We start from the raw sequence: 272989 nt of genomic DNA on the forward strand, positions 1-272989 counted from the left end.
TGCAGACTAGTTAACAAATGGTTTTCAACTGGAAAGGAGCTGGCTGCAATCTGACAAACCTTTACTCGAAGTCCTGTTCAAAGTAAGTATTACTATTATTGTTCTTGGAGCTGCCGTGGGTTTCCTCCCAGCATAGGCACCTTAGTTAAACCTGCAGGAGGCATCTGTTATCTGAAGGTGAGACAGTTAATCACTTTAAGGAGTCCTGGATCTTAAGACAAAGGGCAAGACCAAGATGAGCTTCTGCTAGAGACCTCCTTCTCTCTCTCTCTCTGTCCCCAAGTAAATATTTCATGAATTTATAGGGATATATGGGAAGGAAATAAAGCCATTTATTTTGCAAATAGCAATGAGGCCTGACACTTAATCTGACAATGGCAAAATCTCTCCTTAAAGACAAAACAAGCAAGCTGTTGCCTTTTCCTCTACCTGCGGAGATCCAGATGCCTATGGGATCCCATCTGGTAGTGCCAGTGTTAAAGACTGCTGCCTTTTAAATATATTTTACTATAGTAGGAAACACTTAGGCTTTAGGCCTGATAATTTTGGGTGAAGCCCTTCATTTACTCTGGAAATCTAAGACATCTGAACAAAGCTGGTATTAGAATAAAGAACATTTCCCAGTGACTGGAATGCAAGAGGGCAATACCATATTAACAAACCTCTTGTTGTTTGTGAGGTGCTGAGGTCTGGTAAGGCAGAGCTGAACTCCCCTCTATTAGAGTAGTCATGCAAGCTGTTTAACCTTTCTGTACTTCAAGTGTCTTATCTTTGAAATGAGTATAATGCTACCGGGCACTTTAGCTTATTTCCAAAGATGTCCTGAGACAAAGCAAAGAATATCTGTAAAGCTCCCCAAGTTTGCATGTAGAAAAACCTCATGTGCTAATAAATTATAATATCTTGAGTTTACATACTGCCTTTACCCTAGAGTTCAAACCGAACTCTAAATCATTATTTCAATTATTGCCTTCCTCTAATGTTTTCCTAAAAGAGTTTGAGGTTGTTTATGGCAGTTGTATGATTCACTGCATGCCTTCCTCTCTCCATCCCCAGATTCCAGGAATCAAGAGTTTAAACGGTAGGAAACCAAGGCAGGGAGAAAAAAAGATTTGTGTGACACCTCTCAGCAAGAGTGTAGTGAAGCCAGTAGAGCTGACCCGGGTGCGTAACGCCCAAGCCACGGTCCTTTACGGGATTTATAATTTAAACGGGCCCCAAAGCACGAGATTGGCTGGGGAAATGCCCTGATCGCGGTTGGGCTGCTCGCATGGCGTTGCTCAGATACCTCCGGCCGGGCTCCGACGACGTCCCCAGCCTGCAAGCCCGTCGGGCAGCTGTCGAGCCGCGGGAGCCCGTTCGTGGGCAGGGCTGGCACGGCTCGGCGGCCGCTGCCCCGTCGCTGACCCTCGCGTGAAGCTGCGCGCACCGAGAGACGACATCTTCCCGGCCGGGCCTCCCGCGCCCGCCGCGGCCCGGGGCGGCGGGGTCGGCCCGGGGGCCGAGGACGGCTCGCGCACCCCTCCGTGGGGGGCGCCCCGACTCGCCGGGGGCGGGGTCACGTCCCACCCGGGCCGCCGGGGGCACGGGCGCTGCGGAAACCTGAGCGTGGCCGAGGAGCGGGGGCTTCCAGGGCCACCTCCCCGGGCGCCTCGGGCCCGCGGTGGGCGCGCCGGCCGCCAACGCCCCCGGGCCGTCGCGGCGACCACTCCCGAGCCTGGTACCTGTGGACGCCCTTGTCAAGCGCCCGGAGCTCCCCCCAGGGGAGCCGAGCCCAGGACAGACATGCTACTCCCGTTTCCTGCCCCTTTGGAGCGGCGAGGAGTGGGTGAGGCGGGGCCGGGCTGCTGCACCAAGCAGCCCCCCGAGCCGAGGGCGGACGGGCCCCGTGGCGGGGGCGCCAAGGGCCTGCCCGGGGATGGCGGGCAGGCCGGCCTCGGCCCAGCGGCGGGCGCGCGAGGGGAGGGCAGCCGGCGGGAAGGTGCCCCTTCCCTGCGCCCCCTCTCCCTGGGTAGTCTGGCCGACCCGGCCCAGAGGCCTGACCCCGGGAGACCCCCGCTTTGAGGCGGGCAACGGCTGCCCTCGCCCAGGCCGCCCGGCCCTCAGGTTGTGTGACTGTGACGGGCTGACTGGGGCAGAGGGCGGTTGAAGGGGACCGGGGCGCTTCTCCCCACTGTTTGGGGGGTGTTGTGCTTTGTGGGGGGTCGGGGGTCACCACCCTCCCAGGCGAGGTGGGGGAGGGCCCCCAGCGCAGCTGGCCGGTGAGGGGCGGGGTCACAGAGGCGAAGTGTGTGTTCGAGCGAGGGCGTGTGGGGGGCAGGGCGCGCGCGGAGGCGGATCCGTGGCCTGCGCGCAGGCGCGAGCAGCGGGCCGAGCCGGAGCCCTGGAAGAAGGCCGACGGGGAGCGGGGGCGGTGGGCCGGCGGGAGGGCGGGCAGGCTGACGCGAGGCGGGGCGGGGAGCCGCGTCGGCGTCTCGGGGCGCGGGCGATTCGAGGCCGACGCATCCGCGCGTGCGCGCGCCGGCAAAGTGTCCGCGTTAGAGGGGAGTGACGCGTGCGCGTTCACGTGCACCCCGGAGAGCGGTAAGGAGCCGAGAGAGGCTTGAAGGGGGGTGGGGGCTGAACAGGCGAGCTGAAGGAGGGGTGGGGAGGCGGCGCCTGCGCAGTGCGCCGCGGAGGAGCTGTGTGTATGTGAGAGTCTGACGGGTTCAAAATGGCGGCGGCTGCTCCAGCGGCTCCTCCTGTGTGAGGGAAACAACACCCCTCCCCGGCAGCGGCGGCGGCGGCGGCGGCTGCGGCTCGCAGAGCACCTTCTCAGCGGCTGGGCCTGTCGCCGCTCTGTCTATCCTGGGCAGGGGGCGCTCCGGGAGGAGGGGCAACGCCAAGGGGGCCCATCCCCCGGAATCCTTCCTCTGCGACTGGGGAGTAGCCGGGGGCTCGTCCCGCAGCGCGGAGCTCGGGCTGAGGGGGAGACGCGAGGGGACCCGGGGCCCCCAGCCCGGCGCGCCGCGCCGCTCCCGCCCTCTCCGCCCCCCGGGGCCGGGGCCCGTTCCGGGGGGCCGGGGCGGCGCGGGCAGCCTCGGGTCGGCCGGTCTCAGCTGATCGGCCGTCGCTCCCGGGCTCTGGAGGCGGCCGAGCAGCTGCTCGCCGAGGGCACTGCGAAGAGGGCGCTCCCCGCGGCCGGGGCTGGTCCGGGGCTTGCGCTCGGGCTGCTGACCGCTCGCTCGGGGGAGGCGGGGGCGCCCCGGGCTCGGCGCCGAGGGGTCGCGCTCCCCTCTCGTGACGCCTCCGACTCCCGGTTTCCAAAGCCAGAAGAGGAGGTTTGATTCAGCAACTGTTTCCTCTCTTTTCCGGGTCGCTCTGACCCTCTGGATACTGGATTGATCCACGGAAAAAAACCGAAGACGACGTTTGGGATTTAATTTTTCCTCTCAGTTTTTGGAATCTTTCACTTCTCACTTGGACAAGAACTCACGAGCAAAATCCCCGGTGAGATTTCCCCCTCCTATCGTTTACCCCCCCCCCTCCCCCTTTGGAAGTTTTGGTTCGTTGTGGTATCTAAAGACTTAATGTAAAGTTTCTATTTCTTTTTCTGATGGGTGAACGAACCATTGAAACGCCTTTCCCGGGGGGAACCCGGCGAGATTTGCCATTTTTTTCTTCTCTGGCCCTGACTGTTCCCAAGCCCGGGCTGTCCTCGTCCAGGGGGTGCAAACACGGTTTGACTCCCGACTTGGGGCGACGGCTTCCTCCAGGAGGGCTCTGCCACGAACTGCTATTGCAAACTGTGTCATCGGGTCCTCGGGTCTCGTAGCAGTTTTGAAAGGATGCTCTTAACGTGGCCATAATGTAGTTACAAAACGAAAAAAAATCTGCATTCTCTGTGGAAGCCATTATCCCTGAGAATTATTTAGAAACAAGAAAAACCTTGGTATTAGGAATCGACCGTCGCGCAAACCGGTCTTTAATATTTGGAAAAGGTGAATTTGACTTATATGTTTAAGTAAGATATCTTATTACTTTAAACAGAAAGATCTGATCAATTTTTGTTCCTGATTTGCAACTCTCTTGAATTTGTTTCAGAGTTGTACGCGTCTTGTGTTGGGGTGGAGGGTTGGTTTGGAAATGAAAAGATCCGGGGAGTTTAGGAAGGACGGCGACGATTGTATACGGATTTTACTAGAGGTGTATAGGAAATGGTTTTGGAGTCTTCATTTCTTGTTCTCTTTATGTATTAGTCTGTCCTTTTCTCTAGTTTCTAATTACGGCTGAAAGAACTATTTTGGTTAGGATCTGGATTCGTTCAGTGGCTGCTTTACCTGGTCGGCGCTAGGAGAGAAAAGTCCTACCCCCCCCCCCCCCCCCCGCCCCCGCTGCGGCTTTTTTTTTTTTTTTTTTTGCTAATGTTGCCGTGAAGGGGAGCCTTGCCTATGGTAATCCTGTGGGGAGAAACAAGTGGTGTAGCCCGACTGTAAGGAACTGAAACCATCTTTTGCCTATAGGCCTCAGACAGTTGTAATGTGATTGTTGATCTTGGTTTGGCACAACTTGCCCCAAAGCTGAGAGTTCCCAAACTGATGAAGAGGAACCCGGTTTCTTAGGAAAACTTTTAACTTACACATATCCTAAATACTTCATTCCAAGGGAAAAAAGCTTGAGTTCGAGGATGAGTTCTCATCTCTGCTCCTATCATTATTCTTTAGTGTTGCAATCTGGTTCCTAAGGAGGAAGAGGAAGGCAGCCCTGGAGTGGTTTCTTTCTGTAATTTCAACAGAAGAGTGAGAGATGGAACCCGAAGAAGAAAGGATTCGTTACAGCCAGAGATTGGTTAGTATTTACTTGCCTTTTTTTTTTTCTTCAGTTTTGAAGCAGAATAACTATTTTGTTTCCATTTGTGAACATACTGTGATTAAAACTTTTCAGGTGGCTTTTCTCTGCCCCAGAGGAGGAGGGAAGATAATATCTCATGTGGGTTTTAGGCCAAGTAGTTACAGCCATAATAGTCATCCTATTTGGAAATGAATGTATAGGTAGCCTTCTGCCAAAACGATTGTAAATCAGATGATTTTGTGAATTACAGCATGACAAGGATTCCTAATTTCAAAATACTGAAATTGTAATCTAATTGATTTAGATTAGAATGTAAATTTTAGGAGCAAAGCTATTTGAGGAAGAATAGTTCTGTATAATTTTCTTCTTAGATTATGGTGTACCAAGATCTGTGGCTTTGAGCTGGGGAGTAGAACTAAGGTTTTTTGTTTTTTTTTTTTTTAACACGAACATTGATAGTGTTGAAGGGTATTGATTGAGAGAAGGTAGAATACTGGATGCCGATAAAGTTCTGTATTTTGTATTTTGGGAGGGATGTATGTGATCTCTCTTACGGAAATAAATTTCTACTTAGTAATGATTTGGAGGGAATTGACTTGTGTCTGCATGTGGATACTTTGTCCTTTAGGCCCTGTTTTCCTCTCAGGGTTTCCCTGCTGGAGTTAAAAGAATTTGATTTTTGTTTTTCTTCATCAAAGAGAGTTTTATTAATACTCAGCATATATTCATTTCAGAATTGTGAATTTATGTTTGTAGAGTGGGGAATGAGGAAAGCCACAGAACTGTCTGTATTATGTAAATTTGGTGAACTGAAAGACTTAGAAGATTAACTGAAGGAATTTATGCTGGTTTTACTTGGCTCTGCATATTAGACTGAATTTGGAGGAAAAAAGAATGATTCTCTAAAGCTTTTTCTGTTGATCTCCAGACTCTGAGAATAGGCTGTTTTTCCCCCTGCCCCACACCCCCTTAATGTGACTGTTGAAAAGGTGTGGTGTATGTTGGCAAGTATTACTATGTCCAGTAGGCAATAATGTTCTGGTAAACCTTATTTCAGAGGTTTACTTCTTGTCTCCCAATCTGTGTTGAGATTATAATTCTTTATCTCCAACTTCTATAAATAAAGTATATCATTAGAGGAATTTTGTACATATAGGATTTATTTTTTGTTTTGACATTTCTTGAGTTCAATTTTTCTTTGGGAAAAGAAAGAAGATGCTGCAAAACTCTTTCCCAGTTAGTTAACTGCTATTTGAAATTAGTTTTTATCATGTCAGCTGGTAGGATTGCTGAGCTGTTTTGTAAATAAGAGATCTTGGGATTTAGTCTTTCAAAACAAGTTTTCACATTTTTTAACAAGGTAGAAAGGTAGTGGTAAGTGTGATTTTTGCCCTGGTAAGTTTTTTTTTTTTTAATTGTAAAATGATTGCTACCTGTTGCACACATTAACCTTTCTTTAGCATATTTTTCCTTCTGGTTTGTGATTTTGTAAAAGTGGTGTGTAAGAGGATAAAGCACAAATTTTGGGAGAATCTTAAATTTTGGGTAATAATCTTGGAGTTTAGAATTACTGTTTGTTTTCCTTTTTAAAATTACATGACAAAATTATATCTGAAGTGTAAATCCCTTCCATAACATAACTTTTGATATGATATTGGTGGCTTATTTGAATGGCAGTGTGCCTACCGAGCCCTTAATGGCTCTGTGTCAAACACTTACATTATAGCATTCTGTATTAAGTTAGTTATTTGAGGAATTTTAAGACTAACATGAAGACATAAAGGCTAAGTTTTACAGTAGTTATAACACTGTGTCTCTTTAAAGTAGGTCAGAGTATAGAATTTAGTTTTGCTTTGCAGTTACTGGCCATGGAACATAAAGTTTGAAAGAGAATAAATGACAGGTATACTAACTTGGCTTTGTGATTAAAGTTTGGTTTCATGCTATATGTTTGTCAAATTGAATTGAATCACCTAGTATATTGATTATAGTGTTAACCGGCTTTTACTTCCATATTGTTTTAGAGGACAGAATCTAAATGGTAGTCCCTCTGTGACATATCTTCAAAATAGCTTCTTGGGAAGAAAATGTTGTACCAGTATCAACAGTCTGAGTACAGACTCATGTTGGAACAAGACTTCTTTATATTGAGAACCTTTCTCGTATCTTAAAAAAAAAAGTTGTATCCTTACTAATAAGAATGTGTATTATTCATGATTGAATAGATCCTCTTTAATGCTTTTAACTGACTTGGATTTGGTGAGATAAATTATGTTTATATCATCTTTGTGACAAGTCATCTTTTAAAAAATCAGAAATGGTTTTTAAAAATGGGCTTTTCTTTTGTCAAACTAGTGTTTGTGGAGGAGAATTACACTTTTGAAGATGGTATGTATGTTTTTAATGAAAATATTTTGTTTTTAATGAAAATATTAGTAGTTTTGTGTATAGATTTCTAGAAGAAAGCCACATACTCTCCATGGCAAGTTGGCATCCCTAAGGAGGTATGACAGTGAGAGGAATAGAACTTTCAGTTTTGGTGATGGGTGGTTATTTGGTTGTCCTGAGGTAAAGATGATTTATTTCTGTGTTTCTAGTAATTTGGATGTAGGACCTTATTGAGAAACATTGTCAGGTACTAATTATGGAACTTTTCTTCCTTAATTTGGTTTCAGGAGCCAAAGTGTTGGAGCAGTTTTGAATGCTTGTCACAGCTATGTATATTTAAGTGTTCATTTACAGGGAATGTTCTACATAGTATTTTAGAGTTTCTTAGTCTAAAATATTAGTTAAATCCTTAGCAGTTGTAGTTGATGATCTTTTAGGTTTTTGAAGTCACACCAATTCTGAGTAGTTCTTGCTATTGCATAGAAAGTCAAGGGCAAAATAATGTGCCTTAAAATAAATGAGTAAAGTGTAGTTACATTTGGTATGGAAAAAATTCACTAGCCCCTGCCAAAGGCAATTGTAGAAACGAATGACTAAATTAGCATAAAAAGAAAGCGAAGACAGTATACTTCAGACAGTATGCTTCAGGGTAAAAGAAGTTATACTTTTTTCTCTTTCATGTTTCTGAATACTTTTTTCTCTTGACTTAAGTTAGTACTGTTATCTGAAGGGAGAGATGCTGATTTACTTGAGAGTTCAGCTTGCTTGTCAGTCTTGATGATGAAATTAAGAGATTTTCTAAAGGATGTTATTACACTATTGGATGCTCAATCCTGTTAATGTGCCTTATATATGATTCTCTCTAAAGTAGCTGAATCATTTATCTGTTGTAGGAAACTGAGGGCCCCAATTCCTTATGATGTTCTCACCTTTCTTTGGGTTATCCTTAAAATCGTATCCCCCGATTCAGGAGCAATGAATGAACAGATTCACCCTTTTACAAACAGTCCCACTTTGAATGTACCCTCTGTAAGGTTTTTCTGGCCAGGAATAGACCAGGCAACACAAAAACCTAATTTTAAGCCATTTTTTTCCATAGCTTAACAATTAAAAAAATTATAGCATGGTCTAAATTGATGACTTTGCTTATTTATAATTATTCCATTAGACTTAACTGTCAGCCTGTATTGGTGAAAGAGTACATTTTCGCAGTCTCTTTCCTAGTAATATAGGAAAATCTTGCCTATTTTTGGTATTCAACATGCAGATGATGAGGGAGCTAATTTTTTATACTTAAGCATCAGTCTTCCACAGTGACCTGTATTTTGGGGACCCAAATACAGAATGAGGGATGTATTTAAGCCGTTACTTGTCTTATTTTGCTGAGCACTCATCACTATCATACTTAAGTTTGTTTGTGCATATATCTCCATTAGAGTATAAGCTCCTTGAGATTTGGGACTTCGTTTTTGTTTGTGGTATCTACTAGATGCTTTGAATAGTGCCTGACACATAGAAAGTGGTTAATAAAGTAGCCTTAAAAAGAGAAAAGAAAGTACTCTCAATCTGCAATATATAGAAAATGCTCAATAAGTATTTGTTGATATTGTGGAAACCCCTTATAAATACTTTTCTTTTCTATGAGTTTTCTTGACTACTAGGAATAGATCAAGAATGGAGGAGAGTTTGGTGTACAGGGATGAACACACTGTTGGGGTTTGGGTTCTGTAGTGTATACATAAGAACCAGAATGCCTAAGCTCTAACAAATGAAAAACGTTCAGCACACATACCACATGAACACATTTATAGTATTTAGGCCACTAAAATAAGAAAATATTAGTTAACTGTAAAAGCTGTCTGAATTTTAAGTTCTTCCTCAAATCCTGTTAAACCTTCTGTGTTAAGGTTTTTGCTGACTTTTAAGACAGGCTTACGGTTGTGAAGTTGAAAGTGATGGTGGTTGTGTTAATCTCAAGTCTTGGTTTTGACTATTAAGTTGGGGAATGGGTACATTTGGTATATACCATGCAGAGGGACATAACACTCTTATTTTATGTCTCTCTTTATTTTTCCTCTTGGGGAATGGACGTCCTTAATCAAGTTTTATTAATTTGCTCCCTTGGTCTCACTTTTGGGATAATACTGTGTTTTTGCATTGTGCAGAGGTTAAAATTCAGTAAACATTTATCATGTGTTAGGTACTAGGCCAGGTTCTTTCAAACACATTACCCTGTTTAATCCTCAAAACAACCCTGTAAGGTAGATGGTATAATTTTTAAACCTTAATGTTTTTATTATGGAAATAGAGGCCTAGGGAGCTGCCTTGACTTGACCAGGATCACAAAGTTGATAAGGGGTGGAGCTTGACCTTGAACCCTGTTTCTCCTTTCATTCCTTATCATCTCATGCAGTGTATTTCATACAGAAAACAAATAGGTACTTCTGTGGTAGGAAGTTGTAAACTGAGTAGTTTATCTTTTTTTGAGGCTACTTTTGCAATTTCTTTTAAGTAGTTAATATAACTACTTAACATCCTAAATGAGATGGCTACAAATACTTGACAGCCAAAATATGATCATGTTTTTTAAAAGTTAGTGTGCTCTTTCATTTTTTGTCAATTCTGAACTTACTGCACTTGGTCTACTAAAATAGCAATATTTGTGTAGTTTGCATATATGTCAAGCCTTTTATTTATGCATGTCACTCATATCATTGTTTTCTGTTTTAAATTTTAGGTTCTTGGGGGTTTTCTCTATCTGTGAGTACTTGGTAAAAACTTAAAGCATAAAGATAAAAGGCAGCAGATAGTGACCAAACCAGTGGTTTTGACAGATACAGTGGTGAAGGCCTCCTTCAGGTAGGTAGAGAGGAGGAGGGAAGAGGGTGGCCTTGCAGAAGGTAAAGATAGCACAAGTCTTACTATGGAGTGGGGGGTCTGATAAGTTGTTAATAGGAAGTAGAAGATTTGTTTTGGGAGGTAGTGTTGATAATGTAGGGAACACATTTTAAACAATTATGAAAGCCAGGTATGAAAAGTAGAGAGCCACTAAAGTTATGGTTTGTTTTTAATTGTACACTAATTTGATCAGAGTGGTATTTTAGGAGTAATATTTTTGTAGTTTTATGTCAGGAAGTTGTCTGAAAGATTAAAATAGATTACCTCTTGAGAAGATCATGGCATCTGGTCCCATCACTTCATGGCAAATAGATGGGGAAACAGTGGAAACAGTGTCAAACTTTATTTTTTGGGGCTCCAAAATCACTGCAGATGGTGACTGCAGCCATGAAATTAAAAGACGCTTAGTCCTTGGAAGGAAAGTTATGGCCAACCTAGATAGCATATTGAAAAGCAGAGACATTACTTTGTCAACAAAGGTCCGTCTAGTCAAGGCTATGGTTTTTCCTGTGGTCATGTATGGGTGTGAGAGTTGGACTGTGAAGAAAGCTCAGTGCCAAAGAATTGATGCTTTTGAACTGTGGTGTTGGAGAAGACTCTTGAGAGACCCTTGGACTGCAAGGAGATCCAACCAGTCCATTCTGAAGGAGATCAGCCCTGGGTGTTCTTTGGAAGGAATGATGCTAAAGCTGAAACTCCAGTACTTTGGCCACCTCATGCGAAGAGTTGACTCATTGGAAAAGATTCTGATGCTGGGAGGGATTGGGGGCAGGGGGAGAAGGGGATGACAGAGGATGAGATGGCTGGATGGCATCACTGCCTCGATGGACATGAGTTTGAGTGAACTCCGGGAGTTGGTGATGGACAGGCAGGCCTGGTGTGCTGCGATTCATGGGGTCGCAAAGAGTCGGACATGACTGAGCGACTGAAGTGAACTGAACTGAGGTGATAGGTACCTGTACTCAAGTGCAGTGGTTCTCAAACTGTGGTTCCTTTACCAGCAAGGTAGACCTTATCTGCGAATCTGGGAGCTGCTTAGAAATGCTTATTTTTGGACCCTGCCTCATTCTTGCTGGATCAGAAACTCTGGGTTGGGGCCCAGCGACCTGGGTTTTTAACAAGCCAGGTGGTTTCGATGCGTGCAGAAGTTTCAGAACCACCACTCTCAGGTGTAGATAGTAGAAATGAAAAGGAAGGATAGAAGCAAGACACTTGGGCAATGAAGGACTGACAAAACGTGCTGTCTGATGGATGGCAGTGTATTTTGATGGAAAAGAATGCTTGACTGGGGATCATGAGCCCAGAGTCTTCATACAAACTGCATTACCAACTCTAGTTTTAAACAAGAGAACTGACCTGTTATTGAGGGAGTTGTACTGCTAAGTGAATTCTGAGGATTCTGGAGGCAAAAACGAATTAAGGTGGACTCTGGGATGATCTCGATTATCAGGAAGATCAGTGGGAGGGTTTTTAAAAGAGGGAGGTGAGAATATTGGTGGATATTTTAGACAGTTGGAACAGATTTATTTAAAGCAGAGATTCTCAGCTGGGGGTGGTTTTTGCCCTGTCAGGGGGGACATTTGGCAATATCTGGAGACATTTTTGATTGTCAGACTAGGGGTGTACTGCTGGTATTTTAGTGAGTAGAGACTACAGATGCTGTTAAAACATTCCATTAAACATTTCCTACAACAGAGAATTATCCAGTGTTAATAGTGGGAGTTTGAAAATTTAGATTTAAAGGGAGAGATTCAGTCAGTGGGTTCTGGGTCTCCATCCTGGTTATCTTCTGTTAATCTTAGAGGTTTAAGTCCAACGCAGAACATCTTGAAATCATCTCAGATTGCGTTTTTTAGGGCTTTGCCCAAATAAGCATGAAATGGTTTTTTTGTTGTTGAATTTTCACAGAAGTAGCTTCATGGTCATGACAAGTCCTCAACCTAGTTGCAGATTTCTTTATTACTCCTTTTAACTTCCCTGGTGGCTCAGATGGTAAAGAATCCACCTTGCAATGTGGGAGACCTGGGTTAGGAAGATTCCCCTGGAGAAGGGAATGGCTACCCACTCTAGTATTCTTACCTGGAGAATTCCATGGACAGAGGAGCCTGACAGGCTACAGCCCATGGGATCACAAAGAGTTGGACATGACTGATCGACTTTCACGTCACTTACTTATTCTAAGATCAACTAATGTGGGTAACCAAAGTAAATACTCAGTGTCTTGAGATCAATAATGAAGTTACAATAAATATTTTGATACTCTCTTTGAAGAATAGAAAAAAAAGATAAAAGGTGTGGTATTGACACGAGCAAATATTGAAATATTGTGTATTATCCGGTGGCTGAAAAACCCATGGCCCTTCCTGAGAAACAATCTGATGAACTGGTTGTGGCCCTCAGTGTGAATTTAAGGTAGCCCCAACCTTATTCATTTCCTTATATCCCTGGATCACAGAAGTTACAAATGCTTTTGTGTCAAAACTCTTTTGTATCATCTAGCCAGCCCTTCCTTTTTTTTGACAGTAACTTCGAGAGAATGTAGATTTGTAAATATAGTGCTTGTTTTATAGTATTTTAATCATTTCCAAAGTACGTTTCTATTTTTTGACTTTTGGTCATCTTACTTTTTTGAAACTCACAATTCTAGGAGTTGCTAGGAAATGGGGATGGTGCTACCATGTTACACAATTCCAGAGGGTATCATTCACATTTCTTAAATTTTGTGAAAGATGCCATTGGAGTTGCACAATGTGCAAAAGAAAAAAAAACCAAAAGGGGCGCTTTTTGGGTGGATGAGATAAAGGAAAAGTCACCTTGTATATTTGAAACAGAGGGAGAAAGTCCTATCTGAGAGATAGTTATCTAGTACACATTAATTGAGTGTATATTGTGTGCTTAGTACTGGCATTTTACATATATTAACTAATTTAATTTTCAGCAACCCCTTGAGGTAGGTTCTATGATTCCCATTTTCTGGTTTGGAAACTGAGGCATAGTGCAGTTAAGTAGCTTACCAGAGGTTATAAAGCTAAGTAAGCTGAGCCAATGGCTCAGACAGTAAAGAATCCGCCTGCAGTGCAGGAGACCCGGGTTCAATCCCTGGGTCAGGAAGATCCTGGAGAAGGGAATGGCAACCCACTCCAGTATTCTTGCCTAAAGAATCCTGTGGACAGAGGAACCTGGCAGGCCACAGCCCATGGGGTCGCAGAGAGTCGGAGACTACTGAGCAACTACGCATGCATACAGCTAAGTAGGGAAAAGAGCCAGGATTCATAGTAGGCAGTCTAAGATATACTGCCTCTTCTTCAACTTCGTTGGAGTAGAGCTTGTGAATGTTTTGGTATTTAGGATGTTCTCCAAGTCATCTTTTCTCATTCAGGAGATTCATTCACTTAAATGTTTGCTAAATGCTTAATCTGTATCAGGCACTTAACTTGGGCCTTGCTTTTTTAGAACTTCCAAATAACTATGGGTTCAGACAGTGCTGGATATTTTGAAGAAATTAAGAGGGGGGATGAAATACTTGTAGTATGGGGATCACTCCTTGAGCTTGGGTCATTGGAAAAGGCTCCCTGAGAAGATGGTGTTTTGTAACTGAGACCTGAGTGATGCAGAGCCAGTCTTGTGAAGTTCAAGGGCTTGAGTGACCAGATCTGGGTCAGCAGAGCTCTAGGCTGAGGGACCAGTTAATTCAAAGCCCTGAGGTAGGAATGAGAAAATGTTTGAAGCACTTAACCACATGTCACACACCAGGCAGAGCACTTGGGATACAGTGATGAGCCAGAGAGGCATGGCCCCTCTGTCACAAGATTACAGTGTTAGGGAAGTCAGATATTAAATACTTAATGCTAGTAATGTTAGTTACAGTTACACAGAGGACTATAAAGATAAATAGAGGATGCACTGAAGGTGTGTAATAGGGTGACGTAATCTAAGCTTCAGGAGTGCCAGCAGGCATTAGACAACACCTTGTCTTGAGAAAGCCTTTAAACCCGACACCTGAAGGGTGACCATGAGGTAACCAGGCAAAAGGGAGAAGTGATTATCATAAGCAAAGCCCCCCGCTCTGCCCCCCGCTAAAAGAAATCTGACATGTTTGAGGAACCTACCAACTGAATAAAACCAGAAAGAACAGTGTAACTGGAGAGAAGTGAGTGCTGGAGACAATTAAAATCTCAACAAGGTTATCGGGTCAAGTAGGGCTTTATTGTGAATGCAGTGGGAATACAGAAGTTCAGCAGAGGAGTGTAACATGCTAGTATCAGTAGACTAGTATCAGTAGCTGCTGTGTAGAAAAAGGATGGGGAGAGACAAGAATGGATTTGGTGAGACCGACGGAAGCTACTGTGGTTTGGTTCAGCCACTCAGACGTGTCCGACTCTTTGCGACCCCACGAACTGCAGCACACCAGGCTCCCTGTCCATCATCAACTCGTGGAGCTTACCCAAACTCATGTCCATCGAGTCGGTGATGCCATCCAACCATCCACTTTTTCACTCTCCTCTTTCACTTTCATCAAGAGGCTCTTTAGTTCTTCTTCACTTTCTGCCATAAGGGTAGTGTCATCTGCATATCTGAGGTTATTGATATGTTTCCGGGCCATCTTGACTCCAGCTTGTGCTTCAGCTAGCCCAGCATTTCTCATGATGTACTCTGCATATAAATTAAATAAGCAGAATGACAGTATACAGTCTTGACATACTCCTTTCCCAATTTGGAACCAGTCTGTTTTTCCATGTCCAGTTCTAATTGTTGCTTCTTGACCTGCATACACATTTCTCAGGAGGCAGGTCAGGTGGTCTGGTATTCCCCATCTCTTGAAGAATTTTCCACAGTTTGTTGTGATCCACACGGTCAAAGGCTTTGGCATAGTCAATAAAGCAAAAGTAGATGTTTTTCTGGAACTCTGTTGCTTTTTCGATGATCCAGCGGATATTGGCAATTTGATCTCTGGTTCCTCTGCCTTTTCTAAACCCAGCTTGAGCATCTGGAAGTTCACGGTTCACTTACTGTTGAAGCCTGACTTGGAGAATTTTGAGCATTACTTTGCTAATAAGTGAGATGAGTGCAATTGTGTGGTAGTTTGAACATTCTTTGGCATTGCCTTTCTTTGGGATTGGAATGAAAACAGTTCAAATAAGATAAAATGCTAGTATGCTTGAGAGGCTGACAGTGGAATTACAGAGGTCTTCACAAACATTTAGGAAATAGAGTCAAAGGACTTTGGTTCATTGGTTGTATGAAGGGCAAGGTTAATGGGTACATACAACCATATACTCCCCAAGTTTTTCTCGCGTGAATGGTTTGTGCTGGAGTCCTTTTACTGAGATAGATACAAGTCACTCTGAAAGAAGAGCAGGTTTGGAGATAGAAGGGAAGAGCTTACATTCAGTTTTGCGTAAGTTTGGATAGGTTAAGGGTGAAGTATCCGTGAGACATCATGGTAGAACCGTTGAGCAGGTAACTGACTGGTTCTAGGCTTTAGTTAGTGTCTGACTCTTTGCGACCCCATAGACTATATGTAGCCTGCCAAGCTCTCATTCCATGGGATTTTTCCAGGCAAGGATACTGGAATGGGTTGCCATTTCCTTCTTCAGGGGATCTTGCCGACCCAGGGATTGAACCCATGTTCCTGCATTGCAGACAGATTCTTCACCATCTGAGCCACAAAGGAAGGCCCATTCTGGGCTTTAGGAAGAGCTTATTAGCATATAGCAGGGTCTCATCGGCACATGTGTGGTAGTTCACACATGGACTTCCCTCCTGGCTCAGCTGGTAAAGAATCCGCCTGCAATGCGGGAGACCTGGGTTTGATCCCTGGGTTGGGAAGATCCTTTGAAGAAGGGAAAGGCTAACCACTCCAGTATTCTGGCCTGGAGAATTTCATGGACTGTATAGTCCATGGAGTCGCAAAATGTTGGACAAGACTAAGCAATTTTCACTTTCACTTCACTTCAGACTGGGACTGACTTGCAAAGAGGGAGAGAAAGAGGGACCAGAGCGATACGAAGAAAATCAAAAGTAGTGGTGCCCTGTGATTATCAGGCACTGTTCTAAGCATTAGTGTATTTTTACTCATTTAATGCTTGCAAATGTATGAAGTAGGTGCTTTTATTATCTCTATTTTATAGATCAGGGAAATGACCTAAGAAGGGACTATATAATTTGCTCAAGACCACTGAGTAGCCGCTGAAGAAGTTGGTTTTTGAATCCAGGTTTGTCTGACTCCAGTTTCTATTCTTCACACTGATAGTGTTTCAAAGAGGAGGGAATGGTAAGCTGAAGTGGTTGCTCCTTAGAGGCTGAGTATACTGAAGACTGAGATTTCTGTTGGAATTGGCAACATAGAGGTTCCTGGAAACTTTTAAACAGGAGTTTCACTGGCATTTGAGGGCAAAAGACATTCTTCAAAATAGATGTGAGATGAAACAGACAGTGAATGAATGAAGAGAAGTTTGGAGAAGTTTGGTTGTGAAGAGAGAAGGGGAGCAAGTCATTAGCTACACGTGTAGGGTCCAGAGGATGTTCTCTTGAATGTTTGTTATGTTTTAAGATTGAATAGACCACTGCATTTTTTGTTAATGGCATTATCAACCGTTACTCCTTTCTCTGTTACTCTCCATATTTAATCAGTTGCTAAAGACTGCCTGGATTTCTTCTTCATTTTATTGCGTTTTGCAAATACTACAGTTTTTACAGATTGAAGATTTATAACTCTCCATTGTCAAATGATGGTTAGCATTGTTTTTAGCAATATTTTGAAATTAAGGTATATTCATTTTTTTAGACAATACTTTTGCACACATAGGAGACATAACTTAATATAAACATAACTTATATACATGAATCTCCAAGATATGATTAGATGTCTATTGAAATGAGCAGAAATGTGTCGTGCATGTCCTTGAGAGTACATAAAGCTTATATAACATAGTAACTGAACCCTAACAATTAAAAAACCTTAGCTTGGTCATCAGGAAGTCTGTATCAGTTATCTCAGCTTTATTTTGTTCACCTGCAAGGTCTTTCTCATTTCAAATAGTTTAAAGCAGTTATTTTCAAAGTGTGACCCAGATGACCATTCTGAGAGATTATTAGAAATGCAGATTCCCAGGTCCTAAACCCAAACTTAACTGAATCAGAGACTGGAATGGATCCAGACTTGTTTCGACAAGTCTGCCAAGTGATTCTGATAGATGATAAAGAGAAGTGCAAGAGTTATTTTAGCAGTCTTTTTTTCTCTTCATTAAAAAAGAAATTAGAGTTAATTACCTTAATTTTGGAGAAGGAAATGGCAACCTACTCCAGTGTTCTTGCCTAGAGAATCCCAGGGATGGGGGAGCCTGGTGAACTTAAAGTTATTTTTAAAACTTTTCTTCATATGTGTTTCCTACCAGTTGACTTTAAGGACGTTTTTCTAAACTAGTAGTAGCTAGATAGTGAGGTTTTTGAATCAGAGGCAGTGGATTGAGAAGTATTTGAAGACTGGTGCTTGCCCAAAACAAAGAATGAGTATGTATATGTGCTTATATCTGTGTATATGCATCTAGCATACATACATGTTTTTCTATCAGTGGAAGATTCTCCTTAAAAGAGTGGTTAAAAGGAGGGAAAGATACAGTACTGGCATCTCTTAGGCGGACTCTAATGGGTGGTACGGCAGAGTAAGAAGTATCAGAAAGTGAAGGTGCTTTTTGTGCAGTAGTAGATACACATACAGTCAGCCCACTGTGTTCCCGCAGCCTGCATCCATGGATTCAACCAACCAATTGAAAATATCTAGGGGGGAAATTGAAAGTTTTAAAAAGCAAAACTTGAATTTGCTATGCTGGCACCTGCTTAATGTAGCATTTACATCACATTTATAATCATTTGTATAGTGTTGTAATAGGTAATCTAGAGGTGGTTCAAAGTACATGGGAGGATGTGCATAGATTATATGCAAATACTACACGATTTTGTAAGGAGCTTGAGTATGTGTGGGATTTGGTTTCCAGTGGCAGGGGTAGGGGGTAAGCGGAGTTCCTAAAACGAATCCCATGTGGATGCTGAGGGACTGTATCTACTTCCTGTAACAAGGAGCTCTCTTAGTAATAGATGTTTGCCTCTGTAATAGTAATAGATGGTTGTGTTACCTGCAATGAGTTGTTGCTGTGGACTGAAAGGTACTGATTATTGTTGATTCTCATTTGCTTCCTATAGAGGGAGTTGCACACTTTACTATTGGAAAGCATAATAATAGCACATGTCAGATGCATATTTTGTGCTTGGCACTATGCTAAGTGCTTTTCCATGTGGTCCACTTCCACCATTGTTGTTTGGCTTACTGCCTTGAGTTTAAATTTACTCACTGTTAAATTAAATAATAGAGTTCCTAAAAAGAACTCCTTTTAGTATGCCTGGTTGCACACTTCCAGGATTTAGTAAACAATATCATATTTGTTCCATTTATCTTTTGTGCTTTTTGTGTGTGTGAGTCAGTATTTTTATAGATTATACTCCATTTAAGTTTATTACAAAACAATGGCTGTATTTCCCTGTGCTGTACAATATATCTTTGTTGCTTACTTATTTTATACATAGTAACTTTACCTGTAGTTATTACCCATCTCATACTCTGTAAATTGAAGAAGCTTGTTTTCTTGCATCTTTCCTTACATGGAAGTTGCTTTTTTTTTTTCTCTTTCCTTTACTTTTTGTAATTGCCGTTCTCTAAATCTTTTCTACCTATTTAACTGCTTCTTAGTGTAAGAATTGTCATAGGTGCAGAAGTTTTGTTCTTTTTGGTCTTTTGCTCATTTATTTATTTAGCGAACACTGTTGGGTGTACTGCTGATGTTTAACGCATGTATTGGGGATACAGAAACGAGTATCTGTATCCTGTCCTCATAGTCAGGAGGACACAGAATTGTGCTCTGCTGTGATAAATGAAATTTAGGAGGTATAAAGTAAAGAGACGAGAAAGGAGGGTATGACTGAGGAAAGAAAGTCTTAAAAGTGGAGGTAAACTAACTGGATATTGGGACATTAAGGTTGTTCAAGAAGCCAGAGGATGAGGAAGGAAATTCCAAGCAGAGGAACCAGCATATTGACAGGCATAGAAATAGGAAACAGCACTACAGCATTGCTAGTACTTCAGTGTTAGCTAGTAGACGCAGACTGGAGAGGATCTGAGATCAGAAGAGTCTGAATCCCGTTAAGTTGTTTGTACTGCAATAGGCAGTGAGGAGACCTGACAGAAACTAGAAACATGGGAATACTTGATGGTATCTGCTTTAGAAAGACCGCCTGGGAGGGTGTCGTGGTGGATAGACTAGTGAGGGAGGAATTGCAGTGGAAAGTAAATCAGATAAGAATGTACTATAATAGCTTAGAAAGAAGTGATAACCAAGGCTTGGTACCAAGAATGGACATGGAGAAGTGACTGAGTCGAGATAGTTTAGGACAGAGTTGGTGGAACTTGATGAGCCTATTAGATGCCCTTGGAGAGGAAGATGACTCCTGAGTTCTTGGCTTGTTCTTATTCCCAGTTGTTGGGTGTGTCACTCATTGAAAGAGAATACCATGGTTTTTTGCAAAGGTAAGAATGTAATTTTGGTATGTTTGTATTAGTCCTTGGGCTTCTTCCCTGGTGGCTCAAGTGGTAAAGAATCTGCTGGCAGTGCAGGAGACCTGGGTTTGATCCCTGGGTTGGGAAGATCCCCTGGAGAAGGGAATGGCCACCCACTCCAATATTCTTGCCTGGAGTATTCCATGGACAGAGGAGCCTGATGGATTACAGCCCATGGGGTCGCAGAGTCAGATGTGCCTGAGTGACTAATCTGTTAGTCTTTATGTCTATAGTAGCATATTTAAATAATCAATTATTTATTGGGTCTCTTCTGTAAAGAACCGTATCAGAGATTCTGGGCTAGTGTCATGAGGTATCAACATGTATTGGGATGACTTTTTATTAGGTGAAACTAGTCTACAACCATTATATTTTAATTACTATGTGGATTGCTTAATTTTCCTGTAGGCTTTCTGCTTTTAACTTGCCTAAATCAAAGATTAATAGTATTATGCTCATTCACGTGGCTTAAGCCCTTTTCTCAGTTTATCCCACTCTGTTTGAAATATTATTCTGTATTCTGTGTCATTTATGAAAATATTAGGAACTGTCCCAAACATTTTATTGTGGAAAACATATGGAAACATGCAACTTATTGTTCTTACTTAATTTTTTAAACCAGTTCTCCATATATGATACAAAATTATTTCAAATTCTGTTTTTAAAATTCTATGAAGAGACTTTATTAAAAATTTTTGTAATTCTAACTAAATTAAATTTCTTGAGTTTCTCCCTTCATGGAATCCATGTGGCCATTCTAACAGCACATTTGGGAAAAGCTTTGTTGATACTTGGCCATCTTAAGTCAGGTTGGAGGTGTGAGGAACTCTCAGTTACCAGCCGTGAGCCAACAAGCTCTACTTTCACTGGGTAAAAGGAATTTATAGTGCTATGATCAGATGTCAAGTGGGTGGTGGTGGTAGTTTTAGATCTGGGAAGGCATCACATCTCTAGGCCTTTTGGTCTTTCCTGTGTAAGAACAACCTTCTCTCATTTTTTATAGACTGAGAGTTTTCTGATCACCTGGATGCATGCATGCTAAGTTACTCTCTGTGCAATCCCATGGACTGTAGCCTGCCAGGCTCCTCTGTCCATGGGATTCTCCAGGCGAGAATACTGGAGTGGGTTGCCATTGCCTCCTCCAGGGGATCTTCCCGACACAGGGATCAAACCCATGTCTCTTATGCCTCTTGCATTGGCCACCTGGGAAGCCCAGTCACCTGTACACAGCTCCTTAATTTGATGACTTAGTTCTAAGATCTATCTGAAAACTAAAAACTATTGGCTAAAATTTCTCAAATCTTGTTCTGTGATCATAACTATTGAAATGACTTACATATGCACACTCATATTAATCAAAGTAATTGACTTCTGTGAAAGCACTAATGGCAAAAGAATGGCAAGCTGACCATTTGAATCAAAACCTGTCTGTTCATTTCACAAGTGTCTGAAAGGTTCATTACCACAGGACTTGAAACTAGACACAGTGGCTTGCTTACCTGTGAAATAGGCTCTGTTCAATTTCTGAAAAGGGACAGTGCTTTTTTGCATACTTTTTTGTTCTTTTGGGACAGTGCTTTTTTGTATACTATTAAATCCTAAAAATAGTTTATTGATTAGTTGTACTGTGGGACTAATTTGATAATAAAAGATTCCTATTAACATTACAATTAAATACAGAAATAATACAAAAACTTGAGAAAAATTCAAATAAGATTTTCCCATGGGTAAAATTTTGTTTTACCTTTTCCCATATTGATCAGTCTTCTGGAATGTAATACTGATGACTCTTCCACAATTTATTAGTGTTTTTGCTTTCTTCCCTCAGCATTGATAGAATCCATATTTTGGGTGAGTGAATGAGGAACATGTTTAAAGGATTTTACCTTGATGACTGATAAAAGTTACACATGCTGGCTGTGAAAAATACAGGAAAATCATTCATAATCTTAAAAACTTGATCATCATTACCGTTTTAACATATCTCCTTCCAGTTTTTTTTCCCCATGCGTAAAAGTATTTCTGTGTAGCTGGGATTATGCTTGATACCATTTTATGTCTTGCTTTTTAACTTTATCATAATCATTTTCCAGTAACTAAAAATTCTTATTAAAGTTTTCATTGACTAAAGGTATACTGTGATTTCCTATGGTTTATTTGCCCATTTCTCTGTTATCGAACATTTGGGGAACATTGAAAATAAAAGTGCAGGGACTTCTCTGGCAGCCCAGTGGTTAAGAATCTGTGCTTCCACTTACTAGGGTTGCGGGTTCAATCCCTAGTCAGAGAACTAATCCTGCATGCTCTACAATGCGGCCAAAAAAAAAAAGTGGTGAACTTAATTTTTTTTTTAATGTTTCTGGGTATATCCTTATCATTTCTAGAAATACAATAGTTAAGGTTATGAATATTAAAAAAAAACTGTGAAAAAATTTAAACATACACAAAGTAAATAATAGTGGATATATTTCCCTATACCCATCCCCAGCTACAGCAATTATCAGCATATGGAACTCTCTCATCCGTATCCTCTGCTCCCTCACAATTATTTTAAATTAAATCCCAGATGTTTTATTTGAGTAATTTATTTCATCTGTAACGTGTGTATATTATGTATATCTGAATTTTTAGTAAAACTTACTATGTGGCGTATAAAGCACCTACAGAAAAGAACATAAAACATATTAACTACTAGTCCAGTGCGTGATCGCAGAATGAATCCTCTTGTAACTATCACTATCAAGATTTGGAGTTGCTGTCACCTCAGAAGTTTGCTCATGCCTCTCCCAAAAACTAACTCGCTTTTCTTTTCCAGTGGAGACTTCTAGGACTTTCATTTAGTTTTACTTGATTTTGAACTTTGGAATGTGTATTTTGTGTCTGGCTTGTTGGACCCAACATTTGGAGATTTATCTATGTTGCTCTGTAATATGGAGGCTTTAAAAGCATATTATTGATGTCTCAGTAAATGAACAGCTTCTCAATATCTTCATTGTTCAGATTTTCCTAATGACTGTCTCTCACTTTTTTTTTTAATGATTGGTTTGTTGGAATCAGGAGTCAGATAAGGTCCGTCCACATGTTGTGTATGGTTGATGTGTTTAAAGTCTCTCTTAACCTGTAAGTCACTGTTTCTCCCTTTTCTTGTAGAAAGATCTGGTTACTTGTCCTATAGAATTTCCTACTTTCTGGATTGTGCTGATTTCATACCCATGTTATTTTTTAAATTGAGATATATAAATATTTAAAATACAATAAAATATACAGGTCTTACGTTGGGTTTGGTGAGTGTAACATTTCTGTCTTCATGGAAAATTCCCTTGTGTCCCTTGGTCTTTAGTGTCCTCTTCCATCCCTGTATCTGACTTCTGTCACCATAGACTAAACTTGCCAGTCTTCATAAATATAGAATCATAGCATTTGCTCTTCTCTGAGGGGCTTTTTTCACTTAACATTATGTTTTTGAGATTTGTCCATGTGTTTTCATAGTTTTTTCATTTTTATTGCTGAATATATTCCATTGTCCTTACATACCATAATTTGTTTATTCTTCTATTGATTGGACATTTAGGTGGTTTTGTTTTTGGCTATTGCAAATAAGGCTGTGGTGAATATTCTTGTAAGTCTTGATATGGACATGTGTTCATTTTTTCTTGAGAAAATACAAAGGAGTAGTTGCTGGGTCATATGGTAAATGTATGTGTACCTTTAAAGTGCTGTTGCGTTTTATGCTTCTGCCAGCAGTGTATGAGATCTTCACTTTGGTCCATATCTTTGCCAACACTGTTGTTCATGCCTGCAGCTTTCGGAATCTTAGTTCCTCTACTAGGAATTGAACCTTTGCCCCCTGCGTTGAGAGCACAGCCTTAAACACTGGACCATCAGGAAAGTCCCCTAGCCAGCATTTTTGACATTCGCCATTCTAATGAGTGTGAAGGAGTATCTCATGATTACAATTTGTATTTTTCTGATAACTAATCTTGTTGAGCACCTTCTCATGTACTTATTAAGCATTTGTGTATTTTCTTTGAAAAAAGTGTTGAGTCTTTTACCCGGCCCTCCCCTTTTTTATTGGTTTGTTCATCTTTTAATTGTTGATTTGTAGTTCCTCTTGTATTTGGATGGGGCTTCCCTGGTGGCTGATTGGTAGAGAATCCACCTGCCCTGCCAGTTCAGGAGACCTGGGTTCGATCCCTGAGTTGGGAAGATCCCCTGGAGAAGGAAATGGCAACCCACTCAAGTATTCTCACCTGGGAAATCCCGTGGACAGAGGAGCCTGGCAGGCTGCAGTGCATTGAGTCGCAGAGAGTTGGACACAGTTACCTAAATGGCTAAACAACAACAAAACAACATATATTTGGATGCAAGTCCTTTGTTAGACTTAATGTGCTGCAAATATTTTTTCCAAAAGTTTGTGACTTAATCATTTAATTTTCTTAATGGTATATTTTGGTAAACAGAATTTTTTAAATCTTTTTTTTCTTTCTTTTTTTATTTGTAACATGCTTTGTAAAACTTGATTTTTGAGGTGACTCTTTGAAGGGGAATGTGGTAGTGTCCTCATTTTGCTTATTAGGAAGTAGAGGCCCAGAGAGGTAAAATGACTTGTCCTAAAGTTATACAACTAATGGAGCAAGCTTGGAAACCAGGTCTTTTTCTTTCAGGTTGAATTTCTTTCCGTCACACTGTATTCTCCGTTTCTCTTTCCCGTTACCTGAAAATGATACTGTACTCAGCTACTTTCTTTTTCTTAAAGCTCTGTGTCCTCTTTCACTTTGGGGCCTTTGCATATGTAATTCTGAGTTGAACACTTTTCTTCCTCTCTTGAATTTAATTTATCATTCAGATTTCAGCTTCTATGTTTCATCCTTTGGGAAAATTTTGACATCTCCTTTTCCTGCAGGTAAGGTACCTCTTCTCCCTATTTCTTTAACAGTAGATTTTTCTGCTGTCATAGCAAATAATACCCTGATTGTCTTTCCACTTACTCTAGATTCTGAGGGCAGGAACCATTACAGTTTTATTTATCAGAATATTAATGTTTGGCACATGGGAGATGATTAAAAATATAATGAATTTGATTATATATAATTCTCTCCTTATCTACTAGTGACTGGTTTTATTTTATTTTTTTTACTGTATACTTAACCCTATAGTGTATTTAATTTAGCATTTTTGTGTAGTGTTACGATGCTCCACTTGTGATTGCTGAGTACCTGAAGGATTGTAACCTGTTAAAGGGAAGATTATGAAAATATATTTTTATTTCCTACATACTAGGGAGTATTAAAACTTAATTGAATATTTGGCTAGCTTTAGGGAGTTTTCTTTATCCATTTACTTTATTCATTTACTTTTACTGTTGACAGTGTCTTAAACAGAAAGTTTAAATTATATAATTGCCTGAAAGATACTACATCTGAAAAACTAATTTATACATTTCACAGCTGCTATCTTTGACATTGAACAGCAGGCATTGATTCCATCTTTTATTCCTTAAGAGTAGATAGGTTCTTAAAAAGTAATCTCTAAAAAAAATAAAAATAAAAAAATAAAAAGTAATCTCTGACAGCTGTTCTGTGGTTTGGTAGAAAAAAATCCTTATTCTTAGGAAATTCTTAGGAAATACATGCTTAAGTATTTAGGAGTAAAGGGACATCATATATACAACTTATTCTAAGATGGTTTGCGAATAAGTGGGCAACAAAATACACACCTGCGGAGTGTAAATTGGTACAGCTACTTTGGAAAACAATATGGTGGTTCCTTAACAAACTAAAAATAGAGTTGCCATGTAATCCAGCAGCCTCACTCCTGGGAATATATCCAGAGAAAATTGTAATTCAAAAAGATAAATGTACCCCAGTGTTCACAGCAGCACTATCCATGGTAACCAAGACAGGGAAACAACCTAAACATCCCGCTGAATGCCTAAAGAAGATGTGGTGCGTGTATGCAATGGAGCACTACTCAGCCATAAAAAGACTGACATAATAGGGAGCTCTTGTGATGCTGCTACTGCTGCTAAGTTGCTTCAGTCGTGTCTGACTCTGTGCGACCCCATAGACGGCAGCCCACCAGCCTCCCCCGTCCCCGGGATTCTCCAGGCAAGAACACCGGAATGGGTTCCCATTTCCTTCTCCAATGCATGAAAGTGAAAAGTAATAGTGAAGTCGCTCAGTCGTGTCCGACTCTTGGCGACCCCATGGACTGCAGCCTACCAGGCTCCTCCATCCATGGGATTTTCCAGGCAAGAGTACTGGAGTGGGGTGCCATTGCCTTCTCTTGCTCCTGTGATCAGGATTCAGCATTTTCACTGTTGTATTGCAGGTTCAGTCCTTGGTTGGGGAACTGAGATCCCACAAGCTGCTTGGCCTGGCCAAAAAAAGAATGAAATAATGCTATTTACAGCAACATAGATGGACCTAGCGGAGAAGGCGATGGCACCCACTCCAGTACTTGTGCCTGGAGAATCCCATGGATGGAGGAGCCTGGTAGACTGCAGTCCATGGGGTCGCCAAGAGTCGGACACGACTGAACGACTTCACTGTTACTTTTCCCTTTCATGCATTGGAGAAGGAAATGGCAACCCACTCCAGTGTTCTTGTCTGGAGAATCCCGGGGACGGGGGAGGCTGGTGGGCTGCCGTCTATGGGGTCGCACAGAGTTGGACACGACTGAAGTGACTTAGGGGCAGCAGCAGATGGACCTAGAGATTATTAAACAAAGTGAAATAAGAGATACCATATGATACAACTTATAGTGAAAGTGAAAGTTGCTCAGTTGTGTCCAACTCTTTGCAACTGCATGGACTATACAGTCCATGGAATTCTCCAGGCCAGAATACTGGAGTGGATAGCCTTTCCCTTCTCCAGGGGATCTTCCCAACCCAGGGATTGAACCCAGGTCTCCCGCCTTGCAGGTGGATTCTTTACCAGCTGAGCCACAAGGGAAGCCCTGTCACTTATATATGGAATAAATGAACTTATCTATGAAATGGAAGCAGACTCACAGACACCGAAAACAGACATGGTTACCAAAAGTGAAAGGTGGTGGTGGTGGGGGATATATTAGGCAGATACAAGCTATTATATATAAAATATATAAACAACAAGGTCCTACTGTATAGCACCGGAAACTGTACTCAATATCCTATCAGATCAGATCAGATCAGTCGCTCAGTCATGTCTGACTCTTTGTGACCCCATGAATCGCAGGACGCTGGGCCTCCCTGTCTATCACCAACTCCCGGAGTTCACTGAGACTCACGTCCATCGAGTCAGTGATGCCGTCCATCCATCTCGTCCTCTGTCATCCCCTTCTCTTGCCCCCAATCCCTCCCAGCATCAGAGTCTTTTCCAATGAGTCAGCTCTTTGCATGAGGTGACCATACTTGGTAGTATGGGATTGTAAAAATGACCCTGCATACTTGTAAGATCCTTGTCAATGGGAAAAATGATGTGCCCTTTAAAATTTTTGTCAAAATTAAAAATGATTTCATCATTGGTTACAAATGTATGAAAAAGTGAAAACAATAGTAAACATATGTTTCTGGGGGCTTCCCTGGTGGCTCAGACAGTAAAGAATCTGCCTGCAATGCGGGAGACCTGGGTTTGATCCCTGGGTCTGGAAGGTGTTTATTTGATACACTATAATTTAAAGCATTAGATACATTGAATATTAAAGTGTTCTGTATCTTTGTTAAAAACTTACCGTAGCTTGAAAGGTGCTTACCTGCTTCTTGTTATGTAACTTTAGATATGGAAGTTAGATATGGAGCAAACATCTTCTGGATGCCTTGGCTTCCAGCATTTTATCCTTTGTACTTTCAATGTCATGAATATCACTGAGCGTTCCTTTTTTGCTGGTGTCGCTTTCTCTGGGACAGCCTCATCATCACCATCATCACTTAATGTCTGTGTTGAGAAGTTTGCCTGCACTAACTTCATCTGATGCGTGTAACTCTGTTTTCTACTCAGATTTCACTTCCAGCATTACTACTTTTTATCTGTTTCTTCATTTTTATCTCTGAAAGCCAGTTCCCTCTTTTGATTATCTATTTTTGTAAAATTTCATGTGGGTTTATTACTGGAGACTAGGCATCAACACAGTTACACACTGTGCTATTTGTATATGAACTGAATAACATGCCCAGTGACTCATCAACAGACTTTGAAAGGGGTGTGATTGGTCATTGGACACAATACACATCTGTCATTTTCATAGCCGCTTTTTTGACCAGTAAAATTTGTACTTAGGCAGCTACCCACGGTTCATATACTGTGGTACCTGAAATTGAACTATATTGTTGGGAGACTGTATTTAAGAATATCAGTATTCTTGATATTTGATATTCTGATATTCAAGAATATCTGATATTCAAGAATCAGAATTAAATAATAGCTTCTCTGGAAATGCTGGATCTTAAACTATTGAGGACAGAGAGCCAGAGAAATAATTTTAGAAAGTAAAGTGCAAAAGGCACGTTTTAGAACTTAGTTGTCTTGAGATTTGAGTGAAATTAACTGAGACCCAATGAGAGGGTGAGAAGTTACTTTGATAATTAGAGTAGGATAGAGAGCAAAGGGTTGGCCTGACATTGTGAGGGAGGCAAACTATAATTGCTAGCTTTTAAAGTTTCCTTTATTGAGTCTGGCAGATAAATAAGCAAATATTTTTATTTAGCAATGGCAAAATTTAAGGAGTGTTTTTTCTTTACTCCTACATTAACTGAATATTCCCTTAGCAAGGCTGGAACTAATCTGTCAATTTCTGTGTGGTTTGGCATCCCTTCCAGATGCTGACATGGTGCGACCTTAAATGGGGCACTTCTTAACCTCTCAGAGTCTTTGTTTCAGTTCAGTCGCTCAGTCATGTCCAACTCTTTGCGACCCCATGAATTGCAGCACGCCAGGCCTCCCTGTCTATCACCAACTCCCGGAGTTCACTCAAACTCACGTCCATCGAATTGGTGATGCCATCCAGCCATCTCATCCTCTGTCATCCCCTTCTCCTCCTGCCCCCAATCCCTCCCAGCATCAGAATCTTTTCCAATGAGTCAACTCTTCGCATGAGGTGGTCAAAGTACTGGAGTTTCAGCTTTAGCATCATTCCTTCCAAAGAACACCCAGGACTGATCTCCTTCAGATTGGACTGGTTGGATCTCCTTGCAGTCCAAGGGACTCTTCAAGAGTCTTCTCCAACACCATAGTTCAGAAGCATCAATTCTTCGGCGCTCAGCTTTCTTCATAGTCCAACTCTCACACCCATACATGACCACAGGAAAAACCATAATCTTGACTAGACGGACCTTTGTTGGCAAAGTAATGTCTCTGCTTTCAAATATGCTATCTAGGTTGGTCATAACTTTCCTTCCAAGGAGTAAGCGTCTTTTAATTTCATGGCTGCAGTCACCATCTGCAGTGATTTTGGAGCCCAAAAAAATAAAGTCTGACACTGTTTCCACTGTTTCCCCATCTATTTGCCATGAAGTGATGGGACCAGATGCCATGATCTTAGTTTTCTGAACGTTGAGCTTTAGGCCAGTTTAGTTATTTCTAAATTAGGGGTAATAATGATACTTGCCTTTTTAGAGTTGTTTGAGGATTTAATAGGATAATGAATATAGACTGCTTTGCAAACAGTGAAGTTTCAATAAATGGTATCTATTATAATTTTCAAAACTTAAGTTATATAACCAGCTAGTTCTATATATTTCAGATATGACTGCTTTTTAATTATACAAATAGAGTAGGAATGTTGTTATATAAAGTATTAGAGATAAATAATACATTATTATGTAAAGTTAAAGTATTATAGATAAAGCTAAAGAGCCCCTAATGGCTTTGGCCCTGATCCCTTCCCCCAAAGGAACTATTTTATCAGTACATGTATCCTACCGTGTTGTCTTCTTTGCCTTTATATATGCATACACGCCCGCATGTACACAGATAATACACAGGTAAATGTATTTTCTACTTCATAGACCCAGTATAAAAAGATAGTAATTAGTAATTTTGTAAATATTATGAGTACTAGTTATTAGAATTTATATTTTATAGTCTAAATAATGCAAGTGTATGAGCTTCCCGGGTGGCTCAGTGGTAAGGAAGCTGCCTGTTGTCGACCTTTGTGTTCAGCTTTCTCGAACTGAAGGCAGCTGTCTACCTTCACAAAATGCAGTCACCCCCAAACCTTTGTAGTTTGGAAAAACTCTTAACACAGAAAAGTTGAAAGAGTAGTATAACGATCATCTGTATATTCTTCACCTAGAGTCCCGAGTGTTTTCTAAAAATTGCCACATTATTTCTGTATATACTTTCTCAAGGCTGAATTATTTGAAAGTAATATGCACATCATGACATGTTTGTGTGTGTGTGCTCAGTCATGTCCGACTCTTTGCGACCCCACAGACTGTAGCCCACTTGGCTTCTCTGTGGAATTTTCCAGGCAAGAATACTGGAGTGGGTTGCCGTTTGGTCCTGCAAGGGATCTTCCCAACTCAGGGGTGGAACCTGTGTCTCTTGTATCTCCTGCATTGGCAGACAGGTTCTTTACCAGCTGAACCACCAGGGAAGCCCACTTGGAAGCCCCTAAATATTTCAGCATGTCTTTCCTAAATACGGGTATGAACCTGATCACAAATCTGTTGTCATAACCTAAGAAAATAACAGCAGTTTCCTGTTACCTAATATTCACATTTGCCTAAATGGCTCTTTTCTGGCTTTTTAAAACTCTGGATTCATTCCAAGTTTATGCATTCCGTTTAATTATAGCTCTTCAGTCTCTTTTAATCTAGGATAGAGATTGACATAATATAACTCATGTGTCAAGTCTGACTAGCCACCCGTTTCTATACAGCCCCCAAAGTAAGAATAGCTTTTACATTTTCCCCTGTATTTTTTTAATTGAGGTAAAATTCACATAAATAAATTAACCATTAACCACTTTAAAGTGTGCAGTGTATTGACATTTAATACATTCAGTGCATTCTATCTAGTTTCGAGACATTTTAAACACCCAAAAAGGAAACCCTCTACTGTTAAGCAATGTCCCCATCAGCCCCTCCCTTCAGCTCCTGGGAAGCACAAGTTGATTATCCATTCCTATAGATGAGCCTATTCTGGATGTTTCATATAGTTGGAATAATATATGACCTTTTGTGTCAGCCTTCTTCCACTCGGCATGTTTTTGAGGTTCATTCATGTGAATGAACTGTATCGATATTTCATTCTTTTTTATGACTGAATAATATTTCCTAGATATAGGTATACCACATTTTATCTGCCCAGTGATGGATATTTGGGTTGTTTCTACCTTTTGGCTGTTTTGAATAGTGCTGCTGTGAACATTTGTGTACAAGTATTTGTTTAAATACTTGTTTTCAGTTCTTTGGATTTTGGTTGAAAACAATCCAAAGAATGGCATTTTATGACATATAGAAACTATATGAAATTCGGATTTCAGTGTCTGTAGGTGAAGCCAAGTGTATGCATTTGTGTTGTCTCTGGCTGTTTTCGTGCTACTGTGGCAGAGTTGAAATAGTTGTGATAGAGACCTTATGTCCCACAAAACCTAAAATATTTACTCTTTGGCCCCTTACACTAAACGTTTGCTGATTCTGAACAGTCCTTCTATCTTCTTTGTTTTGTGACATAGATTTTTTTTTTTCCAACTACTGTTTTTATTTTTAAAGCAGTTTTAGATTTGCAGAAAAATTGAGCAGAAAGTACAGAGTTCCCACATACCCCCACCTTGCCTCCCAGTTTCCCCTATTATTAACGTCTTGCATTAGCGTGGTACATTTGTTGTAATTGATGAACGTACAGTGATAAAAGGACTTCCCTGGTGGCTCAGACGGTAAAGCGTCTGTCTACAATGCGGGAGATCCGGGTTTGATCCCTGGGTCGGGAAGATGCCCTGGAGAAGGAAATGGCAACCCACTCCAGTACTATTGCCTGGAAAATCCCATGGATGGAAGAACGTGGTAGGCTACAGTCCATGGGGTTGCAAAGAGTCGGATATGACTGAGCAACTTCATTTCACTTCAAAGTGATAAAACATTATCACCCAAAGTCTATAGTTTATATTAGGGTTCCCTCTTTGTATTTATAGTTATTTGGGTTATTATATCCATAGTTTTGCCTTTACTAGAATGTCAGATAGTTGGAATCCAAATACAGTATTATAGCCTTTTCAGACTAGTTTTTTTCACTTCGTAATATGCGTTTAAGTTTCCTGTATCTCTCTGTGTCTTGATAATTCTTTTCCTTGATGAATAATACTCCATTGTGGGGCTTCCCTGGTGGCTCAGTGGTAAAGAGTCTGCCTGCCAGTGCAGGAGATGTGGGTTCGATCTCTGGGTGAGGAAGAGCCTCTGGAGAAGGAAAAGGCGCCAGTATTCACTCCAGTATTCTTGCCTGGAAAATCCCATGGACACAGGAGCCTGCTGGACTATAGTCTGTGGAGTCACAAGAGAATCTGACACAACTTGACTAAACAGCAGCAACACTCCATTCTATGGCTGTACCATAGTTTGTTTATCCACTCACCTAGTGAAGGGCATATTGGTTGTTTCCAGGTTTTGACACTTCTGAGTAAAACTGCTGTAAGTGTTTGTATACCGATTTTGGTGTGTGGACATAAGTTTTCAGCTCCTTTTGTGAATATCATCTCCCAGTCTGTGATTTCTCTTTTTATTCTCTTAAAGAATGTCTTTCACAGAGCAGAGGTTTTTTTATTCTAATGAAGACTAATAGACCAAATTTTTCTTTTGTGGTTTGTGTTTTTGGTACTACTGTGTCTTAAAAACTCTAAACCTGGAGTCATTTCAGTTTTTTCCTGTTATCTTCTAGAAACTTTCTGTTGTCTATTTAGGTCTATGGTCCATTTTGAGTTAATTTGTGAAATATATAAAGTTTATTGCTTGGATTTTTTTATTCCATGATTGTCTAGTTGTTTCAGCACCAGTTGTTGAAAAGACTGTGCGTTCGTTCCACAGGAAGGTGTTGATTTGCCCTTGGTCCTCTGTCGGAAATCGGTTGACTATACTCATGTGAGTGACGTTTTTTAAAATGTCACACGTTCTGGATTTGTCTCTTCCCTCCTTGTGTGCTTTGTTTTTCTAAACTGTATTCCTTGTAAACTAGAACTTGAGTCTAGAGGATTAGATTCATGTTAAACATTTGGCAAGGATGCTTCCTGGGTGATTGAGAACTTCAAATTGGATCAAGTCAGAAGGGGCACAGTACTCAGTTGCCCCCCTGGTAGTGATGGTTAAGACTGGTTAAGGTGGTAAACAGCAGAACTCTTCATTGTAAAGGTATGTTTTCCCTTTGCAGTTAGTAAGTTCTCTTGGAATAGTACTTTGGCCATGTAACAAATGAATATTTGAATCTGTATATGTCAGACATGCACTAGATTCTTGGAAGGCAGTAGTAAAAAGATTTCTGCCCTCACGGAATTTGCCCTTTCCCCTCCAGATTTGAAGATAGTAGTGGGATTGGGTCTATCCTAGGAGAGGGGTGCGCTTGCAATTTAGGGTAGGCTCATACCAGAAAAATAAGATCATTGAAAAAGTATCAACCAGTAAGGACAGACTTTCAGTATGGGATGATGTAAAACTTCTGGAGAAGGGTAGTCCTGTTGGTTGTATAACAGTGTGAATGCTACTGAACTGTACATGTAAAAATGGTTAAAAATCTTACATTATGTGTAGGTTACTACAATTTTTAAAAAATATATGCCATTATGATGCATCATTGAACTTAGCCCTGCCTCCCTGCCTTTTTTCTGATAATTTTCCTCAGGCTTCTTATTGGTCTGTTTGGACTAATTGAGAAACACCTGAGATAAAAATTCTGTCGTTCAGTTCTGGTAGAGAGGAAGAGGCAGTGATGTCATGTTTCGTTCACTGCCTCCAGTAGAGTTTGTCTTTGTAGCCTCTCAGGGAGTCCACTGTTGAGATCTCTGGGTGTCCTGGATTGTGCCCAGGCTGTGGGTGGAGCTTCAGCTGTTGGTGCAGACAGGCTCTGCCTTTCACTCTCTGCTGTTTGCATTTGTTGCAGTTCGCCAGATGCAGGCCTGCCTTTGCCAGGATAAGGAGAGACATCTACAGCTTGAACCATTGTCTGAATGCTGCTCTTTTGACCCAGGAAATCCTATAGATTCAGGATGAGAGCAGTAACCATAATGCCAGCAGCAAAGTGATTGTTGACCAGTTTGCTGTGAAGGCAGGCCCTTCATTTAGGAAGTAAACCTGTTATTAAGAGCAGGAGCTCTGTTTAAAGGGAAGGAAAGAGCACCTTTGTTTGTGGCAGTGGAGCTTGGATAACCCCAATCTTGCCTTCCTATTTACCTGAACTGACTGTGGAAGAGGAGGTGGTAGAAAAGCATTAGAGACGGCTGTGGCAACAGCGTGAAACCATGGTAAGGTAAATTATAACTATTCTGTAGACATTTTGTCCATCTAAAACCTTCAGTTGCCTTCATGTTGGAGAATATCTAGATTCTCAGAATATATCAGAGAATATCACAGATTCTCAGAATGTATCAGACAATATCACAGATTCTCAGTTTTCAACATACAGATGATAGGTTATGTACATACAGCCTTTGGCTTGGCAGTAGTGTAGGGAAATTAAAGTGTGGGAGGGTGTTTTTCAGTTTTTGACTGCAGTAGGAAACACCTTTTTCAGTTAGGAGCCAGTACACTCATACACTTGGGTGTACATAATTGTAACAAATGTTTCAGGAAATGGTAACCCATACTGTGTTTTCTGATACTCTCCACTTCATTCTATTCATATTATTTCATTTAAAAAATGCAAAAATGACCTCAATTAATTTTTATGACCCAGGATTTAAACAGGATTGGTATGAAACAGTGGTTCCCACAGTATGGTACATACTCAGGATTCTTTTACGTATAGGAATCTGTGAAGTCAAAACTATCTTTGTAGTAATACTAAGATGTTATTTGCCTTTTTCTGTCTCATTCTCTAATTAAAGTGAAGATTTTCTAGAAATACAGTGGAGTTTTCCAGAACTATTTGATGTGTGATGATATCACTGAGGATTAATTGAATGTGTATTTGTATATTCCTGTGTTTTCTAAAATTTTGCAAAGTAGTAGGATTTATATGTGTTTTTTTCAGAGATTAACTCAGTTTGAGGTACTCATTGTGCTCTTAACTAGCTGCTTTTGATTCAGTTCAGTTCAGTGCAGTTCATTCTCTCAGTCGTGTCCAACTCTTTGCGACCCCATGAATCGCAGGACGCCAGGCTTCCCTGCCCATCACCAACTCCTGGAGTTTACCCAAACTCATGTGCATCGAATGATGCCATCCAGCCATCTCATCCTCTGTTGTCCCCTTCTCCTCCTGCCCCCAATCCCTCCCAGCATCACAGTCTTTTCCAGTGAGTCAACTCTTCACATGAGATGGCCAGAGTATTGGAGTTTCAGCTTCAGCATCAGTCCTTCAATGAACACCCAGGACTGATCTCCTTTAGGATGGACTGGTTGGATCTCCTTGCAGTCCAAGGGACTCTCAAGAGTCTTCTCCAACACCACAGTTCAAAAGCATCAATTCTTTGGCACTCAGCTTTCTTCATAGTCCAACTCTCACATCCATACATGACCACTGGAAAAACCATAGCCTTGACTAGACGGACCCTTGTTGGCAAAGTAATGTCTCTGCTTTTGAATATGCTAACTTGGTCATAACTTTCCTTCCAAGAAGTAAGCGTCTTTTAATTTCATGGCTGCAGTCACCATCTGCAGTGATTTTGGGGCCCCCAAAAATAAAGTCTAACACTGTTTCCACTGTTTCCCCATCTATTTGCCATGAAGTGATGGGACCAGATGCCATGATCTTCGTTTTCTGAATGTTGAGCTTTAAGCCAACTTTTTCACTCTCCTCTTTCACTTTCATCAAGAGGCTTTGTAGTTCCTCTTCACTTTTCTGCCATAAGGGTGGTGTCATTTGCATATCTGAAGTTACTGATATTTCTCCCGGCAGTCTTGATTCCAGCTTGTGCTTCCTCCAGCCCAGCGTTTCTCATGGTGTACTCTGCATATATGTTAAATAAGCAGGGTGACAATATACAGCCTTGACGTATTCCCTTTCCTATTTGGAACCAGTCTGTTGTTCCATGTCCAGGTCTAAATGTTGCTTCCTGACCTGCATATAGGTTTCTCAAGAGGCAGGTCAGGTGGTCTGGTCTTCCCATCTCTTTCAGAATTTTCCACAGTTTATTGTGAGCCACACAGTCAAAGGCTTTGGCATAGTCAATAAAGCAGAAATAGATGTTTTTCTGGGACTCTTGCTTTTTCAGTGATCAAGTGGATGTTGGCAATTTGATCTCTGGTTCCTCTGCCTTTTCTAAAACCAGCTTGAACATCTGGGGATTACACCTGCTCTAATGTTTGTAACTTCATCATGGTCCAGTGAAACATTACTTTGAAATCTTGAAGTTTTTCTTGAGCCTTTGTGGAAATACAAGACTTGTTTTGCAATTACATATTTAGAAATTCTTCCATTTTAATTTGTAATCACTAAATATTGACCTGTATAACCCATATATACAAAAGCTGTTTGGGGTCCTCAGTAATTTTTAAGAGTGTAAGGGATTGAGACCAAAAAATTCTAGAACTTCTGTTGTAGGGATTAAGAATAGCTACTTGTTAAGTAATTCTGGTTTGTTACCTAACCTTTTTGATTCTTTCTTCATAACTGAAATTGACATTTTACTGTCTTCATTGGATTATTGTAAGGATTATAAATAAGCTATAAAAATGGGTTTGAAAATGCTTAACACAAGGAGGCATTCATATGTTAACTATTATTATGATAGAAAATGTAGTAACATCTAGTCACATTGATATTTAGCTGTAGCATTTCATAGCAACACTCACCTGTGTGAAAGTGGATTGTCTAAACCTGTTCTAAGTTCTTGTTTGCATTCTGCTCTTGCCTATGCCTTTAGTCTTTTCGTGAGTTTTGTTTTCTAAACAAATTATGAGCTTCTGGAAAACAGCCACTCACTTCTATTTTTTCTTTCCTGTCTTGGACAGAACTCAGCCTACAGTAAGTACTCAGGACATGTAAATTCTGGTACAAAAGCCATGGGACTCACCAGCTTAGAATCTCTATGAGGATGATGGTGGGGAAAGAGCTTTTAGGTCTCTGTTCTAAGTCTTTACTCTGTCTCTCTTAGAAACTTTCTTTCAGTACTGAACAAGCTTTCTAACAAGTACAGTGAAGGATGAAGTATGGTTTATCAAATCCCTTCAATTTCTTTGTCTATTCCCCTTTCTCTTGGCAATATAAAATTTAACATAATTTACTTTTCACTAGAGTTTTCTCTCATTACATCCCAACAATACAAGAGAATCATAGCAGTACATGCCAAATAATTCAGATTGGCATGATTTAATTTTTATTTTCTTTAAATGTATATAATTATTACTCCTGTAACACCTTCTGAGATATTAGAGCAACACAGGCAGGCAGGTGTGAAATTTATTTTATGTCAACTGTGTTCTAAACCTTCTCCTTTTTGGTCACTTCTCTTTTTTCCTTTAGTCTTATCTTCAGTCTTCTGTTCTAGTCTGTCTTGATGTCCAAAAACAACTTCTTGTATAAACACGTAGCTCCTCTGTTCTGGCTCTGCACTTCTGTTCACATGTGACCATTCCTTTAATGGTCGTATTATTCCTGAAATGTTGATTTCTGGGTTCCTTCTACCCAGAAATCAACAACAGTAGAACCAACTCTACCACTTAGGCTTCTCCTAAATAACACCTTCCAGGAATGACCGCTTATATTAAATTAAAAGAGCTGGCAGTGTGGGGATGAACAGGGTACAGTTGTTGGAGTTTGTGAAATTTTATCCCTAGGATTAGGTATTTGGTATAAGAAGATTTAGAGATGGTGGAACCATGAAAGAGCTCCTGAGAGGGTTAGGCTTAGAAAACTTATTAGAAGTCTGCCACCTGGGATGATAAAGAAGGAGAAAACCTTATCCATTGTTTAATGCTATATGAGAAAAGGCATGTCAAGTAGGACTTGTCTCTAGCCACGTAAACCAAATCACTCTTTTTGGGAAAGATGGTTATTTCCCAATCCAGTGTTGATTCCTGTTGAAAACCAGAATTCTTAATACTTTTTGAGCTCATGCCAGCTATTTTATGTCTTTTATCTCTCTTAATCCTCATCCAGTCCTGTGCCATGGCTTCTATTTTAATTGTTAGTTAAGTGGCTCTTAAACAGTGAGAGGCAGAACTGTTATTTGAACCCTAGACTCTGCCAGTACTCCATTTAGCCTCTTTGTATAGGGCACTCATTGGAAAAGACCCTGATGCTGGGAAAGATTGAAGGCAGGAGGAGAGGGGGAAGACAGAGGATGAGATGGTTGGATGGCTTCACTGACTCAGTGGACATGAGTTTGAGCAAGCTTGGGGAGTTGGTGGTGGACAGGGAATCCTGGTGTGCTGCAGTCCATGGGGTCGCAAAGAGTTGTGCACATCTGAGGACTGAACTGAACTGATAGGGCACTTTACAGTTTGCAGAGTGCTTTTGCATATGTACATTTAAACCTCACCACAATCCTGTGGTGTCAAGAATTAAGTGAAATTATTGACATATTCACACAAGAAAATGAAAGCTTAGGGAATTCAAAGCTCAGAGTACCAGTATCTAGACCCAGGCCGACACCTACTCCAACTCCGGTTGCTTTGTTCTCCTTATGTAGTTTTGCTGAAGATAATAAGTAATAAATGGGGTCATACCTGCAGGTGAATTTTTCTCAGAATGTTCGCTTGGTTGGGAAGTGATTGGCAAGGTTTTAAATGTCTGGAGGAATTTAGCAAACCTCGTCATTACCTTGCATTATTGGTTTCTCTCTTAGCTCGGGTATAACCGCTTTATTGAGTTTTCCTTTTGCTGTTGGGCTTCTTAGTGCAGCGGGCTACTTTGCCACTCTTCTACTACATACCTAGGTCAGTTCAGAAGTGAAGACTCAATTTTCTGTGCCTTAACCTTAGTCGACACAAATGAATGACTGAAAGATGGGAAGTGGTCTTGCCAGGATTCTAATGCGGCCATGGCAGTGGGGAGAGGAAGAGTATATGTGTCTGTGAGGGATATTGTAAAATACCAGCTTTTGACTGTTTGCCAGTTCCTTTCAGAGCTCCTGCTCCTTAACATGGAATTTCATGACTCCTCTAAATCTCAGATTTGACAGTTTGAAAGAAGTCATGTGTTGGTTAAGAGATTGAGCTTTGTCTATGAATCAAAGCATTAGTCAGAGCTCCAGAGAGGAGGGCCATAGAGAAACACATGTTGATTAGAGGAATATAGCAAGACTGGAAATAGGTGCGTTTATGGACTGTCTTCTGGCTTTAAGTGACTGCTTGCTGTCTCCCCTAACTCACCTAAAATTTAGGAGAAGCAGTGTGTGTGACACCTTTAATGGTTCATATTATTTACTGAGTAAGTAGAGTTAATGTTTTCCAAAATCAACTGTCCTTTCAGGGTCACTGTACCTTTCTTAGTGACTGGCAGATTGTTCTTACTTCCCTTTTAAATTTGAGGTAAACTTTTAGGGGCTTTATCTTTTTCTATAAATTGTTTTGCCCAACAGACACACTAATCTTTACCTTCCAGGAACTGGAAATGCTCTGCTTGTGCCATCTATCATACTAATGACTTACAGTTGCATCACTTACAGAAGATGGTGAAGAAATTAGGCATTATCTTTGTTTCTGCATTCTAGGTGTCTGTTGCTATAGAAACAAACCAGGCAGTAAACATAGGTGTTCAGGGACTATTTGAATCTCAGAGGATGTTCATTGGCTAATGAAAATAAGTTAAGACATTTGTTGAGTTGAAGGACAAACTGAATATTTCTGAGTTCATTATTGTTTCCATTTTTAGTGGGTGGTATTTTCCATTTTCTTTATGTGTGAATAATTTGAAGATTATTTCCTAATGATCAGTCCTTCCAAAATTCCCTTTTCTGCTCTGGGAGATAAAAATTAGAAAAAGCAAACATTTTATATTCCTTTTAGATAATGATTTCACTTAACTCAGAGTAACTTTTGAATGTCAGAGAGTAAGAGTGCTAAGTTTAAGAAGCATTCTGTGGTTACAAGAAGGAGGTGAAGATTTGAGAGTGGGACAGAAAGGAGAGTGAGGAATTACACATCTCTTTTTCCCAGCTACTTAAGAAGTAAAACCCCCAAGGTGACTTGGACATTGACAAATGCTGTTATTTCCAGTTTCTCTGATGGTTTGACTGGGCTTCTTTTAGAGGATAAACTGATCGAAAATTTGCATGTTGGTAGAACATGTAATATTGCTGAGTACTGCTTTTGCCAGTATCCAAGAAGAAAAGTGTATGTATGTATATTCTAGTAAAAACCTTTAGGGGAATGAAAATGTGCTTTTTCTGTAATGTCTGAACTCAGATTATTTCTCTTCAGGATGGTGTTGGGATGCCTGTCTTCATCCTGAATTTCACAGACTGATTTTGCTGCTTACACCAGTTTTTTCTCTTATAGAATTGTGGCACCATCATGATTAGTTGTGCAGCAAGCACACTGAACAGTTGATTATTCCAAACAGTATGCAGAAAAGCAGGGGGTGTTGATGGCAGAGATCCAGCACTGTAACTCATTTCTCAGCCAGTTGGGTTTTTGGAGGACATATTTGTGGTTGAGTAAGTGTATCCTGACTCAGGATTTTAGGATCATTCTGTACATACTAAGTATTTGACATTAGTTCTGAGGGAACTTTAGGGGAGAAGTTCACTTTGTGTTGTATATCCCTCTCCTTTTGAGCATTCTGCCTTCTCGGCTGTCTTTTTTTCTTTTTTTAAAATCACAGACTTAGATGTGAATAAACTTCTTGCCAAATTTCTATTTATGGATTACTCTGTCTTGTTGGAATTACTGTGATCTGCTAATGTTTTGTATATATAGAAAATGTTCTTTGTGCTGTTGGTCTCTGCATAAGTTGATCTTCAGTTAGCCCAGAAATATTTGGAGGCTGAACTGTCAACAAAAGAAATGCAAGCTTTTCAGCTATGTAGTTGATAAGTACACGTTCTTTGTAATACAGTAACGCAGTTGTGTTAAAATTAAGCATGTGTCTTCCTTTATCCTTGTCCTCAAGCCTCTTACTATTTTAGGGGCAGCGGGTGTGTCATCTAAAGGTAGAAATGGGCCCAAGGGTTAGTCACTGTAAGGCAGTGATTCCTCCTGTTTCTGTACTACCTTAGGACGTTGCCATTAAAATCTCATGAGATGTAATGAAGTTACCACATTTTTCTAAACAAACAACTTTTATTTTTGAAAAATGATATTCACCCTCTGTTAAGGAGAGTCTCAGTAACCCAGTGGGGAGGAGTTTAGTTCAGTTCAGTTGCTCAGTCGTGTCCAACTCTTTGCGACTCCATGGACTGCAGCATGCCAGGCTTCCCTGTCCTTCACAATCTCATGGAGCTTGCTCAAATTCATGTCCATTGAGTCAGTAATCCCATCCATCCATCTCATCCTCTGTTGTCCCTTTCTCCTGCCTTCAATCTTTCCCGGCATTAGGGTCTTTTCTAATGAGTCGGCCCTTTGCATCAGGTGGCCAGTGTATTGCTGCTTCGGTTTCAGCATCAGTCCTTCTAATAAATATTCAAGGTTGATTTCCTTTAGGATTGACTGGTTTAATCTCCTTTCAGTCCAAAGGACTCTCAAGAGTCTTCTCCAGCACTGCAGTTCAAAAGCTACAGAGGTCACTGCTACAGAGGAGCAATATAGAATCTATATCCATAGTCCTTGGCACTTAGTAGATGTTCAGTAAAGTTACATTGAATGAGAAAACATTTCTTCTCTTAAGTCGAGCCTTCACCAACCATTCTACTACTCCTTCCTCTTGGACTTTAATAAATTCTGTACCTACCTGTCTTAATGCATATCACATTAATGGTAATACTGTAATTTACTTACATGTCTGTCTCCCCCTACTGGCCAGAAATCTTAGCGCTAGACTGTGCCTTTTATCTTTGTATGCAGAGCATCTGGCTTTAACTCCATAATGAGTGCCCTGTTTTATGAATAAGTGTTCAAATAATTTTTATATCACAAACACATGTACACACATAGAAAGGTGGTAGGCAGTGATTCATCTACATATGTACCTGCCCCATTGTGTGATCTTACAGTAATATCGGGTTTTCAAAAATATGGAAAGAAAGAAAATGAGAACAACACCTTCAAGCTTAGTTGATTTTTAGGATATATATGTAGTCATACTTTTGTGAAGGGGACCAGTTGAGAACCTGAGCTTGCTTCTTTCTTTGAAGATGTATAAGAGCTTATTAAGCACTTATCAAGTAGGGATTTGGTGTGTGTTGGAAAGGTTCAGATGTAATCTGTATCGCTTTATAAATTGATAAAAAGATGCCCCCAAACTTTTTCTTTAAAGCAGTATCATGATGTGGGACATGAAAATACACTTGTTACTTGGCTTCTTATACCGTCACCAGCAAAGAGGCTGTGTAATTAAAACTTTTCTCTAAGGTAGTGAGGTAGATCTGCCTCAGATCAGAACTTAGAGACAGTAGGAAATGTGAATCTTGGTTTAAAAAAAAAATGTTGGCAACGTCATCTTTACAGAAAGTGTGTGATAAATGTCCCTGACTACAAATATAGAGAATGAAAACAAATTTTAATTAGCATATATAATAAACGTACTAGGTTCAAAGCACTCTTTGATGTAAAGTGGTCTGTGGTTAGAAATTGCAATATTTTTATTTCAGCCAAAATAACTGAATGTCCAGGAAGTTAAGTAAAAGCTAGAATTAGAAGTTAGGATTGGTGAAATGTTAAATAACATTTAAAGGAAATGTTGTATCCCTTAGCACGTATCAGAAACCTCCCTCCCTTGGGAAGATATTTTGCTGATCTTTGTACCAGGCATGGTGTTCTGGTTTATAGACTGCTTCGTTGTCAACAGCCCCACCACTTCACCTCCTTGCTCTGCCAGAGCCATTTCATTTGTCTGGGATCTCCTCCTGTGACAGTTACTTCAGCTGCCCCAAGCCCCTGGTCTGGCCAGAGTTCGTTGCTTAGTGATTTCAGTAGTAGAGAGAGTAGTGGTTAAGACCACAGGTTTTAGAATTGGGTTCCAGTCCCAGCTGTACCACTTAATAGCTTTGTAACTTGGGCAGGTTACTTCTGTCCTTCATTTGCCTTTTGTCATACAAAAGAGAGGATAGTATCCTTACATGTGTTAATACATGCAGAATGCTTGTTACAGTACTTGGCACATAGTCAACACTGGAATGTTAACTGCTGTTACTACTGTTGCTTTGTCCTGGCATCATAGTTCACCTTCAAAGCAGTAGCCCTTCTGGGTGTCATTAATTAAAAAGCAACTGCCTTTTCATACTTTATACAATTTCTTCATTCTCTTGACTCCTTTGATCCCTTGGGGAATGGTAATTGCCTAAGCTCTCCAGAAATAACTGCCTTAACATCTGGTTGATTGAGATACACGGAGATTTGTTTAATATGGGGGGAGCGGTGCGTGGGGAGGACAGGAGGATGATGTGGAAGTCCCTTGGAGGGCTGTCCTGCCAACCCACCACTCGTGCCTCTCAGTGTCCCTGGTCAGGACAGAGGTGGGGCTATGGGTCAGCAAAATGTGAACACAGTATAAGGTAAGAGAGAGCAAGGCTGAGAATCAGGTGGTGAGGACTTTATTGTAGAGCACAGAGGGACCTTGTATTATTTACCTCCAAGGGAAAATTAGGATCTAGAGAGGTTAAATGATTCACTTAACTGCCTAAGATCACACAGTAAAGTGTCTGTAGTAGAATTGACAAGGGATAAGCTCTCCCTTTAGATAGTTCAGCTTTCTTGTTTTTCTGTTTTCTAAAAGGGTAAACTTAGGTCAGTTTTACCTTTCTTCTTTGTAAAATAATTCCACCATATTTCCTGATTCTCAGAAGTTACCGTAGGCAAAACCTATTTGATATAAAATGAAGGAATTATACAGTGACTCTTAAAGGGAGATTTTTGATATATTGCATTATTTTTAGAAATTGTAAGATATTTGCAACAAAACTTGCCATTCTAACCATTTTAAGCAAATTAATTCAGTGGTGTTAATTCAGAGTATTGTGCTGCCATCATTACTGTTTCCAAAACAAAATTACCCCAGATAGAAATTGTATAATCATAAAACTGTAACTTCCCATTCCTCCTCCCCCCAGCCCCTGGTAATCTCTAATCTCTTTCTGTCTCTATGAATTTGTCTACTTTAGGTACCTCATAAGTGGAATCATACAATATCTTTTTGTCTGACCTGTTGCACTTAGCATAATGTCTTCAGGGTTTACCCATGTTGCTGCACGTGTCAGATCTCCATTTCATTTTATAGCTGAATAATATTTTGTTGTATATATAAATACTACATTTTATCTGTCAATGGAAATTTGGGGCTGTTGCCATCTTTTTTTTTTTTTTGACCGTCAAAAAAAACAATTTTGGCATTATGAACACTGGTGGTGTAGTGTCTGAGTCCCTGCTTTTGGTTGTTTTCTTTTGGTTCTAGAAGTAGAATTACTGGGTCATATGGCAATTCTGTGTTAAATTTTTTGAGGAATTGCTGTACTTCTTTTTCACACAGGCTGCAACCAGCAATGCATAAGCGTTCTAGTTCCCCGCTTCCTTGATAACTCTTGTTATTTTGTGGGGTTTTTTTTTTGTTTTTTGTTTTTTCTTTTTTGGTGATAGGAATCTCAATGGATGTGAAGTAGTATCTCACTATGGGTTTGATTTGTGGTGATGTTTGGCATCTTTTCCAGTGCGTATTGACCATTTGGGTGTCTTCTTTGGAGAAATTCCTATTAAGTCCTTTGCCCATTTTTGAATCGGGTTGTTTCTTTTGTTGTTGAATTGTAAGAGTCCTTTATATATGCTAGATCCCATGTCAGATGTATGGTTTGCAGGTATTTTCTCCTACGGTTTCTTTTCACTCTGTTGATAGTGTTTTTTGTACAAATTTTACAAATTTTGATGAAGTCCAGTTTACCTGTTTTTTTTCCTTTTGCTTTTGATGTCATTACAAAAAAATCCTCTTTAAAGCTAATGCTGTGAAGATTTTCCCTTGTTTACTTCTAAGAATTTTATAGTTTTGGCTGTTATGTTGAGGTCTTTGATGTGTTTTGAGTTAATTTTTTGTACTAAATGAAATGGTTTAAGGTAAAGGTCTAACACATTCTCTTGCAGGCAGATACCTAGTTTCCCTTGCATCGTTTGTTGAAAATGTTTTTAATCTTAATAAACTTAAGTCTTACAGCTACGTGTGGCTAGCAGCTAACATTTTGGACAGCTCAGATCTAGCTGATCGTTTAATTTTTCTCCTTTAATCTGTTAATGTGGTGAATGACATTAGTCGATGGAGTGGAAATTCTCAGAACTAACAGACTGCTTTTGCGTTTCTGGCACAGCATGGTGGTTCCTGATACTTAAGAGCTTTTTTTAGTCACTTATCTATGTGTCCTTTCGTATCAAGTCAACTGAAATGGCGATGAAAATTTAGAAAAAAATTGTGCTTTCTCAAAAAATGTTATTACGCAAGATTTGGTCTGTGTCAGACTTTATTCTTATATCGTAAAAATACATTGCTTTACTTAAATATGTGCATTGTATTAACCTTTTTTCTGTTATAGACTGCCCGTCATTATTTTGTATTGAGATAGAATTCATATGCTATTCAATTCACTCTTTTAAAGTGTACAACTCAGGGAGTTCCCTGGTGGTCCAGTGGCTAAGACTCCACATTCCCAGCACAGGGGGCCTGGGTTCAGTCTTGTTCAGGGAACTAGATCCACATGCCACCACTAAGAGCTCGCATACCGAAACAAAGAGTGAAGATGCCACATACTGCAATTCAGACCCAACGCAGCCAAATATTTTTTTAAATAATAATAAAGTGCACAATTCAGGAGTTTTTAGTAGATCTACAAAGTTGTGAAAACATTCAAGTCGATCAGTCGTGTCCAACTATTTGGGACCCCATGGACTGAAGCCTACCAGGCTCCTCCATCCACGGAATTTTCCAGGCAAGAGTACTGGAGTGGGTTGCCATTTCCTTCTCCAGGGGATCTTCCCAACCCAGGGATCGAACCCAGGTCTCCCGCGTTGTAGGCAGATGCTTTCTTTACGGTCTGAGCCACCAGGGAAGTCCTCTGTGAAAACATTACTAGTATCTAATTCTAAAATATTTTCATTACCCCAGTACACATTAGCAGTTACTCCCCATCTCTCTTCTCTCCAGCCTATGTCTTTATAGATTTGCCTATTCTGTACATCAGATAAAGGCAATCATAAAATGTATGGTCTTTTGTAATTAGCTTATTTCACTTAGTGTTTTTGTCGAAGTTCATCTGTGGTTGCAGCATTTCTCAGTACTTCACTCCCTTGTATTATTGCTTAACTATATTCCATTGTATGGATATATTGCTCAGTCCCTAAGTTGTGTCCAACTCTTTGCCACCCCATGGACTGCAGCACTCCAGGCTTCCCTGTCCTTCACCATCTCCCTGAGTTTGCTCAAACTTACTTCCATTGAGTCAGTAATGTCATTCAACCATCTCATCCTCTCTCGCCCTCTTCTCTTGCCCTCAATCTTCCCCAGCATCAGGGTCTTTTCCAGTGAGTCAGCTCTTTGCATCAGGTGGCCAAAGTATTGGAGCTCCAGCTTCAGCACCAGTTCTTCCAGTGAATATTCAGGGTTGACTTACCACAGTTCAAAAGCATCAGTTTTTTCAGCTCTCAGCCTCCTTTATGATCCAACTCTCACATCCATACATGACTGCTAGAAAAACCATAGCTTTGACTACACAGACCTCTGTTGGCAAAATGATATCTCTACTTTTTAATACACTGTCTATGTTTGTCATAGCTATTCTTCCAGGGAGCCAAGCATCTTTTAATTTCAAGTGTGGCTGCAGTCACCGTCTGCATTGATTTTGGAGCCCAAGAAAATGAAATCTGACAGTTTCCACATTTTCCCCATCTATTTGCCATGTAGTTATAGGACCAGATGCCATGATCTTCACTTTTTGAAAGTTGAGTTTTAAACCAGCTTTTTCACTCTCGTCTTTCACCTTCATCAAAAGGCTCTTCAGAACCTCTTCACTTTCTGCCATTAAAGTGGTATCATTTGCATATTTGAGGTTATTGATATTTCTCCCCACAATCTTGATTCCAGCTTGTACTTCATCCAGCCCAGCATTTCTCATGATATACTCTGCATATAAGTTAAATAAGCAGTGTGACAATATACAGCCTTCAAGTACTCCTTTCCCAATTTTGAACCAATCCATTGTTCCATGTCTAGTTGTAACTGTTGCTGCTTGTCCTGCATATAGGTTTCTCAGGAGGCAGGTAATGTGGTCTGGCACTCCCATCTTATTAAGAATATTCCCACAGTTTGTTTTGATCCACACAATCATAGGCATTACCATAGTCAGTGAACCAGAAGTAGATGTTTTTTTTGAAATTCCCTTGCTTTTTCTATGATTTTGACAGATGCTGGTAATTTGATCTCTGATTCCTCTGCCTATTCTAAATCTAGCTTGTACAGCTGGAAGTTCTTGGGTCACGTACTGCTGAAGCCTAGCTTGAAGGATTTTGAGCATAATCTTGCTGGCATGTGAAAGAAGTACAGTTGTGTGATAATTTGAGCTTTCTTTGGTATTGCTTTTCTTTGGGATTGGAATGAAAACTGACTTTTCCAATCCTGTAGCCACTGCTGAGTTTTCCAAATTTGCTGGCATATTGAGTGCAGCACTTAAACAGCATCATCTTTTAAGATTTGAAATAGCTCAGCTGAAACTCCATCACTTCCACTAGCTTTGTTTGTAGTAATGCTTCCTAGGGCCCACTTGACTTCACACTCCAAGATGTCTAACTCTGGGTGAGTAACCATACCCTCATGGTTGTCTGAATCCTTAAAAGCTTTCTTGTACAGTTCTTCCATGTATATTTGCCACCTTTTCTTAATCTCTTCTGCTTCTGTTAGGTCCTTGCCAATTTTGTCCTTTATTGTGCCCGTCTTTGCATGAAATGTTCCCTTGGTATCTCCAGTTTTCTTAAAGAGATCTCTAGTCTTTCCCATTCTGTTTTTTTCCTCTATTTCTTTGCATTTTCCACTTAAGAAGGCTTTCTTATCTCTCCTTGCTGTTTCTGGAACTCTGCATTCAATTAGATATATCTTTCCCTTTCTCCTTTGCCTTTCACTTTTCTTTTCTCAGGTATATGTAAGGCCTTCTCAGACAACCACTTTGCCTTCTTGAATTTCTTTTTCTTGGGGATGGTTTTGGTCACCACCTCCTGAACAGTGTTATGAACCTCCATCCATAGTTTTTCAGGCACTTTGTCTACCAGATTTAATCCCTTGAATCTATTCATCACCTCTTAGGTCATACATGAATAGCCTAGTGATTTCCCCTACTTTCTTCAATTTGAGCCTGAATTTTGCAATAAAGAGCTGATGATCTGAGCCATAGTCAGCTCCAGGTCTTGTTTTTGCTGACTATACAGAGCTTCTCTATCTTCGCCTGCAAAGAATATAATCAGTCTGATTTGGATACTGACCATCTGGTGATATCTCTGTGTGGAGTCATTTGTTGTGTTGTTGGAAGAGAGTGCATGGATATATACTATATTTTATTTTCCTGTTTGTCATCACCCATTTGTTATCACCCGTTGGTTATAGTGAATAATGTTGCTATGAACATTAGTGTGTGTGTTTTTGTGTGGACATGTTTTCATTTTCTTGGATAGATTAGATACTTAGAAATGAAATTTCTGGGTCATATGGTAACTCTCAACCAGTTTGAGGAACTGCAAGACTCGTCTATAGAGTTGTTTTGTTCTATATTCCCACTGGGTTCCTTGGTGGTGCTATGGGAGGCTTTATGAGGCTTTTGCTTTTTTCACATTCTCACCAGCACGTATTACCTAGTAGATGTTAGGTAGTTTCTCATTGTGGTTTTGATTTGCATTTTCTTAATGACTGATGAGCTGAAGACTAATGATGTTTTATGTGCTTATTGGCCAGTTATATATCTTTGAAAAATACTCATTCAAACCTTTGTCCATTTTAGTTTTATTTTTTGTCTTTTCAGTTTTAAGGTGAAAGAGTTCTTTATATATCCTGGATATTAGGCCCTTATGAGATATATAATTTGCAAATATATTCTCTCATTCTATAAATTAATTGCTTTTTACTTTTGTTGGTGTAGTGTTTTTGAAGTTTTAATTCTGAAGAAGTCCGGTTAATCTGTTCTGTTGTTCCTTGTGTTTTTGGTGTCTTATTTAAGTAACTATTGCCTAGTCTAAAATCAATCATGAACATTTGCACTGTGCTTTCTTCTAAGAATTCCGTAGTCTTAGCCTTTACATTTAAGTCTGATCCATTTTGAGTTAGTTTTTTTTTTAATAAGGTATGAGGTAGAGATCAGGTTTCATTCTTTTACACGTCCAGTCTTTAACATGTTGTCTAGTTGTGCCAGCACCATTTAAAATTTTTTTAGTTTTTGAAATTTTTACAGTTTTTAAAGGTTACTTTCCCTTTATATTGGCTGTACATCCTTGAGCCTGTCTTACGTTCAGTAGTTTGTATCTCCTGCTCCTCTACCTATGTTGCCCCCTCACTGGTAACCACTAGTTCATTCTCTATATCTGTGAGTCTGCTGCTCTTCTGTTGTATACACTAATTGGTTATGTTTATTAGATTCCACATATAAGTGATATCATACAGTATTTGTCTTTCCCTGACTTACTTTACAAATCGTAATGCCCTTCAAGTCTATCCATGTTGCTGTAGATGGCAAAATTGTATTTGTAGTCGTGGCTAAGTAGTATTTCACTGTGTGTGTGTCTACACACACACATATATTGCCATTTGTTTATTTTTGGTTTTGTTTTCCCTTGCCTTTGGAGTCAGATCCAAAAAGAAATTGCTAAGGCTAATGTCAAGGAGCTATTGCCTAGAAGTTTAATGGTTTCAAATTTATATTTAAGTCTTTGAACCATTTTGAGTTAATTTTTATGTATGGTAAAAGGTAGTGGTTCAGTTTCGTTCTTTCGTGTGTAGCTGTCCGCTTTTCCCAACGCCATGTATTGAAGAGACTGTCCTTTCCCTGTTATGTGTTCTTGCCTCCTTTGTCATAAATTAATTGACCTTGTATGTGAGGAGGTTATTTCTGTGTGCAAATGAATGCTTTCTAAAAATGATTGTTGTGGGAAACCATATTTATTTCAGTGGTATTTCTCTTGCTTTTTGACATGCTTGGAACTCATCTTTTGGAGTTCTTTTCTAAGACACATGTGAAATAAGGTGAGGAAGAGAACTGAGTGATGCCTTTCAAAACACAAACCCATTTAAGAAATTGTCAGCGAAAATAACCAGCCTCCCTTCAAATATAAAAGTACCTAAAAGTATTTTTGAGCATTGGTGGCATTTTTAGAGTAAGAGGTCTACTAAAAATAGATCTTTTGGCCTTTAAGATGTGACTTATGGCAACAAACTGCTAGGTAAGAGTGTTATAAGGGTTTTTTTTTTTTTTTTTTTTGCCAAACTTGGAAAAGATAACAGGTATTCATCAGTGTTTCTACCTAAAACTGGTAAATTGAATCTCGCTCTCCTCTGGTGTGTAACCGTCAGTTTTATTTACTTTAATTTTAATTTCTTATTTCTGCTCTTTCCCTTGTCCCATTCCCTAAGAGACTTTTCTCCAGTGTCTCATTTTCTTAACGTGTTTATATAAATTCTGGTGCTGTGTAATCGATTCTAGATCATCAGTATTTAAATTCTAGGTTTGGTTGTTCTTAGCACATACTGGGGTGGGGGCCTTCGGCACCTCAGTCCCCAAATCCATACTCCTTCCCACCTGGACCTCCCCTACCCGTTGGAACCTCAGTTGATGAGCACCGCAGCAGGCGTGGGAATGGGCAGCAGAGGCTGTGGGGAACCTCACCAGGAATCTAAGGACCAAACCAGCCTCTTTTTCCATTCCCAGTTTTATTTTTTTTTAACCCAAGGCATGCTGTGCTCCCTGTTTTCTTCTGTTTGTGTTGATTGGGAGAGGGGTATTCTGAGTGGGGTGGTAGATATTTTTTCTTCGTTTAACTATTTTAATACTCAGAGGGATATGGGAAAGGTAAAGTGAGGAGCTCCACTTGGGTGTAACCAGGTGGTGGTAGGGTCTGGGCCAGGCAGGCCCTTGTGTAAGTAGTGGAGTGTGTTCTTTCTCTCCCTCCCTGCTGTGCTTCTTCCAGTGGGACCATAGCTCTTACCTTTAGCTGTATGTGGGGCTCAAGTTAGATTGGAAGGAAGCCATGGAATGTCTCTCTGAAAATCCTTCTTTTGCTAGTCTTCCTTCTGAGATTCAGCTTCTGATTTTCTCCCATGACACACGCATCTTTCCCCAATATCTTGAACCCTGGGGTTTTATGTGAACAGGGCTTCCCTGGTGGCTCAGGTGGTAAAGAATCTGCCTGCACTGTGGGAGACCTGGGTTGGGAAGATCCCTTGAGGAGGGCATGCAACCGACTCCAATGTTCTTGCCTGGAGAATCCCCCTAGACAGAGGAGCCTGGTGGACTGCAGTCCATGGGGTTGCAAAGAGTTGGACACAATGGAGCGACTAAGCACAGTACACCCTGGAGTTGGGCTCCTTTACCCTTGCCTCACACAAGTTGTCCCATGTGTTACAGAAATTTCAGCAAATTTTAATACTGGCTAAAGTAAACTATACCAAAAGGTAAATTTGCAGCATGAGCAACATGTTATCTTAAGAAAAAAATTAAAACAGGCAGCTTACCAAGATAATTCACATACCATAAAATTCACCTGTTTAAAGTGCACAGCTCAGTGGTTTTTAGTATATTCAAGGTTGTGCAGATGTCACCACTGTTTAGTTCTAGAACATTTTTAATTGTTCCCCAAAGAAACCCACATTGTTAAGTTACTTTCTATCCCTCCATCTCCCCAGTCTCTAGCATCCACTAATCTACTTTGTGTCTCTGTGGATTTGCCTATTCTGGACATTTCATGAAAATGAAACTGGCTTTTTGAGGGTAGTGACTGAGTGTGTGCAGCTGCCCCAGGAGCCAGAGCTGTTATAGCTCCTCCTCTTCCACTTCCTGTTGTACACAGTAAAGATCGTTTATACAGCAAAAAATTAAAATAAAAAATGAAATTATGTAATACACGGTCTGTTGTGTTTGGCATCTTTCACTTAGTATGTTGTTCTCAAGATTCGTCCATGTGTAGCACATAACGGTACTTTGTTCTTTTTTGTGGTCAAATAATATTCCATGTGTAAATATACCACATTTTGTTAATCCGTTCATCAACTGACTGACATTTGGGTTGTTTCTGCCATTTGGCTGTTACAAATAATGTTCTGCTGTGAACATCTGCATTTTAGATATGTTTTTAATTCTTTCGGATATACACCTAGGAGGAGAATTGCTGAATCATGATTTACTGTTTAATGTTTTGAGAAACTGCCAAACTTTTCCAAAATGGCTACAATATTTTACATTCCCATCAACATTGTGTAAGGGTTCCAGTCTCTCCACATTCTCTTCAACACTTGTTATTGTCTGCCTTTTTTGGTAATAGCCATCCTGCTGGGTGTAAAGTGGTATATTTTTGTGGTATTTATTTCTAATGACCAATGATCCTAAGCACTTTTTATGTGCTTGTTGACCATTCGTATATTTTCCTTTGGGAAGACATCTTTAATGCTAAGTATTGGTGGTCTGCTCTTTGGAATGCTGTTGTTTAGGTTAACTTTATCTGCTGTAAAAGAGGTTTTGCTTCATTAATTAAAATGTTTTAGTCTATTCTCAAAGGTTGTTTTAGAAAGCTAATCCAGAAGTAGCCTTCCCCATAAAAAAATTATGTTTTGTATCCTGGTCTGTAAAGTCTATAAAGACAGTTTGTCCACCCTCTGATAAACGATGGTAGATAAATAAAATGTTTCATAGGACTTATCCTGGTGATCTAGTGGTTAAAACTTTGTGCTGCCAATGCAAGGGGTGTGGGTTCAATCCCTAGTCAGGGAACTAAGATCTCATATGCTGTGTGGTGCAGCCAGGAGAAAAAAATGTTTAGTAGGCCCTATTTGGTCATTTGGTTTTTGTTGTAAATTTATCTGTAGGCTCAAAGAGTTAGCAGTGTAAAATTTACAAGTGGGGAACTTAGTGACTCATTTTAAATTTCATATATTGTGAGAATATTAGCTGACCTTTATTTGAGAAAAAGATCTACAAAGCAAGGCAAATGGATGCTTAACGTAGCAAGTGAAAATCTTGAAAAGGTGTATGATTTCATCCTTCTGTCCCTCTCTCCCCAGCGTGGTACCATGCGACGACGCTATGAAGATGATGGCATTTCAGATGATGAAATTGAAGGAAAAAGAACTTTTGACTTGGAAGAGAAGCTCCACACCAACAAATATAATGCAAATTTTGTTACTTTTATGGAAGGAAAAGGTCAGTATCATTTGGATTCAGACCTGCAGCCACTTGACGTAGGAGGTTGTAGACTCTGGGAGCTGTGGGCTCAGCATGTCTGCAGCCAAAATACTGCCTGTTAATGCTGTGATGCTGTTTATCTTTATTTTCTCTTCTTACACAATGCCACTCATGCACCAGCCTCCCCCGGTCCCCCAGCCCTACCCCATGAGTCATTCTCTGCTATATTGGAAGAAGCAAGCGTTTATTAGGACAGGAATGTTGGGATTTTTTCCCCTAAAGGCCTCTTCCTTCTCTTATCCCTTGGTTTGGGTTTAATTAAAAATAGTTCAATAGCAATTCCTTTATGCATGTACCTGCTCCACCATGACTGAGCTCCGTGTGTGTCATGCAGCTCGTTCTTTGGCAAACTGACAAGGATGTCATGGTGTGTATTGCAGGGGGCAGAATTAGATGTTAGGCTGTTAAGGCACAGGATGTGGTTTCTGCTTGGGATTTATGAGATGACTCAATAGTACTATCCCCTGTTGGTTAAATTCTGAATGATTGTGGAAATCTCTTATCGTATTACGTAGGTCCTTTTATCTTTTTCCAGCTAAACCTCTTGGCCTTTCTAACAATTGTTTTCTTATGGTGACAGATTTTAACGTAGAGTATATCCAGCGGGGTGGCTTAAGAGATCCTCTGATTTTCAAGAATTCCGATGGACTTGGAATAAAGTAAGTGTTCACTGATTGGGTTTGGCTGCAAAGTGGCCACATTACACACAGGGCTATAGACAGTGCAGTATTAATAATCCAAAGCATAGATCATTGAAACTATCTGAAGTGTGTTATATGTAAATGAGAAAATATAGATGAACTATAAAGAAAATAAATTTAAATCTCCTGAAATCTATCACCCTGAGTAATCCCTATTAACCTTTTCTCATATATTCTTTTTTCCTACATATATATGTACATCTGTTTATATATGTATAAATATGTTTATATATGTATAAATGTTTATATTTAAAATATATTTTTTTAATCCTCAATTTGAAGATTGATGGGGCTTGACTGGGGAGTTCTTAGTTCTTTAAAAAAAAACTCACCCTGACTAGAGTAGTTGTGCTTCCCATTATACTTACTGGTGTTTGTTTCATAGGATGCCAGATCCAGACTTCACTGTGAATGATGTCAAAATGTGTGTGGGTAAGTGCTACACTCAAGGCCTTTGTTTTTGAGGCAAAGATCTAAGATTTACAGCTGAGTCTTAAATCTCTTACTGAGATTTTAAGGTTTAGGAGCATTGAACTATATATTTATTTGAAGTATATACTACTTGAAATACTGTCTTGATTAGATAGTCCTATTTAGCAACTGAGAATTTCCTCAAAGGGAGTTACTGAAGTTGCTTCGTTGAGTACTTCTCATTAGACCACAGCATCTGAACATCTGCCTCTTTCCTACCTTCCAGTTTTATCTCTGTGCGTCCTTCCTTCTCTCCATGAAGAGCCTGCCTTCGAGGGTAAAATTTCAAAAGTAGAATTATATTTCTCTGAGTCAAGAATGAAACCTCATTTATGATTCTCATCCTTCCCTAAAAGCCATAGAGAAATTTCCAGAAAATTTTCACTAACGCTACATTTGGTTATAGAATGTGGTCCACTGGAGAAAGGAATGGCAAACCACTTCAGATTCTTGCCTTGAGAACCCCATGAACAGTATGAAAAGGCAAAATGATAGGATACTGAAAGAGGAACTCCCCAGGTCAGTAGGTGCCCAATATGCTACTGGAGATCAGTGGAGAAATAACTCCAGAAAGAATGAAGGGATGGAGCCAAAGCAAAAACAATACCCATTTGTGGGTGTGACTGGTGATAGAAGCAAGGTCCCATGCTGTAAAGAGCAATATTGCATAGGAACCTGGAATGTCAGGTCCATGAATCAAGGCAGATTGGAAGTGGTCAAACAGGAAGATGGCAAGAGTAAATGTCGACATTCTAGGAATCAGCGAACTAAAATGGAGTGGAATGGATGAATTTAACTCAGATGACCATTATATCTACTACTGCGGGCAGGAATCCCTTAGAAGAAATGGAGTAGCCATCATGGTCAACAAGAGAGTCTGAAATGGAGTACTTGGATGCAATCTCAAAAACGACAGAATGATCTCTGTTCGTTTCCAAGGCAAACCATTCAGTATCACAGTAATCCAAGTCTATGCCCTGACCAGTAATGCTGAAGAAGCTGAAGCTGGATGGTTTTATGAAGACCTTCTAGAACTAACACCCCAAAAAGATGTCCTTTTCATTATAGGGGACTGGAATGCAAAAGTAGGAAGTCAAGAAAACCTGGAGTAACAGGCAAATTTGGCCTTGGAATACAGAATGAAGCAGGGCAAAGACTAATAGAGTTTTGCCAAGAAAATGCTCTGGTCATAGCAAACTCCCTCTTCCAACAACACAAGAGAAGACTACACATGGACATCACCAGATGGTCAACACTAAAATCAGGTTGATTATATTCTTTGCAGCCAAAGATGGAGAAGCTCTATACAGTCAACAAAAACAAGACCGGGAGCTGATTGTGGCTCAGATCACGAACTCCTTATTGCCAAATTCAGACTGAAATTGAAGAAAGTAGGGAAAACCACTAGACCATTCAGGTATGACCTAAATCAAATCCCTTATAATTATACAGTGGAAGTGAGAAATAGATTTAAGGGCCTAGATCTGATAGATAGAGTGCCTGATGAACTATGGATGGAGGTTCTTGACATTGTATAGGAGACAGGGATCAAGACCATCCCCATGGAAAAGAAATGCAAAAAAGCAAAATGGCTGTCTGAAGAGGCCTTAGAAATAGCTGTGAAAAGAAGAGAAGCAAAAAGCAAATGAGAAAAGGAAAGATATAAGCATCTGAATGCAGAGTTCCAAAGAATAGCAAGAAGAGATAAGAAAGCCTTCCTCAGCAATCAATGCAAAGAAATAGAGGAAAACAACAGAATGGGAAAGACGAGAGATCTCCTCAAGAAAATTAGAGATACCAAGGGAACATTTCATGCAAAGATGGACTCACTCGATAAAGGACAGAAATCATATGGACCTAACAGAAGCATAAGATATTAAGAAGAGGTGGCAAGAATACACAGAAGAACTGTACAAAAAAAGATCTTCATGACCCAGGTAATCACGATGATGTGATCACTCACCTAGAGCCAGACATCCTGGAATGTGAAGTCAAGTGGGCCTTACAAGGCATCACTATGAACAAAGCTAGTGGAGGTGATGGAATTCCAGTTGAGCTATTTCAAATCCTGAAAGATCATGCTGTGAAAGTGCTGCACTCAATGTGCCAGCAAATTTGGAAAACTCAGCAGTGGCCACAGGACTGGAAAAGGTCAGTTTTCATTCCAATCCCAAAGAAAGGCAATGCCAAAGAATGCTCAAACTACCGCACAATTGCACTCATCTCACACGCTAGTAAAGTGATGCTCAAAATTCTCCAAGCCAGGCTTCAGCAGTACATGAACTGTGAACTTCCAGATGTTCACGCTGGTTTTAGAAAAGGCAGAGGAACCAGAGATCAAATTACCAACATCCGCTGGATCATGGTAAAAGCAAGAGAGTTCCAGAAAAAAATCTATTTCTGCTTTATTGACTAGGCCAAAGCCTTGGACTGTGTGGACCATAATAAACTGGAAAATTCTGAAAGAGATGGGAGGAATACCAGGCCACCTGACCTGCCTCTTGAGAAACCTGTATGCAGATCAGGAAGCAACAGTTAGAACTGGACATGGAACAACAGACTGGTTCCAAATAGGAAAAGGAATATGTCAAGGCTGTATATTGTCACCCTGCTTATTTAACTTATATGCAGAGTACATCATGAGAAACGCTGGGCTGGAAGAAGCACAAGCTGGAATCAAGATTGTCGGGAGAAATATCAATCACCTCAGATATGCAGATGACCCCACCCTTATGGCAGAAAGTGAAGAGGAACTCAAGAGCCTCTTGATGACAGTGAGAGAGGAGAGTGAAAAAGTTGGCTTAAAGCTCAACATTCAGAAAACGAAGATCATGGCATCTGGTCCCATCACTTCATGGCAAATAGATGGGGAAACAGTAGGAACAGTGTTAGACTTTATTTTTGGGGGCTCCAAAATCACTGCAGATGGTGACTGTAGCCGTGAAATTAAAAGACGCTTGCTCCTTGGAAGAAAAGTTATGACCAACCTAGATAGCATATTGGAAAGCAGAGACATTACTTTGCCAACAAAGGTCCATCTAGTCAAGGCTATGGTTTTTCCTGTGGTCATGTATGCATGTGAGAGTTGGACTGTGAAGAAAGCTGAGCACTGAAGAATTGATGGTTTTGAACTGTGGTGTTGGAGAAGACTCTTGAGAGTCCCTTGGACTGCAAGGAGATCCAACCATTGCATTCTAAAGGAGATCAGTCCTGGATGTTCTTTGGAAGGAATGATGCTAAAGCTGAAACTCCAGTACTTTGGCCATTTCATGCGAAGAGTTGACTCATTGGAAAAGACTCTGATGCTGGGAGGAATCGGGGGCAGGAGGAGAAGGGGACGACAGAGGATGAGATGGCTGGATGGCATCACTGACTCGATGGACGTGAGTCTGAGTGAACTCTGGGAGTTGGTGATGGACAGGGAGGCCTGGCGTGCTGTGATTGATGGGGTCGAAAAGAGTCGGACATGACTGAGCGACTGAACTGACTGACTTAACTGACATTTGGTAACATGGCTAAGGTTTGAAACTTCATAAACTGCGAAGTAAATACATTAAAATATCTCTTCATCAGTGATTGGTTAACTTGAGTCTTTAGTCAGATTTGTATTTCATTATATTCAAAATTTAGGGGGAAAAAAGCAAATTAGAGCAGTATAATTAAAGAAGGAAACTTCTGGTGTCACTTATGAAAGTCACTCAGTCATGTCAGACTCTTTGCAACCCCATGGACTGTAGCCTGCCAGGCTCCAGGGATTTTCCAGGCCAGAATACTGGAGTGGGTTGCTGTTCCCTTCTCCAAGGGCTCTTCCCAACTCAAGGATCGAACCCTGGTCTCCCACATTGCAGGCAAATCTTTTACCATCTGCTCATCATTGGTGTTCAGTGTGGCCCTGAGACATGCCAGGATCCTCAGGAATTCAGAGACGGGTTACTCTCATATACATGATAAGGCAGTAAAGTGGATAAAAATGTTTTAGAAATGTTTCTAACAGAATGTGAAACGAAAGGTGCTTTGGGCTTCCGTTGTGCCTTGTCCTCTGTGCTGAAGCTTCAGTGCCAGCTTCCCCTTTGAAATGAAGTATTGCAGTACTGTCTATTGGCCACTTGAGGGCTTTTTTTAGACAACTGAAAAACTGTTTATCCAAGAGGTGAATGTCCGAGGTAGAGGAAGGTTCTCTAAATCCCTGTATTTTTCACTCCCCTACATGTTTTTGTGTTAGATTTCGCTTTTCCTCCTGTCACTGTGTATTTCCTATTACTCAGCACAGTCTCTGGGGTGTAGTAGATACTCAGGAAATCTGTTTAGTAGTTACTCTTCACAAGGCAGGGTTCTCAGGGGGCTTCAGAAAACCTAATAGTAGAGTACCTATTGGTCTGTTACTTGACTTTTTTTTCCTAATGACCTCCAGGAAGTAATTCTTTGGATCCATAAGTTAATGGGCCACCACAGCTTTTCTCTATTGGTCAGGCATTCTCATGGGTTTATAGTCCACAGATGACTTGCATCAGAATCATATGTTCAGTTCAGTTCAGTCGCTCAGTCGTGTCCGACTCTTTGCGACTCCATGAATCACAGCACGCCAGGCCTCTCAGGCCTGTACCTCCTTGACCACTATTTTCTTAACTTTTCAGCTGGACTGCCTCTCCATATCTTCTCTTATGCTATTACCTCTGCTTGCAATTCACACTGTTGAATCTTGCTGAAATTCTGTTTAGTCCTCCAGGCCCAACTCAAATGTCTCCTCTTCCCTCTCTTTTTCTAAAAGCCTTCTCCGATCAGTCTAGTTAAAACAATTTTTGTCTTTTGATTTTTCATTTTTACTACCGTTTAATTAATTAGCATCTATTTTATGTCAAACATTTTACTTCATTGACTAAATCCTCACATTGGCCCACAAGGTGATATTATTCCCAAGTTATAGAAGAAAATATTAAGGTTTAGAAAAACTAAATAACTTGCCTAAATAATATTAGAGCTGAGATTTAAACTTAGGTCTCTTTGACTCTGAGGCTGTTTTTTCTCCCCCTGCTATTTTATGCTGCCTCTTTGGCATTCTGCCTTTTGTTGTGGTTATTACAGTTGGTTGAGAATCTTGTGTCCATTAAGATGTCTTTATCATTCAGTAAATATTTATGGAATGTACGAAATTTATCATCTATGAATGGTACTTAGTACTTAAAATTGTTAGGATTGAGATATTGAATAAAGATTCAACGCCTGACCATGTAGTAAATATGCCATAGGGAGTGATTATTGTTTTTAGTATTAATCATTGTCATTCTCATTCTTTCTGATTTGATTTTCTGTTGATTACCTCTTTCAAGTGACAATTATTTCCTGTTTATTTATTGCTGAATACTGTAAGGGAAAAAGGATAGTTTGTTTACTTTCATTTGTATCTTATATTCTTAATATATTTAAGGATATCAGTGGCTCAGTAGAAATGATGAGTGCGTCTTTCATGGCAGGGAGTCGTCGTATGGTGGATGTCATGGATGTGAACACACAGAAAGGCATTGAAATGACCATGGCTCAGTGGACACGCTACTATGAGACCCCAGAGGAGGAGCGAGAAAAACTCTATAATGTCATCAGCTTAGAGTTTAGCCACACCAGGCTGGAGAACATGGTGCAGAGGCCCTCCACGGTTAGTCTAATCGTTGTCTCCACATTGTCTTTGTCACCAGGAGGGTTGTTTATACACTGGGAGAAGTTCTTAAACATACCAGGATGAAGATGAAGATGAACAAGAAAATTTAACTTGTATTTAACTTGTATTATTCGAGGGGTCATCATTTCCAACATCACTTGATTATGTTATAGGGAGAGGCCATTCTGATAATTTTGGAACTTTGTCACTTGCATGTAATGGGGAAGAGTCTTAAAATTCACTCTGATAAGAACTGTAAATAGGAAGTTTGCCTAGTAAATTTCTATCCTGTAGGTTTATACTTGTAGAGGTGCTTGGGAGAAAAATGATTTAGAGGCAGGTGAGTAGATGCTGTTGGATGATTAGTAGTAACAGATTGACAACCCAGCATGGGGGGAAGTTAGTTTTTGGTGCTTAACTTTCCTGAGGTAGATACTGATTTAACCCCTCTCATGAAAGTGGCTATCTACAAGATCCTTTCCTTGAGGGGGATTGGTTTCACTTTTAAAATATACTTAGTCATTTTTGGACCACTTTTATTCCTCTCTCAGAACTCACTTGAGTCAAGTATTCCATCTGGAGCAATGGAATTTGGAATGTACTAATATTTTAAACATTATTTTAAAGTCTCAGTGTTTTATCCCATCTTCATTTAAATTATCCTAATTGTACCCTTTGACTTTTAAAGTTAAAATGTGGTTAATTTGTTATAATAATGTTTATATATACGTATACATACGTACCTTCAACTTACTAGATTGTTGCATTATTATCACTAACACATTGGTATGTACAGACCAAGGGAAAATGTTCTGTCAGTGTGATGTAAAGAGATCTCCAATCTTGACATGAAAGAAGAAATGAGGCAGAGAAGAAAGACCAGAATCCCAGGCAGGAGGAATAGTATGTGCAAAAGTAGGTGCAAGGAGAGTGAGCTGGGCAACTTTGAACTGTCCATTTTGGGTGGTAGCATGAAGTGAGATTCTGTCTAGAGGAGAGAGATGGCTTCTGCTCTCATTCCAGCAGTAACTTAGAAGTAGATGAAGAAGTAGCAGATACAATGTGCAAGTTTGTTTGGTGATGGGGAAATTAGTTCATGGAAGGCGATGAGCTGTTTTTGCAGTATGTGATTTGATTATGTCCCAGTTTGGCCCTGTATTGGTACAGAACAGGTAGAAACTGCTGATTATCCGTCCTGGAGACTTGTTCTCAAACGGATGTAACCATTTAGCAAAAGGCCTATCCAGAGCCTAAAGAGTAACCTAAGAAGGAGGTATGAACACCTTACTACAGTATTCTTTTGGTAGTCAGATGATACCCAATAATATCAAACAGAAAGAGGACAGAGAATGACTTACTGCTGCAGGTGAGAACTCTAGCCAGAAAAATCCAACTGTCTCTGAGTGAACACTTAACAAAAAAATACTCATATGTTCCTAATTTTTCCTGTTCCTGTCCAGACATAAGAACTTAAGAGTAAGTATATTGAACAAGTCAGTTATCCTTTATTCTGGTAAAGGCTTTCCAAAGGACAGTTCCAGGAGATGAGAGATCCTGGCCACTACACTAAGAGAGCAGAAGTTAGGTTTTGTTTGATGAGAAGAAAGAAACCTGGAGCTCAGTCAGTGTTCCTAGGCCCAGTGGATGCTTGGTTAAAGCTGTTGGATCCCTGAGTGGAAATTCTTTGAAATGGGCCAGAAAGTGAATCTTCATAGTTGTTCCTCACTTGCTTATTTAAACTTGCATGTCATCAGTGACCCCTTCCAAAAACTCGCGGTTTACATCTGAGTATCCACTCGATATTCACCTATATCATTACACACAGATTGTATGCATTTATCTAGATATATCGGAGAAGGCAATGGCACCTCACTCCAGTAATTTTGCCTAGAAAATCCCATGGACGGAGGAGCCTGGTAGGCTGCAGTCCATGGGGTCGATAGAGTCGGACACGACTGAGCGACTTCACTTTCACTTTTTACTTTCATGCAATGGAGAAGGAAATGGCAACCCACTCCAGTGTTCTTGCCTGGAGAATCCCAGGGATGGGGAAGCCTGGTGGGCTGCCGTCTCTGGGGTTGCACAGAGTCGGACACGACTGAAGTGATGCGGCAGCATCTAGATATATGTTGTAAGGAAATAAATGATGAAATATATACAGACATAAGTTATACAGCTTACCAGATACATCTTTTTTATAGCCATAAGTTAGACATCTGTAGCACCAGTGCTTTGCTGAATCCATGGTTGTTTGACTCACACTTAGCTACTTAAGACTGTTTCTTGGAGTTCAGTGGTTGGGTGCAGACATTTGAAGATATAGGACATGTTACAATTCAGTGTAAAGTGTTTAAAGAAGTTCATACTGTTTTCATTTCTCATTTCTTTCAGCACATATTATTTAAAACAGGTTCCTGGACTTCCTGGTGATCCAGTGGTTAAGACTCCATGCTTCCGTTGCAGAGGGCATGGGTTCAGTCCCTAGTGGGGGAAGTTCCCCATGCTGCATGGTGTGGCCAAAGGAAAAAACCAGATTCCTAAACTCTGATAACATTATTTCAAAAAATTTTAACATGTTTTTACATGTAATCCTCACAATATTCCTTTGAGGTAATTATCCTCATTTTACAGATAAGTTCCAGAGCCTCACAAAAGATCTTGAGAAAACGTGATAGACCTGGAACTCTGATTCCTAACCCAGTAGGTTCTATAGCACATTGCTCATATAAGGCTGAAAATCCCTATGGAATTCTTTTCTCCTCCCCTTTCCTTTCCTCCTCCCCTCTCCTTTCCTTTTCTTAAATGTTTGGTATCTTGGCTCTTGTAGCAGTTTGTCTTTCAATAAGTTTACAGGAATCTTCCAGACAGTGCCTTTTATCTCCACCCTTCAACCCCCACCCCCGTCAGTATAGCTGGTTATGCCAGTCTGCCACACAGAGGGTTTTATTGGGTACTACTGCATCATTTAATGACTTTTTTTTTTTTAATGACTTTGTTTTGATTAGTGCTATCTTTGTGATCATGCTCGTGGAACCATTAGTCTTTATTTTCACTTAATAATTATATCTATAATGTTTGCCTGTTGACCCCGAATTTAACAGAAGATTGTTAGCTTGCTGGAAGTTAAATTGTAGTCTTTCAGTATGTGTTTTGAGAATTTCTGTTTTTCTTGACTTTAGCTTTCTCTTTAATCCCAACCTAAACGTTCTTCCTCCTTTTAAAGGTGGATTTCATTGACTGGGTAGACAATATGTGGCCAAGGCATTTGAAAGAAAGTCAGACTGAATCAACAAATGCCATCTTGGAGATGCAGTATCCTAAAGTGCAGAAGTAAGTGGCTTACCCTGCATTTCCTCAGTGTGCTGTGGGAGACCAGAGTGATAGCAAGGAATGGGTCCTCCCTTAGCAACCTTGCTTCATGTCCCAAGACAGTCGAGTTTAGTTCCAAAGGAAGAGTGTATGTAAGAGCCCTATAGCCATGGTAACATAAAGGAAAACAAACTTTTCTTCTGATACTATGATGACTTGAGATTGCATTCCTCTCACCAGCTGGGAGTTCATATCAGGTGGAAGATGGAGGGGAGTACACAGGGGAGAGTGTGGCATTGTGGTGGGAAGTCGCCTTTTTCTCATCAGTGCACTAACTCTACTGCTTTTTTTGGGTCAGGTACTGTCTGATGAGTGTTCGAGGCTGCTATACTGACTTCCATGTGGACTTCGGTGGTACCTCGGTTTGGTATCATATCCATCAAGGGGGAAAGGTATGGTCACAGTTGTGATGGGGCTTGGAATCTGAAGCCGGTTATATGACTTAGCTTCAGTTCATGCATGCTTCATATACCCTGAAAACTAGTCTATTAGGAGATACACATACACGAATCTGGAGAGAATCATAGACTAAGTTGACTAGAATTCTTGGCTAGAATCCAGTAGAAATTGGTATCTATCTAGCCCATTTTCCTTTTGCCAATATTGGCACCAGTACTTAGTAAACTTCAACAGTCCTGTTTATAAATTCCCAAAGCAGAATTCTCCAAGTGAAGGCAAGGAAGTGGTTTTAAGAGGAAAAGATAACTTCTCTATGTGGAAGTATAGTAAATAGTAGAAGGGAACACAAAGTGGGGCTAGACTGACAATGAAATCAGTCAACTGGGTTCCAGACCACTTTTCCCTATATAGCGACATTGGTCTGAAATGTAGCCAGAGGAAGCCTTTAAGTCCTGTATGGGGATATAAATAGATTTTTAAAGACTATCCTCATTCATAAAGCCTTATATTCCAGCTTCTGAGAGTGCTTCTGAATGCTGTATGAGAATGGAAATGTAGAATTAATACCAGAGGTTTATAGTATTATACTCTTATTGTGATCCTTTTTTTCTTGTTAAGAAGTAAAAGCATTTATGAGAGAAAAGTAGAACTGGAATGAAAACAGATGATGCTTTTAAAATGTGAGGGCTGAATTAGAACAGCTATATCTCCAAATCCAGAGTCACTTTGTTTACTTTAAATCTATTTAGATGGTGTCCTGAGTTTTGTCCTTTTGATCTTGGAATCGAGCAACCCAGGCCTGTCTTTTGAAGATACTGTATACCTAACTAACTGAGGCCAGCCAGCTAGGGGCAAGGAAGGGACTGCCTAGGTGACAAGCTTAATGCCCTCCTTCTCTCCAAGTCCTGTATAGGTTCCGGGTTCTACAATCAAACCCCAGGGAAGCCCTAATGCTGTTTGATCAAGTGGAGGACAGAAAAGGTCTACTTCCCTGAGGCCTCTAGAATTTCCCAAATGGTCAAGTTCTGTAGGCTGGGAGGATTGCTTGCTTCTCTTCTACCTGTTGGTCTTAACTTTGTACCTGTTTTATCAGTTGAGGGAGACGACTGGGTCATGTCAATGGCTGTTAACAGACTGAAGTTTTTTAACTCACAGGTCTTCTGGCTCATCCCCCCTACAGCCCACAACCTGGAGCTGTACGAGAATTGGCTGCTGTCAGGGAAACAGGGAGACATCTTTCTGGGTGACCGGGTATCAGATTGCCAACGCATTGAGCTCAAGCAGGGCTATACCTTCGTCATTCCCTCAGGTAAGCAAGATGGAAAAAAGTGAGTCGTCTACTCTAACCTCTGAGGGAGCCACACTACAGTGAGTGCTTATAGCCTCTGCCCTCCGTTCCCTTTCTCCTAGGCTGGATTCATGCTGTGTATACTCCTACAGACACCTTGGTGTTTGGAGGCAATTTTTTGCATAGCTTCAATATCCCCATGCAGTTAAAGATATACAACATTGAAGATCGAACACGGGTAAGTAACTGTGTAAGAATTAAATGTGAAGATGTTTCATATATCTATTTTTACTCTGCTTACTGTGTAACACTCAAACTATTATACTTTAACATATAAATGTGTACACTGCCTTTCTCAACTGGGGTTCCATGAGAGAATTAAACTTTACAGAAAATGATTTGTGTGTCTTATTTTGTCAGTTTTTCACAGGGTGTTACATAGCTGATAAATCATCCAGGATATATAGGGGAAAAGTTACATGCAGTAGATACCTTAAGGCAAGAGTTGACAAACTTTTTTGTAAAGAACCAGATAGTAAATATTTTAGGCATTGTGGGCCATACAGTATCTGTCACAAGCACTTACTCTGCCTTGTAGAAAGAAGCATTTAAACAAGTGAGGATGGCTCAAATATAATACAATTGTATTTATGGACACTGAAATTTGATTTCATACAATTTTCTTATGTCACAAAATTCTCTTTTAGTTAGATTCTGCCTTACCCCCTACCATTTAAAAGTGTGATATGTTAATGATTGATGAATCATGGAAGAGCTCTGAAAGTCTTAGTGGTACTGCTCTATAAACTTGGTGGATTTGAAAGTTTTCAGGATTAAAAATTTAAAAATAATTCATAATTTTTAGAAGGAATGGTTACTGACTAATGATCAGTTAATCATTTTGGTGCCTGTTTTGAAACATGTATTTTGGTTAGAGCTACCTATTACATAAATATTATACATAAGAGACAAGATTGTTGCTGTCGGAGTTATAGAGATTGCCCTGTTAGAATTAAGAGAGGATACAGTGCTTGAATTTTATAGAATTTTATAGCTTGTTTGTTAAAAGTAGTGAAACTACAGAAGATATAATAGTAGTTTAGTAAATTGGAAGTTAAAGTAACAGTAAAAATAGTTAAAATTTTTAAAAGAGAAAAATCACATAATTTCATAGTAAAATACTCTTATTTAACTCAAAATCATTTTGCAATAATACCATCTACCTTGGTGTAAGATTCAATCTGAAAATATTTTTAAAAAGCATTTGCTTTTTTGGCTAAAAATTGCCATTATGTCCATTGCTTAATTGTTTGCTCAGTTTGAGGGAAGAAAGGGAGGATATATATTTAATACTGTAGGTACAATGAGCACCTTAACTCTTCATGGAAAAGTCTCCTGCAGACTGTTAAACTGGTAATAACTAATCTTGGTTTGTCTATCTGATTTTCCTAGACTTTGTTTATCAGAAAATGTCAAATTTCAGTATCTGACATACTATTCCATTTTTCCTAAATATGTCTTAATTCTTTCCTTCCAAATAAGGAACTCTCTGTGTTTCCATGAAATTTCACTGGGTCCTCTACACATGTCCACAGAGGCTTTTTTTTTTTTTTTTTGCTTTCCACACCCAAGCTTTTACATTGCCAGTACCAACCTGACATACATTTATTATGTTACCAACTTCTTTAAACTTGTTTAACGTAAAAGAGAATATGTAGAGAATGCTTTAGTAAAGAAATATAAAATATGTTATAAATTTAATGCAATATGTTAGTTACTTTTGCCATGCCGGTATAGAAATACACTATTTGAATTGAGCATTGGTAAGTCTATTGATAGTGCTTAAAGGTTCAATAATTTTATAATGAATATTAAAAACTTTTTTTTTTCAAGAATTCCAGCCCAGCCTTAGAAATTGTGTGCTCTGGGTATCTAGCAGCATAGGTAAAATGTAACGGGGTAGTTTGGGTGTATGATGTCCTGGCTATTATTAGTTCAGTCTCTTGAGTTCCAAGTGAAAAATTAAAAGTGTAATGCCCATTTTATATTTTATTTTACTTTATTTTATTTTTTAAAACTTAAAAGGCAAACAGAGAAGTGCAGTGTATTATGTTTAATTTAGGGGGGATCAAGTATCTGTTAATTCTTGTGTTCCCTCCTGGTGTACCAGAAGTAAATTTATTTTATTTTCAAACAAGGGAGGAGAAACCTCTTCTAGTTGTTGAAGCTGTAGTGGCATCAGAGACTAAGATTCAGAGCCTAAAGCCTTTGCATTGGAAAGCTAATGAAAAGTACATGTCTCTCCTGCCTTGCAATGAGGAAAGTGATCTTATTCCCCAGTGATGCCCTGTGACCTAGTGAAGGGTTTTGAAAAGGGATGTCCATCTGAGTCTCCTCGATTTGAAAAGATTGCCTGACATGGAGCTTTGAAAAGTAGGTGGGAACATTCTCAGGAGTTACATATTCAGATCAATCCTAAAAGTATTGTTTTCCTTATCCTTTTGAAAGAAGCCCTCTCTGAAAGAAGACAGGCAGAATATACAAGCATACCTCAGAGATCTGGCAGGTTTGGTTCAGTACTACTGCAATAAAGTGAATATTACCATAAATTGAATCACAGTATTTTTCTTTTTCCAGTGCATATAAAAGTTGTATTCACATTATACATAGTCTGTTAGTTATTTTTACATTACTTGTCTGTTAATGTACAGTAGCATTATATACATAATGTACAGTAGCTTTTAAAAAAAGTATGTACTTTAATTTTAAAATGCTTTATTGCAACAGAATTCTGTAAAGCAGTTATCCTCCAATTAAAAAATGATTGATTAAAAAAAACAAAAAAAAATAAAGATAGACAAGAGTTAAAACAGGAAAAGAAAACACTTTATTGCTAAACAGTGCTAGTCATCATCTGACAAATGCAGGATTGCTACAAACCTTCAATTTTTAAAAAAAAAAAAAAAAGGCCACAATATCTCTGAAACTCGGTAAAGTAAAGCACAGTAAAATGAGGTATGCCTGTATTTAAGACAATCTCCATGGTTGATCTTGCTCAGTGATTGATCCATGCTGATTTGCAGGTTCCTTGACCATGATAAATCTAAAGGGCAGTTATTTTTACTATAATTCACTTGGAATAATTTCATACTGTTTTGGGGAAGAATGGAAGAAAGCTAAAGAGAGCAGCTGATGAGGCCACATGGAATAGTAACCTGATTTGCGGACATACCATCTTGGTAGAGTATTATGAAGCAGGCAAGCTGAGAGCTAATAGTGGGAGGAAATACTCAGTCGAGTGTCCTAGATGAGATATAGCTTGGAAATGCATTTCTAATTGTACCTTTATGTATGTAAGGACATAATAAAAACATTTTCCATTATATTCTGTGTTTCATGGCCTTCTGATTCAGGTACAGGCAAGAATGGTTGATATGTACAGAAAGTATATTGTGCCTTACTAACATTTTACTCTCTGCCTCAAAACTTCTTTTTGATGCTTTCCCACTCAACAAGACAGCTTCTTGATAGTTCTAAATGGTCTTTCCAAGTACCTCTTATCTTTTTTGATGATTTCCCAAGACCAACAGTTTTTAAGTTGAGAGATTCACTTAAATTCTTGCTCCACATGGCAACCTAGGATTACATGTTAACTAGAGAGAGATTTTCCTGGGCTAGTTATTGGAGTGATTGTTTGTTACTCTCTTTCCTGAAAAATTGTTATTAGCTTGGCTTTCTCATTATTTTGTTCCCGTGTTAGGTTCCTAATAAGTTCCGCTATCCATTCTACTACGAGATGTGCTGGTACGTGCTGGAGCGCTATGTGTACTGCATAACCAACCGCTCTCACCTAACTAAGGAATTTCAGAAAGAGTCTCTTAGCATGGGTAAGTGTTCCACCTACAGGAACTTTCAAGATACTCCACAGGACTGAGGGTAAGGCCAGGAATATTCCAAAGGCTATTCCCCAGTTGTTTTTTTATGGTTTATCTTTTTACTTATCTACTTAGAAGTACCGAATCCATTCATTGAAGTTAATATGGTTACAGTTGATCTCCTACCCAGATGTGAATTATTAGGGCTAAATGAAATATTCTGGATCTCATCTGGTGTTAGTACTTTGCTCTTCAAGAAAGTAATCAGTTGGAAATTCCCTGGTGGTCCAGTGGTTAGGACTCTGTGCTTTCACTGCCGTGATCCAGGTTCAGTTCCTGGTTGGGGAACTAAGATCCTGCAAGCAGCTCTCTATGGGCAGAAAAAAGTCTTAACGTGTTCTATTGTGTAAAGAATGGTCTTTGGCACAATAAAAACTAGGATTGCATCATCAGAGTTACTCTTACTGTATTTCAGGCACCAAACTAAGCAGTCTGTATCCATTAAGTTGTTATTACCTGTGAGGTGTGTATATCATCCATATTTTACAAATGGTGACATCAAGGTTCAAGGAAATTAAAAAACTTGCTAATGATCTAAGAGTTAATAAATGAGAATGTTACAACTTAAATCATGTTGGTAAGATTCTAAAATGTGTATTCTTCTGAGTTTTAATGTCTCCCTAACTTACATTGGAGAAATATTTTATTGGATGTCAAGGTAGTTTCAGTTACACATTTTTAGGCTAGTCCATGCCTTGAAAATAAAGAGGAGCCAACACTGCCATATCCTGTGGTCACGTAAGCAAAATACTTTTTGCCTTAGCATTTCCTCTGAGGATAATTGATGTTGTCATTTGAAAATAAAACATGCTCAACAATATGTAAAAGCAAGATATAGAATTGTATATACAGCATGATCCTAATCTTGTTTGAAAATATGTCAAGTTGTAGTTATACACATATGTATAGAAAAAGATGGAAAGACAATCCATCACACGGTTGAGTTTCTCCAAGGGTGGAAAATACAGGATGACTTACTTCTTTGCACCTTCCTGTATTTTCTAAATTATTAATAGTCAGCATTTATTTCTTTCATAATAAAAGACTAGTTAACATTTAAAAATTCTTCTTTCAAAACTTTCTTTTGTTTTGACTATCAAAATCTTTCTTTAAAAAATACTCATGTTATTTTATTAGCCATGTTGCTAAGATTTTGATTGCAAAGCTTAATTTTATGGCCAAAATTTTGAACAAAGGTGGTTTTTAAATATATGTGCTTCATGTTTTTGTTGTTTCGTTACTAAATCATGTCTGACTCTTTGCAACTCCATGGACTGTAGCCTGCCAGGCTCCTCTGTCAATGGAATTTTCCAGGCAAGAATACTGGAGTGGGTTGCCACTTCCTTCTCCAGGGGATCTTCCCTGACCCAGGGATCGAACCCGTGTCTCCTGTATTGGCAGGCAGATTCTTTACCACTGAGCAACCAGGGAAGGCAGTGTGCTTCATATTAGTACTAGTCTTTTAAAAGATAATGAGATCATAATCCTTAAATTAAGTTTGAACTTGAAACTCATGTACAGCTATTTTCATGGGTAACTTATTTTCAGCACACTGTTTATTAAAGACTGAACCCTTCCCAATCTTTTAAAAATCCAATTGACTGTTGCCTCAGTTGTCCTACTAACTCAGGATCCTGTTTTTACCTGTAACTGATTTTCAACAGTAGATAAATGGGTTGGAATAGGGAAGACTGTTTTTAAACTGGGGTGACTTTGTCGTTTATAACTTCAGGGCCCCTCCCATAACTACCTATTTCTCTTGTTGATCACATGGCCGAGTGGCACATTCACACCACACTTTCTCTTCATACTGGCAGATTTGGAGTTAAATGGGTTGGAGTCTGGAAACGGGGACGAGGAAGCAGTAGACCGAGAGCCCCGGCGCTTGAGCAGTAGACGTTCTGTCCTCACCAGCCCTGTGGCCAATGGGGTCAACCTGGATTATGATGGACTGGGCAAAACCTGCCGAAGTCTTCCAAGTCTGAAGAAAACTTTGTCTGGGGACTCATCCTCTGACTCTAGCCGGGGTTCCCAGAATGGCCAAGTGTGGGATTCCCAGTGTAGCCCCCGAAAGGACCGACAGGTGCATCTGACCCATTTTGAGCTTGAAGGCCTTCGTTGCCTTGTAGATAAATTGGAATCTCTGCCACTGCACAAGAAATGCGTCCCTACAGGGATAGAAGACGAAGATGCTCTCATTGCTGATGTGAAGGTAAGGGTTCATTGTGTTGCATAAAGGCTGCTAATCTGGCTAGGACAGTCAGTTTCTGGATTCTGAGAGAAAATTCGGGAGTTTGGGGTGATCTTGGTTCAACCAGAAAGAAGTTAAGAGTGTGAGAGAGAGAGAGAGTGTGTGTGTGTGTGTGTGTGTGTGTGTGTGTGTGCGCACGTGCATGCGTGCTTGGGCTGTACAGTGAGTGTTTCAGTTCCTAAAATGAGGTTAGGTCACTATTAGGAAAATGTGAACATTTGTATGTTCAGTTAGGATTTAAATCCAATCTTAAAAATGCAGATTTCAGGCTGACCCTAGAAAAAGGGTGAGCCTGAGAAAAATGTTTATGTTAAGAAATGTTACTTAGAACTTAAGTTACACTCTGATAAAGAGGCCTATTTCAGAACAAAAATGGCCGGTAAAATCTCTAGCAGTCTTATCCCAAGCACATTTGTTGTTGTTCAGTTGCTAAGTCGTGTTCAACTCTTTACAACCCCATGGACGGCAGCATGACAGGACATGAGTTTGGGTAAACTCCAGGAGTTGGTGATCAACAGGGAGGCCTGGCGTGCTGCAGTCCATGGGGTCGCCAAGAGTCGGACACGACTGAGCAACTGGCGACCCCATGGACTGTAGCCTACCAGCCTCCTCCCTCCATGGGATTCTCCAGGCAGGAGTACTGGAGTGGGTTTCCATTTCCTTCTCCAGGGGATCTTCCCAACCCAGGGATCCAACCTGGGTCTCCCGCATTCCAGGCAGACGCTTTAACCTCTGAGCCACCAGGGAAGCCCAGTCCATGGTGTTGTAAAGAGTTGAACACGACTTAGCAACTGAACGACAACAACAAATGTGCTTGGGATAAGACTGCTAGAGATTTTACTGGCCATTTTTGTTCTGAAATAGGCCTCTTTATCGGAATGTAACTTAAGTTCTAAGTAACATTTCTTAACATAAAACTGAACTGAACTGGGCTTCAAATTTATCTACATTAAGACTTAAATACATTGGGGCAACTTCTGAGAAAAGTGTCATTTTAAATGTAATTCATCTTACTGCCAAATCGAGTTTCTTCATGTTGTATATTTTTCTTCTTTCTCTGTAAGTCTCCCAGCATTCAGTTGAGTTCAGGCGCTCAGTCGTGTCCGGCTCTTTGCGACCCCATGCACTTGCAGCATGCCAGGCTTCCCTGTCCATCACCAACTCCCTGAGCTTACTCAAACTCATGTCCATTGAGTCATGATGCCATCCAACCATCTCATCCTCTCTCATCCCCTACTCCTCCCACCTTCAATCTTTTCCAGCGTCAGGGTCTTTTTCAAACGAGTCAGTTCTTCACATCAGGTGGCCAAAGTATTGGAGTCTCAGCTTCAGCATCAGTCCTTCCAATGAATATTCAGGACTGATTTCCTTTAGGATGGACTGGTTGGGTCTCCTTGGTGTCCAGGGGACTCTCAAGAGTCTTCTCCAACACCACAGTTCAAAAGCATCAGTTCTTCAGCACTCAGCTTTCTTTATAGTCCAACTCTCACATCCGTACATGACTACTGGAAAAACCATAGCTTTGACTAGACAGACCTTTGTTGGCAAAGTAATATGTCTGCTTTTTAGTGCTTAGTAATCTTCAGAGTCCATCCCACTCCTCATATATTGGTCTCAAAGAAATGAATTTATTTTTAGGGAATCCAGATTGGAACTGTCTGAACTGGAGAGAGTTCTAGTAAATCTTTCCTCATGTATCTCATATGAAACCATTGGGGGCTACCCCAGAGGGCCAGTGATTTAGACTGAGCTTCCACTGCAGGAGACATGGGTTCAGTCCCTGGTCAGAGAATTAAGATCCCGCATGCCACCATATGTAGCAAAAAAAAAAGTGACCATTAATACAAACACGAAAAAGTCTTTAAATCACTGTTTGGAATTACGTCTTCAGTGCAGGGCATGGGTATGTGTATTAGGAAGCTAGTTAACCATTTGTAACATGTTATTTTTAAAACCTTTTGTATATGTTGTTTTAAGCCACAGAAGAATTTATAAGGAATAATTTTATGTGACCTTAAGGAAGATGGGCTAAATATCTCATAGTATGACTTTTTTATTCCTAATCCTTATACAAGTGTTTCTTGGCTACCACTAAACAACCAGCCGAGGTTCTCCCTACCTTCTGCCAGATACCTCAGGAAAGAACTCCAAAGACTGGGCTAAGACCTAGACTTCTAATTTTTTTTATTTTTTTCTTTCTTCAATTGACATTCTAACTATATCTTATTATTTATGCATCATCGAGATGATAAAAACTTTAAGAGACTGAAAGGATTGGTAACCTAGTGAGTTTGGTCCTCTCCATACTGATAGAACCTAGGCAGTTGTTTTTACAGTTTAGTTTTATAACGTTGTAGACAAGGCAGGTGGTATTGTGGCCTTGTTTATGGGAGGAAATAACGAAGCTCCAGGTAGGTGTGGTCCTGTGTCGATGATTGGTACAGTGCGCCAGAACAAACTTAGCAGTACTTTCCCATATTCACAAGCCAGTTCCCAAACTCACTTCCCACCCCTGAGTGAACAAAGGACACTGTATTTTTTGTTTTTCATTGCAATGGGACATATATATTTTCCTGAGAGTTTGAGTATAGCATCTTTTTTTTTTTTTTTTTCTACAGAAGGTTGTCTCTTTTTTTGGCCAGGCCACACGGTTTGCATGATCTCAGTTCCCTAACCAGGCACTGACCCCAGGTCACGGCAGAGAAAGTCTGAAATCGTAACCACCAGGCCACCAAGGAATTCCCCAAGGTTTCTTCTTTCTTTTTTTAAAATTTTATATTGGCCGTGCTTTGTGGCATGCGAGATCTTAATTACCAGACCAGGAATCGAACCTGCGCCCCCTGCATTGAGAGCATGGAGTCTTAACCACTGGACCACCAGGAAGGCCACAAGTTTCTTTTTCCTAGCTCTTCTACCATGGATGTGGAAAACATTAAATCGTGACTTTGGTGACTTACTAACTTGCCTTTAGGAACCCTAAGAAGGAAGGTTTTATAAGTTTATCTCTCAATAATCTTCTTTTGGCCTGGGGATCTGCATTTTTAATTTATGAAAAAGAGAAATATCTTTTTAATCCTAAGGGATGTCTATAGATAGATTTTATTTCATTGAATTCAATTGTAGGAAGTCATATTATAATTCACTAATCAGTTGTACAGGTCAAATGTTATGATAGAAATACACAAACTATTAACTAATTTGACCAAACTCAGGGAGATAGTGAAGGACAGGGAAGCCTGGCATGCTGCAGTGCCTGGGGTCACAAAAAGTTGGACACAACTTAGCGACTGAACAACAACATCTCTTAACTAATATAGTTGCTGCTAAGTCGCTTCAGTCGTGTCGGACTCTGTTCGACCCCGTAGACGGCAGCTCACCAGGCTCTGCCGTCCCTGCGATTCTCTAGGCACGAACACTGGAGTGGGTTGCCATTTCCTTCTCCAAACTAATATAGTTAAATAAAGATATTTATAGAGGTAGAGTAGTAGGGGAAAATGTAGAAAGATTTGTGTCAAACTTTAGGCAGAGTAAAAGGCGGCAGCAAGAAAGGGAATGAGTTAAGAAGAGCCATCTAAAGAGAGCTCTTAACACTGTGACAGGTGCCCTAAGAGAGCTTGCTATTTATCAGGAATCATGGAAAACGTGGGTGCCTTTGCTCAGTAAGACAGAGGTGGCATAGAGACCAGGTCGTAAGAGAATGAGTGGCCCAGTAGGATGACTGCACAGACTGGCAGTGTTTGAGTTCTCCCTTGTTTACCCAATACCATATCAAAATATAGCTGATGACAGAAGACAAAAGATTTAGAGACTGGCTCTGCAAGTACTTTCAGTTAAGATCAAATGGATTACTTATTCCTACATTGGACCTGTTATATTTAATTTGAGCTTTAGATAATAGTTTCAGACTTGAATACTTTGAAAACCTAAACACCACCAAAAAGAAAAAAGCATTGGATCGGGTGGGTGCCGAATCACTGCCCAGCTGGAGACTGCAGTGCCAGAGCACTTGGTGCTGTGGTAGCACAGAAGGCTACACTGCAGCGAAGGACTAAAGCAAGCCCAGAGTTTACCCTTCCTGTAAGAGAGAGGAAGGGTCTCTTGTTGTAGCCTATGTGGCTCTCACAAATAACTAGGAAAAGAGGTTAGAGGAACATTGGTGGGATGAGATACCCATAATTACATATTCCCTGGGAGAAGCAGATCTAGTGATGTGGTTAAAGGGCTTTGAAGCTTCTAAAAATGTTCTACAGTATTGAAGAAAGAATAATACAGAGTTGCAAGGGGATTAGATGAAATATGGGGCATTAAAAAAAGTTGATTTATTGGCAGTTGGGGGAAAGTAATGAGTGTATATAAAGTCCTGTTTTGGAGGGGTTATAAAGTAACCTTGACTCCTGATCTAAAATTGAGAGGCCATGTCCTTGAGAGATGTTGAGTAAAGAGGCAGGAGCTGGAGTAGTATGTATGGTGTATAGTGTAATCCCATTAGTGTTTAAAAAAAAAGTATCTTTGTTTGTATGTGCTAAAATTACAGAGGGCCTGGAGTGGGAATGTTAACTCCTTACTGACCGTGGGTCATAGCAAGGTGGTGGGAATCAGCTGGAAGGCTGAATTTTTAATCAGACTTTATTGTTTTCTGTTTATTTTGGTAATAAAGCAACTCTTAATATATGTATAAAAAGAGGCACTTAATATATCAATACATCTGGCTGCCCAACTCAGTTAATGAAACAATTTCAGAGTTTTTGAGTATTTTTCTACTTTCCTATTTTCTCTAAGACATTTTGATACGCTTGGCAGAAATGTGACTGTGGGGCAGGATACTAGATCAATAAGAGCCCGTTTTCTCCTCTATAAAATAACATCTACCTCAGTGGTGATGTTGTGAAAATTACAAATCTTTGAAATTCACTTATTTCACTACTGTAAGTAATCCCTGCCTGCTCTCTGCCAAGAACCAGGCTTAGTGTTGGTATAAATATGCAAACATACTGTGGACCAAACCTCAGGGGGCCTACTAAGGTCCAGTGGAGGAGCAGGCATTTTAAGTGGGCTAAGAAAGTGAGTGACTGTCTGACTTCTAGGTTTACAGGTGCTGGACCTGACCCTGAGGACTGGTGGTAGATTCTGTCCTGAGGGAAGGAGGCGCCCTTCTTTTTAGTTAACTGGTTAAAACCCTTGCCTGTTAGATGATGCAGACTGATGACTACAGTATTATCTAAATGATAAAAGCTCTAAATTTATAAATTTGAAATTCTTCCTTTGTGGTACAGTTGGCTACTGCTGCTCTTATCTAAGAGTCTATCTAGCGTTTTATTTTAAACTATGATCTAAAAATTTATATGAAGCTCCTCAGGAGGATGATGGGACTGAAGCAGAGTTACGGTTGTGAATAAATACAGAAACACCAATCAGGAATGTTCCTTCATCTGACACTTTGGGAGTGATTCTGACACTAACACAGAGAAGAGCTGATAGAGAGCCCAGTATAATTGGATTTTAATCCATCAAGCCAGATGAGGAGGGAAAAAAAGAACCTGTATAAATAAAACTTCATTTGTAGTTTTTACTGATATTTGTAATAACTACTGAGTAAAAAGTTTTGAATAACTCACCTACAAGGCATATAAAGCTAGATTAAAATAGAGACAGTTCTTTAAAAATGTTTTCATATAGTCCTGTATTATGTAATGTTATGTTCTTACTAATTCTCATCATTGTTGCCTACCTTTTATTCTGAATGAAAAGGAGAAAAAGAATGGGCCTTATTTATAATGTGTGATTTGGGAACTTACTTGAAATGAGTTTCCTAGTGCCCTGATTTTTGTTCTTTCCTGGTGGCCTCTAGAATTTGTGCTTGCTACAACTTGGACTTGTGTTTAGTTTTGGAGTAACTTGTTTCTCTTAAGTATTTGAGCATACTGTATCATCCCTCTAGGTTAGATAGCACTAAGACCTAAATAAGCATTTTCCAAGAGGACCTCTCACAATGTTAAGGAAGGTTTTTCTAACATAATAGGCTAATTACAGAGAGTCCTTGAATCGTAAAAGTACAAGTTTAGGATTAGAATGATCATTCACACATTTCCAGGCAGAGCTCCACAGAACAGTACAAAAGTCTCTCCTTCCCTTGGTAAACTAATGTCAGAAGCAAACGTGCTGCCCCTGGCACCAGAGCCCCAGGCCTCAGAGAGCCTACTCGGCCATTTGACTGTGCAGGAGAAACTCACCGAAACAGCTGTCCTGGAATAAGCTAGAATAAATAAGCATGTTTCCATTGGTAAGAGCTAGGTTCTCAGTGGCCTGAGGTGTTTATTTCAGAGCCACTTCTGTAATTTCCCAAAAAGCCAAGTTACATTTATTAGAGTCTAAAAGTTACATAAATCTGGCCCCAATATACTGAATGCTGAAGCCTGAGAAAAGAGTGCTCCTTCAGTCTGAGTTTAACCCTGACTGTGGATCGGTGAGTGCAGAGTAGGTGACACGTGTCACTTGAGTGGCTGTCAAAAGTGGCACCAAGATGTGTGACCTTATGGGAGAGTGGTTGCTTCATCAGGCAATGTCAAACGACAAGAATAGGAAGAGTGCGGGGGTGCTGGTATCCTGAGGATGGAGTGGTGAGAGGCAGAGTCCGCGCTGTTAACTGAGGCCCCAGGAGAGCGGCAGGTGTGGAGTCGGAGGCGGTGCTGGTCCTAGGTTCCCGGTTAGGTTCCCGGTGCTTGATGCCAAGCAGGGGAGTGAAGCTCCTGAGGGTGCACCTCAGCCGGTCTCACTTGGTCACGAGGGAGCCGCCCGCAGCGGGGCGGCTCTCACGGTGTGGGCTGGGGCAGAGGCCGCCGCAGTTGTGGAAGTAGCTGAGATGAACAGACGGATGGTATCGGGTCCCCTCCGTGTTGGTGGGTATGCGTCATGCCCAAGGTGTTTCTGGAAACGTGTGCTGGTTCTGAATTCCGGCCTAGGGGAGGGGCAGTGGGGGCAGGTGAGGCTGGCCGGCGGTGGGGAGAGAACGCAATTCCAGAGGCGCTCGGCTCCGGGCCGGGCTCTGCTGCAGAGGCTGAACTTCAGGCGACTCGCTGTCTGCCCGGGCACGGGGAGAGCCCTGTGCGCAGCCCGGGGGAGCGCGGCCGTGACAGGGAGGTGACCCTGAGGGCCGGGGTGTGGACCGCGGCAAGGACTTTGCAACGCGGGACCCGACTCGGCACGGGTTAAAGCCTTCCCTTCCCTCCGCTGGCGCCTTCCCGAAGTCGCCGGCGAGAGCCCTGGGGGCCGGCCCTGGGTTCTGCCCCAGCGCTGACGGGGCGGTGGGAGGGAGAGGGCGGGGCGGCGGTTCCCTCCCGGCGGGCTCTCCTCCAATCGCCGCGCCGGGAGCGCTGCCCAGCACGCCCCCTCCTGACTCTGCCGCAGGACGCTGGGCCCTCTGCTGGCTCGCTCACTCGAGCTCGGCTCCCCTCCTGCCATCTTCCGTTGCAAAGCATTTCTGGGAGCTGCATGTGGGTGACGCAGCAGCATTGTTCGCAGGCACAGGAAGCCGCGGCTGAGCTCTGGGGCTCGAGAAGGAGCGCAGGGCGCTGCGCGCCGCTCCCTCCGGGTAGCCTGAAAGGTGATCGCCCGATTGCCCTGCCTTAAGTGCCCTGGGAGATTTCAGATTTTTTTTCAATAAACTGGGATTTTTCCTAGAGGCAGAACACCTAACTCCTTCAGCACAACTTCCAATACAGAAAGCAAAACAAAGACGCTGGGGAAACTTCATCCAAGAGCCTCGGCAGCTCCAGAGGACGGGAAACACAAGGTCAGACGGGCGGGCGGGCGGCAGAGCCCTCTTGGTCTGGGGTGTGTGGTGTGTGGAACTGCAGGGACCAGTCTCGGCGGCAGAGAGGCAGGAGAACTGCCTGGCGGCGAGTCCGGGATAGTGCTGAGGTATCGGTGGTGCCGTCGTCACTGCACTTGTTCCCTCTCCCGGTGGAATGTGCTTTCGAATTGGGTCGTTTGCCTTTGGGAGTCTCTTCCCCTTCTCCGCCCAGGCGCCCGCGGTTCTCGTCGCCTTCCTGGGCTGTGGCGGGTGTGGGCTTGCGCTTGAACATTCTCTCATGCCAGGAGGCTAGATAGGCGTAAGCCTTTCCGCACTCCACCCCCACTCCCTGTCCCAAACCCCCTCTGGTGAAGGGTGGTGGCTTCTTTATATGGTTTCTTGAAGGGCCTCAGCTGGAGTCTGCCTTTTTTGATGAAAGCAGGGCGTGCTTGGTTGTATGGCCCCAGTGAAATAGGGCTTGGAAGGAAATCTGCATTTCCCTCCACACCCACGCAGACCCTAGTAACTGAGTCGTGCCTCTGTGAACAGCTGCCCCCACACCCCACACCCTCCACCCCCGCCCCAACACAGACACAATTTACCCACCTACCCTTCCTTGTCCCCCACAGAAATCTAGCAGGTAGACTGCTTTTGGTGATAGTTAGGTCCCTGTTCTACTCTTGAACAATTGTGGATCTTTCTGTGCAGTCTGTTTTGCTGAAAGTGGAAAGTCCCTGTTTGTGGACAGTTCAGTGCTCTAGGGGCGGAGGAAATGGGCAGAGTCCTACTCCGCGGCAGCAGTGCGAAGTGGGGGAGGGGAACTCGCACTGCCTAGCACACATTTTGAATGGACCTGAATTTCTCACCCCAGGGAGATTGGGAGCGGGACGGAGCCTGGTCCCACGTGGCACCGCACCCCGCCTCTTCACCCCTACGCAGTGTGGTGCTAACAGGAGGCTCCAGAATAGGATGCCATAGCAACTCGAAGTAAATAAAACGTCTGCAGAGGAAATCAGTTTGGGGGAGGGAGAGAGGCATCTGGGGGACTTGGCAGAGGGACTTATCCTGGAGGAGCTTCGTGGGTACTAGTTAAAGGGTCTTTCTGAGTCCCAGCTCTGGATCCGGAGCGTGATCCTTAGGTTAAGGATGAAAAAGCTTCGTAGAGAAATGCTTCATGCTTCAAGAGTCCTGGTCTCTAGGCATAGAGCCCACAGGATTCTGAGAATGATTATTTAAAATGGCCCAGGCATGCTGGCCTGTCTAGGATCAAAAGTTTACTTTTTCTTGAAACAGTTGATATCCTGTATACATCTAAAGCAATCAGAAAGAATTGTGTGATTTGTCTTCTGGATTTGTGTGTGTGGGGGTGGTGGTGTTTTGCGGTTGCCATTGCTTTAGGGCTCGTGAGGTCAGGTGAGTAGAGATTTCATTGTGCTAGAAGGTTTGGGACTGAGAAATTTCTGTCTAAAACATAAAAGATTTGTTTCAAAATAATAACCAGTGTGACTCACTTGAGTGGCAGTTTCTTACTGTAGAATTGTTCCTCGAGGCATTCAAACTAGATTGGCTAAAGGCATGAGAACTATTGCCCCTGAGATTGTTGCTGCCTCCTCTATAGGAATAAAGGCAAATAAGTGACCATGTGTGCATATGGGTACATGTGTGTGTGCATGTGGGTGTGAGGGAGAGAGATTTGAGAATGAGATTTCTTTAATCGGCCTTCGAAGAACGGAGTCCTGGGTTGAAATCAAGATGTTAAGACCCTGTTATTCATATTAGCCAATCCTTTTTGTTATTTTTGCCAGTCGGTATTTGATAACGTCGACAGAATGAAGGAATTATTTTAAAATATGATGGTACTCGTTAGCTGGTATAGAAAAGTGAAGAGTTGATGTAAAGTTTTACTGTCATGTATAGAAGTATGTGACAACACTTGACAACGGTAGCCTGGTTACAGTGAGCACACAAAGTGCAGGGTTGGAAGCAAAGGTCAATGTAAAGTCCTGATTGTTTGAGTTCTCTTCCATCTTCTGTTTCGCAGCGGGTCTCTATATGAACGGAAAATGTCGAAAGTTGCCAGCCTGCTCTTCCCCTTGGTGCTTAGGGGAACTGAGGCTAAGTCTGTCTGGATGCTGTTAGGAGTGGTTGACTCTTTGTTCACTGTGTCTCTTCTTCCCCTCTTCTCTCCTGTCTCACCCTTAGGTTTTGCTGGAGGAACTTGCCAACAGTGATCCCAAGTTAGCCCTCACTGGAGTCCCTATAGTACAGTGGCCGAAAAGGGATAAGGTAAGAAACCATTCTTCAAGCCGCTGAAACATTTTGCTGGCTAACTATTACCATTCCAGGAAGAAAAAGAACAACCAGAGGCAGACAGGTTTTGGTGCATTAATGTGAACTGACAGAAAATCATTACTCAGTTCTGTTTTGACTCTTCAGTCAAGCTATCTTTGGAGGTGACTCTCTTAACAGACTGTCAAACTAGAAGACCTGCCTCCAAGTTCAGATGCCAGCGTGTACATTTGTTCACCAGAGTGGATTGGTTCCTATCCTTCTGCCCCAGTGACTCAATTCTTTTTATAGATCTGATGTAAAATTAGTTAAAATAATTAGATATACATTTAAAAGGCTAGAACGTTTCTTCATTGGAGTGAGACCACACTCTGAAGGTTCCCCTTGATTTGGACTTTGCAGTATTGAATTGAGAAGGGACGAAAACAGCTACCCATTAGTTAATAGATTGTGGCTTATGAATTTTCATGTCCCTTCAGTCAGGTCCTATATAATTCTATCCCATATTGTCCTTTGTCAAGATCAGTCATAGAATTCTGATCTTGGTCGTGAGTCTGGCAAATAAATTAGGCTCTTCTTTGTTTCCCAGCTACAACTTGCAGAGCCATCACATCCCAGGAACATTTAGGCAAAATATAAAGGTGTGTGTCTAAAATATGTCTTTGAAGAAGCACTTCCTCCTTCCTCAGTGCTTCTGTCCCACTTGGCTTCTGCTTGGCCACCTGGGGCTGCCGCAAAGCAGGTTAGTCCTTTCTGGCCCTGGCTGTTGAGTGTTTTGTGTCCAAAAAGTGTTTAAGGCGCAGTGGAAGTTAAAGAAGTGGAAGACACAGTCCTTGTTCTTAAAAAGATCACCGGCAAGGTAAAATACAGGTGCTAAAATTATAAGCGTATACCTGAGAAATTCATTCATGTTCAGCTGTTATTGGAGTGTCTGCTAGGTGCCAGAACTGTAGGGTTGAATTAGAATAATAAAGAATAAGACTTGTTGCTCCTTCAAGTAGTTTCCTGTCTTCTTCAGAAGTGTATTCGGAGTAATAATATTCAGGATAAGGAAATATTGGAGGGCCCCTGCAATGCCTTTGGCACATAGAAAGCTTCAGGGAAGGGCAGATCAACCGAGTGAGAGGGACGTGGCTGAAGTAGTCTGAAGGGATTGGCAAACTTTTTTTGTGAAGATAACGTGTAGGTAATAAATGTAATAAAGATGATAATTTTTTAAATTTTGCAGGCTATTCAATCTGTTGCAGTTTCTCAGTTCTGCCACTTCACCATGGACAAAACAAAAATGAGCATGGTTTTGTGCCAATAAGATTTTGTTTACAAAAACAGCCTGTGGGCGATTTGCCCTCAGGCCATAGTTTGCCAGGCCATATCATCATCTGCCCACTCCAGTCCTCACTGCTTTCTCTTTCCAGCTTAAATTCCCAACCCGGCCAAAGGTGCGGGTTCCTACTATCCCCATCACAAAGCCTCACACTATGAAACCAGCGCCGCGGTTAACACCTGTGCGCCCAGCCGCTGCTTCTCCCATCGTGTCTGGAGCCAGACGGAGACGAGTGCGATGTCGAAAATGCAAAGCCTGCGTGCAGGGAGAGTGTGGTGTTTGTCACTACTGCAGGGACATGAAGAAGTTTGGGGGGCCTGGTCGCATGAAGCAGTCCTGTGTTCTCCGGCAGTGCTTGGCAGTGAGTGATCTGCTGGGTAAAGAATATGGGGGAGGGGTGTGGTGCCGGGGGTGGGGCTGGAATATACATATAGTATAGACCCGCAGAGCTGGAAAGAAAAGATTCTGCTGTCTATGGCTTTTTTCATTTTGCCCCTTTTGTCTCTGGATTTAGAAGGAAGATGTCTGATATTTAACATAATCTAATTTTTGCCTAATTTTCAAATGAGAGACTAGTGTTTGAAGGACAGATCACTGCAGTCCGTTCCCTCTTTAAGTGGATTAGAAAGGAAGGACCTGGGAGGCCAAGGATAGGCCAACTGAAAATAAACTGATCCCTGTTGGTCTCTACTCAGCTGGTTGACTCTTCTATCTTCTTTAGTCATTTTCCTGCCAAAACCTCTCTTCTCTCCACCTCATCTCCATTCTCTCTTAAGTGTTTACTGGAGAATTGCAGGAACCAAATTGTCCACCTTCAGTTAAAGGGAAGCTGAATGATAAGGATCTAAGCTTGGTTTCTGTCTTTGTCCTCTTATAGCCCAGACTGCCTCACTCTGTCACATGTTCCCTCTGTGGAGAGGTGGATCAAAATGAGGAGACACAGGACTTTGAGAAGAAACTCATGGAATGCTGTATCTGCAATGAGATTGTTCATCCTGGCTGCCTCCAGGTGAGGAGAGGCCTAAGGGGCCCATGAGGTAACAGAGTGTCTCAAGACTCTGAGTGGAGCAGAGGAGAGTGGGACATCTGTCACAAGGGGCTGCTGAGGGTCACAGAGGGGTCTAACATCTGTTCTTGATTCAGTGTCTGTATTCAGTGTTGGGGACCGTACTAGACCCTGAGGCTAAACTAGTACAGAAAATAGTCTTGGTTTCTGCTCTCATGGAGCTTACAGGCTGGCCTTGGTGGGTATGTTTGGAGTCCCCAGCCATCGTGGAATAGCGTAATTTTGGAATGCCTCACATTTTTAAAGTGTCTCTATTACATACTTCATTGTGTCCGTGGGTTATTAGTTCCTGAAAGATGGTGAGAGTAATACTGTCAGCTGACGTTTAGTGTGTGTTGAGTCTGTGTCAGGCTCTGTGCATACCTGGGGTAGTGCACTACCCCAGGTAACAATAGGAATTCTGTGGGAATCCAGTGTTTAGAATTATGGGCGTACACTGCTAAAGGCCCGGGTTCCATCCCTGGTTGGGAACTACGATCCCACAAACCACACAACACAGCTCGGCAAAAAAAAAGGGGGGGGGGGTAATAAGGAGGTTTAAGCCTTAACCTCAGATATTGAGTCAACTCTTCTATCATGGACCTTGGGCTGAGGTGTGTTCAAAAGCTCCCCAAGAGATTCTAATGTGCAGCCAGAATGGAGAAGCACAGTTTTATATGACTCCTCATTTAATCTTGAAGACAACTCTGTGAAATTGGGTCTATCTTAGATTTTCTGTAAATCTAAATTACATTGGTTGGTGCTGGTCTTTCTTGGTCTTTCTGAAGGTGTCAACTATGTCATGACTGCCACCTGGCTGACAATGATTATATAAGACACTGTTAATTGTGAGAAGCAGCCCAGTTTCAGACAATTCAAATGTGAAAAAATACGTATCTTGGATTTGATAAAATAGGGTATAAAATAGGGTATTATCATCATCATGATGACAATGGTTGGTACAAAGTGTTTACTACATGCCACACATTTTTCTAAGCATTTTATATAATATTTAATCCATTTAATCCTCACCATTACCATGTAAGGTGGATATTGTTATTTATCCTCACCCAACAGTTGAGTCATAGAGACCTGGTTACTAGTCTCCAAACCAAAGCCATAACTGCATCATAACCATTATGCCCCACACTCAAGATCATACTGGCACCATTCCTGTATGTTCACTTCCTTTTACAGAGTGGCATGGGACCCTCAGGAGAAGGTATGTGTCAGAGGAAGAGACTCCAGATTGGCTCAGACTCTTGGGAATCTTCTCTTGAAGGCTAAATTTGATCAGAGTGAGGGTGGCCAGTATCCCACTGGCTGAGAGTGAGGCCAAATGGCTCTTGATTTTGTTTTTTTTTTTCCTCCCCTGTAGACCAGTGGGTTTAGGAGTGAGTAACTCTTTCCAACCCTATGTCTGTGTTACTGTTTGATAAAAGAAACTTAAGAGACAGATTGGGTTTTGTCTGTTTCTTAAATGAGACAGATTTTTAATAACCTCTCTCTGCCTGTAGATGGATGGAGAGGGGTTGCTTAATGAGGAATTGCCAAATTGCTGGGAGTGTCCAAAGTGCTACCAAGAGGACAGCTCAGAAAAAGCCCAGGTAAGGGAACGTTTCCAGTCTCGCACTGTGAGAAGGAAGCAAGTGTCAAGTTTAGAAATAACGTTTGCCTTTGCATGTTTTTTCTGACCCAGGAGATTATTTTTTTGTTTGCTATCTTTTTTCCCCTTTGTTTAGCTATTTTTGAGTTGTGAATTTTGTTTTTTTGCATTATTGAATATTGTTCCCCCGGGACTCTGCAAATTCTCAGTGTTCTTCTACACCCTGGGGCCCTTGGAAAAGAGGAGCCACAGCCAGGCTGTTTGAGGAGGGAAATGAGGTGAGCATGGTCTGTGAGGAATGAAACTTGAGGGGAGGCAGCGACCTGAGTCAGCTGGTACATACAGTCGTACCCTAGAGTTTCCAGTTGCACGGGTTCACATTTTTGTCTGCTTCACCTTTGTGGCACAAAGTCCTGCCCTTGTGCCCAGTTGTGTCCTACAGAGGCAGTCCCTCTTCTGGAGAGAACCAGTGCCGTGACCTTGGCCCCAAGCTACTATGGTTGCTTGTCAGTAGCCACCAGTAATGTCAGAGGGCCAGAAGGACTGGTCTCTCAGGCCAGGAAGACACGATCTGCTAAGGGCATGCACAGAGGCGGCCATTGGCCTCAGGCCAGTCATCATGCTCTGGCGGTCTCCTCCAGGTACCCTGTACAGGAGAGTAGGAACACGTTTCCTTGTTTCTTTTGGTTTTTTTTTTTCCTATTTCTTCCCACTCAGGCACTGAGGTCATTGAACTTCTCAGTCTAAATAGGTCTGAGGACACGGATTTCTGGAGTTGACGAGTGCTAGAGTTCTCATTGGAGAAGGCAGTGGCACCCACTCCAGTGCTCTTGCCTGAAGAATCCTATGGACGGAGGAGCCTGGTAGCTGCAGTCCATGGGGTCACTAAGAGTCGGACATGACTGAGCGACTTCACTTTCACTTTTCACTTTCATGCGTTGGAGAAGGAAATAGCAACCTAATCCAGTGTTCTTGCCTGGAGAATCACAGGGAAGGTGGAGCCTGGTGGGCTGCCGTCTATGGGGTCACACAGAGTCTGACACGACTGAAGCAATTTAGCAGCAGCAGGGTTATCGTTTCAAGTTCTTCTAACTAGCAGCAGGTTCTTGTAGTAGTAACTTTTACTTTTGTCTTCTTCACTGGTGGTGGTGGTGGGTGCTTGCTGTAGCAGACAGGTTGGCAGATACTATATTTAGTGTTACCTTCTAATGCCTTATAAAAGCCAGCATCCAAAAGTTGCTTGTTCTCTTTCAGCCACAGTGATCTAAGAATATAAGGACAAAAGGGAGCAGAATAGTTGCAGAGGAACATAGAACATCTCCTTAAGGGAGTCTGACCTGCTGCTTTGATACTCAGTGGAACATGGTGGTCAGGCTTCATTGCATCATAGCCAAGGTGGGCTCCAGGAAGGGACAGGGGACCAGAGAGCACAGGTGGCAGAGGGTGAGGTGTGCTTTTATTGTGGGATACTGGCTTCACCAAACTCGAATTCCTCATTTTCATCCTGAGGAGATTCCTCCAGGAGCAGTGTGGCTTCTCATTCTAGGCTTAATCTCTCACCTGTGGTTGGTCTCACGGGACAGCACGGGGTGCTGAGTAGAAACAGCCTGGCAGGGTCACACTCAGACCCTGTATAGGGCTAAAAGTCAGTAGGTTTACTGCTATCAGAATCTGCATCCTAGTTCAAACGTGTATATTTAGACTGTTTTTCTTCCAGCAGAAGCGTCTCTTGGGTGAAGAGCTGAATTAGAGGCAGAATTTAAAATGGTCAGATTGCGTAGGGGTAGGAGTTGCAGCCTCTTTAAAGGATTTCTTTACCCAGAGAATTATAACTAAAAAGTTGGGACAGGAAATGAGTAAGGCAGGCTTTGGAATCATGTAGCTCAAATGTGGATCCCATTCCTCTGTACTTGGACACAGGCCTTTCTGTCACAGGTAGATTTCCCAAGCAACTTATTTTGAGGGTTTTGCTCTATAATCAGCTGCCTTGATCACAGATGTGAGCTCAGTTACAGTCTGGTTTGCAGACAGTGAGATGACCACCCTGCAGCACACACAGGTCCCTCCCCCATAGAAAAGCAGCAGCCTGCCCTCTGCTAGTCCCCGAGAGCAGCAGAGAGGCTGACCCGGTAAGTTCAGAGGGTCTTGAAGAAAGGAGACACTGACACGGCGTTTGCGGGCCTGTTTTGCAGAAGCGGAAAATGGAAGAGAGTGACGAAGAAGCCGTGCAAGCCAAAGTCCTCCGGCCCCTGCGGAGCTGCGACGAGCCCCTCACGCCCCCACCTCACTCGCCCACCTCCATGCTGCAGCTCATCCACGACCCGGCCTCCCCCCGGGGCGTGGTGACTCGGTCATCTCCTGGGGCCGGCCCCAGCGACCACCACAGTGCCAGCCGCGATGAGCGCTTCAAACGGCGGCAGTTGCTGCGGCTGCAGGCCACAGAGCGCACCATGGTACGGGAAAAGGAGAACAATCCCAGCGGCAAAAAGGAGCTGTCTGAAGTTGAGAAAGCCAAGATCCGGGGATCGTACCTCACTGTCACGCTGCAGAGGCCCACCAAAGAGCTCCACGGGACATCCATTGTGCCCAAGCTGCAGGCCATCACGGCCTCCTCTGCCAACCTTCGCCATTCCCCCCGTGTGCTGGTCCAGCACTGCCCAGCCCGAACCCCCCAGCGCGGGGATGAGGAGGGGCTGGGGGGAGAGGAGGAGGACGAGGAGGAGGAGGAGGAGGAAGATGACAGTGCAGAGGAGGGGGGTGCGGCCAGGCTGAATGGCCGGGGCAGTTGGGCTCAGGATGGAGACGAAAGCTGGATGCAGCGGGAGGTCTGGATGTCTGTCTTCCGCTACCTCAGCCGCAGAGAACTTTGTGAATGTATGCGAGTGTGCAAGACGTGGTATAAATGGTGAGCAGGGCTACAGGGATCAGGCACAGGGGTATGGGCGTAGGTGGCAGCTTTCCATGTGAGAACAGCATGTGTCTTGGCTCCTGGAGGCTGGTTGGGCCCTAAAGGATTAAATCCACCCAGTCTGTTTCCCAGACACAGGGGTCCTCTTGAAAGATGTGGCCGGCCGTGCCTGCAGGTGTCATCAGGGAAATCTGGCCCTTGGCCCCTTCTCCCTGCTCTGTACTTTCCCGTCTTTCCTTACTGGACTTTGAATGGATTTGTACCTTGGGGCTTGGGGGTGGGTACGGTGTGTCCTAAAACTTCGGAGTCATGATCCCCCTGCCCCCAGTTAGTTGAACACATCATGCATTTGTTATGCCAGTCACTCCTGGGGCTGGGGACACAGACGACTGCTCTTACACCCCTGCCCCATTACGTCTCCATCTCCTGAGAAAGGTATACGTGCTTTCCAGAAACTTTGCAGGTGCTCACAGGCTCACAGTTTTCCACAGTTCTAATTCTCATACTCTAAACCTAGGCCAGAATACCTTTCTCCAGCAAGCAAGGTTCAGTTTTGAGGCTTCCTGAGACTTTGTTGTCCTTCTTAGTGAAACCTGTCATTTCTTCTCAAGTTAGACATTAAGACCTAAGGGAGCATCCCTAGAGGTGATGAACAAAGATTTCCATTGGACACTGTTTTTCCTTAACTTCCTAAACCCTAGGATAAATCCTTTATATCTGGGTCAAATCCTGTTACGGTCGTTTTCAAAGTGTGATGCCCAAACCAGTGTCGTACCTGGGACCTTGTTAGAAACGCAGGTTTTCAGGGCATATCTCAGACCTGCTGATCAGGACCTTGAGGGTGGGGCTGGGCAATCTGTTTTTAATAAATTCTCCACCAGAGGATTCTGATACACATTAAAAATTTGAGGTCCAGGGCTCTTGTTTTTGCCATACAAGTTTCACGTGCCCTGGGTGAAGTTTTCAGTCTCTAAGTGAAGACGCCATTGTTGCAACCATGAGTTTACGTCCCAAATCTGCATTGACATGTGACCTCCAGATTCTCCTGATACTTTTGTCTTTGTAGGGCTCAGTGGTGGCTCTGTCCCTCAGTTTCTAGGCCGAGCCACATAAGACTCCCATTATATGCCATCTCCTCTTGCCCTGCCAGCCAGACGCTGAGCCAGGCTGGGCTGTAAAATATTAAAGAGAAGCCGCGTGTTGCAGTGCTATTTGTGGCCTGTGGATTTGTCGCGGAAAGGCAGGCCTCTCCCTTTCTGTTCTGATGTAGACTGGCTACAAAGTAAAGATAGCACTGAGGCAGAAACCTAAGGGTGGTGGAGGACTCTCCAGGCCTGATTTTAATAAAGAGCCTCTTGCGACCTGATAATGAAATGGGCTCTTTTTGGAGTTCAAGGCACAATGAGCTGGATGTGCCAAGTAGCACCACTCTGCGTCTCAGGCGGCTGGGAGAGACTTTGAGGAGAGTAGAGGGAAACCTAGTAACTTCTAGCAGTAAGAAGTCAAGAAATTTTTTTAATGTTCCTTTGTATACACTTTGGTGGGAGCCATACCATTTTAATGCAAATGAGGGGTTATAGTATATTGTTTTACTGTGTGTCCCTGACAGTCGCTCTGTGCTCTCAACCTGGCCAAAGTAAATTGGGGTGGACTGGTCAAGTAATCTCTCTTCGCTGAGGCAAGAAATGGCAAGGCATGATCCTTACATGCATGAAGAAGCATCTAGGGAGGGAGATCTCCAAGGCTCTGCTTTTCCCAGAAGCCTCCAGCAGCCTGTGGTGAAGTTCCTCTGACAAGGGATGTGAGGTCTTGACAGCTGGTTCTCTTTCCTTCTGTTACAGGTGCTGCGACAAGAGACTTTGGACAAAAATTGACTTGAGTAGGTGTAAGGCTATTGTACCCCAGGCTCTCAGTGGCATCATCAAGAGGCAGCCAGTTAGCCTTGACCTCAGTTGGACCAACATCTCCAAAAAACAGCTGACATGGCTCGTCAATAGGCTGCCAGGTGAGCAGGCCCATGCTGTCCTTCCAGGGGCCCAGGGCCGGCGGGGAAAGCTGCATTATTGGCAGCGCTATTTAGAATTGCTTTCGGGCAATTTAGGGCAACAGTCTGTGCCATCGTTGCCTTTCTGCTTGGCAAGAAACCTGGCCGGTCCCACCTTAACTGCCAGTCCCCAGGGTGCCACTGTGGGCTGGCGGGTCAGGTGCTACCGCCAGCTCTGCAGGTCTTCTCGGTGTAGTCTCTGAAGAGAGGATTTGAGTTAAGATGTCGCCTTGATTAGCCCCTTGTAAGGATTCCCTTAAGCACTTTGAGGTCTTAGAAGTCACACACACTTGTTACTCTGCTGGAAACCAAGCAATCCATTTTACCACCAGAGTTAGATGTAATTTAGGAGGGCAAAGAAGTTTTTGAGCAGGATTACTAGAATAAGTTTAGGATATGGTCCCTTCCTCCATTCGGCTGGGGATCTGTTTACCTTGGTCAGATCAGCTGGTAGTTGAGGCTTTGGACAGCTGGTAGAGTGTGTTACTGCATGTCTGTCTCCTTCCGTTGCAGGACTGAAAGACCTCCTCCTAGCAGGCTGCTCCTGGTCTGCAGTCTCTGCCCTCAGCACCTCCAGCTGCCCCCTTCTCAGGACCCTTGATCTTCGGTGGGCAGTAGGAATCAAGGACCCTCAAATTCGGGACTTGCTGACTCCACCGGCGGATAAACCGGGTATGCTCTAGGCCTGACTTCCCTGTGCTCCTTTCAGCATTCCCAGAAGCTCAGGTAGTCCCAGAAATGACACTGTTGAAAAGTAGAAAAGTGGAAGTTGAAAACAGGACGATGGCCTATGTACAAGTACAGTTAACTATTTACAGATAGCTACCTGCAAAGAAAGGAGTAAGTCCGTTTTGTGGGTCAGTGGAGTTTGGGGGTTAGAGAGTATAAGCCTGAGGAAGTCTGGGAAGGCATCATGGTTGAGGTGGAACGTTGAAGCCTGTTTCCCTGATGGTCTAGAAAAGTGTGGGAGTGTGGGAAGGAGAGGAGCATTCCACACATACCCCTTTGCTGTGTGAGTGAGGCACAATCCAGCAGCTGGGAAGAAAGAAAACGTGTTTGGTTTCCTGGAAACGGCCCCCACACACTGCTCGCTCCCTGAAGGCAGGGCTGGGTGTGGGCAGTTCTGCTTGTTAACCCCTGCACAGCCCAGCCAGCAAATATCCATGACTGAAGCTGCCTGCAGCTTGAGCTGAACTAGAGTTAAGGGTCTGGATCTAGGTCCTTCTCTTGCCTGTGCAGGCCAGGACAATCGCAGCAAGCTCCGGAACATGACCGACTTCCGGCTGGCAGGCCTTGACATCACAGACGCCACGCTTCGTCTCATCATTCGCCACATGCCCCTCCTGTCTCGACTCGACCTCAGTCACTGCAGCCACCTGACAGACCAGTCCTCCAATCTGCTCACCGCTGTTGGGTCTTCCACTCGTTACTCCCTCACAGAGCTCAACATGGCAGGTATGGCACTGCCATGTTCTGTGACAGATGGTCCCCTGCCCTTTGGAAGCCCAGCCCTTCTTGGAGTTTGACCAGTAGAACAGAAAGAACATGGGCTGTTGACTAAACCGTGTTAATTCGTTTCCTCACATGTGGACAAGACATGGAACTCTGTTCCTTTTGTAACTGGTGGGGACCAAGGCCTTGAGCAGTTGTCAGGTGCCTAAGAATACAGCCAGCACCCAGCTGCAGGTTGGGCAGCTTTGCAGTGCAGGGAGTACGGTGGCAGGGGCCTTCCGAGGCTGCCGTGCTGATGGCATATCTGGTCTCTGAGCCAGGTAGTTACGGGGAAAAGAGGGACTTTTGTTTAGCCTTTTGAGGAAAGCTGGGGAATTGAGCGTCAGAAGCAGGCTCCTTTGAGTGTGTGTACGCAGCATTGTCCTTGTGGTCACTTTCCCCCCAGGTTGCAATAAACTGACAGACCAGACCCTGATCTACCTACGGCGCATCGCCAACGTCACCTTGATCGACCTTCGAGGATGCAAGCAGATCACTCGAAAAGCCTGCGAGCACTTCATCTCAGACTTGTCCATCAACAGTCTGTACTGCCTGTCTGACGAGAAGCTGATACAGAAGATCAGCTAAGACACACCCAGCCCAGACTGAACAGGAAACCGATCTTCCCCCTGACTCCCCAGCCAGGAGAGCCTCTCTCCCCGCCCCTGCACGGGCTCCGAGGCCAGCGTCACACTCCCTCTCTGCTCTCCTGTCCCTTGAGCCCTCCCCTTACAGTCAGGGCAGAGAGAGGGGTGGACCCCAGGCTTACCGGCCTGTTCCTCTCCCTCCTAAGGAGAAGGGAGTAGCAAATTGATCCAAGGGGAAAGCGCAGGCTGTGTGCTGTCACAGTGCCTGCTTGCTTGCTCACCCGCCCACTCACTCGTCGGCCAGGAGGCCGGGTTCTCACTTTGGGGTGTCTGTGCAGCCATCACCTGCACTGGGCCCTGGGGCCCTCCTCCCCCCATCCATGGTCCCCAGCAGTGCCTGGTTCTGAGCAAACTCCCAGGGAAGAAAGCGGCCCTGTCTCCGTGGCCAGGTTCTCCTCGTGGTGTCCAGTGCGTGTCTCTCCTCCGTCACACTCTCCCGACTTACGCAGGAGGGGCCAGTGGCCCCAGGAAGGCCAGACCCATGCAGATCACACTGGTGCTGTTGAGGTGTCCACACCTCTTGTCTGTGTCTGTGCTCTCCCTCCTCTCCTTGTAGCTTGATCCTGTCCGATGCTCACGGTAGTTCACAGAATGAGGTTCCCCCACCCCAGACTTTCCTGCTAGTTTCTATGAAGTCCTTGTTGCACTTATTGGGGTTGAGGCTCTTCAGAGGAGCTGGAACTGTCTACCCCAGGGACACCCAATTTTACTGCTTCCCAGGCAGATCCTGAGACAGGCACCACCGTCTCCCCATCCCTTCCCTCTTTGGCCTGCCCTACCCTTTTTCACACTTTCCTTTATTCCCACCTGAATAGGGCTTTCCCTAGATGTCTATCCTCAGAGGGAGCAGCCTGTCTCCCCCAGCTGGGGGGTCAGAGAACTAGGCCAAGTCCCCACCTGCCCCTGGGCAGGCTCCAGGCCTCGGGTCCTGTAGCCATCCGAGCCCACGCCTGTGTCTAGCCTCAGCGGCTCACTGATCCGGCGCCTTCGGAGGGGTGGGGAGTCCTGCTTAGAAGCCAGTCACCTGCCCTCTGCCTGCAGCCATGGAAGGGGGTGTGCATGTGCCTCTGTGTGTGTGGCTGAGTGTATTAAGCGTGTGTGTGGAGGGAAGGAGGGGAGCCTGGCGTCTCCCGCTCCACTGCCCTGTGTCGAGCCCCATCAGCTGCCCCCTCTTACTTTGCATTGAACGGCCTGTCCAAAGATCCTCTCTCTAGGGCAGCAGAGAGCTTTTTGCACTTTAAAAAAAAAAAAAAATGGAACGAAAGGTCGGGATTTCTTTTGGGTCAATATTTAAGTGTGTGAGGAGATGCTCAGTAGCAGCAGCCTGTGGCAAGAGCTGATAAACGATAGACGCGGGTTTGCACTCCGCTCCCCATCCGAAAGGAAGGCGATAGCACAACCTTGCCCCACCATCTGGAACCCAGCCCATCCCCTCCCGGCCCCTTTCCTGTAGCCCAGCCTCAGGCTCTCCTCCTCCTGAAGCCCTGTGGGGGAGGGGAAGGAGCCCAGGCACCTGGGGTCTGAAGTGTGAGCCACCCCAAGGAGAGACGCCACGTGCCCCCTTGCCACTTCCAAAGCAATAGAGGCAGAGGGGTCCCTCTTTGCCACCTAGCCCAGCTTTGACCCTGGCATTGACTGGCCTCCTGAGAGAAAATTGGGTCTTGGGAGGGGGTGGCATTGTGTCGGTTTCTTCCAATCTGCTGATTCTCTTGCTGCACCTTAAAAGCAGCAGTCTGCTCCCCTGACCCTCTGCCCCTTTCATTGGTCTCCAGGCCTCAGCCACCTGGGGCTGAAACCTTGAGGAAATGCCAGTGACTTATTCCAGAGTGCCTCAGTTAGGGGAACTTCTCTGTCAAGAACCCTGGGTATTGAGCAAAAACCTTATTAATGTTATTGTTAATGACCTATAATTGGAAGCTTCCTGCCTTTTTTCGGTTGCTCCTGTGGAAAATACTGAAAAGATGACTTTGTTTTGCTTTCTTGTCTTTTTATAAAAGGGGAGGTGGAGAGACCCCCTCAGAGCAGGGATTGTTCCGGGAGAGTGCCTCTGACTTTGGGACATCTCACCCATAGAGATTTCCAAGCTGATGGTTTGTTTTGGGCTTTGGCTTTTATTTTTGTTGTTTTGCGTTTGGAAAAACGAGCATTTTTACTGCGCACGTAAGTCGGTGAGAGGAAAAGGGAACCCAGGAATGGCAGCCAGTGGGCTTTGCTGGGCTTCCCTTTCTCTGGAACTGTGAGGGAGAAAATGGTTTTTAGAGGTGAGGGTTGGTCTGTGTGGAGGACAGAAATGTCTCTCTTTGGGGACAGAGGAACCCGGGAGTTCCACCAAATTTCCTGCCATCTGCTCGTAGACACAGCCTTGCCAGGAGAGCCTGCCCTCCGCAGACCACAGGACCAGACACCCTGCCTCCATCTTTCCAAGCACCGGGGCGAAAAACCACAAAGGAAAGGAAGAAAATTTATATATATATATATATATATATAATATAAAATCACTTGGTGATTAAAAAAAAATAACTGCTCCATAAATAAAACTCCTAAAGTCACTATGTTTAAAGGGTTTGGTTGTGTTTTTGTTTTCCGAGAAATATTGTAAATATATATTTTTTTGTTGCTGGTTTAGAGTCAATCTCCAATGTTGTGCTAAAAAAAAAAAAAATGTAAGCATTAAGAGGACAAGTCACGCTATCTCAGTTGACACATTGGGGTTATTCGGGGCCAGGGAAAGGAGGAAAGCTAGGCGGACTTTTGTTTTCTAAACGTTCTCCACTATTGGTTTTACAAAGAGCAAGGACATCTTTCCTCTGACATATGGGAATGGGAGATATTTGTGTAATAAAAATTTTTAAAACAAAAAAAGAAATAGCCTCCAGTGGGAAATATTTTTATTTGGGTTTTTTTTTTTTTTTTAAATAAAAAGGCTTTCAAAACCAAAACAAAAATACCAAAAACTTTTCTGCCTTGGTGTGTGTGTGTGCGTGCATGCGAAAGAGGAAGTCTGGAGGTGCTGCAGCCTCTCCCCCCACCCCCCACCAGCCCCGCAGTTCCTCCCCCATCCCTGAGTGGCAACGGAAGTGCTGTGTGCTTCTGTGACTTGCTTTGCCTTCTTTTTTTTTAACGTCTGAAAGCAGCACTTGCTTAAATTTTACAGCATCAAAGGGAACTTTTTAATAGATGTGGAAATTTAGGCATAGGATTACCTGATCCCGACTCCTCCCCACAAGGCGGTGCCTGGAGAGGTGCTGCAGAGTTCTTGGGGAGAGCTGGAAGGACTGTGTGGTGCTCCCCTATGTACAGGCCTGAGGATTTCTATTCTGGCCATCCCTGGAGAGCCAGTAGCCAAGGCCACGGCCAACCTCCACCCACTGCAGCTACAGAACAAGCCTCTCAAGGACAGTGCCTGCTCGAGGCCACCAAGAAAGGTCTGTATCCGGCTCCATCGGCATTTGTCCCACTGGGTCCTGCCTGTTGAGTACAAGCTTCCAGCGTTTAGACGAGTGTCCTGCATGCTGCCCGCTGTTGACCTCAGACCTGACTGTGCCACCTCAGGAGAGCTGAGGTGATGCCCAGGAGGTCCCAAGAAGGCTCGCATCTCTCCCTTAAGGGATCTGGGGGGCTCCTGCCCATCCTCCTCGCCGAGCTGTTAAGGACCATCTCCAATTCTGTGCATCCTGGAAGAGGGATCCTGGACAGTCAGCCGATTCCATTTCCCAAGGATGGCTGCGATTGTGGCCGTTTTTGACGTTGGCCAAGGAAGGCAGAGTGTCTATTATGCCTTCTAAACATCACAGAAACCCATCTACCTCTTTATAACTTCATGCCTGCCACCCTAGTTGAAGCTACCATTTTCCAGAACCTTGACTCCAGCAAGAGCCCTGAGACTTCTCAGCCTGCAGTCCAACCCCCATCTGCCTTGTTGGCAGCCAGAACATTTCTTTTAGATTTGACTACTCTACTTAAAACCCATCAGTGTGTTTGTCTCAGGATACGTTCTCAATGTCTCAGGATACGTTCTCAAGCTCCCTCATCATTTACCCCTCCTCTCCGGGCTTCCCTGATGGCTCAGTGGTAAAGAATCTACCTGCCAGTGAGGAAGTGCAACCCACTCCAGTTTTCTTGCCTGAGAAATCCCATGGACAGAGGAGCCTGGCAGGCTATACTATAGTCCATGGGGTTTCAAAAGAGTCGGACATAACTTAGCAACTAACAACTCCTCTCCACCCTTATAACTAACTCCACTGTCTCTGGGCCTTTGCTGGTACACCTTCCATACACCTTCCGTATACAGGAATCAAGCTGTCATGTGTAACTCTCCAGGGTCATGTGCCACTGACCTCTGCATCACTAGCCACCGTCATCTGTAAAAGGAGAAGCACCGGGCTGGCGGTAGGTGCTTCCAAGAGGCCTTGAACAGGCACCTCTGTAGCCCCCAGGGTTGCCGCGTTCAGTGGGTGTCACTTCACCACAACTATGAAAACCTATCCTCCTTCACCTTTTCCTCCAGAAGTCCTTCCTGTTTCTCCTCCAATCAGAAGGGATTAACCTGGACATTCTGTATACCTTTCACAGGCAACAAAATAAAAACAGTGGGCATCTACTGAGCCTGTGTGTTGACCCAGACTGGTCTAAGTATCTACACATGCTAACTCCTAATCTTTACAGCAACCCTATTTTTTTGAAGTATAGTTGATTTAGAATGTTGGGTTAGTTTCTGGTGTACAGCAAAGTGATTCAGTTATACACATATGTATACATATTCTTTTTCATATTCTTTTCCATTATGGTTTATTACAGTATATTGAGTATAGTTCCCTGTGCTATACAGTAGCACAGGCTGTATTTACTATATAGTTAGTAGTTTTTACCTGCTAACCCCAAACTCCTCATTTATCCCTCCCCTAGACCCTTTCATGACTCAACGGACATGAGTTTGAGGAAACTCCAGGAGATGATGAAGGACAGGGAAGCCTGGTCTATGGGGTCACAAAGAGTCAGGCATGACTGAGCAACCGAACAACAACCCCCTTTCCCCTTCAAGAACCACAACTGAACAACAAAAACAGCCATAAGTTCGTTTCCTATGTCTTTTAAGAGTCTGTTTCTGTTTCATAAATCAGTTCACTTGTGTCGTATTTCATTGGTTTAGGCTGTGCTATGCAGCTTGCGAGATCTTAGTTTCTTGGCTAGGGACTGAACCTGGAATCATGGCAGTGAAAGTATCCCATTGTAACCATTGGATCACCAGGGAAGTCCCTTGTGTCATGTTTTCGATTCCATATATAATGATAGCACATGGTATTTGTCTTTTTTTCTGACTTCACTTACTGTGATAATCTCTAAGTTCATCCATGTTGCTGCAACTAGCATTATTTCAATCTTTTTTATGGCTGAGTAATATCCCATTGCGCACGTGCACCACATCTTCACCCACTTGTCTATCAGTGGACATTTACGCTGATTCCATGTCTTGGCCACTGTAAATACACAGCAACTCTACTGTTATCTTGTTTTTGTTTTTGTCGGCTGTGCTGGGTCTTCGTTGCTGCATGGACTTTTTCTCTAGTTGGAGAGAGCAGGGTCTACTCTTTAGTTGCGATGTGCAGGCTTCTAATTGTGAGGGTTTCTCTTGTGGAGCACGTGGGCTCCACAGCACAGGCTCAATACTTGGGGCACTCAAGCTTAGTCGCTTCACGGCATGTGGGATCCTCCCGGATCAGGGATCAAACCTGCATTAGCAGGTGGATTCTTTACCACTGAACCAGCAGGGAAGCCCTACCCTCATTTTAAAGATGAGAAACCAGTTTATGGACATTGGCCTGAAGTGTCTTGGCTAGTAAAACCTGGAGACTGGCTGCAGAGTCAGTCCTATCCACCTCACTTCCTAGCCTCTGTGTACAAGCAATGGCATTTCACACTCAAACTCCACCCAAGGAAGGGAGTGGGCAGGTGGCTTCACTCTACAGATAACACAGCCCAGGCTGAGAGAGGAAGTGAAGGCAAAGCTGGGACATACATGAACACTGGGCCAAGGACTCCGGAACTTGGGCCTTCCCCCCCTGCCCCCCAGTCTCTCATGCCTGCTGAGCAGCCAGGCCGGGTGTGTGCCCACAGCCCCTCCCATGGCACTCTGAACTCCTTGAGGGTGGGGCTAGACTTAGCTAGCTTGGCTTCCCCTCCATCTGCTCCTGAGCACAATGAAAGGTGGATTTATAGGAAAAGGAAGCAGGACTGATATCATGGGTGAGTGATCCATGCAGTCACATGGGGCCCTGCCCTCAGAGGGATCCCACACGGGGTTTAATGTGCTCTTGTCACCATCTTGAAATTCTTTTTTTTTTTTTTTAGTTTGGCTGTGCCAGTCTTAGTTGCTGCACTCAGGATCTTCGATCATTGTTGCAACATGTGAGATCTTTTTTAGTTGTCCCATGTCAACTCTTTCTTAGTTGCTGCATGTGGGATCTAGTTCCCGGACCAGGGATCAAACCCGGGCCCCCTGCATTGGGAGCGCGAAGTCTTAGCCGTTGGGCCACCAAGGAAGTCCCTTGAAATTCTTAATTTTTGAAAAAGGGGCTGTGCACTTTATTTGCAGTGGACCCCACAAATGAGGTAGCTAGACCTGGGGAGAAGGCCAATTCCAGCTCCTCTAGCCCTCCCAGGCAGTTCTGTGCTAAGTGCCATTCGGGTGGCCACCAGCAGAGCAGGCCTGGCACTTGCTGGGGAGAGTCACCCTACCTCCCCACCTTCCAGAGGCCCAGACCAGAAACGAACCCTCAGCGCTGACACCAATGTATGGGCAGGAAATAGAGCAGACACCCAAGGTCCGGGAGCACCTGCAGTTGCCCTCAGCCTAGCCTTCTGTCCCCTAAACCTGCCCCACGCCAGAGAGCGACAAGGGGCCAGAAAGCTGTTGTGCTTCCAGACTGTGCCATGGCAGCGCCAGGAGGGCAAGACAGGTGGAGAGGCAGAGAGATCCAGACCCAGAGAGAAAAACCCTGAAAGATCCAGAAAAGGGAAGGCAGAGAAAGAGGCAAAGAACCTGGGAGGGGAGAAGAGAAATGAAAGGAGAGAAAGACCATGGAGGACGCTGAGAGGGAGACACACAAGTGGGCTCCAAGGTCCTCAGGATGTGTTACCAGTGACCGTTCAGAAAGACATCTCCTCAGCCCACCCACCACTGCATATACATCTTCATTTACCCTCAAAACAATTCAGTGAGGCCAGGCTGGGGTACAGAAGAGAAAGGCAGGGCTCAGAGAGGTCAAGTAACTTTATCTAAAGCACCCAGCAAGCGGCTTTTCCACACCCATCCTCCCTTTCCCTGACAGGCAAGTACCAGAGGATACAGCGGGGCCGGAGGGGCCTACGAGACCTCGACTGAGACGCTCAAAGGTCAAGGCGCAGACAAGCAGTAGGAGCTCAGCACGACTAAGCCTGAGTCGCGGAAGACGAGGCGCATGCGCACTGGGGACAGCTCCAAGAGGGCCCTGTGGGAGGAGCGGGGCGGGGTGGGGCGGAGCCTGGGCGGGGCGGGGCCGGATCCAGAGGCGGGGCCATGTCGCGCTGAGGCTCCAAGGCGGAAAAGGGAGACTGCGGCCCCAGGCGGCGTGGGGACTTGTGACTTTCCGGAGGGTTCCAGGGAGAGGCGCTGCTCCTCTGGTCGGGCGAAGCAGCGGCCTGGAAGCCTGGCACAGAGTTGTGGGCTATCAAAGGCCCTTGGACTGTGCAGGAGGGAGCACAAGGCCTGTGTCCTTGGCGGAAATGCCAGTCCTCAAGAGTTTTCCCCGACTTCACCCGAGCAGGCTCCCGGCCCTAACGATAACTTGTCACTTGCCTCATAAGGATGTTTTGAGTATTAAATGAGATCATCTGGGTTCTAGGAACAGTGGCCTGCACATGGAGAGAACCCAGGAAGCGTCAGTGTTTATTATTATGTATGCTTTGCCCATAGATTCGCCGTCTCTCCTATGTTGGATGCCCAAGGCCAAGCACCAGGGCCTGGCATGTAGTAGGAGCTCAGGTACACTGTTGGACGAGTGACTGAGTAAACGAGGTGGAGTCCCAGCCTCCCAGCCAAAGCCTGGCACCATGTGGGCCCCGGACATCAGAGAGGTCGCTGCCCACATTAAGCAGGAGTTTCTCCCAGTCAAGTCTGCTCACCCCCGGTGAGCTGTATGGATTGAGACACCCTCAAGTTCATCCTCCTGGCTCTTCAAAGCCCAGGATGGAGACAGAGGTGAAGCCCCAGCAAGAGGAAACCTGCGTTCCTGGGCCTTGGCACATGCCAGTCCTCACCCCCAACCTCACTCCTGCTCATGTGCAGACCATGTCAAGTTCAAGACCTTCGCCAACTCTTCCTCTTTTCCTGAGCCTGCCACCTCCTCCCATATCCTCTTGCCAGGTTAATTGGAGGGGGCCTTCTTCCTCTCCAGACCTGAGTTCTGTTTCTATGGCCCTAACTTGGCATCCAATGTGAGGAATGCAGCAGTGACCACACCAGACAGGGGCACCAGGGAGAGCCCTCTGAACAGGAACCTTTCCACCCATGGGATGCAGGGCGAGCAGGAATCTGCCTTATGGGAAGGAAGTGAAAAGGAAGTCATTCCAGGCAAGGGGAATTATAAAGTCAGCACCCCAGAGGTAGAAATGAACTTGGCTAGTTGTAGTGTCAGAAGGAAGATCAGAGAGACTGGAGACTAAAGGGCACAGGGAGGGGTAGGGGGATTGAGTTAGAGCGATGGGCAGGGGCCAAACTGTAAGTCTCACGGGCCACAGAAAAGGGTAGGTTTCCTAAGTGCAGGGGTGGTCATTGGAGATGGGGTTACATTTAGGCCTGTGAAGACTCTGTAAAAGACTCCGGCTAGAGGAGTGGCAGGGTGGAGGCTGGTGCAGGCATCAATGCCAGGCAGGAGGTGATGGGACTCAGATCGGGTTTAGCAGGGCACAGTGGAAGGATTTGGGATGTATCAATACCTTTGTGCTGGAGAAGATTCTTGAGAGTCCCTTGGACAGCAAGAAGATCAAACCAGTCAATCCTAAAGGAGATCAACCCTGAGTATTCATTGGAAGGACTGATGCTGAAGCTGGAGCTCCAATACTTCGGCCACTTGATGCGAAGAGCTGACTCACTGAAAAAGACACTGATGCTGGGAAAGACTGAAGGCAGGAGGAGATGGCAACAGAGGACTAGATGGTTGGATGGCATCACCAACTCAAAGGACATGAGTCTGAGAAAACTTGGGGAGATAGAGAAGGACAGAGGAGCCTGGCGTGCTGCAGTCCATGGGGTCACAGAGTTGGACACGACTCAGCAACTAAACAACAATACTTTGGAGACAGACACATCAGTAGTCAATGGGACAAGCTGGATGACAGCTGGGAGAGGGGGCACAGGAGCAGGTGAGGGAAGAGAGGAATGGAGGATGACTCCTGGGCTTTTGAAAAGTGAAGGAGCTGTGGCTGAGAAGGGGAGCCGGGAGAGGAGCAGGTTGGACTGGGCAGGGTGGTGGGAGCGAGAGCTCAGCGTGGGACATGTTAAGTTTGCAACACACATTAGTCATCCAGGGGAGATGCCAGGTATGGCTGTATCTGCAGGCCTGCCAGCTGGGTGGAGATGGGATTCCACTCCTCGTTCACTCCCAGCACCCCAGCCACCGGCTGGCACCGTCTAGGCACCAGACAAAGGCTGGTTGAGAAAGACTGAAGCCAGCCTGAAAAGGCAAGTTGACAATCGACCTCCCCTCAACCACCAGAGGGCAGCACCATCCAAAACACAGCCTCCCCAGGCCAAGGCTTCCAGGAGCTGCTTTCCAGGGTCCCAGGAATCAGTGAGGAGAGGGCCCTGGCGGCTCTCTCTCTCTCAATCCTGGCTTCAGGCCTGCCTGGGTTGCAGGTTGAGCAGTGGGTGGGAAGGGCTTTCTGGGTTTGCAGGTGGTGTGGAGGAGGTTGGGCCTCTTCTGGGAGCAGGATGGGGGGCTTTTCAGAATTCACAGAGACTCTGGCCTAATGAGTTCACTGGACAGAAGTTTTAAAATAGGAGCTGTTCCAGAAACCCCAGGCCAGTGAGTGACTGTAGTTAGAGTGCCGAAGAGTTTCGGAGAGGCAGAAGGAGAAGAGGTCGGAGGCCTTCCGTCATATCCTCCTATTACTCTGGCCATCTTCTACCCCAGACACCATGTGCCACCTTGGGCTGTGGGGCTCGTTCACTCAGTCACTCATTCACCCATCAAATGTTGACTTTATCTTTCTGTGTCAGGTCTCATGGTGGGCTCTGGGGGGCAAGAAGTAAACTGGGAGCACTGGTTTCAGTGAGAGGAGGTGTGAACGGCAGGAGGCATTTCCCAGTGGATGCAAATATTGAATAAAGCTTCATGGACTGATTCAATGGACCTGAGTTTTGAGCAAGCTCTGGGAGCTACTGAAGGACAGAGAAGCCTGGCGTGCTGCAGTCCATGGGGTCGCAAAGAGTTGGACATGACTGAGCGACTAAACAACAACAGACACACACATCCCACCCCTCCCCGTCAAAAAACTTGAATGACGTGCATCTTGCAATTGATGATGTTTTCAAATCAGGGAGCAGGTACCAAGTGCAGAACTGGAGATGTACACAATTGGGAGCAAGGGGACTGGGGACGGTGGCCTGGAGGAGGTGGGTCTTAAAGGGTAAGCCGGAGTTAGCCAGGGAAGAGGACACGCAGAGGGCTTCGAGACAGAGGGAGAGACAAAGACACAGGGGTAAAAGCTGATGGATCAGCTAATGGCAGGGGGTACCTCGGGCTTAGGGGATGATGGCAACCCTGGCCTGAGAGGGGAGCACGACTCAGTCACCCAAGAGTTTGACTTGCAGGTTAAGGAACTTGCTTACGTGATTTGCTTTCGGAGAGTGGGGCGGGGGGGGAGCCCCCCCTCTGAATTCCCCACTCCCAGCATCCCCAGAAGCCCTGGAGCACTGCTTCTCAGTGCTAAGTAGACAGTAAATCTATCAGATCGAGATTCGAGGGAGGCATCTCTGGTCAAGGCCTGTATTCAGGCAGGAGCCCTGGGAATCCTCAGAAGCAGACAGGTTTAAGAAAATTCTCAGGAGGCCAGATGAGAGGATATGGTGATAGATTAGGGCATGGGGAGACAGAGGAGCCAAGGGTAATGCCTGGAGTTCGGGCTTGAGCGTCTGGGTGGATGGTGGCGTCACCCACTGAGAAGGGGACCTCACCATCCTGACTGATGCGTTCTGGTTCCAGGCTCTGCCGAGGCTGATCTCAAAAGATAGGCTGAGAAGTGCCCATGACAAAGGTGGTGGAGAATCCTAGGCTTTGCAAAAAGGTCCTGGTTACTGACCCACAAACTGGCATGAGGCTTTGGCTCCATGGGCCCAGGACTGGGAGGGAATCTTGTCACCTTGGAAAACAGAGATGCTCTTAAGAGCAGCACACTGAGATACGGGTGCTGCTTTGTGATACATGGATCCTCTCCACCTCCACCATGCAGTCTCATCAGAGTAAATTTCCCTTGCCAGGCAGTCCAGTGACCCCCATGACCCGCTCCCCTCCCCGCAAGGCTGAGAGAAGTTGGATCCTGCTTTGTGGAATCATGATTCTGACCCAGGAAGGGGGTTTTTGGTGCACGGTCCTCAGTCCTGAGTGGGAGTCCTGGGGCCTGGATTGGGTCTGGAGCAGGAGTGGGGATTGGACTAGGGTAAGTCTGGAGTCTGATGCCAGTCATCAGGTCCCAGGTTCATGACAACCTGTTAAGGGCTCTAGGTCCAGTTTGAGTCTTGGTTGGGTGTCTTGGTCCTGGGTTCGTGTCCCAAATTTTTGGGTCCAGAACCCTGGTCTGGTCCAAGTCCAGGCCCAGGCTCTGCCCCCAAGTCCAGGGTTTGGAGTCATGATAGTGGTCTAAGTCGGGGGTGGAATCAAGGTTGGGCTCAGCAACCAAGCTGGGATCAAGGTCATGGTCTGTGGTTGGGATCAGTGTTTGAGGTCCTGGCCCCAAATCTGGATCTGGGGTCCTGTAGTGGGTCAAGGGTCAGCGTCAGGGTCTGGGTGTGAAGGGGGTTGGGTCCAGAATGATGACCTGAGGTCATGGTCAGTCTGAGATGATGATCCAAGGTCTAGTTCTGGGGGTCCTATTTGGAGTCTGGGGTCAGGAATGTGATCGGGTCTGGTGTCAGGTTTCTGACTGTGTCCAAGGTCAGGGGTCAGGGGTTATAGCTAAAGTCTGAGATCCACGTCCCTGGGAACACATTCTGCAATGCCAGTCTGGGGTCCTTGCCGTGGTCTATAGTGGCCCCTGGGGTCACATTCTGCAATTCCAAGTCAGGGGTCCCGGCAGTGGTCTATCGTGGCGTCTGAGACCCGAATTGTGCCCCGAGTCGTGGTCAATGTCTGGTCTAGGGTCTTCTGCTGGCGAGGGGCCCTGTCGTGTCCCAGGTCAGGGGACAGGTCATGGCCGGTGGGGGCCGTAGGCGGAGAGTCGAGGCCGGGGTGGCCGCGGGGGTCAGGCTCGGTCCAGCCCCGCTGCCTCCAGGGGGCGCCGCCGCCCGCCCGGCCGGCCCCTCGCGGGCTCGCTGGCGCTGTGCGCGGCAGGCGGGGCCGGAGGCGGCGGCGGCGGCGGCGGCTCCGGGGCGCGGGCGGCGGCGGGCGGCGGCGGCGGCGGCCCGACTGCAGTCCCGGCGGGAGCCGAGCGAGCCGGGGCCGGGCCCGAGCCGGCGCCATGGGGCGGCACCGCCTGTGAGCCGCGCCGAGCGGAGCCGCGGGCGCCGAGCGGGGCCGGGCGGGCGGCGGCGCCCGAGGCCGACGGAGCGGCCGGGCCGGGCCGAGCGCGCCGAGCGGAGCGGAGCGGAGCCGAGCGGCGGGAGAGGCCGCCGCCGCCGCCAAGATGGCGGACCTGGAGGCGGTGCTGGCCGACGTGAGCTACCTGATGGCCATGGAGAAGAGCAAGGCCACGCCGGCGGCGCGCGCCAGCAAGAAGATCCTGCTGCCCGAGCCCAGGTGAGGCGGACGCCGCAGCCCCGCGCGCCGGCCCCGCGCCCCGGCCGCCCGGGCGCTGGCCCCGCGATCCCCTCAGCCCCGCGCAGCGCCGGCGTCCGGCAGCCCTGGCCGGACCCCGGCGCCCCCGGCCCTGTGCACCTGAACATCCGGGGCGCCCCAGCGCGGGGGCTTTCCGGCTGCGCGGGCTCCCCGACCCGCCCGGTGCCCCCGGGCCGGCTCTGCCTGCCTCCCTTTCGCTTCACACACTCCGCCTGGCCCCCTTCTCCTTCAGCCCTCTGGCTCCTGCCTTCTTCCCCGGGGGCGCCGTGCACCCCCTTCATCCTCCTCCGGATAGCCCAGGGTACCCCCTTCCCACCGCGGAGTCCCCCGCCTCTGCCTGCCCATCTCCCGGAGCCCGACTGTGTCGTCCATCCTGTCGCTGCCCCGACTCCCAGCACCACCCCCTTTGGGGTTCCACCGGCCCCCACCCTGGCCCCCTCGGGTGGACCCTTCTGTGAGGTTTGGGGCAGACCAGTCTTCCGGGGATCTTCCTCGGTCTTCCCGCGGGCTTGGGGTGGGAATTGAGAGTACTCTGGGGACTGGGGGAGCGGTGGGGAGCAGGGTCCAGTGTGCACCCCATGGCTCTGTCCCTCTCCCCTGGAATTCCTCTTCTGGCAAGAGTCCTGCCTGTGGTACCCCAGGGGTGCTGCTTGCCAGGGGATGTCCCAGCACGCCTGCAGCAGCTGGATCACAGCTGTCTCCTCTCTGTGAGATAACTGACCTGATACCCAAGTTTCACCTGCTCAGGGTTTAGGCGCAGGAGTGGACAGCGTAGGGACGGTAGCTGAGGCTGTCCAGCATGTTATGGCTTCGAGAGTATTTTCCCATCCCTTGAGCCTCGCAACAACCCAGGGGACCAGTCGGTCAGGGGTGGTTTTGTCACCATGGAACAGAAAGGGAAGCTGAAGGCCCAGACATGAGTGGCCTGCCCAGTGTCACAGGTAAGCCAGGGTGGTGCTGGCCACCAGAATCAGGGCTTCTGGCTTGTGGTTCCACGTTGGGTCCACCACTCTAGCCTGAGCCCGGGCCTGGCCATTCTGCCTGAAGAGCCATATGCCCTGCCAGCCAGGACCCTGGGCGCATCCTAGCCGTCCTGGTCTTATGTGACTGTGGGCAAGTCCCTTCCCATTTCTGGGCCTCAGTTTTCTCATCTGTGAAATGTGGATGGTGTGAAATAACGGCTGTGACTCTGTGGCATTCTGAGTGAAGCGGGGCCCAAACGGGCTTGGGAGGGGTGGGTACCGGGCCAACGTCTCCAGTGCTTTTCTCCTGCCCGTTCACTGGGTTTCGGATTGACTGAACACCAGGCCTGGGAGAGGAAAATTGGTCTGCGTTTTGCAAAGGCTGTTAGGGCCCTTTTTTCTAAGACATTTGCAATCAGATTTCTCAAAACAGGAACCAGACTGACTGCCAGCCGGGGGCTGTCCGGGGAGCAGCGACAGTTAGAACAAAAATGAGTTCAGAAATGACAAAGCCACGAGGGAGGAAATGGGGGAGTTGGCCTCTGGGGCGCCCAGCAGCTCTCCTTGGTGGCCACGGCCTCGAGACCCTCCAGCAGGTTGGACTTCAGCAAAGCGTGAGGCGGGGCTTTTTCTGGAACTCTCTGCGTTTGGGTAATCTCGCCCCAGAATGCATTGCTGGCGGTGGGGCCCCGCCTTGGCTTGGCTCTGCAGGTGTTAGAACCCTGAGAAACAAGATGTTCCTCTTTTTCTGTCCCCATTACACCCTTGATATCGACCGCGTTGAAAGGAGTAGTGGTGGAAATCATGATAATTTATTTATTTCTGACATCTGTCATCTCAGCCGATCCAAAAAACCAGCCCGTGAGGTCGGCAAGGGCATGTCTTACATGTAGTAGTTGCTCAAGAAATAGCAGGACCGCGTGGTGTCTGAAAGCAGGGGGCTGTGAGGTTGAGGGGAGCAGCAGGAGGCCGAGAGCCAGGGGTCAGGGGTCCTCAGGTAGGGTCGCCATCTGGCGGCGCGACCTTGGGTGGATGGCCGGCACCTGAGAGATGCACTCGGGGCCCTCGCCGTGAGCTGAGGCTGGGCAGGGTCTGGGAATCCACACTTCCCACCTCGGAGGGTACGCAGCCCTTTGCCTTATGCTCTGCACACCCCCTGGGGCTGATGCCTCTTGCCCTGAAGATTGTTCTGACTGTATCTTACAGTTGCCAGTTTGCAAAGTGCTTTGTACCCCGTTTTATCCTTTTCACAACCATAGGAAACGGGCACGGCAGGTGGTATTTTCCCACTTAATAAGTCGAAGCATCTGAGGCTCGGAGAGGGGAAGAGACTTGGTTGCAGAGGCGAGGTGGTGTTTGAATTTGGGGTCTCCGGGCTCCCAGGTGCTCTTTCCCCGCTGTGCTTCCTGTCTTCCACACTCCCTTCCGGACCTCTGCGCTCACCCTGGTCCTTCTCTTGAGGAATGTGTGCCAGCTGGCCCCCCATGCCCAGGGAGGGTGGCCTGGAAGCCACGGGGCAGACCCTGCGCCATCAGCTGTCTTGGTTCACAGGGCCCAGCCCCCTCCCCGCCTGGGGTCACATCTTCCCCTCAGCCATGATGTTGGGGTCAGGGAGGAAGGCCATGGTTTCCCTAGGACAAGGTGCCATTTGGAGCTGTTTCTACCTTGGGGTGGTCCATCTTGGCAGCCTCCCTGTGGCTGGTGCCTGGGTTGTGGCTTGGCTGGGAGCTGCGCTGGCTCACAGCTCTGACTTCTCAGGGCTGGGGAACAGGAGCTGTTGGGCACAGGGCCACTTCGAGTTGGCACAGGGGCCTCCCCTTCTGTCACTCTATAGAATCCAAAGGAGACAGACTCATTTCTCGCCCTTCTGGCAGAGGGAGGCAGCTGTGTGGCAGGAGTCCGGAGACCCGGCTTCTAATCACGCTGCAGTGCCAGCTCACCTGGGCCCTAGGGATACCCCTTATCCTGGCCGAGCCTGCCTCAGTTTCCACCTCGGTCCAATGAGGGGGCTGCCCTTGACCGATGGACCCCCCAACACACACACCCCCCCATGCGCCTTCGGCTCTCAGGGTCTGTGGTGAGTGCCGCTCTCCAGAGAAGCTGCTGTCTGCCTTTCCCAGCAGCGGCCACGGTCCCGCAATGATCGTCATTTGCTTAATATGACCACGGAGGCCTCATGTAATTAATCTCCGGGCTCCTGGCAGAGGAGACCGGCCTGGGCGGTCCCGGGAGATGCCCAGCTCTCCCTGGTGACTGCAGCAGCCCCAGTGGCAGATGTCAGAGCCGGGTGCCTCTTGCAGCCTCTCCTTCTCTTGCCTCTTTCTTTCCTGGTCCCTCCCCCCGCCATGAATTTCCTTCTTCCTGCCCTTTTCTGGCTTCCCTGTCTCCCAGACCGGCGGCTCTTCCTCCACTGCTTCTTCGTTCCTGTTAACTCTTTGCTCCCAGGACTTCCTGCCCTTGGTCTGCGGAGGGAAGAAGCGCAGGCAGTGGTCTCTTGCTTCCTTCTCCCTCCGCTTCTCCATCACCAGCAGAAACCCTGCTGCTTGCATCCTTTATCCCTTACCCAGAACGTTCCGCTCCAGTAGCAGCATTTTCCCACCCTATTCCTCTGCCTCCAGCCGTCCCCCGCCTCCGAAAACAAGATTATCTTTTAGGGCACTCATCCCCTCCAGGTATTCGAAGCTCCCCCCCACCCCCACCCCCACTCTCCCCAGGAATGGGTCTCCAGGACCTCTTTCCCCATCTGTTCTCCTTTCCAGATCATAGGGTTTCACGTTTTTGCCATTAAGTTGCTCGCCCGCCTGCCGTCTCTCAGTAAATGGATTCGAAGGGAGCGTGAGCTTGACAGGTTGGAATCTGTGCCGGGGAATCTGGGCTCTGTCAAGCCAGGAATAACGTGCCCTATTAATGCACGATCAGTCCTTAGTAGTAAACTCCTGGTGACGTCAGGTGTAGGCACAGTCTGGGGCGGCGTTTCCTGCCCGCCGTGGGCACCTGGGGAGGCTGTGCAGAGGGGTCGGGCTGTGTGCACACAGCTGGAGCCTCCAGGATATTATGTTCCTGCCTTGGAACAGACAGCAGAAGCCAAGAGGACCTGAGAGGCTTTGAAGAACACACAACCTCCATCACACCTGCCCTTATTATTACTATTATTTTTGACTGCACTGGGTCTTAGTTAGCACACGAGGAATCTTTGTTGCTGCATGTAAGATCTAGTTCCCTGACCAGGGATCGAACCTGGGCCCCTCTGCGTTGAGCGTGCAGAATCTCAACCCCTGGGCCACTGGGGAAGTCCCACACCTGCCCTTCTTTTTTCCCCGTGGTCCCAAGGGACCAATGTCCTCTGCTGATCACAGAAGACAGAGTTATACTCAAGTTATCCCTCATCCGTTTCAAACAGGAGATACTAAAAAATGAGGCGTTTGGCTGCAGACTTTTCTAAGACAGTAACCTGCCCTCTGCATCGCTGCTAACAGGCAGGGTAGTGTCTCGACTGGCTGAAAAGCAGGGTTTCCGAAGTGGGTTTTCTGATGCTGACGTGTCTGCTGCTCTGTTCTCTGAGCAGGGAGGCCATTCTGGGTTTGGGGTTCCAGATAGCTCTCTTCCTGGGAGTGCAGGGCAGGGAGCCCTGGAAGTTGTTCCGGGTTTGTTGTCACGGGCCGAGAGCAGTGAGCAGCGGGGTGCGACAAGGCCACCGGAGCGTCTTTTCCCGCGAGCCGTCACTTTGTGGCCGCCATGCCTCGGTGGGCTCGTGGGTGCGGTGCCGCATGGTGTCATTTCTCTTCCCTGGCCCCGGACTTGTCCAGAGCTGGCCGATTCGGCCGCTGTTTCTCATTTGGTATGCGGTCCTTCCTCGAGCTCTGAGGATGCTGTCAGCCCTGAGGAGAGTCATTGAGCAATATTCATCAGAAGCCCCCGAGGACTTCCTCATACCGGTTGGCACCATGGTGCCAGGTTTCCTGGAAGTGCCCCAGAGGAGTGCCCCGGCCGTGGCGACAACCTCTGGTCTGCTGGCTTGCCTGCCGTCTCTCCCAGAGCGTGTTGCTTCCTGGCGTGGCTGCCCCCGAGTGCAGAGCCCCCAGGCCAGCTTGCACCGTGGCTCTAGCATGCTGTCACCCAGAAGCACAGGAACCATGGCCCCTGGCCCTGCCACGTGCCAGCTGGGGCTGCCCCAGCCTGATCGGCACCCACAGCCAGGATACAAATCCAGGGTCCCCTGGGACCCTGCACCCAGCTCTCCCAAAGAGGCTGGGGGAGGCCCCCGCCTGGTGGGGGCCCCTTTCTCAGGCGGGGACTGGACATTTTCTTGCCACTGGCTTGGTTGGGACTCAGGGTGTGCTGCTTCTCAGCTTCTTCTGTCCTCGATTTCCTCACCATCAAGATGAGCATGTTTGCTCCTGACCCTGAGGTCCCTCCCCATCCACAAAGGCTGCGGTCTGTGACCGAGTGGGCGTCATCTGGGAGGCCACCGTGCCACAGAGCGAGGGACTTAGCTCTCCCCTTGAACCACGTGGTGCCAGAAAGTGCCGGAAGCTCTCCCGCTCAGCCCTCACCCTGCCGCCCCATCACCCCAGCCCGTGCTGGGGTGGGGGGCCGGAAGTGCTGTCTCCCCGGCCTCCAGGCAGCTCCTACCCAGGGGCCCTTGCTCCTGGCAGGGCAGGTATTGGGCTCTGCCCACGGGGCTCCCCGGGCTGGTCTGTGAGCAGAGTGGAGTTCTAGCCCTTCAGGCTCGGGGAGAGGCTCACAGGCGCAGCCCTGGGGAAGGGTCCCTTTGTAGCCCCACTCCCTGAGGACGTGGCAGCTGTGATCAGATTCTAGAAGGGGGGCTCCCGCCAGGAGAAGGAGGCCCGACGCGATAGGCCGCGTTCTCCTATCGCCGTGCACTCTCTGCCTTTCTCAGCGGTCAGCTCAGTGCTGGCGATTCAGCGTTTGTTAACATCCTCATTTTACAATGGGGAAGCTGGACATTTAAAGTCTGTAACTTGGCCTGGCCTCTGGGAGGGGGGAAGGAAGAGCCATTTGAAGCCCAAGCCTGGACACCAGGCAACTGCAGGAACCAGGGCGGCCGAGCCCCTTCCCCCCAGAGGCTGGGAGGCGGAGGGTCCTTCGGGGGCAGGGACGGAGGAATGATGCAGGCACGGGGCTCCCCTGACAGTCTGACGTCCATCTGGGGGCCCGCATGCTCCTGGATATCAGAGTCATTGACCTGGGTGGGGTCAGGAATGCTGCTGTGGGCCCATCGCCACTCAGACTCTGCCAGTATCAGGGCGCGGGGGTAGGAAACAAAGGTGACCCAGCCCAGGAGGCTGCCACCACCTCCCGTGCCAGCCTGTACTTGCCACCCTGGCAGGAGCGTCCTCCACGACACGCTTTCCTAACCTGCCAGCTCCCTGGGCCCCAGCCCCGTGGGAACAGACAGGAAACCCTAACGTTGCCGCCTGGAGGCCTCCCCTTCAAGGACTGCCGAGGTTGACCTCGTGTTTGGTTTGGGTTAGGGCTGGGGGGTTGTTTATTTTATTTAGAAAACATTTTTTTCTTTTTAAGGAAGAAAGTGAAGTGCTGCGGGCTGGGAAGAATGCTGTGGCCATCCACTCTGTGCGGTCTTCTGAGGGAGGCGGGGTGTAGCTTGCTGTGCCCGAGGCCCAGCCGGCAGCAGGCAGAGCCCCTGGGAGGGAGGAGGAGGTCTGTGCCCGGCATGGTGCCCAGAGAAGAGCTGCTGGCTCCGCTGGCTCTCAGGCAGACCCTTGGAGAGCCTGTTTCCCTGGCCTTGGTGTGTCCAGCCTACAGGGCCCCGCAGAGGGAAGTGGAGGCCCTGCTCCCAGCTGGGCATTCCCATCGTGTGCCACCTTTGCTGAGCCTGGGCCAGTCCTGCTGGTTCCTGGGGGGTGGGGAGGAGCTTCCCCGTGACTGTTGCAGAGGCCGTACCCAGCTGCCCCATGGGGTCATCTGATAGGCTGGTGTCGCTCTGCCTGTCACCCACACCTACCTGTCTCTGGACATGCCCCTGACCACCCCTCTGACCGTCCCCCTCCATGGAGGATCAACATTCTGTGATACGTCTTTCTTGCTCGTTACCATCCCCTTCCATAGACCAAGAGGTCCTGAAACCCAGGAATGGGATGTGGACACAGAGACCCAGGAGCTGAACCGCAGAGCGGTTGAGGGCCCAGCCCTCCTGTCCGCCTCCCAGGAGAAATCTGGCCCCCGTGGGATCCCCGGGGCCACACACCCCTACCTCCTGGCTGCTTGGTCTCGTGGACCTGCTGAGCCTCCGTTACCTTGGACTGGGCCCCCCTGCTGTGCTCCGGCCAGCACATCGCCCAGCCTGTGTCCTCGTCCAAATGGGAGGCCCTGAGCTGCCCTCCGCCAGGCTGGGGGCCCGAAGGGATGGGCGCACGCTGCGGCCCGCAGCCTCCCTGGGCTCCCATCTCTAGTTTGCAGGCCCAGGGCAGGGGCTGGATCTTGCTCAGTGTCACAGATTTTTAAACTCCTGATGTGTGTTAAGTGCTTGGGGGGCTTTTGGGGTCAGGTCTCGCTTCCTGAGTCCCTGCAAGTCCCACAGGACCAGGGAGCCGTGTTCTTGGAGGAGGCTGGTGGTGACTGTGAGTAGGTATGTGGCCCCCAGGAGGGAGGCTGTGCCAGCCTGGCTCAGGGCCACTGCCCAGCCTTGGAGTCCCCACGGCCGTGGAGGGTGTCCTCGCTTTCTGGGACGGAACCGGCTCTGAAGTGGTAGCTCAGGGCCACTGGGCCCCTGGCCCTCAGCTGGGGCTCTTGTCCGTCGGAGTACAGGATGGGGACACAGAGGGCCGTCTGGGTCATCGGCACCCTGCTCTCCTGGTGGAGACAGTTCTCAGGGAGGGTCACAGGGCCTCCGAGCTCCTAGGATTGCGGCTCCAGGCCTGTGCTCACAGTGGTTCTGTGTGTGCCCGCATTGCCTTGGGTGGCTCGAGTGCAGGCAAGGGCCTGGCCAGGTCAGGGCTGGACCTCCACCCTGACCCCCTCAGAAGGGAAGGGCAGGAGTCGCCCCACCTGCGAACCTAGGTTAGGGCTAGGGCCTGGGCAAGGTCTGCTGGTTATGCTGGCCTTCTGACCTCAGGCCCCCTCTCTGATGGGGCCTCGAAAACCCCAGCTGGTCTTGTCAGTTCTGTCCATCCGTCTATCCGCCAGCCCCAGCCTCCTCCCACCCCAGCTGGTTTCAACCCTCCTTCCTGGCCCCGTGTCATCAGATACCTGGGCTTCCCCCCGTGGTACCTCCAACAGAGCCCGTCCACTCACCCGCCGCCCAACCGAGCTTCCCAAGTGTGGTCTGTTGAGCCTCCTCCCTGCCCAGTGGCTCATCCCGGGCCAGGCCTCCCGTGCCTGTCCCCACATCCACCACCTGCCCTGGGCTTCGCCACCTGTCCACATTCTGTTTGCATTTGAGGAACCCAGTGAGGTTCCGCCTCCTCCACGCGACCTCTCCAATGGCCTAGAACGTTCTTTCCTGCCTGAGTCTCCTCCAACCGACTGGGCCCCACGCAGTTTGTCTCATGTTGTCTAATTTCATGGAATCACAGATGCAGGACCAGTGCCCTGGGTGGGCCTCCCCGGGGGGCAGGGCTGCATGGCGCCTTCCGGCAGGTGGTGGGCAGCAGGGCCCTGTGCTGGACTCCACGAGACAGGCAGGGATACGGAGACGTGGGCACACAGCGTCCTTTTCACCTGTGACCTGCTGATGGCCCCCCATATCCTGAGGCCCTGTGAACATGTCGAGAGCTAGGTGGGACCGCAGCCAGTGGCTGGGCGGGACGGCAGGTGGCCCAGGAAAGGAGAGGAGGGGAGACCAAGCTGCCACTGAGGCATGAAGCCTGGTCAGGTGTGACTTTCCCAGAGCGCTCGGTGTTGGGGGTGAGATAACCGGGGGCGGAGAGTGTGATAACCTGGGCTTCCGCGGTCACAGGGGCAGCCCCCCTCCTCCGCTGCCCTGGAGGCAGCTCAGGGCCAGGGGTCTTACTTTAGATATTAGGGACAAGGGAGCTGAGGCCTGACTTTTTTTTTTTTCCCCCCAATATTGAAATATAATCTACATGACAGAAAATTCATCATGCTGAAGTGCTGAAGTCAGTGGATTTCAGTACATTTACCGTGTCGTGCAACCCTCATCACCGCCTAACTCCAGAACATTTCCATCACCTTATAAAGAAACCCTGGCCCATTAGAAGTTATTCCTCTTTTCTTCTCCAGCTTTTGACACTCACTCATCTACTTTCTGTCTGTAGATTTGCCCCTTCTGGACTTGTGGTATAAATGGAATCATATAATGTGTGGGATTTGGTGACTGTTACTTGGTGGAACACTCTGAGGTCGGTCCATACCGTGGGGCACACGTATACCAGCCTTTCACTCCGTTTCATGGTTAAGCAGTATCCCGTTGTGAGGATGGGCTGTATTTTCGTGATCCATCATCTGCTGATGGGTGAGGCCTGGCTTTTGAGGTTCGGCCAACTCCCTGAAGCCAGCACAAGGAAGGGCTGGGACCAGACTTCCGAGCAGCCACCTGCTGGTCACCCTAGCTTTGGAAGACGGAGCTTTGGTGGGCAGACAGGCTCCCTCGGGTCCCACTGGTGTGACCCACGGTCAGGTCCGACAGGGTGGCTGCCTTCCTGGAAGGGAGCTTGACACCCACCGGCAGTGCCCTCCACTCCGGATTCCGGGGGAGGAAGCAGCCACCCTCCAGGGGAGCAGGGCCAGCAGGCCTGGCAGGAGCCATGGGGGCTCTGGGTCACCCCCGCCCCCGCTGTCTTCCAGCATCCGCAGCGTCATGCAGAAGTACCTGGAGGACCGGGGCGAGGTGACTTTTGAGAAGATCTTCTCCCAGAAGCTGGGTGAGTATGGTGGGGGCTCTGCCAACCTGAGCATCCACCCCACCTCCCGGTCCGGCTGCCAGGCCAGGGGGTGGGGGCAGGAGGCCCCTGGGGCCGCCTTTGTGCGGCACCCCAGCTGACCAGGCTGTGTGCCCCCCTCTCTGCCAAGAGATCTCCCGTCCACCATGGGGGAAGCACAGGGCAGCAAGCGAGCCCCGCTGCTGGTGGCAGGGCCGGGACCCAGCGTCTCCCAGCCCCTGGCTGTTGCTCCGGGAGGCCCCTGATGCGGGGTGGGGGCCCAGCAGTCTTCCAGGGCCGCCAGGGAAGTTCCTCCTTTGGGGTTTTTGTTTTCGAGAGTTGCAGCTTCCCCTTGGCGCAGGCACAGCTGCTGGGGCCGTTGGTGGAACTGACAGGAAGGGGCGGGGCCCTTCCTGTGGCGCCTGCCGTGCTGTGGTCGCCCCCGCCCCCATGGCCCTCTTTGTGAGCAACCTGCGCTGGCAGGCCCCTGGGCTGCCTCCTCCAGGGCCCCGGCCTTAGAGGTGGGCACCCGGGGAAGGGGGCGGCGGGGCCCGGGGAAGCAGGCTCGGGCCACACATAACTCTGACTCGGCCTTTCCGGGACAAGGGACCTCGGCTCTGAAATGGGAGTGGCCTGGCCCAGAGGTCAGGCTTAGGGAGTCTGTGTGTCAAGGAAGCCTGCAGCATGGGTCCCCTGCCTGGGCTGTGTGACCTTGGGCACATCGCTGCCCCTCTCTGAGCCTCACCTGAGAGCTAGCATTCTGGAGCCCCACTGCGCAAGACTGTTGGACAACAGGCCCAGGTGCGGTGGTGGCGATGAAAAGCCCCTCACCCACTGGGAAGCCGAGGGCTCGCATTCCTCAAGGTCCACCGTTAAAAGGCCCATCCGCCCTTACCAGAAGCCGTGGCCGAGAGCTCTGGCAGAGGGGATAGGGCCCCCAGAGGTGTGCACAGTCACCCGGCTAAGCCTGGGCACCCATGTCGGGCTACAGGGAGTTGGGACCACCCTTCCTTCTGCTGGCCCTGCAGGGCTGCTCTGGGGCCTGGCCCCTGGCCTGAGTCCTCCAGGGTCTCCTGCCCACCTTTCCTGCAGCCCGTCTCATCCCCTCCTGTCCCCAGAGGCTGTGCTCTCTGGGGCCCTCTGCTTGCACCCTCTGGCCTTCCTTCCCAGGACCTGCCGCTGGGCAGAAGAGCCCTGAGTTCTACTCAGGTTGCCATGTACCACCTGCCTGACAGGTCTCCCTCGGTTTCTCCCACTGGACCTGCCGCCCCTGTCCACCTGTTTCAAGTGGCAGCTGTGAGAGCCAGCCTGATGATGGACGGGGGGTATAAGGTCCAGGAGTCTCTTTGGTTGGTGGTGACCTCCGAGGCCACCTTGCCCAGCCTCCATCCGGGGCAGGGACCACCTCTGCCACCTCCTTGGCCAGTTCTGCCCAGGAAGCACCAAGCCCACACCCACCACCACGATGGCACGGCCTCTGTGGGGCTATGACTCAGCCTGACACAAAACACTTCCTTTCAGGGTACCTGCTTTTCCGAGACTTCTGCCTGAAGCACCTGGAGGAGGCCAAGCCCTTGGTGGAGTTCTACGAGGAGGTGAGGCTGGGCTGGCCTGGCCCTGCTGCACGTGGGGAAGGGAGGGGCTTGGGCTGCTTTCATTGGACCTGTCAGACAGTCCCGTGCCCCGCTGGGCCAGGGCTCACCTGTGGGGATCTTGTCCTCTAGATCAAGAAATACGAGAAGCTGGAGACAGAGGAGGAGCGCCTGGTCTGCAGCCGAGAGATCTTCGACACGTACATCATGAAGGAGCTGCTGGCCTGCTCACATGTGAGTGCCTGGGGCCCGGGTGCCGGCCTGGGCGTGGGGACGGGAGGGCTGGCCCCATGGAGAAGTCACTCGCCTTTCCCTCCTTCCCCAGCCTTTCTCGAAGAGTGCCATCGAGCACGTCCAGGGCCATCTGGTGAAGAAGCAGGTGCCTCCGGATCTCTTCCAGGTGTGTGCTTGGCTTGTCCCTGCTCCCGCCCAGCCCAGCGGGGGTCCCCCGCAGGCGGCACAGGTCCTGGAGCCTGGTCGGCTCCTGTTGTGGCTCAGTCACCCACCTCCCACTCCCTCCCTTAGCCATATATTGAAGAAATTTGCCAGAACCTCCGAGGAGACGTGTTCCAGAAATTCATCGAGAGGTGAGAGCGGGGCACATGCAGGAGCAGAAGGTGGGAAGAGGCCGCTCTGAGAAGGGGTGCGGATGCCCTGGAGGAGAGCAGCCGGCCTGCTTCAGTGCCCAGCGTGTGGGCACCTGGACCTGTCTATACCCCAGTGCGGCGACTCCTAAGATGTCGCCACTCCCCCACTCCTGCCCCACCCTTCTCAGCACTAGGCACCTCAAAGCCCACCCATGTCTAAAGGGAGCGAGGGACCAGCCATGTGTCTTTCCCCCCATGGAATATCTAGCCCCTTGCTGGGCCCACTGGGGATGAGAAATATCAGGCTGGTGGTAAGGATGGGCACAGGAGGACACACTGCCCACTCCTCTGCTCCCTGTGGCCAGCCTGGAAGGTGTTCCTTGATGTGTCCCAGCTGCCCAGCCATGGCATAGGGGCTTTACCGGGAGTGAGTGGTGTGTCACTGGATGTATGCGAGGAGGGAAACGAGATGAGCCTAGTTGTGGATGTGGTAGCAGGAAGTCGGGGTCAGATGGGAAGATCTCACCTTGAAGTTTATCTGATCCAAGCAGAAACCCAAAGACCGATAACAGTGCTGGCATTGCCGGGAGGGGGGTGGGGGCAGCCTGGTCTGGCATTCTTCCTGGCAGGCCCGGAAGAGGACCCTGAGGCTTGGGAGGGAGCCCAGGCAATAGCAGTGGGTGGGGCCAGCTTGCCCCCAGCATCAATTTCACTCACTTTCTAAGGCTCAGCTGAGCTTGGGTTCTTTCTTCTCTTGCAGCGATAAATTCACACGATTTTGCCAGTGGAAGAATGTAGAGCTCAACATCCACGTGAGTGGGTTGGGTGGGCGTGCAGAGCCCTCTCCCTGCTGCTCCTCCCCAGGGCCCCTGGGCGGCGGGGGGGAGTCTACCTTCAACCCCCAGGGGCGGCTGTGGGGTTGGTGCTGGAACCCCAATGCAGATGGTTCCAGGCAGGGTGGCACTTGGGAAGGGTGACGGTGGCCCTGGGTCAGGGGCCTTGGGGGAACCCCCTGCTGCTCCCGGGTTGGGGCCTGGGCAGCCTGCAGTGACCCCCCGGCTGCCACCCCCGCAGCTGACCATGAACGACTTCAGTGTGCACCGCATCATCGGGCGAGGTGGCTTTGGTGAGGTCTACGGCTGCCGGAAGGCCGACACGGGCAAGATGTGAGCACCGGGTCCACTGCCTCGGGTGGGACACCTGAGGGGGAGGAGGGCCCCCGGGGGCGCCCTGAGGACCGCCCACACCCCACTGCGCCCCTGGGCCTGCACTGAAGGTGCCAGTGGACCGACTGAGGGACCGGCCCCTCTCCCACAGGTACGCCATGAAGTGTCTGGACAAGAAGCGCATCAAGATGAAGCAAGGGGAGACTCTGGCCCTGAATGAGCGCATCATGCTGTCGCTCGTCAGCACCGGGGTGAGCGGCAGCCCGCCCCACCTCGGCCCCGGCTCCGAACCAAGTGCAGGCTGCGCTGACCTCTTCTTCCACCCCCTCCTAGGACTGCCCGTTCATCGTCTGCATGTCATACGCCTTCCACACACCGGACAAGCTCAGCTTCATCCTGGATCTCATGAACGGTGAGTGCCTGGCCTGGCCCCAGGTGGACCTCGGGGCTGGGGGCTGGGGTGGGAGCTGAGCGCCCCTCCCCCCCCTGCGGGCTGCCTCCCTCAGGCGGGGACCTGCACTACCACCTGTCCCAGCACGGGGTCTTCTCCGAGGCCGACATGCGTTTCTACGCCGCCGAGATCATCCTGGGCCTGGAGCACATGCACAACCGCTTCGTGGTCTACCGGGACCTGAAGGTGAGGTGCCGCCCCGCCCTCCTCCTGCCGTGGCTCCGCCACTGTATGTCGCGCCCCGCCCTCCTCCCGGCCTGGCTCCTCCCCTCTTCATGCCCCGCCCTCTTCCTTGCCTGGCTCCTCCCTTCCGCACCCCCCACAACGCCCCCAACCCAGGGCCCTGTCTCTGGACACCCTTACCTCTAGACAGGCACCCGGCTGGCGTGTTGCCCCGCCGGGTCCTGTCCTGAGCTGCTCACTGAGCCTCCTCCACAGCCGGCCAACATCCTGCTGGACGAGCACGGCCACGTGCGCATCTCAGACCTGGGCCTGGCCTGTGACTTCTCCAAGAAGAAGCCTCACGCCAGTGTGTGAGTGCCCCAGCCCCACGCCCTCTTCCCGCACCCTCCGACCCACCCACTCATAGCCTCCTTACTCCGCCAGGGGCACCCACGGGTACATGGCTCCCGAGGTTCTACAGAAGGGTGTGGCCTACGACAGCAGCGCCGACTGGTTCTCCCTGGGCTGCATGCTCTTCAAGCTGCTGCGAGGGTGAGCAGGCTGTCCCAGGGCGGGTGCACAGGACAGAAACAGGCTCTCCCCCAGGCCAGGAAGGAGGCTGGGGTTGGGTGGGGGCCCCCTGCCGCCTGGCTGACAGGGGTGGCACCATCCCTGGCTTTGGCAAGGATCATTCATGGGCTTCCCAAGTGGCACTAGTGGTAGAGAACCCGCCTGTCAGTGCAAGAGATGTAAGAGATGCAGGTTCGATTTCCGGGTCAGGAAGATCCCCTGGAGGAGGGCATGGCAAGTTCAGTTCAGTCGCTCAGTTGTGTCCGACTCTTTGCAACCCACTCCAGTATTCTTGCCTGGAGAATCCCCAAGGACAGAGGAGCCTGGGGGGCTACACTCTATAGGGTCGCACAGAGTCAGACATGACTGCAGTGACTTAGCAGCAGGCACTCATGCAGCCTGCCTCAGTTTGCACATTCCCGTTCTCTGACCTTGGACTTTGGCCCTTCTTGCCCAGGCATAGCCCTTTCCGGCAGCACAAGACCAAAGACAAGCATGAGATCGACAGAATGACATTGACAATGGTGCGTGGAGGGTACCAACCCGGGTTGGCTGGGTGGAGCTCATGAGGGGCCGTAGTGCAGCTGGGGTCTCCTGTAGGCATCAGGGTCTCGGCTGCCAGCAGCCCACCCTCTGGCCTCTGGCCCCGTTGGCTCTCCCTTCCCCACATTGTCAGAGCAAACATGCCTGCTAGGGGCATCTGGAAGCTCTCCATCTGCCGGGGGCCTGCACCCGCCTGCCACTGCCTCACGCAGCCTCAGGAGGCCCAGAGCTGTGATGGGGGCCGGGGTGGGCCTCTGCCAACATCCCCTCCTCCTCCCTGCAGGCTGTGGAGCTGCCTGACTCCTTCTCCCCTGAGCTCCGCTCCTTGCTGGAGGGGCTGCTGCAGAGGGATGTCAACCGGAGGCTAGGCTGCCTGGGCCGAGGGTGAGTGCCCGCGACCCCGGCCATCACCCCAGGCCTTCCCGCCCTGCTGGGTGATGTCCACACTGCGTGTCTAGGCCTCTGCAGGGGTTACTGGGGCAGCCTTCCCGAGCCTCTGCCCGTGTCCCTCTGAGGACAAGGGCTGTGTTTTGTCACTGGAGCCCCTCCACTCCGTGGTCCCAGCCTCCTTGGCAGAGTTCACAAGTTGGGGCTAGGGCAGCCCTGCCCATTGTTCCAAGGTGGAGGGTGCGTGCCGTACAGCTGCTGGGGGTGGGCGCAGACCCAACAAAGATAATGTTGCTAATGATGATGACAGCAGCTTACTATGTTTATTAAACATTTACTAAGCACTGGGCGTGATGTTGCAAGATTCCCAGTATTAAACTCACCACAGCCCTATGCCGTGGAGACTGCTGTTCTCCCCATTTTAAAGATGAGGAAACAGGCTGAGGTTTAAGGAACTTACCCAAGGTTGCAGAGCCAGAGCGTGGCTAAACCAGCAGTTACACCTAGGTCACCTGTCCCACAGCCCAGACCTTGCCCCCCCCAACCTGGGTGGTGCCAAGCCCCAGTGATCCTCTCTTCCCACAGGGCCCAGGAGGTGAAGGAGAGCCCCTTCTTCCGTTCCCTGGACTGGCAGATGGTCTTTTTACAAAAGGTAACAGCCCAGAGCCGGGACCAGGCGGGGTGCTCGGGAGCCCCTGCTGGGTGCTGATGCCTAGCCCGTGTTCCACCACAGTACCCTCCCCCGTTGATCCCCCCACGAGGGGAGGTGAATGCAGCCGACGCCTTTGACATTGGCTCCTTCGATGAGGAGGACACAAAAGGAATCAAGGTACAGGGCCTGGCCTGGCCTCCCAGCCCTGAGCACGGCTGGCAGTGTCCTCCGTCCTCTGGCCCTATGAGATCCCCGTGCCAGCCCCATCTGCTTGGTGGGCCTCGGCTCCTCCTCCCCACACGTCCCCGGGGGTGGCCATTGGACCAGACCACCATGTTCCGGGCCCTGCAGCTGAGCTGGCCTGTGGCTGACAGCCGTCCCTTCTCCACCCTCTTGGTGAAGCTACTGGACAGTGACCAGGAGCTCTACCGCAACTTCCCCCTGACCATCTCGGAGCGGTGGCAGCAGGAGGTAGCAGAGACTGTCTTTGACACCATCAATGCTGAGACGGACCGGCTGGAGGCCCGCAAGAAAACCAAAAACAAGCAGTTGGGCCACGAGGAAGGTGAGGGTCAGCAGCTGCTGTGGGCGCCCACTTCCCCCTCTAGAGATGGGAAGCAAGCTCAGGTTCAGCCGGGGTCCCTGCCAGAGAGCAGCTGATCCAGGACTCAGACCCGGCTCGTGCGGCCGGCTGAGTTCTCTCTTGCTCTCTCGCGTCAGACTACGCCCTGGGCAAGGACTGCATCATGCATGGCTACATGTCCAAGATGGGCAACCCCTTCCTGACCCAGTGGCAGCGGCGGTACTTCTACCTGTTCCCTAACCGGCTCGAGTGGCGGGGCGAGGGCGAGGCCCCGGTAAGGAGCAGCCGGGGCCCTGGAACCCCTGGGGGTGGGCGGGCCAGCCAGGGGGTGGGGGGGCAGTCCCAGGCCCTCACCGCCCGCTCCCGCCCTGCAGCAGAGCCTGCTGACCATGGAGGAGATCCAGTCGGTGGAGGAGACGCAGATCAAGGAGCGAAAGTGCCTCCTCCTCAAGATCCGAGGTGGCAAGCAGTTTGTCCTGCAGTGCGATGTGAGTGGGGACTCGGGGTGGGGCCGGGGCAGGTCCAGAATGGCTGGGGCGGGGTCGGATGGGGCGGGGCCAGAGTGTGGCTGGGGCGGGGCCAGACGGGCCGGCTCCGCCTAACAACCGGGTGTGCGCGCAGAGTGACCCAGAGCTGGTGCAGTGGAAGAAGGAGCTTCGAGACGCCTACCGCGAGGCCCAGCAGCTAGTGCAGCGGGTGCCCAAGATGAAGAACAAGCCGCGCTCGCCCGTCGTGGAGCTGAGCAAGGTGCCACTGATCCAGCGCGGCAGTGCCAACGGCCTCTGACCCGCCCGCTAGCCCGGTCGCCCTCCTGCCCGCCCGCCTTTTATAAACCTCTAATTTATTTTGTTGAATTTTTATTATTTGTTTTCCCGCCAAGCGGAAAAGGTTTTATTTTGTAATTATTGTGATTTCCTGTGGCCCCAGCCTGGACCAGCCCCCAGGGAGGGGCCCGCTTGCCTTGGCTCCTGCTGCCACCCACCCAGCCACTGTCCAGCCACCTCACCCTGCCCCCAGGGGCCTCCGCTCCCGGTGTCTGCCCCACACGGGGAGAGCAGCAGCCCCCAGCGCCCTCCCGCCCTTCCCCAGGGATGGTCGCCTGGAGTTGGGCCTGCCGTCCCCTCTCCCCAGCTCTGTGCCCACAGCACAGCTGGGTGGCCCGGCGGCTCCACCCAGGGAGGCTGCAGCACAAAGAGGCTACTTGAAGCTCCCACCTCGGCCCCTCCTGCATCGACTGGGACACAGGCCTGCACTGACCTGCCCTCCAGCCAGTCGGTAGATAAGGGAGCCTGTGGACTCGCTGAGCCCAGGGCCTCCCACGTGACTTAGGCTCCTGCACCCTTCCTTGGGAAGAGCCCCCGTTTCACTGGCTGCCTCCACGTGCACCTTCCCTGGACACAGTGGGACCTGGCCAGGAGGGTGGCATTGGCAGTGGCTGCTGCTGCCCCCACCCCAGTCCCCTCTTCTTCCCACCCAAGCGCCCAGGCTCAGGGACCACAGAAAGGCACCTTTGGGGCTGTGCCACGATGGCCTCGATTGGCCCTGAGCCCCCTCCCCTGGGCTGGGCAGGGCCTCTTCTGCTCAGAACCGTCGGGGACTGGCCTGGGCCAGCCGGACAGCACAGTGCGAGGGGCGGGTGGGGCAGCCCTCCCCACTCCAGGTTGCTCAGCGCGCCCCTCGCTGTCCAGCCCCACGTCCTGTCAGTGCCACCACCCCCAGGGCGCCACCTCGCCCGCAGCATGCCCCCTCGTGCCAGTCGCTGCCGTGTGGTGTCGCGCCCTCCCCCGGGGCTGGGTCGGCAGGCCCTCCCCTCCCATCTACACTCCCCGGGGCATTCCTTTGCCGATTTTTGAATGTGATTTTAAAGAGTGAAAAATGATACTATGCGTTTTTATAAAAAATAGTGCCTGACTCCTTGGCTATGTCAGACTCTTTTTGTGCCCGAGGGTCATTTTCAGCCTCCCCCAAGGGTGGGGCCGGAGGAGGGAAGGTCTTGGTGGCGCCAGATCTCCTCCGCCTTCAGGGCAGGCACTCACAGCCTGGGGAGGGGTCGGAGTGGCTCGCACCCTGCCTGTCCCATCCTGGGGGACCAGAAGGGAGTCTTCTGCCCACTGCCTGGGAAGCAGGAGGAGGTGCCTGCAGGTTGGTGCTTAGTGTCCTGTTTGGACTGGCCGGGCATCTAGCCCGCTGGGGCCCACACTGAGGGCACTGCTGTGGACAGATGAACACCTCTGCCCTGGGGGCCACACACGCAGCCTCCGGCCTCAGCCTCTGGCTTCAGCCTAACCCCTGGCCTTGCAGCTCAGCCTCCAGTAGAGGTCCCTGAAGCCTGAGCAATCCCCCAGCACCAGGCTTCACATACCCAGAGGCAATGTTCAACTTTCTCCGCACACCTCTGCTGTCTAGGCCCCCATGGGTGATGTCGCTGCTGCCCTTTCCATGCAGGGCTCTGCTGGCAAGGACTCAGGGCCCCAAGGAGTCCCGAAGGAAATGGCTTTTGAGCTGGGCCTCCAGCACTGGGGTGGACGAGGTGGGGAGGACATTTCTGATGCAGGGAAGGGTCCAGCGGTCAGGAGTGGCTCAGGTTGGCAGCAGTATTGTGGGAAGGAAGCAGGCCTGGGAGGCCCTGAATGCCAGGCTAAAGCCAACCCAGAGTCCAGGGGCACCTAGTGACTGCAGCACAAAAATGGGAATGGAGATGGAGTCAACCTGGATAGGCTCTCGGGAATCCTTGAAGGTTCTGGACGGGCTGGGTGGTGACTGGACGGCTGACTGCAGAACTAGTTGCTGGTTACACGTGCAGGGTGTTCAGAAGGAGACGAGTCAGGGAGCCAGGGGAAGGGGCCGTGATTCTGTCCAGGGAAGAGATGGCATAATGACGGTGGTGGTAGTGCAAAGAGGCCAGATGGAAAGAACGTGGCCCAGCGGGAAGGGGCAGGACTTGGGGACGAGAGAGGTTGGAGCCCATGATGGTACACCAGGAGGGCCCTGCTGTCACTCAGAGCCACGATAGGGAGCAGAGCTGGCCAGAAGGGAGGAGGGTGGACGTGGCTGCATGTGGCTTGAGACCTGCTGATGGACTGCATGGGCCTTCAGGCACAGAGGGGTCCCAGAAGGAGCTGAAATGTGGTCCTAGAGGTGGCACCAGGGTGACATTGGAACAGATAGGCTTTCAGCTGGGAGAATCCTGATTTGGGAGTCAGGAGGAGTCCTGGAAAAGGTTTGAGAAGACAATGACATTAGGAGTCAAGGACCGGTAGGGAGTTGTGTTCAAGGCTGCAGAAATCAGGACAGGCTGGGCCTGAGACAGTCCAGTTAGATTTGGGGTGAAGAGGGCTTGGGGATGGGGTAGCACTTTTTAAGGAAAGTGGAGGCTAGAAAGAGCTGCAGCAGTGGTGGCCGGTAGGGCCTGATTATATATATATATATTTTTTTTTATTAAAAAAATTTTTTTAACACCAAAACCATTTGTATTGGGGTATAGCCAATTAACAATGTTGTGGTAGCTTCAGGTGAACAGCAAAGGGCCTCAGCCATACATACACATGTATGTATCCATGCTCTCCCAAACCCTCCCCCATCCAGGCTCGCACATTACACTGAGCACACTTCCAGATGCTATGCAATAAGTCTTTGTCAGTTATCTATTTTCAATATAGCAGGGTGTACATGACCTTCCCAAAGTCCCTAAGTATCCCTTCCCCCAGCAACCATAAGTTTGTCTTCTAAATCTGTGAGTCTCTTTCTGTTCTGTAAGTTCATTTGTATCATTTCTTTTTAGAGTCCATATATAAAGGGTGTCGTATGATATTTCTTCTCTGACTTAACTTCGCTCAGTACGACACTCTCTTAGGCCCACCCACGTTGCTGCAAATGGCATTATTTCATTATTTTTAATTGCTGAGTAATATTCCACTATATATCTGTACCACATCTTCTTTATTCATTCCATGTCTGGTAAGCCCTGATTTTAGAGTTCTAGACATTGAGAGGCCTCTGCTGTTGTAGGGCCAAGGACATTATAATGACTTGATGGCACCACAGTGCAGGGTAGCTAAGTCATCCCAGATAGCACAGGAATCACTTGGCCACAATGAGAGAGCAAGGTGAGAACGTTAACTAGGGCCTCCCAGCCCACAGACAGACCTCAAACATCTAGATCAAATGGCACGACCTTTTTATAAACAGAGAGATGGAAACCTGAGGGTCAGCCTTGGCCAAACCCAGCCGCTGCCTCACCAAGTCTGGGGCCAAAACCCAGGCTAAGGCTAGGGTAATATACCAGAGCTCAGCAAGGCCTGCACCCTGGTTCCGGTACGGGTGGAGGGGGCTGGCTCTGATTTCGAAACTCTCCTTCCTCTCCTGACACTGGCAGCAAAGTGCAGCCTCTGCAAAAGGGATGCATGCGACGGCTGAAAGCAGCCACCTCGCAGTGAAGGGCCCTCCGCAAGGTCTAGAGCTAGCCAGGCCGGCTCCCCACCCCTCCCCATACTCCCATTCCCGCCTCCCGTGCGCCCCACCCCCAACCCCCAGGGCAGAGTCCAGCCCAGGAAGGGGGCTTCAAGCAAAGCTGGTAAGCGGCATCTCAGAAGTGATGGGGTTGTGGTAAGCCAGCAGCTCGCATCCCACCCGCACAGTCAGGCACGTTCGGGTACCCGCGGGGCCTGGCGTAGGAAGATCCGGGTGCCTGGTCAAGTGGGGGAGCTGCCGGGGTAACGCTGGTGACCCAATAGCCGCGGGACCGCGGCCCGCCGAGCACGCAGGCGCGCAGGCGCGCGCGCACGTCCGCTCGCCGGGCCGCCGGACCCCTGGCCTCGCTTCTTCCCCTTCCGGACCCGCGAGGACGGGTCTACGCCGTGCCTGGATCGCCCCCTGCAGGGCGCGGGCTAGCTGCACCCTGGCCCCGCCCCCCGGAACGCCCTCCGCAGACCCTTCCCGGCCAAGACCCGGGGCTGAGACCCGGGGCCCGGCTTCTGCCCTGGCGCCCGTGGTCGGCATCGCTGCTTGGCGGCGCCCCTCGCCCGTCCCCGGCGCGCGCCAGCTCCGCCGAGGTTTCGATGGCTGCGAAGCAAGGCGGGCACCAAGCCCGACGCCCCGCCCCGCCCCGGCACCGCCCCGCCCGCCGGGCCCCCCCTCCCAGCCGCCTGCGCCGCCGCCGCCGCCACTGCCGCCGGGGGCGCGGGGGCTGCGGTGGGCGCAGCTCCGGCGCGGCGCGGACTGGAGGCGAGGGGCCTGCGCCAGGTCCCCAAGCCGAGGGGGTACCGGGCCGCCCCCGCCGCGCCCGCCCGCCCGCCCTCCCAGGATGCGGCGCTGAGGCCCAGCATGGCAGGCCCGGGTCCCACCTTCCCGCTGCATCGGCTCGTCTGGGCGAACCGGCACCGCGAACTGGAGGCCGCGCTGCACAGCCGCCAGGTTAGGAGGTCCACCGGGTCCCGGGGTGGTCCTCCTGTCCCCCACCCCCAAATCTGTGCTCTCCATCCCGGAGGCTGCCCGCCCGGCCGTCTCTCCCCGGAGGTCCAGAAGTCCAGGTCACCTGCCCCTCGAGCTTGGGCTCCTGGCCTCGGGGCTCCCAGCGCTGGGCCTGGGCCTGCCGATCTCCCCACTTCGCACTGCATCCAGTCTCCGAACTCGCGCTGCACCACTCCTGAGCCCAGGCTGAGAAAAGCAGCTTGGTCCTGGTCCCCAGGCCAGTCCTGACTCTTGACGTCAGCGGCTACATCTCTACCTGACCAGACGCCCCCCTCCACCGGGCCCCCAGCTCTGACTCTGGCAGAGGGCAGGAGAGGTGGGCAAGCCCTTCCCACCTGCCCCCCTCTCTTCCCTTGCCAGGACACTCAGGCCACTGGTGCCATTTCCACCGCCTGTCTGCAGTGACTCCCGCCCCTGTTCATCCCCGCGGCCTCCTTGCCCTGGCCTCTCCTTACTTGCCCTGCTGTGTCCCATCTCCCCCAGCATGACATTGAACAGGAAGACCCCCGGGGGCGCACCCCGCTGGAGCTGGCCGTGTCCCTAGGGAACCTGGAGTCCGTGAGAGTCCTCCTTCGACACAATGCCAACGTTGGCAAAGAGAGCTGTCAGGGCTGGGCAGGTACTGCAGAGGCAAAGAGGGGCTTGCTTGAGACCGGCAGCAGGGGGTGGTGTGGGGGAGTGAGCGGCCCAGACTGGGGCCGTCTAGGGAATGCCCCTCAGGCGCCTGGTGCCCCCAGTCCTGCAGGAGGCCGTCAGCACTGGGGACCCTGAGATGGTGCAGCTGGTGCTCCAGTATCGGGACTACCAGAGGGCCATGCAGAGGCTGGCCGGCATTCCGGAACTGCTCAACAAACTCCGCCAGGTGCAGCAGGGCGCGGGGGTGTGGCCCGTGTGGGGAGCGTGGGGCGCCATGGAGGGGGCCATGACAGACTCTGCGGGGTCACCCCGCCAGGCCCGGCCGTGGAAGGACACCCAGCCTGTGCCGCAAGCTTTCCTGACGCTGTCAGTGGGGTCCCTCCCTCTGGACCCCAGCCCAGGGTCGGGCAGGAAAGAGGGGCATCCCGGCCCCCGTGGCTGAGAGCGGGCCCTTGGGGAGGAAAGCCTTTGCCAACGTAGAAGGTCCTCTATGATGTGTCCTCTCTATGTGTCTCTGTGGTCCAACTCACCCCCCACTCCAGCCAAACCCTGCCGAGGAAAGGGTGGGCCTGAATAGGTCTGCGAGTCCTCAGGCTATAACCATTTGCAGGTCAAGGGGCCAGGCTCAACCCCACCACTGGCCTGCTTATGTGCCAGAAATCTCAACAGAGCTTTAGGTGGTGGGTCTCCTGGTTCACGCACATTTCCTGGAAGGAGGATTTCATCCAACTTAGCGGATGTGGCCTGGACCCCAGTCCCCCCTTCTCAAAGCACACGGTGGGCGGGGGGAGGGGTGCCCCGCTGGGAGAGTTCACTGCCTTGTGCCCTCCACCCCAGGGGTTAGGCCCAGAGGGAGTCACTGTGTCCCCTTTTCAGATGAAGACTCTGGGACCCAGAGGGGACAGATGCCCTCAGGCCCCCCAGCAGGCAAATGGTGGGCTTGAGCCTGGCCCTCAGGCCTGCAGATGCTGATAGCCTGAGGACCTGTTTAGGCCGCAGATGGCCCATCCTTTGCTGGGCAGGGTTTGGCTGGGGTGGGGGTGAGCTGCACCACAGAGACACATCGAGACCCGCCAAGGGGCTGGGCGCCCCACGGGGGCTGGCCCTGCTGCAGGCAGGGAGGGCCCTGACCGGCATTCTGGTCTCTCTCAGGCCCCCGACTTCTACGTGGAGATGAAGTGGGAGTTCACCAGCTGGGGTGAGTGGGGGCCTACCTCTTGGCTCCCAGGGGGCCCGGGGTGGGGCCTGGGGGAAAGAGTGCCAGTGACCTCTGTGACCCCCCACAGTGCCCCTGGTGTCCAAGATGTGCCCGAGTGACGTGTACCGTGTGTGGAAGCGGGGTGAGAGCCTGCGGGTGGACACCAGCCTCCTGGGCTTCGAGCACATGACTTGGCAGCGTGGCCGGAGGAGCTTCATCTTCAAGGGCCAGGGTGAGCTTGGGGGGTGGGGGCGGGGGGTCCCCGACAGTCTGCAGCAGACCAGGGTCCCAGGCCTTCCTGTGAGGACAGGGCCATCCTTTGTCTGATGGAGGTGGGGTGGGGGGACCCGGAGCCTGAGGCCACAGCCGGCAGCAGCGGGCGACTGAGGGGTCCCGGGGGGGGCCCCGTGGCCGCCGTCTGGACCTCACGCTGATCGGTCACCTTCACACCCTCGTGCTGGTGCGCAGAGGCCGGAGCCTTGGTGATGGAGGTTGACCACGACCGGCAGGTGGTGCACACGGAGACGCTGGGGCTCGCGCTGCACGAGCCCGAAGCACTGCTGGCCGCCATGCGGCCTAGCGAGGAGCACGTGGCCAGTCGCCTCACCTCTCCCATCGTCTCCACGCACCTGGACACTCGCAATGTGGCCTTCGAGAGGTCAGTTGGGGCCTGGCCACACCGTGGGTAGGGATCTGGTTCAGGCCTCTGGGAGGCTGAGCCACCGGCAGAGGCCTCTTGGATGGGGCATGGGGGGTCACTGCAGGCCCAGTGACTCCTGGACCACCTGCCAGTCTGGGACCTGTGACACCTTCAGGCCCCTGCACGCCTGTCTGTACTGGCAGCTGTCTCCCAGGGAGGAGGCTAGGTCAGGGTGTCCCCAGTTTCCTGACTTCTGACCTCACATGCTTTCCCGTGAGACAAGGATTGAGGCTGTGGTCCAGGGCAGCTGTCTGTACCAGAGCTGGCTTCTCAGGGGTGCAGGTGTGTCTAGGCCAGGGTCCTTTGTGAGTGGCGAGGAACCTGTCACAACAACACATACCCCAGTTCCAAAGCAGACTTCAGGAACACTTGAAGAAAAAAAAGAAAAAAACAGCTTTCTTGTGATAATAATTTTATATACCATACGGTTTACCTGTTTTAAGTGTACAATTCATTGGTCTTTGGTATATTCACAGGTATGTAACCAGCACCACCATCCAACTTTAGAACATTTTTGTCACCTCAAAAAAGAAACCATGACCCCTTTCATCGACTCCCATCCCCTCATCCCCGCCCCCAGCTAATCTACTTTCTGTCTCCATGAATTTCCCTGTTCTGGATCTTCATATGAATAGAATAATACAATATGTGCAGTCATTTGTCACTGGCCTCTTTGGCTTAGCATAATGGTTTCAAGATTCATCCAAGCTGTAGCATATAATGACTTCATTCCTTTTCACGGCCAGATCCATTGTATGAATACCCCACATTTTGTTTATTCGTTTGTCCATTGACGGTCCTAAGGATTATTTCCACCTTTTGACTGTTGACTATTAGACTATGAATAGCGCTGCCCTGAACGTGAGTGTACAAGTTTTTGTGTGGACGTCTGTTTTCATTTCTCGGGTATTTACCTAGGAGTGGAATTGCTAGGTCCTGTGCTAAGTAAACACAGATGTCTAATTGAAGAGCTGCCGGACTTCACTGAAGGGGCTGTGGCACTTTACATTCCCATCAGCAGGATATGAGGCTTTCAGTTTCTCCACATCCTCACCATCACTTACCACTCATTTATTTCTTTGTTTGGGGGTTATCACCATCCTGGCAGGTATGAAGGGGTACTCGTTGTGGTTCTGATGTACGTTTCCTTAATGACTAATGATACTGAGCAACTTTCATGTGCTCGGCCATTTGTGTATCTTCTTTGGAGAAGTGTCTGTTCAGATCCTTTGCCCATCTTACAAATTAGGTTATCTTTTTAATATTGAGTTACAAGAGTTCTTCAGGTATTCTGGATATAAATCCCTTATCAGGTACGTGATTTGCAAACATTTTCTCCCGTTCTGTGGGTTGTCTTTTCATTTTCTTGATGGTGTCCTTTGAAGCACGTAAGTTTTTGATTTTCCCGAAGTCCAGTTAATCTATTTTCCCTTTTGTTTGCTTGTGCTTTTAGTTTTATATCTAACAATACTTTGTGGTCAAATCCGAAGTCATGAAGATGTTCCCTTATGTTTTGTTCTGAAAGTTTTCTGGTTTTAGCTCTCGCACTTAGCTCTTTGATATGTTTTGAATTAATATTTGTATATGGTGAGAGGTGAGGGTTCAGCATCGTTCTTTTGTATGTGACTATCCACTTCTCCCAGCACTATTTGTTCAAAAGACTATTAATTCCCATTAAATGGTCTTGGCACCCTTGTGGAAACATCAGTTGACCAGAGACAAATGGGTTTGTTTCTTTATTTGCAATTCTATTCCACTGATCTGTATGACTCTCTTGATGCCAGTACCACACTATCTTATTAATCACACATTGCTTTGTAATAAGTTTTTTAAATCAGAACATATGAGTCTTCCGACTTTGTTCTTCTTTCTCAGGATTATTTTAAGTATTCTGGGTGGGTCCCTTGCAATTTCATATGGATTCCAGATTCAGTTTGTTTCTACAAAGAAGTCAGGTGGGATAGTGTTTGTGTTGAATCTGTAAAGCAGTTTGAAGAATAGTGTCATTTTAATAATGTTAAGACTTCTGCCGTGAACATAGGTTATTTTCCCATTTTAGACCTTTAATTTTTTTTCAGTGATGTTTTGTAGTTTTCAGAGTGTTTTGCACTTAGAGTAAATAAATTTATTCTAATGTATTCTTTTTGATGCTACTATAGATTATTTTCTTAATTGCATTTTCAATTGGTCATTGCAAATCTATAAAAACATAATGGAGTTTTGTATACTGATCTTATATCCTGCAACCTTGTCAGACTCATTTTTTTAGTTCTAAAGGGTTTTTAGTGGATTCCTCATGATTTTTTGTATGTAAGATCATGTCATCTGTTAATAGTTTTACTACTTCCTTTCCAAACCAAATCCCTTTTATTTCTTTTTCTTGTCTAATTGCTTTGTCTGAACTACCAGTAGAATGTTGAATGGGAGTGGCAAGAGCAGACATCTTTATCTTGTTTCTGAGCCTAGGGGGAAAGGGCAGTCTTTCATCATTTAGTGTGAGGTTAGTTGTAGGCTTCCCTTTATCAGATGGAGGAAGTTCCCTTTTGTTGCTAGTTTGTTGAGTGTTTTTATCATGAAAGGGTTTGCTATGCTATGCTATGCTAAGTCACTTCAGTCGTTTCTGACTCTGTGCGACCCCATAGACGGCAGCCCACCAGGCTCCCCGTCCCTGGGACTCTCCAGGCAAGAACACTGGAGTGGGCTGCCATTTCCTTCTCCAATGCATGAAAGTGAAAAGTGAAAGTGAAGTCGCTCAGTCGTGTCCGACTCTTAGCGACCCCATGGATTGCAGCCTAACAGGCTCCTCCGTCCATGGGATTTTCCAAGCAAGAGGTACTGGAGTGGGGTGCCATTGCCTTCTCCGATGAAAGGGTTTGAGTTTTGTCAAATGCTTTTTCTGTGTCTATCGATATGACCGTATGACTTTTATTTTCATTCTATTGATATGTGGTGTTGTTCAGTCACTCAGTCGTGTCCCATTCTTTGTGGCTCCATGTATTGGAACACACCAGGCTTTCCTGTCCTTCACTATCTCCAGAGTTTGCTCAAACTCATGTCCATTGAGTCGATGATGCCATCCAACCATCTCATCCTCTGTCGCCCCCTTCTCCTCCTGCCCTCAATTGATGTTGAACCAATCCTGTATCTCTGGGATAAATTTAGCTTTGTCATGGTGTATAATTCTTTTCATATATTGCTAGATTTGGTTGGCTAGTATTTTGTGTCCATATTCATAAGAGACAATGTTTTATAGTTTTTTTGCACCATCTTTGTCTGGCTTTAGTATCTGGGTAATGCCTCAGAATGAGTTAGGCAGTGTCACCTCCTAGTCTATTTTTTGTAAGAGTTTGTGAATAATTGGTGTTAATTCTTCTTTAAAAGTGTAGTGGGATTCTTTGGTGAAACTGTCTGGGCTGGGCTTTACTCTGGGTAGTTTTTTTGTTTATTTTTATTTTTACTACTTCAGTCCCTTTTCTCATTACCAATCTATTAAACAGTCTATTTCTTGAGTTCATATTGGTAGTTTAGGTCTCTCTGAAAGTGAAAGTGAAGTCACTCAGTCGTGTCTGACCCTTTGGGACCCCTTGGGCTGTAGACTGCCAGGCTCCTCCGTCCATGGGATTTTTCCAGGCAAGAATACTGGAGAGGTTTGCCATTTCCTTCTCCAGGGGATCTTCCTGACCCAGGAATCGAATCTAGGTTTCCTACGCTGCAGGCAGACTCTTTACCATCTGAGCCACCAGGAAAGCTCTAGGTGTCTTTAGCATTTGTTCATTTTATCTAAATTATCTAATTTGTTGGGGTACAATTTTTAACATATTGTTTTATTTATAACCCTTTTTATTTCTGTAATGTCAGTGGTAATGCCGTCTCTTTCATTTCTGATTCTGGTAATTTGAGTCTTCTCTCTTTTCCTGTCAATTCCATTGATCTTTTCAGAGAACCAGCTTTTGGTTGAATCAGTTTTCTCTATTGTTTCCTATCCTTCATTAATTTTCACTCTGATATTTATTATTTCCTTCCTTCTGCTTGCTGTGGATTTTAGTTTGCTATTTCCCCAGTGTCTTACTATGGAAGATTGGGTTACAGCTATACATCTCCCTGTGAGCATTGCTTTAGTTGTGTCCCACAAGTTTTGATACGTTGTATATTCATTTCCATTCATCTCAAAGCATTTTCTGATTTTACTTTTGATTTATCATTTGATCCATTGGTTATTTAGGAGTGAGTTACTTTCCACATACTCATGAGTTCCCAATTTTTTTTTCTGTTTTTAATTCTAATTTCATTCAGTCGTGACTGGAAAACATCAGTCTGCCGGTTCAGTCGCTCAGTTGTGTCTGACTCTTTGTGTCCCCATGGACTGCAGCACGCCAGGCTTCCCTGTCCATCACCAGCTCCTGGAGTCGGAGAACATACTTTGTATAATTGCTTTCCTTTCAGCTTTGTTGAGGTTTCTTTTACGGCCGAGCATGTAGTCTGTCCTGAAGGATGTGTATTCTGTTGCTGTGGGGTGAAGTGTTCCAAGGACATCTATCAAGTCTAGTTTATAGCGCTTTCAAGTCTTCTGCTTCCTTGATCTATCTACTCGTTCTTTCCCTTCTTGAAGGTGGGGTTATAAAGTCCTCAACTATTATTGAGTCAGACATATTTTTATTTTTAAATTTTTATTGTGGAAAATTTAAAGCACATAGAGTAGTATAATGTACTCATCACTCAAACTTTAACATGTATCAACATTATGCTTTTTTTTTTTTTTTTGGCTGTGCTGTGTGGCATGCGAGATCTTAGTTCCTTGACCAGGGATTGAACCCATGCCCCCTGCAGTGGAAGCACTGGCCCTAACCACCGGACCACCAGGGAATTCCCAACATTTTGCCAATCTTGTTGAATCTACTCTTGCACACTTTTTTCCTTTTTTTCTTTTCCTTTATTTTAAAGAACATCCCAGATGCTTTATCAACAGTACATGCATCTGTACGTGACTGTAACGGATAAGGAAGTTTTTAAACTGAGCCCCAACACTGTTAGCAAAAGTGAACAATTCCCGCAGTACTTCCTCGCTCTCAGTCCTCTGTTCATTTGTCCGAGCTGTTCAGGCAGCCTCTTCAGGGTTCCTGTGTGTTTCACGGCGGGAAGTCTAACTGGAGGGGGTCTTTGGAAGGGACGACTTTGGCCAGAGTTGGGGGGGTGTGAGTCCTCATGAGCTCCTGTTTGGTCTGTTTCAGGAACAAATGTGGTATCTGGGGCTGGCGGTCTGAGAAGATGGAAACCGTTAGCGGCTACGAGGCCAAGGCAGGAGAGCCTAGTGGTGGGGGCTGGGGTAGGAGACAAGGCCCAGGAACTCTGCCCCTTCTCCGCATCCACCCTGTGTGGAGGGAGAGACTGAGCAGTCCACGGGCTCTGGAAGCCCCGTGTGTCCCCTGCTGAGCCCACAGGGATCACCCACAGCACAGACCCCTGCCTGGATCGCCAAGATGAAGCGAGGAGCGTTTCCCCTCATTAGTGACTCCCTGGGGTTCAAACCCCACCGCCTCCACTGCGGGGAGCGAGATCTCACCTGTCCCTGGAGACAGGAGGCCTTGGGTCCTGTGCTAGTGAGGCTAAATGTGGGGAACAGGCTCCGAGCCCCCAGCTCCCCGTGTCCCCCCTGCTCCCCAGGTGTACAGTGCCACCAACGTGGAGCTGGTGACACGCACACGCACGGAGCACCTCTCTGATCAGGACAAGGCGAGGATCAAAGGTAAACCGAGGTGCGCCTGCCTGCTGCCCAGTCACACCGTATGAGGGGGATCACCCTTGTGTGGGGTCAGGGCCAGAGAGTCTGGGCCAAGCTGGGAGGTGTCCCCATTCCCATCTACTCTGCCTCCCACTACCCAGGAGGCTCCCAGGGTGGAAGGTGGGTGTGGGCAGTCTGGGGGCAGTGGCCCCAGGTCCCCTGATGGGCTCCACCCCTTCTCCTTAGGGGGGAAGACTCCATTCCAGTCCTTCCTTGGCATGGCCCAGCAGCACTCCTCCCACAATGGGGTGAGCCAGGGCTGGGGGGCAGGTGCTGGGGGCTGGCTGGCAGGGGCCACTGGGCAGGGCCAGGCCAGCACCTCCAGAGTGCTAAGCCTAGTCCTGGGGCCCACGCAGGCTCCTGTGCAGCAGGCAGCCAGCCCCACAAACCCTACAGCCATTTCCCCCGATGAATACTTTGACCCCAACTTCAGCCTGGAGTCGAGGAACATCGGCCGCCCCATTGAGATGTCCAGCAAAGTACAGAGGTGAGGTCTGGGGGCTGGTTGCAGGCTTCCCTGTGTGCCCCCAAGCCCTTGTAGACTCCCCTCACCCACGGGGCTCCCTGGAGTGGGGGGACCATTCACCTAGCCAGCTGCCTTCTAGACTATTCCCTGGGGGTAGGGGCCTGGCTTTGGCTACCATGGTCCTCAGCACCCAGCTTGGGGCTTTGCTTAGAGGCCGGGTCGCTCTTTCTGGTGAATGAATGGATGGCTTTCTATTCAATTGAATGAGCACCTGCTGGGGGCCAGTTTATGGCAAAGGGGAAAGGCCCAAGGCTCTCACACCTCCTGGCTTTGGGGCCAGAGGAATCATCTTCCCCTCCGAGAGTTTAGAGCCCCCTTGGTAAAATGAGAACAGTCACATTTGACCATCCGCTCACAAGGTGTTGGGAGGCCCTGATGAGGTGTGAGTTCTAGAACTTCCCATGGGCCCTGCACTCTACCTGGAGCTTCACATGGGCTCCCTCAGCCAGGGGCTGGGATGTGACCCTAGTGGTACAGTCCTAAACTGTGTGTGTGGTGGGGAGGGGGGATGCTGGACCCAAGAGGAAGCCATGTGCTGAAGCCACGTGCGAGGTGCTGGCTGTGGGCTGAGGAGGAGGAGGGGCCAGGCTGAACCTGGGGCCTGGGGACAGCCTGGGCTGTAGGGCCAGAAGGACATAAGCTCCCAGGGTAAGGAGGCAGGGGCCGCTGAGCAGAGAGGGCCCCCCAGGCCAGGCAGAGAGCATGCCTAGAGGTAGAGTAGGTGGGCCTCAGCAGAGGGGCCACCAGAGGTTCCTTGACCCACATCCTGCGGCTGGCCCGGCAGGTTCAAGGCGACTCTGTGGCTGAGCGAGGAGCACCCGCTGTCCCTAGGGGACCAGGTGACACCCATCATCGACCTGATGGCCATCAGCAACGCTCACTTTGCCAAGCTGCGTGACTTCATCACCCTGCGCCTTCCGCCGGGCTTCCCGGTCAAGATTGGTGAGAGGGTGGGCGGGGCAGCAGGAGGGTCCCAGGCAGCACCGCCCCCGCCCCGGGGAGTGGCGGCAGGGCTGGCTCAGGCTGCCGTCTCCTCACAGAGATCCCCCTCTTCCACGTGCTCAATGCCCGCATCACCTTCAGCAACCTGTGTGGCTGCGATGAGCCCCTGAGCTCAGTTTGGGTGCCGGCGCCCGGCTCTGCTGTCGCAACTTCAGGTACCGCTGCGGGCGGGCGTGGGGCCATGAGGTTCGCCCGCCTCTGTGTGCCGGGGAGGGGGCTGAGCACGACCCCTCTGCTGCACCCAGGGAATCCCTTCCCCTGTGAGGTGGACCCCGCCGTGTTCGAGGTGCCTGAGGGGTACAGCGTGCTGGGTGCGGAGCGCAGCGAGCCCCTGCGTGACGAGGATGATGACCTGCTGCAGTTTGCCATCCAGCAGAGCCTGCTGGAGGCGGGCACGGAGGCGGAGCAGGTGGGCTGCCGGCGGGGCCCGGGCCCTGGGCGTGGGCCTGGGTGGCAGAGGTGACAGCTCAGGGTTCTGGCTGCTGCAGGTGACTGTCTGGGAAGCCCTGACCAACACCCGGCCTGGTGTCCACCATGCCCAGGCCACAGCCTACGAGGAGCAGCTTCAGCTGGAGCGGTGAGCTTGCTGGGACCTAGCAGGGCCAGGTCTCAGTCCTGCCCTGGCTCAGGGTCTTGCCAGCCCTGGGGGCTCTTGGCTGGTGGGGGGTAGGGAGTGGGGAGGTGCTGGCCCCAGGACCCCACACCCTCTTTGAGGCCATGCTCCATCTTCAGGGGTGCCCACCAGGGAGGGTGGCAGGCATGAAGCCTGGGGAGACAGGACCCTGCCATGTCTCTTCTCTCCAGTCTTCCCGTCCCAGCCTCCCTGCCCTTATCTGCTCCCTCCACAGCCGTGGCCCAGCCCTCGGTCCCCTCCCCAGCTTTAGCGCTCACCGGTCTGCTCTCCCCTCTCATACCTGGCCTGGAAGGGCCCTCCAGGAAAGCCTGCGGATGTCCACAGAGCCCGGGGGTCCAGGCTCCCCACACAGGACGCCCCCAACCCCGGCCCCCCCCAGCTTTGAGGAGCAGCTTCGCCTGGCCCTGGAGCTGTCCTCTCAGGAGCAGGAGGAGCGGGAGCGCCTGGGGCAGCAGGAGGAGGAAGACCTACAGCGGATCCTGCAGCTCTCGCTCACCGAGCACTGAGCCCCCACCCTCGGGAGGGCATCTGGGCTGCTCCCCCACCCACTTTTGTAATTTATTTATTTATAAACACTCAGCTGCTGGGCTCAGGGGCCTGGAGCCCTAGAAGGGGGGAGCTGGCCTTGAGACCAAGATGGAAATAAAGAGACCTTTAGCAGCAGGCTTGCTCTGCTCAGTGTGGGGTTGGGGTGAGGGGGCCTGGTGGGGGGTACCAAGGCGAGACACTGGGTAATGGCCTTAGGACTTGGATTTGAATCCTGACCGTGGCCCGCTTGGCTTGTTTCCTCAGCTTTAAATGAGACCCCCTCCAACACTCAGGGCTGCTGGGAGGGTAAGATGAGCCGACAGGTGTCAAGCGCCCTCACTGGGTAGGTGCTCCGTGAACATCACTTCCCCTGAGGCCGGTCCCACCTGCTGGAGACCCGGGCTTTCCTGGAATTCGGGAAGGGCAGAGGCTGGTTCTCCAGGTGGCTCGGAGGTGGCGTCCCCGCAGCCCAGGCCTGGGTTCCTGCCCCTACCTCCCCTGGCAGGTTCGACTGCAGTGACATTAGACAAGTCACTTCCCTCTGCCGCGGCCCTGAACCTGCTCAGCCCCGCCCAGCTTACCTCCAAGGTGGCCCCGAGGACCCCTTGTGAGCCTGTGGGTTCGTTCTAAATCCAGCCTGACATCCCCTGAAGCCGAGTGGAAGTGCCAAGACCAACTAGCAAAAAGAAAGAAGTCTGGGGTGCCTCCACTTAAGACCCACCGTGTCTGGTCCTCTCCAAGACTTGGGTCCTCACCCCTGCCTTCCTGGGCTCCACCTCTGCGGGGTAACAGGATGGTTGAGGCCCAGAGCACAGCTCAGGTGACCCAGCCGGGCGGAGCCGAGGACTGGGGCGGGGGCGCCTCCTGGGAGGAGGGACCGAACCCTGGAGCGCTGCGTAGGCTGTCTTTTCCCGCCGCCAGGGCCCGGCGCCTCACCTGCGCCCCGCCCCCCGGCCCCGCCCCTAACGTGCTTTGAGGGGCGGGGGCGAGGCGGAGACGCGGAGGGAGGGGCGGTGGCCACTGACTGCGGGCTCCGCAGGCCGGGCTGGACGGGTGTCTGGCCCTTTAAGGTCCGCCCCGAGGAGGTGCCAGGCCCTGGTGGCGCCGGACTCTCCTTCCTGGTCCTGCGGGGCAGGGACCGTCCGCGGGGCGACGAGGGAGGGCGCCGCGCCATACCGGCCCAGGGGCCCCCGGCCTGACCCCATGGCCCTGGTCACAGTAAGCCGCTCGCCCCCGGCCAGCGGCCACTCCACGCCTGTGGGGCCCACGGTGAGTCTGGCTTGGCTGTGGTCCTGCCCACGCAGTTGGCTGCCAGTTGGGCCTGGGGGAGTGCTTGCTGCCCACGGGCAGCCTCCCCTCAAGCCTGGGGGTGTGCGGAGGGGGCCTTCACGTCTCAGGCTGGAGCTGCTTGGGGGAGATCTTGAGGCAACCAGGAACTCGGACCAAGGCAAGATCCGGAGCCCCGAGCGCCCGCGGAGGCCCTACCCCGCTCTGGGCCCAGACCTGGGCCAAACCCTCAGGCATCTCCAGCAGCGCTCCCCCTCCCTTACCTCCGGCTGCCGGCCTGGACCTGGGCCCGGCCCCGCCAGTGTCTCCACGTGGAAAGTGGACTGGAACAGAAAAGGATTTGACACCCTTTCTGGTTCCTTTCCCCACTGCATGGGGGGGGGGGGGCGGGACGAGGGAGGGGGTGGATCCCTGCACCCCCAACCCCAGCACCCTGAACCTGGGGAGGAGTCCTTTCCCACCACTTTACTCTGCCCTGGGGGCTGCCTTCTCAGCAGGACCCGGTGTCCCAGCGCAGAAGCCGGCTCCAGCGAAGGTGAGCACCTCTCCCCACACACACACCTCCATCCAGCCACCAGGCTTGGCCACTGCCCTCTGGGAGGACTTGCAGCCAAAGCCAACTACTTAGTATGTGGGGACAGAGTTGCTAGTGGGCACAGCTGGCTGCCTTTGCTTCCATCTTCCCCCAGTCAGTTGAGGCTCCTTCATCCACTATCCTGGCCCTGGCTCTGGCCAATGGCAGGGCCTGAGGACTCCTGGGGCCCCACCAAGTTCACAGTTATTTATTGAGTTAGGCAGATGGGAAGGGAAAGTTGGGCTCGAGGCTTGAGAGCCACCAAGGCAGTGGTTCCCAAAGCACTGAGGTGGCATCACCTGGGAACTGGGTAGGCACCTTCTCAGGCCTCCTCTCCAGGCCCACTGACTCTGCGGATGGGGGCCAACACCTGATTTAACAAATCCTCCAGGCGGTTCAGGGGGGTTGACTCCCCTGTCCTGAGGGGTGGGATGGGCTGTCACGGTGTCACTTTTCCCCTGCTCCCCTTCCAGGCAGAGCTTTGCAGTACTCCGAGGGGCTGTCCTGGGACTGCAGGATGGAGGGGATGATGGAGATGCTTCCAGGCCCAGCCCAGAGCCAGCGGAGGAGCCCCCCGGGGAAGGGCAGCCCCACGGGGACCAGACAGACAATGGGCACGGGCCCCCGAGTCCCGGTAGGCAGGAGCAGAGTCAGCACCTGTGCCTCATGGTGGAGCTGCTGAGGCCACAGGATGACATCCGCCTGGTGAGGGCCCATCCAGAGCCCCCTGGTCCCCTGAAAGGGGACAGAGCCACTCCTCAGGTGGGAGGGGAGAGTGGAACAGAGCCAGTGTGTGTTTGGAGAGCAGTGATGTGAGGGCAGGGGGCACCCTGGGGAGCGTAGAGGTTACCCAAACCACGATGACTCTGCTGTTTCAGCTAGCGTTGTTTGAACAGGCCGAGGTGGTGTCTTCAGGTCTCTGGAGAGAGCTGGGAGAGGATAGGGAGGTTTGTCCCACCTGAGCCTATAGGGCAAGATTAGGACCAAGAGTGGGGAATTACCCAGAGGCGGGTTTCTGTTCAACCAGCACAAGACCTTCCTGACCATGTAAGGTGCCCACAAAGGGACTGGTGCTCAGGGGGGCCTGCTGAGCGCCCACCGTGGGCTGGTGTCCTGGAAGGGCCCATGTGAGGATGGGACACAGGTGGCAAAGTGAGAACCAATTCCTGGATGCCTGTGGAACATCTCACTGTCTACAGCAAGATGGGAAAAACGAGACACAGTCAGTCTTGTAAGGCAGAAGAAGCACCACCCTTTATTGTGAGATTGGGTCCTTAATATTTCTTTGGTAACAAACATTTCTCGAATCAAATTATGGTAATGGCAACTGGAAAGGTGTTTTTTAAACTTCCTTCCTAGCAGGAAAAAAAAAAGGGGGTGATGTCATGCCCACACTCCCCTTTTTTCCCCCACGTACATCCCCTTTGAGAAAACTCTTTTTAAACATTTTAATGGACCATTAAATCCCAAAGCTGGGAACCACTAGACTGTAACCCCTGATCTGGTATCTGGGGAGGGAGGGGTGGGTGCAGAGGGAGCAGGTGGAGGTCTGTTCCCTACCCAGATGTGTGTCAGTGGGGGTGGGGAGAACAGGGCCCCTGGGCCACTGCAACCCCAGGCTTCTTCCTTCCCGTCTTCTCCAGGCAGCCCAGCTGGAGGCGGCTCGGGCCCCCCGGCTCCGCTACCTGCTGGTCGTTTCCACCAGAGAAGGCCTGAGCCGGGATGAGACGGTCCTTCTGGGCGTGGACTTCCCTGACAGCAGGTGGGAGCAGGGGGAGGAGGAACAGGAGGGCCTGTCTGGGAGGCGCTGGTGCTGACGGACCTTGCCCTCTGTCCCCGCCAGCTCCCCCAGCTGCACCCTCGGCCTGGTTCTGCCTCTCTGGAGTGACACCCAGGTGTACCTAGATGGAGACGGGTAAGACGTGGCACCTGGAGGGAACGGAGAGGAGAGAGAAGGGCCAGAGGGTGAAATAACCAAGTGTGATGTCTGCCCAGGGGGTTGGTACTGGGGAGCACCTGCAGAACTCTGGGCTTGGCCTACTCTCTGCTCCACCTGAGATCCACCATGTGAGCCTGGGCGAGTCACCTAACTTCTCTGGGCCTCAGCTGCCCCACATTTGCAAATGGCTTATTTTGAAGCTCAGACGATCTGTATATGTTCTGAGGACCAGCCTGGTGAGGTGGCTAGTGGGTAGCCCTCTCAGAGGTGCTGTTCTAGAGCCAGGTCCCACCCCACCGGGTCTCCCACAGGGGCTTCAGCGTGACGTCCGGCGGGCAGAGTCGGATCTTCAAGCCTGTCTCCATTCAGACCATGTGGTAAGGGGTGTGGCTCCACCATGGCTGCAGGGTCCGGGGAGGGCTGCTGGGAGGACGGTGTGACCCGGCCTCCCCTCTGTCCCAGGGCCACGCTCCAGGTGTTGCACCAGGCATGTGAGGCGGCTCTCAGCAGTGGTCTTGTGCCAGGGGGCAGTGCCCTCGCCTGGGCCAGCCACTACCAGGACAGACTGAGCTCTGACCAGAGCTGTCTTAACGAGTGGATGGCCATGGCCGACCTGGAGTCTCTGCGGCCTCCCTGCGTGGAGTCCAGCCGGTCAGTCTGGGGAGGGGGCTTGGGGGGAGGTGCCGCGGCAGAGAGGGGAAGGGGCCCTGCACTGACAGGCTTGGGTCCCAGGCCCTCAGAGCAGGAGCAGATGGAGCAGGCGATCCGGGCCGAGCTGTGGGAGGTGCTGGACACCAGCGACCTGGACAACGTCACTTCCAAAGAGGTGGGCCTGGTGCGGGGATGAGTGGGGAGCTGGGCCCTGGGTGGGGGCCCTCTGGCTGGGCACCAGAGTGGTCCTCTCCATGGAGCCTCCCCTTTAGTGCTCCTCCTGTCTGAGTTGTTCCCACGTGCTTGGCCTCAGCTTCTCTGCTGTGATGGGACGCAGTACTGTCCTCAGAGGCCCCAGAGGGGAGGGTGGGGCGTAGGAACCTTGCAAGGCGCCCCAGCCTCGCCTCACCCACCTGCCTGCAGATCCGCCAGGCCCTGGAGCTGCGTCTGGGATGCCCTCTCCAGCAGTACCGTGACTTCATCGACAACCAGATGCTGCTGCTCATGGCCCAGCAAGACCGGGCGTCCCGCATCTTCCCCCACCTCTACCTGGTGAGGTAGAGGGGCTACCTGCAGGCTGGGGGTGGGAGGTGGGGATGGCCAGAGCCAGCAGAGACCGAATGACACGCTCTCCCTGTTCCCAGGGCTCAGAGTGGAACGCAGCGAACCTGGAGGAGCTGCAGAGAAACAGGTAGGATTTCGAGCCCTCTCACAACTGCCCACCCTCCATCTTCCCCAAGGGGAGACCTGGCCAGAAACTCCCAGAACCCTCTCGGCAACCGCTAACTCTGCTTCCAGCTCCACCCCAGGGCTGTTCCTCTCCTATGGGCTTAGGCCAGGACAGGGGAATACCTATCTTGCTGATTTGCTAGCAGCTCCCTGGTCCCCTCTACCCTCTCCCTAGCTGTAAAGCAGAAAAGCCCCTCTCTGCCTGACCACGTCTCTTGGAGAAGGAAGGGCCCCTCTCTGGCTGCCTGCTCCCAACACTTCAGTCCCTTGTCCACCATGGGCTTTTGGGAAACCTATGACAAGGGTCATAGGTTTTAGCTATTGCACATCCAGCCAGGCTCAGCTGAGCTCCAAAGCCCTTCTCTGGGGACTTGCCTGGAGGTCCAGTGTTAAGACTCTGCACTTCCAATGCAGAGGGTGTGGGTTCGAGCCCTGGTCAGGGAACTAAGATCCCACGTGCTGCACAGTATAGCCCCATTCCACCCCAAACCCCCACCCTGGAAAAGCCCTAACTGACTTCTGATGATAAGATAAGGACTTGTGCTGCAGACGGCCTGCAGCTACCTGGGAGCGAGGCGGGGGCGGGGAGGGGAGGACAGTACTCAAGCCCAGTGGGGTAAACCGATTTGCTCAAGGTCACAGTCACCTCCTCTTCCCACCGCAACTGCACCACCCCCGCCCCCCACCCCGACCCTCAGCACCGAGAACACTCAGCGCCCAGGGTGCGCTGGCTCCAGGTCAGCCGGGCTCGTGCCTGGGCTGCAGGGTGAGCCACATCTTGAACATGGCCCGTGAGATCGACAACTTCTACCCCGAGCGCTTCACCTACCACAACGTGCGCCTCTGGGACGAGGAGTCGGCCCAGCTGCTGCCCCACTGGAAGGAGACCCACCGCTTCGTGGAGGCCGCCAGGTAGGGCCATGCCACCCCACCACCCGCCCCACCTCAGCCACCTGCCCTCTGCAGCCTGTGCCCATCGCCTGCCTGCCCTGCCCTCCGCTTTGCTGGCTCTCAGGGCCCTCACCTCCTTTCCCCTATGCTCTGGGAGGGGAGCCTGCGAGCTGCCCTGCCCCTGCACAGCACAGCAACGGGTGGGGATGGGGAAGCTGACCACGTGTGGCTCCACAGGGCGCAGGGCACCCGTGTGCTCGTCCACTGCAAGATGGGCGTCAGTCGCTCAGCTGCCACAGTGATCGCCTACGCCATGAAGCAGTACGGCTGGAGCCTGGAGCAGGCTCTGCGCCACGTGCAGGAGCTCCGGCCCATCGCCCGCCCCAACCCCGGCTTCCTGCGCCAGCTGCAGACCTACCAGGGCATCCTGACTGCTAGGTATGCAGTGGAGGGACAGGGAAGGGGGCGTGTGGTGGCCGCTGGGGGTGGCCGCTGGGTCAGGAAGCTGACTCAGGGCCCCCCTCGCAGCCGGCAGAGCCACGTCTGGGAGCAGAAAGCGGGTGGGGCCTCCCCAGAGGAGCCCCTGGCCCCCGAGGTCTCTACACCGTTCCTACCTCTTCAGCCAGAACCGGGGGGCAGTGGGGAGCTGAGTGTCATGGGGTCAGAGGACAGCCAGGCAGCCCCAAAAGAAGCGCCTGGGTCACGGCCCCGTATCAACCTCCGTGGGGTCATGAGGTCCATCAGCCTCCTGGAGCCGCCCTCCGAGCTGGACAGCCCCTCCGGTGATGCTGACCTGCCAGAGGTGAGCCTGCGGCCACGGGAGGAGCCAGGCTGAGGCAGGGTGGGGGCCTGAGAGGAGGAGGGGGCAGATGGCGGGAAGACGAAAGAGCCCAGGACTGAGGCTTGGCTTGGCCCTGAGCACGGGGCTCCTGAGCAGGCGGGCCATGCCCTGGTCTGCTCCTTTTCATCCGCTCAGAGCAGCAGAGGAGACACAGGGAGGACAGGTGAGCAGGAGCACAGCCTTGGGACAAGGCTATCTGGCGGGCTCCACGGCCAAACAGCCCTAGGCTGGCAGCTGCAGGCAGCTCTCGGCCTGAAGAGGGGACTTGGTTCCTGAGGCTCAGGGCTGCCCAGACTTGGGAGAGCATCCTCCCCAGGCCAGGAGCTGCACAACCAACTGCTGAACCCAGATGGGTGTGGACGACCTCAGCACCCGTTCCCAAAGCAGAGGGGCAACCCATCGAAGGATGGGGGTGCAGAGTGTTCACAGCACTCACACAACCAAAGTTGTGGCTGGATAGCTGAGCGCTCTCCCTCTGCTGAGAGCTGCAAGGCACAAGTCTAAGACCAGAAGCTGGCCCCTGCCTTGAGAAGTCACCCCCTGCCCCCGCCATGTGACTTGCGGCCAAGGTGGCTAACCCAGAGGAAAGACAGAAAGACGGCTCATCTCACAGAGGACGGGGACATTTGGGAGAGGCTTCCTGGAGGAGGCGGCTCTGGGTGTGGAAGGCTGGGGGAATTGATGGGGGGTGTCAGTGTTCCTCGCCCAGCACCCAGCTCAGGGCCTGGCATGGAAGACATGTCCCTTGTGGCACATGGGACGGACTGTACAAAGTAATGGGGGCAAGAGGAGGAGCGGGGGGCTAAGAAGGGCTTCTGGAGGCCACACGGGCAGGTGAGGAGCAGGGGCAGGAGGCCTGGGGTGCTGCCTTCCCTCCTAGGGAAATCTGACCTGTGAGTAGCTCAGTGTTTCTGAATTCACTCAACAGACATTCTGCATCTACCCTTTTCACAGTCCTGCCCTGTAAAGAACCCCCTGACTCTACAGTCTCACTCTTCCAGGTTTTTTCTTCAAAAGAATCTTCAGATGAGGACCCTCCCCAGCCCTTCCCTCAGCCCTCAAGCGCCAAGGGAGGCCGGCAGGTCCGCAGGGGGCCTTGGCCTGCCCTGAAGTCCCGCCAGTCTGTGGCAGCCCTCAACAGCGCCGCCCTGGTGGCCAGCCGGACCCGGGCCTTCCAGGAGCAGGGGGAGGCCGGCTGTGCGTCCACACCCAGGCACCAGAAGATTGTGAGGCAGGCCAGCGTGGACAGCAGTGGGGAGGAGGGCGAGGTGTGAGCCCCCACGCGTGCCCCTGCCCCCGTAGACACAAGCAGAGGCGCCCGAGCACAGCTCCCGGGGCGAGCGCCCCTCAGTCCTGTCTGTTCACAGTCCTCTCAGGAGGAGGCCGCAGGCTCCTGTTACTACAGCCTCAGCGCCTACAGCCTTAAGTCTCCGACCCATGTCCACCTCTCCAAGGGCTCAAAACTTTCTCCATATTTGGGGATGTGGTAGAGACTGAAGGTGCCTTTCGGGCAACAGTACCCTAGCTTCATTCGCAAGTGCTGCCTGAAACACACACTTGAAGCCACAGATGTAAAAAACAGAGTTTCCCAGTCAGAAAGGCTCAGGCTCCCTCCCTCTCCCACTCCCTGTCCCACTCCCGTCTGCCTCATCCCCCCAGCCCTGCCATTTCATTCCTGAGGCCCTCCAGAGAACCATGGGCCCCCCTGCAAAGGCTGAGAGTAAACTCCATCCTCAGTGCCAAACCCCTCCGATGGGGCTGGCGGTCGGCCTGCCTCGCGTACCCTGCGAGCAGCCTGAGTCTGCTGCGGCCCCAGCGCCCTCACCAGCACTGCATGGAGCCCCGGGCACTGGGCCAAAGAGAGCCTTCTTTGTGCTTCACAGCCTCTGGCCAGTTTTTCATAGTCTTAATAGTATCTCGCTTTGTACTCAGAAATAAAAAACATTTTCATACCATTTTCAATTTGATGATAAAGCCTGTCAGTCCACTCTTTCTCTGGTTACACGAGGAGTCTGGCCTCTCGTTACCCCTTCCAGTCTCCTCACAGTTCCCAGGTATCTCGTGACAGGCCCATGTGGGCAGTGGTGTGTTTGGGGTGGGGTGGGTGGGAGGAAGAATGGGGAAGAGAAGAGAGGCCCTCATCTCCCAGGGCAGGGCCTGGGTAAATGCTGGCTGCACACGTCCCCTCCGGCAGGTCAGCAGGGGAACAAGTCTACACTGGGCAGGAGGTGCTGACGCTGTTGGGGCAGCGGAAGGGAGTTACCTATGAGGAAATGGAAGCTGCCAATGCCTATCTGGACAGGACCGAGCCTGTCCCGGAAACTAAGGTTCCTTTTGCACACTTGCTGCTAGTTCCTGAGCACACTTTGGGTCCCAAGAATCTTCCTGCTACAATGCAAGAGAGCCTCACTTTCTAAGCCAACCCACCACTGCCAGGGAAGAAGGAGCCACGATGGTCCTTTCCTCTGCCAAGGGGTTCTCTCTGTTCAGTTGCAGTGTTCAAGAAGAGTAGGCAGGCCCACCGCTGGCACTCCTCTCCCCGCTTCCCAAGATGATGCAACACGGTGCCCTATAACTCTAGTCTGGTTGGGGGCGGGGAGTGGGCGGGTACAACTCCTTCCCTCACAGCAGACCTCACAGATGGGAGCTGGTGGCAAATGTTCTTGTTAACTGAGACTTCATGCTCAGTTCTAGGAGTGACTCTCTCACCCAGACCCAGGTTGGACCCCCAGCGCTGCTCTAACCCTGGTGGACAGAGACAAGTTCTAGCCCTAGCTTTATCACTTGCATCTTAATTCACCTTAAGTCTCTGTTTCTTTCTGTAAAACAAAAGGATTAAACTAGGAAATCCCTAGGCTTCCCCCTCCTGCTCTGATATTTTAACAACACACGTCACCTGTACATTGACAGAATTCAGCCTCAACGTGCCCTCTAGAAGAGGAATCGCTTTTCTGTGGGTAGCAGGTTCAGCATCACAAGGTAAGAGTCAGAAAAGCTAGATCTGAGTCTTGACCCACTAGGCTGACCCACCCTACTGAGCTGAGCCGAGAGGGGGTTGCCTGCCATCTCAGGCAACCACGGTTCCCACCCAGGCTGCCCTGTCAGCAGTCCGAGGCCTAGGCTGGGGGGAAGTGGGGTGACAACGTCGGGCCCTGCCCTCCTGAAGTCTGTGCAGCTGGGAAGGCAGGATCGAATGAGGAACTCAGAGCTGCGGGGCCCACCGTAATCTATGGAGGACTCTGAGAAGTAAGAATTCACCACGTGGAGAAACAAAAATGGGAAGGGAAATTATCTGCATCAAAAATGCAGATAAATGATTAAGAACTATATGTATACTGGGAGTTTCCTGGTGGCTAAGTGGTTAGGATTCCAGGCTTTCACTGCTGGGGCCTGGGTTCAATCCCTGGTTGGGGAGCTGAGATGCCTCAAGCCAGGTGGCACCCCTACACCCTGCACCAAAAAAAAAGAACTATATGTATAGATAAAGATCACACAAATTGCTAGAGGGGCAAAAAAATACAGTATCTTAAAAAAAGATATAAAATGAAAATAGCATCTCCATCTGATCTTGCCCTCCAATCCTTCACAGGCAACCACTGTTACCAGCTTGAATCCCTCCAAAAACATTCCATGCTTAAGTCATCAAATATATTTGTATATTCTTTTTAAAATATAAATTAAATCATTATTAACATCCTGCATTTTGACAATTTTTTTCATATCACAGAGAGTTGCACATCAATACAGTAAGCTCTGCCTAATTTTAACAATAACCACACATATCCTCTTTAATGGTATCCATCATTATTTAAGTGGTCATCTATGGATGGTGATTTGTTGCTTTGTTTCCATTTCCACTAATGCTTAATTACCTCTGTATATACTTTGTTGTGCACACATGACCATTAATTTCATAGTAAGTATTTCTAGAATCGCTGAAGCAGAGGCTATGTGCATTGTTTCCATTTTTTAAATTTTATTTTTCTTTAAAAAAATTTTTTTTTATTTTTGGCTGCTCCACCTGGCATGTGGGATCCTAATTTACTGACCAAGGATGGAACCCACGCCCTCTGCACTGGAAGCGCAGAGTCCTAACCACTGGACTGCTAGGGAAGTCCCACTATGTGCATTTTTAATTCTAAAAGGCACTACCTAATTTCCTTACCAGAAATTGCACTACTTTACAGAGAATGGGAATGCCTGTTTATGTTCTTAAAGGACTGTCCAATCTGCACATCAATCATGTCATATAAACCTTGCAACACTCTCAGAGGAGAAATGGGAGCCATTACAATTATCACCCTTTTTAGAAATAAGGAAACCGAGGCCCGGTAGCTCCTGGGCCAGCTCCCACCTCCACATCGTTCTTCCTCCGGCGGGCCCGGCTCGGCCCGGCCTGGGACGAGTCACCAGCCAGGGCATCCCCTCCTCAGGGCAAATTTTCAATCGGCAAGACGAAACCATCCGAAGACCGCGAGCCCACCTCTTCACCTCGCCTCCCAGACGCCTCAGAGCCGCGGCTACCACGAAAAACTACCTTTCGGCCTCCACTGCCTCTCCTACGCCAGCAGCACCCAGAAAGGGCCCAGGCCAGCCGTGGAACCTGGCGGCTCAGAACGGACTGCGACGCTGGGGCGCCATCTTGCGTCTGTTCTTCTGGCCGCCGGGTGACAGTCTGGAAACCACATTTCCCAGTGTGCCTGGCGCCTTCGCGCAGGCGCAAAGATTCCACCCCCCCCCCCGCCCCGTTTCCATAGGAACCTCACTCTCCCGAGTCCCGGCGGCTAGACTCTGAGGAGAGTCACTTGTCGGTCTCTCTGTGGTGACCCGACGCCAGGACTGGGTCTATAGACTGTTGAGGGGGCAAAGTAAGAGCCCGAGGAAAGGAGACCAGGTGGCCCTGCCTCCGGGCTGGGGCCAGCGCTTTCCAGTTCTCCTCAGCGTCTGGGCGTCCTGGGGCCTCGGCGTTCTGAAGCGAAGGGGCCCGGGTTGGCGAGACCAACTCGAGCACTGGTCTGCGCGGCCCTGCTGGTCCCACTCAGCGTTTTGTCACCCCCTGCCAAGAGCCTGCGCGCCGCCGACAGGTATTCCCGGGGCGCGGGCAGGTGAGTTGATGATTGGCGCCCCAGGTGAAGGTGCCGGTAGCAGGATAACTAACTCACCGGGAGTTGGATCCCGCTCTGCCTGTGATGGATCGGGGACCTGCGCTCAGGGCTTCACGTCCCCCTCTGTAAAATGGAGCTTCGACTCATACTCTTGTGCACATTGCCATTCCGTTGCAGAGCAGTTCCTGGCTCTGTGAGACCCAAGGAACATGCCCCTTTATCTCTCTGGGCCCGTTTCCTCTCTCTAAAGTAAGGAGATTGAAGCAGATGATCCCTAAAGTCTCGTCTAGCAGGTATGGGGTCATTGTCCCTCATTGCAGACCAAATGCAAAAAGGAAAAAAAAAAAAGGGACCTGTATGGTCTGGCCAAGAAGAGCCAGAGACACTTGGGTATGTGACTTTTGGCAGAGTGGCTACATCTCTTGAGGCTCAGTTTCCTGATTTGCAGAACTAGGGGTAATGATAGAACCATCTCAGATTTTTGATGGTTAAATGGGAGTGAGTTTTTAGCCTACCTGTAATAATTGCTGTACCCCATCCCAGCCATCAGTTCTTATATTTTCAAAAATATTCCTTAGCCATTGTGAAAACTTAATTTTTGGAGTCACTTCCTCCCAGGCGGGATGGTTTTATAGGCTGATCCAGATGGGAAAACCGAGGCCTTCTTACCCAAGGCTGGATGTATCTCAGGGCCGGTGTGTCTCTTCCCTTCAGCCTCAATACAGCACAGGATTGGGAAGCAATCTTGAGGACCAGTGATGGACACTCCTTTGGCTCTTGTGGCTTTTGTGTCATTCGTGGCTCTTCTTTTTCAATGGCCTGCTCTTCCCCAGAGATATTTCTCTCCCAGCTCTGACCCACCTGGGAGTGGGAAACTATGTACCACACCAACAGATTGTTGAGACCAACAGCTGCTGCAAAGGAATGAGGCTGGCTCAGCAGCACCATCTTCAGGCTGGCTTCTAGGCCCTGCCCTTCCACAGGCCCGCCTAGGGCTGAACTTTTGTGCCAGGAGCTGATGCTGAAGCGGACGGCTCAGAGCAGCTGTCCAGTGACCTGGGGTGTGGAGAACTTCTTTAGGATCTGGGATGGAGCTTTTACTTGAGGAAGGCAGAACAGAGAAGATTGAAGGGAGAATGGCTTGAGGACAGGGCAAACCCTCCTAAGTCTTGTTTAGATGTCCCCTGGGATCTTCTGTTGCTCACAGAGGATGTGGTCATCTGAACAAGGAAGCTGGGGAGAGGTTAAGTGGGTACAACCAAGGAAGGGGTGGACCGAAGCTGACACTCCGTTTTCTCACTAGATGTGAGGTGGTGCAGGACGTCTGGGGCCACAAATGCTCCTTTTCCTGGAGATGTGACCCAAAGTGAGCTGTTACACCATCTTCCTGGTAACATGTGCGCCCGCCCTGGGATCCTGCACGTCCCCTCCTTCCTGCTTCTCCAGTTTGCTCTGCTGCACTGGCTACAGGGAAGTGCCTGCTGGGTGTGTCAGGATTCCCGTGTAGTGAAGTGCTCCAGGAAGCCTTAATTACTCCAGACCTGGTGCGGCTCGGGGCCTACCGACGTCAGCCTACTGCAGGGTCATGGTGATCTATTGCAATTTACAACAGCTGAAAAGTCTTAGGACTTTCACTTTCCCATCTGAGGGATATTGAGTTTTTAGGTTTAGGTCAAAGAGCCAGTGGTAGCACTGAGACCAGGGGTCTTTCTACAGCCTTGGCTGTCACTGAAGGCGTGCCATCTGCCTCCTGATGAGGCCACAGTCCGAGGCTAACCTGCAGTTAAACCAGAGCTCTCCTTCCTCCCATTTCAGTCAGAATTCCCAGTCCATTTTCCCCAGTTTTCCAGCCCAGCTTTTCTGTCATTGAGCATATTTGACCAGAGCCTCTCACTCTCACATCCTTGCACATTGCTGACTTGTTTCCATGGCAGCAGGTCGTACCAGTGCTGGCAATTCCTCTCCTTTCTCTGCCAGGCTTGCTGGTTCCCAGGCAGTGGCCTTGGAGGGTTAGGACATTTTAGGGAATTCTGTATCTGGGCTTGAAGACCAAGAATACGAAAGCTGTCTTCCCAAGGGGTGGGGAGGCAAGTTGGTAACATCTGCCCAGTGGGATTCCCTGGTCTGGGCAGTGATGTCACCCCCTACCCCACTGGCACCCCTCAGTGAGCCTTGGAGGTAAAGTTGGGGAGGCAAGAGTGGCAGGGAGGGGCATACAGAGTAAACCCTGGCTAAAGCAAGGCCCCACATGCTGGCCTAACTCAGGCCAGACATAATTGTGGAGGTTGGGCAAGAGTTTGGGTAAAGAAGGCTGCCCTGGAGGCTGGCATGGGGAAAAAGAGCTGATTATATGCACCCTACATTATTGATCTTCACACAGCCTGAAACAGCGTGAAGCTGGGCATGTGTTCACGCCACCTGTCTCCGCAGGCCACACTCTGCTGTGCAGCTCATCTCTTGGTTTGGAGAACTGGCTCTGAGACCTCTGACTTTCTCCATGGCTTCCACTCTCACTGGTGGCTCAGCTCAATGCCTTGTCCAATTCTGGGCACAGTCTTGATTGTCTCCGTGTCCCAAATGTTCCTGCGCTAGACTGAACTCTGCCTCTTGAGAATGTCCGCTCTCCTGCCGACCCCAAGCTTTTATTTCCTAAACAGAAATGGGAAGTTGGGGAAACTGGGAGGCTGAGTGCCATGGGGATAGAGTAAGTGGTTTGGGGGCAACAAATAGAATTATTTGAGGGTCAGTGGGATGACTGATCTGGTCGGCAGAGATCCCCCAAAACCCCAGTACTGCTAGGTGTCCTGTACGGCAGGTGTGGCTGGCTGGAGCAAGGCCTACAGGCTCTCGCTGCAGCCAGATATGCTTCAGGTGGTCCCTGCTGCCCCACCCACCTGCTGCAGCCTCCCCCTCACCTCAGCCCTGCTATGTCCTCTCTTCCCTCTGCTCCCTCCACCCCGGGCCACTCATGCCTGAGCTGCTTAGGAGGGCTGAGCTTGGCCTGCATGTTGGAGGACTGGTGCTCTCAGGCAGATACTTGATTCCTCTCCTCTTACAAAGGAAAAAGGACTCCGAAAAGAAAGGAAGTTAGAGCAAGCGGACAGAACTACCTGAAAGCCAAGTGCAAAGGAATCAGGTTGAAGCGATCCTGAAGGTTGTAGTCCGGAGAAGAACTCAGGGTACCAGTCAGCTCTAAGGGTCTGCTGGTCTCAGGGATGGGTTGTGGGGCCAGGTGAGTCTGGTCTAATGGAGAACTCTGTTTCAAGTTGGATTGTTTGACAGCCTGGGGGTCTGTGAAGGATTCATTTGACAGGAAGACAGGGATAAAGCTAAAACTATTCCTTTTTCTTATAATTCTTCTCTTCAAGCCTTGAGCTTCAAACTTTTCTCTCCTGTCGACTTTCCCACCTCTTCTATTTACACCCAGGTGTAAATCTCAGGGTGATAACCCTTACTTTTCACATTTAATCAGTTATCAAATTCTGTGGGTCCTCCACAAAACAGTTGCCTTTTATTCCCACTGCCTCTCCAAGCTCCTGCTCCCACTCCTAGACTACTGTAATAGACTCCTAACTGTGATGCCCTTTGGTCTGTCCAGAGTGTCCTGACTAGATTAATCTTTCAGGAGAATTACATCACTTCACGTGTTACTCCCATATTTATTGCCTTCCATGGTGCTGCTGTTGCTTGCCAAGTACAGTACACACTCTCTGTTCTGTTGTTCAAGGCTTTTCCCAGTTTGGCACACAGCCTACTTACCTTTCTGAATTATCTCCCAGAACGTCCTAGTATGCACCTTTGACTCAAATCAAACTAGATTACTCACTGTTTCTTGAAAACAACTTTTCCTCCCCTTAACCTTTGTTCCTGCTGTTCTTTCTGTCTAGAAAGGTCCTCTGTCACGTTCATTTATTCATTTTAAAATATTTATTAAGGGACTTCCCTGGTGGTCCAGTGGCTAAGACTGAGCTCCCAATGCAGAGGGCTTGGGTTTGATCCCTAGTCAGGGAACTAGATCCCACATGCCACAACCAAGACCCAGTGCAGCCAAATAAATAAGAGTTTATATATATATATATATATATATATATATATATATATATATAGAACACCTTTTTATTTTCAACATTTTCAGATTTAGTTGAAAGCAGTAGTACAGTGAACACATATCTAAATTCACCAGTTGTTAATCTTCTGCCACATTACTTTTTTTCCCCCTAGATTCACTAAAAATAAGTTTCAGGCATTAAGAGACTTCACTCCTAAATATTTTGGCCCATATCTCCTAAAAGTAGGATATTTTCTCAAATAACTGCAATATCCTTTTTAAAAATTGTGGTAAAATATACATAACATGAAATTTACTATTTTAACCATTTTAAGTATATAATTGTGGCATTAAGTTTCTTCACAGTGCTGTCAACCATCATCATTATCCACTTCCTGAACTTTTCCATCATCCTGAAAGGAAACTATACCCAGTAAATATTCCATTCTCCCCTGGCAACTTCTATCCTACTTTATGTCTCTATGAATTTGTCTGTTCTTAGTAAGTGGAACCATGCAATATTTGTCCTTTTGTGTCTGGCTTATTTCACTTAGCATAATGTCTTCAAGGTTCACCCATGAAGCATTATCAGAATTTCATTCCTAAGCAATATTCTATTGTCTGTATAGATCACATTCTGTTTAGTTACTCATCTGTTGAGGGACAGCTGGCTTGTTCCACTTTTTGGCTGTTGTGAATAATGCTGCTATGAACACAGGTGTACAAGCATCTCTTTGAGTCCCTGCTTTCAGTTCGTTTAGATATATATCTAGAAGTGGAATTCCTGGGTCATATGCTAAGTCTATGTTCAACTTTATGAGGATCTGTGGAACTGTTTACCATAGCGACCAAGAAATTTCACAATGCAGTATTATTATATAGGCTAATTAGGCCATAATAGCATTTCTCCAAATATTCCGAAAATCTAGTTCTCCTGCCTTCTTGTTTTTCATGACGTTGATATTTTTGAAGGATCTAAGCTAGTTTTCTGGTAAAAAGCTCTTGATTTAAATTTTCTCTGAATGTTTCTTCACAATTAAATTTAAGTTAAACCTTTTTGCAAGAATACCACATGAGGGACATGTTCTCTCTGCTGCATTGTTTTGGTCATTTAATGTTGCTTTATCTCATTAATCGGAGAAGGCAATGGCACCCCACTCCAGTACTCTTGCCTGGAAAATCCCATGGACGGAGGAGCCTGGAAGGCTGCAGTCCATGGGATCACTGAGGATCGGACACGACTGAGCGACTTCACTTTCACTGTTCACTTTCATGCACTGGAGAAGGAAATGGCAACCCACTCCAGTGTTCTTGCCTGGAGAATCCCAGGGACGGGGGAGCCTGGTGGGCTGCCGTCTATGGGGTCGCACAGAGTTGGACACGACTGAAGCGACTTAGCAGTAGCAGCAGCAGTATCTCATTAATGTTGATACTGAACCAAGACACGTTACATACAGAGGTACTATGAGAGGAAGAAGACAGATAGGAGACAAGGAATCACACTTTTAAATTGCTGACAAAGGGAGAGTTTCAGTCTAGAGTTCTATATCCAATGAAAATACCCTTTAAAATGAAAGAGAAATAAAAACATTTTCAGAAAAATGAGATAAGAAAATTTATTGTCTGCAGACCTGCACTATGAGAAATACTATGAAATTATTCAGGTTGAAGGGAAAAATTTGGAAACTTGGATCTATAGGAAGGAATGAAGAGCCGCAGAATTGATAATTCTGGGTAATTATAAAATAATTTTTTTTCTTGTCTTAATTGCCATAAAAGACAAATAATTGCTTACAGCAAAAGCAATATAAGTGTAAGATGCAGTTTATGATATATGTAAGAATAAAATATATGATAATAGTACAAAGGATGGGAGAATAAATGAAATTAAAGCTTCTTTTGTGAAATGTGTTCAATTACACTGTGATAAATTAGCAATGCATATTATAATTTCTTGGTAGTGTCTTCTTTTTTTTGTCTCTTAAATTTTTTAAAATTTTTTGGAGGTGGAGTCTTTATAGAGTTATTACGTTAAAATGAGGTCATTAGGGTAGACCCTAATCCAATGTGACGGGTTTCCTTATAGGAAGAGGAAATCTGGACACAGACATGTACAGAGAGAAGACAAGGTGGAGACACAGGGGCACGATGGTTGTCTACAAGCCAAAGACTGGGGCCTGGAACAGATCCTTTCCCACCCACCTCGGAAGGAACCAACCCTGCCAACACCATGATCTCAGACTTCTTGCTTCAGAGCTGTGAGTAAATAAATTTCTATTGTTTGAGGCCCCCAGTCCATGGCACTTTGTTATGACAGCCCTTGCAAACTAACACAGACTTAAACCCAACTGTATTAATAATTCCACTAAATATAAATGCTCCAGTGGAAAAAACAGAGCTGGTCAGATTGAAAAATGAAGACCCAACTATAGTTGACCCTTGAACAGTGCAGAGGTAAGGGGCACCAACCACCCAGTGGTGGAAAAGTTGAGTGTAACTTTACAGTTGGCCCTCCCTATCTGCTGTTCTGCATTCACGATTCAACCAACTGCTGACAGTTTAGTACTGTAGTGCGTATTTATTGAAAAGAAATCTATGTATAAGTGGGCCCTGCAGTTCAAATATGTGTTGTTCAAGGGTTAACTATATATATCTAAGATATAATTTTAGTATACAGATACAGACCATAAAAGATGAAAAAAAAGATATACTATGTACATAAAAAGCTGATATGGCTACATTAGTATCAGATAAAGTAAATGTCGAGACAAGGAGAATTAGCAGAGAAAAAAGCATTTCATAATCAAAAAAGGGTCAGTTGAACAGGAGGATATAATCCTAAATGTGTGTGCATGCGTGGTCGCTTCAGTCCTGTCCGACTATCTTCGATCTCATGAATTCTAGCCCGCCAGGCTCCTCTGTCCATGGAGATTCTCCAGGGAAGAATACTGGAGTGGGTTACCTTGCCCTGCACCAGGGGATCTTCCAGACCTAGGGATCAAACCTGCGTCTCATGTCTCCCGCATTGGCAGGCAGATTCTTTACCACTAGCGCAACCTGAATCCTAAATGTATACACCTAATAGCAGAGCTACAGAAAATGAAATAATAATTGACAGAACTAAAGGGAAAAACAGACAAAAGGATAATTACAGTCAGAGATTTGAAAACCCCTCTACTGATAACTGATAGGCAAGAGAGCAATGGGATTTAGAAAATCTAAACAGTACAACCAACCAACCTGATATAGTTGACATTAAAGAAACTCCACCCCATAAATGCAGAATGCACTTTTTTTTTCAAGTACATATGGAATATTCACTAAGCTAGATTATATCCTTGGCCATAAAAATAAATCTCAATAAATTTCAGAAGATTAAAATCTCGTAGAATATGCTCTCTAATCACAGTGGAATTAAGTTAGAAATAAGTACGTAATATAGCTAGAAAATCCATAGATGTTTAGAAATTAAAGACTGTATTTCTTTATAACTAATGAGTTGAGAAAACAAATGAAATTAGAAAATATTTAAAGCTGAACCATAATGAAAGCACAGCATATCAAAATTTGTATAGTGCAGTTAAAGAAGTTCTTAGAGGAAAATATTTAACTTTAAATGCTTATATCTGAAAAAAAGAAAGAAAATTTTAAAGTCAGTATTCTACGTTTCTACCTTAAGAAGCCAGAAAAAGTTTGGTGGTTTCTCAAAAAGTTTAACAGAATTACCACATGATCCAGCAGTTCTACTTCTAAAAATATACCTAACATATATTCATATAAAAACTTGTACATAGGTGTTCATAGCCACATAGTCATTTATCGGAAAAGTGGGAACAATTCAAATGTCCATCAACTATTGAATGGATAAACAAAATATGATATATTGGCCCAATGGAATACTATTCAGCCATAAAAATAAAGTAGTTACATATTAGAACATGTATGAATCTTGAGTACCTTATGCTAAGTGAAAGAAGTCAGACACAAAAGGCTGCATATTGTATGAGTCCACTTACATGAAATACTCAGAATAGGCAGGTCCACAGAGAGAGCAGACTAGTGGTTGGCAGGGGAGAACTAGGACTGACTGCTAATAGAGTGATGAAAATGTTCTGGAATTAGATGATGGCGATTATTGCACACATAGTGAATATACTAAAAACCATTGAATTGTACACATTTTTTTCGGTAATTATTTATTTTTGGCTGTGCTGGGTCTTCATTGCTGTGAGGCTTCTCTAGTTGCGGTGAGTGGGGGCTCCTCTTTAGTTGCAGTGCGTGGGTTCTCATTGCAGTGGCTTCTCTCGTTGCAGAGCGCTAGTTCTAGACGCACGGGCTTCAGTGGCTGTGGTGGGCAGGCTGTAGAGCACGGGCTCAGTAGTTGCGGTACACAGGCTTAGTTGCTCTGCGGCATGAGGGATCTTGCTGGACCAGGGATTAAACGTGTGTCTCCCACATTGGTAGGCGGATTCTTTACCACTGAGCCACCAGGAAGCCCAAGTTATACACTTTTAAAGTGGCAGTTATATGAATACTATCTCAAAAAAAGAATAAAAGTAAAAAAGTGAACAAGCTAAACCCAAAGGAAAGAATAGTGAAGAGCAGAAATTAATGAAATAGAAAATATACAAAGAACAGAGAAAGTGCAGCAACAAAAATTTAATTAATTAAAAAATTATATAAGAAGTAGAACCACTTTGGAAAACAGATGGGCAGCTTCTTGTAGAACTGACTGTATATATTATGTTACACCTCCCAGCAATTTGACTGACTGACATCTACCTGAGAGAAATGAAAATATGTGCCTATACAAAGACTTGTACCTAAATGTTTATAACAGCTTGATTCATTAGAGTCCAAAACTAGAAATAACCCAAATGTTCATCAACTGATGAATGGATAACTACATTTTAATATATTCATACAGTGGAATATGACTTAGCAGCAAAGATGAGTGAAGTGCTGATACACGGTAATGTGAGTGGATCTCACAGATACTCTATTGAATTGATGTAGCCAGATATGCTGAATGGTGGCATTTATATGAGTTCCAGAAACAGCAAAACAAATCTTAGATTATAGGAATCAAATTGTCTAAGATGGGAGAAGAGAGAGACGAGGTGCAAAGGAGAGTGGGGGAATTTTCTGGGCTGATGAAAATGTCCTAGATCTTAATTGGGTTGGATTGGTAGTTATACTGGTGCATAACTGTTATCTTGGTGATGCAGCCAAAATTAAAAAAATAAATCTATGTAGTTTTATTGTAGATATATGATACTTCAATAAAGTTAATTTAAAAAAAATCAACATACTGATACCTCCAATTCAACTCCAACACTTCAGGACTCTTCCCCACCTTCCCCTATTAAAAAAATTTTTCCCCTCTACATGGCTTGTGGGATCTTAGTTCCCTGACCAGGGATCAAACCCATGGCCCCTGCAGTGGAAGTGCAGAGTCCTAACCACTGTACCATCAGGGAAGTATCCCTCAATTCCATATTTTATCTCCCTTTTTTCACAGTGAAGTCTCTGGTTCCCAACATCTATATAGTTATTCATTTTTTTTCTGTTTTTAATACAAAAACAGAAACAGTTTTAGAATTTATATACCAATACCATTTATCAACAACAAACCTACTAAGTAAAGCTCCAGATTTCTTTTGTGTGTGGTTCTTTTGTTCTTACGAAGTCCATGAATTGTGTTCAAATTTTACAATTCTTATATTCTTTTTCTGTGAGGTTATATTATTAATTTAACATATAGTTGGATTCATTTGCTACCATTTATATTCAACTTTAGGATTTTTGAAAATCTCTCTTGATACATTTTTAAATATGCAAAATGTTTATGTGGTTCAAGAGCTGAAATTATATAAGAAAGTATATTTAGAGAAATCTCATTCCCATCCTATCTCATCCACTCTCTTCTTGCCTGCCCCAAACAGTAACCATTTTGTTAGTTTTTAGTTTACTGTCCCAGTGTTTCTTTGTTCAGTTATCTCTCTCGTCTCCCGTCTTTCTTACCCAAAGGCAGTGTACTATGTATTGAACGATTTGTCCTGGTGATCACTCCATATCAGCTAATGGAAATCTTCTTCATTTTTCAAAATGGCTACACAGTATTCCATCGGGAGGGTTTGTTTAATCCGTGAACCAGAATTTAGGGGGTTTCCAATATTCTGCTTTCACGAATAATGCCAGCAAATATGCTTTTGCATATGTTGTTTCATGTTTGTCGAAGAGATTCTTCAGGGTAAATTCCTAGAAGTGGGGTTGCTGGGTCAAAGGTAAGTGCCGTGTCGTCTTGTCAGTGCTACCAGATTCCCCTCCACGGAGGCTGTGATGTTTTCTGCTCCTGTGTGTTTCCCCCAAGCCTTGTCAACAGAGTACACTGGCCAAATGTTTCAGCTTTTATCAGTCTTGTTTTATTTTCTTATTTATTTATTTATTTTTGGCCGGGCCATGTCTTCATCGCTGTGCAGGCTTTTCTCTAATTGTGTCAGGTGGGGGCGCCTCTTCGTTGCAGTGCTCGGGCTTCTCATTGTGCTGGCTTCTCAGGTCACGGAGCACGGGCTCTGGGGTGTGTGGGCTTCAGCAGTTATGGCACGTGAGCTCAGTATTGTGATGCACAGCCTTAGCAGCTCCAAGGCCTGTCGGATCCTCCCAAACCAGGGATCGAACCCTGTCTCCTGTATTGGCCAGGCAGGCCAATTTACCACTGAGCCAGTAGGGAAGCCCTTTTGCCAGTCTTGTGTGGAATGAAGTGGCACATCTTTTGATGTATTTAAGAGTAGACTGAAAAGTCTTTTAGGCTTGGGACCCAAGCCACATACTCCACATACTACTCACACTAGCAGATGCCCCATCTGCATTTGTTAAATGCATAAATGAATGAACTGGTTGGACTTCTATTGGACTCATCATGTTTGCACTCTTGTGAAACCTGTTCCCATGACAAGTTGCCTCTTGTCCCAGTGTAGGGCAGTGCCAAGTGCCTGGCAGAGGTCTAGTGAACAAGGAGATGCGCCAGCTAGAAGGAGTGAGTCCTGGACCTTCCCACTGCCAAGACCCCACCATATGGACAGGTAGAAGCCCCGTTTCTCCCTATATTCTCCCAGTGGAATTTGGGATGGAATTTGGAATTTGGAATAGTTAAAAAAGTGTGGCATCATGAGTGCAGAATATGCACAAAACCATCGCAGTATGTAATACAAAACCCTTGTATCCTAGTGGAATTGTTTCTATTATTATTTTTTCTTTTTTGTCCATGCCCAACAGCATGTGGGATCTTAGTTCCCTGAAGTACTTGTTAAATAAATACATCAACATTTTCTTATTGATTGATCAAATAGGTAATATAGTTATAAATTCAAGGTTCAAAAGTCTCATTTAATGAAAAATTTCCCCTCATTCCTATTTCCAAGCCACCAAGTTACCTTCCTCTCAAAAACAGCTGATAGTATCAAGTTCGTGGGTATCCTTTCAGAGATATTATATGCATGAAAGAAGTGAATACACACACATTTTAACCCAAACTGTAGCATAGTGTGCACATTGTTCTGTAAATCCTTTTTTCCCACTTAACTTTATTTCAGAGACTATCCTATTCTGTACCAATACATAAAGAGTTTCCTCAAACTTTTTCACAGTACGATATCCATCGTGTACTACTACTTACTTTCTGGTTGCCTTATTGATAGGTGTTTAGGCTGTTTATAGTCTTTGCAATAAAATGGAGAAGGCAATGGCACCCCACTCCAGTACTCTTGCCTGGAAAATCCCATGGACGGAGAAGCCTGGTAGGCTACAGTTCATGGGTTTGCTACGAGTCGGATACGACTGAGCGACTTCACTTTCACTTTTCACTTTCATGCATTGGAGAAGGAAATGGCAGCCCACTCCAGTATTCTTGCCTGGAGAGTCCCAGGGACGGGGGAGCCTGGTGGGCTGCTCTCTATGGTGTTGCACCGAGTCAGACACGACTGAAGCAACCTAGCAGCAGCAGCAGCATAGTCTTTGCTATTACAAACAGTGCTATAATGTTATTTTATACATACAAGAGTATCTGTAAGATACATTTCTACATACGAACTGAAAGGGACCTGTGTACCGGTAATTGTGATAAACAAGGCCAAATTGGTGTCTTTGGGGTTGTCCCAGTTTACACACCAGCACTGTGGGGGTGAAAAGGACCCTGGGCAGCTGTGCTCTTGAGAGCATTTGAGACGTTGGCTGGATGTTGTCTGCACTCCATAGAGAGGCAGTGGTGGTGGTTTAGTCAGTAAGTCGTATCTGACTCTTGTGACCCCATGGACTGTAGCCTGCCAGGCTCCTCTGTCCATCGGACTCTCCAGGCCAAGAATACTAGAGTGGGTTGCCATTTCCTTCTTCAGGGGATCTTCCTGACCCAGGAATCCAAGCCAGGTCTCCTGTGTTGCAGGCAGATTCTTTACCAACTGAGCTACAAGAGAAGCCCAGAGGACCTCAGATGAATGCTCAGTGGGCTGGCCCAGAGAGGGGACCAGGATCCTGCTTTAGAAGTCGACAGCCTTGATGCCTTCGTTCATAAGAAGGCTCTAGGAAAAGAGGACTCCTGCCGTCAAGGTCACACAACCCCAAGAAGTGACTTAGAAGGAGACCAAATTGCACTGGAGTTCAGGACTAGCCTTCAGAACTGGGACCTAAATGATTCTCACAAGCTGGATAGGACCAGTGGATCAAACAGTAGGTGTGAGTGAAGCGGGAGGGTTCTTTCAGCTCTGAGTGCTTCGTTGTTGATGTTGTTCAGTCGCCCACTCGTGTCTGACTCTTTGCAGCCCTGTGGACTGCAGCACACCAGTCCTCCCTGTCCCTCACCATCTCCGAGTTTGCCCAAGTTCACGTTCATTGCATCAGTGATGCCATCCAGCCATCTCATCCTCTGACCAAAACACTGGAGCTTCAGCTTCAGGATCAGTCCTTCCAGTGAATATTCAGGGTTGATCTCCCTTAAGATTGACTGGTTACTATGCAGCAGTGCCTGTGCTGATTACTCTGGTGACAAGGATAAAATACTCTCCAGCAGTGGAGATGCTGAAATGTCCTGTTGTAGCAATGTGACACATTGCTACATTATAAAATATGAGCTTCCCTGGTGGCTCAGATGGTAAAGAATCCACCTGCAATGCAGGAGACCTGGGTTCTATCCCTGGGTCAAGAAGATCCCCTGAAGAAGGAAATGGCAACCCACTCCAGTATTCTTGCCTGGAGAATCCCATGGACAGAGGAGCTTGGCGGGCTATAGTCCATGGGGTCATGAAGAGGAGGACACAACTGAATGACTAATACTTTCACAGGAGGAGGTGGAACCCTTAACTCTCCTCAGGGAAAGTGCCTGGAGAGAAGAGCATGCAGTCAGGGTGGGGCTCACAGGAGGAGGAGCCAAGGGAACCTCCTGGTGAGGTGAGAGGCTTCCTCCTCATAGGAGGTCTCTAGGAAATGCCTGTCCCTTCAGAAGAGAAAGGACCGAAGTAGGGCTCCAGAATTACCCAGGACTTGTCCACCATGTGGAAGCCCCTGCTCATCCTTGAATGCTGAGCTAAAGGGCCGTTTTCGGGAAGCCTGAGTTCCCAGAGTTCAGTGTACACCCGTCTCGTGGCAGTGTTTACGGTTCTTGGGCGCATCTTTTCTCTGTCTCCACTGCAGTGAGCTCCTGGAGCTTAGGGACTAGGGTTCTGAGCTGCCACGACCAGCACAAGACCAGCACGAAGCTGTTTTCTAACAGGACTCAGGTGGATGAACTGGAGGCCAGCCTACCTGCTGAGGAAACTAGCAGTCGTGTTCCAGATCCCCTAAGTCCTCGAGGTGGTGTCAGCCCCGCTCAAGCTGGCACTCTTTGGCTTCCATCTGCTCCTAGACTAATTCAGAAACGTCTTCCTTTCCCTGTTTACTCAAGTGTCTTGGAAAATTAGCTCCCTAAGCCCTCACACTACCAGTGAGTTTGTCTGAGTTTGAAGGTGGATAAATGTTGCCACACCTGAGTCAATAAAGAATGAATTAGTGTGCCCCTCATTGGTGGGTGTGGCATGGTGGTTACTATGACAGCTGAGCTGCCAGTGAGAACTGCAAAACTGGGACAGAGGGAAGCAGGAAATGTGGGGACCAAATTAGGGTGAGCCATACTGTTCCTTTCCATCTCCTCCTAACGAGATCTTCCTTGATATCTCCGCATCATCACACAGGTGCCACCATGTGTGAAGTTCTCGGGAACCTCCTGGACACAGCGTGGCCTCTCCTGCCACTCTGACACTCTCCCCCCCGCTTTGCTAGTCGTCTTCTACCTTCTAGAGAGACTTTTCCCAAGTGTGATCTTTGGTCCTATCCGTGCCACCTCCCCCTGTCTCCCTTTCCTCTCTCTGAGAACTCATCTGTGCTCATGGGCTCGAATGTCGGTTCTAGGCATGTGAGTCCCCTCAGTCCCCTGGATTCCACACACTCTCTGTCCTTGCTTCAGCACTTGACCTCTGGCTTCCCATTGCCTAATAGATGTTTCCATTCGGGCGTCCTGTTGTCATCTCAAACTAAACATGCATGAAATCAAGCCTGTCCTCCCCTCCCAGTTTCCACTTCTTTTCTGCCCACGGCACCAGCATTCTCTCATCCATCCACGCTCAAAAGCTGAGTCATGTTTGACCACTCCTCCCCATCCTTGCCTTCCCAAAGGCAAGTCTTGCCAGCTTCCTTTGTGACTTCTCTTACTTTATCCTCTGCATTGTCTGCTCATCTGGGTCTCAGCACCCATGTTTTGAATACTTTAGAGCTTCCTGCTTGGCCCTCCTGCCTGCAGTTTGTTCTCCATCTAGTCTGTCATACCTGGGCAGACAGATTCTCCAGAATGATTACTTTTATCCTGTCCCTTTCTGCTCAGAACCCTTAGGCACTGCCATCACCATCGAGGAGTCCACACTGCAAAGGCCCCGGGGTCAAGCCCCTGTGTCATCCCTCACCAGTGTCATCCCACGTGATATGAATGCAGGCTGTGCAGTGGGACTCTGGGATCAAATCCTGTCCCTCATATGTGCCGTGTGATCCTGGGCAAGCACTTAACCTTTCTGTGCCTGAGTGTCCTCTTTAGACTGCCTTATAAAATGTTTATAATCATTTCTAGGATTGCTGTGAGGACAAAGGTCGCTTAGGACAGTGCTGGGTCCGTAGCAAGCACCGAAACGCTAGTTTTGGGCCATGCTGATTTTCACAGAGCACGTGCTGCAGTCCCCATGCGTTTCCCCTGGGTGCACACACCCACCCCTCCTCACGGCCTTTGCTTAGCCCACTCCCTCAGTCTAGAATGCTTTCCTCTGTCTGCTGACTCTTACTCACCCGTCAAGGGCCACTGACCTCCCATTTCCTCCCAATACACACTCGCTCGGTGCGTTTGCCGTGCTGCTCAGCCTCGGCTTGTGGTAGTGGGTGTGTCGTGGTATTTGAAACCAGCCACAGGCCACACATGAATGTGTCTTCCTGGGGTTCATTTTACTTGATAAGTAAGTTCAGCCGTTTTTGTTTTGTTTTTGGCTGTGCGATGCATGATGGGGGATTTTCATTCCCCAACCAGGATTGAACCGTCCCCTGCAGTGGAAGCTGGGAGTCTTAACCGCTGGACCACCAGAGATGCCCCAGGTTCAGCCGTTTTTATGTTACAGCAACTACTTCAGACATACCGTGGAATAGAATACAAAATTTGCCAAAGATAAAACACACAACTGCTAAGAATATTCAGAGTGGTCCCAGGGGCGAGTGTGCGCTCATTCTGCAGTGGAAAGGTCTGAGAAGCAGTGGCCTGATGAGTTGAGGGGCCACGTGTGATAAGGTTGAGCAGGGGTCATGCAGCGAGATGTGGCAGGCCTGGGCACAGGGCCCTGCAATGAGGGTCCCCGTGACACGCCGTGCTCAGTCCTTCCTGAGAACCCTGTCTATACCTTCCTACCTGCCCCCGGGTGGCACTCATAGTACGTTGTTTTTCACTTTCCACATGGGTAGGTCTTTTCGATGCCATCCTGAACACCTGGAGCGCAGGTGTGGGTGCGAATGCAGGTGCGGGGTCCCAGAGGGGGAAGGCAGGCCTGGGTGGGAGTTGGGCCCTGGTGCTCCCTGATGAAGCAGGGCACTTTTCCTCTCAGCCTCGGTTTCCTCATCTGTGGAAGTGGCTGATACCTAACGAGATTGTTCTGAGCAGTCAGCTAGGTGACGTGAAGCGCAGCAGATGGCACGGGTCAGTGCTCGGTAAACATCTGCTCCCTCCCAGCGTACCAGGCTGTCAGCAAACATCTGATTCTTGAATGTCCCCTGCCCCAGCCATGTCCTCTTCCCTGCAGCTGGCCCACCCCCTCTGCCTCCCTTCCCGTCACTGGATGCTCTGATCTAAGGCCACACTCTTCCCTGTGCACTGGTCCTGGCCCTCCTCACTCCACAGAGACCCCACTCATCACACTGCCTCCTCTGTCCCCCGGCCTGCAGTGCCCCACCCCACTGGGTCTGTCCCTGCACCGGGCCTTTATGCTGTGCCGCGTCACCCTAACACAAAAGATGGAACAGGACAACCAGTAATAAGCACCGTTCCTTGACCCCACATCCTCTCTAGGTGCCACTCACTTCTCTGCTCCCGTCACAATAAAAGGTCCCTGAAAGGCCTGGCCTGCTCCTTGTCTCCACTTCCACCGCCCCTCCCTCTGCTCCCACTCTAGGCCCAGTCCTATACCCACCAGTCCAGGGGAGCTGCTTGTCTCCAGTGACCTCCATGTGGCCAAGTCCAGCGTGCACGTCTCAGGTTATTTTACCAGCCTGTCAGAGGCATCTGAGACCTTGAAACACCCTCTGCCCAGGCCTCCCAGGCCCTCCTCTCTCCTGACTTCCTCCAGTCTTGCCCCTCCTTAGTCTCCTTGCTCAGGCCCTTGCCTCTATCTGTACTCACTCAGGTAACCTCATGCCCACACATGGCTTTCATTGCCACCTAAAGGATGCCCAAATTTCTATCTCAAATCGAGAGGTCTTCCTGGAATTCCAGACTTACGTATCCACCACTGCCGACTCCCCAGCTTGGATGTGTCACAGACCTCAAATCTGAACTCTTAATTCCCTGCCCCACCCTCCCCTTCCCGCAATCTTTCCCATCTTAGTAATGGGAACTCTGTTCTTCCAGTTGTTCAAGCCAAACCCTTTGGAGTTATCCTTGGCTCCTCTCTTGCTTAAACCCCACAGCCAACCCATCAGCAAGTCCTGTCAGTTCTTCCTTCAAAATACAGAAGGAATCTGGCCACTTCCTACCTCCATGTCCTACCCATCACCTCATGGTGACGCATCACCATCACCTCTCACGAGGCCCAACTCCCAGCCTCCTGAGTGCTTGTGTTGCCTCTTCTGCCCCCAGCCCCCCACTGTGTTTTCTACCAACAGCCATCAGTTTGTCATTTGTTGGCTTAAAACCCATTGACAACTTCTTCTCTTACTCAGAATAAAATCCAGATTCCTCACCCTGGTCTGCAAGGAGCCCTGGGACCAACCTGGTTACCCCTCTGTCCCCATTTCCCCTCACCCTCCCCTCGCGCCCTCTGGGAGCACGCCTGCCTGGGGAGGGTGCTTCCTGTCTCTTCTGCCAGAGTCTCCCCTCACAGCCTCTCTAGGTGCGTGGCACTCTTTGTCCTCTCGCCCTCATTTGCCCAGCACTGACCACTGCCTGACATAATACTTATGTGCTTGTTTTTGTCCTCCTCCCACTGATATCCCCAGAGGGCCTCTGAGTCCGGCACGCAGCAGGTGCTCCCCAGCCAGGCGGGGCAGGGGGAGACGGGAAGAGCCTAGTGCACATGGCCCCTCGACTGCACCACCACGTACCCGCTGGTGCTTCTGGGCAACTCTGTACAACAGTCTAGGCTTCAGTGTCCTTCTACGTAAAACCTACTGTGAAGATGTTTTTGGAAACTTAGAGATAATACATTCAAAGTACTTGAGGCATGGTCAGCGCTCAATAAAAAGACTACTTTGCTGCCCTCTGGGCCTGCTTCCAGGGAATTAATAGTTCTGTCTCCAGCTGCCACAGGACAGAGAGCTGAGGTATCATAAGTACTGATTCCATTCTCCATGTCCCAGGGTCCCCTAAGCGTTGTTTGTCGATACAGCCAGTTCTCCTCCATCTCCAGGACCTGTCAGTTCCCTACTGAAGCTTCTCAGATTATGGCCACCTCTGAGCAGGTCCTGTGAGTTGAAACTCTCCCCCAACCCTGCTTTGGAGCCAGGTGGCCCCCAGTGGCAAGTGGAGGTGCTTTCTGGGAATGTGATGTCTGTCTGGACCTTATAAGTGGGCTCATGGGTCCTGCTCTGACAAAGGACCCATTTTTGTGAGTTGGGCACTGGGCAGGCTAAGTGATGGGTTCAGTGGTTTTTTCCTGGCTGGTCGGTGAAGGTGGCTAGAGTCGTTTTCCTGTGCACCACCAGGGGGCGCCAGAGGTTGCCCAGCGCTTGTGGGGACTGACCGTTGTTTTTTTTTGAAGGTGTCTCTCCTTCCTCTCCGGTCTAGGGTTAGGAGTGGAAGAGACACAAACACCTTGCAGGAGGGCACGGTTCTGGTTCTCAGCCGCCTATCAACAGCCCAGGCAGGGCCACAAAAAGAGACTGGTCAGGTTTCCAGGCTCAGAGTTCTTTATTGATAAGCACTAGTGAACCCCTTGCCCTGTGAGCTCAGCCATTCTGCCCTTGAGTTCCCAGCCTGAGGAGCGGGTGCACCTTGGCCTCTGAGGTCATCTGCCTTCTGCCGGAGTCTGGTTCTGCCCAAAGCTGCGCCTGATTTGCCACATCATGCCAGGGACCACAGGCTCCAGGTCAGGGGTGTGGCAGGCTTCAGAAGGGTCATGGCCAAGCCCTCTTCCTCAGAGACCACTCTGCCTGTAGGGGGCACCTGGCTTCCGCTGTGTCGATTCTCAGAGGGGGCCCTGGAACCCGGCTGGTTAGACCTCCAGATTCAGCCTCTTTCCTTCCCTGTGAGCCTCTTTCCTGCCAAATGTTCTCCACAGCAGAGCTGAACCATGGGGCAGCAACTGGCTCTCACTTGTGTCCGGTTCTCAAGTAGCAGGCAGGAGGTCTTCGGCGGCGCGTCAGAGCGGGTAGAAATGCCAGAGGCTGTGCAGGAGGGTCGGGATGGAGGGAAACCCGAGTCAGTGAAGTCTCTCCACTTGCTCTCACCAGCCCCAGCTCTTGGCCACGGCCTAAAGCCCTTGGCCAACCTTTGAGCACGAAATAGTCCCTTGGGCCCCAGGTGTACTCTTCCTCCACCGTTAGCTCAGAGATAAGAATTACGCAAGGCAAGCTTCTGCCTCCTGAGCCCAGCACCTTGTAGAACCTTCTTGCCTGCCCAGGGCTGATCCCCAAGTCTACCCTACTTCTCCCGCAGGTCAGGACAGCCCCCATCCGGGGCCAGCAGGCCGGTGGTACCTGAAGTCCCTGCCCCACCCCCCAGAGCTCTCCCCGGCTTGTCTCTGACCTGCACTGGAAGCGGGGATCCCCGGGGTGGCTCTGCAGCACCTGACGCACTTCTGGGGGAGGCTTCAAGCCCATCTGCTCTGCCCGATGCCAGCGCTGCAACCGTGTGATCCCTGTAGGAGTGGAAAGAAGACAGTGAGGCCTCGAGGGGGGCAGGGGAAAGTCCAGGCTAGAGAGTATGTTTGGAGGGGTGTGTTAGGACCTGCACACCCCACCGTCTCAGGAGACGGTGCCCAGAGGGTCAGGCAGGGGCTGGGGTTGCTTGGGAGACATGTGGGTGGCAGGACTGGCCCCTGGATGTGCTCTCGGGCCTGAGGGGCTCTCACCTGTGCAGGGCCCGTACTGCCAGGCCAGGTCAAACTGCCTCAGCAGCTCCAGCTCCTCTTCATCCACGCTCAGGGGTAGGGGCTCTTCCCCTGCAATGATATGCTGTTCCTCAGGCCTGCCCAGGCCTGTGCCCTGCCCCTTGGCTCACAGCTGACCCACTGTTCCCCAGCTCTCACCACCCTTCTGCCTCTGCTGTCCACTGGTGTCGGAAGTAGGCTGGGTGTCGGAAGTAGAGGACATACTCCACTTCCCCTTCCACTGCCTACGTCCTTTCATGTCCCTCACGTCCACTCCTCCCGCCCTCCCACATCTCAGAGACCTAGATCTGGTGCCAGCTCCCCCTTGCTGTGCCCAGCGGAGCCCTCCCTCCTCTTCACTACAGGGTAGGAGTCAGTGATGAGCCGTTTCCGGCCCATGGCGGCCACCCAGGCAGGCAGAGGAGGAGGCCACTGCCGGGAAGGAGAGGCAGGCCAGCGGGCACGAGAGACAGCTGCTGAGAGAGAGCGAGAGAGGGCTGGGGCCAGAGAGCGAGCCTGGGGCCAGCGATGGGCAGACGGACGACCCAGACAAACAGCAAGGAAGTCGGAGGGTTCCAGGGAATGACGCGTCTCCCCCACCCCCGCAAGCATGCAAACAGCAGACCTAAGCCAATGAGAGGCCGCCTCTGCGGGGCGGGGCCTGGTCCCAGCCAATGGCAGGCGGTGCAGGCAGGGGCGGGGCAGTTGATGCAGCTGTGCTCTGGGGGAGGGGGGGAGGCTAAGTGGGGGACCTGTCAAGATGCCCCAGACGGCACCACCTCCTCCGGCCACCCCACACTGGTCTGCAGTGGGTCTCGGGGGACTTACAGAGCGTTTTCTCTCACTTCCCGTTTTCCCTTCCTAGGCAAATGTTCTTTTCAGCCTCACTAATCCCCGTGGCCGGTCTATAACTCCCCAGAGCCCAGCCGGAGACTTCCACTCCCGCCCCTTGGCCCGAAGAGCGTTGTGGGGGCAGGTCTGGAGGTCCGGAGAGAGTTTGGGCTAATCCAGACCCCTTCCCTGCTCCCACCCCGCCCCCACCGGCCCCAGGAGACCTGGCTGGCTGGAGAAGCCCAGGGGTTCTGAAAGCTCCTTTCTCACAGTCTGAGCCCAGAAATACTGCCCACTCTTAGTCCAGGCGAGTGCTTGCCTCTTCAACTGTCCCAGGGTCCCACAGCCTGGCCCTGCCTGCCCTCTGTTCAGGAAGATTCCACACGGTGCAGGAGGCCAGAGTGTGTTGGACCCCTAGTCCTTCGTCAGTAAAATTTGTCCCAATGTGAGAGTATGAGCAGAAAATACCGACAATAAACCTAACACTTACACAGTGTGCCAAGTTCTGTCCTGAGCACTTTCCCACATATTCTCTCAACTAAAATAGACAGAAATGGTTCTTGAAAGTAGGAAGTACTGAGGACTTCCTTGGCAGTCCAGTGATTAGGACTCGGCACTTACACTGCAGGGTGAACAGATTCGATCCCTGTTCTGGGAATTAAGATCCCACAAGCATCCCAGTGCAGCCAAAATAAAATAACAGGAAGTAGGAAGTAGGAAGTCACAGGCACGGTGGGGCCCTGGTGAAACCATTGTCCCTCAGTGTCCCCCAGGAGCTCACAGGCCAATAGGCAAGCAGACACACAAATGGCAGTGCAAGGATCAAATTCCTAACAAACGAGAAGAGGACGACAGGGCCAGAAATGCGTTGTACTGTGAGGCTGGCTTAGCACTGGAGTCCTCCTGGAGGAGGTGGGCTGCTGTAAACAGTGTCTCTCAATTCTCCACCCATGACCTTTGTCCCTTGGGCTCCTGTCATCGCTGACTCACCCCTGTACCCGCCTCCTCCTCACCAACTTCCTGGCAGCAGGCAAAAGTGCTGGCCAGTGGGAGTCTGGGAATCAGTGCAGGGCCTGGCCCAGTGCTAATCGCCCTCTACAGATCCCGTCCGGTTCTTCCTCCCGGGGCACAAGGGAGGGTGGGTGCCCTGTGGGGTGGGGTCGGGTCTGGGTGCCCTGTCTCAGGAGGAGTGTGGCACAAGGGAGGAGAATGCTCTGCAGAACAGACCACCAAAGAGGAGGCGGAGGAGCAGGAACAGGCTGTGTCTGCAGGGGCCTCCTCCCGCCTGGCTCTCCCCATCCCTTCATGGAGGAGAGCGGAGTGGAGGAGTGGGAGCTCCTGGGTGCACTGCACGGAGCTGGAGGGCCCTTCCCTGCTTTATTGTTTGGGCTGGGCCAGGTCTAATCCCCCCATCTGCCTCCTGGACTAAGTGGGGCCCACACAGAGGGAGACAGGGGCCTTGCTGTGATGGGGAGGAAGACAGGGAGGCCCTCTCCACCAGGCGTGGGAAGGGCTTTGGTGTGGGGTCCAGTCAGGCAGGGAGTACTCCAGGGAGGGATGGTGCTCAGGCTCTGTGGGTCTGACCACCCCTCCCCAGAGGGCGTGTCCGGAGGTGTGTGGCACCCAGCTTCTGAGCCCACAAAGCCCTGAGGGAGTAGGGAGCCATGGGTGGGGCAGACCCCTCCTCATTCCTGGTCCCTCCCACCCCTGAAAGCTGATAGCCGTGGGGCCCTGCCACCGCCCAGGGAGCGTGAAATGGGGTATGCGGCTGGGCGGCCACAGTGGCTCCTACTGCTGCCTGAGCTAGTCCCTCTCCCCTCTGGCACCCTGGCTGGCTCCATGGGCCGTCTCTGGGCAATCCCTGCCAGCTGCCCCCAGCCCTGCCTGGTCCAGGCCCTGCTAGCCTGCCCTACTCAGCCTGGAAGATGTCTCCCTTGGCCTTTGGCTTCTCCTAGTCCAGGTTATCAGTTCAAGTGCAGGCACCCTAAGATGGGCTTTCTGGCCTGGAGTTGAGCAAACTCTCCACAGGCAGCATGGCCCCCTCTCCTAGTCACATAGCAGTGGGCTCAAGCCCCAGGGCCTGAAGGAGTTGGCAATCAGGGGTTTTGGGGCCATCCCTGTCCAGTTGGCATCCTTGCCCAACTTGGCATCTGGATTCCTAAGCTGTGCTGGCAACTAGGCCAGATGTCCGCCTGCCCATCCTCAGGTGTTTTCCTTCTTTGCTCCCCAACCCTGTCTGCCTCTTTTGCTCTTCCTTCCTGGAACCTCTATCCCTACTCAGGCAACCTCCTGGCCTAGCCCCAAAACCGCTGTCCTGGGGCCTGTCGTGGTTCAGGCTTCAGGCTGGAAGGCCAAGCCAGAGGTCTAGCTTGGGGGCTGAACTCTCTCTCTTTCAGGGAATTTCCTGAGACCCAGGTGTAGGTTCCTTGTCAGCCCTGATCCCCAGAGGCTGGCTGGTGATGAGACTAGCAGGAATGACCTCGGAACGCTCAAGGCCCTTGCCTCAAGGCCAAGTCCAAAATCTTGGGGGAACCCAAGAGAAAATGAGAGAAAAGACCTGGAATAGGATCCCAGCACCTTCCTAAGGGCTGAGGCCTGCCATTGACTGCTCCGAGGGGAAGGGGGATTAGGCCTGGCTTAGCTCAGACAATGCGGCAGGATGGGGGGGCCTCAGCACTGCGCATGCACCCTAAGAGCCCCTTCCCTACCCCCCCCCCCACAGTGGGGCCTGCGGGAAGGGCCTGTCAGAGCTCAGAAGAGGGGGCAGGTAGAGAGAGGGGAGCAGCTGCCTGGGGCCCAGCAGACGGTGGGGTGCAGCCGCTCTCCTTCCCTCCCCAACACCCCCATTCCTCAGGTTCTCAGGCCTTGCCACCCACCCTAAGCTGGAGATTCTGGGCAACAGACTCACACCCCTGAGCCCCGTTTCCCACCCTGTGGGGCCAGAATTCTTTCAGGCAGCTCCTCCTGGTCCCTACTGATCCCCTCAGACATCCTCCTTCCTCCTGCTCCAGCTTCTCTGGCCTCATGGGCTTCAGGAGCCTGGGGGAAGGCAGAAGTTCCCCTGGGTCTGGGTTTCTGCCGCTGGATGTCTCTTCTGCCCTGTCCCCACCACCCCATGCAAACCTCCCTCCCATCACCTATTTCACCTTGGCCTTCCCGGCTCTAAAGAAGTCCTAGGGAACTTTGAAAAGGGGCCCTTCTGGCCATTCCTCACCTTGGCCACCAGGTGTCAGACTTTGTCCAGCTGGGAGGAGGGTCCTCCTTCACGTCCACCCCATCGGCCTGGCCTTGTGGAGATGAGGGCCAGGTGGGGAGGAGCCTAGAGGTGGCCTCTGAACTAGGAAGGCTGAGAGACACTGAAGGCTGGGGAGAGGGCTGCAGCTCTGGTTCTAAAGCTCACAGTGACTCCCTCACTGCCCCCAACCCCACCCCCACCCCACTGATGAGGGCTTTGTCCACTGCTGGGAAACTGGGGAAACAGGCTGAGTCAGGGAGCTCAAGACTTGAAGGGACAAAGGCAGGGACAGTTGTGGCTCCAGAGAATAAGGGGGAGCTGAGAGGGAGCCACCCGTCAGAGTGCTCAACCAGGCCTGGATCATCGCCCTTGCCCTCTAGGTTAAGAGGAACAAGGGCCTCCCTTGGCCCTCTCCGCTGTGGCAAGTGGGTGAAGAATATGTGTTTGTGTGAGAGCGAGTGCTTGAATGAATCTCCCCACACACCAAGGGGGGACAGAAGTCCTAGATATGGGTCAGTCTTTGCAAAAGCAGGAAGCTGGCAAAGCATGACTGCCCCCCTACCGCCTCCCAGCAGAGTCGACTATACCCGCCACCCCCCACCACCCCGAACGTTGCCTCACCCAACTCACAGTTCTCCATCTGGTAGGCATCTCAACATGGGGGTGAGAGTTCTTCTTCATGCGCTGTTGGTGGGGTGGGGGTGGTGGGGAGCAACAGGGAAGAGGGCCTTCTCTCCTTCCCTCCCACCCTCCCTAGCCTTTCTGGGGACAAAAGGAGGTCTAGCGGTAGTGCCCTCCCCCGCCCCCCCAGCTGCCCCAACCGTGGGGACTGCAGGGCTCTGTGTTTCAGGTTCTTAAATTGACCTTGGCCTCCCTGGGCCTCTGGCTGTCAGATCAGTTCAGTCGCTTAGTCATGTCCGACTTTTTGCAACCTCATGGACTGCAGCACACCAGGCCTCCCTGTCCATCACCAGCTCCTGGAGTCTACTCAAATTCATGTCCATTGAGTCGGTGATGCCATCCAGTCATCTCATCCTCTGTCTTCCCCTTCTCCTCCTGCCTTCAATCTTTCCCAGCATCAGGGTCTTTTCCAGTGAGTCAGTTCTTCACATCAAGTGGCCAAAATATTGGAGTTTCAGCTTCAGCATCAGTCTTTCCAATGAATATTCAGGACTGATTTCCTTTAGGATGGACTGATTGGATCTCCTTGCAGTCCAAGGGACCCTCAAGAGTCTTCTCCAACACCACAGTTCAAAAGCCATCGATTCTTCTGCGCTCAGCTTTCTTTATAGTCCAACTCTCACATCCATACATGGTTACTGGAAAAACCATAGCTTTGACTAGATGGACCTTTGTTGGCAAAGTAATATCTCCGCTTTTTAATATGCTGTCTAGGTTGGTCATAACTTTTCTTCCAAGGAGCAAGTGTCTTTTAATTTCATGGCTGCAGTCACCATCTGCAGTGATTTTGGAGCCCCCCAAAAATAAAGTCTGTCACTGTTTCCACTGTTCCCCCCTCTGGCTATAATATCATACTTAAGAGGTGGAACATGAGATAACCAGTGACACTAACTAATGAAGATAACCAGTGAAAACTCATCACTTCTCCTGAAGCATCTGTGGATGGAGAACCCATGATAAACCCATTCACAGAAAATCCTGATGAGCTGTGGTTTGTCAGGAGCTGCCTGCCCCATGGTCCACAGGGCCAAACCCCAAAGAAAGACTCAGCACTGATGTCATAGTAAGGAACTATTTGGGGGAAAATGCCCTTTCCGGCTAGGTTCTCCTCTGTGTCCACTGCCTGCTCCCCCCTCCCCACCCCCCGCCAACCATTTCCCTCTGCTCCCACCCAGCACCCCTGCACACAACTCAATAGCTCACAGCCACTCAACATGCACTCTCTAGCCCTCTGGAGCCTCTCACCCCTTGATTCTCTGCCATCCCTGCCTTGCCAGTTCTCAACCTTGGGAAATAGCCTCTCTTCACTCTGTCCACCCCCTCTGGCCACCTCTGGCTCTCTAGGAAATGTCAGAGAATGTCACAATCCTGCTGATGAGTCCACAGCAGAGAAGTGTTTGCTGACCTCACTGGTGCCCCAGCAGCCCTTTTGATTCTCCTCTGCCTGTCCCTGATTCCATCCCCCAAACTTCTCAGTCCTTCTCCCCCACCACCCCTCACACAGCAACAACGTGTCCTGACCTCCTGCAGGTAAAAACGCCCACAGCAAACCACCCAAGCAAAACACCTCCTGTGATTCTGCTGCTCACTTTAGAGATTCCCTTTGCCACTAAACTCTGGAAGGAATAGGTTTATTCTTCCACCTTCCTTCTTACCACCTCCTTCTTTAATCTCACAATTCAGTGTCTCTCAACTGCTCTTGCAGAGGTGGCCTAGGACTCCCTGGTGACCAAAGCCAATGCAGTTTCTCCCCCCATCTCCTCTCCAGTCTCCTGGGGCTGCCTCTTTGAAATGCTCTTCCCTTGGCTTTTCACATACTGTTGTCTCTACGCTCTTCAAATCAGATCATCGCTCTTCAAATCAGATCATCGAGTACTTTATCATTGTGGGGAAATGCTTCAAGGATGCAACAATGAATACATGGTGGAGCCTGCCCTCAGGATGCTACCTGGTTAAAAAGGAGGTGGACACAACCAGCCCTGGTCCTGCCCACCCTCCAGGAACGGTGTCAGATCCCCCTCAGGAGCACCCACTGTGTCCTGGGTGCTGGGAATACAGCGGGGACTGCAGACGCTACTTCCTCCCCAGTGGAGCTCTCAGACCAGCAGGGCCCTTGCCTGCCTGGATGCCATCACTCCTTCCTTCAAATAGTATTTCCCCTGCGTCTTTCTGCACTTAATCAAATTCTGCCTTGGATTCTAGCATTTGGCAGGGGGTGGGGATGGGGCGGGGGCTGGTCCCTTTTCCTGGATTGTTTAGTTCCACACGCTAATTGAACACCTTCTTTGGGCTTGAGCTTGAGCCTGAGCTGCATGCTGGAGAGGGAAATGGGGAAGACTCAGAATCTGCCCCCAGGAAGCACACAGTAGGCGGGAAGCACCTTCCTTCAGCCTGCATCCTGTTTAGCCCCTTGCCTGGTGCCTCACAGAACAACCACTGCGTGGAGACAGCCCAGATGCCCTTTTCTTTCTATTTCCTTAGGCTGGCGGGTGGTGGGACCTGCAGGTGTCCCTGGGCACGCCTGGACCCCTCAGGGTGGGTGTGTTCTCCCCCTTGGGTCAGGTGACTCAGGGACCTTTGACAGAGCCGGGCTCACGCCACCCACAAGCAGGTTCGTGGCTCCCGCACCTATACTCCCAGATCTCCCGCTTCCAGTGACTCTGCACTTGTCACCACCTCCCAGGGTCTGTCTGCAAGAGCAGGATTTTGTGCTTTTGTTTCTTATCGGCTCAGGCGAGCCCGGTTTCTTCCCAGAGACTTTGGGCTCTGTAAGGGCAGCAGCCAAGTCAGGTCCTGGCCTTCTTTTGGCTCTCCTACACCAGTTAGCACAGTGATGGGCAGGTAATTAGGTCTTTAAAATATCTGTCAACTGGTTGACATCACCCTCATTTGTTACTCCCTTCACTTAGGGCACTGTCTGCAAGAGGCCCTGGTAAAATATCCCCATGTTACCTGGGAACAATTAGCACATGGATCCACCCAGCAGCTCTTCACCAGAGCATCCTGATATGCTGACATCAGTCATCTGTGATTATGGATCCTTGGCACCTCAGCCAAGCATCTTACTGTCATTGTGTCTCTTATCCCTTCCAACATTCTTATAAGGGTGTTAATTTTACCCATTTTACAGATGGGGAAACTGGACAGTAGAGAGCTTTAAATCATTTGTCCAAGGTCACCCAGCTGGTAGGTTATGGACCTGGAATTTGAGCTTAGGTCATCCTTGATTGGGCTTCCCAGGTGGCTCAGGGGTAAAGAATCTGGCTGCCAAGCAGGTGACGAGGCTTCGATCCTTGAGTCAGGAAGATCCCTGGAGAAGGTAGTGGCAACCCTCTCCAGTATTCTTGCCTGAAAAATCCATGGAGAGAGGAGCATGGCGGGTTACACTCCATGGGGTTGCAAAGAACCAGACGTGACTGAGCGACTAAACAACATCATCCTTGAACAGCGTCTGTCTTATTTGCTTGCATTGCAGTGTGAGTTCTTCTCTCTCCTCTATTAATTTTATGTGGAAGAGCAAAGTGTAGAATCACAGCTGAAGCTTGTGACTTGGCCTCAGTCTGTCACGCTCCATGGGAGATGGAAAGTGTCTAGATGGTGAGGGTTACTGCTGGGGGCTCAGACAGGTAGCCCCAGGTGGGGGTCCTGGGGAAGCTGAGGGGCTTGGAGAGAGAGTCAGAGGGCAGACAGGCAGCTTTGCACAGGGACAGACCTACAGGACCACTAAAGTGAGCCAGAGGAGTAAGGTGGATTAGCAAAGGCTGGGAGGAGGAAAGGAAGCGACAGAGGGGAAGATATTTGGGAGGACTTCTTGGACAGCAAGGAGATCAAACCAGTCAATCCTAAAGGAAATCAACCCTGAAGACTCATTGGAAGGACAGATGCTGAAGCTCCAGTACTTTGGCCACCTGATTCGAAGGACCAACTCACTGGAAAAGACCCTGATGCTGGGAAAGACTGCAAGCAAAAGGAGAAGGGGGTGAAAGAAGATGAGATGGTTGAGTCCACTGACTCAATGGGCATGAGTCTTGAGCAAACTCAGGGAGATAGTGAAGGACAGAGAAGCCTGGTGTGCTGCAGTCCACGGGGTCAGAGTCAGACATGACTGAGGGACTGAACAATAAGAGGGTGGGTGAGGGGCAGGAGCGTCTCCCCAGTGGACATGTGGGAGAGAGCCTCTTCCCCGGCTCGGCCTCTCCTGGGCTAACTCTTGGGCTTCTGGCCCTTCACTAGCAGGTGTGGGAGCCTAGGGCTGGGGGTGGGCAGAGGAAAGGCCAGGAGAACACGGATGAGAGCCAGGGGTGGGGCGAGGTCAAGCAAAGAGATGACATTCTGGGGCAAGCATTTTATTTGTTAATACAAGAATAGAAATTCTGCAATAAATATCATCTAATAAATAACATCTCCAAATAAATAAATATTAATACAACAAACTTAAAAGAGTCATGAGTTGGGTGGGGCTGGGGGGCAGGGCCTAGGGGAGCTGCCCCCATACCCCGAAATGCTACCACAATGTAAACTTTCAGGAAATTCTGTGGCTGTGGCTATGGTTGCCCTCCCCAGCCTGGGCAACCCACAGATACCCTGGGAAAGGGGGCGGAGGGGAGGCACCCTGGAGCTGGCAAGGAAATCCAAGGCCATGTCCTTCTGGATGACACCCTGTGCCACGGATCACCTTGGTGGCCCCTGGGTCCAGTCTGTCCCTGCCCCTCTGCTTTCAGTATCACCTCCATTGCAGACCCCACCTCTTCCATTTTTCATCCCATCTCTTCCGTCTGGACTTGGCCACTGTGTGTTTCCTGAACTGGATGTATTGAGTTGTTTGAGGGGTGGGGGAGCAACACCCATCTAAGGAGAGCAGGGCAGCCAAAGGGTTTCACCCCAGAAAGGCACATGTGATGGTGCCCCCCCTCTCCCTGCCCTACAGGCACGCTTCCTGGAAGTGCCACTTGAGGGGCTGAGTGGGCACTGGCAAGTGGTGGGCAGGAAGCAGGAAGCTGCAAGAGCCTCACGCCAACTGCAGCCACTCTGGGTGCCCTTGAGCATGACGTCCTGTGGAAATGGGATGGGGCCTATTGCACCTCTTCCTCAGACCCGTAGGACTTAGGGAGGCCAGGAGGGGATGGGCCTCATTGCATCACACCATCCTCCAAGTCCAGGGAGGCTGGAGGCTCACGGCTTCAGTCTCCTGGCTCAACGAGTGTTGGTGTACGCGTTTCTCCCTCCTAGAGTGGGAGCAGGACTGGAAGGAGGAAGGGAAGGAGAGAGTGGTCGGAGATCAGAAGCCACGGGCCTCCAGGTGTAGGGTGACTGCGGTGGCTGGAGGCTGCATCTTCTTCTTGAGTCGGTTGAAGTCCTTGGCTGAGCGCCACAGCCAGGTCTGCAGCTCCTTCAACAGCCAGAAGTCGTCCATCTTCTGGAGGAAGTCACTGTGGGCAGGGCCAGGGGCCCAGGTGGGCTCAGTCCCGGGCAGAGGCTGGGGCAGCGGGTAGCCCAGAGCTGCCATGACGCCCGCGATGCTGCCCAGTAGGCCCTGGAGGCTGGTGCAGAAGTGGGCCAGGCTGCGGCGCAGCTCGGCCGTGGCGGCCTGGCGGTTGAGGCCCCGCAGGTAGCACAGGAGGTGGCTGTAGGCCTCGTAGTTCTGGGTCAGCCGCAGTTTGTCGTTAAGGCTTCGCCACACCTCCAGGTTGACAGTGGCCTTGGGCAGAGTCTCCACCCCCAGCCGAGGGGGGTTGAAGTCAGGCTCGTTGAAAGGGGGGCCCAGGTAGTTCAGCTGTGAAAAGGAGAGGACGATGGGGAAGGAGGGGGGCGGAGGAGCCGGCTGGCCTGCTGGGAGATGCTCGCCCCCAAAGCTTCTATTTCCTGCGTCCCCTGACACTGGCCCCATCTCCATGCTAGGCCTCCCCTAAGTTTCTCCAGGGATGTCATTGGCATGGAGGTGACAGCTGAAGCAACGAGGGCGATGAGCTCCCCTATGGAGAAGTGCAGAAAGAGAAAAACACGCAGGAGAAACTCAGGAAGGACGTGCTGACTGGCTGAGAGCACAAGCCTTGGGACAGCGCCCCGTGGGGGGCAGGGCAGAGCGGAAGAGGAGCCCTGAGGACCCAGGAGGCCAGGCCACAGAGGTGAAGGTGGACCAGGAGAGTGCAGGGCCAAGAAGAGGAGCTCGAGAAGGCAGCAGGGCTCAGCAGCAGGGCTGCAAAACAGAGAGTGAGGACAGTGAGGCTCAGGAACACCGCTGGGCTTGGCAAGAACCAGGTGCCTGACGACCTTGGAGAGAACCGTTCCAGTGGCCTGGAAGCCAGATTGCAGGGGTTAAGGAGTGAGTGGGTGGAGAGGAAGTGGAGGCAGAGGGTGTAGACCACTCCTTCAGGGAATTTGGCAGGGAAAGCCCGGGGAAGAAAAAGGGTCAGGAGCTGGAGCGGGTAGCAGAGTCAAGCAGAGGTTTCCTGGACGGGAAGGCAGAAAGGAGAGCGGGTGGGAAGGCAGAGGGCCGGGGGGCACCCAAGCTACGCCTGCCCCTGACAAGCCTGGGCCACTCGCTGGAGGGCAGGGGACATGGTCCTCGCTGAGGCCCCCAGAGAAGGGCTCAGAGGCGCAGGGCTGCCGGAGGCAGAAATGGGCCATCTCAAGAGCTGGGCAGGAGGAAGGGTGTGAATACAGTCTAGGGACAAGGACAGAATCTTGCCAACCCTCAGGGGAGAGGCCTGGGGCCCAGGGAGAGGGCAAAGGAGCCGGCTCAGCTGGGAGAGAGAGGGAGAAGCAAGAGGCGAGGCCTGGGATAGGCAACCCCAGGGGGAGGTTCACACGCTGACAAGCTCAGAGACAAACTAATTTCCTCGGTGTATCCTGGGGCTGGAGCCAGCTCCCCCGCCACCCTCCTCCCCCTGCTTTCCCTGGCTCCAGAGTAGGGTCTGGGATGTGGAGGAGGAACACGGGAAGAGGGGCCAGTTCCCCACGGTCCTCGGCAACCCCAACCCTCCTCCCTTCTCTCTTGGGCTCTCCGAGCACCTCCGGACCGCACCCAGATCCTTATGGCATAGCTTGCATCCACATCCCGAACCCCCTGCCCCTTCTGGCCGGGGTTCCCTACAGCCCCCTTTTCTCCCCAAGTCCCCCTTAGGAGGCCCAGCCAGGATGGGAGAGGCAGACAGAAGGGAGGCCCATGGGTCCAGAGCAGCAGGGCCCCAGGTCTGGGGCAGAGACGAGCTGGAACACAGGCATGGGGGGTGGGGCCCTCCAGCCCCACCCAGCCCCACCCGGGCAAGAGACACCACAACACGATGTAAACAGAGGAGACTTCCCTGGCCCTCAGGGGGAGGCGGGCGGCTGGGCCGGCAGCCAGTGCGGCAGTGGGCCAAGGCGGGTGCAAGGCCTGCCCACATGCCTGGTCCTGGGGCCAGGGATGGGGAGGAGGGGGCACCTTCCCCAAGAGGGAGGGCAGGAGATGGGCCAGCCAGGGGGACTCCTGAGAGCCCAAGCCCCTCCCCGTCACCCCGTCCTTCACCAGGACCCCCACTCTCTTGGTGCTCTCTCTTCTCTCAGCCCCGTTCTTCACCCAGCTCCCAGCCCCTGAGCAGCCCCGATACTCACATAGGTCCCAGCCAAGCTGCGGAGCTGGTGCTCCAGGTAGCGGGTGAGGTCATAGGTTTTCTGGATGGAGGGGCCGGGCCCCGGGTCTCCTGTGCGGTTGAGGGCTGGCACTGCAGGGAGCTGCCAGAGCACGGTGCACAGACACGCGAGCATCCCCCACGAGTCCCCTGTGGACAGGGCAGTGAGGAACCTGAGGGTGGCCTGGCCTGGCCCAGGAGGCAGCTGGCAGGTGTCTGTCCCCACCTTGGGTGGGAGCAGGGTGAGGGTGGGACACCAGATGGGAGCAGGCGGAATGGAGCGGCGGGTGGGGGGGGGGGGCGCTTCCTGGTCTGAGAGAGTGTTCATGGAGGCATATTTGTGTTTGAGGACGAGGGCTTGGCCTGTGTGTCTACCAGGAGATACTGGAGAGCATTTGTGTGTCAGCTAAGAGTCACCGTGAGTGTGTGTGTGTGTGTGTGTACGTGGGGGGACAGGCCGAGGGACTGCGAATCAGAATCAGTATTCCCAGGTTCCAGCTGTACCTTGGCTTTCTCTCCCACCCTCTGCAGCTTAGGGGGAGCCCAGGGGTTGGGAAACAGCATGTGTCAGAGATTCAAATTGAGAGAAGTCAGCCCTGAGAGGGACATGCAAGAGGCAGCCACGAGTGGGAGTTGAGCCAGAGGTAGGACGCAGGGTCAGACCACCAGGGTCAGAGGCAAGGTGTAGCTGTGGACACCAGGGCCGGGCGGGCTGAAGGACATGGGGCTGGCTTGGGTGGGTGGTGGGGGGCTATATTCTGGGATTTGATTCCAGTGCGTGAAAAGTATAGGATCGAGTTAGACTGAAGGAAATGTGGTGTTCGCTCTGAGAGGCTGGCTGCAATGAGATTTGCCCCCATGCTCCTCTAGGGTATCGGATGGGAAAAAGTTAGACCTGAATGAAACCTGGGGATCGGTCTGCCGTGAAGACAGGCTGGGGGTGGGGCGGAGACAGCATGAGACGTATTTGATGAGTCCCGCTTGTCCACTGGCGGTACTGGAGAGTTTGGGCCGCGCAGGGTACCAGGACCAGGGGTCAGAGCTGTGAGGAAAGGCTCGACCATTGGGAAACATGATGTTCCCAGCTTTTAGGTGAGGTTCAAGGTCAAGAGCACTAGACCAGGATTCAGTGGGCCTTGGGATTGGCAGTGGCAATGAGGGTTAGGAGAGAGTAAGGCTGTAATTGGCACTGGGCTAGATTAGGTTTAAGGACTGGGTTCCTTTTAAAGTTTCAGGTTAGTTTATTGGGATCTGGCTGACTGAGTGTGGCTGAGGTTTCAGTCCAGCTGGGGGATGTGGTTAGGTTTGGTCAGGGAGAGGGTTGGCTGGGGCTGACGTTTGTGCATCTGTTGGTGTAGCTGTCTGATGGGGTGATACATGGTATGTCACTCAGAGTAGGGCTAGTTTGGGTTTTGAGCTTGGGGAGGTGTGAGGTCGAGAGTGGTTTCCTTCTTTTATAGATTATATCCTGTCAAATTTTCTACAATGACTTGCTTTGATAGAAATAAGTTGGATATGGGTTTAACAAATTGATTGTAGTTAAGATTTATGGTAAGTGTGGAGTTAGAATTAACACCAGGTATGTTTAGACTTAGTCATATGCTTGGTCAGGGGTTTAGAGAGGGTTGCAGCCTCGGAGGGTTTAGGATTCACGCGGTCTGGAAGGTCTCTGTGGAGGGCAGGGCTCAGGTGCGACCTGCAGTGGCCCGCTGGTCAGTCTGACTGTTTCAGATGCTTTACCGGCTGGCTGCACTGATGGAGCACGGTAACAGGGCGCCTCTAGTCTCAGGGATTCTGCTGTGTTGAGTGAAGGGCTCTTGCTTGAGGATATGTGTGTGTGTGCATGCATGCACACATGCACACACGTGCCCCACCCATGTGTGTTTCAGGACAGAAGGCAGGGCCAGACCCATAACTGCTGCCTAGGGAGACAGGCTCCCCTTTTCCTCTTCTCCATCTGTAGCCTGTGGCTTCCCTCCCAAATGGTCCTCTCCTCATCCTTCCTTTCCACCCCTAGCTCTTGCTGACTCTGAGTTCCCTTCTTTTTCCTCCCCACCCCTCTCTTTTTTTGGCTGCACTGAGCAGCATGTTGGGGGGATCTTAGTTCCCCAAGCAGGGATCAAACCCATGCCCCCTGCAGTACACACTTTGAGTATTAACCACTGGACCACCAGGGAAGTCCCCCTGAGTTCCTTTCTATTCCCTGTTCTTCACATCCCAGACAACTCCAGGCCCTTCTCTGCTGCCCTCAGCCTGGCTGGCTGGCTGAGTGCCCAGGATCCTATGGGCACAGCGAGGGGTTAGTTTCAGGGGTTGCAGACCTGCTGAGCAGGGAGCAGCCCTTCTGGGACTGAGTCTGGTCTCTTCTCGCAGTTAGTGATGACGCCGAGGGTCCCAGCAGAATCAGCAGTTAGGAGCTAGGCTCGGCTCTTTACCCCACCCTGCTCTGGGCAGCCCTGCCAGCCAGAGATCTAGGACTGGGCGCTGCCTGGCACACACAGGGTGGGGGCAGGGGGTCAGGAACCCAGTTCTGGGCCTTGTTCTTCCCTTCCCCTCTGGGCCGTGTGGGACATCCCTGGGGAGGACTGGCTCCCTACACAGGGACGGCACAGGGAGAAGCCTCTGGAAAAACAAGAGCAAAGTCATCTGGGCAGAAAAACGGCTCATGAAATTAACCAGACAAGGCCGGTGTTTCCAGGAATATTTCAGTTCTGAGGTAACTGTGTCACTGAAGGCTGGGGGGGGTGGGGGGAGAGAGCTGAAGGATCTGAGGGATCGAGAGGGAAGGAGCCTCAGAAATCCAGAGGGAGAAGAGGCAGGAGGGGAGCAGAAGGCCAAAGGGCTCTCCTCTGTTGGGATGGCTGCTGCTCTGGGCAAGATGTCCCACCTCTCAGGCAGCAAAACTGAGAGCTGTCTGGGCAGAGAACACCTGTGGGTCAGCCGCGGGCCCTGGGCTCCCTGCAGCCTGCCTGACTCCCTCGGAGGGCAAGTGCTGGGGCACCCTGGAGTCCTCACACTCCCCCTCCAGGCGCAGGGTATGCAGGTGGGCCGGCCCCTGGGGGGCTGTGTCCTGGGCCCCCTCCCCCAGCCCTGGCCCCCAGCCCGGGCCCCCGCCCCAACTCTGCCTCTGGCTGCTGCCCACTGATTGTTTACATCCCGTCTTCCCCTGTGTTTATAAATCCGGCTGAGCACGTGAGGAGCTAATGAGAGCAGCTCACATTTCCTGCTGCGGGGGCCCCCCGGCACCCCCCCATCCTGGCCCCCGCCCCGGCCAGCCCCTAATTCCATCCAGATCCCTGGGCCCTGGGAACCAAGGCCCCCCTCATGAACACACACACACACACACACACACACACACACACACACACTTAGCCCATGCACGCGCATGGCCACCCTGACACGGCTGCACAGGCAGGCAGACCCCATGGACGCCTATCTCTAGGCAGCTGCCCCCTTCAGCCCGTCTCCCCAGTCTGACCTCAGTCAGGAAAGATAGGGGGCTCAGCAGTGCACACGAGCCAGGGCAGTCACAGTGGGGAGGACCGGTCAGCCAGGAGACTCTGCACCTTGGACTGGTGGCTCAGAGCCGTCAGCCCGACAGGTAGGAGCTGGGAGGTGCTGCCCAGAGGTGCAAGGAAGAGTGAAGGCCCTGCCTTGAGGCCAGGCAGGCCCAGCACCCTGGTGACCTCAGAGGGGTCAGCAGGGAAGCACCTCGGGAACGCAGCCACTGAAGGGGTGCTGGGTCCACGGTGGCGGGAGAGTCAGGGAACGGTCCTGGGGGCCACCCCCCAGACCCCCTTCTCAGAAAGGCCCAAAGGAACAGCCCAACTTTCCTGGTCTTCTGAGCTGGCTGCACCTCCCCTGTCTTTCTTCTCTCCCTTCCATCATTCTCTCCTTGGTTCCCTATCCCCCAGGCAACTGAGAAGAGGCTTAGGGAGTGGGTAATGGGTGGGCCCAGAAGTCAGGAGACCTCTCTGTCACCAGCCCATCCAGCGGCTGGCCTTGCGTGATGGGATCGCACTGTGCAGCTAAATTTCAAACCACGTGGCACTCCTGCTCTGCGTCCTCTTCAGCAGCCCCCTCCCTGCCCTTCTCTTCCAGCCTAAATGATAGAAGAGGAAACTGAGGCCCAGGGAAATAAACAGGTGGGCAGCCCACCTCCCAGCCTTGAGGAGTCCATTCCCAACCAGGAGTCGGGCTTTTGTTGGAGTCCAGGGTCAGGGTTGTGGGGTTGTGCCACAAGAGGACCCTGGGTGGAGCCAGGCAGAAAATCAGGCATGGTGGGGGTGCGGGAGCGCAAAATGAAGGAAATAGTCCAGCAATTGTGTGGGTGTGCTTGAAAGGGCGTTGTTATCCAGAGAGTGTGGGAGGGGCTCAGGGAGCTTACAGGAGCTAGAGTGTGAATAGACAGGTGGGATTGTGGGGAGGAATGTGAAGTGTCACTAACAGAGTAGCTAGTGCCGAGGGGGGTGTGCAAAAGTGTGAGCGGACAGCGCAGGGCTCTGCCAGGGGGAGAGGGAGCCATCACACCAGCTGGGAGGCAAGGCCTCTCAGGGCTGCAGCGGGACAGTCGCTGCCACCTCTGCCTGGCGCCTGTTTCCTCCCCCCGGTTGGCTCCAGGTCAGCGAAGGTGTCTGAGCCAGTGAGGGCACCGGGTCTGCTCTGTAGGCGCGGGGGGTGTATCCCCGAGTCCCGCGGGGAAGGGCAGACATGTGCTCCCGCAGCCGGGGAGGGGGCTCCATGGGGACAGGGAAAGCACAGAGGTGTCAGCCTGGAGGGGTCAGGGTCAGAGAGCGCCCGACCGAGGAGCGCGTCCAGTCCCCCCACCCCGTCCCACCACAGCCGCTCTCCGAGGCTCGGACCTCGCCGGCCAAGCCGGACCTCCAGCCGCCCCTCCCCTCCCGGCAGCCCCCTCCTACCCCAGAGGGGCGGGCCGGGCCGGGCGCTGGAGGAAGCGGGGACGCGTCCTCTGGGAGGTGGGAGTCTGGGGAGGGCATCTGGAGCGCAGAGCGGAGTCGCTGGGAAGGAAGGTGGGGAGAACCGGGATGAGGGGACTCGGGCGAGGCCCGGGGCCTGGGGGTTCCCTCGAGGGGCTCGGCCCGCTCGCCCGCCCTCTCCCCTCGGCGGTGACCTCTCGCTCCTGGCCCCCTCCCTGCGGCGGCGGCGGCGCCTTCCCCCTGTGTGGCCCCGGAGCCCCCGGCCCCGCCCCCGGCCCGCTCCCGCCCGGTCGCTCCCTTCCCGGCGGCGGGGGCGGGGTCCGGGGGCGCCGGGGCTCCGGGCTCGGCCGGGCCGCTGCCCTTTCCCGCGCCGTCCACTCCCTGCCCGCCCTCCCGCGGGCGCCGGGGCCAAGCGGCCGCCGCCGCCGCTCCCCCGCCGGTGACAGACTTTGCTGCCCGGTCCGGCCGGGCTGCGCCCGCCACCGCCCCCCTCACCAAGCCCACCCTCACTAATCACTCCCAGGCCACTGCGGGCCGGCCCGGGGGGCTCGCGGCCGCCGCCCGGCCCCTACCTGCCGCCGGCTCGCCCGCCACGGGCAGCATGGTGGCTCCGGCTGCGCGGCGCGCAGCGAGGAAGCCGCGACTCCCGCGGCCCGGCCCGGACCAGCCCGGCGCGGCTCTGCCCTCCGCCCTCCTCTCGCCCGCCCTCCTTCCCGCCCTCCCCTCCCGGCGGGCCGGGGAGGGAGAGCGGCGCGGCCCGAGGTGTCGGCCTCCCCTCGCCTCCCGTCGGCCCGGCCTCGGACTCCCCCGAGCCCCCCTCCCTCCCGCCCGCTTCCTCTCCCGGCCCCCTCCTCCTCCGCGCGCGCCGTCTCCTCCCGCAGACCCGCTCCTTCCTCGGACTCGCTCTCCCGACTTTGGCGCGGGGCTCGGTCCTCCGCGGTCCCGGGACCCCGCCTCGCCGGGCTCCAGGTGGCCGCCTCCCAGGTCTGTGGGTCGCCCGGGCTGCCCGCTGCGCTTCGGCCACCTCCCGGCCCCGCCGAGCGGACTCCAGGAATGCCGCGTCCCCGCCCGGCCCCTCTCGAGGGCGCCCGGCCCGTGCCCCCCCGCCCCGGCCCGAGCCCCGCAGGCGGGGGCAGCGCCCGGCTCCCCGGCCCGGCCCCGGCTCGGGACTCCCCGGGGGAAGGACGGGAACCGGATCTGGCGGCTCCCGGGCGGGGGCGGGGGCCGGGGCCTCGGACGCCTGGCTCCTACCTGCTCGGAGGTCCATGGGGCTGGGGGCCGGGCGGGCCGGGCGCGGCTCCTCTCCCGGAGGCTGGCGGAGTGGGAGGGCGAGCCGCGGCTCCGGCGAAGCTTTAATAATCCCATCCGCCAGGCCCACTCGCAGGTTTTTTTCGCTCGGTTTCGGATTTTTTTTTTTTTTCGGTGTGGGACATTCTGCAAACTTTTTTTTCTGACGTGTAAAGCTGTAACCACAAATTGTAGCGGCCCTCCCCGGGGTGGGGGGAGGAGGGGGAGGAGGGAAGGGAGGGCTTCTGGGGCTCCTCTCCCTCCCACAACACTGAGGGGGGGGTGAGGTGAGGCGAGGCTGCGGCGGTACCACCCCGGGCCTCCTGGGGGAGGGGGCGGGAGGGCATCCGTCCGTCGGCAAACTCCCCAGGCAGGGGACTGAGCTGGCCGCCCCTTTTCTTCTCCCTGGGTGTCGGCCTGGGGCGCCGGCCCCCCAGCCCCGGCGGGGTCCCGCTCTCACCCTACCTCTGCCTCAGCATCTCTAACCTCCCCACCCTCACTCCCCACCCCCCACCCCGAGTAAACGCAATGACACATTCTCCCAAATGCCAGCGAGCTGGCTTCGAAGCAAGTGATGGTGTTTTTCCTGCTGCCCTTTGTCTGGGCTGACCGCCCCCCTTGCCTATTGTCCCGCCGCCTGTCCCATTTCCAAACGCCGAGGCTAAGCGAGGCGCCCGGGCTGGGGCAGGTGACTAACCGGCTCACAATGCCCCTCCCCCGGTGGGGGGGCGGGTAGAGGGCACCACAGGCCCACTGCCCAGTGCGGAGGGAAGAAGAGGGCACTTGGCAGAGGGTTCTTCCCTCCAGTTCACAGGGTTCTGCATTCTTCCTGCCCCTGGCCAGGAGAGTGCTTATGGGTGGGGGACTCGTAATTCATTAATCAGCACGAGGCACCGGACCAGTTTCAACACCAGAGGTTTCAGGGGTGACTCAGCGAGACCGCTTGGGTGCAAGGCGATGGAGAGACCCAGAGTCCCCACTTGTGAAATGCTTTCCCATGAAGACTCTGCTTTCTCCTGCCTTTGGAGTTGGGGCTGTGGGCTTTCTGGGTGGTGGGGTAGGGGTGGCTGGGCTGTGAAGTGCCCTCTGTCCATCCTTCCCTCGAGACTGGACAGGGACTCGCCAAGCGAGATCCCTAGGAGACCCATAAGCCCAGACCCTCCCTGGAGGGTCTCCCTCTCTCCCTGCACAGATGACTGCCAAGGAGAGTGCAGAGGAAACGCTCTCATCTGGGGGCGTGCAGACATCCCCACTCCACTTTTCTTTGGTCATTTGGTCTCCAAGGCTTGAATGCTCTAGAGGGCCAGACCACCAATTAAATCACTTGGTAATAAGTTGCTTTTGTTGTAGTCTATTTGCCGCCCCAAGGAGGGAAAGGTGGTGGTGGGCCAGACCTGCACAGTGACTCCTCTCAAGAACGGCATCAGAGCCTGTGCCCACCACGCCCGCCCTGGTGCCCCCAGAGAAAGAAGGGTACCCTGCCGGCCCTGCTCTCGCCCCTCGAGGCTGCGGGTCAGAGAAGGAGGCACGGTCCTGCCCAGAGCCAGGTTCCCAGGGCAGCTCTTCACTTTCCTGCACTTCCAGAACTGAGGTGGGGGGGTGGGGGGGTGGGGAAGAAGTTTGTTTTCAATTACCTCACTGGAGTGGGACAGACTTTGTTGTTGGGTTTTTTTTTTTCCCCCTTTCTTTTTTTTCCCTAAACGAAGAGAAAAAGAGCTGGGAGAGGGGACCTGGCCTGCGATGGGGGGCAGGGGCTTTTCTTGGGAGTCAGGAACAGCTCTGATGAAACCTGCCTTGGGGGGGCCCTTGGAGAAGTGCTTAGGGGGGCCTCCCCCCGCCCCTCCCCCAGCCAGAATGCTGGAGTTTCAATGACATTCTTGGCGGGCGAGCCCGAGGATCTTTTGATGCCCATGCCAAGGTCAAGGAGGCAGATGTCCAGTGGGTGACAGGCACTGAGACTGGCCAGGAGGTCTCCTAGCAGCTACCCTTTTGGAGGGAGGGGACAGGGGAGGGGGAGAGGGGAGCCGCTCAAGCCCTTCTCCCGGGGTTTGCAGCCTGCTCCTTGCAGAAAGTGTCTGCACAGACAATGTGGTTTGGATTTGGCTGAGCCCCTCAGCACCTTATAAAGCACCTTGCTGAGTCAGGGAGAAAGCAGCCCCAACACGGGAGAGAAGGAGGGGGCCAGGAGAGAAAGGGGAAGGAGGGAGAGGGGAGCTAAGGAGGGGGGCGCTGAGGGAAGAGGAGGGAGAAGAGAGAAGGGACAGGGCAGGAAAGAGGAGACACAAAGAGACAAATCGGTAGGTGGGAGCGGGAAGGAGGGGGAGGCCGACTGAAGGAGGAAGAGGAACCCGGTTTAGTGGAAGGGGAGGGACGCGTCCATGCCCCCCACCCCCACCCCGGCAAATGTTCACCTTGGGAGTCTAGAAATCATTGGTTTGCAGGAACTGAGGGTTGCAATTCTGGAACGGGGACCCAGGCCAGCTGGTGCAGGGACAAGTGGCTTTCCACATAGCCCCCCCAACCCCCCGCCCAGAGCTGGACACCCCGACCCCATGAGCTGGGGAAGCCCTGTTTTCCCTCTGCCTCTTGTCTGGACTTGCAGCCGTGCCCTCTCCCCTCACCTGGGGGGCGGGGGTGGGGGGGCAAGCCGCTCCCCTCCCCATCTTCCCCACTGCCCAAGGGAAAATCATCTCCATCTCCAAGCTGCCAGTGCCCCTCTGCCATGTCTGGGCAAAGGCAGCATGCCGGCGACGAGCTGCCAGTTGGGCCGGGGTGGGGGCTGGAATAAAGACAGTGGCTTTATTCTGCCAAATCCCCAAGGGGGTGGGCTGGTGGGGGTGGGGGTGGGGAAGGAAGAAGGGAGGGGTGGAGAATGGAGAGCCCCTGCAGGGTTTCTGTGGGGTGGCCTAGGCACAGGTGGCTGCCCTCTGATTTCCAGGTGGAGACCTTGGGGGAAGTTCCTGCTCCCCCGTGGCTCTCAGACAGGGAGGTTTGCCAGGGGCCCTTCCAGCTCTCACTGTCTGAGATTCCTGGTGGGGGCAGGGCAGAGGTGAGATGAGGGGATGCAGAGGGTGGGGGCAGATCCATCTGTCCCACGAGGGCTCCTACAGGCATTTCCTGAGCCCCAGCGGGGTGCCAGGTCTTGTAAAGGACAGGAAAACCCACCTCTGCCTTCAAGAATTTCAGAGTCTGGTGACAAAGGACACTCATTAAACTGAGATCTGAGAGAAGGCCAGCTCTGGGAGGAGGCGGAGCTTTTGGGTGGATGTGTGGCTGGATGGCAGGAGGGGTGGCTACAACCACTGGCTGAAGCCCTGAGGTCCCATGGGCCGCCTGACGCGAGCGCGAGCGGGTGGAGCGGGTGGAGGGCAGGACGGGGAGTCAGGATGCTGGGCTTCCAGCTGGCTTCCAGCTGGCCTTGGGACAAGCCCGTCATCTCTCCGTGGAATGGGATATGACCACCTCCCCAGGGCATGGTGGGAGTATCCGTGAGCTGATGAGGAGGATGTTGTTCTGATACCCTGTCTGGCCTTCTTCCAGACTTCACTCCTTACCATCCGCAGGGGTTAGCCAGTCAGTCCTCAAAAGGTGTGTCTGGGTAGGGGGCAGGGCTGGCACCCAGAGATGACTGAGCTGCCCTCCAAGGGGGTGGGGGTGAGTCAGTCTTGACTCAGGGATGGGCTAGGGTTCCTCCCCTCCCTCCTGCCTCCCCACCTCCCCTCATAACTGGCACCCCCAGGGAAGGCTGTCTATATGCCCGAAAGACACCGTGTCCCACACAGCTGCAGAGTTGACACTGAAGGCCCCGTGGCCGCCAGGGTGTCCGGGGAAGGCTCTGGTCAGTGCCCTCTTGGTGGCTGAACAGGGGTGCAATACTGGAGAAGCCATGGAAGTGAGTGAGGACATCCATCCATCCATTCATTCATCTATTTGTTCACCAAACCTTCATGAGTTCCTGCTCCATGCCAGGCGCCAGGGACACAGAGCCCGAAGAGGACAGGAACCCTAAGAGGCCCTGGGGTCAGGGGGTGGAGGCCCTGCCCCAGAGACTGCCAGCCTGCTGCCATGCCTGGTGTTTCTCAGTGACATGCTACTCTTTTGCACCTCTTGGGCTTAACTCATGACAAGTGTTAAGACACACTGAGCTCTCGCCACGAGTCAGGTCCTGTGCTAAGGCTTACGTGAATGATTTCACTCCATTCTTACAATAACCCTAGATAATAAGAACTGGTGTTTCCCCATGTGATACACGAGGGGACTGAGGCTTGGTAAGATGAAGTCACTTGGCTGAGGTCATGCCAGGAGGTAGAACCAGGGCTGGATCTGAGGGCCACTGGCCTTGAGCACGGCTCCCTCTTCACCATACCCACTATGCAGGGACCCTTGAGAAGAGAAGAGGTTGGATGCAGAGACAACAGCATGTGCTGAGCACCGCCTGGCTCAGTCAGTTCAGTTCAGTCCAGTCGCTCCGTCGTGTCCAACTCTTTGTGACCCCATGGACTGCAGCATGCCAGGCCTCCCTGTCCATCATCAACTTTTGGAGCTTGTGCAAACTCATGTCCGTCAAGTCGGTGGCTCGGAGGCATCCAACCTGGGGCGCCCTGGTCTCTTCAGGACACTAGCACACCCTCTGGGACAGAGAGTCCCCATGTGCCTGGAGCAGGAGGCCTGGGCTCTTCTGCCCACAGCCCCCACCCACGACTGATGGGCCAGGCACCCCATGTGGGCCTCCTGGGTCGGTGAGAGGCGCCAGCCGGGAGCACTTGCGTCCCTTCAGTAGATTCCATGAGCAGAGCATGGAGTTAGAACCACGGAATGAGCACTGAGCTGGGAGTCAGATAATGGTCTGCCCACAGAACCAGGACAAGGGCTTCCCTGTGCCTCCTGAGGGCCTGACTCTGTGGTCTGTAACATCCAAGGAGGGGCGCCCCCTCAGGGCGCAGGGGCCACAGAGGGCAGGAGGGGAGGAAAGGCAGCGTGTACTTCCCCTTTTCCTCCAAGGGCAGGAGCCCAGACAGCCTAAGCTGGCTGTGATGCCAGCAGAAACCCCAGGACCAAAAGCCTACTCCTAGCTTAGGAATGGCCCTGCCCTGCCCCGTATCCCCCACCCGTGCCTGGACCAGCTTTGCTCCCAGCCCCCTGCCTCCTACCAGCAGAGAGGAACCCTGCTGCTTCCTGCCTCTGCCCTGCCCTATAGGGCAGGGGGGGGTGGGGGGGGGGGGGGAGTGGAGCTCGCTCCCCGCCCCCACCCCATCTGCAAGGATGTCAGGGTGATGGATGTGTGAGGAGGGCAGGGCAGAAGGGACACCCCCAGCTGCTCCCCTCCGTTCGTCTGCCAGGAGCTTTCCCTGCCATTCTCCCGGATGTTCCGCTGCCCTGGCCAGCCCATGCCGCGGGCTCTGTGACTCTGTCTCCCCTGGCAGAGGAGTGGGGTTACCTCTCGCTGGGCTGGAAGATCCTTATCCTGCCCTGCTGAGTCACTGCCGGTCCCCTCCCTCCCACCAGCCTTCTTCCTTCAGTCTTTCTCCAGACTGTCTGGGTTGCACAGGGGCCCCTGGGGGGGTCAGAGGACAGCCGGCAGCTGCTACCTCCTTGGGGCCATCCCAGCACTGCTGGGAGCTGCCTTCACCAGCTGCATGACCTTGGGCGAGTCACTCGACCCCTCCACACTCTGTCTTCTCTTGCATAAAACAGGGTGATGATAATGGTATCCTCCTCAGAATAAGGGATAATTGACTGGGCACGGCAACCCACTCCAGTATTCTTTCCTGGAGAATCCCATGGAACCTGGCAGGCTACAGTCCATGGGGTCGCACATCAGAAGCAACTTAGCACCCATGCAGTACTTAATACAAATCAAACCTCTGGCACTTAACGTGCGACAATGTTACATATTATTGTTTTCTTGCTCTGTCCTCCCGTCTCTGGTCATGGCACTGCCCTGACCACTGACCCCTGACCCCTGACCCCTGCAAGCCCCATGTTAATCTGCCTGCACCTTCTGTTCTTTCCCTTTGGCCTTCTTCCTGAGCCCTGTCCCCAGCACCCCTGCTCTGACACCCCACACCAGGCACAGACACGGAACCCTGGAAAGTTATAGAGCTGGGCTGCTGCTCAACTTTCCTCCAGCAGGTCCTGAGCATCAGCCTCGGCCTCCCACATGGCCTCCTCGTAGGCAGTCAGCGTGTTGGAAGATGGACACAGGCACAGTGAGCTCGGAGGTGAGGAGGGGAGCCATCCGCCCCTCCCCCAGCCATCCTGGGTGCAAGCCCCCTTCTGTCTGTGAGGGGCTCCCCGTTCCCTGGCCCCAACAGACACCTTTCCGGGGCCCACCTCATGGTCCCCATCAGAGCCCCCCGAACACGTCCGCTTCAGCTGCTGACTGCTGCAAAACTTGTTCAGTGAAACCGGGGCTCAAGAGCTCGGACAGGTGCGAGAAGGGCTGTGGTGCCCAGAAGGCAGGGGGCAGAGGTCAGGAAGATGTCAAGGGAAACTGTGAGGGTGGCTGGGGAAAGCCAAGTAGTTGGGGAACTGCACTTGGCCTGGAACGGGCTCCCGGGCCAGGAGGAGCTTGCGCTCGGGTCTTTGGGGCCCAGTCACCCCCAAAGCTGTCTGAAGCACCTCCTATATGTGCCTGCAGGACAGCGTGGTCCTATGGAGACCTGCACCCTGCCTGCCAGGGGCTGGGGTCTGCGGGGACAGAGGGATGATGGCTGCAGAGCCACCCTGCTCTTAATGAGTGGTCTCCTCCCTGCCCTGCCCTAAGCTCTCTGAAGTCTCTCCTCTCCCCTGCTCTGTAGTAAGCCCACCTCGGCCAGGGAAGATGGCTCTTGGAGCCCTCTCCCTTGGGTGCTTAGCGCAGTGTTGGACACCGACCTGGGACCCTTGGGTGCCCACTTGCCCTCCCCAGGGCAGCCTGGTCTCTAAGCTGGAAGCAGGAACTGGACACGGTGTCTGTCTCCCTCTGCTGGTCCCTGAGGGCACAGCCGGGCCGGGCCACTTTCCCAGAGTTGGCAGTGCCCACGGCTCCCCAGCCGACGGCAAGCATTGGGGACACTGAGGCAAGGGCCTGGGAGTCAGACTGGGCTCCAGGCTGTAGGAATATGGACGCTGCCTCCCGGGTCCCTGTGGCCTGAAGCCTGCCTCCTACAAGGGCCTTGGGGTGGTCTTAGGGAGGCCAGGTCGTCTCCCTGATGTCTTCTCCACGGGCCAGCAGGCCCCAAACAGCTTCCTTCCCTTCTAACCCATGAATGGAGCTGTCATCCACAGATTTATCTAAACCTTTTGTGAAGCTATTTGTATTTCCAGCCGAGAGCACATCTTGGGGTAATGAGTTCCATCGAGTCCTCCCCTGCTGGGGGAAACACGCTGCCTTTGATTTGTCCTGAACTTACCTCACTTGCGCTCCGAGGGGGCCCTGTAACTCCAGCATGCCAGGTTCTGCTGAACAAGCCTGAGCTTTCCCCTTCCCATCTGCGGCCTTAAAAAATTCCATCTCATCTCCCATTCACCTCCAGCCCTGCAGACAGAAGGGACCTGGTGTGTCAGCTGTGCTCGGAGCCTGGCAGTGCCAGCCCCCAGCAGCTGGCCAAGATGGCGAGGGGTCATCTTCTTCCCACAGTGGGGCAGAGGGCGCTCTGAGGGCCCAGGATCGAGCGGGCACACAGCCACCACCCTGTGCCTTTTCCCAGGGCTGGCTGACTCCTGCCCCTACCCGAGCTCTTCCTCTGAGCCTTCTCCAGTTCCTGGCCTCCAGACTTTTCCTCTGTAAAGTTACTGTGGGGAGCGGTCCCTCCCCGTTCCTAGTGTGGATTCACCCTGGCCCCATCTGTGTTGATGATTTATTCTGTCCCTGGTCCCGACCCCAGAACACCGTGAGGGGCCACTCCAAAGGCAGAGAAGCCAGGACACAGTAACCAGAGTAACAGCAACACTGACCGCGCGAATGAAGGGCTTTATGGACATTGAGAAGGTTAATCTTCGCAGCCCTCTAAGATAGGGACTGTTAGCTGTTCCTCCCCAATTTACAGATGAGAAAACTGAGGTTCAGAGAATATAAAAGCAAAGCGTTCATTTGCACAGAACCTGAAAGTGATGAGGCCAGGATTCAGACTCAGGCACACAAGGGCCTAGAACCCCATGGTCCACCTCAACAGACAACGTGGCTTCAAGTCTTGTGAACTTTCAGAATCCGACACTCTTCGGTCATCCGACCCACGTTTATTAAACCACTGCTATGTGCCAAGCTTGTTCTGGTTGCTGGGAGAAATGCCAGGGAACAAAAAAGGCCCAGGCTGGGCTTGCCTCCAAGGGCTGGAGGCACCCAGTGTGCCACAAACCCATCGCATGTGGCCAAGTAGAGCCCCACCAGCTCAGCTCAGAACTCCCTCACACACTGGGAAACCCCAGCGTCACCACGCACAGCCCATTCCCCGTGTGTGCACACCCCATTTCCTGTGTGTGCACAGCCCAGTCTCGGCAACGTCAGGCCCTCTGGAAGGGATTTTTGTCCGGGGCTGTCTTTCCCACAGCTAGAAAAATGTGTCTAACATGTTTGTTTGTTTGTTTGTTTTTTAGTGTGTATTCAGATTGACCCTCTTAGAAATGTCCGTTTTAAAAATTATTTATTGACGGCTGCACTGGGTCTTCCTTGCTGTTCCAGGGCCTTCTCTAGTTTCGATGTGTGGCAGCTACTCTTGGTTGTGTTCGGGCTTCTCATTCTGGTGGCTTCCCTTGTGGAGCGTGGGCTCCAGGGCCGGCAGGCTCCAGGAGTTGTGATGCAAGGGCTTAGCTGCCCCTCGACAATGTGGGATCTTCCTGGACCAGGGATCGAACCCATGTCCCTTGCATCAGCAGGCGGATTCTCATCCACCATACCACCATGGGAAGTCCTAACGTGTGTTAGATGAATGAATTACTGAGCTCTGAGGAGTCTGTGATTTCAAACCTAACACGTTGGGTGAGAAGTGGCAGTTGAAATTTCCAGACAGATTATTATTTTAAAAGTTTGAAATGGTAACCACCTTCCTCTATTTCGTATCTGCCTGAGACAGTCACACACACACAACCACACAAACTCCCACATAATCACATACTGTGTACTTGCAGGAGGCCATCTCTAATGTGGGGTATGTTTAAGACTGTAAGAATGTAGGATTTTAAAAGCTCTTGAGACAGCATTTCATTCAACCCACTCACTTTGTCAAGGAGGAAACAGACCCAGAGAAGGGCCTTGACTTGCCTGAGGCCATCTGTGAGCAGGGCTGGAGTCCCCTGTGCCTCCTCCCTTTTGGACCTGGAAGGCCTTCTTGGCTACACCAACTGCCATCCTGGAGAGGCTGCCTGACCTCCGATGGGAGAGCTCCCTTCCAGCCCCACAGCCTGGGGGAGCAGGCCGGCCAGTTCCAGCTCTTCCCCAGAGCGGGGGTGGCTAGAACAGGGGCTCTGCGCAGTCGGAGGGCCCTCGGTGATCTCAGCACATCAAGTTGGGAAGAGGCATCTCATGCCACCAACCACATTGTACAGTCGCAGACACGGGAGGGACTCACCCGAAGTCACAGTGGAGTCAGTGCTGAGGACAGACCAGAGACCCAGGACTCCCAATTCCCAGCTCTGAGCTCCTTTCTGGTGTCTGAGCCCTTCAGAAGGGCCAAGACCTTCCTGGCTTTGGCAGGGGTGTGTGCCTGCACGCACACACACACACACACACAGCTTAGGAAAGACTCATCAGAAGTCCAAAAGCATTTCTGTCTCCTCCCTCCGAACAGTCAAAGCTATGGTTTTTCCATTAGTCATGTATGGATGTGAGAATTGGACCATAAAGAAGACTGAGAACTGAAGAACTGATGCTTTCGAACTGTGGAGGTGGAGAAGACTCTTGAGAGTCCATTGGACAGCAAAGAGATCCAACCAGTTAATCCTAAAGGAAATCAACCCTGAATATTCATCAGAAGGACTGATGCTAAAGCTGAAGCTCCAAAACTTTGGCCACCTGATGTGAAGTCAACTCATTTGAAAAGATCCTGATGCTGGGAAAGATTGAAGGCAAAAGGAGAAGGGGGTAACAGAGAATGAGATAGCTGGATGGCATCACTGACTCAATGTACATGAGTTTGAGAAAACTCCAGGAGATGGTGAAGGACAGGGAAGACTGGCGTGCTGCAGTCCAAATGAGCAACTAGACAACTTCCTCCCCCCGGAGCCTTGCTCCAAAGCCTGGAGGCTACAGGACCCTATAGCCCTGTAAGAGGCAGGAGCAGAGACCCGGCTATTCGATGAGTCACAGCTCTCCTCCCTGCCTTCCAGGGAGTGTTGGATCTATCTCCTGTTCCAACTGGGCTGCTCAGGCAATGGCTGGGGGAGCAGTGGAGAAGCCATGAAGGCTCGGCTGATTCTCACTGGAATAATAAGAGACAGGGTGAGATCCAGGGAGGAGGAGCAAAGTAAGGAGGAGAATAACGAATGCTAGGTTCTTTGTGGGCAGGGTGTGGACTGGACAGAATGTGGGTGACAGCTATCATCCACGGAAGGGTAGGACTGTGGGCAAGGCTTGGAAATTTTCTTTAATCACAGCACTGTGCTAAGAGGCAACCAGAGTCAATTCAGTTTCACTTGGATCACACACCTATTCACTGAAGGACTTACTGATCACCTGCTGAGGGCCGGGCCCTGTGGGAGGTATGGTGACGCAGTAACAAACACAACAAACTCAGTCCTGGCCTCACAGGCTTGACATACTAGAGGCAGTACAGAAGTAGACACGTGTGAAATAACGTTGAGTTGTGCTAAATGCTGTAGATGACTCGGAGCAAGGGATTAGCTTGGGGGAGGGGGCCTGGAGTGGGGAGGCAGAGAAGGCCTATTTGAGGATGGGCACCTGAAGCTGAGCCCTAGGAAAAGAAGGTACCTGCATGTGAGAAGGGGGGAAGACCAGCTATCTCATCCTCATTCCAAGTGGTGGGAATAGCTTATGTGGAGAGCCCAAGGTGGAGAAGGATGTGGTTGCTTCAGGAAGTGGGTGGGGCCAGCGCAGCTGCAGAGGGAGGCCAGAGACAGGTGAAGAGATGGGCAGGGCCAGCTCCTTCCTGCAGGTTTGGGGTAAGGGGTTTAGTTTTTGGTGGCTTATTTATTTTGGCCATGGTTCATTCCATAACCAGGGGTTGAACTTGCACCCTTGGCAGTGAAAGCGGAGTCCTTACCAGTGGAGCCTAAGGGAATTCCCAAGGGGTTTAGATTTGATGGCAAGCGCAGTAGTTGGAAACCACTGCAGGATCTAAACCTGGGAAAGGCGTGACATGATTGACATCTTAGGAAGCTCACTTAGGTGCTGTATGGAGAGTGGAGTGGAGGGGCAGGGAACCACTCAGAGCTCTCCCATCATCATTCAAGTGAGAGATGATGGTGGCCTGAGCCAGAATGATGGCTGTGGGCATAGGACAGGAGGACCAAGTTGCCATCTGTTTGGGAGGCAGAGAGCTCAGGACTTGCTGAAGGATTGTAGTATGTAAGAGGTGGGTCAGGATGGAGTCAAGGATGAGTCCCAGTTTACTGACCTAAATGCCTGGGTAGAAGTAGTACCATTTACACTGAACCCCTTAAAAGGCAAGAATACCCCAGTAATCCAGGGAAACCTGATAAGGGAGGAAAACTGAGGGTAAGGAAAGGAAGTGGGGGAAAATAAAATAAAATAAAATAAAAAAATAAAAAATAAAAAAAAGAAAGAAAGGAAGTGGGGTCCAGAATTGCAGGCCAGGAGCAGGAAGGCAAGGGTCCCACAAACGTGGCTTCCTCACTGGCAACAGTGCCAGAGGAGCAAGGCCCTAAAGGAACGCAGGGGTGCCCAAGGGTCCCTCAAAGCACACCGGGTGCTGCGGGAAACCAGAGGCCAGGAGCCCCTCCATGACTTGCCTTCCTCTTCACACACCTGAGGACCAAGGCTGAGGACGAGGGGAAGACCTGCCCGGCTGACTGCTGTGTCCACCCTTTGCAACCCCATGGACGGTAGCCCGCCAGACTCCTCGGTCCATGGGATTTTCTGGGCAAGAACACTGCAGTGGGTTGCCATTTCCTCTTCCAGGGGATCTTCCCGACCTAGGGATTGACTAAGCCCCTCTTTTGGCACCCTCCCTTGTTTTTTCAAACGGCCAGAGACGCAGGAGTCTATCCTCATAAAATGTTTCCAGTGCTTTCCATCAGTGACCCTCATCATTCAGCAGCCCCCATCCCTCCTCTCACAAACCCACTTCCCTCCCAACGGAGGGAAAAGCCCCACGCGCTGCTGAGTCTTGACTCGCCCCTTCTCCTGTCGGCCAAACCCTTCTACCCCTTTTCGTCCGGAGAAGCTTCTGTTCTTTGGGATCAAAGAAGGATCGTCGAAGCTACGGCAAGCAGTCACTTCCCACCCCGGGATCCTGTAGCAAGGTGCGTTACTATCTTTTCAGAGCTGGCAGTTGCTGCTTCTATCCGCGTCCCCGGCCCGCCCGGACGGAGTGAGACGGTCTTGCACCGACCCCGTACGCACCCCCCGGCGCCCGACAGACGTCCAGGAAATCCGTACTAAATGAGTGACCTGGGCCAGGCCCGCCCGCACATCTCCGGATTCCGAGCCCACTGTTGGCTCCCCGACACCCTCTGGGCGCCTCGCGTTCGGGCGCGCGGCCGCGATGGGGCCGGCTGCCAGCCGGGCTTCCCGGGGGCGCTCGAGGGCCGAGGGTGGGCCTGGACCTCACGGAGGAACCCGGCGCTCCCGGGTCACGTGACAGGGCCCGCCCCGGGCGCAGCCTCCGTCACGTGACGACGCAGCCGGCCAGCGTCTTTTTCCCGAGACGGAGCTGCCGGCCTGTGGCCCAATCAGGAGGCGGGGGCGGGGCTGCCGGGGGCGGTGCGCGGGAAGGGAACCCCAACCTCCGGGAGCCGCGGGAGAGATCCGGAGGGCATTGTTGAGCTGGGGTCCGGCCCGGGACCCGCCGCCCGCCCCATCCCGGTCACTGGGGGCAGCATGAAGTGTCTTGTCACGGGCAGCAACGTGAAGGGTGAGTCGGGGTCGGCCGGGGGCTGGAACCACGTGGGATGGCCCGAGGCGCCCGCAAACCGCTGTCTCTCTCCTCCTCCCCGCAGTGCTCGGCAAGGCCGTTCACTCCCTGTCCCGCATCGGGGACGAACTCTACCTGGAGCCCCTGGAAGACGGGGTGAGGAGACCGGGTATGGGGGAGTGGCGTGAAAGTCCCAAAAGGGAGCCCTGATCGGGGCTCGAGTCTCTCCCCCATCAGGCAGGGTGCCCGGTAGGCACGTTTGCTGAGTTTAACAGGGGCCTCCCCTGTTGCTGCGGTGTCCCTTTGGGCCCTGTCATCTTCCCAGGCCAGTGTCTGAGTCGAGAGCCCTTGCCCTCCCTAAAGTGCCCGGTGGTGGATGGGGGTGATTAGGTAAAAGGCGTGGGTGCTGAAGGCTGGGTCGCGCTCTTGCTGTGGAAACGGCGGCGTTGAGGTCCACTGGGGACTCGTGGAAGGCTTCATGGAGGACATCCTTGATGACTGAAAGGAAAGGGCGGGCTTCTGCAGGTGATGGTAGAACAGAAGCCATTGGGACAAGTGCCTGGGTAAAAGCTGGCTTGAGGGCTGGGCCCAGCACTGCTGGTGACCACATCTTTCTCCCCACTTTTCCTGGCCCCAGCTCTCCCTCCGGACCGTGAACTCCTCCCGCTCGGCCTACGCCTGCTTCCTCTTTGCCCCCCTCTTCTTCCAGCAGTACCAGGCGGCCACCCCTGGGCAGGACCAGCTGCGCTGTAAGATCCTGATGAAGGTGAGGTGGGTCCCTCAGCAGTGGCAGGGCACTCCCCCCAGGAAACCCTCCTGGCAGTGCAGTTTGCTCTGGGGCACACAGCAGGTGCCTGTAGGAGGAGAGATGTATACTGGAGCAATCCGGTGCAGAACGCAGAGCCTGGCCGAGTAGAGACATCCATGGGGGTAACGGGTTATATGAAGAGGGTAGCTGAATCTGCCAGGGACCTGCAGGGAGTAAATGACTCTCAGGTTGGTCCCTGAAAGATAAGCAGGTCTTTTGAAGGCATTCCAGACCAGGGTAAGGGCACGAATGAAGGCCTGGAAGCGTGCAGATATCTGCATGTGTGAGGGGTCCTTTCCTGGTGTGACAGTGCTGAGCCCATGATGGGCCAGAGCCCAAGGGGACTGGACGTGAGAGCCGGTTGGCGGAGGCGCAGTGCTGAGGGATGTGTTTCCCTCGCCTAGTCCTTCCTGTCTGTCTTCCGCTCGCTGGCAATGCTGGAGAAGACTGTGGAGAAGTGCTGCATTTCCCTGAATGACAGGAGCAGCCGCCTGGTAGTTCAGCTGCACTGCAAATATGGTGAGTGAGCAGCTGGCTGACCCAGGGGTCCTTGCGGTGTGGGATTAGAGGTTGGCGAGCCCACTGAGACCGTGTCTGCCCATCCAGGGGTGAGGAAGACTCACAACCTGTCCTTCCAGGACTGCGAGTCCCTGCAGGCCGTCTTCGACCCAGCCTTGTGTCCCCATGTGCTCCGTGCCCCAGCCAGGTGAGCAGCCCCTGGTTGCACGCTGAGCCCTAGGTTTTTCTCTTCCTTCTTTCGGCCTCAGGAGTCAGTTTAAGGAGGCACCTCCTCCGTTTTTCCTGCAGGGTATCTGTGAACCTCAAAGCGTTCATCCATCCCGGTTTGCTTTCAGGGCCTTGCCTGGCCCTTTAAGGGCAGAGGCTGGAGTGAGGAGGGGCCAGATGTTCCCTTGTCCCATGTTCCTCTCTGTCTCCCGAGTCTGTATTCTCCACCTCAAAGTCTGACTTGGCTTTCTGACCACTCAGCCCCACTGACTCCTCTTTCAAAAAACAGGTCTCCGGCTTGCCCTCACGTCTCCTCTGGCCTTTGAAGGTCCATTAATTTTTGTGGCTCCGGGACTTGTAACCTTTCTCTGATCTGGTCATCCTTCTGGGATAAGTCCCGTTCAAGGGCAGCCTCTCTTCCTACCTGGCTGGGTTCTAGCCCTGAGGGGTCCTCAGGCCACGGCTGGACAGGGAGGTCACGGTCCTGGAGGGCTGCCTGAATAATCAGCTATAGGAGAGGAGCCGTTCTGGGTAGTCACAGGGGCCATGCGGGGCCTGGGAGATGGGGAGCCTAGCAGACGCCAAGGCCCCTGGAGAAGACCAGAGAGGAGTGGGTCCCCTCCCACCTGCCCACGTGCAGGGTGTGCCTTGCACTCGAGTAACCCAAGGTCTCACGTTTCTTTGCTTTTGGTAGCCGCAGGACCTGGTAACTTGAAGGTCCCTTTGAGCCCTGACTTTGTTTTTCTGAGTTCTGTTGAAATAGCACTGCCCAGGATCCCTTTGGGTAGAGAAAGAGAGCATCAATCCGTGGTCTGGGTTTTGAGAATTTTTCTTTCTTTTAAAACGAGTGATTGTTTCTGTTTGTCTTATGGACAATTTCAAATTCATATAAAAGCAGATAACCAGCTTCTTCTGTCCTAGTTGTTTTGAGGCAAATTCCAGATGTTATTTCACCTGAAACTATTCACTAGCCTGTCTCTACTAGACAGGGACCTGAGGACTCTTTGTAAGGCGGTGTTTATGTGGACAGCGTGGGTCTGGTCTCCCAACCCTGGATGGGCAGGAGCCACCTGCCTGGTTCAGTTCAGCACAAACCGCCTGAACTCCCTGCTGCATTCTGTGAGCCTGTTCTTGTCTGCCTCCATCTCGTGCAAGAGGACTACTCTCCCACAACATCCTGGGAACCTTGGATGAGGCAGCAACCGTGTCCTGCTGCCCCCGTGCTCCACCCTGGGGCCATGCGAGGCCTGGCCTGGTTCTCTTTGGATGCTGGGGTGCCTCGCTGTCCCGCCTCCGGTCCTCTGAGAGCAAAGCCACTGGGCGGGATCGAGCCTCGGGTGTGATGCTGTGCCCTCCTCACAGGGTCCTGGTGGAGGCTGTTCTGCCTTTCCCCCCAGCGCTGGCTGAAGTGACTCTGGGCATCGGCCGTGGCCGCAGGGTCATCCTGCGTAGCTACCAAGAGGAGGAGGCAGGTGAGGGGACCAATGGGGCCTGGGGCAGAGAGCAGAGACGGGCTAGGGGGGTGCAGAGAGCAGAGACGGGCTGGTGGGGGCAGAGCCCGGCTTCCTCCTGTTGCTGCCCCCCCCAGACAGCGCCATCAAAGCCATGGTGACGGAGATGAGCATCGGAGAGGAGGATTTCCAGCAGTTGCAGGCCCAGGAAGGGGTGGCCATCACTTTCTGCCTCAAGGAATTCCGGGTGAGGTTCCTGCCGTGCACTCACTGCCCCGTCCACCTCTCCTCCCTGCCCAGCCTCCATGCTCTGCTTCTCCCTTCCCAGGGGCTCCTGAGCTTCGCAGAGTCAGCCAACTTGTCCCTCAGCATTCACTTCGATGCCCCGGGCAGGTAAGGCCCAGCCTTGGGATAGGGAGGAGAAGGCTCTGGGGTGCCGGAAGCCAAAGGGCCTTGACTGCGTCTGGATCTGTCACCTGCCCAGGCCAGCCATCTTTGCCATCGAGGACTCTCTGCTGGACGGCCACTTTGTCCTAGCCACACTCTCAGAGTCGGACTCGCACCCCCAGACCCTGCATGCCCAAGAGGAGCTCCAGCGGCCAGAGCCTGGGCCTCAGGCTCACAGGTGAGAGCTGCGCCCGCCCACCCCCCTTCTCACTCTGTGTACCCAGGCTGCAGCCTGCCGCTTCCAGAGTCTGCAGCCCCCACCCTGTGCGCCTCCCATCCCCACTTCCTGTCGAGCCCCAGCCCCTACAGTCCTCACTGCTTCCAGCCCTGCAGGCTCAGCCTCACCAGTCAGCTGTACTCAGAGATCCCCCGACTCAGGGAAGTGTCCCCAAGGTCGGGCTGGCTTCCTTCTCTGGCTGAGGCGTCCTCCCAAGCCAAGGAGGGAAAAGGGCTGCCGGGAGGCAGGGGGCTGCCTGGGATGGGGGAAGCAGGTGGCTGCAAGGGCAGGTGGGTTGGGGAGGATGGGCCCAGCGTAGTTTAAGTGGAGGAAGTTGGCCTGGCCCTCTGCCCAGTATGTCCCTGGGCCCCAGTGCGCTCCAGTTCCTGTCCCCTGGGAAGGTGGGGGCTTGGGCCCCAGGTGGCCCAGCTCACTGGACTTGCCGCTCCCCTCCCGCAGTGAGCTGAAGCGGGCCCCCAGGATGCCTCCCTCAGGCCTCTACCTGAACTCTGATGAAAGGATTCTACGGTTGACCCCCTTCCGGAAGCGGCCACTTAAAACACCGCCCCCATCCTTTCCCCTCCCACCAAATCAGGAAATAATAAAACCAAGAGGTCACCAATGGTTACTAGGCTCCTGCAGGCACTGGCTGAGCCCTCCAGGCGGGGCCCTAACTCTGTCCCCCGCCCCCTTCCCCACTGATACCGTCTCTGCCTGTAGCACGCCCCACCTAGACCTGGATGACTTTGCTGTCGACGACATGGACTCTTACATGATTGCCATGGAAACCACCACGGGCAGTGAGGGCTCCCAGGCACTGCCCTCCATCTCCCTTTCACCTGGCCTCCAGCGCCCCTGTAGCTCCAGCCCCCACTCAGAGGAGGAAGATGATGACATGGAGCCCAGCACAGTGCCTGGGACTCCCCCACCTAAGAAGGTAGGGGTGAGAGACAGAGGGGCTTCACTGGTGGCTCCAATGGAAAGAATCCGCCAGCCATGCAGGAGACCTGGGTTCAGTCCCTGGGTGGGGAAGATTCCCTGGAGGAGGGCATGGCAACCCACTCCAGGATTCTGGCCTGGAGAATCCCCATGGACAAAGAGAAGCCTGGTGGGCTAGTCCATGGGGTTGCAAAGTCAGATACCACCAAGCATGGAGGCAGAGGCTGGGGTGGGAGGCAGAGGGAGGGAGCAGCCTCTGAGCTCACCCGGCTTCCTCTGTTCTCTCGCCAGTTCCGCTCGCTGTTCTTTGGCTCCATCCTGGCCCCTGGACACTCTCCCCAGGGCCCCAGCCCTGTGCTGGCTGAAGACAGTGAGGGCGAAGGCTGAGCCGAGACTGGGCCCGATGAAGCCCCGCCCCACCCCTCTCCCAAAGCCAGCCAGGGCAGGTCTGCTCTCCTCCTTGGTGGGTGGTAGAGGTGCGCCCTGCTGGAGCCGAGCTGACTGGTCCTGCCACCTCCCCCAGGGCCTTGCCTGGCCTGGGTCTTGTTGTTTCCCTTCAACCCCCAATCATTTATTCAACCCTCAATCTATCATGTCTGTTCCCAGTCTCCGTGCTGAGCTGCCCTCTGCAGGGAGTTTCCTCATCTCTTAATCCAATTCTGTGGGCAGAACTAGAGGACTGCCTTCTCTAAGCCCACCACCCTAAGAAAGAAAGAAATCATTGTGGGGCTTCTGCCCCTGCTGATCCACCTTCTGCCAATCATGACCTGTCCCTCCCTCAAATCCTGAGCGCACCACTGGGATCCCCTGTGACTGGCACACACTGTTTTGCTTGCTTTCCCCGAACTCTCTGGCTCTGGCTTGGAAATTCCCAGGGCTCCTGTGGACCTGGGCATGTGGCTGGGGTTTTCCTGGCTGGGGCCCCAAGCTCAGCAAGCCTCCCAAGTGGCTCTGGGCGGAAGGGTTGCCAGGCCCAGTGTTTGGGACAAGGGAGACAGAGGCTATGGCAAGAATCCAGCTTTGACCTTTATTCAAGAGACCAGATGGGTTGCCCCAGGATCCGGCTGCCAGCCCTGAGGCCAAGCAAGGCTGGAGATCCCCAATCTGGCCCTGCTTTGCCCTGAGCTGCAGCCTTAGCCCCAGGATCCTGCCTGCAGCCGCTGTAGGTACAAGCGGGAAGAGCCCTGGGAGACTGGATGCTGCTATTGGTTCATAAAAAAAAGAGAAAAATACACCAAGCCTCCGTGTTCCCCGTGATGGGTGGGCCTGGGGGCCAGCATGAGCCCCCTGTAGCCACTGTGATTTCTGTACAATCCACCATCTGGGCCAGAGGGCGGGCACATGGAGGCTATTTCTTGGCTTTGGCGGAGTTGCGGGGTGGGGTGATGGGCCGGCCTCCAGGGTTCAGGCCACTGAACTGCCCGTATTTCCCCTTGTTCTTGTCAGCGGGCTTGAGGATCTAGAAGAGAAAAACTGGTCAGGCTCAGGGGGCCGTGCCATAGGCCCCTCGGCCTGTCCGCCCCCAGCCTGACCCCCACCTGGAAGGAGCACATGAGCGTCTCGTCCACACTCATCATGGCACCTGCATTGTCAAACTCGCCGCAGTAGTTGGGGGCTGAGAAGAGTGTCACCAGCTGCCGCTTGGCAAAGAACTCATAGCCGTCTTCTACTACCTGGACGAGGGTGGAGGCGGTTAGTTCAGCAGGAGCTGGCTGCCAGCCCTGCTCTCACCCGGATGGGGGCTGCCAGCCCACCTGGTGTGCCCGGCAGATGAGGTCCAGGTCATGCTTGTGCAGGAACTTGGCCACCACCTCAGCTCCAAATGTAAAGGAGACGCCACGGTCATTCTCGCCCCAGCCCTGCACGTCCTTGTCAGGGTCAGACCACAGCAGGTCACAGAGCAGGCCCTGGTCAGGCACATCTGTGGGCCGCATGATACGCCGGATCTGCTCCATGGACTGTAGGTCTGGGGACAGCCCTGGAGAGCACAGGGGTCAGGTCACCTCCTCCTCCAGGCAGCCTTTGCCAATCAGCCTCTGCCTCCCACCTCTCCACCCTCTCCAGGATTCCTGGGAGCCTACACAGGCAGAACTCATCACCTTCTGCCTCTTCCAAGTCCCTGTCCCTTCAAGGAGCACAGAGCTCCCTGGAGAAAGTGTTAGTCGCTCAGTTGTGTCCAACTCTTTGAAACCCCATGGACTGTCCAGGCAAGAAAGCTGGAGCGGGTAGCCATTCCTTTCTTCAGGGGATCGTCCCAACCCAGGAATCAAACCTGGGTCTCCCGCATTGCAGGCAGATTCTTTACCACCTGAGCCACCAGGGAAGCCCTGGAGAAAGGGGACAAGCAAACTCCATGCAGGAAGGCGAGGCCACGACACAACAGCGGGTGCAGCCCGATGCTGCGGCACGGGGGGACTTCGTGGGAGAAGTACTGCCCATACCAGGATTCCAGGAAGAGCTGTTCCTGCTGACTGGGAGCACATCTTCCAGCTGACGCTTCTGTCCCAAGGTCCCAGGGGTGCTCACCCTGGGAGGCTCATCCTTCCCAAGCATTCACACGCCCAGAGCCGTGCTCACCTCCATGGCAACAGAAGATCTTCTCGTCCACGATGGCAGCGATGGGCAGGCAGTTGAAGCAATCAGTGAAGGTCTTCCACAGTTTGATGTTGTAGCGTCTCTTGCCTGTCCAGGGGGAAAGAGACAGCTCACCAGAGGGCCTCTCTGCTCCACCCTCAGCCTGGGTCTCCAGGCCTTCCAGGACACATTGTGTGTTGTTCAGACACAGCTAGGAGGAGAGAATGGAAGGCAAAAAAGGAAACCAAACCCCCGCCACCTACCCCTACTACCCCATTGCCTCCCAGACAGAATTCTAAAGCAGCCGAGTCCACAGGAACCCCAGAGTTCCACTTCTGGCATGACCTCAAGGTTGGTACCCACCCCCAGCACAAGAGCAGGGCCAGGTCGAGACAGGGTCTGGTTCATCTCGGCTTCTGTCTAACAGAGTCCAGTCCCAACAGGCATCCCAAGTGCTTAAGTTCCGGATGCGCTGGAGGGGAGTGTCGGCAGGTGAGGCCCTGCCTTAGAATCCTGGCAGCCCTTCAGTCAGCAGCCACTGGCCAGGTCCCTGAGTGCCAGGATCTGCTCTAGGAGGGCAGGGGAGGGTGGCATGGGCTGGTGCTACCTTCACGGCGCTCAGCTTAGCAGGTGTTTGTCAGACGCTGACACCCCAGCCACCAGGTCGACACGAGGGCTGCACTGAATGGCAAGGAGAGCCCTTCAGGACCAGGGCAGCCCCAGATGCTCTGCCCACTCACACTCATCATAGAAGCCGTAGATGCGGTTGATGCTGGCACACTCGTGGTTCCCACGGAGCAGGAAGAAGTTCTCTGGGTACTTGATCTTATAGGCCAGCAGCAGGCAGATGGTCTCCAAAGACTGCTTGCCCCTGTCCACGTAGTCCCCCAGGAACAAGTAGTTACTCTCTGGAGGGAAGCCACCGTACTCAAACAGCCGCAGAAGATCATAGTACTGGCCGTGAATGTCACCTGTGACCCAGGGAACCAAGTCAGCACTAGGGCCAGCCTAAACGTGAACCTCCTCCCAAGGAGGAACTTGGGAGGAGTGGGGGGCAAGGCTGCTTTCAGGAGGCCACGGGGACCTGGGCTGGGGGCTCACCGCAGATCTTGAGGGGTGCCTCCAGCTCCAGAAGAATGGGCTGGCTCAGGAAAATCTCCCGGGATTTGAGGCACAGACCACGGATCTCGTTCTCCGTCAGCTGTACATTCTTTCCAGGCCTGGAGCCCTGCACTGGGGGCGGAAAGAGGCGTCAGGACCCTGGTTCCTCAGGCGAGAACAGGGTGAATGTCATCGGTGACCCCACAGGCACTTCTGGGTGGGGGCTCCTGGGCCTCCCGGCCCCGCCTTGTCCAGGGGCAGCTGTTGCTGCTGAGCCTCCTGGGACCCCCAACCGCCCTCAAGGCGCTCCCGAGGGGACTGCTGTGCGCAGAGGCCATCCAAAACCTCATAGCACAGGACCCCTTCCTGGGGGAGTAGGCTTCTCGGGTTTCTCCCTCAGCCAAGAGCCCAGGCCAATCCTTGCGCGCCGCCCCGCTCCGGTCCTGCTCTGGCAAGGGGAACAACCCCAGACCTCCCAGCGCGCCACGATTGGGGTGGGGTGGGGTGGGGTGGGGTGGGGTTGGGGGACGATGTGGCCACGGGACCTCGCGGCCCGTCCCCGCCCAGTCGAAGCCGGCCCTGGGAGGGGCAGGTCCACCCGCGCGCCACTTCCGGGCCGTGCAGGGGACCAGGGCGCGGCGGGCGCCCACCTCCCTCGCCGCCCCGGCCAACCTTCCAGCAGGCGTCCGATTATAGAGTCCAGGTTGAGCTTCTCGCTGTCGGACATGGCGGCGCCGCCGCTCTGGCCCAGCACCTCCGGGCCCTGTCCTGGCTCCCGCCCTCCCGCGGCCTCCTTCCGGCCTGGTGCTCCTTCCGCCCGCCCGGGCCCGCCCCGGCCCGCCGCCCCGCCTCCTCGGCCGCCCGCCCCGCCCCGCCGCGCCCGGCCCCGCCCCGGCCCGCCCGGTCGCCCGCTGCCCCTGCGCTCTAGCGCCTCCACTGGACGCCAGGCCCGGGGCCCGCGGCGGCCCGGGAGGCGGGGCCTCGGCCAGGGGGCGGGGCTTGGGCTGATCTGATTGCGGGGGCGGAGCCTGCACTGGGGGCGGGGCTTCACGGGGCGAGGTCGACTCTAGTTCCGCCCTAGAGGGGTTACCCACCCTTGCACCGAGGATGTGCGGCCGGAAGTAGTGTGAAGTTGTTTTTCTCTTTCAAGGGCCCAATAGTCCTTCCCACTTCTGTCCCGGGCTGGAAGGTGGTGTGACCTCATTGATGTCTCATTGGGTCTCCCCAGAGAGTGCAGATTAAGTCCACGAAGTGCAGGAAAGGAAACAGGCTCAAAGCAAGGGTTGGCTTCAGATTGACAGAGGAACTCTTACCTCTAGGGTCCCTGTGGCCTGCGGGCGGCTGACCAGACCCAGACACCTGTCGCTGAACTCCGAGCTCATTTTTGTCCCCATGCCTGTGGTGCGTAATTTTTTAATGCCTCGTCCTTGCGTTTTGAGTAGCGCAGTAATGCCTTACTGTTTGACTTATCGAAAGCATTAACAAAAGAGGTAACTTTAAATAAAGCGTAATACTCACTGGAACCCTGAATTGAGTATTTTATTTGCCGGTGACCTCACATCTGGAGGCAGCGTGGCTTCTCTACCCCTGGCAGGTCCTGGCCACATCACACCCAGCACAAGAACCTAGGCCTGCACCCACCTAGCCCACCGGGATGGTGGGAGGAGCCCACGGCCCAGGGCCACTGGGGCAGACCGGAAGAGCCCTGGAGAGGAAGGGGTAACCCCCCCCTACGCACTTGGGAGGGGCCCCCAGCGGGTTGCTGAAGCTGTGGCCGAGGAGGAAGTGAGAGGAGGAGGTGAGGTGCAGCAGGGAGGTAAGCTGGGCTGCTGGGGACAGGGGCTGGGCCTGGGTCTCCGGTAGGGGGCCTGGCCTTTCTGCCCCTCTTGGCCTGTGCCCCACCCCCACCCCACAAGAGGAGAGGGGACCGGAGGGGTGTGGTGCGATACCCTGCAACCTGTCCTCTTTGACCAGGCGGGCAGGTCCTGGGGCTGAGGCCTGGGCCCAGGCTGGCCAGGAACCCCCGCTCACACTGGCTGTGCCCACATCTTGCAGCCTGCCGCACCGGGGTCGGTGGCACCATGGCCCAGGCCCTGGGCGAGGACCTGGCGCAGCCTGGCGAGCTGCAGGATGACTCTAGCTCTTTGGGGTCCGACTCAGAGCTAAGCGGGCCTGGCCCGTATCGCCAGGCTGACCGCTATGGCTTCATTGGGGGCAGCGCAGCAGAGCCAGGGTAAGTGGGGAAGGGATGAGGGGGGATACGGGGTGCTGGGCTTAATGATGGAGGCTGAGAGCTGAATTCTAGAGTGAGGCCCAACCTCAAGGGTCCTGGAAGGGTCTGGGGACCCAGCTAGTGTCACCTGTCCTCGGGTTCTAGATGGAATCTTAAGCTTAGCAGGGCTGTAGGGGGTGGGTCCCTGTGTGTCTCTTCCTCCCAGTCTCTGAGGGTTCCCAGCGGGGCTGAACCTGCTTCTGCTTTCAGTCCGGCCCAGGAATCCCAAAATCACAGAACCCACACTTCTTCCCCTACTAGTTCCCCCACTTCCCCAGGTGCTGAAAGGGAGACAAGTTTGGAGATAGATAGGGAGGTCACACCGCGATCAGAGGCAGAATCAGGCTCAGAGAAGACTCCTGGTTTCTAGGTCTTGGGCTCTGTCTACTCAACTTCCCCAAAGAGTTGTCTGTCCCCATCCTGGGGGACAGTCAACCAGCCCCTCCCCCATCACACACCTACACACCCTCTTCAGTATCTCCTGCTTCCGCCCACATCGGAGCCACATCCTTTCCTGTCCCCATGACAACCACTGGCAACTCCTGGGTGACAGGTCACTCCCCACCCCAGAGATTCCCAGAGATCAGGGCCAAGGGTTGGGCTCACCCAGGTAGCAGGAAGGGTGGTGGACGTGGGTGTCCTGTGTCTGGACATCTGTGTCGTGTGTCCCAGGCCGGGTCACCCTCCTGCAGACCTCATCCGCCAGCGGGAGATGAAGTGGGTGGAGATGACTTCACACTGGGAGAAAACCATGTCTCGGCGGTACAAGAAGGTGAGGGGAGAAGGGTCCCACGCGGCCCTCCTTGGCTCGTCCCCCTCTGCCTGGCAAAATTCAGCCTCCTGTGTCCCAGCACCTCTTGCCTTCGCTCCCTGCTCCTTGCGGAGACTCTTGCCCGATAGCAGATTGTGCCTGAGGCCTGCTGAGAGCAGCAGGGGTATCTGGCATGGCTGGCCTGACGGGGTGCCCTGGCCTCACCCACAGGTAAAGATGCAGTGCCGGAAAGGCATCCCCTCGGCCCTGCGGGCCCGGTGTTGGCCCCTTCTGTGCGGGGCTCACGTGTGTCAGAAGAACAGCCCTGGCACTTACCAGGTGAGGGGACCAGCGGGGGTCCCAGCCCCCACCCCTAGCCCTTCACCCCTCTGGGCCTTCACCTCCACCTTCTTGCCCACGTGCAGAACCTGGCTGAGGCCCCGGGAGACCCACAGTGGATGGAAACCATCGGCAGGGACCTGCACCGCCAGTTCCCACTGCATGAGATGTTTGTGTCGCCCCAGGGTCACGGGTACGAGGGCGGGGATGCCCAGGGACCCCCAGCCCCCACACCTCCAGGCGCTTTGGCAGAGTCCCTGCCCCTGGCTTTACGTCTTTGCATCTCAGAGGACCCAGCAAGGCCCCTGAGGGGCCGAGGCCTGGGCAGGGGCCGCCAGAGGGTGCGGGAGGGCTGCCCGGAGGACTGGCCCCTGATGGGGTCTTCTGGCACAGGCAGCAGGGGCTCCTGCAGGTGCTGAAGGCCTACACCCTGTACCGGCCGGAGCAGGGCTACTGCCAGGCCCAGGGCCCTGTGGCCGCCGTGCTGCTCATGCACCTGCCCCCAGAGGTGAGTGCCCTCAGCCCTGCGGCAGGAACCCCAGACCCGGACGCCCACCCCCAGGAACTCTGACTTCAGTTACCTGAGACCCTGGACCACCAAATCTAGTGACCTAGGGACCAAGGCATCCTGTGCCCTGAACCGTGACCGCCCCCCCCATCCTCTGGAACCCTGGCCTCTGGGACCTAGGATCCTCAAGTCCCACGCAGACCTGTCCTAATGAGCCAGGGCCTCATGATTGCCAACCTCAGTGACCATCAAGCCCAATGACCTTGATTCCAGGAACATCGAACCCTGACCCCTGACCTTTGGCCCAATGATCTAAAAGTCTGGATGTTATCACCTTGACCTTATGAACCTTGATTCTGAACCCTGTGACCATGATCCCTGACCCCAATGACCCCAAGGACCCAAGACTTGAACTTTGGGACCTCTGCTGCCCTTGACCAGTGAGTCCCCACCCTGCGACCCTCAAATTCAGCCCTCTGAGCCCTGTGACTTCTAACTCCTGCACCCCTTGGTAGGCCTCTTTCTAGGCAACAGGAAGCTTTTAGGTAAGACCCACCCCCTGCCCCAACCCCACCACCAGCACTGAGACCAGGCTCCTGGCTCCAGAATCACCCCAGATGGTGTCCAGGCCCTCCCCTGTGCCCCGCTCCCCCAGCCTTGCAGTCCCCTCTGAGGTGGGCACTCAAGGCCTGTACCCACCCCCAGGAGGCCTTCTGGTGCCTGGTCCAGATCTGCGAGGTTTACCTCCCCGGCTACTACGGGCCCCACATGGTGAGAGGCAGGGATGGGACCCGAGGGCACATCGGGAGGGTTGGGTGGGGTTGGGAGCCTAGGGAAGCCAGCAGTAGTGCTGATGGGCGTGGCCACAGGAGGCTGTGCGGCTGGACGCCGAGGTGTTCATGGCCCTGCTGCGACGGCTGCTCCCGCGCGTGCACAAGCATCTGCAGAAGGTGGGCGTCGGGCCCCTGCTCTACCTGCCAGAGTGGTTCCTGTGCCTCTTCGCCCGCTCCCTGCCCTTCCCCACAGTGCTGCGTGTCTGGGACGCTTTTCTTAGCGAGGGTGAGTTGGGGGCCGACTAGGTGGGCGGGGGCAGGAGGGGGTGCCTGGTGAACACGGAAGGTGGAGGTGCCAGCTTCGCTCTGCCCCGCTGCCACCGCTGACCCTGATCTGGGGCCTGGGTGCTGGGGTGTGCCGAGGGTAACCCGCTGTTGGCCACGTATCACCAATGGGAGGAACAGCAGCCCCCGCCCTAAGCAGTGAGATCACCACAGGGAGGGCACAGCATCCACATGGGGGGAGGGCTGGAGTCAGGGAGGCTTCCCCAAGGTCGATGGGGCAGGAGCTGGCGAGACCACAGCAGTGGCACAGCTCGGGGACTGGGCACAGTGAGGGCACAGCAGATGGAGCCCCCGGGCCCTCAATGCGAGCCCTCGCAGGCCAGGCATGGCTCTGGGAGCCAAGGCCACTTGAGTAAGTGAGACCTACATTCTGGTGGTGGTGGGGGTGGGGATGGGAGGCGGCGGTACCAAATTAACAAGATATTTATAGATTGTCATAAGTTCCATGAAGAAAATAAAACAAAGGACATGCCAGAGCGTAGGGGAACGGCAGAAGAGGGCTGTTTAAATATGCTGGCGGCTGCTCCTCAGAAGAGGCAGATACACAGAGCTGGGTGGAGAAGGAGAGGCAGGCAGGGCCCTGTCCTCAGGGTCCCAGCCACGGATGACTTGAGGGGTGCAGGCATGGGGAGAGGTGCCAGGCTAAGAGCAGGGGGCAGTCGGGGCAAAGCTGAGCTGGACTCTGGGTCTTTGGGGCTCTGCCTCGTACCCCCATCAGTGGCACAGTTGGATTCGGTTCTATACGGGTTGTCCAGCAGTTGCATGGTAGAAATCCATCAGTACACCTACTGAGCACCCGCTGTATGCCCAGGTGCCTTCAGACTGGGTTAGTGTTCTAACCACGGACGTCCAAGTCACCGTCCGCTTGTCCTCCCCTGCAGACTCGGACCTCGAGAGCGGGGCGGGGCGGGCCGGGCCCCGTGGGGGCACCCTTGCGCTTTGATAACGATGACGATGTTAGTAGTCTTGTTGTCCCTTTACACAGCACAGTGGTCACCAGGCCTTACTGGTCCCCCGACTGCCTTTCTCAGCAGACCGGAGGCTGCCAGGGAGGGGCTCTGAGGCTCCAGGAGCAGGCCAAAGTCATGTGCGTGTGCGTGCCTGCGTGTGTATGCACACGTGTGTGCCCTGTGCTCTTAGCTTAGGGGTGAGGAGCTCTGGCTTGAATCTTCCTAGAATCAGAAGCTCACAGGTCTGATCTGGAAAGGCTGTCTTGTCACCACCCAGCCCTTCACTGGACGGGGCGAGGAGCCGAGGCCCAGAATGAGAAGGCCCGTGTGAGGCTGTCAGCAGCCCTTGGCTCCTGGCAGGCTGCGCTGCCCACGAGTGTCCATGGCTGCTGGGACCTGCTGGCCGGTGCCCCCAAATGGCCGACCTGCTCTCAGTCCAGGCAGCAGAGCTGCAGGAGGGTGGAAGGAGTCTGGCCAAGGACAGGTTCGGGCCCGGGCTGAGAGCTGGCCCACACTGAGTGAGCCCCACCGGCCTGCAGGTGTGAAGGTGCTGTTCCGCGTGGGGCTGACCCTGGTGCGCCTGGCGCTGGGCACCACTGAACAGCGCCTGGCCTGCCCAGGGCTCCTGGAGACGCTTGGCGCCCTTCGATCCATCCCACCTGCCCAGCTGCAAGAAGAGGTCTTCATGCCCCAGGTGGGTGCCCCTTGCGCGCCCCCTGCACAGTTGGGGAAACAGGCCCAGAAGGAGGAGTGACAGTGAGCACGGGGCTCCGTTCTTGTCCTCTGAGCAGCAGAGAATGTGGAAACCCCAGGCCTCAAGTGGCTTTTTGTGGCTCCCTTAGTCTGTCTCTTTGTCTGTCAGCCCCTCAGCCCTCAGCCACTTCCTGGGGCTGTGTGCTGCCTGCCCTGCGGGGATCTCATCGTTTCCTGCCCTCCCTCGGGCTCAGTATCAACTGCTCCCCGCAGGTGCATGGCGTGGCCCTGTCCGAACAGGACCTGCAGCGGGAGATCAAGGCCCAGCTGGCCCAGCTGCCCGCATCGGCATCCGAGCCACCCCCGAGGCCGCAGGCCCGCCTGCCCGGGGCCCCAGCCATCTTTGAGGCCCAACAGCTGGCAGGAACCCGGGGGAGCCCTCGGCCTGAGGTGCCCCGCATCGTGGTACAGCCCCCAGAGGAGCCCCGGCCGCCCCGGCGCAAGCCCCAGACCCGAGGCAAGACTTTCCATGGGCTGCTGACCCGATCCAGGGGGCCCCCTATCGAGAGCCCCACCAGGTCCCATCGAAGCTCCACCTCCTTCCTGGACACCCGATTCTGAGGGTAGGTCCCACTTCTGAGGGTACCACGGACTCAGGGTCCCCCCGATCCCAACTGCCTGAACAGTGGATGCCAGCCTCGACGTGGGCATCGCACTTTACAGCTGGGGTTGGATGCCTCGCTCCTTTCCTGTGGACTGCCTCAGGCCTGAGGAGGACGGAACGGTACAGAGTGGGGTTTGGGGGACCCAGGCCCTCCCCCACCCACAGGGCTGCCCCAGTGCCTGGGCCCTTGCACGCATCAAGCTCGCACTGGAGGAGTGTGCAAGAAAGGGCACAGGCTGGGCCACGGGGACCCCAAAAGGCTCCTGAGGGGCCTGGAATAAAGTCTGAACAGAAGCCTGCATGCGGTCAGATCAATGCCCTCTACCCGCAACCTTCCATCAGCTGCCCCCTCCCCTCACGGCCCCGCCCCTCCTAGTCCCGCCCCGGCTCCCCAGGCACATGGAGGCTGCCGTTGGCTGCTGGAAGGTGTTTACCAGCTACAGGGACCAAGGGCAAGCCGCAGCACCCAGCCTCTTGGGGCCAGGTGAGGCTCCTGTGCCTGGGGGAGGAGGGCTCCCCCAGTGGACGCTGGGCCCACATGTGGGACTCTGTCTCCTCTTCTGCTCCCTCCCCTTGCTGATTTCAGGAGCCCCCCAGCAGTGGGAGCACTCTAACCCAAGTCTGCCCACCCCGTGTCCTGGTCCCATCCTCAGAGAGAGCCGGCTGAGAACAAAGGCCTAGTGTGCCCGGACAAAGGAGAAAGGCCCTGCCGGCCCTTGCCCCCTCCCAAAACCCCAGCCGCACCCCCTGGGGACTGCCACCATGGAAACCCCTCCCACACTCGCTAATTGCCCCCGTGGGTGCCCAAGGTTCCTGGGACAGGAGCCATTGCCAGGACAACGGGGCTGGTTCCGAGGCAGGCTCATGTCCCTGCAGGGCGGTCTCGGTGACCCGCCTCCTCGGGTGCCCTCCCCCGAGGGTGGAGGGCGGAGGGTGGGGGCACGGTCGGGCTCGGGAGTACCCGGAGAAAGTGACTGTAGTCTTAAATGGTGGAGTGTTCCATCAGCCCTCTCAATGGCTGTGCTGGAACATGTTGGCACTCTCAGACCCCTGATTGCAGACGGGCTGGTGACAAGTCCCCGGCCACAGGAAGACACTCCCTCTGTATTGTTATTGTTTAGTTGCTAAGTCGTGTCGGACTCTGCAGCCCAACCCTGTGGACTGCAGCACGCCAGGCTTCCCTGTCCTTCACCATCTCCCTGAGTCTGCTCAAACTCATGTCCATCGAGGCATTGATACCATCCAACTGCCTCATCCTCTGTCGTCCCCTTCTCCTCCTGCCTTCAGTTTTTTCCCAGCGTCAGGATCTATATATACTTTCCTGCTTTTAGTATTTATTTATTTGGCTACATCAGGTCTTACTTGCAGTGCAAGGGATCTCTAGTTGCAGCATGTGGGATCTAGTTTCCTGACCGGGGATCAAACCTGGGCCCTCAGCATTGGGAGCGCAGGGTCTTAGCCGCTGGGCCCACAGGGAAGTCTCTGTGTATATACTCTTACGGCGCTTATTATGTGACTGGCCAGGTCCCGGGTTCAGGGGCAGACCATCCCACTTTCAAGGAGCTTTTGGTCTGGAGGAGGGACTCACATGGAGGTCCAGACACAGAGCTAAAGTTTGCCTGGGCGGAAACTGAGTTTGCCAGGAGGAGAGGCAGTTGGGCCCGAGCTTTGCTGCCTATGGCAACCCACTCCAGTATTCTTGCCTGGAAAATTCCATGGACAGAGGAGCCTGGTGGGTTACAGTCCATGGGGTCACAAAGAGTCAGACATGACTGAACAACTAACTTCCTTTCTTTTGCCGCCTATGGCAGACTCAAGGCTCACCCCCCCACAGTCAGCCACCATGAACCTGGCTGACACCCCCCTCTAGCCACCCTCTGTGGGTGCTCTCTCCCTCCTGTTCCCACCCACTCCCCCAGTTTCGCTCCAGCCCTGGTTCTGAGTGTGGGGCAGCAGCTGGGCCCCTGTGAGTTAAATAAAATTTTCTGAGCCCCCCTTCCCTCCCAAGCCCCCACCAGGGTGCTCAGTTGCTTCAGTCGTGTCTGACTCTTTGGACCCTTTCTGACTTCATGGACTGTGGCCCACCAGGCTCCTCCGTCCATGGGATTCTCCAGGTAGCAATACTGGAGTGGGTTGCCATGCCCTCCTCCAGGGGGTCTTCCTGACCCAGGGATCGAACCCGCATCTTTTATGTCTCCTGCATTGGCAGGTGGGTTCTTTACCACTAGTGTCTCCTGGGAAGCACCTCCACCAGGGTACTTGGAGCTTAATAATAACGTCCTCCCCTGCAGTTCACAGACCACTTTCTCAGACCCCCCATCCACCCACACACCTGTCTCTGCAGGTGGCACTGAGAGCCTCTGTAAAGAAAGGGGGACCCGGCCAGGTTGAGTGTCCAGCCCAGGATCACAGAGAGAGGCAGGGCCAGCTAGACCGTGCCTTAGGCTTAGAGCCCGAGTCTGATGGACTCTCAGGCAGGGAAGCAGGCAGGTGGGGGCCTGCAGGGAGTTTATAGGGTCCGCCCTGAACTCCCTGCCTCCCGCCACTCAGCTCTTCTGCCGAGAGGTTAGGGGAGCAGGAATAGCAGCCTTGGTCCAGGGCTCAGAACCCATCCCGAGGCTGGAGGGGAGGCCACGAGGCATTCCCACGGATCCAGACCTTGGGGCAGGCAGTCTCCAGCAGGGCCCCTCGAGCTGGGGCTGAGTCATGGCCTTATCTACTCAGAGAAGCATTTTCTGGGCAGTCCTTCTGCAGGTCCTGTTATCAACCTGGGAAGCCTGGGCCAAGGGATCAGGCCAGAAGAGGACCACTCCCTCCTTTTGTGAACACTTTTACACATGCTGTTCCCACAGGGCTGCGCTACCCCTATGGCACCTGCGGGCCAGTTAGGAAAAGATGTCCCCTCTCCAGGTACATGCAGCCCTTCAGGACTGCAAGGAAGTGACCGCTCAGCAGAGCAACTTTGTGCAGTGAGCAACCCCCACAACTGCACGCAGCCCCAGCTCCCTACACCCCTGCCCGGAAAGGGGCTCTGAGAAGGCAGGGCACCCACCCGAGAGCAGTCACCCTGTGGGAACCAAAGCTGGGCTGGCATCTGCCTGGTCAGCCCAGGGGACAGGGACAGGAATGTGGGGGCAAGCAAAGAAGTGGAAGGGCAGACGAATCTCTCGCGGTTGGGGGGCATGGTCTCATCTCGACTGCCACCCACCCCAAACGTCCCCCCATCCCCACACTGTCCAGAGGTCAAGCTTGGACTTCCTGTAAAGTCCTGCTCGGTGTGGAGTCCTGTCCCCAGGCCACAGAAGCGGAGCCCAGAACAAAGGTCACCTCTGAAGCTGACTGAGCCCCTTTGTAGCCCTTGCCAAAAGCACCCCTGATAATTACTAAGAAGCTTCCTGACTCCTAATTTGGCAAAGATGCCCACTCCAGTAAACACCCTATGACACCCCAACCAATGCCCACCTTCCAGCAGGAATTTTCTTTGTCTTGAGGCTATAAAAATTGGCTATTAACCCACAAAAACTGTCGGCGTTCTCTGCTCTGTCAGGAGGTCGGCCCCCTGCGCTCACAGTGCCCACTTTCTCTCTGCTCTTTGTTCTTAATAGACTCACTCCCTTCTGAAATGCTCTGTCTGGAAATTCTTTTCCAACCCGCGTTCGGACTGCCTCAACACATAGGAAAGGCTCACTCTCTTTGAGCCTCCGTTTCCTCCTACAAATAGTGGGATAACAGCAGCTCCGACCCCAGCCCCCAGAGCGCTCCGCCGGGGTCATCTTTACGGGGATTACTGTCTGGTGGAGCTGGGCAGTAGCTCAGGCATGGCCTCTCCTCACCCCGCCCCTACCTGGCTCAGCTCGGCCTCGGGTGACCTCCAGGCTCTCCTGGCGTAGACAGAGCAAGACTGCCCTGCCAGCCTGCTTGCCCCCAGCCCCGCCGAGTCCCAGGGCTGCCATAGCTTGACCCTGATTTTCCTCTCTGTGTCCACAGGGTAGATGCCATCACAGCTGGTGCCCAGCCAGGGCAGTCTGGGGGTGGGCACAGAACCACGCTGCTCTGTGTGCATATGCTCTGGCAGAGGGAAGACCCCAGCCCTGCCCCTCACCAACTGTGTGACCCTCGGCAAATCACATCACCTCTCTGAGCCTTGACTGCCTCATCTATAAAAGGCAGAGAATCACAATGGCTACGGGGTAGGGTTAAGTGAGATGCGGAACATAAAGCACTCCATAGTGCCTAGGACAAGTCAAAAAACACTTGCTAACACTATTGCCTTCTGCCAGGCGCCCCATGCCCAGCCAAGCCTGGGCTAAAGGAGGCATCATAATCCCCATTTAAGGATGAGAAAACAGATGCTGCACTGCTTGTGTTAAAAACAAGACATCAGGAACTTCCCAGTGGTCCAGTGGCTAAGACTTTATGATCCCAATGCAGGGGCCCGGGTGTGATCCCTGGTCAGGGAACTAGATCCCACATGCCGCAACTAAGAACTGGTGGAGGCAAATAAAAACATGTTAAAAAACAAGAACAAGACAGCAGGCCCAAGATGGAGTCACTGACACTAAGCCCGCCATCACCCAACTGAGGCAACTCAATCACTGGCTCAGTTGGTAAAGAACCCACCTGCAATGCAGGAGACCAAGGCTCAATCCCTGAGTCAGGAAGATCCCCTGGAGAAGGAAATGGCAACCCACTCCAGTATTCTTGCCTGGGAAGTCCTGTGGACAGAGGAGCCTGGCAGGTTACACAGTCCGTGGGGTCGAAAGAGTCAAACGCAACTTAGCAACTAAACCACCACCACCAATACAGTTCCAGCTCTCCTGGAAATTCTTTCTTTTAAAGCAGTCAATCAGGAATCACCTGACCAGCACTAGTGAGGTCATCTACCCGATACACTCCTGCTGTCCCCCCAAAACAAAGTGACTTTGCAGGGAATTCCTTGGCAGTCCAGTGGTTAGGACTCTGCACTTTCACTGCTGAGGGCAAGGGCAAAAGAATAAGGAGGAGAAAGCGACCTTGCAATAACCAACCCACTTTTTTGCCTAAGTATAACTTTTGTGTCTGCCCTCTTCTGCCTATAAAAGTTTTTCATTTTGTACAGCTCCTTGGAGCTCCTTTCTGTTAGCCCATTGGATAAAGCTGACAAGATCTTTAAAATGTGCGCTGCTGAATTTTGGTTTTTAATATGTGTTAAGTGTCAACACTCATGCTCTTTGGTGATGTCCATACCCTCATCCCTCATCCCTTCTGTGGATCTCCGTGGAGCTCAGGGTACTCACGCAGCGAGAGGATGGATCTTCTAGGGTGGCCGTGCCTCATTCCAGGAGCCTGGGCCAGCCACAGCCTCCTCACAGGGAGGAGCAGAGTGTAGGTCTGGAGCAGGGGGGCCCAGAGCAGCCCTGGAAACCTGGATGGGGGGCTCCAGATAAGTCACTTCTCCCCCTACTGCTTTGGTAGTCGGGGGTGGTCCTCACAGGCTGCTCTGTCTATAGCTGTAGAAAGGGCTTGAGGCAGCCGTCTTTGCCCCCACAAATGCCATGGGGTCATCAGTCCTTCCCCTCCAGCCCGGGAGGCTCTAGGGATCCACCAGGGGGTCTCTGGAGAGAGGGTCTGCAGGGGAAGGCCTGTAACAATCGCCTCCCTGTCCTGGGCACCCAGCACAGGGAGCTGTGATCATTTCAACCCAGTCCTGGGAGGTGGAAACACATATCACAGGAGGAGGAGATGAAAGGGGAGGTGCCGAGGTCCTGGAGCTGGATCGAGCGGGGAATTCATCTAGTGGGACACACCTGAGGAGAGGGTGTGAATCTCTGGGTGTGTTTCCTGGGGGTGAACATGTGAGTGTGAGTCACACTCTTGCGGTGTGCTTCTGTGGCTGTTTGGACGGGTGTGTCTGGGGGTAAGGATGTGTGTCTTGGGGAGATAGTGGGTATAACTGTGGGTATCCAGTGGACCTGAGTGCTGATAGGCAGGGAAGATTGTGTAGATGCCCCCTTTCCTATCCTGTGCTCAGATCCACGGGAACTCCCAGCCTGGCCCCCCCTTCCCTTCTGCCCCCGCACCAGGGCAGAGGGCGTCCCAGAGAACTGTGACTGCCCTCGTGGGGTCATCTTACCCAGTGATCACTACTCTGGAGGGTCCAGGAGAGGTGAGGAGGGACCCCGGGGATGTACAGGGACCCTTGTTCAAGAGAGCCTTTCTGGGCATGCCATCTGCTATGGGGCAGGGTGCTCCTTGGCATACAGCTGTGGTTGGTGGTGCTTGGGGAGTTCAGGACTCCATCCAAGGGCGAGGCACCAGACTGTGAGCCCCACCAGCTCTCCTGGGCACTCCACCCCTGGGAGCAAGCCCTGGTACCAGTCTCTGCCAACTTTCCCTCCGCTCCCCTCCCTCCCCCTCTATCCTCTCTGCATCTCTCTTCCACTGTGGGTCTCTCTATTTATCCCACTCTGTCCTCTGTCTATACTGTAGCCCCTAAACCTGTGACCCTCTCGGATGCTTGCTGTCCGTTAGAACCTGGCTCTCTCTTCGACTTACTGTGGCTCTAAATGTCTCCTGTCTGTCCCCCTGTCTGTCACTCTGTCTTTCCCTGGCCTGCCAGGCACCCTACCTCTGACCAGGTCGTGCCGGGGTCCTGCCCCGGCTGATCCAGGGTATTCGAAGCGGGGACGGCGTCGGCGACCTATTTATTTAAATATTTTATCAAAGATATAAAGAGTAATAGGATGAGGATAGCTCAGTAGGAAAATTCAGTGGAGAAAAGAGGCTGAGTAGCTTGGTCTACGTGGGAGACCAATAAAACTTCAAGACAAGAAGTTTGCACCACTTACGTAGGCCGCAGGCGTCCTTCCATTCTCCCGAAGGAGAGGAGACACTGAGGCCTCCCCGGTCGGATCTTAGAAGCCCAGGCATAATTAGTAAGCATGGCGGGTTCCGCGCTCCAGATGGAGACTCAACCAGAGTGAGAGAGCGACATGGGGAGACCAGTATTTCGAGAAACTGATCCCAATTCTTTATTTTCCATGGTCTACTTTTATACACTGAGATGTTATGCAAAAGTCACGCGGGGTCAGCAGTCCTGACTTTTATCAAAGTCAGGTGCTTCATACAAATGTATACAGAGGTCTCAGGGGTGTTACATCATCTTCTGGCCAGGGGGGCCTGCTGACAATTTATGACCCTCTCCTTGTGACAGTGGTCAGTCAACCAGGACACTTATTTCTCCAGGGGTGATTATTCTCAAAACAGACACCACCCAAATAAAGTTACATTCCTATAGGGTGACGGTGTAGTGGGTTTTAGTTAAGGAAAAAATGTACTTAGCCTAAGGTCTAATGTGATTAATATCAAAGGTTAATACTTATTTCTTCTATATATTCATTAATGTGTGTAAGGGCAGGGGATGTGGAGACTTAGCAACAAACATTGGCTCAACAAATGAAAAACCCTTCACCAATACAATTTCTAATCAGCCCATTATACTTATACTAATAGTTTTCTAACTTTTCTAAGGAACCTGTTTTTAGAAGGTTTAAAGTTGGGAGGCTGTGAGCAATCACATGTGGCCGGACAAGCCTGTCAGGCAGGCTAGAGAACCTTCAGAGGAGTTTGTAGGTTGAAACACTCCTATCACGCCCAGGAATTATTATTAACTGGAGCTCTAAGTTAATTCCTTCTCCAAAAGAGGTGGTGGGGGACAGCCCCCCGTAAAGTCAGAGGTGTAGGTGAGAGCACAAAGTAGTAAAGCAGGCAAGCTCTGGTTATGGGGGTAGATGCTCAAGGATTTCCAGGGGGACTCCTGAGGCTTGATCCCACCTTTGCGTATTTCGCGCCTCCTTCCTCTTTGCCATGGGCGGAGTACCTCACTCTGGCCCCCAACACACTCTTGTCTTTCCCTGGCCTGCCAGGCGCCCTACCTCTGACCAGGTCGGCCGCGCCCACCCCCGCCCCCCAGGAGCCCAGGTTGGGATGGGTGGGAGGTTTTGGCGGGAGGGGTGGGGCGGGTTCCCTGGCCCGAGGCCGGCGGGGCCCGGCCCCTGCGCCCCGCGCCGCCCCCGCCCGGCACTGGGCATGCCCCGGTCGCTTCTATATAAAGCGGCGCCGCCTGGGCCGGGCGCTGTGCCTCCGCCGCTGAGTCTCGCCGGGTCCGCACGGCCCCGCAGAGCCGCGACTGCGCTCCAGGTACCCCGGCTGCTGCCCGCGCCCCGGGGAGAGCCAGGGAGGGGGCTGCGGGGCAGGGGCTGCAGGGACAGGACCTTGAGCGCCCGGACCCCCGGGGGGACCCGCGATACTACCTGCACCCCGCCACCCCGCCTTTCCCAGACAGTGCGTGCACACACGGGGGACCCGGTGCGCCCCGCCGCTGGAAGGGCTGAGTGCCAGGACCCCCAGCGCTGCCGCGCGCGACTTGGGATGTGTGAGCTCTGGGTGCGCCCCCTTGGGGTCCAGGCGTCAGAAATCCCTCTGTTTCCTTGAAGTGGGGGTGGGGCAGCCTTGGACACCTCGGAGCTCAGGCAGGAGAGGCACGGTGGCTGCCACCTCTCCACCCGCAGAGTCTTAGGGGCTGCAGGCTGGGTGGAGACCCTGGCTGCCCTGACTCCCTCTCTGTCTCTCTCCCTTAGCCTCTCCCATCAGTCTCAGCCTCTCCTCCTGTACGATGGTGAGTCTCCTCTCCTCCCTCCCCACAAAGCCTGAGACCCTAACCAGAGGGAGGGCCCAGAGGGCAGCAGCAGGCACTAAAAACCTAGCCCTGGCACGGCCTGTGCAGGCAGCTCAGACCCGAGACCAGCTGCACGCACACCCCTCAACTCCCCACCATGCGCCATGGGACAAGCAGCTGCTGAGGTGCCAGGCACTCCGTCTCTCCCCCATCAGGCCCGGGAGGCGGGCACTCTCAGTGCCCTTTGGCATTCATTTATTCAGCCATGTTCATTATTGCCGTGTGCCCTGACCCATTCTAAGTTTGGGGACACAGCAGTAAACCCAGTGTGGGCTCTCAGGGAATGCAAGTTCTAAGAGGAGGCACCGAGGCTCAGAATTTGGCACCAGGAAACCAGGATTCGAGTCCAGGTTGGAGGCCCAGACCTCTGCCCTCCCGGCTGCCTGCAACAGGTTGTCTCCCGATGACCGAGGGGATTCTCTGGGTCATATTAGGACCCTGGGGGTGGACAGGGAGGGCACCAGGCAACCCCAAGGCCCAAGGAAACCTCATGACTTGTCCGGGGAGGCCCAGCCTTTCCCCCGGAGGACAGGCCCACCTGTGTCCCCATCTGTTCACCCTGAGCCTCTGAGCAGGAGTCAGGAGTCAGCCAGCCTCAGAGGGGCAGGGTATAAGATTTCATGCAAAGAGCGCATTTCCATGACTCAGAACATCTGAAAAGAAGGACACCAGCTTTTTCCTTACTGGTGCCTGACCCAAGACTAGCTGTATAGCAGATCCTCAGGCCTACTTGGGGAAGACGCTGGGCCGGGTTCATCTACATATTTAGGTCTCAGCAGAACTCCATGATGGTCTGTGGGTCACTGAGGCCAGAGAGAAGAAAACAGCCCAGGAGTGATCGCTTGGTCTATTCGTTCATTTATTCTTCAGTCATCAAACACTGAGCAGCACGACAGTGTGCCAGGGCTGCCTTGATAAACAAAACAGCCAAAAACCTCTGCCCCTGTGAACTAAGCTCGGCAGACCTGGGCGTGGGATGACAGGGCAGCGGTCCTGCTAGCAGCGCGTTGCCTTCTGCCCCCACCCCTTGGAGCACAGCACATACAGTTTGCAAAGCGTTCCCACCTGCATGTTCCTGCTGACAGGCCTTCACCCTCCAATCCAACTCCATCCTCTTTGGTTCCCAGGCCCGGGTCTGCCCAAGGTTAGGAGACTGGGGGGCTTAGACCCTTGGGTGACTTAATGTGGCCCTTGCCCAGCCTGCCCAAGACCCCCCACTTCTGCCCCCCTCAGCTCTCCCTGGATCCGCTGGGTCCCGAGTGGGACTGCCCCCTGGGCTCCAAGGACTTGGAGGAAGAGGAGGGCCCGTGGGGCGGGGGCTCTGGCCTGCCGCCCCCGGGCTGCTTCCCTGGCTCCTGGCGCCACGACGTGGGCCTGGACTGCAAGGGCGCCTCCGAGGGGGCGGACGCCCAGGCCTGGACTGTGCACTACTACAGCCTTCTGCAGAGCTGTCTGCAGCAAGCGGGCCTCCCGGAGACCCAGGACCGCAGCCAGGCGCCCCGCACAGGTGCCCGAGGGCTCCAGGGAGGTGGGGGGCACCGCTGAGGGGAGGGGGGCACCCTCAGCCCAGCCTGCTTTCCATCTCTGTTAAAGTCAGCCCCTTCCCCCCAGGCTTGGGCTCGGTCTGAAGCCAGGGAGGTGAGGTCAGTCAAACTCCAGCAGGCAGGCGTTTCAAAGGGCAGTTGGCACCAGTCAAGTCAGAGATCAAGGCTTCCCTCCCACCCCCAGAAGATCCAGCCCTGGGATTTGCAATCCATGTTCAGTGGAGCCAGCGCTTCTGTCGAAGTGTCTCGGGAGTTGCCGTGGAGGCAGCTAGCAGTTGGGACCCAGGACTTCTCCCTTGCTTTGTCTGTTTTCTGTATCAGGCAGCCACAGAAGAGTCTGTGTGGACAGAGACTTTACAGTTAGAACAGGTGAACATCACAGACTTGGTCTCAGTGTAACAGACTGGGAAACTGGGTTCAGCGACTCCTCACCCCGCTGCACAGGGACCAAGGGTCGCACAGAAAGTGGCAGAGCTCAGGCGAGAACCCAGGTCTCCAGGCGCCCAACCTCCGGGGTCTTGCGGACCAGCTGCGGAGAGAAGGGGGCAACCTCACAGAGCGGGGGTGGGCAGGCAGCCTCCCCTTCCCTCTCCAGCCTCCTCTGTCCCCTTTACTGTTCTCATCCGATAACTGGGAAGGACCTGGGGGGCCCAAGAGTGAGGCCAGGGCCATGGGGGCAGGGAAAGGCGGGCAGAAAGACAGCAAGGGGAGCCCCTGGTGAGCTTGGTGTCATTTTCTTCTCTCAAGGCTGCCCTGGGGCGGAGGTGACCTTGTGCATTCTGGGGTCCCCCAGCACCTTTCTGTCCGTGCTGCTGGAGGCTGGGGTCCAGAGCCCGGGTGAGTGCGTGCCCAAGTTCCCCCACCCCCTCCTACGGAAAGGGCAGCCCTGCCCTGGCCCGGCCACATCCCAAAATACCCGCCGACCCTGGCAACAGCCTGCATTCCACTGGACCAGCTGCCCTGCTCCGGAGGCGGGGTCGGGGGGGGGGTGGGTTCTGGGAGCAGCTGCCCCCTATGACCCAGGGGCCCAGGCGGGAGGTGGAGGGCATGGGGGCATCAAGCCTTCCCTGGCCAGCAACCCTCCTCTCTCTGCCCACAGGAAACATGCTCCTTTGCCTGTCCCCCGCTTGGCTGACAAAGGTGCCAGCCCCAGGGCAGCCGGGTGAGGCAGCCCTGCTGGTCTCCAAGGCCGTGAGCTTCCACCCAGGGGGCCTGACGTTCCTGGATGACTTTGTTCCCCCTCGTCGGGCCACCTACTTCCTGGCTGGCCTGGGGCTGGGGCCTGGCTGGGGTCGAGAGGCGGCTGAGCTCGCCCGCGACCTGACCTGCCCCACCGGAGCCTCAGCCGAGCTGGCCCGGCTGCTGGAGGACCGGCTGCTGACGAGGCGGCTGCTGGCTCAGCAGGGCAACGTGGCCGTGCCAGCTACCCTGGCTTTCACGTACAAGCCACCAGCACCGCTGCGGGGAGGGGATGCCAGCCCGGGACTACGGCTGGTGGAGCTGAATGGCAAAGAGGGCCAGGAGACACTGGTGAAGGAGGAAGTGGGGGCCTTTCTGCATTCCGAGGCCCTGGGTGATGCCCTGCAGGTAACCGGCTCCTGCCCCTGAGCCTGTGCAGATGCCAGAGGGAGGGGACCCCCTGGATGGTTACAGGTCATGCTGGGAAGCCGTCCCCAGCTTTGAGCCCCTATGGTATGAGTGTCCCACCCTGTAGAGGCCTGGGTAGTGAGGCGGCCGCCTTACCCTCCTTGTTGCAGGTGGCCGTGAAGCTCAGTGGCTGGCGCTGGCGGGGGCGGCAGGCCTTGCGTCTGTATCCACGAGCTGAGCAGGGCCCAGTGGTGGACACAGTGCTGGCGTTGCTGGAGAAACTGGAAGAGGAGGAGAGTGTCTTGGTGGAGGCTGTCTGCCCACCTGCCCGGCTCCCCTTCGCAGGTGAGGGCCGCCTGGGCCAGCCCAGGGTGGAGCTTGGCTCGGCTTCCCGGCTGCTCTGTGCTCAGGCCTCACCGCCTCTCCCCAGGCAGCCCTCCCCCCGGCCCTGAGCTGGCCCTGCGGATCTGTGCGGTGGTGTGTCGGACACAGGGTGACAGGCCCCTGCTGAGCAAGGTGAGCCTGGCTCAGATTCAGGTCACGGTCCTGCTGCCGCACCCCAGCTTATTTCCACTGAGCTTCTGAGGACCCCTGGACAGGGAGGACAAAATCTCGGGGGTGGGGATTTTGGTTGCCTCTGGAAGGCCTCCTGGTCTGACACCCTTCTCTCCTCTCCCACCCATTAGGTACCCCTCCCACAACAGGAGCCCTACCTCATATGCCATGCTGGCTACCAGGGCCCAGGGCTGAATCCTCTTCCACTGGAGCTCTTGCCCACAGAAGAGACTGACCCAGGGTGCCCAATACACTTTAGGAGGGGTCTCCAAGCTGGGGAGTTCAGGGAGGCTTAGGGATCCACCTAGGTACACAGCTCTGGGCCAAAATGAGGAGAGATTCAGCCTTGCCCTCAGGCTAGGGTTGGGCCCACCAGGCTGGCACAGCACCACCCCCCGCCACCCCGCTAGCACAGGAGCTGAGGACCTAGAAGCAAGCATACTTGGCACCCTTAGATAACAGAGACCCCTAGCTGGGCCTGGACGCCTGGAGAGAATCCCCGCAGGGGGACCAGATGAGCAGTGACAGGGGAGGGTGGTTTGTGCAGTCTAAGTCACACCAGAGGACAGGACTTGTTCAAATGTCCAGGGAGGAGTGTGGCCGGGATCGTGGCATGCGGGAGGTGTGCTGGGGGCCGGGGATGGTCCTGGGAGGGACCAGCCCCCTGAGTTGCCTCCCTGCGCAGGTGGTATGCAGCGTGGGCCGTGGGGACCGGCCTCTGCGACACCAGAGCTCCTTGCCCCGGACCCTGGAGGCGGCGCTGGCCCAGTGCGGCCTGGCGGAGGCCTCGCAGGTGGCAATCGTGCGGCAGCGCGTCAAGGCGGCGGCCGAGGCCGCGCTAGCCGCCGTGCTGACCCTGGAGGCCGGCCTGAGCGCTGAGCAGCGAGGCGGACGCCAGGTCCGCACTGACTTCCTCGGTGAGTGCGGGACCTCTGGGGATGAGGACGGGCGGAGGTCGGGGGGGATCCCCCGGAGGCCCGAAGGCGGCCTGCACTGAGCCCGCGCGCCCCTCTGCCCGGCCCAGGGGTGGACTTCGCCCTGACGGTGGCCGGTCGTGAGCTGACCCCCGTGGCCCTGGAGTTGAACGGAGGCCTGTGTCTGGAAGCGTGCGGCGCGCTCGAGGGGCTGTGGGCCGCGCAGCGCCCAGGCCTGGCGGCCGAGGAGGCGGCGGCCGCGCCGCTGGTAGAGACGATGCTGCGGCGCTCGGCGCGCTGCCTCATGGAGGGAAAGCAGCTCCTGCTGCTCGGGGCCGGCGGCGTCAGCAAGAAGTTCGTGTGGGAGGCGGCGCGCGACTACGGGCTCAAGGTGGGCGGAGCTTTGAGTCCCGGTGGGCGTGGTGAAGGCGGGGCCCGGGAGGTGTTGGCCTGGGGGCGGGGCCTGTGAGGGGGCGGTCCAGCTTGGGCTTCCCAGGTGGAGCTAGTGCTTAAAGAACCCGCCTGCCAAAGCAAGAGATGTTAAGAAACCAGGGTTCCGATCCCTGGGTCGGGAAGGTCCGCTAGAGGAGGGCACTGTACCCACTCCACTATTCTTGCCTGGACAACCCCCATAGACAGAGGAGCCTGGCAGGCTACGGTCCATAGGGTCGCGGAGAGTCGGACACGACTGAACCGATTTAGCACAGAGCCTCAGCGTAGGGGCAGGGCCTATCGCCCCGCCCAGGTTAGAAGTCTCAACTCTTTTTTTTGACCCCTAGCTGAATTTTGTTCCCGCCGAGAGTAAAAGGCCCCCCCTCGGGCCACCAGTCCCAAGCCCTAAACCTGTTGGTTTCCCTACAAACCCAGGCCAGACTGTGCCTGCCAGTAGGAGTCAACCAACCCTTTCTGACACCCTCACCCACCTAGATCACTCCCCCCACCCACCTCCCTCCTGCAACTATCTTTCCTCTGGCTAAATCTTATCAGGCTTCCCTGGAGGCTCAGACAGTAAAGAATCCATCTGCAATGTGGGAGGCCTGGATTCGATCCTTTGGCTGGGAAGATCCCCTGGAGGAGGGCATGGCAACCCACTCCAGTGTTCTTGCCTGGAGAATCCCAGGGGCAGAAGAGCCTGGCAGGCTACAGTCCATGGGGTCGCAGAGTCAGACACGACTGAGCGACTAAGCACTCAGCAAATCTTACTCAGCTCCCAGTTTAAGCACTGGCTCCTCTAGGTTGCCTTCCCTCCCCTCTGGGCTGCATTAGGTGTCTCACCTCTGCACTTTTCACTCAATCTTCACCAAACACGCGTTGAGCGCCTAGCGCTAGTGAACCCTTCTCCCCCAAGGGCTAGGACCGTATACCAGGCGCCATCCCACTGCCCAGTGCCCCACACAAGCTGATCTCGGCCTGTCGCCGTCCTGTGCTTTCTGCAGCTACACCTGGTGGAGTCAGACCCCAACCACTTTGCGTCCCAGCTGGTGCAGACCTTCATCCACTTCGACGTCACAGAGCACCGGCGGGATGAGGAGAACGCCCGGGTGCTGGCGGAGCTGGTGCGGGCACGAGGCCTGCAGCTCGATGGCTGCTTTTCCTACTGGGATGACTGCCTGGTGCTCACAGCCTTGCTCTGCCAGGAGTTGGGCCTGCCTTGCAACCCGCCGGCCGCCATGCGCCTGGCCAAGCAGAAGAGCCGCACCCAGCTGCACCTGTTGTGCCGCCGTGGCCCACCCTGGCCTGCGCCCTCCCTCTATGCTGTGCCCTGCTGTCCACTGGAGAGTGAGGCCGATGTGGACAGGGCTGTCCGCCAGGTGCCCCTACCAGGCGTCATGAAGCTGGAGTTCGGGGCCGGCGCGGTGGGTGTGCGGCTGGTGAAGAATGCCTCGCAGTGCCGTGAGCACTTTTCCCGGATCGCCCGAGACTTGCAGGCCGAGGCTGACCACCCGGGCATTGGGCTGGGCTGGGGCAATGCTATGCTGCTGATGGAGTTCATCGAGGGCACGGAACATGATGTGGATCTGGTGTTGTTCGGCGGGCGGCTGCTGGCTGCCTTCGTCTCTGACAATGGCCCCACGCGGCTGCCTGGCTTCACTGAGACCGCAGCCTGCATGCCCACTGGGCTGGCCCCGGAGCAGGAGGCGCAGCTGGTGCAGGCCGCCTTCCGCTGTTGCCTGGGCTGCGGGCTTCTGGATGGGGTCTTCAACGTGGAGCTCAAGCTGACCGGGGCTGGGCCGCGGCTCATTGAGATCAACCCCCGCATGGGCGGCTTCTACCTGCGAGACTGGATCCTGGAGCTTTATGGTGTGGACCTGCTGCTGGCTGCGGCTATGGTGGCCTGTGGCTTGCAACCTGCCCTGCCAGCCCACCCCCGTGCCCGGGGCCACCTGGTGGGTGTCATGTGCCTGGTGTCCCAACACCTGCAGGCACTGAGTTCCACCGCCAGCCCCGAGACCCTGCAGGCTCTTCACGACCAGGGCCTGCTGCGCCTCAATCTGCTGGAGGAGGCCCTGGTCCCTGGCGAATACGAGGAGCCCTACTGCAGTGTGGCCTGTGCTGGGTCCAGCCCAGCCGAGGCCCGTCACCGCCTGCTGGGCCTCTGCCAGGGCCTGGGCATTGACGGGCCCCACTACCCCGTTGCCTACTTCTTGTCCCACTTCAAATAGCGCTGGGGCCAGAGGGCAGGGGGAAAGTGCTGGAGGGGGCGCTGTGGTACCCTCTGCTCCCTGGAGCTCTCCCTGCTTCTCTTCCCACGGCCCCGCCCCACCCTGGGCTGGTCCACTCCAAGGCCCCAGGTCTTTCCAGAGCCCAGGGCTCTTTCGACACCAAGGCCTCCTGGACTTGAGGGCAACAAAAGAAAGTACCTGGTGAGCCGCTGCAGGGCCTTCTTGCCCTCTCGAAGGCCTCCGTCCAGCCCCACAGCTGCCCAGGACTCTAGCCATGGAGAAGCAGCACCTGTACACACAGACACACACCCCCCTGCCCCCAGGTTAGTGGGAGTAGGCCCGAACCCAGCCCATCCTTCCCACCACCCCCCAGGTCTGTTTCTCTTCCTGCTGCCTATAGAAGAGAGCCTTGAACAAATCCCAAGAAAACCTGAGACTAAACCCCTCATCCTCCTACTCTCACTCCCTCATTTAACAAATTCCAGATAGTTCTAGAGCCTGCTGACAACTTTCGGCAGTGCCCCGTCTGCCTCATTTGGCCTGAGCAGTAGAAGCAGGTGGCCTGGGGTCAGCAGTAACCATCTCCCCTCCAGGCAGACACTATTGCTCCATTCACAGATAAGGAAACAGGCTCAGAGAGGAGCAGCCACTGCTTCAGTGTCTTGCCACTGTGATTGAAAGGTTGAGGACAAGATGCACATCCAGATTTCCACTTTTACTCAGCCCTACCCACCCACTCCCATGGACCCATGGACCAGGGAGCCTGGTAGGCTACAGTCCATGGGGTCGCAAAGAGTCGGACAGGACTGAGCGACTTCACTTCACTTCACTTCACCCGCCCACTCAGCTTCTGGGCCCCACCCACCTCCTTACCCTCATTCACATGTGGTCCTGACACCTCCTTACCTTCATTCACATGTGGTCCTGAGACAGGTGAACACCCCTCCATGCACTCTGCACCTTATCCACCTAGCTCTGGTGCTTTGGCCTCAGGCACACTTAACTTGCATTGGCAGAGGAGACGACACTCCTGTCCTCATTCAGGGGAGGCTGCTCTAAGGACTCTTTCTCCGTGCAGCACAGGAGCTGTGGACAGCTCCACAGGCATCCCTCTCCAAATAAAGGCTTATGGACTAGTGACATGTGCAGAGTCTGGGCCAGGTTCTTGCCACTTGGACACCACTTCTCAAGCGTAGGTAGACAGGGGATGTGGGAGGGGGAAGGAGAGGTAGTTAAGGGCTACCTGTTGCATCTAAAAAGTGAAAGTGCTAGTTGCTCAGTAGCCTGCCAGGCTCCTCTGTCCATGGAATTCTCCAGGCAAGACTACTGGAGTGGGTTGCCATTTCCTTCTCCAGGGGATCTTCCCAACCCAGAGGATTGAACCTGGGTCTCCTGCTTTGCAGACAGATTCTTTACTGTCTGAGCCACCAGGGAAGGATAAACTACTACACTGTCAGACCTCTGGGTTCACCATTGGCAAGGGGCGTGCCAAGGGCACCCACACCAGGACCCAAACCTGAGGGTTTCCTGAAGATGGAATTACAGCAAGGGCCAACCCCAACCAGATAACCCTTCTCCAGGCTGGAGACTCTGAATTCTGTCCATTTGAGTTCATATATAGCCCCCACGGTCCAACTGGAATGCACATCCAGACAGCTTCCAAACTGTTGGAAATCATCCAAGGTCTGGTCTGGCCCAACTCACACCCCCAAAGCCCCATCCAGCATCTGTGCCCACTTCTAAACTGACAGGCCGGGTTTGGCATGTTCGTTATTGTAGTGTTGCCAAATACAAGTTCTTGTGCCTGACGCACAGCCCAAGCCTGTATTTATGGGTGGGTTGATGAGACTTGAAGGAATGAATCCTTTTGGGGAGGAACCTGTGGCTCAGAGAGTAAAGAATCTGCCTGCAGTGTGGGAGACTCAGGTTCAATCCCTGGATCGGGAAGATCACCTGGAGGAGGGCATGCAACCCACTTCAGTATCCTTGCCTGGAGAATTCCATGCACAGAGGGACCTGGTGGGCTACAGTCCCGTTGGCTTGCAAAGAGCTGGACAGAACTGAGCGACTAACACTTTCACTGGCAACAAAACCCAGCAGTGAGTTGAATACGGAGCAGTAAATGCTCTGACTTTCAAGTCTTCCAGCTGAGAGGCACATTAGGGAAGCCGTGTTGCAGCCGCCGGCTCCCTTTCAGCGTCGAACAGAGATACTGTACCTGCCTCTCGCCGCCACCCAGACAACCCGGCAGCGCAGGGCTCCAACGGGGCTGGGAATTGTGTTTACTCTCAAACCTGCATTCACTTTCGACTATGTCCCATCCATGCTCAAACTCGCCCCAGAACCAAAACAGTCGCCTTCCAGGAGGCTCTTGTCCGGTGCCGCCCCCGGGGAGCTGCGTTGGGAAGACTGAGCGGCCGGCCGAAGCCTGGGTCCGGCTGGATTCGGCACCTAAGCACTCTGGAACTACCATTCCCAAGATGCCTTACTCCCGCCGCCGACTCGAGGGCGGGGGAATCTCTTGTGTCATAGGTGCGCGAGGCTGTCGCGGAGTGATGACGTAAGGCCCCGGGCTCCCGGCCTGTCAGTCAGAGCGCAGCTGGGTACTCGCCGGTGGGCCCGCTGGGCCGGCGCAGCCATGGCGGCGGTGTTTGACCTGGACCTGGAGACAGAGGAAGGCAGCGAAGGCGAGGGCGAGCCAGAGCTCAGCCCCGCGGTGAGTGGTCCGCCCGGGCGCCGCTTGATCCCGGCTCGATCCCGTCGTCCAGGCGATGGGATCGCCCGGGCACCCCCTGGCAGAGAGGGCTCGGGTCCCGCAGACGCTGGTTTGTCTCAGATCCCAGCCACTGTTAAGATCTGACCCTCTCCACACCCCGATCTATCCTGCACGCTCCCAGCCCTTCCCCTGCGTCTCCCTATTCTGCCCTCGCCTCTCCTCCCCAGTCCTGGTCCATCGCCTACCAGCTCCCATTCCTGACCCTCTCTTCTGGGCTAAGCAGTCCAGCTTTGGGGAGAGGGAGCCTGGCACCTCCCTTGGCTCTTACCCCTCGGTTTCTCACAGGACGCGTGTCCCCTCGCGGAGTTGAGGGCGGCTGGCCTGGAGTGAGTGAGGGTCGTGTTGGGGGAGGAGGGAATGGGCTGGGGAAGGGGACCTGAGGAGCGCAGGAGCGCATTGCCCCCATTAACCTCCTGTGTCCGCAGGCCTGTGGGACACTATGAGGAGGTGGAGCTGACTGAGAGCAGTGTGAACCCGGGCCCCGAGCGCATCGGCCCCCACTGCTTTGAGCTGCTGCGTGTGCTGGGCAAGGGGAACTATGGCAAGGTACTGGCTCTCCTCCTTCCTGACTGGCCTCATAGCCTCAGTTTTGCTGCATCAAAGCATCTCAGAACTAATTAGACTTGTAGGGACTACCCTGGCAGTCCAATGATTAAGACTCTGCACTTCCAGTACAGGGGTGCAGGTTCGATCCCTGGCCAGGGAACTAAGATCCCACCTGTGGAGCTGCCAAAAAATGTAAAAAATAAAATGAAATTAGACTTGTAAATCAGCGGAGCCTCTGATTGAACTCAGAGGGAAGGAAGAAAGAGCAAATCCTCTCAGAATTAGACTTGAACTCTTTACTACCCCACCCCTGGGTGGGCCTAGGCTTCTTGGTCCCAGTACCAGAGCTTCAGGGTGGAGCTTTTTGAAGATAGGGATGGAATGGGAGGTTGATCCTGTCTCCCCTGCCCTACAGGTGTTCCAGGTGCGAAAGGTACAGGGCAGCAATCTGGGCAAAATATATGCCATGAAAGTCCTGAGGAAGGTGAGTCATTCATTTTTCCAACAGCTCATCACTGAGTGACTGCCATTCCCAGTGCACTATGCCGGGCTTTTTGGGGACAGGAGTGAATGTGCGAGAGAAGATGGTCACTGTCTTGAACATTTGCTTGTTTATCATCAATTTCGATTATGTTGTTTTGCTGTACTTCTCAACTGTGGACCCTGTTGCCTCCCAGGGATCATTTAGCAGTGTCTGTGTACATTTTTGAGTCATGACTAGAGGGGGGCTGCTACTGGTACCCAGTGGGTTGAGGCCAGGGATTCTGCTAAAGACCCTGCAGTGCAAAGATAGCCCCCCACCACAAAGAATCGTCTGCCCCAAACACCATGAGAGCGGAGGTTGAGGAACACCATGTTGTTGTTCAGTCGGTAAGTCGTGTCTGTATGGGTTCTGCTTCTGTGAAGAACTGACTCATTGGAAAAGACCCTGATGCTGGGAAAGATTGAAAGCAGGAGGAGAAGGGGACAACAGAGGATAAGATGGTTGGGTGGCATCACCGACTCGATGGACATGAGTTTGAGCAAGCTCCAGGAGTAGGTGATGGACAGGGAAGCCTGGCATGCTGCAGTCCATGGGGTCGCAAAGAGTCGGACACGACTGAGCAACTGAACTGAACTGAAGTCATGTCTGACTCTTTGTGACCCCATGGACTGCAGCACACCAAGCTCCTCTGTCTTCCACTATCTCCCGGAGTCTGCTCAAACTCTTTTGAGCATCAGGGTCTTTTCCAGTGAGTTGGCTCTTCACATCAGATAGCCATGCTACTGGGATAATAAGCCCGTCCCTGGAAAGGATGGTCACTGATAGCAGTAGACTGCGGAGAAATATAGCGGAGTGATAGAGGCTGGCCAGGAAGGGTCATGACTGCAGGGGCGCTGAGGGAGTCCTGGGCACACACCTTCTAACCCTTCGCTGCCTCTGCAGGCCAAAATTGTGCGCAACGCCAAGGACACGGCACACACGCGGGCCGAGCGGAACATTCTGGAGTCGGTGAAGCACCCCTTCATTGTGGAACTGGCCTATGCCTTCCAGACTGGCGGCAAACTGTACCTCATCCTCGAGTGCCTCAGCGGTACGAACGGGGACGCAGCCGGGGGGCAGGCAAGGCCAGGGAACCAGCGCAGGGAGCTCTGGCGGGGGAGCTGGGAGAGGTGTAGGGAGCAGAACGGCGGGGGCCCCACCTCATCCATCCCTCCATCCATCCGTTCATGCGTGCATACATTCATTCATTCAGCAAACGTCTGTCCAGCGCCTCTTGTGTTCCTCCCCTGTGTGGGGGTGGATGGGAATGGTGGGAGTTGGTAGAGACGTCCAGAGGGTTGTTCTGTCCGTTTCCACTGCGACTCCGTCACATCCCGGTCCTCTGTCCTGCGTTCCCTGCATCCAGTTAGACCCCAGTCCAGGTGGCTTATTCTCTCCGTCCTCTCTGCCCTCGGGGGGAGGGGAGGAGTCCCAGCACTTTCTTCACTAGCCTTGAAGGCTCCAGCTCACTCCCTTCCTAGTGTCTCCTCCATGAACTCCCAGGGTCAGCACGGGATTGTCCCCGCCCTCCTGCTCAGAGCTCCATGCCTCCCCGTACCTGCCTGGATGGTCTCCTTGGGCCCGGTGTCTCCTGCTCACCAGGACGTGATCTGGGCCTGTTCTTCCTGCTGACCCCAGCTGTACCCACGAACCCCGGGGGCTTCATTCCCTGCATGCCATCTCTGCATGCCCTTAAGTCTCACCGCTGCCATGGACTTTCTCTGTCCGCTCATGTGGGGGTGGATTGTGTCCGCCTGTCCCCTGTGCAGGTTTTGGGGTTAGGCTCTCGGAGCTGTAGCCTCGGGCTGGCGTATCCGAGCGTCCATGTGCATCCGTCTCCCCATTAGACTGAGCATCCTGAGGGCCGTGGCTGGGTCTCTTCATCTCTGTCCCCAGCTTCACCCCACACAGGGCCGGGCACCGAGTAGGCGTCGGTAGATGTTTGCTGAATTGAATTGAATCCCCACGGCAGCTCTGGGAGGCAGGTAGGGCGGGAATTCTGAGCCCCACTCTCCCCGAGAACAAACCGAGACTCGGCGAGCAGAGGAGCTTGGTCCTGGCACGCAGCTGCTAACGTGTTTGTGTCACAGGTGGTGAGCTTTTCACGCACCTGGAGCGAGAAGGCATCTTCCTAGAAGACACGGCCTGGTGGGTGTTACCTCTTGCCTCCCTCCTGAGTGGGTCCAGGGCCTGGGCCTGGCTCCAGCCCCACCCTGGCCCTCACTCTGTCCTGTCCCTGCAGTTTCTACCTGTCGGAGATCACACTGGCCCTGGGCCATCTCCACTCCCAAGGCATCATCTACCGGGACCTCAAACCTGAAAACATCATGCTCAGCAGCCAGGGTGCGCCCATGTGGGGAGGGCTGAGCCCAGTGGAGGGCAGGGGGGCTGGGCCCTGACCCTCTAGCATTCTCCCTCAGGCCACATCAAACTGACGGACTTTGGCCTCTGCAAGGAGTCGATCCACGAGGGCGCCGTGACCCACACCTTCTGCGGCACCATCGAGTACATGTAAGTGGCAGCCGGCTGGGCCCAGGGACGGACAGCACAGTCAGGCAGGGCTTGGTCTGACTGGCGGTTCCACCTGGCCCCCAGGGCCCCTGAGATTCTGGTGCGCAGTGGCCACAACCGGGCGGTGGACTGGTGGAGCTTGGGGGCCCTGATGTACGACATGCTCACTGGATCGGCAAGTCCAGCCTCCTCGGGAGGGCGGGTGTCAGGGCGGGAGGAGGGGCCCCTTCCGGGGCAGGGGTGGCCCGTGGGCGGCCTGCAAGGTGCCTCTCACCCTCTGCCTTCTCCAGCCGCCCTTCACTGCAGAGAACCGGAAGAAAACCATGGACAAGATCATCAGAGGGAAGCTGGAGCTGCCCCCCTACCTCACCCCGGATGCCCGGGATCTTGTCAAAAAGGTGGGTTCCCTCTTGCACTCGGTCCTGCCCCGTCTTCTCTCCCAGGCCCTGCATGTGTGCCTGAACCCCCCTGGGTCGGGGTTGCTGGACCCCCCACCCCGCTGACACACACACCAAACACTGTATGTTTGGGGAGAGAGCACTTGCTATGGGGTCCGAGACGTCAGCTGTGATGCAGACCAGCTGCCGACCCTGGACAAGTCTCTGCGCCTGCGTGCTAAGTCGCTTTGGTCGTGTCCAACTCTTTGCGACCCCATAGACTGTAGCCTGCCAGGCTCCTCTGTCCGTGGGATTCTCCAGGCAAGAACACTGGAGTGGGTTGCCATGCCCGAGTCCTAATCAGTGAGACTTGCTGCTCTCCTCAAAAAGGCGATCCTTGGGGATCGAGGTTGGGAGGGCAGGCACCCCATCCAGATTGCAAGTTGCACCCCCATGAATTTCCCCTTGGGGCAATGCCAGCAACCAGAGACCTTTGCAAAGGCTTCGTGGAGAAGGGGGTACCTTTGGACCAAACCTTGGAAATCCTGAGGGTGTCAGCAGGGGGAGACCACACTCCAGAGCTCCCACCACAACCTACACCCCCCGTGTCACTGTTCCCCACCCCCTTTCTGAACGCTCCGTCTGTAACTCTGCCTGAGACCCTGACCCTCTGCCCTTGTCCTGCAGTTCCTGAAGCGGAATCCTAACCAGCGGATTGGAGGGGGCCCCGGGGATGCTGCTGATGTGCAGGTGAAACCATCGTGAGGGGGCAGGCTGAGCTCCCAGGGTGCCTGGATGCTCAGTGGGCGGGGCCTCAGGGCAGAGGGTGTTTTTAAGGGAGCCAGGGTTTGACATGTTGGCATGTTGCTGGGCACTCTATTCACAGAGGCACCCCTTCTTCCGGCACGTTAATTGGGATGACCTCCTGGCCCGCCGTGTGGACCCCCCTTTCCGGCCTTCCCTGGTGAGTGGAGGCCTCGCTGGCCAAGGGGCGGGTGGGGGGGTGGGTGCGGGGCTGGTGGGACTGGTTGTGGAGTGGGTGGGGGGGCGGGTGGGGGCCCCGGGGGCCCCTTCCTGGACGCCTCTGATCCTCCCTCCCGGGCGCCCACAGCAGTCGGAGGAGGACGTGAGCCAGTTTGACTCCCACTTCACGAAGCAGACGCCGGTGGACAGTCCAGACGACACGACGCTCAGTGAGAGTGCCAACCAGGCCTTCCTGGTGAGGTCGGGGGCCTGAGGGGTGGGGGCTGGGGCCGGGGCCGGGGCCAAGGAGCCGCTGACCCCGAGTGTCGCTCGGTCTCTGCCCCCAGGGCTTCACGTACGTGGCGCCCTCCGTCCTGGATAGCATCAAGGAGGCCTTCTCCTTCCAGCCCAAGCTGCGCTCGCCCAGGCGCCTCAACAGCAGCCCCCGGACCCCTGTCAGGTACCGTGGGGGCGCGGCCGGCTCCAGCTGTGGCTCTGCCGCCAACCCTGGGGCTGCCCTGGCTGTCTCGTGACCAGCCTCAGCCTCCGCTTCTCCATCTACTGTGGGGACTCCTGTGGGTGGGCACGTGACCACAGGGCCTGAGCCCCAGGCATGGGGACGGGGAAGGGGGAGAGTCACCCCTCCTGGCCCGGGCCAAGAAGATGCTGATTTGGCTTCGATTTCCCCTGCAGCCCCTTGAAGTTCTCGCCCTTCGAGGGGTTCCGGCCCAGCCCTGGCCCACAGGAGCTCGTGGAGCCCCCACTACCTCCTCTGCTGCCACCACCGCCACCACCACCGCCCTCGAGCACTGCCCCTCTCCCCATCCGACCCCCCTCGGGGACCAAGAAGTCCAAGAGGGGCCGCGGGCGCCCTGGGCGCTAAGAGTATGGGTGGGGATACGGGCGGCAGGACCCTAGGCCAGTTCCAGAGACCTGGAGCCGTGCCTAGGGGTGCAGGAGTGACTGGTGTGAGTCAGTCTCTATTGGGGTGGCCATACCCCGGAATCATGACCACCAAGGGCTGTAGGCTATGGCTGCCAGTTGAGGGGGCGCCCACCTGGCCTCCTGCAGTTGAGCCATGCCCTTGGAGAATTAAAAGGATCGAATCATGGCACTGACCTGGCTCTTCCTTGGCTTCCAGGGCAGAGGTGGTGCCCGGACGAATCCCAGCTCAGGGATGGGAAGGGTCATGACAGGACCACAAATCCACGGAGCTGGACGGATTTTATTTCCGTTGACTGCTCAGAGCACCTGGGGACGGATGGCCTTGCTGGAGGGGCTGGGGATACGCAGACTTGGGGACAGAACTACTGGGGGGGCTGGGGCGGGTGTGACAGTCCAAGGCTCTCCAAGCGGGGGTGACCTGAGTCCAGGGCAGCTATGTGCAGCTGCGGCAGCTCAGAAGCAGAGGGACGGTGGCTGGGGTGCGGCCGCAGGGCCCGTGCCTACAGCGCGGTGACGTGGAGGCCCTGGCCGCTGGCTGCCCGGGAGCTGTCATCCCAGGCCGCGCTCCCAGCGAAGGCGTGCAGGTCACTCAGCAGGGCCTCGGCGCTGCCCCCTGAGCCCGCAGGCCCCTGGCAGCTGAGGCCCAGGCCGCCCTCTGTGTCATCGTTGTGCACTGCCCCGGCCGGCTCAGTGGCCTGCGGTGGGCTGGGCCCCTCTCCCCGCCGCTCCTCTTCCTGGGATCTGCGCTCCTCTTGGCCACTGAGCAGATCATAGTCGTCTTCCACGTCCTGCTCGTCCTCTTGCTGCTCTGGGTCCTCATCTGGTGAACCCAGCTCGGCCCGGAGCCAGCGGCCTGGTGGGCTGGCCCAGAGCAGGCGGCGAGTGCGGCCCCAGAGCGCAGCTCCCAGGCGGGCCGGGTGGTAGTAGCCCCCCGAGTCCCGGCTAAGGCGGCGCCAGGCCAGCGCCAGGCCAGCAACCAGCAGCAGGAGCAGGAGCAGCAGCAGGACAACAGTGACCGAGGAGCTGGAGCCACTGTCACTGCTGTTGGAGCCCAGGGCCCCGGGCAGGGCCAGCAGTGTCCAGAGCCCTAGGGCACAGGGCAGATCCTGCGGGGAGAAGGGCAGAGGGTCACTGCGTGGGTCGGTCGTCTCTTGGGCAAGTTTGGGACAATCAGCAGAAAAGCCCAAGTGCTTACTCAGTCACGAAGGCCTGTCCTGGGTCTGTGATAGCCAGCCAGCCATGCCCCCCTCCCTCCCACTGCACCACAGAAGCCTGCTCCTGCCTGGGGCCTGTGCCCTGGCTGCGCCTTCTGTCTGGAATGCTCCATCCCCAAGTGCCACCCCCACCCCCCCCCGCCCCCCAGCTCCCTTCTCGCCCTGGCTCTGGGCGCCTTCAGTGAGGCCTCACCTAGGTGGATGCCTACCTTGACATTCACCCCTGCGGCCAGCCCTGTTCACCCACCCCTCCCCAAAACGGGGATCGCTCTGCTTGTGTGCCATGCTTATCGTTTTATCTTCCCACCAGAAAAACAAGGATCTTTTTGGCTTAAGCGCCTAAACAACTCCTAGCCCAGAGGGGCTCAAGAAATATTGGCTGAGTGTGTTAAGACTCTGCCCCCGCCCCAGGAGGCAGGGCGATGGAAGGGAAGGAAGGCAAGGCTGGCTCTTCCTGAGGCTCAGGAGGGAGGCACCCAACCCCAAGGCGACTCTTTCCTTCTATTTGGCCAAGTCCCAGGACGGGGGTCACTGAGACCCCTCTTCCTCCCAGCTGTGGGACCGCCCCAGCTGCAGCGTTTCCGTTAGACTGCGTCCCAGGGGGCCTCAGGCTTTCAGGGCCAGGGGCTGGGGAGGCGAGTGCAGCTGCCGGAGGAAGCCTGCGGTCGGAACAAGGCAGGTGGGGGGTGTGAGGGGGGAGGGGTGCTGAGGTGCTGCAGGCCTTTCCCTACCCGGGCTGCCTGCCTGGCTCCGGGGACACAAGTCTGCCTGCCTGGCTCCAGGGACGCAAGCAAGTCGAGAAGGCACGCGTGTTCCAGGCTCCAGAGCAGAGCAGGTGAGAGTCCCTCTAGGGGGTCTTGGGGAGGGGCCGAGGACACAGAGTGGGGCGCTGAGGACCACCCCCTGAATCCCAGGGAGGCCCAGGTCTAAGGTGAGGTGAGAGAAAGGCCCAGTCTCTGCCCCGTTTGTCCCACCCGGATCTCCCACCTCTGCCGACGACCAACCCTACCTGACTGCTCAGTGTCCCCAGGCCTGTGAGGGGTCCTTCCCTAGCTCCCAGGGGGCCCAGACATTCCAGCCCTGACCTCCTGCAGCCCCTACCCCCAGGACCCAGTCGGCTCCATGCTCACCATCAGTGCCTCGCCTCTCAGCGCTGGGTTCCCACCTCCAGCTCTGGCTGTGTCGAGTGCAAAATGAGAGCTCCCGCTCTCGACAGCAGCTGCTGTTCATCGGCACTTCCGCTTCCTGCCCAGAACACCCTGCCCAGCCCTCCCACCAGAGGACCTCAGGACCACCCTGACCCACAGCAGATCCTCAGCGGCCTCTCACCCGGCCAGGCTGGGGCCATGGGGCCTGTGGCCTGGCCTCCGAGAGGAGGAGGAACTGGGCACCCGGCTCAAAGCAGGGCAGGCCCTGGAGGCATCCACAGGGCTTCTGCCTCTGATGTCCTACCTGACAGAAGTCAGGGAAGACTAGGGGGCATGCTTAGGGCCCCCTCTCTCGCATCTGTGAGCCTTGGGGGTGTCCCGTGTCCCCAGGTGCCCAGACTTCCTTTCCCAGCCCTACCCTTGCAGCAGAAGGGCCAGCCTGGCTTTTTAGAAAGAGCATTTTATTTGGAATGAAAATATAGAGCCCAATCCTCCTGCTTCCTCAGAGGAGGCAGCAGGAGGGCTGGCGGGGGGTGGGAGAGGTGGTCCCTCACAATATAAGTGCTCCTTGGTACAAAAATCCTCCAACAGTAACAAAGACCAAAGCCTAGCGGTGGTTCCAGCCTGGGCCCACGGGAGGGCTCCCCCCGCTCCCCCCCTACTCCGCCGAACCTGCCCCAGAAACCCTCAGCAGGGGGCAGGGGGCCAGCCAGCCAGCCTGCAGTCGGTGTGACAGAGGCTGAGTGAGAAAGGGGTGGTGGGGAGGAGGTGACGGGGAGCAGCGTCCCCGGACCGGGGACCTAGGCATCTCCATTCTCTATGCGGCTGAGCTGCTCCTCCAGGCGGCCAATGCGCTCGCCCTGCTCCCGGACCAGCGCCCTCAGCGTCTGCAGCTCCTGCATCACCTCCTCCAGCTTCCCGGCCTCCTGCAGGGACACCAGCAAGGGGCCCAGCGTTGCGGAGCCGCAGCCCTCCCCAAATCTACCATCGGGCAGGGGCCTGGGGCCCAGAGAGGGCAGTGAACGGTTCAGGCGGGCACAGCAGACCTGGGCAACACCACTCTGAGCTGAGGGGCACATACCCCAGCTCCAGCGAGGCTGCCACTGGGCATGGCGATGTTGGTGGAGGCCGTAGGCATGGAGGGCCCCGGGCGGGAGGTACCAGGGGCCGCGGCGGGCCGGCTGTCCGACAACACGTTGCGCCGGTTGACCTTCAGGTCCCGCTGTTTGCTGGGCACGTAGGCCTCCCGCAGGGAGATGAGGATGGGGCTGGCGTCCCGGCCGCTCACCCACTCCTCTGCCTCCAGGGCCGCCTCGGGCCCGGCCGTGTCGGGATACAGATCATCCTGGAAGAGGTCCGACTGCCCCGGGGGGCGGTGGAGGGAGGCCCGGGTCGGCTGGGGGCCCACCTGCGGGGTCCTCTTGTCTGGACCCTGAGCAGCCACCTCCTCGCCACTCTTCTGACCTCCAGGCTGGCAGCCTGGCAGCCTGTCAACCTGTCTTCCGATGGCCTGACCCCTAGTGACCTTTCTTCCGATGGCCTGACCCCTAGTGACCTTTCTAAAGCTCCAATCTGTTCTTTCACTTCTCTTCTGGACGCCACCAACAGCTCCCTCTGAAGACTCCTCCCACCTCCCCAAGCAGGGGCCAGCTATGGGCTTCGTGGGACTCCGGGAGCCACGTCTGCGCCCTGTGGATTGTGAACTTCTGGGGCAGGCCCCGCTCCCTGGACGGGCTTGGCACGCTACACGGAACTCGGTTAACTCTGGCTGCAGAGAAACAGAGCTCGTTCAAGACTCTCGGCTGGGGCCCCGAGGCCAACCCACGCATGGCTGAATCCTCGCCTCCTGGGAGCCTCCACTGCAGCAGACTCCCTGGCTCTCACTGCTCCCACCTCCGTGCCTTCGCCTGGCTTACTACCCACCCCTCATGGAGACCCTACCCCAGCCGGGAGGTGGATCTTGCCATGCCTCCTACAGGGCAGACCTCCAAGGCTGCCCCGCGTCCGTCCAGAGCAAGGCCTCAGCTCACCCTGTGTCTCTTGCCCCAGCAGGGCAGGCTGGCGTCCATGCGGCCCACTGATTACACTCGCACTTAGCCATGTCTCACTCACAGGCCTCACCTCGGTCACCCCCGTGTGGTCTGTCTGCTAGAGAAGGGAGCAGGTGAGCAGGGAACAAGGCGGCCTCACCTTTCTTGGCACAGTCATGACAATGGGCTCACACTTGCGCTCGTGCAGTTTGTAGAACCTGGGGAAGGGGGCGGAGGGAGGACCCATGGGTGGAACCTGCCCCTCTACCAGCTCTCCCAGCTCCCTCTGCTCTCTGCATCCAGTCCTTCCCCTGAGCCCTCCCATGGGCTGACCTCGACCCTGGAGCCTCTGTGGGCCAGTTCCTGTTTCTGAGCAGCCTCCTGTGATCTGACCTTTCACCCTGGGTGCCTAGGGTCCAGCTCCCGCCTCCACCCCATCCCCCTTCAGCTGGCCTCCTCAGCAGCCCTTCTTACCGGGCAATCTCACACTTGCTGACCTCCAAACCCCTCTTGGGCATGCTCCCCATGCCCCTCTGGGGCTCTTTGCTGGTGAATGTATTCAGGAAGTGGATGTAGGGGGGCTCGTCTGTGATCTCAAAGTACCGGATGCTGGAGTCGCCCTGGAGGGTGGGGGGGGGCAGAGGTCAGCACCAGGGCCCGCCTCTGTCTTCTCTACCACCCTACCCCCGCCCTACCCAGCCCCACCTTGCCACAGACGTAGACCACGTTGGTATCAGGGTCATAGAAGGGCAACAGAGCTCCGTTGCTAGAGTCCAACTCCTGCAGGGCCATGGGCTCCCCGAAGTTTTCCTGGCACGTGGGGTGAGGGACAGTTGGGCCAGGTCAGAACCTGCTTCCTCCCCTCACCATCCCAGCCCTGCTTCGAGACTGGCCCCGACCAGCCTCACACGCCAGCCGGCACTGCCTCTAACACTCTCACCCTCTAGCCACACGTGCCCCACTGGGCCTCGCTGGCGCCCCTCCACTCCACGGTCCCATTTTCCCCTGCCGATTCCAGGCCTTCAGATGACTCCCAGGCCACCAACCAGGTGCTGAGAAAGTCCCCACACTTTGGGAGCCAGGCTGCAGGGTAGCACTAACCCGTTCCCTGAGGGGCCCCTGGAGGTCACTTACAGGATAAGGTTGGGGGACAGAGCACTTCAGAGGAAGGGCTGGGAGGCTTCCTGGAGGAGGGGGCCTCTGCACTGGGGCTCCAAGGATAGCCAGAGTGGAAATAGATAAGCAAAGGAGGCAGGGGCCTTTCAGGGGCCAAGAATGCTGTTGCCAGCAGATGTGGAGGCAGGTGGGGGAGGCCAGAGAGCAGGGACAGGGAGAGAAGAGGCCGGCAGGGCTGGGGTCCTGGGTGCCTCAGGGGCCAGGCTGACAACCTGGGAGGGATAAGCCTCTCCAGGTGACTTCACCCTGCTTGCCCAGGGTGGAGCCTGTCCTGCGTCCGCCCCTCAGGGCAGCCACAGCCACTCACTGGATCCCAGAGCGCCAGTTGCCGCTCGCTCATGCGGCTGAAGCCTGTGGTGAACACCTTGCCATCGGCCAGGAAGATGGCCCGCATGGGCCGGGCTCCCTCGTGAGCCTTCTCCCGCTCCTGGGGAGGAGACGGAGGGATTGGTCTGTGCGGTGCACCGGAAGAGCCCCTTGGCCAGTCCGCGGTCGTCCTCACCCTCTGGGGCCGCATACCGCCACCAGGGTCCCCCGGCGGGGGTCGATGACGCGCACGCTCTTGTCCTTGCACGCGGTGCAGAAGAGGCTGCCGTTGCGGTTCCAGCTGACGTTGTAGATGAGGTCGGGGTGCAGGCTGTCCAGGCGGTACAGCTCCTCCGCCGTGCCCACGTTCCAGATGAGCACCATGTTGTCACAGCCTGCAGGGCGGGGGGGCCGTCAGCTCTGACCACCCTCTGGGGACCAGAGCCAGCGTTTCGACCTCCGTGGGCCTCAGCTTTCACGTGTGACGGGGCCGGGAGAGGGTGTGGTGAGGGGCGGGGCCAGGGGTCACGGGGCGGGGCCAGGGGCCACAGTGCAGACCTGCGCTAAGCAGCACGTTGCGGGCAGTTGGGTGCCAGGTGACGATGCCCACTCTCTTGGTGTGCCCCTCCAGCACCACCACCGGCTCTGTCAGCGGGGAAACCAGCCCGTTCTCCGGGATCTGCCACACCTGTCCGGGCGCGGGGGTGGGGTGGGGGAAGTGGGGAGGTCAGCGCAAGGCCAAGCTCGGCCCCGCTGCCAGGACCCTTGAATCATACTTGTGACCCCCGGCCCGCCACCGTCCCACGCCTCACCATGACCGTGCAATCCTCTGAGCCGCTGGCGATGACTTCGTCATTGTGGGGGCACCAGTCGATGTCCAGGACAGGTCCTGTGTGTCCACACACTGTCGGGTAGGCCTTGTCAATGCGACCGGTCTGCAGGCATGAGGGGGGGGCAGTCAAGGGGGCCCCAGGAGGCTCAGGGTCCGTCCCTCCCAGAGCTGAGTCCTCCCTTCCGTGGATGGGGAATGACGGGGTGATGTGGTCCCGCCTGGCACACAGGTGCCCAGGTGTGACTCTCGCTCTGCCTGCTCCTGACCCACCTACTCCTCACAGGTGTCACCGGGTGAGCAGGAAAAGTTGCCTCTGACCCTGATTCCTTGGCAATAAAAAAAAAAAAAAAAACACCTTCTCCATGTGTGTTAGCACCTCCTGGGCAGTAAATCTGGATTCTAACACCTGCCCAGCAGTGTGGGGATGGGCACTTTACGGGCTGTGAAGTGAGCGGAGACTTGGCAGATGTGACCACGCTGCCTCCAGTCTCTCCCCAGCTGTGACAGGGCCCACCTTGCTTAGGGGGAGCACCAGGAAGGCACCGCCCCCGCTGGCCTCCACAATCACTGCCAGGAACTTGGGGTTGACGGCGCAGAAGGTGCTGTCCCAGGTGACACGGGACACTCGGATGTCCTCATAGCACTGGTCATTCTTGACAGGCTGCCCAAACACATGTCGGAATTTGCTCTGCCGGACCACTTTGCGAAACATGACTGCACAGTAGAGAAGCATAAGTCAGCCTTTGCCCAACCCGACAATCCCTAACCCTCCCAGGGCTGCACAAGGGGTGGTGGGGAGGATGCAGCCGGCGATTTGGTCCTTATAACCTGCCCGGCTCTCAGTTTCCCTGGTTACAAACAAAATAGGGTCACAGTGCAGGTCTGGCTGCCTCTCTTCAATGGGGATCTGAAGGTAGAAATGCATTGACCTCCAGCAAAGCCACTGCTGAGACCTGAGGGGTTTGGGGGGACTCTCCCAGGCTCTGATATGTGTGGGGGAGGTGGGAGGTGCCCAGCCAGTGCAAGCCTAGCTTCTTGGTGGGTCTCAGTCGCCAGCAGGGCCCTTTCCCCCCAGGATTTGGTAGCAGGGTGATGGGGAGGACAGACAGAGGAGGCAGGAATGATCTCCGCTAGGACGCTGCGTTAGGCCACAGTGCTGGGTCCCACGGAATGTGCAGTGCCTGCAGGAATGTGCAGGGAGCCCCAGGCCGGTCCAGGGGGTCTGGCAGGACTTGGCGGGGTCAGGGCGCCGCTCCCAGCCACCGAGCCTCCGAGCTGAGCTCGGAACGGGGTCCAAGGTGAAGCAGGAGTCTAACTTCAAGGATTCTGGCTCCTCAGAGGGGAGACTGAGCAGCCAAGGGGAGTTGGGACTGACGGTGGGGCACCGCGGAAGGGGAGTGCTCCTCGGACTTGCGACCCCCATCCCAGCTCCCCGCGATCTGCCCCCGAAGTCCCGCCCAACCCCTACGCCCGCGCCCCCAGCCCCAATCCATCGTGCTCACCAGGGACGCCGAGAGGCTGCAGCACCGTCCTCGTCCTCGGGTGGCTCTGGATCCCAGTCTCTGGGAAGCAGGAAGCGGGAATCAGGAAGTGACAGAGGAGCAAGAGGCGGGGAACAGGGGGCGGGGCGGGGCTCACGGGGGCGGGGCCGAGGTCACGCGTGGAAGGGCGGAGCTGGAGGCTGCAGGCAGGAGCCTGGTGGCCAGGAGCACGAGGAGCGCGGGGGCCGAAGACTCCAGGGGCACCGGGGCGGGGCCTGGGCGGGGCCTGGGCGAGCCCCGCCCCTCGGACCCCCGGGTCCCTCTAGGGCCTAGGGGCAGGAGCCGGGATGAAGATGGGGCCGGAGTGGTGCAGCCTGGCCGCAGACTGCCGGTTTCTCTTCTTGCTCCTCTTGTCGGCCTCCTCGGGAGTCGCCAGGGTCGGGTGCAGCCCCGCCCTCCCAGTCCCCCACCTCAGTGAGTACTTCCCGATGGAGTCCACCTTGACTCCAAAATATACCCTGATGCTGGGAAAGATTGAGGGCAGGGGGAGGAGGGGCGACAGAGGATGAGACGATTGGATGGCATCACCGACTCAATGGACATGAGTTTGAGCAAACTCATGAGATAACTCGGGAGATGGTGAAGGACAGGGAAGCCTGGCGTGCTGCAGTCCATTGGGTGGCAAAGCCAGAGTTGGACAAGACTTCGAGACTGAAGGACAATATATTCATGTGCCTCTTAAGTTACAAAGGTACCTACTCTTGGTACAATGTAAATAAAACAGCGGTGTTTTATGAGGCGGGTGGAAGACCCAGCCCTCCCATTCTTCCTGGTGCACACCTTTGGGTCCTGCCCAGCCTCCTTACTGAAAAGAGAAATAGTGCTATGACCTGCAGACCCCTCACACCTTCCCTCCTTTCCTCAACCACCTCCCTGCGAAGCCTGGAAGTTTGGCCACAGACCCCTCCCTCCTCCTGGCCAGTTCTTGAGACTGGCCTCCCCGATCTACCCATCCCTTTCCCACCCTGGGAGGCTTCAGTTCAGTCGCTCAGTCGTGTCCGACTCTTTGTGATCCTGTGGACTGCAGCATGCCAGGCCTCCCTGTCCATTGCCAACTCCCGGAGTTTACTCAAACTCATATCCATTGAGTCAGTGATGCCATCCAACCATCTCATCCTCTGTCATCCCCTTCTCCTCCTGCCTTCAATCTTTCCCAGCATCAGGGGCTTTTCCAGTGGGAGGCTTAGGTGTCCCTGTAAGTCCCACAGGCAGGATCTGCATCCTCCAATGGGGTATTCAGTCTCTGTTTGATGCCAAAGCCCTTGCCTTTCCCACTGCTCCATATGTCCTAGGACAGGCCAGTCCTTCCAGCCCAGGACAGAGTGTGGGAGGCTTGGAAGAGAGAAGGCAGTCACGAAACTTCCTTCTCCATCATGTCCCCCCAGGCAATAGTCAGGGGCCTGACTAAAGCCCACACCAGATCCCCGGCCCCTCACCCTGCCCTTCCTCACCACTTGATGCAACCCCCACGGTCATTGCCCCTCCTCCACCTGTTACCATCCTCCATCCTCCCTGTGCACGTGGTTCAGTGACACTGACTCTCCTATCCCTGCAATATTACCACCTTCCTTCCCACCCCAGGGCCTTGGCGCATCCTGTTCCTTCCATCTGGAAATTCTCCTCACCCCCCATCTTGAAAAGGCTCCATCCTCGCTTCCTCCAGGTCTCAGCTCACATGTCTTCTCTGAGGCCTCCCTGACCATCCTCTTGAAAAGGCTCCATCCCCCGCTTCCTCCAGGTCTCAGCTCACATGTCTTCTCTGAGGCCTCCCTGACCACCCCCTCACCCTTCACTCTCTGGTCCTTACTTGTTCCCCCCCGTATGTTCTTAATCACGACATTGTGTTATATTATGTAACTATTATATATTTGCTTTCATTTATTTTTTATTTTTGGCTGCACTGAGAAGCTTGTGGGATCTTAGTTCCCTGATAAGGAATCAAATCCACACTGTCAGCAGTTAAACTGAGAGTCCTAGCCACTGGACTGCCAGGGAATTCCCTAATTATCAGTGTATTTGCTGTTTGTCTGCCTCGTCCCACTAAGATGTCAGCAAATTGAGGACCACACTTGGCCTGTTTCTCTCTGGATCCCCAGTACCTAGAACAAGCCCTGGCACACAGTCTGTGTTCAATTAATGTACATTGAATGAACGAATGAACAGCAGCTCTGAATGCGTAATTGAAAAATGTTCATATTTACAGCTCTCAGAGTCCACGTCTGGTCCCTATGAAGGAGAGGGAAGTGTGTCTCTCACCTGCAGAGGCAGGAGTCTTCCAATGGGCCACAGGAGCCCAGCCCATTGAGTGTGTTAGGCGTGAGGTGGAGGGGCTGTGGAATGTGGGGGGTAGGCCCTCCTTTCACCCCCTCTGGCCTTGGGGGTGCATGTTTCCTCCAGTACAAAACCCTCCTTTGTGGGCTAGCAGGAGAACTCCTCTTTATCTCACAAAACCCTTCATGATGCTGCTCTTTCTCCTGGATAGCAAGTACCCATTATGAGTGGGGGGTCCCTCTTGGGACCTTGAAGGAGGGATTCTCCAAGAGGTGGGGTTAGGAGAATGGACCAGAGTTGAAGCCAGGTGGCTGGCACTGAGGATTTAATCCCTGATCTGCCTGTCATATGGAAAGGCTTTAGGATCCCTACCTGGGAGAAGGAGGAGGGGTACTCTGCGAAGGGTCCATAGTACAGACCCTGCCCTCAGGAAGTGTACAAGTCCAATTGGGTGGGGAGTGTGAAAACATTTGGAAAGTGGAGGAGGAGGCTGTGTGGTGGTGGGGGCAATGCCTGGTGGGCAGGATGCTGCCACATGGGCTCTGGTGGGTCTGCACTGTCCTGGGTGTGAGTGAGGCCTGCGGATGCCCACTGGCATAATCAAACTAATGGCTAACAATTATTAAGCACCTACTCTGTGCCAGGCAAGGATCTTTGAACTTCACAGGGATTAACACTGAGAAAATGGAACCATTATTATGATCCCCATTGTACAGATGAGGAAACTGAGTCTCAAAGAGGCCAAGAGCCTTGCTGAGGATCACACCCCTGGTGAATCGTGGCAAACCAGGATTCAAACGACCTCTGAGGGACATTGGAGACCATGCCCTAATCCCATTCAAAATGGAAGGCTGGCTGGAAAAGTACTTGACAAGTGCTTGATAAATATTTGCTGAATGAATGAATTCAACAAATTTGTGCCTGTCCAGAAATGTCTCTCCCACCAGCTTCGGTGGCCAGAATTCCAGGAAATACTATGATTATGCTGCTGGTATCACCATCACCAGCACCCAGCCTGCTTCCATCCCTGGGTTTGGCTAATGATCACAACAGCCAAATTTGCAAAGGGAACATTATCACCCCATTTTACAGAGGAGGAAACTGAGGCAAAGACAGGCCTGGGAACCAGAACCCAGATCTTACTGAACCACTTCAGCCTGCCTTTGTAGCAAGCACTGCTGGGAAGGGTAGCACTTAAAAGGTCATTAACTTTTACACCTACTGGTAAGAGCACCCCTCAGCTTCTAAAGGTCACAGTGCTGAGCTTCAGGGAAAGGGTGTTGGGGGGTGGGGTGAAAGGAGACAGAGTTCATGGTTTTAGAACCCCAGGGACTGAGAGAAAGCTGGGTGGGGTGAGTGCCAGGAGAGAGTAATGGGTATGAAAAGGAAGTGGGGTGGGGGAGTCTGAAAATAGACCTTTAGCACTTCCTAGTTTTTCTTGCAGGGTCTGCAGCTGGAGACGGAAGAGGCCGGCTCTGCTTGGAGACACCGTGTGACCTCCAAGGGGCCTGTGCTGTCCCTGGAACCACTGGTCCCAGAGTTCTCTGCTGGGACATCTTCCCATCTCTGCATCTGGGCTGAGAGTGTGGAAGGGGCTGAGGCAGAGGCAGGACCAGGGCACTCTGTGCCTCCTCCATGGTGGGGGGTGGGCAGGTGAACACTCACTGAACCCTCAAACGTAGCAGACCTTGAAGTCCCCTGGAGCTGCCCAAGGCACAGAGGTGGCCCCAAGCTCTCTCAGGCCACCTGGCCGTCTGCAGCCCAGAGCTGGTCATGGGCACAGCTGATCTGCCCAGAAGCTCACAGGATCCCAGGTGCTCTGGCCAGGTGCCCCCTCCTTCCATCATCCCCAGCCCCTGCATCCCTGGATGTCTACGAAGCATCTGTTCACTGAGCCCCTTCTGTGTGCCAGTTCCTGCCAGCACCTCACACACCTTCTCATTTAATCCTCACGATGCCAGATGCAACAGGAGCTCAGGGGGTGAAGCGGCTTGTCCAGAGTCACCCGGAGCTGGATTGGAATCCAGTCTTGTTCGCTCTTGCCTCTGTGCTCATCACTTTGCTGAAGGAAGTCGGGCCCCAGCCTCACTGCCTGTTGGGGTAGGGGATTGGAGGAGAAGGCTGCCAAGTCCGCTTGTGGGCCGCTAAGGCCCCAGGCTCCCGATGGCTCCTGCATTCCTCCCTTCTCTTTAGGGACTTCCTCCTGGGCTCCTTGTATCCAGGTGAGAGGTCGGGATAGGGAGGAGGGCAGGGAGGGAAGGATCGAGTGAAGGTCGGATCAAGCCTGGGGAAGTAGCCCTGCCCATCCTTCTCCTGCAGGACCGAGGCTAAGGAGAAGGCTGTCCGTGGGGTCTGGGGGGCATCGGAGAGCCGAACCCACAGGACACCATCACCTGTGGTAACTTGGGGGGCGGTGCTGGGCCACTGTGTGGGGGCCAAGTCTGCAAGAGCTTGCTGGGACCAGGGATGTGACATTCAACAAACTGTACGGGATTTTGGCTGCTTCATGTTCATGTCTCCCAAGCCCCATCTGCCAGGCCCAAGGGACTCGGTAGGGGTTTTCCACGCGAACTTCCCCCGCGGTACCCGTCCTCCTCTCTGACGGGCTGGTTCCTCCGTCTCCCCCGGCTTTTCTGCTGTCCTGGCAGGCCTGGACTTTCCCGAGCCCTCACGTGGGGCCTGCGCCTGGGGCCTCTTCTCGGGGAGCGCCGCTGGGGCCTTCTCCCTCAGAGGCAGCAGGCGTGGCTGGGTTCATGGGGGCCTCTAGGGTGGAATCCATGGCTGGGGTAGAGGAAGCTTCCTCACAGGCACTGGGGGCTGAGCTGGTAGTGGGCCCGGGGGGCTGGGCCTTGGGGCTTGCCTGTGACTGGGCCCCAGAATCCGGCTGGGGTGGGCCCTCATCGTCCTCCTGTGGCTGGGCCGCGGGGTTCGCCTGTTTCTTGGCCTCGGGGTTTACTTGTGGCTGGGCCGTGGGGTTCACCTGTGGCTCGGCCTCAGCCACTGGCCCTGGTACCGTCTGATCCCCAGAGTCCACCTGGGTCTGTGGGTCAGCTGGCATGAAGCTGCCCGGCCTCTCCTCACAGAGAGTGGCTGCAAAGGAGGTGAGCATGGTGCGCAGCAGGGCCCGGAGGTCGGTGCTGGCCAGGAGGCAGAGGAAGGGACTGAGACAGCTGTTGAGCAGGATCAGGTAGTCAGAGTAGACCAGGGCCTCCCAGAGCAGGTAGCCGGGGTAGAAGTCCCACAGGAAGGCCAGGTACAGCAGCTGCGCCAGCTGGTAGGGCAGCCGCAGGACCACGTAGGCTGACAGAATGGTCTTGGCCACACGGGCGAAGCCTCGGCAGGCCGGGGCCCCAGGCTGGCGGCGGCAGGGCCGGCAGGCAGCAGCCTGGGTGAGCACGTGGCAGATGACCAGCACGAGGAAAGGAAGGAAGCCCCCCAGGATCTCCAGCATCCGCAGCGGCAGCTCCTCGCTGTCCCAGAAGTCCAGGCAGATGACCAGGTCATACCACCAGACGGCGGCCTCGGGGAAGACCAGCCAGGGCACACTGAAGAGGGTGGCCAGCACCCAGACCCCGGCACAGACCCAGAGGGGCAGGCGGGCTGGGCGGCGCCCAGGGTACCAGCGAGGGCACAGCGCCAGCAGGCAGCGGTCCAGGCTGAGGGTGGCCAGCAGGAAGAGGCCGGAGGAATAGGACACCCCCCAGAGGAAATAGTAGAAGCGGCAGGCGGCCGTCCCCAGTGGCCAGTGCCCGCCATGCTGGATCTCCATGATCTGGAAGGCTGCTGCTGCCAGGAACAGGAAGTCAGAGAGAGCCAGGCTGAGCAGGAGCAGAGCGAGCCGCGTGCCTGCACCCTGCCGGGCCTGCGAGCCAGCCAGCCACGCCATGAGCCCGTTGGCTGGCAGCCCCAGGAGCAGCAGGGCCACCAGGAAGACCGTGTCCCAGCCACCCTGTGGGTAGTCCTCATCGTCGAGCTCTGTGCGGGGCCAGCGGCCGGGGGCGCCCAGGCTGGCTTCCATAGCAGTGTCTATCTGGGGTCCCCAGTGTCTTACTGGACATGGAGTGGGCACCTGGTGGATCAATGAAGGCATGAATGACTGAAAAGGAGAGAGAGGAAGCTGAGCATCTCTGTGAAAGTCGCTGTCCCTCTCTGGGCCATCATCATCACCTTTGGGGTGGTTAACCTTTGCCAGGGACTTTAAAGAGATTACCTTACCTAGTCTTCCTGCAATCCATCCTACAGGTAAGCAGAGAAAGGTGCAGAGGAAGGTGACTTATGCACGGTCTGAGACAGGAATGTGGGCACCAGGACTCTAATTATTTTGCTGCCCAGAATCCCGCTGCATCCACGCAGACCAAACCAGAGGCTTTCAAATTCATTTCAATAAGATACTATAGCAGAACTCCTATGTGAGCTAAAAGGGTGTGTTAAAGGAGGGAGAGCACCCTCAGAACTCCAGGGAACACAGTTTAAAAACCACTTGGGAAATCCCTAGTGGTCCACTGATTAGGACCTGGCCTTTCCCTGCTGTGGGCTTGGGTTCAGTCCCTGGTGGGGGGACTGAGATCCCTCAAGCTGCATGGTGCGGCCAAAACAAAACAACCCCAAATGGTCAAAGCATTGCAGGCTCCCTTTTTGTCCGTATCCTGGTTTCAAGATTTTGAGATTCAGACTTCCTTGGTGGTCCAATGGTTAAAGATCTACGCTTTCATCGCAGGGGACAGGGGTTCAGTACCTGGTAGGGGGACTAGGATTCTGCAAGCCACGTGGTGCAGCCCAAACAAACAAACAGAAAGATTCCAAAGGGAAAGGCTTAGGGTCCCCTGGGCTCAAGAGTGGACAGGGAGTCTGGGGGGGGGGCTCCCTTGTCCCCCCGGGGTTACTCATTAGAAAAGGGGGTAAGGGGCTCAGCAGCGTGATGAGGACGAGGGGGGCTGAGTCCCAAGAAGCCTGCTGCCCTCACCCTACCTCCTTAGTGGGGGGAGAGAGGCTCCCTCTGAGGTGGAAAAACCAGATGTCCCGGAAAGCCTGGATCCCGCCTGTGGCTCATAGCTCAAGCCATTTGACCTTTAGCCTGTGGTCTCCCCACCCCCAGGGCCCTTACTCAGGCAGACCCCACTCTGCAAGCTCCAGTCCTTACTGGATCAGAGCCCAGGGCACCCACTGAGGCTCCAACTGGTGAGGCCTGGCTTACCTGTGAGGTGCAGGCCGCTGGCTGGAAGGAGCAGGGGTGTCTGCCTGCTCAGAGGTCCAGTCGTCCACACAGCCCCACGCCGGGGCCTGCTGCATGGTGCCCGGCGGCACTCAGGCTGCTGGCATGAAACCCAAGCTAAGAGGACATCAATCTTTCATGGGGCTGCTCGCTGGGGAAACCCTAACCCCAGCCCAGTGGGGCCAAGTGACCAGCCAGGCCCCCCTATCCTTGACAGGGCCAGATGGCCGAAAGCCCTCGGCCTGGGCCCCCCCAGCTCAGAGCAGGCTCTGGGTCCCCCAGGGTGCGCCTCCTCTGATGTCACCCCCGTGACCCTCAATCACCCGGGATTCCAAGCCCCTATGATCTGGCCTCTCTTCCTTCCTTTCACACACCCTGCTCCGGTCAGGAGGTCGCCCACAGAGGGGTCATTTGTCCTCTCCCCCACCTCCCACCTTTGTGCACACTCTTCCTCCTGCCTGAGATGCTTCCCTGTGTCCTTTGGTAGCTGAGTCCTGCTCATGTCAGACAACTGGGCTCTCTGACGCTTCAGCAATACTGCTCCCATTTTATAGATGAGGCAACTGAGACTTAGAGAGGTGAGTCTGCTGGGTCTCCCAGCTCATGAGTGGCAGAGCCGGAGTCCGAGGCTCACTGTGGCCACTCTGTCCTGGCACCTGTGTTGCTGAGGATGGTTCCCTTGACTGATCTGCTCTGCTGATCTGGCCACCCGCAGGCAGAGGACGGGATTAGGGCCTGGGCTGCCTGACTCACTTACCCTAATCCCCCTCAAGGCCCGATCCCTGGTCATCAGCCCTCGGGGTGGCAGAGCATAAGCAGCTTTATGGGTCCTGAGAAGTAGGGGTGCTCCCTGGTGCCGCTTCTCTGAACCCTGTCACCCCTCTCCACATGGCCGAAGAGCAGGGGAGGGGGCGGCATGGCCCAGACCCGGCCCCCAGACCACAGAAGCCCCCTGTGGAGGTCCTGGCTTCCAGTAGTGGCGCTGAGGGGCCCCCCTTGATGAGGAAGAGAAGCAGCAAGAGGGAGAAGGGGCTCCGAGGGTCCCGGAAGGGCCCCAGCAGCTCTGGGGAGCAGACCCCCATGCAGGGCCCCGAGGCCCCGGGGAGCAGCAAGAACCCCTCCAGGACCAGAGAAGGGCAGGAGGGGCCCGTCCCCTCGGCCTCTGGGCTGGCCCCTCGTCGCCAGTCCCACCGGCACCGTCCTGGCCCCCAGCACGATGCTGCTCAGAGGACGTACGGGCCCCTGCTCAACCGCATCTTTGGGAAGGTCAGGTGGGCCCGACCCAGGGTTGGGGTGCCTGGGGGTGGGGTTGGGACTCATGGGCTCAGGTTCAGCCCACCCTTCCCCTAATACTCAGGCCTCCTCCAGTTTCTGCTCCAGACTCAAGAGCTGGACTGTGGGGGCAGAGTTTCTGCAGCTGGGGGGCAGCCTGGGCAATGGGTGGAGCTAGACCATTAACCCAAGGGTCTGTGGCAGCTCAGGGCCCCCAGGAGCAGGAAGGGGGTCAACTCTTCTCCTGGGACTTCAGCTGCCTTCTCCTGCCCTTGTGGGACGGGCCCTGCCCAGGCCACTGTGGCCCGGGGCTGGAGGAGGAAGGCTGGCCAGAGCCCCGACTGGCCCCGGGGACATGCTGGTCTATGCCCCTGCAGGACCGAGAGTTGGGCCCCGAGGAGCTGGATGGTGAGTGGCCCTCCCTGGGAGCGGCGGGTGGGAGGTGTCTCAGAGCCTGGCTGGCTGCCTGAGCCTGACCTCCCTCCCCTGCAGAGCTTCAGGCCGCCTTCGAGGAGTTTGACACGGACCACGACGGTTATATCGGCTACCGGGACCTGGGCGAGTGCATGCGGACGCTGGGCTACATGCCCACCGAGATGGAGCTCATCGAGGTCTCCCAGCACGTCAAGATGCGGAGTCAGTGCTTGACCCCGCCTCCCCCGGGTGGGGCGGGGCGGGCGGGCGGGGCCACCTGGCTTTGCCGCGGGGGTCCTTTCCCAGCCTCAAAGTTTCCGGAACCGAGGGGGTGTTGGGCGGTGGCTCTGGCACTCAGACAGGGGTGATGGTGGAGTGAGGGCGGTGGGGTGGCAGTTTCCAGGACAGTTTGATGACATTGGCCCCAGGACACGGAGGGTAGGGGGACTAAGAAGGCACCGGGTGATCCACGAGAGGCTCGCGGGACTCAGGTTGGGGACCCCCGTCTCTGACTGAGATAAAACGGTCCGTGCTGGTACCAGCCACCTGGGCTGTCTCTGCCTCTCTTTGATCATCCTGAAAAGTCTTTTAAGGTTTGTTGGTGAGGCCGAGCGGGACAGAACCCTGGCCACTCTTGGCGATTAAATGTCTGACGGGCAGCCCTTGTGTGAGTATCAGTTCAGTTCAGTTGCTCAGTCGTGTCCGACTCTTTGCGACCCCATGAACTGCAGCACGCCAGGCTTCCTTGTCCATCACCAACTCCTGGAGCTTATTCAAACTCATGTCCATCGTGTCGGCGATGCCATCCAACCATTTCATCCTCTGTTGTCCCCTTCTCCTCCCGCCTTTAATCTTTCCCAGCATCAGGGTCTTTTCCAATGAGTTAGCTCTTTGCATCAGGTGGCCAAAGCATTGCAATTTCAGCATCAGTCCTTCCAACGAATATTCAGGACTGATATCCTGACTGGTTGGATCTCCTTGCAGTCCAAGGGACTATCAAGAGTCTTCTCGAACACCACAGCTGATTTATCAAATATCAGGTTCCTTTCATCCCAAGACATCAGCAATTTTTTTCCCCTTACAGTTCTCAAAATGGGATGTGATTTACAATTGATGTGACTATTTAGTGTCATGCCTCTTTCTTTCTCCTGAAGCTATTCATGGACCCATTGTTGCTCTTTATAATTGATGGCCCCTTAGAATCCAGGGACTACTGGTGTATGCTTCTAAGGTGTTTTTACTGCTACCTGTGGGGTTCCAGCACTTTACAGTCATGAACTCCAACCGCAATAGCACTCTGTCCTCCAATGGGGAGGCAGGTCCAGCGAGTCATCTGAGGTCACAGCATCAGTGGGAGAGCCAGGCTTTGAACCCGGGGCTGTCTGGTTCCCCAGCCTGGTCTCAGTCCCCCAAATCTGGTGCTTCACTGAGAGCCCTGGAGCATCTTGCCCCCAGCAGAGCCCCAGGCTTCAGCCTCCTACCCCTGGGGACATGGAAGCTGGTATCTTTCCTGGACGCAGAGCAGGTGAGGGGCTGGGGTCCCTCCTTGGGCCCCAGTCCTCACCACTGTGACCCTCTGCCTGGGTCTGCAGTGGGTGGCCGCGTGGACTTTGAGGAGTTCGTGGAGATGATGGGCCCAAAGCTGAGGGAGGAGACGGCGCACATGCTGGGGCTGCGGGAGCTGCGAATTGCCTTCCGCGAGGTGTGGGGACCCCCCGGGGGGCTGGTGGGTGGGTGGGTTCTGGGTTGCATCCTTACTGGCCTCAGGGGAGACTGGGAGCCTCAGCCTCTGGAGGCCCCAAGCCCTGCAGCTGGTGGGACTAGGACTGGGAAGGGGGTCAGAGAGGGTTTGGTTCACTCCCCACTGGGGGGTCTACCCAGGAGGACTTCCCTGGGGGCAGGGGGTTCATGGCCTCAGTCTGGGAGGAGGAGGAGGGTTTGGATGGAGGAAGTGGGGGTGTCCAGGCAAGGTGGCGGCGGGCAAAGGAAGAGGGTAGGAGGGCTGACTTCTGCCGGAATCGCAGTTTGACAGGGACAGGGATGGGCGGATCACGGTGGCAGAGTTGCGGGAGGCAGCACCCGCTCTGCTGGGGGAGCCACTGGTGGGTCCTGAGCTGGACGAGATGCTCCAAGAAGTGGATCTCAATGGGGACGGCACCGTGGACTTTAACGGTGAGCCTCCTCCTCCCAGACCAAGCCCGATCCCTCTGGCTCCTGGGCCGAGCCCAGTGCCTCCTGGGATCGATGACCTGGACCGGCTCAAGCCCCACCCCTTCTCTCCTGCAGAGTTCGTGATGATGCTGTCCCGCCACTAAGGCTCCTCTGGCCCCAGACACACCAGCAAGGTTCATGATGCACGTCCTCCCCGGGAGGCCCCAGGATGAAAGAGACCCAGCAGCCCCCCGGGTTTCTGCTCTGACAACCTCTGGCTGGAGAGCTGGCTTGTGATGTCACCTGCCCACCCTCATCCTGGCCTCCCTTCCATCCGAGTGGCCTGGATGAAACCTGCCCTCAACTGCCCGTCATTCCCTAGTGTGACAAGGTTTGACTCTCTCCAGCCCCTTGGGAGGTAGGGAGCTCCCTGCCATCAGCAGCATTCAGAGATGGGGCAGTGTAGGGGGTGGTTCTGGTAAAATGGGGAACTGAGAAAGGTGGCTGGACTCCTCTCATTCCTTATACGTGGAAAAAAAAAATTTTAAGTTGAACTTGAAAGACAGGGATGATCCCAGGTACCAGAGACAAAGAGAAAATCCAAAGCTGGGTGGTGGGAGGAATCAGAGGCTATGGGGGCTTCAGGGGTGGAGAGGTTCAGGAGTCTGGGCTCAGACACCCAGGAGAGACCTGTAAGAGACTGGGGAGCAGGACATGACCTCCGTACATTCCAGGGTCTCAACAGGCTACCTTGTTCTTGAAAAGGGGGCCAAAATATACTGCTACCCACAAGCCTGAGAAAGTGACAAGGTGCAGATGTTCAACCTTGAGTGGAAAAAGTTACCCCAGTGAACCTGAAACTCAGGTCTGCATGTCAAGCAGGAGTGTGGTCTATCTCTGTGGTGTGAAAAGCAGAAGAAATAGGAAAAAAAACAAAAAACTGCTGAGAAAGACACTCTTTCAACCCAGGGCACATACCCTTTAAAAAAAAACCCAAACACCCCTGTCACTTCTGAAGATGAACTCATGACAAAGGGTGACAATTCACATAAGGAAACAAATCACCATGAGGGAGACACAGCAGACGCAGTAAACAGGAGAGTCAGCGCTCCAAAGCGGAAGTCATAAAACACTCTAAAAGAGACCATGAAGTAAGCACAAAAACAAACAAAATTGAGGCAAAATAAACAAGAGAGACCCTCGTCCGAAACAGCACGGTATGAAAACTGAATAGAAAGGTTAAAAAAAAATAACCCAACAGAACATCTAAAAATAGAGGATATGGCCATTGGAATGAAAAAAAAAATCAAGGGATAAATTAAACAGATTGGACACAATTTAAGAAAACATTAATGAACTGGAATGAATGACAGGAAATATTAAAGAGCAGTTAAAAGTTAGGTGAAAGAGTAGAGTGAACAAGCTGGCTTAAAACTCAACATTCAAAAAACAAAGATCGTGGCATCCAGTCCCATCATTTCATGGCAAATAGATGTGGCAAAAATGGAAACAGTGGCGGATTTTATTTTCTTGGGCTCCAAAATCAATGTGGATGGTGACTGCAGTCATGAAATTAAAAGACACTTGCTCCTTGGAAGAAAAGCTATGACAAACCCAGACATTGTATTAAAAAGCAAAGACATTACTTTGCCGACAAAAGTCTGTATGGTCAAAGCTATGGTCTTTCCAGTCGTCATGTATGAATGTGAGAGCTGGACCGTAAAGAAGACTGAGAGCCAAAGAATTGATGCTTTCAAACTGTGGTGTTGGAGAAGACTCTTGAAAGTCCCTTGGACTACAAGGAGATCAAACCAGTCGATCCTAAAGGAAATCAACCCTGAATATTCACTGGAAGGACTGATACTGTAGCTGAAGCTCCAATACTTTGGCCACCTGATGTGAAGAGCTGACTCACTGGAAAAGACCCTGATGCTGGGAAAAATTGAGGGCAAGAGGAAAAGGGGGCAACAGAAGATGAGATGTTTGGATGGTGTTGCTGACTCAGTCGACGTGAGTTTGAGCAAACCCCAGGAGACAGTGAAGGACAGGGAAGCCTGGTGTGGAGGAGAGGAAGTGCAGTCTATGGGGTGAAGGACAGGAAGTGCAGTCCATGGGGTTGCAAAGAGTCAGACACAGCTTAGCTACCAAACAACAACCACCACAGTCATTAGGAGTCCCAGAAGAAGAAAATGTAGAAAATGGGCATGAGGCAATATTCAAAGAGATGATGGTTCAAATTTTTCCATAAAGACTTCCACAAAGACAAGGGCCCAGACTGAAGGAGCACATTGGAGCCGGAGGATAAATAAAAGGAAATGTATATCTAGATGCATCCCAGTGAAACTGCAGAATACAAAAGGAAAATCTTGTAAACAACTCAAGAGGGAAATCAGATTACTTACCAAGATTAGCAGCTAGACTCTCCAAAGACTTTTTTTTTCATTGACAACAGTAGATGCAAGAGGAAAATGGAATAAATTGTTCAGCGTGCAGAAGAAAAAGAAGTGCCTGCTAAGAAGCCTACACTTAGCTCATCTTATTCAAGAATGAAGATGAACTATAAACTTTTTTCAACAACACAAGGCAGAAAGGGTTTCCCACCCACAAACTCTTGTTGAAGGGATGGCTTCAGTGAGAAGAAAATTCAAGGCAGAGTGTGTACTAAATAATAGTCAGGAAAGAAACCAGTAAACGTACCGGTAGCTCTAAAGAAGAACTATATAAAAAAAAATAATTTGGCGGATTTTAAAACAAGGAGGGACTAAAAATTAGACAAAAATAAAATGGAAGATAGGAAAGAATATTTTAGATATGCTGAAATCTTTTTCTTGTTTTTCCTAGAGTAGGAAGATTCATTGAGATTTTGTTAATCATGTAAGGGTAACCACCAATATAACAGAAATAGAGGTTGAATGTTCCGTTCTCAACAGTTTAATCAATAGAGGAGGAAAATGGAGAAAGTGAAAAATTCTTGACTAAGCTAGTAGAAGTCTGGGAAAGAGGGGGAAAAAACAAAGAAAAATCTACAGAAAACATTAAAACAGAAGGTAGAAATCTTAAAAAAATTACAATAAGTATAAGCAAGTTATGTTTTTTTTTGGTTAAAAGTTGGAGTTTCAGTCCCAGAAGGAAACATCAGTATTAGACTAGGGTCCCTGTAAGTGATGGAGACCCCAAATAACAACGCCTTAAACTGGATGGACATTTATTTCCCTCCCAGGAAGAGTCTTGGTTGAAATCCAGCTGTATGGCCCTCAGGCACTTAGGCTGCTTCTGCCGGCTGCTCTGCCATTCTGAGGGTGTAGCCACATTTGTTGGTTTCCCACCTGACAGAATGGGAGCAGAAACAAGAAAGGGAGCGATCAGCCTGAAGCATTTATACCCCCAGGGCTCTGCAGCTGGGACAGCTGGTTGCAAAGGGTGCTGGGAAATGCAGTCTTTATTTTGGGGGACCTTGTACCCAGCTAGAAACCAGAGGTTCTACTACAAGGGCAGAGAGCAGATCTCAATAGGCAGATACCCAGGCTCTTCCCCATAGCTGAGTGCACATATAAGAGACACATTCAAAGCATAATGCCAACTGAAAGGCTGATACTGACAGCTTGGAAAAAAGATTGACAAGGAGAGAATTAACCAAAAGAAAGCTAGTGTGACTACAAAGTGGACTATGGCGGGTAAAAGCGTCAGGGGTGAGTGGAATTACAATTCACTAAGGAAATCTAATGTTCTAAAGCTGCGTGCAACTATTAATGCACTTTCCAACTAAAAAGAAATCATATTTAGAGTTTGGAGATTCATTATTTCCTGAGGATGGTGTTGCTGTCAGTCCAACTTGGATTACATAAACAACTAGCAAATATCAAGCACATTGGTCACATTAAAACTTTAAACCTTGCGATTCAGTGTTCTGTCGACATGTTCATATGAACCAAGGGTTGGCATCCTTCTTCCATGAAGGGCCAGATAGTAGAGTTTAGGCTTTGCGGACCATATGATTTCCGTTGCTCTTTATAGTAGTTTGTATGGCTGAGCAGCCAAAGTCAATATACAAGTGTGGCTGTGTAGGGAATTTGACAGATAATAATTAATTGAATGCAACTTACTGACACCAAAATTTGAATTTCATAAACTTCTTTGTGTCACAAAAGCTTATTATCCTTTGGCTGTTTTCCCAGCCATTACAAAAATGTGAAAACCATTCGTAGTTGGGAGCTATATTGGGCCTGTGAGGTATATAGCTTGCAGATCCCTGAAATAGTCTTTTTTTTTTTTAAATTATTTTTGGCTGTGCCGGGTCTTAGTTGTAGCACGGAGGCTCTTTCCTGCACGGCCTGGCCTTCCGTCTAGTCGTGATACACCAGCAGAGTTGCCCCGCAGCACGTGGGGTCTTGGTTCCCTGATCAGATCTGCATCCCCTGCACTGGAAGCCGGCTTCTTAACCAGTGGGCCACCAGGGAGACCTCCGAGGTAGTCTTATGGAGAATCACCACTTCCGGTTAGAGAAAAACTTCTAAGAGAATCACTTAAGACTGTGAAGTGACAAAAAATGATGAGCATGGCAACAACTCTACGTTAATTGCTCATTTGCCCACTTTCAATGAATGGTTTTTATAACTTTTTTTTTTTTTTTACCGTGTTTGTTCTATCTATTGAAATGTAATTTTCTGTCTGATTAGTCTGGTAATACAACTGTGGGCTTTTATCTTACTAAAGCATTGGTCCATAATACATTCGAAATGAAAACTGGTCCTTTAACTCCAGCTAACGTGAGAATCACTTGTTTAGGAGTTCCTGCATCTAACTGGTGCCCCTCAAAGTGCCTTGACTGGTGGCTGAGAGTGGGAAGTCTGGGTTGGCCAGATCAGGTGTGACAGCAGGGGCCTTGGTGTTCATTCAACAAAATCACAGAAATCGAAAGGTACTGTCCTGGCTGCTGCAGACACAGTAGAGGCCACGTCAGACCGAGTACCATCTTAGTGGCCCTCACGTTTTACTAGGGGTTGAAGACTGTGAACACGTAAGAATACGAACAGGGTCTCCTTGGCCCACACTCATTCGGCCAGTTGGTTAGCTGGGGACCATACCGGCTTGCTGACACCCCTCCTGCTCAAGTCACAGAAGCCCTGGGTTATGTTCCTAACTCTGCCCTTGGCTGACCCAGTCTCTCTGGGCCTCGGTTTTCTTGGAGGATGACCAGAAATAACCTGTGTAAAGTGCTTAGCACACAACCTGGTGCCTTCTAAGAGTCTGATAAATGGCAGCTATTATGATCTCAGATTTCGGGATACTCAAAGATTGTTTCCTGGTTATTGAGATTCGGAGATGCTCGGTCCTTCCAAAATTCTGCCGCGGTCTGTTTCCAATGTTCTGTGATTCGAAGAGTCTTTGATCATTGAGGCTTTCTGTCACACAGGCCCCGCTTCCTATGTCCTTTGCCCCTGCTTTTCCCAACCCCTGGGCCTGGGAAGTAGGGCAGTGGGTGGAGGAGTCTGGGCGGCTGCCTCCCGGTGGCCCACATTCGGAGCTGGCTGTGGCAGCCCAGGGCCCCAGAGCCAGGCTGGAACCAGGATACCAGCCTCCAGGCCCCAGGCCTGCGTCACCAGATTGCCCCTGGCCAGGGCTGGGGGGTGGGAAGGCACCAGTGCTGCCCTCTGACTGGAGACCCAGCAGGACTGACTCAGCTAAGGGCGGGGAGAGCCTTCTCCGGGCTTGCAGGGCAGAAGAGCTCAGGCCCAGGTCTGCTGCTAATGAGCTGTGTGACCTTGGGCAAGTCTTGGAGCGTCAGGGCTGTATGTGTACCATAGGGAGGAACAGTCCCAGAGCCCTTCAGCCCCATGGTCAGTCCTTCTCTTGGCCTTTCTAGGAGGGGGCTGTGGCCAGCCTGGTGGCCGGTGGCAAGTAAAAAGCCAACTGTGGGCTGAAATTAAGCACCGCTTTTATTAGCACAAAACATCACCAACCCAGCAACCCCAGGGCCTGAGAATAAGTTAAGGCACAGAGAGGGAAGGGGCGACTTTCCCAGGCTCACATGCTCACTTGGGTAGTGGCCCAAGACCCACACGCCCCAAACTTCCTGAGCAAACTCCCGAGAGGACTAGGGGGCTTGAGGGTCCCGGCGGGGCTTTTCCCTTGAGATGAGGGACCCGAAGCCGGGCGCGGACCCCGGGAGTGCCCCTCTAGGGATGCGAGGAGGCCGCACACACTGGGGCCTCTCGGCGCTGACGCTGGATCCCGCCGTCTACCTCCGGTTGCTCACTTCTCGAAGTAGGGCAGGTAGAAGAACTGGAAGCCCCGGTGACCCTTGACGGCGCAGTAGATGAAGATCACGTGGTAGACTGCAGGGCGGGGTCTGTCAGTGCCGGACCCCGCCCACTGCCTGCCCAGGGCCCCGCCACGCCACGCCCACATCCCGCCCTCGCTCACCGCCCACTCGCACCTCCTGGGACCAGCAACAGGAAGCCCGGCACGAAGAAGATGGCGCTGGAGACACCTGCGGGAGGGGAGGAGGGGTCCGGTCAGGGCAGGGAAGCTCCCAGGCGGGCTCAGTGCCTGGGCAAGTCTCCCTCTCCGAGGTCAAAGGGGGTGTTTCCTGCCGGGAGGGTGCTGACCGCTGGAGGAAGTGGAAGGGCTTGCCAAGGACCCCTGGGTACAAGAGGGGAGTGAGCGCTGCCTGCGGGGGTCGGAGGGGCCGCTCACCTGGCGAGGGGGCCACCTCCAGTCCCACGCCGGTCAGGATCAGCACTGCACACAAATGGAGCCGCGAGGGTGAGGGAGGCGCCGCAGGAGGCAGAAGCTGGTGGCAGGGTGGGGACCTCCACCCGCGATCTCCCACGTGGCTTAGGTCTGAGGAATGGTGTCCCCCACCTAAGCTGAAGGCCCCCTGGGTAGAGACCCTCCAGGGGAAGCTCACCAAGCTCTGTGTTTTCAGGGCAGGACACCTGGAAGGCCCTGGGAAATGTCCGTGAAAGGACATTTTTGTCTGCTCCTTGGTGTGGCTCCTTTAGTCAGTCAGCAAACACTTAACGGAGTTCAACTGCTAAGTGCCTGGTACTGGGAATCCCACCGGGAACGGCAGATGAGGTCTCTGCCTCCAGGCCCTTCCAGAGTGGAGCAACCAACAAGAACCTCCAAACTCCTGTGATCAGGCAGCTCAGGAGCCTGGGGAATCAGAGAGGGCTCCTTGGAGGCAGTGGCATCTAAGCTGAGCAAGGGTAGTAGCAGCAGGAGCAGTCACCACTTAGTCACCTTTTACCAGGTGCTAGCAGGCACTGGGCTAAGCGCGTTACATGCAGTGCCTTATTTAATTATCACCTTGATTGAATAGGTATTATCATCCCCACTGTGAAGAAGAGGAAACTGAGGCACAGAGTTTGGGGAGGGGGAGGAGTAACTTGTCCCTGGCTATATTGGGAAGGTGGAGGTCATCTGACTTCAGAGGCTTTGTTCTGGGCATCCCACAGGCAGAAAGGGAGAACAGTGTTCCAGACGGGGAAACAGGCTGGCAAAGGCCCAGAGTCTGGAGGAACTTTCTAGGAACTTCCAGCTTTTGGGGAGACTGGAGAGGCAGAGTCCAGGCTTGGAGAGGGATGTGGACTTTGGTTAATGACAGTGGGCACTGGGGACGCTGAGGTCACGGCTGGATCAATTTTTCAGATGCTGAGAGTCCTGGGTCCCCAGTTTTAGGATGGGATGGGCGGGGAAATGGGGAGCTGGGCTCTGCAGCCCTGAAGATTGTGGGGTACAGCACAGAGGCTTGCAGGACCACCATGGACTGCTGTGTGGCTTGTGTCCTGCACAGAACACCTCAAAAAGGATGAGATGGCGGCTGAAACTCACTCTCAGTATCCTGGCTCATGGCTGTGGGCTCTGCCCACTCAGAAGAGGCATCTTTTTCTAATTCCTCTTCCTAATTTATGGGTTGTGGCAGCCCACAGGCCTGGCAATGTCACTGATGTGGGTTTAAATCCCAGCTCATCTACCTCCCAGCTGTGACCTTTCACCTGTGTCCTTATTTTTGAATTGGGAGAGTAATAATGTTTGCCCCGTCGGGTGATGAGGATAAAATGAGGTAAGGCAGGTTGCCAGTGTGACTCCAAGTGTTGGGAAGGTGGCAGCTCCCTCCCCTGCACACACACCCAGAACTGAAGCAAGGATGCTGCTCAGCTTTCCTGCTAGGGGGCTCTGACCTTCCTGGAGGACGGAGAGCGGCTGCCACAGTGGGGCCCATGTTACGGGCTCCTCTTGATCCCAACCCTAGACTCTTTCAGGGGGACCCTGATTCCTCAGCCCCACAGAATGAGAAAAGGAGTCAGAAAACATCTGGCTCTGGTTTCTCTCTGCTCGGGGCCTCAGTTTCCCCATCTGAATAATGGGTGCGGGGGAGAGGTCCTTGTCAGCTCTCAGACTCCAGAGGAAGGGAACTGACAGGTACCCTGTGGCTCGGGCTGGCAGGGTACTCTGCAGTCCTGGCCACTGGGCCGGGCGTATCCCTGCTCACCTGCCCCTACATTTAGGTTCTGAGTAGTGGCCCCACCTCTCACTTGCTGTGTGACCTCGGTAAGGAAGCCTGCTCTGCACCTGGTTCAAAGTAGACACAGAATAAATAGTAGCTGTTACTTTCTCTTCCCTAATGGATTAAACAGACTGAAAAAAAAAAAATAAGGAAAAGTTTGGAGCATGGAACCAGGTTCCATTTTCAACTATGTGTGATTTTTTGGCTCTGTGACCAGGAGGCTGCACCTGCCCCTCCCAAGGCCTCAGCTTCCTCATCTGTAAAATGGGGGTGGGGTCATGCCAGCCAGCTGCCTCCTCAGGGTGCTGGGTGGTTCACGAGGGGTGCAGAACCTGAGCAAAAGGAGGGTGGAGCCCTGATGGGGGTAGGCAGGGCACTCACCCAGCCCCAGCAGGAGAAGCAGGAAGGAGGCCAGCACTACCCGGTGGTTCTTCTGGATCAAAGGGTGTTGAGTCCAGCTGGATGGCAGCAGAGCAGGAAGAGTGTGGACGCGTGACAGGAGGCCCACCTCCTCCCGTGGGCACCCTCCCCCGCCCAGAGGACAGGGACAGCGGGGGAGTAGCTGGGGCTGCCTGTGTGGGGGCAGGGGCCACCGGTGGTGGGATCAGGGCAGAGTCTCACCTGCAGCACGCATTGTAGGAGCGCTGAGTGCTGCTGCTGATGCTGCTAAAGGACCACTGGGAGCTGCGGATGGATGTTTGGCCAGAATCCCTGCAGGACGAGTGGGCCCAGTGAGGGGACAAGGGAGGTGAGGAAAGGGACCCTTTGGGACAGGAATCATGACGTGGGGCATGGTGTGGAGACTGGGGCTGGGTGTTCCTACAGGAGAGGGGACACTGACAGAGGACCAGGGTGAAGAGGAATTCAAGGGCTGGGGGTTTCTGCAGGACAAGCCACCTGTGAGAAGGCAGGGGCAGCCCAGGCCGGGGGTTTCTGCAGGATAAAGAGCCTGGTGAGGTGGGCGGGTGGGGTTGGCACTAGGGGAGGCTGCAGGACAGGGACCCCACGTAGGGGTCTCTTTAGGACAGGACGTGATACAGCTGAGTGAGGTGAGGTGGACGACTGAGCAGCGCCTGGGCACGGGAGCCAGAAGCATGGGGCTAGGAGTACGGGGTGGGTCCCCACCTGGCCCTGACCTGCTGCTGACTCCCCCATCCGGCTCCGGAGAGGCCTGGGCTCCATCCTCGTCGTTCTCCAGGTTCTATCCCAGAACACAGAGCTCAGAGGGGATACTGGGCTCAGGCCCTTCCTCACTCCCCTCTGGTGGAGAGGAAGAAAGGCAGCCCACACAGCTGTTTGCCTGGCCGCTTGACAGCTGCTCCCTCCGCCCTCCCAGCAGAACGGGTTTGGTGATTCATAGAAACTGAAACCCAGGTAGGAGTATGTGCTGGGGGCTTTGGCAGGGACGAGCCAGCAGGGGCCAGGAGATCTCCCAAGCTTTGGGAGTCAGGGTGGAGGTGTCAGGATGGTATTTCGGGGGCCCAGTATGGAGGCCCTGGATTTGGGAGGCCAGAGAAGGGCAGGCCAATCGTTTCAAGGTTTGGGGCACAGGAATCTTGTTCAGGCTCCCAAGACAAGGAGTCTAGAGATGGTGGAGGTCCTCTGGAAAAAGGGGGATTTCCAGTTTAGTGGGAGCCATGGTACGGGCAAGGACTCACTCATCATGTGAGTCAGGGCCTTCAGCTCTGGAGAAAAGGATGGGGTGGGGACTTCCAGAACAGAAAAGGGGGTGCTGGTTCCCGTTGGATTATCTGGCCTGGGGCTCTCGGGGCTGCTTTTGAGTATGGACAAAGTTTGGTTCAAGTACAGAAGAGCTCCCCATCCCTGTGGGGTAAGGAGAGGGAGGGTCAGTAGCCAGGATAGATGGGGACTCAAGGTTGGGGTCTCCAGCTGGGGTGGGGGCGAGCTCCTAGGTGCTGGGGACTGAAATCAGAGCTGAGAGGGTCTGGGCAGGGATTTGGATCAGTGGCCACCTCCCGGGGGCGGTCTCCCGCTCCGGCCGAGTCGCGGTTCTCCAGGGTCCCGCCTGGGGTCCGTCCAGACTCGGGCGAGGGTGGGGTGAGGTGGGCCGGGCGGTTCACCTGGTAGCGCAGCCGGGACTGCTTGTCCTCGTCGGCCACCTCGAACCGGGCCCGGCGCTCGAAATGCAGCGGCCCGAAGCGGGCGACCCCGCTGGGCTCGAGCCCAGGGCCCGTGTCCTCCAGGGACAGCTCGAAGGCGTCATCGATGCTGAACTGGGGCCGGGAGGCACTCATGACCCCGGCCCGCTCAGGCGCGCTGCGCGGTCGCCTTCTGCGCCCGCAGGCCCCGCCCCCGCGCGCAGGCCCCGCCCCCGGGCCGTCGTCTAGGTTGCTCGACGGTCCGGCGCCCTGGCCGAGGCCCCGCCCTTACATGACGGCCCCGCCCCCCGTCCGCCTTCAGCAGGCCAGAGCTGCCGAGCGCCGAGCAGACCGATGGACCGGGCCCGCTCTCTTCCGGAACGAGCTGGGCTCGCCGCGCCGCCTAGCGGCCGCCTCGACCAACAACAACGAGTGCCGCTCTCGGAGGCAATCCCTGGGTGTATCCAAGGGTCTTGGAGGGGCTGCCACGCGCCAGCATTACAGGTCCGAAGATAGAGCCGTCTGCATCCCA

At 52.1% G+C, this 272989-nt stretch overlaps 16 protein-coding genes, 2 long non-coding RNA genes and 1 other non-coding gene across 47 annotated transcripts; 9 read left to right on the plus strand and 10 right to left on the minus strand.

Moving 5' to 3' along the window:
- Positions 1 to 2499: 2499 nt before the first annotated feature.
- Positions 2500 to 95114, plus strand: KDM2A (lysine demethylase 2A). Of its 6 annotated transcripts, XM_061407138.1 has the most exons (23): positions 2840 to 3489; positions 4704 to 4827; positions 9956 to 10077; positions 53164 to 53302; positions 53925 to 54003; positions 54431 to 54477; positions 59988 to 60166; positions 63393 to 63499; positions 63837 to 63930; positions 65093 to 65246; positions 65348 to 65463; positions 68986 to 69112; positions 70978 to 71372; positions 81403 to 81486; positions 82905 to 83174; positions 83691 to 83822; positions 85376 to 85465; positions 85674 to 85742; positions 87657 to 88369; positions 90214 to 90377; positions 90930 to 91088; positions 91656 to 91871; positions 92314 to 95114. In XM_061407138.1, exons 4-23 carry the CDS (start codon positions 53173 to 53175, stop codon positions 92493 to 92495), a joined length of 3507 nt encoding a protein of 1168 aa, XP_061263122.1. In that variant the 5' UTR covers positions 2840 to 3489; positions 4704 to 4827; positions 9956 to 10077; positions 53164 to 53172; the 3' UTR covers positions 92496 to 95114. The 6 variants fall into 6 exon arrangements, with proteins under 6 accessions (XP_061263121.1, XP_061263122.1, XP_061263119.1 ...); XM_061407137.1 differs by lacking the exons at positions 2840 to 3489; positions 9956 to 10077 and adding an exon at positions 2500 to 2583; XM_061407135.1 differs by lacking the exon at positions 9956 to 10077.
- Positions 95115 to 105361: 10247 nt separating this feature from the next.
- On the plus strand, positions 105362 to 124009 carry GRK2 (G protein-coupled receptor kinase 2). 2 transcript variants are annotated; one of them, XM_061407151.1, is made up of 21 exons: positions 105362 to 105543; positions 115332 to 115408; positions 116927 to 117000; positions 117130 to 117231; positions 117323 to 117397; positions 117523 to 117584; positions 118345 to 118396; positions 118659 to 118750; positions 118902 to 119001; positions 119084 to 119162; positions 119257 to 119387; positions 119640 to 119734; positions 119808 to 119915; positions 120391 to 120457; positions 120760 to 120860; positions 121449 to 121515; positions 121597 to 121692; positions 121918 to 122080; positions 122236 to 122372; positions 122476 to 122586; positions 122720 to 124009. In XM_061407151.1, exons 1-21 carry the CDS (start codon positions 105431 to 105433, stop codon positions 122882 to 122884), a joined length of 2067 nt encoding a protein of 688 aa, XP_061263135.1. In that variant the 5' UTR covers positions 105362 to 105430; the 3' UTR covers positions 122885 to 124009. The 2 variants fall into 2 exon arrangements, with proteins under 2 accessions (XP_061263135.1, XP_061263133.1); XM_061407149.1 differs by having other exon boundaries at positions 105363 to 105543; positions 122473 to 122586.
- A 3274-nt stretch (positions 124010 to 127283) lies between these two features.
- ANKRD13D (ankyrin repeat domain 13D) lies at positions 127284 to 139498 on the plus strand. 3 transcript variants are annotated; one of them, XM_061407155.1, is made up of 16 exons: positions 127333 to 127510; positions 128051 to 128186; positions 128305 to 128429; positions 129356 to 129401; positions 129490 to 129633; positions 129870 to 130059; positions 135330 to 135396; positions 135763 to 135844; positions 136067 to 136128; positions 136237 to 136367; positions 137191 to 137348; positions 137447 to 137563; positions 137654 to 137817; positions 137897 to 137985; positions 138335 to 138595; positions 138835 to 139498. In XM_061407155.1, exons 1-15 carry the CDS (start codon positions 127421 to 127423, stop codon positions 138546 to 138548), a joined length of 1815 nt encoding a protein of 604 aa, XP_061263139.1. In that variant the 5' UTR covers positions 127333 to 127420; the 3' UTR covers positions 138549 to 138595; positions 138835 to 139498. The 3 variants fall into 3 exon arrangements, with proteins under 3 accessions (XP_061263138.1, XP_061263139.1, XP_061263140.1); XM_061407154.1 differs by lacking the exon at positions 138835 to 139498 and having other exon boundaries at positions 127284 to 127510; positions 138335 to 138705; XM_061407156.1 differs by lacking the exons at positions 127333 to 127510; positions 138835 to 139498 and adding an exon at positions 127518 to 127883 and having other exon boundaries at positions 138335 to 138705.
- A 256-nt stretch (positions 139499 to 139754) lies between these two features.
- Positions 139755 to 147444, plus strand: SSH3 (slingshot protein phosphatase 3). 2 transcript variants are annotated; one of them, XM_061407152.1, is made up of 14 exons: positions 139755 to 139839; positions 140352 to 140392; positions 140905 to 141136; positions 142075 to 142193; positions 142275 to 142346; positions 142682 to 142747; positions 142833 to 143021; positions 143103 to 143196; positions 143445 to 143573; positions 143666 to 143712; positions 144516 to 144662; positions 144879 to 145079; positions 145170 to 145443; positions 146484 to 147444. In XM_061407152.1, exons 1-14 carry the CDS (start codon positions 139774 to 139776, stop codon positions 146754 to 146756), a joined length of 1950 nt encoding a protein of 649 aa, XP_061263136.1. In that variant the 5' UTR covers positions 139755 to 139773; the 3' UTR covers positions 146757 to 147444. The 2 variants fall into 2 exon arrangements, with proteins under 2 accessions (XP_061263136.1, XP_061263137.1); XM_061407153.1 differs by having other exon boundaries at positions 139756 to 139839; positions 140355 to 140392.
- LOC133241542 (uncharacterized) lies at positions 141661 to 150229 on the minus strand. Of its 4 annotated transcripts, none has more exons than XR_009734621.1 (2): positions 150020 to 150229; positions 141661 to 143698 (listed from the first exon to the last, which is right to left on the minus strand). It is a non-coding gene; the product is annotated as an uncharacterized LOC133241542 (long non-coding RNA). The 4 variants fall into 4 exon arrangements; XR_009734623.1 differs by having other exon boundaries at positions 149966 to 150229; XR_009734622.1 differs by lacking the exon at positions 150020 to 150229 and adding an exon at positions 149837 to 149959.
- A 43-nt stretch (positions 150230 to 150272) lies between these two features.
- Positions 150273 to 207923, plus strand: RAD9A (RAD9 checkpoint clamp component A). Of its 4 annotated transcripts, XM_061407167.1 has the most exons (13): positions 150273 to 150587; positions 156722 to 156893; positions 201511 to 202101; positions 202187 to 202257; positions 202739 to 202867; positions 203314 to 203428; positions 203516 to 203615; positions 204998 to 205107; positions 205224 to 205333; positions 205415 to 205479; positions 205571 to 205711; positions 206471 to 206687; positions 206981 to 207923. In XM_061407167.1, the coding sequence occupies exons 3-13, from the start codon at positions 202068 to 202070 to the stop codon at positions 207074 to 207076; spliced, it is 1188 nt and encodes a 395-aa protein (XP_061263151.1). In that variant the 5' UTR covers positions 150273 to 150587; positions 156722 to 156893; positions 201511 to 202067; the 3' UTR covers positions 207077 to 207923. The 4 variants fall into 4 exon arrangements, with proteins under 4 accessions (XP_061263151.1, XP_061263149.1, XP_061263150.1 ...); XM_061407165.1 differs by having other exon boundaries at positions 205224 to 205479; XM_061407166.1 differs by lacking the exons at positions 150273 to 150587; positions 156722 to 156893 and having other exon boundaries at positions 197688 to 202101; positions 205224 to 205479.
- Positions 160043 to 160115, minus strand: TRNAG-UCC (transfer RNA glycine (anticodon UCC)). Its single transcript has one exon. It is a non-coding gene; the product is annotated as a tRNA-Gly (tRNA).
- On the minus strand, positions 169291 to 171094 carry POLD4 (DNA polymerase delta 4, accessory subunit). Its single transcript, XM_061407184.1, has 4 exons — positions 170792 to 171094; positions 170472 to 170561; positions 170147 to 170258; positions 169291 to 169785 (listed from the first exon to the last, which is right to left on the minus strand). The coding sequence occupies exons 1-4, from the start codon at positions 170886 to 170888 to the stop codon at positions 169761 to 169763; spliced, it is 324 nt and encodes a 107-aa protein (XP_061263168.1). The 5' UTR covers positions 170889 to 171094; the 3' UTR covers positions 169291 to 169760.
- Positions 179567 to 189252, minus strand: CLCF1 (cardiotrophin like cytokine factor 1). 4 transcript variants are annotated; one of them, XM_061407174.1, is made up of 4 exons: positions 189035 to 189252; positions 187766 to 187864; positions 182830 to 182996; positions 179567 to 181009 (listed from the first exon to the last, which is right to left on the minus strand). In XM_061407174.1, the coding sequence occupies exons 1-4, from the start codon at positions 189048 to 189050 to the stop codon at positions 180515 to 180517; spliced, it is 777 nt and encodes a 258-aa protein (XP_061263158.1). In that variant the 5' UTR covers positions 189051 to 189252; the 3' UTR covers positions 179567 to 180514. The 4 variants fall into 4 exon arrangements, with proteins under 4 accessions (XP_061263158.1, XP_061263160.1, XP_061263159.1 ...); XM_061407176.1 differs by lacking the exon at positions 187766 to 187864 and having other exon boundaries at positions 189035 to 189249; XM_061407175.1 differs by lacking the exons at positions 187766 to 187864; positions 189035 to 189252 and adding an exon at positions 188356 to 188445.
- Positions 207698 to 211181, minus strand: PPP1CA (protein phosphatase 1 catalytic subunit alpha). The gene is made up of 7 exons (XM_061407169.1): positions 211037 to 211181; positions 210365 to 210496; positions 210004 to 210234; positions 209267 to 209371; positions 208444 to 208667; positions 208228 to 208362; positions 207698 to 208148 (listed from the first exon to the last, which is right to left on the minus strand). Exons 1-7 carry the CDS (start codon positions 211089 to 211091, stop codon positions 208038 to 208040), a joined length of 993 nt encoding a protein of 330 aa, XP_061263153.1. The 5' UTR covers positions 211092 to 211181; the 3' UTR covers positions 207698 to 208037.
- A 43-nt stretch (positions 211182 to 211224) lies between these two features.
- TBC1D10C (TBC1 domain family member 10C) lies at positions 211225 to 217958 on the plus strand. Of its 2 annotated transcripts, XM_061407163.1 has the most exons (11): positions 211225 to 211765; positions 211959 to 212180; positions 212420 to 212597; positions 213309 to 213408; positions 213619 to 213726; positions 213813 to 213919; positions 214120 to 214234; positions 214940 to 215005; positions 215104 to 215293; positions 216842 to 216996; positions 217269 to 217958. In XM_061407163.1, exons 3-11 carry the CDS (start codon positions 212446 to 212448, stop codon positions 217614 to 217616), a joined length of 1341 nt encoding a protein of 446 aa, XP_061263147.1. In that variant the 5' UTR covers positions 211225 to 211765; positions 211959 to 212180; positions 212420 to 212445; the 3' UTR covers positions 217617 to 217958. The 2 variants fall into 2 exon arrangements, with proteins under 2 accessions (XP_061263147.1, XP_061263148.1); XM_061407164.1 differs by having other exon boundaries at positions 211225 to 212162.
- Positions 217959 to 225736: 7778 nt separating this feature from the next.
- Positions 225737 to 234780, plus strand: CARNS1 (carnosine synthase 1). 5 transcript variants are annotated; one of them, XM_061407145.1, is made up of 10 exons: positions 225737 to 225837; positions 226278 to 226315; positions 227609 to 227882; positions 228667 to 228756; positions 229019 to 229506; positions 229677 to 229851; positions 229937 to 230022; positions 230747 to 230978; positions 231086 to 231366; positions 232412 to 234780. In XM_061407145.1, the coding sequence occupies exons 2-10, from the start codon at positions 226313 to 226315 to the stop codon at positions 233636 to 233638; spliced, it is 2856 nt and encodes a 951-aa protein (XP_061263129.1). In that variant the 5' UTR covers positions 225737 to 225837; positions 226278 to 226312; the 3' UTR covers positions 233639 to 234780. The 5 variants fall into 5 exon arrangements, with proteins under 5 accessions (XP_061263129.1, XP_061263131.1, XP_061263130.1 ...); XM_061407146.1 differs by lacking the exon at positions 225737 to 225837 and adding an exon at positions 225847 to 226083; XM_061407147.1 differs by lacking the exon at positions 227609 to 227882.
- On the minus strand, positions 227211 to 229750 carry LOC133241543 (uncharacterized). Its single transcript, XR_009734625.1, has 3 exons — positions 229663 to 229750; positions 228352 to 228448; positions 227211 to 228256 (listed from the first exon to the last, which is right to left on the minus strand). It is a non-coding gene; the product is annotated as an uncharacterized LOC133241543 (long non-coding RNA).
- A 1350-nt stretch (positions 234781 to 236130) lies between the features above and the next one.
- On the plus strand, positions 236131 to 242448 carry RPS6KB2 (ribosomal protein S6 kinase B2). Of its 2 annotated transcripts, none has more exons than XM_061407161.1 (15): positions 236131 to 236354; positions 236700 to 236740; positions 236840 to 236960; positions 237376 to 237444; positions 238387 to 238534; positions 239574 to 239631; positions 239726 to 239826; positions 239904 to 239994; positions 240079 to 240169; positions 240285 to 240392; positions 241059 to 241121; positions 241258 to 241335; positions 241483 to 241590; positions 241682 to 241794; positions 242028 to 242448. In XM_061407161.1, exons 1-15 carry the CDS (start codon positions 236277 to 236279, stop codon positions 242215 to 242217), a joined length of 1458 nt encoding a protein of 485 aa, XP_061263145.1. In that variant the 5' UTR covers positions 236131 to 236276; the 3' UTR covers positions 242218 to 242448. The 2 variants fall into 2 exon arrangements, with proteins under 2 accessions (XP_061263145.1, XP_061263142.1); XM_061407158.1 differs by having other exon boundaries at positions 236181 to 236354; positions 241486 to 241590.
- A 93-nt stretch (positions 242449 to 242541) lies between these two features.
- PTPRCAP (protein tyrosine phosphatase receptor type C associated protein) lies at positions 242542 to 244990 on the minus strand. Its single transcript, XM_061407182.1, has 2 exons — positions 244624 to 244990; positions 242542 to 243385 (listed from the first exon to the last, which is right to left on the minus strand). Exons 1-2 carry the CDS (start codon positions 244624 to 244626, stop codon positions 242780 to 242782), a joined length of 609 nt encoding a protein of 202 aa, XP_061263166.1. The 5' UTR covers positions 244627 to 244990; the 3' UTR covers positions 242542 to 242779.
- Positions 244991 to 245085: 95 nt separating this feature from the next.
- On the minus strand, positions 245086 to 249697 carry CORO1B (coronin 1B). The gene is made up of 10 exons (XM_061407157.1): positions 249500 to 249697; positions 248966 to 249088; positions 248712 to 248841; positions 248367 to 248548; positions 248155 to 248274; positions 247377 to 247481; positions 247146 to 247291; positions 246832 to 246889; positions 245723 to 246001; positions 245086 to 245567 (listed from the first exon to the last, which is right to left on the minus strand). The coding sequence occupies exons 1-10, from the start codon at positions 249695 to 249697 to the stop codon at positions 245442 to 245444; spliced, it is 1467 nt and encodes a 488-aa protein (XP_061263141.1). The 3' UTR covers positions 245086 to 245441.
- Positions 249698 to 255465: 5768 nt separating this feature from the next.
- GPR152 (G protein-coupled receptor 152) lies at positions 255466 to 256887 on the minus strand. Its single transcript, XM_061407162.1, has one exon. It carries the CDS (start codon positions 256885 to 256887, stop codon positions 255466 to 255468), a length of 1422 nt encoding a protein of 473 aa, XP_061263146.1.
- Positions 256888 to 256897: 10 nt separating this feature from the next.
- On the plus strand, positions 256898 to 266360 carry CABP4 (calcium binding protein 4). The gene is made up of 5 exons (XM_061407188.1): positions 256898 to 259275; positions 259659 to 259689; positions 259774 to 259917; positions 261288 to 261397; positions 261720 to 266360. The coding sequence occupies exons 1-5, from the start codon at positions 258898 to 258900 to the stop codon at positions 262008 to 262010; spliced, it is 954 nt and encodes a 317-aa protein (XP_061263172.1). The 5' UTR covers positions 256898 to 258897; the 3' UTR covers positions 262011 to 266360.
- Positions 266361 to 267764: 1404 nt separating this feature from the next.
- On the minus strand, positions 267765 to 272690 carry TMEM134 (transmembrane protein 134). Of its 5 annotated transcripts, none has more exons than XM_061407177.1 (7): positions 272440 to 272689; positions 271495 to 271559; positions 270980 to 271069; positions 270740 to 270816; positions 268543 to 268794; positions 268283 to 268336; positions 267765 to 268181 (listed from the first exon to the last, which is right to left on the minus strand). In XM_061407177.1, the coding sequence occupies exons 1-7, from the start codon at positions 272611 to 272613 to the stop codon at positions 268099 to 268101; spliced, it is 795 nt and encodes a 264-aa protein (XP_061263161.1). In that variant the 5' UTR covers positions 272614 to 272689; the 3' UTR covers positions 267765 to 268098. The 5 variants fall into 5 exon arrangements, with proteins under 5 accessions (XP_061263161.1, XP_061263162.1, XP_061263163.1 ...); XM_061407178.1 differs by having other exon boundaries at positions 268543 to 268689; positions 272440 to 272688; XM_061407179.1 differs by having other exon boundaries at positions 268543 to 268587; positions 272440 to 272687.
- Positions 272691 to 272989: the final 299 nt, after the last annotated feature.

The sequence above is a fragment of the Bos javanicus genome, chromosome 29 (assembly GCF_032452875.1).
Source record: "Bos javanicus breed banteng chromosome 29, ARS-OSU_banteng_1.0, whole genome shotgun sequence".
Lineage (NCBI taxonomy): Eukaryota > Metazoa > Chordata > Mammalia > Artiodactyla > Bovidae > Bos > Bos javanicus.

Bases quoted from the DNA above. Each gene is read 5' to 3' on its own strand.
- PPP1CA (XM_061407169.1), bottom strand. From the start codon at position 211,091: ATGTCCGACAGCGAGAAGCTCAACCTGGACTCTATAATCGGACGCCTG. The intron at 208,668-209,266 runs GTGAGCACGGCT...TGTGCTCTCCAG, and splicing joins GATCTTCTGTTGCCATGGAG to GGCTGTCCCCAGACCTACAG. The intron at 208,363-208,443 runs GTGGGCTGGCAG...ACCCTCGTCCAG, and splicing joins TCATCTGCCGGGCACACCAG to GTAGTAGAAGACGGCTATGA.
- POLD4 (XM_061407184.1), bottom strand. From the start codon at position 170,888: ATGGGCCGGAAACGGCTCATCACTGACTCCTACCCTGTAGTGAAGAGG. The intron at 170,562-170,791 runs GTCTCTGAGATG...ATATCATTGCAG, and splicing joins GGAGCTGGCACCAGATCTAG to GGGAAGAGCCCCTACCCCTG. The intron at 169,786-170,146 runs GTCAGAGACAAG...CCTCCTGCACAG, and splicing joins GATCCCCGCTTCCAGTGCAG to CCTCTGGCATTTCTACCCGC.
- GRK2 (XM_061407149.1), top strand. From the start codon at position 105,431: ATGGCGGACCTGGAGGCGGTGCTGGCCGACGTGAGCTACCTGATGGCC. The intron at 119,002-119,083 runs GTGAGCGGCAGC...ACCCCCTCCTAG, and splicing joins TGTCGCTCGTCAGCACCGGG to GACTGCCCGTTCATCGTCTG. The intron at 122,587-122,719 runs GTGAGTGGGGAC...GTGTGCGCGCAG, and splicing joins AGTTTGTCCTGCAGTGCGAT to AGTGACCCAGAGCTGGTGCA.
- TMEM134 (XM_061407177.1), bottom strand. From the start codon at position 272,613: ATGAGTGCCTCCCGGCCCCAGTTCAGCATCGATGACGCCTTCGAGCTG. The intron at 271,560-272,439 runs GTGAACCGCCCG...GTTCTGGGATAG, and splicing joins AGTCCCGGCTGCGCTACCAG to AACCTGGAGAACGACGAGGA. The intron at 268,795-270,739 runs GTGAGTGCCCTG...GACATTTCCCAG, and splicing joins GCTTCTCCTGCTGGGGCTGG to GGCCTTCCAGGTGTCCTGCC.
- CABP4 (XM_061407188.1), top strand. From the start codon at position 258,898: ATGGCCGAAGAGCAGGGGAGGGGGCGGCATGGCCCAGACCCGGCCCCC. The intron at 259,918-261,287 runs GTCAGTGCTTGA...CTGGGTCTGCAG, and splicing joins CCAGCACGTCAAGATGCGGA to TGGGTGGCCGCGTGGACTTT. The intron at 261,398-261,719 runs GTGTGGGGACCC...CCGGAATCGCAG, and splicing joins TGCGAATTGCCTTCCGCGAG to TTTGACAGGGACAGGGATGG.
- CARNS1 (XM_061407144.1), top strand. From the start codon at position 227,558: ATGTGGCCCTTGCCCAGCCTGCCCAAGACCCCCCACTTCTGCCCCCCT. The intron at 228,757-229,018 runs GTGAGTGCGTGC...CTCTGCCCACAG, and splicing joins GGCTGGGGTCCAGAGCCCGG to GAAACATGCTCCTTTGCCTG. The intron at 229,507-229,676 runs GTAACCGGCTCC...TCCTTGTTGCAG, and splicing joins CCCTGGGTGATGCCCTGCAG to GTGGCCGTGAAGCTCAGTGG.
- CORO1B (XM_061407157.1), bottom strand. From the start codon at position 249,697: ATGTTTCGCAAAGTGGTCCGGCAGAGCAAATTCCGACATGTGTTTGGG. The intron at 248,842-248,965 runs GTGAGGCGTGGG...GCGCCCGGACAG, and splicing joins CAGAGGATTGCACGGTCATG to GTGTGGCAGATCCCGGAGAA. The intron at 247,482-248,154 runs GTGAGTGGCTGT...CCCACGTGCCAG, and splicing joins AACTGGCGCTCTGGGATCCA to GAAAACTTCGGGGAGCCCAT.
- TBC1D10C (XM_061407164.1), top strand. From the start codon at position 212,446: ATGGCCCAGGCCCTGGGCGAGGACCTGGCGCAGCCTGGCGAGCTGCAG. The intron at 215,006-215,103 runs GTGAGAGGCAGG...GCGTGGCCACAG, and splicing joins GCTACTACGGGCCCCACATG to GAGGCTGTGCGGCTGGACGC. The intron at 215,294-216,841 runs GTGAGTTGGGGG...ACCGGCCTGCAG, and splicing joins GGACGCTTTTCTTAGCGAGG to GTGTGAAGGTGCTGTTCCGC.
- SSH3 (XM_061407152.1), top strand. From the start codon at position 139,774: ATGGCCCTGGTCACAGTAAGCCGCTCGCCCCCGGCCAGCGGCCACTCC. The intron at 142,194-142,274 runs GTGGGAGCAGGG...TGTCCCCGCCAG, and splicing joins GTGGACTTCCCTGACAGCAG to CTCCCCCAGCTGCACCCTCG. The intron at 143,713-144,515 runs GTAGGATTTCGA...CCTGGGCTGCAG, and splicing joins GAGGAGCTGCAGAGAAACAG to GGTGAGCCACATCTTGAACA.
- GPR152 (XM_061407162.1), bottom strand. From the start codon at position 256,887: ATGCCTTCATTGATCCACCAGGTGCCCACTCCATGTCCAGTAAGACAC.
- ANKRD13D (XM_061407154.1), top strand. From the start codon at position 127,421: ATGGCAGGCCCGGGTCCCACCTTCCCGCTGCATCGGCTCGTCTGGGCG. The intron at 137,349-137,446 runs GTGAGAGGGTGG...GTCTCCTCACAG, and splicing joins GGGCTTCCCGGTCAAGATTG to AGATCCCCCTCTTCCACGTG. The intron at 137,818-137,896 runs GTGGGCTGCCGG...TGGCTGCTGCAG, and splicing joins CGGGCACGGAGGCGGAGCAG to GTGACTGTCTGGGAAGCCCT.
- KDM2A (XM_061407137.1), top strand. From the start codon at position 4,786: ATGGAACCCGAAGAAGAAAGGATTCGTTACAGCCAGAGATTG. The intron at 85,466-85,673 runs GTAAGGGAACGT...GCAAATTCTCAG, and splicing joins ACAGCTCAGAAAAAGCCCAG to TGTTCTTCTACACCCTGGGG. The intron at 88,370-90,213 runs GTGAGCAGGGCT...CTTCTGTTACAG, and splicing joins TGCAAGACGTGGTATAAATG to GTGCTGCGACAAGAGACTTT.
- CLCF1 (XM_061407172.1), bottom strand. From the start codon at position 183,174: ATGAACACTCTCTCAGACCAGGAAGCGCCCCCCCCCCCCACCCGCCGC. The intron at 181,010-182,829 runs GTGAGTATCGGG...TCCTTTTCACAG, and splicing joins GCAGCTTGGCTGGGACCTAT to CTGAACTACCTGGGCCCCCC.
- RPS6KB2 (XM_061407161.1), top strand. From the start codon at position 236,277: ATGGCGGCGGTGTTTGACCTGGACCTGGAGACAGAGGAAGGCAGCGAA. The intron at 236,741-236,839 runs GTGAGTGAGGGT...CTGTGTCCGCAG, and splicing joins TTGAGGGCGGCTGGCCTGGA to GCCTGTGGGACACTATGAGG. The intron at 241,591-241,681 runs GTGAGGTCGGGG...CTCTGCCCCCAG, and splicing joins GTGCCAACCAGGCCTTCCTG to GGCTTCACGTACGTGGCGCC.
- RAD9A (XM_061407165.1), top strand. From the start codon at position 202,068: ATGAAGTGTCTTGTCACGGGCAGCAACGTGAAGG. The intron at 205,108-205,223 runs GTGAGGGGACCA...TGCCCCCCCCAG, and splicing joins CTACCAAGAGGAGGAGGCAG to ACAGCGCCATCAAAGCCATG. The intron at 205,480-205,570 runs GTAAGGCCCAGC...TCACCTGCCCAG, and splicing joins CACTTCGATGCCCCGGGCAG to GCCAGCCATCTTTGCCATCG.